The sequence below is a fragment of the Phacochoerus africanus genome, chromosome 1 (assembly GCF_016906955.1).
Source record: "Phacochoerus africanus isolate WHEZ1 chromosome 1, ROS_Pafr_v1, whole genome shotgun sequence".
Classification (NCBI taxonomy): Eukaryota; Metazoa; Chordata; class Mammalia; order Artiodactyla; family Suidae; genus Phacochoerus; species Phacochoerus africanus.
The window spans coordinates 171,068,261-171,356,618 of NC_062544.1; the positions used below are offsets into that span (position 1 = coordinate 171,068,261).

Genomic DNA, 288,358 nt, shown 5'->3' on the forward strand with positions numbered 1-288,358 from the left:
TGAAGACACCAGGTTTCTTTCTGTCGTCTTGAAATGTTGTGATTGTAGTGATGGTTGCACAACTCTGAATATCCTAAAAACCACTTAATTTTTCATTTAGTAAAATGGGTGAATTATAAATCCTGAAAATCAAAATTAAATGGAACAAATGAACCTGTGTAACAAATTAGTGGCATAATCACAGAGAGGAATTTCAAGTGATTTGAAAGTCAGTAATTTGGAATTCCCATCGTGGCACGGTGGTTAACGATTCCGACTAGGAACCAGGAGACTGTGGGTTCAATCCCTGGCCTTGCTCAGTGGGTTAAGGATCCTGCGTTGTGGTGAGCTGTGGTGTAGGTTGCAGACGCGGCTCAGATCCCACGTTGCTGTGGCTCTGGTGTAGGCCGGCAACTACAGCTCCGATTAAACTCCTAGCCTGGGAACCTCCATATGCCATGGGAGCGGCCCTAGAAAAGGCAAAAAGACAAAAAAAAAAAAAGAAGAAGAAGAAGAAAGTCTGTAATTTGATTCTGTATTCTTCATGAAATATTGCCTAAGGACAAAAAGCATTACAAAGAAAAGTTTAAAACACTGTTTTCAGTAATAATATTGTTAATAAAATCATTACTGTATTTTGAAACTATTTTATACTTAATAGGATAAATTATCTAGGGAGTTCCCATTGTGGTGCAGCGGAAATGAATCCGACTAGTATCCATGAAGATGCACATTTGATCCCCGGCTCTCCCTCAATGGGTTAATATCCAGCATTGCATGAGCTATGCATAGGTCACAGATGCAGCTCGGATCCTGAGTTGCTGTAGCTATGGCTGTGGCATAAGCTGGCAGCTGCAGTTCCATTTCAACCCCTAGCCTGGGAACTTCCATATGTTGTAGAGCAGCACTAAAAAAACAAAAACAAACAAAAAGCAAAAAGTAAGTAAAGAAGGATACAAATATAAAATTCAGAAAATAAGTAAAAACTTGTAACCTTAAATTTTTTTTTAAGCAATGGCAGATCTGAGCCACGTCTGCGAGCTACACCACAGCTCACCACATGCTGTATCCTTAACTCACTGAGCGATGCCAGGGATTGAAACCACATCCTCATGGAAACCAGTCAGATTCGTTTCCCCACTGAGCCACTGAGTTCTACGACAGGAACTCTGTAACCTTAAATTTGAATTAGAAATATCAATATAGGAGTTCCCGTTGTGGCTCAGTGGTTCAGGAATCCGACTAGGAACGATGAGGTTGCAGGTTCGATCCCTGGCCTTGCTCAGTGGGTTAAGGATCTGGCATTGCCATGAGCTGTGGTGTGGGTCGCAGATGTGGCTTGGGTTCCGCATCGCTGTGGCTCTGGCATAGGCCAGTGGCCAATTCGACCCATAGCCTGGGAACCTCCATATGCCGTGGGAGTGGCTCAAGAAAAGGCAAAAAAAAAGAAATATCAATATAGGGAGTTCCCGTCGTGGCTCAGCGGTTAACGAATCCGACTAGGAACCATGAGGTTGCAGGTTTGATCCCTGGCCTTGCTCAGTGGGTTAAGGACCCAGTGTTGCCATGAGCTATGGTGTAGATCGCAGACGTGACTGGCGTCTGGCGTTGCTGTGATCCCTAGCCTGGGAACCTCCATTTGCCATGGGTGTGGCCCTAGAAAAGACCAAAAAAAAAGAAATATCAATATAAATTCATGTTGTATTTTCTTTTAAAAATATGTATTTTCTATCTTTGTCACAAAAACAATGAGAACACAGTTGCTTTCAGCACCCATGGCGTTCAGGTTGTGGTCTTTAAATAACATATCCTGGTAAAAAGAACCAGGCTCTTTGAGAAAATGCTTAATTCCATATCTGGGGAAGGAAATATCTCAGGTAAATCTGGAGCATCTTGTTATGCTAGTCTCTTTTCTATGTGCTTTACATGGATTCGCTCATTTAATTTCATTTTATGCTTGAGAAAACTGAGACTTAAATAGATTGCCCAGGAGATCACATTGATACAAGCAACAAAAAATAGATAGAAACCCAGGCTTCAGAATGAGTATTTGAAAAGTTGCTCAATCTTGCTAGGAGTCAGAGAAATGCATTTTTTTGTTTTTTGTTATTTATTTATTTATTTATTTATTTTTAGGGCTGAACCTGCCGCATATGGAAGTTCCCAGGCTAGAGGTCGAATCAGAGCTATAGCTCAGGCCTGCACCACAACTATGACAACTCATGATCCAAGCCTTCACCGAAGTAGCTTACAACAAATCTCAGGGCAATGCCTGAGTGAGGCCAGGGTTCAAACCCTCATTCTCATGGATACAAGTCAGATTTGTTACCACTGAGCCACAATGGGAACTCCAAGAAATTCATATTACAACAAAACTGAGACAACTTTATTTTCTTATTAGAAGGGCAAAAATTAATGTCTGGATAAAATGAAATTTTAGTTAGTACTTGAGGGTATAGGGACTCTTACACATTGCTGGTGTAAATTTAATTTGTTAGATCCTTTTTTGGATAATGTTTTCACCATACTTAATATATTTAAAGATGCACAGACCTCATGCCCAGAAGTTCTCATTCTAGACTAGAGAAATTCTTTATACATCTACACAAGGAAACAATGTATAAACATCCAAATTCTTTACAGCCCTACAAGTTTTGAGAAGCCATTCAGAAGGCAAAAGTTTGGAAAGGAAAAATTGTAGTTCAAGATTATAAGCAGCAAGTGATCCCAAAAATGCTGGTGACTACCTGCCAAGTCAAATACGGAAGCTACCTTCCTTTGTGTTTTCAAGGAGAAAGTTCCCTCACCCTATCAGAGATCCCTCTTTTTTTTTTTTTTTTTGCAGTTCACAGAGGTAGGAGAATATTATTTACACAGGGCATTTTTTAACTTTTCAAAGTGCTTTTACCATCATTAGGTTTTGTAACGTGTGTGTGTGAGTGTGTGTGTGTGTGTGTGAAGCCAGAAGGTGTTTCTTTGACCTTAAATGAAAAAGCCTAAGAGGATTTAAGGCCACAGAATTAGAACCCAGAGCCCCCTTCAACACTTCTCAAAGTTGAATTTGCATACAAATTACCTAGGGATTCTGTGCAAATGAGATCATGATTCAGAGATCCTGCATTCCTAACAGAATTCCAGGTTACTGTTGGTCCCCTGGCCATACTCTGAGTAATGAGGTTAGACATTGACACAGGGTGAGTATTAAACTCTCATCTAAAACCTTTAGCAAAAGAAAGAGAGCTCACCTTGAAAAAACCTTGATACTGTTCTCAAGCAAGATGAAATGTCTTTGGAGTTCCTGACGTGGCTCAGTGGTTAACGAATCCGACTAGAAACCATGAGGTTGTGGGTTCAATCCCTGGCCTTGCACAGTGGGTTAAGGATCCGGCATTGCCGTGAGCTGTGGTGTAGGTTGCAGAAATGGCTCGGATCCTGTGTTGCTGTGGCTCTGGTGTAGGCCGGTGGCTACAGCTCCAATTCGACCCCTAGCCTGGGAACCTCCATGTGCCGCCAGAGCGGCCAAAGAAACGGCAAAAAAGACCAAAAAAAAAAAGATGAAATGTCTTTAAGATTTTGAGTTTTCGTTCTTCCTTCTTGCAATCTGTTTGTAATTAACAGGTGGGCTGAGCCCAGGTAACCAAGGCTGGAGTTAGGTGGAAACAGCCTGGGTACTCCCAGTGTTTTTGTTTCTTTGTTTTGTTTTGCTGCGTTTTTTTTTTTTTTTTTGGTCTTTTTGCCATTTCTTGGGCCACTCCCGCGGCATATGGAGGTTCCCAGGCTAGGGGTATAATTGGAGCTGTGGCCTCCCGCCTACGCCAGAGTCACAGCAACATGGGTTCTGAGCCGCATCTGCAACCTACACCACAGCTCACAGCAACACCGGATCCTTAACCCCCTGAGCAAGGCCAGGGATTGAACCCGCAACCTCATGTTCCTAGTTGGATTCCTTAACCACTGAACCACGACGGGAACTCCTGTTTTTTAATTTTTATGGCTGCACCTGCAGCATATGGAAGTTCCCAGGCTAGGGATCCAATCGGAGCTACAGCAGCTGGCCTACGCCACAGCCACAGCCACACCAAATCTGAGCAGTATCTGTAACCTACACCACAGTTCTTGTAATGCCAGATCCTTAACCCACTGAGCAAGGCCAGGGTTTAAATCCACATCCTCAAGGATACTAGTCAGTTTCTTAACCTGACGAGCTAAAATGGGAACTTATTTATCTTTGTGATTTGGGCTTTGTCAGAAATTATAGTCTGTCTTAATCCAGACAGGTTTTTGCACCTGGAATCTACAGTTGTTTATTAATTGATGCCCAATGCTTCAAACAGAAAACAAACTTGCAGCACGTTGGTGGTTCACCCTGGTCCCCCAGCGCTCCTGTGTGAAAGAAGCTTAGTGTTTCTCAGGAGACCTGCCTGAAAGTATGGTATCTGGTTTTGTAAACACACCACATCCTAAATGCTAAACAAAGTAGTGGGGGCTTGCTGTAGGGAATTCCTATGTGACAAGAAGCCAATCCTCCCGGGAATTGGATCTGGTCTTGGGGGCAAGAGCCACTCTGGGTCCCCAGTCTGGTGTGGAGAAGGGCACGCTAGTGTGGCATTTCTTGCCCCTTCCTGTGCCCTAGGATGAAGCCAGGGACAGAGGGCAGCTGACAGCCAGCAGTCACCTGTTCCAAACGACAAGCGTGGTGGTTTGACTATTTCCTTATAACTGGGCAGACTGGTGTGGTGAGGTGTCAGCTTTCTTTGTGAGGCCCTTTTTGCTTTTCTCAATTACCATTATTATGAACGGTTCTCAAAGGTGATTGAAGGATAAATACAGCTGTTGATATGTTTCCAAATATCAAGCCTATCTTGGGAGAGTTTGTTTCTAGGGTACTGAAATGATTCTGAAGAGATGATTTTGATATGATAGGGCTCCCTTTCACTTTGTCACTCAATTAAAATGTCTAGTGTGTAAAGTTAATGTGTGTAAAATTTCAACTAGCCTTGGGGGTGGTGAGAGTAAATGAGAAAAGAATGAAAAAGGTAGCATTTGTTCTTAAGGATTCCATCTACTAGCTGAGAAACTGAGAAATAAAACTAAGAATCACAGGGAGTTCCTGTCATGGCACAGCGAAAATGAATCTGACTAGTATCCATGAGGACACGGGTTTGATCCCTGGTCTTGCTCAGTGGGTTAAGGATCTGGTGTTGCTGTGAGCTGTGGTGTAGGTCACATACATAGCTGGGATCCCATGTTTCTGTGGCTGTGGCATAGGCCAGCAGCTGTAGTTCCGATTCGACCGCTAGCCTGGGAACCTCCACAATAAGAAAAAAAAAACAAAAACTAAGAATCATAACAACATAATAAGTACTAACTGATCCAGAGCCATCAAACAAAAGAGAGTTTCTGACTCCATAGCAAGGGAAAACTTTACAGAGGAGATGAAATTTAAGCTAGATTTTGAAGGCTTGTTGGGATTGTAATGTAGGGAAAATGAGAAAAACACTTAAGGCACAAGGTTATCTAGAGAGCAAACACAGTGGTTGCCAGAGGGGTGGCGGGTAAGGAGAGGAGAAAAATAGGTGAGGGAGATTAAAACATACAAAATTCCAGTTGCAAAACAAATGAGTCAGAGATGAAATGTACCCTATCAAAAATTATGTAATGTTTTTGTATGGTGACAGATCATTTTGAAATGTATAGCAATATTAAATCACCATGTTGGGTACCAGGAATTAACATAATATTGTAGCTCAGTTATACTTCAGAAACAAAACTCATTCATTAAAAAAGAGATCAGATGTGAGGCAGTGCTGGGGTTGGGTGGCGAGGAATTGGATGAAGGTGGTCAGTAAGTACTAAGGGTGCAATGTGCAACATGACAAATATAATTAACACTGCTACTTGTAATATATGAAAGTTGTTAAGAGAGTAAATCCTGAGATCTTATCGCAAGAAAAAAAGTTTTTTCTATTGCTTTAATTTTGTATCTGTATGAGATGGTGGATGTTTACTAAACTTAGTGTGGTAGACATTTCATGATGTATGTATGTAAGTAAAATCATTACGTCCTACATTTAAACTTATACGGTGCTATATGTTAATTATATCTTAATAAAACTGGAAGAAAAAACTACCTAGTAAAGTGAGCAAATGCTGTTGGAAAAATGGTGCCTATATTTGACACAGGGTAGCTGAAGACTTTAATTTGTAAAAAGTGTAGTATATGGGAAGTGCAGCAAAGTGACATATGCATAGGCAAATGTTGCTTTAAAAAAAACCCACAAATCAAGGGTTTGTGGCAACCCTGCCTTTTCAAATGATGGTTAGCATTTTTTAGCAATAAAGTATTTTTATATTAAGGTATATTCATTTTTTTAGGCATACTGCTATTGCACACTTAATAGGTTACACTTTAGGGTAAACATAACTTTTTTCTTTTTTAGCCACAACCACAGCATGTGGAAGTTCCTGGGCCAGGGATCACAGTAGTGACCTGAGCCACATTAGTGACAACACCAGTCCTTAACCCACTGAGCCACTAGGGAACTCTTAAACATAACTTTTATATGCACTGGGAAATTTAAAAATTCCTGTGATTCACTTTATTGTGATATTTATTTTGTTGCAGTGGTTTGGAACCAAGCCCACAGTATCTCTGGGGTATGCTTGAGTATGGGGATGTTTTCTCTTGAAGTTCTTTCTTCCTTCTAGAGGAAAAAAAATTAATGCTATCCAGTTCCATGAGTCAAAATAAAAGTAATGCAATAATGTTCATGTACACTGAACTTGGATAATATCATAAGCCTTTCATGTGTATATGATTTTAACAGAACCCCAGGGAGAAAACAGTACTCAAAATGATAATTTTGAGCTAAAAATCAAGAGTTAGGAATTCCCTGGTGGCCTAACAGATTAAGGTTCCAGCATTGTCACTGCTGTGGCTTGGGTTCGTCCTTGGCCTGGGAAATTTTGCATACTGTGAGCAAGGCCAAGTAAATAAATAAAGAGTTAAAGAATACTTTTGGAGTTCCCGTCGTGCCGCAGTGGTTAACGAATCCGACTAGGAACCATGAGGTTGCGGTTCCGTCCCTGCCCTTGCTCAGTGGTTTGACGATCAGGCGTTGCCGTGAGCTGTGGTGTAGGTTGCAGACGCGGCTCGTATCCCGCGTTGCTGTGGCTCTGGCGTAGGCCCGTGGCTGCAGCTCCGATTGGACCCCTAGCCTGGGAAAATCCATATGCCGCGGGGGCGGCCCAAGAAATAGCAAAAAGACGAAAAACAAACAAAAAAATGGGCAAAGGATCTAAACAAATACTTCTCCAAAAGAGGACATATTAAATAGCCAAAAAAAAGAATACTTTTTAGCGTTTTTGCTTTTATAACCTCCTTCAAGTTGGAGTGTGTAAGCAAATGGCCATTTTATATCCGTATTTTAGGGTCAATTCTGTTTGTTATTTTTCTTCTTTCTTTTCTTTTCTTTTTCTTTTTTGTCTTTTTGCCTTTTCTGGGGCTGATCCTGCAGCACATGGAGGTTCCTAGGCTAGGGGTCTAATCGGAGCTGTAGCCACCGGCCTACACCAGAGCCACAGCAATGCAGGATCTGAGCCCCACCTGTGACCTACACCACAGCTCACGGCAATGCCAGATCCTTAACCCACTGAGCGAGGCCAGGGATCAAACCTGCAACCTCATGGTTCCTAGTCGGATTCGTTAACCACTGAGCCATGATGGGAACTCCTGTTTGTTATTTTTCTACATAAAAGAATTAGTTACTGTGTCTAAAATGCTGAATATGATAGAATTGTGGTATAGTAATCCTACTGTGAATTATACATATAAGGGAGATAAGTGTTTTTGTTTTTGTTTTTGTTTTAAAAAGCACAAGGTATCTGAAAAAAAAGGAGAGTCTTTGATCTAAAACAGGTCTAAGAAAAATGTAGGGGAAAAGAGTGAAAAGATAGTTTGGGCCATACTGGGAGTTGGGAGCTGAAGAGTTATTTCATCCCAATGGCAGTAGAAAGTCACAGAAGTTTATTTAATCCTGATTTTACCTGTATCAAACACTCAAGGGGGTTCACGAGATTAATACATAATCTCCTAAAGTAAAAGGAGACATTCCTAAAGAATTATAATTACTTGGGACTCAAGATACTAAGGAGCCAGTTTGTTCAACCCAAGACAATTTTCTTTTTTTCTTTTTCTTTTTTGTTTGTAGGGCCACACCTGCAGCATATGGAAGTTCCCCGGCTAGAGATGGAATCCAGGCTGCAGCTGGCAGCCTACATGACAGCCACAAGCAACACCAAATCTGAACTACATCCTCAACATGCACAACACCTCATGGCCACGCCAGATTCTTAACCCACTGAGTGGGACCAAGGATCAAGCCCACTTCCTCATGGATACTTGTCAGGTTCTTTACCTGCTGAACCACAACGGGAACCCCCCAAGATCAATTTTCTAATCCTTGCTCTACTCCTGCTTCATTGATGATGGGAACGATAACTTCTCCAGGCCATAATTTCCTCAAATGTAAAGGGTCTAATTAAGATCATTTCTAAAGTTACTTCTAGCTCCAAAATCAATTATTCTTATTCTCCAGTTTGACTTTATCCATAGCAGTGTGAAAAGAAGAAAAACCTGTTACTAACCCATTTAATGATATTGAAATCATAGCTTAATTATTTAAATTTGTAGATTTGAGAGTTCTCACTGTACTGCAGTGGGTTAATGACCTGCATATTTCCATGGCACTGCTGTTTTGATCCCTAGCCCAGCACAATGGGTTAAGGATCCAGTATTGCTGCAGCTGTGGTGTAGGTCACAGATGTACCTTGGATTCGATACCTGGCCCAGGAACTTACATATGCCATGGGTGTGGCAAAAAAAAAGAGAAAAAAATTGCAGATTTGTTTTGTCTGCAACACAAAGTAGATATCCGCACACTGGAAAAGAAGTCACACATGCTCTATTCTCCAAATCTTTGTATCTGTGGAGGGCACATGACTACCAGACTATCAAATAAAAAGTATTTGTCAACATCACAGATTAAAAAAATGTAAATGAAGTAAAATTTAGCAAAATTTTTAATTTTTTTGGCAATACCCACAGCATGCAGAAGTTTCTGAGCCAGGAATCAAACCTGTACCACAGCAGTAACCACAGCCACAGCAGTGACAATGCCAGATCCTTAACCTTATGAGCCACCAGAGAACTCCCCAAAATACTTTTAAAAAACGTACTCAAATATTACAGTGAATAACATTACTGATTTGATCTGTTAATTTTGTGCTGTATAGGAAATACCAATAGTAAATTTGTCAAATTCTTCAAAAGGAATTATATCCATAAAAGGACATCTTTGTCTTTCTTCAACTTGGCATTATGAAAAAAAAAACTAGTTTTTTTTGTTTTTGTCTTTTTGCCTTTTCTAGGGCCGCTCCCTCGGTGTATGTAGGTTCCTAGGCAAGGGGTGTAATCGGAGATGTAGCTACCAGCCTACCCCAGAGCCACAGCAACGCAGGATCCAAGCCGCATCTGAAACCCACACCACAGCTCATGGCAACGCCGGATCCTTAACCCACTGAGCAAGGCCAGAAATCGAACCTGCAACCTCATGGTTCCTAGTCAGATTCATTAACCACTGAGCCAGGACGGGAACTCCCAAGATTAGCTTTTCTAAAAACAGAAGCAGAAGTTCCCCTTGTTGCTCAGCAGAATCCGGATCCAACTAGTACCCATAAGCATGCAGATTCGATCCCTGGCCCAGCTTAGTGGGTTAACAATCCGGTGTTGCCCTGCTGTGTGGCATAGGTGGCAGATACAGCTGGATCCTGTGTGGCTGTGGTGTATGTAGGCTGGCAGCTGCAGCTCTGATTTGACTCCTAGCCTGGGATCTTCCATATGCTGAGGGTGTAGCCCTAAAAAATCAAAAAATATAAACAATAAAAAATGAAAATACAGAAGCAAAGAACTCATAAAAACAGAAGTGTTCTGTGTGGATGTTTTGCAATCATCCCTATGGTATCCAGATGGTATAGTCAGGAAAACTTGGTTTTAGTTTCTGCTCTACCTCAAGTAGCTTTCTAAGAGCAGACAACTTTTACCTGGTTTTACTTATCTTTTGAAATATTTATCAGAACTATGGCCATTTTCATTTTATTGTCTTTTTCCTCACTACTGGACAGAAAGATACCTGAGTACTGGGACTCTGTATTCACAGCTCTATCTTCAGAGCTGGAACATAAGTTTCCCAATAGTTACTGAATAAATGAAATTTTTGCTTATCTGTAAATCCAGGCAATCGGACTAAATTTCCCTTGTCTTCCCTTGTCACATGTTTATGATTCTGTGATATATATGAATTTACTTTGAATTATCTAAGTCCAGACAGTTGAATTTTCCCCTTCAGCTCATTTTCTAGCCTTTTATTGCTCATTAGCACTCTTTCCAAATTTGGACATTTTTGTCCTAACTCAACTTTAAGAAAAAGCAGTACAAACAGAAAGTGGAATTGTGTTTAGATAGGAAAGGTTTCTCTGAGGGAGTGATATAGAATTTGTTATTGAACCTAACTCCTCCTACCTCTTAAGGTTGTGATTCATGTTTTTTAAACGACAATTAAAAAAAAAACAAAACTAAAAAGGTAGGTAAAGGTACATCAAACTACAGAACATTTTCTAAATGGAAAATTTGACGATGACCTAAATTTTACAGATGCTAAAGCATAATTGAATTTTGTTGCTGAACTACCCAAGAACATAATCTGGTACCACATGATAGTCTACTCAGGAACCTCAGTGAGAAGAGCCATGGCCTTGCAGTTAAGTATATACATTTCTTTAATGTAAATCAAAGCCTATTACAATGCATTCTGTTACAATGAAAATCTTTACCTATTTTGGAAGCCCACTCAATTATTCTGAGCAACATTATATACAACCCAACAGGTACAATGAAATCATTGACAACTTCTTGAAACATTATAGCTAAATTACAGAGTAACTGGATAATGTGGATAACCCCAATAAAGTACTTATTCTCACATTGTGCTCAACATTAGATGATATATAAAATTCAACCCAGAAAGGGAGATCAAAAAAACCTGTGCTTTTTCCTTGAACCAGACTCAATGAGATGAGGGTAAATCCCAGGTGGGAAAGTATTTAATTTATTGTGCTTTTATATATTTTTCTTGTCATCTATTCCTAGTTATAAAACTTAATCTGTGCCTCTGGATACTTCTTTTAACTCAAGTATAACACATCAAGCGTTCTTTAAAATCATTTTCTATTAACTATAAAAAGTATACTCAGATAAGAACTCTATAAAATCATTTCCTTTTAGAAGGCATCAAATATTCAGGGAACTTTATTTTTAAAGAATAAATCAAGTAAGATATAGCTTTCATTAACCCAAACATGCATAATCCTTAATATAAAATGCACTCAATTGGTAATTACATACGAAATACAAAGGGAATGCAACTTTACATATGTAAAATGATTGTCCACTATACCAATTTACCAGCCAAATGAATAGACATTGTACATTAAAAAAAAAAACAAAACAAAAACCAACAACAAAAAAACACCTCAGCATCCTAAAGCCAATTGTCTATAGTAAACCACGGGAAATTCTGTTCTGATATGGAATGGTTTGACTCAAAACAAAGAATAAGGCACCTGCTATGAATTTAGAACAATAACTTTCATTTTTACAGTTAAAATAGAATTAGGTAATCAAGACACTTGTTTCAAAGGGGAAATAAGTACTTGGTTGACTTCCTGGGTGAGAAAGGCAGGTAACAATGCAGACAATAAAAACCTGCTGGCCCAAGGTCAGCTGATTCCTTTCTTATTCTAGAGTAGTCAAGTTCCCAAACATTTTTAACCACTCCTCTCCCTCATTCTCCCATATACTTAAGGGGTGTCAGAAGATCTGAGGTTTACACTGTGTATAAACTAGGTAGTAGATTTCCCTTCTGTTTCTCCTAAAACAGCTTATTTTAGAGATATCCTGAGGCAATTAACAAAGCAAACAAGCAGGCTTCTTTCCAATTCATTAACACAGACACTTCTCAGGCTTTTTTATGAAGTTATGGTTAAGCATTTAAATAGCCAATACCAGCAATTTTCAACAGTACCAGAAAACCCAGAGCCTGCCTTATCACTCACCCTTACCATTAATAAAAAGAAAGTTTGATCAATCATAACCTATAAAATCATACAACAAAGGGAAGACAAAAGATTGATCCTTATCAGGAAATCCATTTAATTTCACATGACACTTTAAGCTGATGTATCCAGTACCCTAACAATTTTAATCATAAATCAAGAAAAATCATTTCCAAACTAAGTGGAACGTTTCAGTTGATGTGCCTTTTTTGGTATTAAAAGTGCTATTAACATGCTAAGATGTGTTATGGCACACTTGACTCAACAGTGTCCTGATGAGGCATTGATTTTTAGTAGTATTTTCTCCCCAAAACGTCTAGCATAATAGACCCCTTTGATATATTAAAGTAATCCTGGTAAAATCGATGGAGATATAGACAAAGCTTCCCTGACTTTATTCCACAATGGTTATGTTTAAGGAAAGTGAACAAAATGCTCAACCAAGTTGTCTTCTTACGGCATCTTAGGTTAGTATAGTCACTCATGCAAAATCCAAGGTAGTGTAATAGAAATAATACTGTTAAATTAGATATTGTGGATCTAAGCATCTCCCTTTATATGAGGCATTTAGAAGCTTTTTAAAAATTTTAGGTGCTAAAAATTGTGGGAAAACTAGGCTAACTGTGGTTGTTCCATTTATAAGCACCTTATTACAGGACAGTTACATGGCCCTATAAGGGAGTGTGCTTTCAATTCAAGAGATAGTAATAAAGTGCCTAGCTATATAAAAACCATAGGATTCCAAATTTTAAATTATGCTAATTGCATTTACACATTAGGGCTAACAAAATCTAGACCCTGTCTACACATATTTAACCTAATTATCTGTATACTGTTCTAATAACCACATTAAAAAAAAATTTACTCTTTACTGACTGAATAAGTAGGGTCCACTACTGTAGCTTAATCAAATTTTATTGCTTTATTCATGTGGTGCTTTTGCAAGGCACTGTGGTATGGACTAGAAAACTTGGAATGACTTGTGAAGAAACCTTGGAATGACACATGAAGGATGATATGAAAAGTCATTCTGAGGCAGGATGCTTTACTGAATTGTTTTTAACCAGGGTATCAAACATCAGGAATGAGTTCAAGTTAAAATTCACAGGAGAATGGAAACATCTTAAGGTCAGTCACTTCACATGCCCATCCTGATACTTTGAATAATCTGGAAAATTGCTGTAAAGAGAAAGAGCAAGTATTAAAATATGCTTTGAATAAAATAGGCCTGGTAATTGACAAATATTAAGTTCAAGAATCCAAGAAAACTCTTATAATTACTTGCAAATGCTATGTAACTTCATAGCAGTGGGAAGAGAGGCCTACCTTAATAAAACAATTATTTTAAGTCTCAGCTTCCCTGAATTTTATCCTAAATGTCTAAAAGAGTTAGCAAATAAGCAGTGATTTTTAAAGTGCAATTAAAGCACCAAAACAAACAGGTTTTTTCTAACATAGACTTATTTTGGTTTTACCCTAGATATTAGGTGTGCTTGGCCTGTTATACATACACACTTCCTCATTCTCACAATACTGAAATTCAGTAATCTTTAGGTTATGTAAATTGCTTGGCTCTTGGCCATTTATCAGGAAAGCTTCCAATTGGTACGTTTAGCAGACAGGAAAAGTGAAATGTTTAAAACAAATCTCAGTAACTTTAAAATGTCAGAATGTGGAAAACAGAAACATTACTTCCGTATTAACAGCTTGCATACTAAAATAAAATAAATGAAGGGAGGAAAGACATCTATAATCCATTTGCAAAGGCAAGAGTCTACTCCTACAGAAGGCTGCCCTCATAACTAATTCTTCCTACCATATGTCAAACGTTTTTTTAAACTAAAAACATTTGTTTCACACATTAAATTGTCAATCAGCTACATTTCTTCTATAGTGAATCAATTCTTTGCATCAGGTTTACTTTTTTATAAGACGTAACCAATTTTGACATACAGACCTTAGATTTACGGAATACGTTAAATTAAGTTCGAACATCCACATGTACATGAAATTCCTAAGTTTCTCTTTTGCAAAGGTTGCAAAACATTCTAAATTCTTATTCCGGGAGGTGTTTTTGTTTCTTGTTTTGGTCTACATTTCTTCCAACTCGATCGTTACTAAGGACCTGACCTCCTTTTCTACTCTTCTGTGAACGCAAATCAAGCGGGGAGAAGTTTCTAGAGCACCACTCTCTGTGCATATGTGGGACAAGTAATTCGATTCAGATGAAACAGAATTATGCGGGGCTCCCAGCAGGTGGGTTGAGACTCCGCGGCAGGATTCACCACTGATGGGTCACCACGTCATCTCGAACCGTCATCCAACACCCTACCCGATGGTGGCTACAAAACACTTACCGGAACCACAAACAACAAAAATGAAGAGAGCCAATAACCAGGGTCCTACAGACGCCTTCTCTTCGGGAGCATTTCTCTGCAAAAAGGCAAATCCACGGTTTCCAATGCAAAAAAACCCAATCTGACCCTGGTATCCCACCGCCTGCATCCCGAGCCAGGTCGCTGGGTCCCCGCACCCCACAGGTCTCCCTGCGATCCCGAGCCGCCCACTCCGGCACCCACCTCCCAGAGTTCCCAACTTAGAGTCCAACTCGTGGCCTCCAGCCCGTGAGTCGGCCGGGTCTGGGAGGAGAGCTCGACGCGGCCCTGGAGCCCGGGCCTTGGCGGAACAGAGAGGGGCGCCCGCTCTTCCCTTACCGAGGTCTTGGCGACGTTGCCGCGCTGGGTGATGTTCTTGCTGTGCTTCTCGTTAGCCATACGGATCCGCTGCTTGGCGACCATCTTCGCGGCGCCACGACCTGCCCCGGTCACCCTTCGGCCTCGCTCGCTCGCCTGCCCTCGGGCCACCGAAACCCACACTCCACTCCCGGTGCCCGCGCCGCCGGAGCGAGTTGGCTCTCAGGCTGGGCGCTAGCTCTGGCCGCTGGGCCTGAGCGCTAGCCGGGCGCGGGCCACCGACTGACTGACCACTGACTGACGACGCTGGCCGAGCAAGGAGGGCGCGCCGAAGGAGGAGAGCAGGCCGCCGGGATATTCTCGCGCCGCTGCTCTGGCCGCTGCTGGAGCGTGGAGCGAGAGAGGAAGGAAATGCAACGCAACAACCGGACAGCGCAGCCCGTCGGCTCGAACTACTTCGGGTTCGGCTGCCAACGTCAGCACTGGGCGGGTTCCGCCTGCCGAGGAAGACGGAGAGGGAGGGGTGAAGACCGACGTACCGGCTCTAGCCCCGCCCCCTCACGCTCCGTAAATGGTAGCCCCAGAGCCGCCAGTGCGCGTTCAAGCTCTCCAACCGGAAGTGAGTTAGCCCCGAGGCTGGTGGCCCCGGAAACACCAGTTCGTGGTCTGCATGCCGGAGGAGACGTGTTGGGGCCGGGTTCGGCCCTCGTGAACTCTGACCCAGGCATAAGAGTTTCTCTTCCCGGGACAAGATGGCGCCGTCCGCGCCGCTCCTGACAGGTGAGTTCCGAGCAACCAAGGGAGTGCTTCTTCAGAGCAGTATTTTTTTGTGTCTTTTCCCTTTGGGACTACCCAAGGAGCCTCTGAGTTAGATTTACCTTTTCTTATTGGTTGTAGAAGAGCTGGAGGGCCTTTTGGATTTCTTGGTGTAGCGTGGCAATCGGAAGTGAGGCCCCCGCCTCTGGGCTCCAGCATTCCCCCTCCCTATTGCCCATCCATCATTATTCCCTGACACTACAAGGTCTACAGGAATAGAGGAAGGGGCTTAAGAACAGAGAGTGCTAGCGGGATTTATTGCCTTGGGTCTGCAGTACTGATGTAACACGTATGCTTACCAGGTTGCGACAGGCTTTGTTGACAGTGTGCAGACATTTAGCTCTGTAATAAGGCGGAAAAAGTAAACAAATGGCTCAGTCCAGTAGAATAACTAAACACATTAAATATATTTGAATTTAAGTAATACCAAATCCTGTACTCCTTGACTTTATGAAATTTGTAGGACTGAGTAGAGCAAGTGGACCTGTGGTGGTGTAGGCTTCCATTGGATTTCTGTGGTCTGGAGTGGTGGAAGTGAGCATTATAAAGTAGCAACGTTCAGATATTACAGGATTCCTGAGGTTTTGAAGCTGAAGTAGAGTTTACAATGTTGGAGAAGAAAATAAACTTAGTTTTGGACAATGTCTGCAATGACTCTGGATTAGAGTAATGATTGGCTGGGAGTCTCATATGAGCATCATCTTCTTTGAGAGGAGTTGGGAGGGAAAAGAAGGCTTTAATTAAGTTACCAATAACTTAATAACGTATGGAAGGGAAAAGAAGCAATTGAGAGAAAGGTGGTCTGCTTTTGAGGAAAGAGGTTATTTCCCCCAAGACTTGAAAGGAAGCTTAAAAAGCTTTTGCACTTTTTACCATTACATTTTGAAATCTTTGTTGCTAAACACTATGGCCATTCATATACAATCTGGCTACCACAGTTCATTCATCAAACATCCATCAAATACAGAGTTCCTGTTGTGGCTCAGGGGGTTAAAACCCAATGTAAGTGTCCATGAGGATGCATTGGACCCCTAGCCTGGGCACTTCCATATGCTGCAGGTGCGACCTTAAAAGAAAAAGAGAACATTTATCAAATACTAATTTGTTAGATAATATGCCAGACACATACTGTTTACAAAGTGTAATTACATAATTAAATGAATTTGTTTCTCTAGCATCATAAAGGCTAGAGAATAATTGTATGTTCCTCAATTTTGGAATACTAAATGCTTATTTGAACTTGAATTTAAAAATTAGCACATTGCAAATCTGATCCTTTTTCTTCCCTTTTAAAATCCTTACAGTGACTGCTTACAAGGTTAAATTCCATCCTGCTTAGCATAGCATAGCATATAGAACCCTTTATAAAATGCTCGGCATTCATTTTATTTCTGGCCATTCTATCCTATTTTGTTCCCCATCAATACTGAACTGCTTATAAAACCCTTGAATAACCTGTTTCCTCAGTCTAACACTACCCTCTTCCTCTTGATTTGGCTGATTTCCTTTTATTTTTGAAATTTTGTTTTAGACACCATTACTTTGTAAAATCTTTCCTTTGCCTAGGTAGTCATTCTCTCGCCAGGCAATTTTTGTGCCTCATATATACTTGGATTTTTTTTTCACTTATCACATAGGATAATTATCTGGTTGTTTAGGTGCTTTCCTCTCCTGCTATACTGTGAGCACCTTAAAGGCAGGGGCAGAGGCGTATTCCTCCCTGTCTTCTCAGTTCCAAGTACAGTGTCTGGTAAACAGTAGACACAATGTTTAATGGAGGAATAAATTAATGAAGGACAACTACTTTCTTTGTAGTCAGATTAACTAAGAGTGACACTTTTCTTACAGTGCTTAAAATCAAGGATGTTATAAGAGGTGAAAGGTTATCTGTCAATCTGCTTCTAGTGTTTTCGTATAGTGTCTTAGAGAACTTAAGTGGTTGGACATATAAGTAAAGTGGGAGTCAGGATTATATTCAATCATTCAACAACATTGTCCATTTTTCTTTCTCTAGAACACACTGATCAATCTTTTAAACATTCTTAGTATAGGTATTTCCGTCAACAATAGATGCATTTTCTTCCAAACCCTTTTTAAAAAACACGCTTGGAGTTCTCTCATGGCTCAGTGGGTTAAGGATCCAGCATTGTCACTTCTATGGCTCTGGTTATAGCTGTGGTGCAGGTTCCATCCCTGCCGTAGGAACTTCCAAATACCATGGACACAGCTGGAAAAAAACAAACAAACAAAAAAAACACAAAAATCTTAGACTCATGGGATTTGGGAGTTGTGAATAATTAGAAGATTATCTAGTAAATTTTACTAGTTATCACTTAATTGGAAATGACAAAAAGCTAAAGCAGGTGAAAAAGGGATTTAAAAAAAAAAGTCTCATGTAACTTTAAATCTCCTACTGTTACATCCAGCTGTTCACACAACTCCAAAAAATCTGTTTTTCTTTACTCCTAGGCTCTTGCTTTCTTTTTGATTAAATGTATTCTCAAGCTGATGTTCTAACTGGGAGCTCCAGGTTTACATCCAGCCATTTCAGCAGCCCCAAAGGAAAGTACACATCTGTGCCAATCTCAAGGCTAGCTGTCCTTGGCTTGGCTTGGCTCTTGCTCATCTTTGAATCAGTCAATTTTTAACCTGATTGCCGAGACCAAATTATATTCTCACCCCTAGATATTTCCCAAGGGAAAATTAAAGTCTCCTAAAAGGGAGGGACTGGATGCTAGGCAGATAAAATAGCAATAGCCCATTACACAAAACCCATATTGTCTAATCAGCTTGCCTAGTTGATTGAGATCATTGAGATAATAAAAATTGAGTCATTTACCCAAATTGATATATACAATTCAGTGGGTGTAGGGATTGGAAAAAGTATCATTCTGTAATGATCACTATATTCCTGGCATAGGACCGTTGTTTGTTGAAGCCCAGTAGTTTTCTCAGGCCAGTTAATTCAGGCCTAGAGCAATAAATGGTATGTGAGTACCTAGAAAGGCTAGTAAGTTTTAAAAAGATATTATGTAGATACCGTATTTAATGTAATTCTTGTTTTTAAACAGTTATTCTGTGTGAAACTCTGGCATTTGTTGTTTTAATAAAACAAAGTGATTGCATTCTAGATCTTTCTTTTCTTTTCTTTCTTTTTTTCTTTTTTTTTTTTTGGCTGCCCTGGGCATATGGAGTTCCCAGGCCAGGGGCCAGGGATCAGATCAGAGTCGAAGTTGCAACTCAAACCGCAGCTACAGCAAACCAGATCCTCAATCCACTGCACTGGGCCAGATCCTCAGTCCTCAATAGGAAGCTGCATCCCAGTGCTTCTAAGATGCCACCGATCCCATTGTGCTACAGCAGGAACGCCTAGATTTTTCTTTCTTTCTTTTCTTTTTTCTTTTGTCTTTTTAGGGCCACACTTGCGGCATATGGAGGTTCCCAGGCCAGGGGTTGAATCACAGCTGCAGCTGCAAGCCTACAGCACAGCCACAGCAACACCAGATCCAAGCTGCATCTGTGAGATCGCATCTTGCAGCAATGCCAGATCCCTAGCCCACTGAGAAAGGCCAGGGATTGAACCACATCCTCACAGATACTATGTCAGGTTCTTAAGGGTTAAGAACCCTTGTCAGGTTAAGGAGAAACTCTGGGCACATTTTAAAAGTGTACTGTGGCTTCATTAAGACTACACTGAGAATGAGTATGAGAATTCTCAAAGAGCTCTTAGTGAGTTAAATTGTCACTTCAGCTTGTGGGAGGGACCTCATTAGGCTAACAGAATTTTATGTAACCTAGCAATAATGTATAATCTAATGGCTATAAACTCCCTAGTCTGGGAACTTTTTTTTTTTTTTTTGTCTTTTTGCTATTTCTTGGGCCGCTCCCGAGGCATATGGAGGTTCCCAGGCTAGGGGTCGAATCGGAGCTGTAGCCACCAGCCTATGCCAGAGCCACAGCAACGCAGGATCCGAGCCACGTCTGCAACCTACACCACAGCTCACAGCAATGCCGGATCCTTAACCCACTGAGCAAGCGCAGGGATCGAAACCCCAACCTCATGGTTCCTAGTTGGATTCATTAACCACTGCGCCACGACGGGAACTCCTTTTTTTTTTTTTTTTTTTTTTGAGCTGTAGCCACTGGCCTATGCCACAGCCACAGCAACACAGGATCCGCGCTGTGACTGCTACCTACACCACAGCTCATGGCAATGCCAGATTCTTAACTCACTGAGCGAGGCCAGGGATCAAACCTGCATCCTCATGGTTGCTAGTTGGTTTCGTTAACCACTGAGCCATGACAGGAACTCCTGGGAAATTCATTTTTTATTAATGCCTCAGTAATATTTCCTGTAGTATTGTGGCAATGTCAGTTCTTAACCTACTGCATCACAAGTCAACTTCCAGTAATGGCCTGTTTTTTTCTAAATTATAGTATATCTGGAATTCCTGTCGTGGCTCAGTGGTTAATGAATCTGACTAGGAACCATGAGGTTGTGGGTTCAATCCCTGGCCTTGCTCAGTGGGTTAAGGATCCGGCGTTGCCGTGAGCTGTGGTGTAGGTCACAGATGCGGCTTGGATCTGGCATTGTTGTGGCTCTGGTGTAGGCCGGTGGCTACAGCTCCAATTAGACCACTAGCCTGGGAACCTCCATATGCCACAGGAGCAGCCCAAGAAATGGAAAAAAGACAAATAAATAAATTATAATGTATCATTGCAGTAGATGACAAGAAAGAGCACAGCTTTGCCTGTGTAGTAAGAGAATTTTGATGCAGTACTTGACCTTAGCCAAAAGGCCAAGAAACAAGAATTTCTGATGTGGTGCAGCGAATTAAGAATCTGACTGCAGTGGCTAAAGTTGCTGTGGAGGTGCAGGTTTGATCCCCATCCCAGTGCAGTGGATTAAAGTATGTAGCATTGCTGCAGCATAGGTTGCAGCTGCAGCTTGCATTCAATCCCTGGCATAGGAACTTCCATATGCTGTGGGTGCGGCCACAAAGAAAATAAAATTTCTGATGCTAAAGAATTAAACGTCATACTTTTCAAACCTTCTAGGAAAACATTTTCTGGCATAAAATGTTTTCTGAAAGTATTAGAGATTTTTAGAATAAGTACCTTCAGTGTTTTGTTCAAGGTGTAGCAGTAGACTGAGCTCCTTTGAAATCATTATCTTGAGTGCAGCAATGGACTCATTTTTTAAGATCCCAGATGCCCAGCACGTAGAGTCTCATAGATGGTGGTATGAGGAGTTTAGATTTTGATATATGAAAACAGTTTGCTGGACTCCATTCTATTCAAGCAAGGGCAAACTATCCACAACAGTGTAGTGGACTCAGTCTAGTATATGAGGAAATGTGGTATCTGGTTGTATTCTTGTGGATGTCTGACAAGATAACTCATCATTCAATTATGTGTTTACTTATTTTTCATCTCCACTAGAATGGAAGCTCCAGGAGTGCATAGCTTTTTATCTTGTCAGTAGTTCTTTTACTTTCATTCTAACTTTAAATTTTGTTTTCAATATCTGAAAATTGAGCTAGTTAATTTATAGGTAGAAAATCGATATGAAACTGTCCCTTGTGAAGGGAAAGGAAATAGAAGTCAAAGTTGAACCCAAGAATGGGCCCTCTCTACCAGCTTTGCTGCTGAAGAGTGGGAGATTTGTAAATAGCTGGCAGAAAAGGAAGCTGCATGTGAAACTGTCTGTAGCCATGGGCTTAGTAAAACTTTTTTCTTTAGCTCTTAGACTGTTGCTGCTAGCAAGAATTCTAGCTGATAAAATAATAACCCATCACCAACTCCAGTCAGTTTTTTCTCTGGAATATTGAACACATTTTCTGCTTTCCATATCCACTGCCCTAGTCCAGGTTTCTATAATCCCTCCTGTGGAACTCCTGCAGAACCATCTTGAGTAGTCTCTTCACATCTACCCTTACTTCTGGTTCACTGTGTCTGCACTGTACAACTTGACCTTTTCAGAATGTAAATCTGGTATTTAAAATCTGCCTGAAACTTTTTGAAGTTTGCCACCATTCTTAGTTTACAGACCATTGCTTAACTTAGGCCCCAAGATCCTGCTTGGTCTGAGTCCTAGTTTCTTCACCAGATCCATTTCCTTCCAGCCACACAGGCCTTCTTTCCATTCCTCTGATGCTGTCATCTCTCTTGCCATGGAGTTTTTGCATTTGTTACTGTTCTTGCTTGTTAACTACTATTCATCTTTCACATCTTGCCACTCAAATGACTTAGTCAAGGATGCTTTCCTTAACCTTCCATTATTAGATCAGAACATCTTTTTTTTTTGTCTTTTTGCCTTTTCTTGAGCCGCTCCCGTGGCATGTAGAGGTTCCCAGGCTAGAGGTCAAATCGGAGCTGTAGCTGTTGGCCTATGCCAGAGCCACAGCAACGCGGGATCTGAGCCACGTCTGCAACCTATACCACAGCTCACGGCAACACCGGATCCCTAACCTACTGAACAAGGCCAGGGATCGAACCTGCAACCTCATGGTTCCTAGTCAGATTCGTTAACCACTGAGCCACGACGGGAACGCCAGATCTATATGTTTTGAAAATGAGATTAGAAAATAATGTGAAGACATGCTACCAGAATTACTTTTTTCCATTTGAATGAAGGAATATTAATATGAATGTTGTATCTCAGTGCACATGCACTGATTTATTGAAGTAGTCTCCTTAGAGACTAAGTGAATATGTTTTAGAAAAAAAGAAATAAGAGGGCTATTTCCTGTCTTAGTTTAGGCTGCTGTGATGAAGCACCACATACTAGGTAGCTTACCAACAACAGAAACAGAAATTTCTTACAGTTTCAGAGACTGAAAGTCTGAGACCAGGCTGCCAAAATGGTCAGGATGTGGGGAGGACCCTCTTATTTATTGACTGCCAATTTGTTGTATCCTCGCATAAGCTGTGCTCTTCTTATAAGGGAACTAAGCCCATTCATGAGGACTCCACTTTTGAAATCTAATATCCCCTAAAAGTCTCCACCTCCAAGAACCGTCACATTGGGCCTAGGGTTCCCACGTGAGGATTTTGCGGAGACACAAAATTTCCATTGCATTCCCTACTTATTCCTCAGCAGATATATGATTTTACTTATAAGGATGAGGAAAATGTGCCCTTTTAACGCAAATGTTCTAAAGTAATGGTAGTTCTTTTCATTTTCTTTCTTTAGTCCGAGGATCAGAAGGACTGTACCTGGTGAACGGACCACCACATTTTACAGAAAGCACAGTGTTTCCAAGGTATGGTTTATTTTATCAAGTAATGTTGCAGAGAACTACATAATACATCTAAATCATTTTTGTTATATTCTGAACAAGAAAGAAAAAGAACCGATAAGCTAGTTTCTGGGGACATATCATAATATTAACAGAAGACAGAAATAATGCATATTCTCTATCAAGAAAGATGATTTTCGCATTTGAAAATAATAGTTTAAGCATGTTTAAAAGAAAAGGTGTAGACAACACTGTAGAGTTCATGCCTCCAACTTAGAAGAATTTTGTCTTAGGGAATGAGGAAAAATTTGCAGTATGATAGCCGAACCACTGCCTGTAATCTTCATTAAATTATAGAATTAGAAAGGCAGAGAGGGAGTTCCTGTCGTGGCTCAGTGGAAATGAATCTGACTAGCATCCATTAGGATGCAGGTTCAATCCCTGGCCTCACTCAGTGGGTTAACATTCCAGCGTTGCCATGAGCTATGGTGTAGGTCACAGACATGGCTCAGATCTGGTGTTGCTGTGGCTATGGCATAGGCCAGCAGCTACAGCTCAGATTTGACCCCTAGCCTGGGAGCTTCCATATGCTGTGGATGTGGCCCTTAAACGACAAAAAGACACACACAAAAAAGGCAAAGAAATGAAGAAATATGAAAAATATATGTATATACATGTAAATATGTAGCTAGATACATATTTTTTCCAAAAAGAAACAATGAAATGGTAAACCAAAAACTAATAAAAGTGATTATCAGGGAGTTCCCTGGTGGCTCAGTGGGTTAAGGATCCAGTGTCACTGCTATGGCTCAGGAACTTCTGCATGCTGTGGGTGCAGCCAGAAAAAAAAAAAAGTGATTATCTGTAGAAGGAAAGAGAATTATAGGATGGAGGATATTAGTCTGTAAATGGTCGTTGATATATATATCGTTTTGTCTTTGCCCATGTAATTGTTTAAATTTTTTAATTGTTTATTTATTTATTGGCCACACCCCATGGCGTGCTGAAGTTCTTGAGCCAAGAATAGAACCTGTGCCACAGCAGTGACAAGGCCAGGTCCTTAACCTACTGAGCCACCAGGGAGCTCCTAAAATAATACTTAAATGGAAAATGGGAACAAGTGAATCTAGTTTTATATTAAGTTGGTGACAACCATATGATGTGCAAAATCCTTGAATGCATTCAGTAGTTTTATTATTAACAGAAAATTGATATTGTCCTTTTAAGTCCATTGCAGGGTAAAACAGATAAATAATTATACTAATGCCACAAGGTTTTCAGCATAAGAGCAAAGGTGTTCCCTTGTGGCAAAGCAGGTTAATGATCTGACTTGTCACTGCTGTGGCTTGGGTCACTACAGTCGTGTGGATTTGATCCCTGACCTTGGAATTTCCACATGCAACAGGCACACCAAAAAATAAAAATAAAAAATAATAGTGAAGGGGGTGTAAACTTGCATGTATCAATATGAATTAATAATTTCCTTTCACAGAAATATTTGTGCTTCCTAGTTCTATCCACTGGAAAGGTCTAGAGGCATTGATAACCTAGTAGCAGTAAATACTCCTGCCTCACCAGATTTAAACACCATTCTTAACCAAAAGGAATCAGTTCCTTGGAAGAGTGTCCAACTCCAAGTATAGAACAAAAAATGTATGAATTGAGCAGATGCATCTTATGTCAGAAATTGAGAAAGTTTTAAAAGATTAACGGGATTTTGCCAAATGGTCACAGGTTTCAGCCTGAAGGGATTCATACCAGCCTTAGATAGGACTGTTTGAACATTAAGAAGAATAGTGAGTTCCACATTGAAGTAGTTGCTTGGGCATTTGACTTGAGAAAGTAAAACAGCTCTGTGGACTCTTGTGTAAATAAATGGATTTGCATTGGGCCAGACTTTGGGAAGCTAGTGGCACCCAAAAGAAAGACCCAAGTCAGGAAACCAGAGAACATATTCCTGGTTTGAGCCTTCAGGATCAGAGCATGCTACCTTCTTGGGTTTGGCCAAAACTGAGAAGCAATGTACCACCAGAGCTGTTATGAAAAACTTGGTTGGTTACAAGTTAAATTAGAACTGCAGATAAGGCAAGAGAACACCAACTCAAAACAGAATGGTGATGCTTAAAGTCATCAATAAGAAGAACTGCAAGACATATGCTGAATGTAGCACCTCAAAGTGGAAACAGATGGACTAATGCGTATTGCTCTCCAGTAGCTTGTTGACACCCCTTTGAAATGGGCAATAAAGGGCATTGAAGGAGTGCTTTATGTGGAGAGGAGTAAACCATGGGGTATTAGAAAATCTGGGCTGAGGAATCATTGGTGAACTCTGAGCTTCAATTTAGAATGTCACCCTGAAGTCTTTTTTAGCCAACAGCTGGGATAAAGGAAAGGTGGCGAGGGGGTCGGGGGGATGTCCTCCTCCATCATCACTTTACCAGTTTCTTTTTTTCTTTCTTTTTTTTTCTTTCTTCTTTTTGTCTTTTGTCCTTTTAGGGCCACACCTGCAGCATATGGAGGTTCCCAGGCTAGGGGTCTAATTGAAGCTACAGCTGCCGGCCTATGCCACAGCTGTAGCAACACCAGATCCAAGCCGAGTCTGCAACCTACACCACAGCTTACGGCAACGCCAGATTCTTAACTCACTGAGCAAGGTCAAGGATGGAACCTGCAACCTCATGGTTCCTGGTCAGATTCGTTTCTGCTGTGCCACAACGGGAACTCCTTTGTTTTGTTTTGTTTTGTTTTTTGTTGTTGTTTTTTAGGGCTGCACCCACGACATATGGAGGTTCCCAGGCTAGGGGTCAAATTGGAGCTACAGCTGCCAGCCTACACCACAGCCCCAACAACTTGGGATCCCAACCGTGTCTGCGACCTACACCATAGTTCACGGCAACTTGAGGACAGGGATTGAACCTGTGTCCTCATGGATCCTTGTCTGGTTCGTTAACCACTGAGCCGTGAAGGGAACTCCCCCCAGTTTCTTTTATTTCAGCTTCCCCAGCTCTTCAGCCTCTGGATAGATCAACAATAATAACACAATAACCCAGTTCCTACAGGCTATTCAAGCAGGATCTCAGACCTCTTCCCAATAAAATACACTTTACCTTTTCTTAAAAAAAGAACGGAGGAGAAGGAGAAAGAAGAAGGAGTTCCTACTGTGGTGCAGTGTGTTATAGACCCAGTGTTGCTGAAGCTGTTGGGTAGGTTGCAGCTGAGACTCAGTTTCAGTCCCTGGCCCGGGAACTCCATATGCCGAAAGTGTAGCCAAAAAAGAAAAAAGAAGAATCACCACAAGAATTAAGACATGTCAAATATATAAACACTCCCTAAAAAATCCTCCTCCCTGCCAAATTTTATTGGACAGCATTGGAAATTGATGGGTCCTTTTTCATTACTTTGAAAATTGATAAAGAAATAATCAAGCATTTATGTTGCCTTTCCCATACAAACTGTTTTTCAGAGTAACCTAATTTTTGATGAGGAAAACTTCTTTATAGAACAGTAATAAATACAGGAGGAATTATGAGATTAGATAATAACTATTTCACAATCCTAAAGAAGTCATATCTCAGTGGTTCTCAAACTTCTGCATTTATCAGAATATCTTATGAGCTTGTTAAAACACAGGTTGCTGGAATTCTCTGGTGCTCAGCAGGTTAAGGATCTGGTATTGTCACTGCAGTGACTTGGGGTCACTGCTGTGGCACAGGTTTGATCCCTCGCTTGAGAATTTCTGCATGCTATGAGCTCAGCCAGGAGTAACAAAACAAAACACAGGTTACAGTTGCCTCTTCAGATTTTCTGATTCATTAGATCTGGGGCTGGGCCCCAAGAATTAGAATTTTTATAAGTTCCCAGGTAATGCTGATGCTGCAAGTCTGGGACCACATTTTGAGAACAACTGATCTAGGCAAGTGATCATTAAAAGGTACTGGAACTGGGGAGTTCCCTAATGGTCTAGTGATTAGGACTCAGCACTTTGAACACTTAAGCCTGTGTTCAACCCCTGCATCAAGCCACCGCATGCTACAGTCAAAAAAAAAAAAAAAAAAAAGAGGTAAAAAAGATGCTGAAACTGTTAGATGAACTGTTGATAGGGAATTTTATAATCAGGCTGACATCGTCTGACTCTTTTGACCATTTTTTTTTTATTAGACCTAGTTCTTTAGAACCTTGTTACAGGAAATATGGGCCCAAGACCAGCCATATTGGCATCACTTTGAGCCAGTTCAGAAAAATAACATATCAGGTTATTGAATCAAAATCTGTATTTTACCCAGATACTCAGCGATTTGTATGCACAATAATATATGAAAAGTACCACTTTTGGAAGATGAGAGTCTGTATTTAAGCTTTTGTGCTGCACTTCATTGGGTTGTGCAATCTCAAGGCAGCAGGATTGAGGGGGAAAAGGGAATGAGACAAGGAAGAAGAGAAAGCAAATATAGGGTGGGGTGCCCTGAACTGGCCCCAGATTCACAAAATACAGCCAGGTTGCTTGATCATGCAAAATCTCTCCAGAGAGATTATATAGAAGAACTGTGCCTCAGAACAGTCTGTTGTGAAGAGGATGGGCCTGCAGCCAGAGCCTCTTTTACCCTGTTCAGGTTGAATCTGATGCCAGTGCTTCTCTTCCTATACTGCAATAGGCATAATGGAAGCCATGCTGACATGTGGCCCTCATTCCTGGACTCTCTGAGACAACCAGTGATCTTAGGAGATGAGGTGGCCAGGTTGCTTCATTGAATAGCTGGCACCTGGGATCAGGAAGGATCAGGTGAAAGTGAGGAGGCGTATAATGAGTCAGTACAACCTCAGCATCACTAAGAGTAAAACAAGAAGACTTTACGTGTCAGCTGGTGAGTTGCAGTAGGAACTACATGGTATTTGCCTTCTGTGAAGATTTTTAAAAACCTGATTCTAATCAAGCTTGTAAATGAATGATTCTTAAATTTGGCTGCACATTAGAATAACCTGAGGAGCTCCTAAAAGACAGATACCAAATACTGGGTATTAAATGATAGTGGGGGATGTTGTTAATTTCATGAGTTTAAGTGGCATGGTGGTGGTTATGCTTTTTAAAAATGCTAATCAGTTAGAGATACATACTAAAGTTAGAATAAAATAATAGACATCTGGTTTTGCTTTAAAATATCCTTGCATTAAATATAAAAGTAGAGAGTAGGTTAAAGAAAATATTCCCTGTGTTAATAATTATTTTAAGCTTAGTGGTAGGTGCATGAGTGGGTTATATTTTTGTGCATATTTGACAGTTTTCATTTAAAAGATGGTAGCAGAAGGAAATAAACAAAATTTTCCTATTGCCAAAATTAAGAAAAGAATTGAAGTCTGGGAGTCTCCATCATGGCTCAGTGGTTAATGAGTCTGACTAGCATCCATGAGGATGCAGTTTCCATCCCTGGCCTGCTCAGTGGGTTAAGGATCCAGCGTTGCCATGAGCTGTGATGTAGGTCTCAGATGCAGCTCAGATCCTGCTTTGCCATGGCTATAGTGTAGGCCAGCAGGTACAGCTCCAATTCGACCCCTAGCCTGGGAATCTCTACATGCCGCAGATGTGGCCCTAAAAAAGCCAAAAAAAAAAAAAAAAGTTTCAACTCCAGATACTATAGTTTAGGAAGCTTGCCTTCATCCTTTTTTTTTTTTTTGGTCTTTTTTGCCATTTCTTGGGCCGCTCCCGAGGCATATGGAGGTTCCCAGGCTAGGGGTCCAATCGGAGCTGTAGCTACCGGCCTACACCAGAGCCACAGCAACATAGGATCCGAGCCGCATCTGCAACCTACACCACAGCTCACGGCAACGCCGGATCGTCAACCCACTGAGCAAGGCCAGGGACGGAACCCACAACCTCATGGTTCCTAGTCGGATTCATTAACCACTGCGCCACGATGGGAACTCCGTGCCTTCATTCTTAACCATAATTCTAGAATGAGTCATTAGAGTCAAAATGAACTTGCTAAGAACAAATGATTTTGAGTTTATCTCATTTCCCTTCTGAGTAGAATTTCCATACATATCAGAATAGAACTATAAACATGATTTTAGCATATTATCTGAAATGAGAAAACTTTTGGTTGAATGATGATAGTGACAGAAATGTCATTGGTCGAGCTGTGAAGTTAGTTGATTAATGAGTTGATTTTAGTTTGAGGGAAGGACTATTGGTGAGCCACAGGAGCTTGTTGAGAGGTCTTCCAATGTTCTTATAATTAATCTCAGTGATAGCTTAGAATGATGTTTTATAGTTTATACATAATCTGTAAGGAATGACATATTTTGAAAAGGGAAAATGAAGTTATAAGTAGATCTTAGTAAGCCGGAATAATAGGCCAAAACTTGAGTAGGATTTTATTTATTTATTTATTTATTTTCATTTATTTTGTCTTTTTAGGGCTTTACCCACAGCATATGGAGGTTCCCAGGCTAGGAGTCGAATCAGAGCTGTAGCCACTGGTCTATACCACAGCCACAGCAATGCTAGATCTGAGCCGTGTCTGCCACCTAACTCATAGCCCACTGCAATGCCAGATCCTTAATCCACTGAGCGAGATCAGGGATTGAACCTGCATCCTCATGGATGCCGGTCAGATTTGTTTCTGCCGAGCCACTACGGGAACTCCTTGAGTAGGATTTTTTTTTAAATAGTTGTAAAATTCTCCCTCAAGTGTCAGAAATGAGTTGCACAAGTACAGGATGGAGGACAAGTTGGTCATGGTGGCTATTGTAAAAGAAAAACAATGTTTCAGTAACTACGCACTGAGGATAAGCTACCATTATTGTGTGATTGCAGAAACGCAAATGTCATCTTCAAATGAATTAATGCAAAGATAGTATCCAGTTTAGGAGCGGTGTATTGGTCAGTTCTCAGTGTGTTATTATTTAACAGTTCAAATAATTTATTAGCCACAGAGTTCTGATCTGATGTTGTGACTACATGTAAGGACATCTGCCTGTACACACCCACACACATTTCTGTTTGGGTCTTCATTATCACTGGGAGAGGTACTCCCAGTAGCTATCTCCAGTTGAGCGATATAGTACTTAAAGTTTTGATTATTTGATAGAAGATTGCCAAGAAGTCCAATTTCCACAGGTTAGTTTTGTTTTTCTCTTTTCAGGGCCGCACCCGCGGCATATGGAGGTTCCCAGGCCTGGGGGTGGAATAGGAGCTGTAGCTACCGGCCTATAGCACAGCTCATGGCAATGTGGATTCTTAACCCACTGAGGGAGGCCAGGGATCAAACCTGTGTCCTCATGGATACTAGTCAGGTTCGTTTCCACTGAGTCATGATGGGAACTCCTCCGGAAGTTAGTTTTTATTCAGAATCCTGTGTCCACATTTATTTTAATGTGAAGATTCCCTTATTTTTATTATACTTTTTCTGTCTCTATACATGAGAAATTGATGAAAGGTCTTTGTCCTTCAAACCAGGGGTACTTATTGGCCACTTGAGGTATTTTATCCACCATTGTTTTGTTATGCAGGTAGTTTGGGAAATTCTTCACAAAGCCTCTCTGTTGAAATTCTTCAGCCCTCTCAAGATCAGCACTGATAGCAACTTCCATATTCACTTACATTTTGGGGTTTTTACACAAATGAGTTATTCACCCAAGAGGGCTCTCTTTCTTATTCAACAAGATTGATTGATTTGTTGGTATAAAATCATTTTCCAGCCTTCTTTACAGTGGTAGTTGGCACTGCATTTTAAGAGAGACAAAGTATTTTGGTATACTAAAGCATTTTAGAATTATTTTCTAAACTTTGTGAGTCTCAGTCATTAAATTGGTAGTAAAATTTTGAATTTTTAATCAGATTTTTTGAAAAGTGTTAATGCTTATTAATTTAAACTTTTTTCTTATCATTTTCAGAGAATCTGGGAAAAACTGCAAAGCTTATACCTTTAGTAAGGATGGGACCTTATTTGCCTGGGGCAACGGAGAAAGGTTAGTGTTCATTTATGTAACATTTTATGCGTGTGCAATGAATAAAAAATATGATTGTTTTATTGGAATAACATGGTTTCAGATGTCATCAAATAAAGTCCATCTTTTAATGTCTTGATGCAGTTAGGAATTCTCTTCAACATAACTTCCAGAGAATATCGCCAAAGTTGTTAGTTTCTGTTTATGTGCCATGACATGTTTCAGTTCTATAGTTACTTAGAATTGAAAAGTAACATATGAAAAAAGGCAAGTAAGGAATTTCTGCCATGTTGTATTTGGTTAAGAACCCAACTGCATCAGCTTGGATTGCTACAGAGGTGCAAACTCCATCCCTGGCCCAATGCAGTGGTTCAATCCAACATTGCTGCATCTGTGGTTTCCAATTCAACCCCTGGCCTGGGAACTTCAAAAGGCAATTAATTTAATGCAGAAGAAAATGAGAGGTTTTTTTTTAAAAAAAAGTCATCTAATTATTAGAGTTTCTTAAGTTCTACACTAATGCTTAAGAGAATAATTCTCTTTGCTATTTATCTTAGATACTTTATATCTTTGCTGTTCAAATAGTAACAACTTAATGTACTTAACATACTTAATGCTATTAGTTTTATTGTAACACCATATAATCTAAGTATAAATATTCAAATGTATAGTCTATATTATATAAAATAATCAGATTACAAATTGGTCTTTGAAAAAAATAAGTATTTTAAGTATTTTGATTCAGTTCTTATAATTTCCACTTAGAGAACCAATTCTTTTTTTTTTTTTTGGTCTTTTTTTTGTCTTTTAGGGTTGTACCTGCGGCACATGGAGGTTCCCAGGCTAGGGGTCTAAACGAAGCTGTAGCCACTGGCTTACACCACAGCCACAGCAATGCTGCATCCAAGCTGTGTCTGCAACCTGCACCACAGCTCACAGCAATGCCGGATCCTTAACCCAGGGATCGAACCTGCGTCCTCGTGGATGCTAGTCGGGTTCGTTAACCGCTGAGCCACAATGGGAACTCCTGAAAACCAGTTCTTTTCGATTTTCCATAGTCACTGTATTTCAGTTCATAGAACCAGGAAAATGCCTGAATATTTGTTGCTTGGTTTGAAGTTGTTTTTGTTGTTATTTTTAGCTAGATATAATATCTTAGTTCTTTTAAAAGGGAAAAAAATGCACATATCAATTTGGAAAGTACATGTAAAGTGTTTCTTACCCAGTGGTAATATATTCGAAGGTTTTTCAACTATTAGGTCAGATTGGATTAAATACTTTTCTTTCTTTCTTTTTTTTTAATGGCCACAGCTATGGCATATGGAAGTTCCCAGGCCAGGGATTGAATCTGAGCTGCAGCTGCCACCCACCCCATAGCTGTGGCAGTGCCGGCTCCTCTAACCCACTGCACCAAGCCAGGGATCAAACGCTCTCTGAAGTGACCTGAGCCACTGCAGTCAGGTTCTTAACCTACTACACCACAACAGGAACTCTTAGCTTAGAGTTTATTAAGTCTGTTTTCACTGTGACAGTTAATTATTTTATATATCATATCTCCACTTTGCTTTCTGTTGGATTCAACTCATTTCTTTTAATATGTCCCACATGTTGTGTCCGTCTTTTTACTTATTTTTAATTTTTTTTTTGTCTTTTTAGGGCTGCACCTGCAGCATATGGAGATTCCTAGGCTAGGGGTCTAATTGGAGTGTGCCTGCCAGCCTACGCCAGAGCCACAGAAATGCCAGATCCAAGCTGCGTCTGCAGCCTACACCACAGCTCACTGCAACGCCGGATCCTTAACCCACTGAGAGTGGCCAGGGATCGAACCTGCAACCTCATGGTTCCTAGTTGGATTCGTTTCCTCTGTGCCACGATAGGAACTCTGTGTCCATCTTTTTAAAAGATATTTTTTTATACCTGGTTTCCTTAAGGTGCTGTGGCCACAACAATACATATTATTCCTGTGGCAAGAGAAACATATTGTGGTCTTTGCTGAGTTCATGGTTAAGTTAGAAACTGTAACTGATTTTTCCTTAAATTAAGTGCTTTTTAAAATTAAAATATGGATTTCCCTGGTGGTCTAGTGGTTAGGACTCAGCACTTTCACTGTTGTGGCCTGGGTTTAATTCCTGGTCTAGGAACTGAGATCCCATATCAAGCTGCTGCATGCTGTGGCCAAAAAAAAAATTTTTTTTAAATAAACTCCCTTCATTAAACTAAGTATAACTATTAAAGGTTATCAACAACAAAAATAAATCTTCATGTAATTCTAAAATATGTCATTTATAAGTTGTGAAAAATCTACAGTTGTAAGCATGTGCATGTGTTTTTAAACAATATTCAGTAATTGTTTATTCTTAACAGTTTCTGTTTATCATAACCCATTGTCCTCAAACTTTAGTTGAACAGTTTTTGTTTGTTTTTAGCAATTTGGGCTAAACAAGTTTCAAAGCTTTGCTCTGGCATTTCTGATCTTGGCAGGTTAACAAATCATTTAATTTTTCTAAGCTTCAGTTTTACCATTTGTAAAATGGAGATGATAATACCCGACTTATCAGGCTGTTGTGAGAATTAAATGAGAAAATGTATGTAAAGTGGTTAAACCAGAACATGGTACATATAAACCATCCCCCAAAATAGAAATTGCTTTTTTTTATACAATTGTTGTTATTTTTGTCATTACTGTACCATGATAATTCTTACAGCAGTATCTTTTGGGTATTGCTTCTGAGATTTTAATAGACATCAAAAGTCTCCTTACATTTCCATTTACTCAAAAAACATACTTTTCAGAGTTTTTATTATGGCTTAGCAGGCTAGAAATCTGACTAGTATCCATGAGGATGCAGGTTTGATTCCTGGTCTCACTCAGTGGGTTAAGGATCTGGCGTTGCCACAAGTTGCAGATCCAGTGTTGCTGTGGCTGTGGCATAGGCCGGCAGCCGCAGCTCCAATTCCACAACTAGCCCAGGAACCTCCATATGCCATAGGTGTGGCCCTAAAAAGAAAAAAAAATACATGTATGCTTTTCATTTTCTCTTGAGTTTTAGCTTGTTTATAGGTTTGCTCTGTGTTCACTTAAAGCTCTGTTGTTTCCTTTTCATCTGAAAGTGGTATCATATGTTGTGTCCTTCTGCTAATTCTATGTTATTTCCCATCACCAGGATTATATAGGGACCTTTTGGTAAAATGTACACTTTTTTAAGTTAAAGTGTTTATTGTTTATTTCTAGAACTAGGTGAAAATTGATTTTTATGAAAAATGAACACTTTTAGAGTGATCTGTATTTGAAAAGAAGTATGAATGTTTTGGTTAGTGCTGGCTATTGTGAAATAACATTCATTGCTGAAGTGATCTCTTTTAAAACCAGAATAAATGTCATCAATGTCACTACCAAGGAACTGCTGCACTCCTTCGACCTTCCAAAGGCAGTTTGCCTTGAATTCTCACCAAAAAACACTATCCTGGCAACATGGCAGCCTTACACTAGTAAGTATTTTCTAGTTATGAAAATATTCTGACAAGATCAATTCAATTCAGTGAGGGGAAAAAAAGAGAAGGTTTATAACTTTACAAGAAAGTAATTAATTGGAATTCTCATTCTGGCTCAGTGCGTTAAGAACCTGACTAGTATCCATGAGGATGCAGGTTTGATTCCTGGCCTCACTCAGTGGGTTAAGGATCTGACATTGCTGCAAGCTGCTGCATAGGTCACAGATGTGGCTCGAGGATCCAGTATTGCTGTGGCTGTGGCATGAGCTGGCAGTTGCAGCTCCAATTTGACCCCTAGCCTGGGAACTTCCGTATGCTGCAGGTGTGGCCCTAAGGAGAAAAGGAGAAAAAGCTCAAGGGAAAATTTAGAAAGTAAATAACCACTGGATATAGATCTCAAAAATTAAAAGTAATAATGACCTTTAAAATAAAAAAAGTTTTATCTAGTCATTTTAAAAGAAAGAAGTACAGTAGACATGGCATCTGAGAAATGTGTTTGGTATGACAAAGAGTGGGAAATGGTGTTCCATTTCTAACACATTTAAAGATATATATGTTATATGAACATTTCATATGGCTATGCTTCGTAGATAAGTAGTAAAATACTGGGCACTGATATAGGGGCTTATTTTAAGGAACATTTTATAATAATGTGGATACTGTTGAATAAATATGTGATAATAATTCATTGTTGAGTTATAAACTTCCTGAGTTTGTTCTTTCAAGATGGGTGAATTCTGGGAGTTCCTGTTGCGGTTCAGTGGTAACAAACCCGACTAATATCCATGAGGATGCAGGTTTGATCCCTGGCCTCGCTCAGTGGGTTAAAGGATCTGGTGTTGCAGTGAGCTTCTGTGTAGGCTGCAAACGCAGCTCAGATCCCTGGTTGCTGTGTGGGTGTGGCGCAGGCTGATGGCTATAGCTCCCATTCGACCCCTAGCCTGGGAACTTCCATATGCCACAGGTGCAGCCCTAAAAAGCAAAAAAAAAAAAAAAAAGATGTATGGATTCTAATAAATCTTATTTTTCCAAGTAAATAAAGGGAAATTGAGAATTGAGAACTATGAGTAGTTTTATGTAGCTTTTTTCGTGCATGTGACTTATAGACACAACTTTTATAATAAAAAGTTTAATCCATTTAACAGCAAACCATGTCAAACAATAAATCTCTTAAGTATTCTTTAAAACTGTAGTAATTAACTCATTTCAAAAATAGTGAGCTGCTCAGACAGCTATCCCATTGTCATGGCTTTAGCAGTGAATGCTTAAATCCATAATTAAAGCTAGAGGGCAAAGTTGACTTAAAGCAACTCTTTTACTTGGTCTTTGTAATCTTGTTCAAATTTTTTCTAAGAACGAAATCTTTTTACTAGTGTTAGGAGACAATTACTGCAAAAAACCTTTTTTTTCTGGCAGCTTCTAAAGATGGCACAGCTGGGATACCCAACCTACAACTTTATGACATGAAAACTGGGACATGTTTGAAGTCTTTCATCCAGAAAAAAATGCAAAATTGGTAAATAAATGCTTGAAAATACTAATTATCTTAAAATATTTTCAACCTCTTTGTTATATATTATTAGTTTCTCTGATACTGATTTGGGAAATAACTTAGTTCAAAATCTAGATCCTGAAGGATTTTGTATGTAGGAATGTAATAGAGTAAAAATTTGATCTTTCTTTTGTTTAGTATTTGAATAGAAATATTTTTCTATTACATATGCTGACAAAAACTATTAGTAACTGATTTGGCATCATATTTATAAGTATTTTTCCTTAAATACTAAGCATATCACAAACTTTAACATGTTAACATATGATGTTACATTCTATTTAAAATTTTTTGTGTGTTCTTTATTTTCATTGTAGGTGTCCATCCTGGTCAGAAGATGAAACTCTTTGTGCCCGAAATGTTAACAATGAAGTTCACTTCTTTGAAAACAACAATTTTAGTATGGAAAGATTTATGAAATAATTTTATTATTTACTATAAATATGTATAGTTTTTATTGCCTTATATGGCATCATAGGATTCTCCTAAATACTGTTAATATATTAACAATGGCTACCATAGTAATTCATTTGAATAACTAAATCTAAATGCTAGTAAAATTTTATAACACAAAGATTTTCTTTTATAGTATATTTTTACGGAGTTCCCATTGTGGCGCAGCAGAAATGAATCCAACTAGGAAACCATGAGGTTTCGGGTTCGATCCCTGGCCTTACTTATTGTGTTAAGGATCCAGTGTTGCCGTGAGCTGTGGTGTAATTAGCAGATACAGCTCCGATCTGACATTGCTGTGGCTGTGGCATAGGCTGGCAGCTGTAGCTCCAATTGGACCCCTAGCCTGGGAACCTCCACATGCCACAAGTGCAGACCTAAAAAGCAATATGGATATATAGATATATATTTTTTTACTCTCTAATAATTACTGTTCACTTTAGACATTTGAATACCTCTGAGTTTAGTTGTTATTGAAATTCTGTGATACAGATTTTTATTGTGTAGAATTTCAAACACAAAAGTAGACACCTAGTCCCAATAACCATCAGCCCATTACCAGCTCTTCTGCGTCTATATCTTTCTACCTACCATCTCTTTCACTCTGCTAAAGCAAATCATTGACATCATATAACTTTTACCTGTAAATATTTCAGTATATCTCTCTGAAGATGAGGGCTCTTAACTTTTTAAAAAACTCAGGATCACATTACAATTGATTGACTATTGATATATATCTTTTAAGTTTCTTTAAGCTGTAGGTTTTCTTTCAATTCTTTTTTTCTCCTTTGCAATTTTTTATTTAAGAAACAAGATTACCTGTCTTACATATATTCCCATAGTTTGAATTTTGCTACTGTATTCCATTCTGTAATTAACTATTTGGATCTAGGGTTGGTCAACTTCAAGTTCTTTTTTGGCAAGATAAGGGCAAGAGTACATTATAAGGCAGGGAGTTCCCATTGTGGCTCAGCGGGTTAAGAACCCAACTAGTATACATGAGGATGCAGGTTCGATCACTGGCCTGGCTCAGTGAGTTATGGATCCAGTGTTGCCATGAGCTGTGGTGTAGGTCACAGACATGGCTCGGATCCCACATTGCTGTGGTGTAGGCTGGTGGCTACAGCTCCAATTTGACCCCTAGCCTGGGAGCTTCCGTGTGCCGTGGGTGCAGCTAAAAAGACAAAAATAAACATTATAAGGCGGTATTCAAATCTTTTATTAAGAAGCGCCTAATGTCTCATTGTCTTTAATCTCGTGTGGTTAACTAGCATTAATGTTAAATGCCTCAATCCATTATTTCATGAGTGGTTTCAAACTGGTGATATCATAGCTGTACTACTACTACTTTTTTTTTTTTTTTGGTCTTTTTAGGGCCACACCCGAGGCATATGGAGGGTCCCAGTCTGGGGGTCCAGTCGGAGCTGTAGCTGCAAGCCTATACCACAGCCATGGCAATACTAGATCCGAACCGCATCTTCGACCTACACCATAGCTCACAGCAATGCCAGATCCTTAACCCACTGAGCAAGGCCAGGGATCGAACCCGCAACCTCATGGTTCCTAGTTGGATTCGTGAACCACTGCGCCATGACGGGAACTCCGATTACTGACAAATTTAAAGAAAAAAGATCTGCATTTCCTTTTGTCCTTAGAGTACTCCATTGCTGACTGTACACTTTTCAGTACAGATGATCTCCAAATTACAATGGTTTGACTAAAAATTTTTCAACTTATAATGGTGTGAAAGTGATATATATCAGTAGAAATCATCCTTTTTTTTTTGTCTTTTGTCCTTTTAGGACCACACCCACAGCACATGGAGGTTCCCAGGCTAGGGATCTAATCGGAGCTGTTGCTGTCAGCCTACGCCACATCCACAACAATGCAGGATCTGAGCCACCAACCTACACCAGGATCACCTACAACGCAGGATCTGAGTCCGCAACCTACACCACAGCTCACAGCAACACCAGGTCGCTAACCCACTGAGAGAAGCCAGGGATCGAACCCGCAACCTCATGGTTCCTAGTCAGATTCGTTTCTGCTGCACCATGATGGGAACTCCCTAGAAATCGTCCTTTGAATTTTGATCTTTTCATGGGCTAGCAATATGCTGTACAGTATTCTCTCTTGATGCTAGGCTGCAGCAGTGAGCCACAGCTTCCAGTTAGTCACATGATCATAAAAGTCAATGGTTGATACACTTTTAACCATTCTGGATCCACACAACCATTATGTTTTTCACTTTCAATTCAGTATTCAATAGATTACATGAGATATTCAACATGAGATAATAAATAAAGCCTATTTATTATCAAATAGGCTTTGTGTTAAATGATTTTTCTCAGCTGTAAACTAATGTAAGTGTTTTGCTGAGTGCATTTAAGTTAGGGTAAGTTAGGGTGTGATATTCAGTAGGTTAGGTATATTAAGTACATTTTACTTTTTTTTCCCCCCTAATTTTATGGCTGTACCTGCAGCATTTGGAAGTTCCAGGCCAGGGATTGAATCCTAGCCCCAGCTGTGACATATGCACCTCCACAACAACTGTGCCCACTGCACCTCCACAGCAACCTGAGCCACTGCAGTCGGATTCTTAACCCACTGCACCACAATAGAAGCTCCAAGTGCATTTTCAGCTTATGATATTTTCAATTTAAAAGTGGGTTTATCAGAACATAATCTCATTGTAAGTTGAGAAAATAGAATGGGAATTGGTAACTGCTTCATAATTACCAAAGATAGCATGGCAGACTGATTTTGAGCACTGGCCACACAATCATTGTAGCTGTACACTTCATTATCCTGCCTTTAAGATTATTTCTACCCCACTGATTTGGGGTTATCTTGCTTGTTTATCTTACTCCCCATTTTATGAGTATACCAAAAGAAGAGGTCTGCCAGTTTAGCAGTTTGATGTGCTACCTTTTAACAGCTCTTTATCTCTGAATTTGAGCAACAAAAGGGTAATAGCTCTTGGTCCCATTAACTAGGAGAGCAGTATTATTCATAGCATGATTTCTGACTGCCTGGCACAGAGTAAGAACTGAATATATATCAGCCATTATTACTGTTGTTATTATTATCATTGTGGTTATGTTAAGGAATTTTCATATCCACATTCTACAGTACATATCTACATTCTGCTACACTCTATAGCAGCAGGCAAAGGTCATCTCTCTCACCTAATGAACTCTAATACTACTTTATCTCAGAGGTTTAAGAGAAGAGAACTGATATTTATTTAATACCTACCATGTGCTTGGCACTGTGCACTAGGAGTTAGGTATGTAACCCCATTACTTGTCCAAGGTCACATAGTTAGTAGTGACTGAGAGGGAATTCAAGCACAGGTCTGTCTTGCTCCCACCCCATTTTTTTTCCACTGTGTTTTTGCCTCACCTGTATGAGATTTCAGTGAGCTTTTTTGTGTAGAGTTAATGTAATGCATTCAGAATTTGACATGATATTAGCTTCTCTCATTAATACCATTTACTTTTTTTTAGACACAATTGCAAATAAATTGCACTTGAAAAAAATTAATGATTTTGTATTATCACCTGGACCCCAGCCCTACAAGGTAATCACTAATGTTTTTGTTTATTCTTGTGCAATATTATGAGGTTAAACATTTTCCTAGTTTTTAGTAATTTTAAGAGTCCATAAATTAAGCAAAGCATCTTAATTTATATGCTTAAAAAAATTAACTAATGATTTATGTCTGTGTATCTTAGGTGGCTGTCTATGTTCCAGGGAGTAAGGGTGCACCTTCATTTGTTAGATTGTATCAATACCCCAACTTTGATGGACCTCATGCAGCTTTAGCCAATAAAAGTTTCTTTAAGGCTGATAAGGTTACAATGCTATGGAATAAAAAAGGTATGATAAGTATATTTTTACCTCACATTTTTTTCTCAAGCATTAATTTAGACTGGTATTACTTTGAATACAGAAAAAAAGAATATCAATGCTTATTTAATGAAATTTTACATATGCTCTGCTACATTTTTTAATATCATTCTTATCACCATTATGTTAATTTGTGTCTTAAACCTAATTAAAGTTTTTACTCTTACAGCTACTGCTGTGTTGGTCATAGCTAGTACAGAAGTTGACAAGACAGGAGCGTCCTACTACGGGGAACAGACACTGCACTACATTGCAACAAATGGAGAGAGTGCTGTGGTGCAATTACGTGAGTATTCCAGCAGTCTTCCTTGGATAGAATCAGTGATTGATAGTAAAAAGAATACTGTGCCACGAAAATGATATAATCTAAATCCTTGATTGAGTGATGAAACAGACGTATTTTAATAACCTTTAAGATAAAATTCCTCTTAATTAAGAAACTTAAAGTCATCCCCAAAACATACCTTATTTTGATAGAATCCAATTAGTTAATTTAGTTATGCCAGCACTTTAGTAGGGAACCTGATGAGTGAGAAAATTCCACTGTAGTAGCTCTTTGGGGGCTTAATATGTCATGCCAGCAGGTTGGGCACCGTCTTCAGAACTGAAGAATGTTACCACTTCATCTTTGGTTTTAATGAGTTAATTGTAAGGTAATAAAGTTTAAAAAATCTGGCAACCCCATAATTTTTTAAATTTGCAATTGAATATGTAAGGTTAAGGTGATCTGTCTTTTATTTTTTTTTGTTTTGTTTTTTGTTTTTTGTTTTGTCTTTTTAGGGCTCCACCACGCATATGAAAGTTCCTAGGCAAGGGGTCAGATTGGAACTACAGGTGCTGGCCTGTGCCACAGCCACAGCAATGTATGTACCACAGCTCACGGCACCACTGGATCCTTAACCTACTGATCAAGGCCAGGGATTGATCCCACATCCTCATGGATACTAGTTGGATTCATTTCTGCTGCGCCACAACAGGAACTCCTGATCTTTTTTTTTTTTAAATATATTTCCTTTGAAGTTAGGAAAACAAGGATGACCCCCCTTTCTACTACTATTAACATTCTGAAAGACCTAGTCAGTGTAACTGATCAAGAGAGTAAATATACAGTTTTGAAAGGCAAAAACCGAATCATCTCTGCTCCTACAGATGAAGTCACAGTATAAACAGCAGCCTCTTAAAAAGCATAATGGAAGGAAAAATTCCATATACAGCAACAAAAAGCAAGAAATATGTAGGAAGAACATTTTAAAACTTCTGAGGGGTGGAGTTCCCATCGTGGAGCAGTAGTTAACGAATCCAACTAGGAACCATGAGGTTGTGGGTTCGATCCCTGGCCTTGCTCAGTGGGTTAAGGATCCGGCGTTGCCATGAGCTGTGGTGTGGGTTTCAGATGCGGCTTGGATCCTGCGTTGCTGTGGCTCTGGCGTAGGCTGGTAGCTACACCTCTGATTAGACCCCTAGCCTGGGAACCTCCATATATGCTGTGGGGGGCAGCCCTAGAAAAGGCAAAAAGACAAAAAAAAAAACCAAAAAACTTCTGAGGGGCAAACCATAACCTTTAGTAAGAATTTTAAAAAGATGATTCTCTCTGAATTTATCTAAAAATTAAATTAAAATGCGAGTATATTTTCTTTTTTATAACTAGATAATCTGGTTCTGAAGTTGCTATTGAAAAATAAACATGTAAAGACTAGTATCCATGAGGGCACAGATTTGATCCCTGGCCTTGCTAAGTGGGTTAAGGTCTGGCATTGCCATGAGCTGTGTTATAGGTCAGAGATGCAACTCGGATCTGGCGTTGTTGTGGCATTGGCATAGGCCGGCAGCTGCAGCTCCAATCTGATCCCTAGCCTGGGAACTTCCATATGCTGCAGGTATAGCCCTAAAAAGACCCCCAAAAAATTGACATGTTATAAAGTCAGCATTTGAACCAGTGGGGGAATATATTGGTTATTTAATATATGGCTTGGGGACAGTTGGCTAGCTTTATTATTGCTAGTTCTTTACCAAAATAAGTTCCATTTGGGCCAAAAAATTATACCTAAAACTACAGAACTAGAAGACAATATGGGAGAATTTTTGTCTTTTTTTTTTTTTTTTTTTTCCGTCTTTTAGGGCCACACTCTCAGCGTATGGAGGTTCCCAGGCTAGGGGTTCAATTGGAGCTGTAGCTGCCCACCTACACCACAGCCACGGCAATGCAGGATCCAAGCCGCGTCTGCGACCTACACCACAGCTCACAGCAATGACAGATCCTTGACCCTCTGAGCAAGGCCAAGGATCAAACCCACGTCCTCATGGATGCTAGTAGGGTTGTTAACCGCTGAGCCATGACAGAAACTCCCTTGGGAGAATTGTTTTTCTAATCTTAAAATATAAAAAGACTTTCTAAACAAGGAGGAGCATCAGGGGAAAGTGATAAATTTGAGTATATGAAATTATAGATTTCTACATTAGAGGAAGAAAAGAGTCCATAAATTAAGGAAAGCAAGCAAAAAATTTGGTGAAAAGCTTTTTTTAGATAGACAAGGGATGAGTATCAGAAAAGTTGAATTTTGTTACTATATCAAGTATCATAATAAAGTACCAGTAATTGGAAAGAAAAATAGGTATAGGAAAGTAAAAAATAGTCCACAGAAAAAGAAATGAAATTGTGTATATTAAAAGGTAGTTAGCTTATAATAAAGGAAAACAAGATAGAATTTTTCACTTAGGTTGACAAAGATAAAAATAGGAAACAGTATGAATGAGAGTGAGGGGGAAATCTTTGCTATCAAAAACTATTGACAGTGTGTGAATTGGTACAACCTTTTTGAAGGGCATTTAGGTTGTACATTATCAAGTAAACGTGTATGCCCTTTTACCAGATAGTTTCTCTCCCACAGATGTATTTGTGTACATTTACAGTGGAGAATAAAAAGCAAGGTTTGTAATGGAATAAAGTGCAGTTGAGTGAGGCAGAGCTTAATGTTTTTATAGGGAAACATTTCCAAGATAGAGTATTAAATAAAACAACAAAGATTTAAAACTTTGTTTTGTGAGCGTGTATGTATTTAAGAGAGAGATGCCTAATTTCTACAAAAATGTTTCAAAAGAATATGCAAGAAATATAACAGTATGTAGCCTTTGTGTACAAGGCCTTATTTTTGTGGCACATCTTTTTATACAGTTTGTATTTTTATTATTGTATGCATGTATTATCTCTTCAAAGAAAAACTATTTTATTAATAGTAACTATAACTATGTGTCTTTTATGAGCCCACATTGCCAAAATCTGTTAAAAAATAAGATTAATTAGGGGTTCTTAAATAAGTTTACTTATTTCTAATTTTTTTGGACTTTATCTAAATTTATAATTATACATCAATCACTGTAGCATTTATGCAAATTTAATTTTAATGTGCCTCGAAGTTTTTGGATTTTTTTTTTTTTTTTTTTTGCTACACCTGTGGCATATGGAAGCTCCCGGGCCAAGGACTGAATTCAGGCTGCAGCTTCCACCCACACTGCAGCTGTGGCAACACAAGATCCTTAACAGTGGGAACTCCTGGATTTTTTTTTTTTTTCTTTTTAGTGCCACACCCACTGTGAATTTTTTTTATTTTATTGTTTGACATGTTTATGAGTGCTTTATGATTATAACTTGTGCTAATACATGCAATTCTTTATCACTAATTTGGATTTTATGTACTTTTTCCAGCAAAAAATGGCCCCATTTATGATGTAGTTTGGAATTCTAGTTCTACTGAGTTTTGTGCTGTTTATGGCTTCATGCCAGCCAAAGCAACAATTTTCAACCTGAAATGTGATCCTGTGTTTGACTTTGGAACTGGTCCTCGTAATGCAGCCTACTACAGCCCTCATGGACATATATTAGTACTAGCTGGATTTGGAAATCTAAGAGGACAAATGGAAGTGTGGGATGTTAAAAACTACAAACTTATTTCTAAACCAGTGGCCTCTGATTCTACATATTTTGCCTGGTGCCCAGATGGTGAGCATATTTTAACAGCCACATGTGCTCCCAGATTACGTGTTAATAATGGGTACAAGATTTGGCATTATACTGGCTCTGTCCTGCACAAGTATGATGTACCATCAAATGCAGAATTATGGCAAGTTTCTTGGCAGCCATTCCTAGATGGAATCTTTCCAGAAAAATCGATAACTTACCAAGCAGTTCCAAGTGATGTACCCAGTGAAGAACCTAAAGTTGCAACAGCTTACAGACCCCCAGCTTTAAGAAATAAACCAGTCACTAATTCCAAACTGGTAAGTAAAGTTTTACTGCTTTGGTAGGAGAAGGTTCTTCAGTGTGTAGAGTTCTCTAGATCTTTTTCTCAGGCATGTTCTCGTGTTACTTAATATCTGATTGCAGTATATGAATTCTAGGGTAGAAATTGTGGAGGACCTACTGCTTTAATAAAGATGGTGAACAGCTCATATTGTTCTATTGACAAGGTAGTTAATGTAAACATCTCTGGAAAAGATAACGGTATGATTTACTGGCTGTAGACTATGGTCTTAAATTCAAATGCCTGGCAGGCTAGGCTGGTAGTGTAAGACAATGGTGAGTGAGAGAGAGCATGCCCTTTTTAAAGGCCATGGCAACTCTACAGCAGTGGTAAGCTGTGTAAGATAGCACAAGAGGAAGAAATTCTAAATTAGTATATATTTTTATTCTCTGATCAACAAAACTAGTTTCTTTTGGTTGAGGGAGGGAGCAGAATTAATGTAGAAAGATAATTCTTGGAAAATGGTGAAAAAAATTAGGTAAGAATTTCTTAAAACCAAATTTTTTTTTTTAACATTTAAGATTTCTTGAGTTCTCATGCAAATTTGTCTGTTCACACACAACTCTAATGTGTGCAATAGTTAATGTATCTGCTAAGATAAAAATCTCTTTATGGGAGTTTCCATTGTGGCTCAGCAAATTAAAAACCCGACATAGTGTTGGCGAGGATGTGGGTTCAAGCCTTAGCCTCGCCCAGTGGGTTAAGGATCAGCATTAACGCAAGCTGCGGCATGTGTCGCAAATGCGGCTTGGATCCCATTGTGGCTGTGGCTGTGGTGTAAGCCAGTGGCTGCAGCTCTGATTCAACCCCAGCCCAGAAACTGCCATATGCTACAGGTGTGGGCTTAAAAAAAAGTTTCTTTTTTTAAAATCACTATGATTTCTTACTTATTCTTCTGTATCTAAAATGTTTGAGCCCGGCCCCTTTGATTATACCATTTATAAGTATAATACAGATCTGAGACGTAGTACTCAAGAAACTTCATGGAGAGCTGGTCCTTTTGATGTGCTAAGTATGATAGTCTAAGAGACAATTAACTTTAACATAATAGCAGTATAGAGAGAAATCAATAAGTAGATGAATCTTATAAGGAGTTGTAGTGCCATTACTTATAGTATATGTTGCCTAAAGCTACTCTGGAGATAGCTTTATTGAAATTTCAGCTTTATTGAAATACAATTTACATATAAAATTGTAAGATATTTAAAGTATATCATGGTGATTTGATATACATTGAAAAATTGCCCCTCATCTAATTAATTAACACATCCATCACCTCACATATTTATCTTTTTTTTTTTTTGCTAAGAACATTTGAATTCTACTCTCTTTGAGAATTTCAGTCACACACTTAAACAATACATTGTTATCAAGTTTAGTTACTTCACCGTGTTTTACATTAGATCCTTCTTAATCCTATAAATGATTCACCCCTTTTCTGTTGTTGAATGTAGTTGATAGCTATATAAATATCTGATGATGAAAATGATTGTTTATTTTCATTGTATAGTCTGACAAGTCATTTAGTTTTTTAAAGACTTCTCATGTTAATTCTGGATTTATAATTATGTAGTTACTCCTTCTTATGCAATTTATTTTCCTATTATCTGTACTGGTTTTTCCATTTGCTTTTATTTTTAAATCTTCTAACCTCTGATTTTGTAATAGTAGAGATCTAGCAAGTGGTTCTTTGTGCAGAGAAAATAAATGAGGTAGCTGGTTTTCTGTTGGTAGTAGTCGGATCCAAAAGGGCCACAGAAGCTATTGTTAGTACCTAATTTTATAAAATTCATGTATCAGTGGTAATACTAATAAATCCATCTTGACAGTTGAAGTTTGCTTAACCACAAGAGTTTGGAAATATTCTTTGCCAGTGAACTTAAATTTGATAAAGTAAGTTTTTCCCATATTAGCAAAATTGTGTAATTTGTTGTATATGTTTTTAAAAACATGGACTCTATTTCAAAATCATTTATTTTACATTTTCCATAGCATGAGGAGGAACCACCACAGAATATGAAACCACAACCAGGAAATGAGAAACCGTTATCAAAAACTGCCCTTAAAAATCAAAGGAAGCATGAGGCTAAGAAGGCTGCAAAGCAGGTACATGAGGCACTTATCTTTTCAAAACAAAACAAACTAAACCAGTTTAAATTAACTCTATGCCTTACATGTTAAAGAATCGTAGTCCCAAAAACTTGACTGTTATGCTGTAAAATATAATTGGAGTTAAATTGCCAGATTCTCTCTCTTTTATGTTTGCCTATGAATTTCTAAGTAGTCTTACATATATTTATAAGGTGGGGGACCTAAGAAACTGGAACTTAAAACCTGAAAATTTATTGGGGTTATATAGTGTATTACTTGCAGCAGACCCTTTTGGTGGAGCCTGTGTGAGGTAGTATAGTGTGCTCTCTTCAAAGCATATATTTGTTTTGGGGTGTTTTTGTTTTGTTTTTTTGCTTTTTATGGCTGCACTCATGGCAGATGGACGTTCCCAGGCTAGGAGTCAAATTGGCTCTGTAGCTGCCAGCCTACACCACAGCCACAGCAATGTGAGATCTGAGCCATGTCTGCGACCTACACCCCAGCTCTCGGCAACGCCAGTTCCTTAACCCACTGAGCAAGGCCAGGGATCAAACCTGCATCCTCATAGATCCTAGTTGCATTTGTTAACTGCTGAGCCACAAAGGGAACTCCAAAGCATGTATTTGTTAAGAGAGACCAAAAACTACATGCCTTGAATTCCCGGGTGGCCTAGTGGTTAAAGATCTGTCGTTGTCACTGCTGTGGCTTTGGTTTGATTCCTGGTCCAGGAATTTCTGTATGCTGCAGGTGCAACCAAAAAAAGAAAAGAAATTGCATGACTATAAAGCCAATTTGTCACTTACTATGTTACTAGAGGAAATTATTCATAGGGAATCTAAACACCAGAAACACTCAAACAATGCAATTGTTCTAAAATAATTTTTTATTAGTTGGTAGTTGAAAAACCATACCCCCATAATAAACAAGTAAATTGTGGTGGTAATGGCTTATGGTAATAGTGAGATCAGCTGGTCTGGAAATATCCAGTTAGTAAAGTCATGGTAACCACATTTTTCAGATTCAGACAATTCAGTCTTGCTTATTAATACTTGAATTTTGACAGTTCTAGGTTACTTATGTGTTTCAGTAGGCAGTTACTATTTTATGGTATAGAATTTCATTATGCAACCATATTCTGATAAAATCTGGGCTTTTAAAATGGGTGTGCTCTTTTGTAGTTAATACACTTCCATCTCCAGAAATATCTTCAAATAGCTCAGGCTTAAGTCATTCCAAGTAAAATGATCTAGTCCATGTATTAGACTTGTATAAAAACAGGACTCAGCCTTTCATCGGAATGGGTAGAGACCCCTGCTGGCCCCAAATATTACAGGTTGGTTGGTAGTATCCTTATAACCACTGGTAGCGAAGGTTCCTTTTTTGGTTTTGTTCCAGCCAATAATTTCAAGAATAATTAAAAAATAAAAATGGTAAAGTGTTCAATATGATGATATGACGTAGGTATGCATTGTGAAAGAATTCCTACAGTGAAGTTAATTAATACATTCATCATTTTACATATTTACTTCTGGGGGATGAAAGCACTTAAATTGTGCTCAGTAGCAGATTTCAGTTACTGTATTCCATTTAATATATAAAGTCGCTGCATTATACAGGAGATCCTCAGACTTATTCATTTTGTAATGGAAAGTTTGTACCCCTTTACCAACCTCTCCCCATTTCTCCCCTATATCCTTGGTCCTTGCAACCGCTATTGTACTCTCTGTTTCTATGAGTTTGACTTTTTTTTCTCACATATGGGTGTTGCTATGCAGTATTTCTTTCTCTTTCTGGCTTATTTCACTTAGCCTAGTGCCTTCTAGGTTCATGTATGTCGTTACAAATGGCAGGATTTCTTTCTTTATGGCTGGATAATATTCTACTCTGTGTATCTATGTATATATGTTTATATGTCATATTTTCTATATCCATTCATTCATTGATGGACACAGGTTGTTGCCATACCTTGGTTATTATGAATAATGTTACAGTGAACATGGGAATACAGATATCTCTTTGGGATAATGATTTTGTTTCCTTTGGGTATGAAGTGAGATTGCTAAATTATGGTACTTCTCTTTTTAATTTCTTAAAGAACCACCATACTGTTTTTTTTTAAAGTATTAGTTGATTTACGCTATTATGCCAATTTCTGCAATTCAGCAAAGTACTCAGTTATATAATTATAGATATAAATATACACACACATTCTTTTTTATATTCTTTTCCATCATGCACTGGTTTTTATAATGGCTATATAAGATCCTTTGTAAAACCCACTCAACTTAGAATCCTTTTATTTTTTTTGGCTGCACCCGCAGCATCAGACATTCCCAGGCCAGGAATCAAGCCCTTATTGCAGCAGTGACAACCCTGGATCCTTAACTACTAGGCTACCAGGGAACTCCTGGAGTCTTACTGTTATAAGTGATATTTCTTCCTCTGATATTTTTAATATGACCATTGCTGGTACTGAGTTAAGATCCTTTTGTAATGAAATATTAGTCAGTAATTTGACTTTCTTAAAGATACCCCTCTGGCTCTTTTGAAAAAACAATCAGTGCTATTAACGTAAAACATAATTATTACAAGAACAACCTCATCCCATCCCACTTCATACAACTATATAATCACTCATACTATTTGTTAAAGATGATACTACTAATCCATCATTATGGAGTTATTCTTTGCGTATTTTCTTAGGAATGGCAAAGAGTTTTCTCCTAAGCAAGATAATCCTTTCAATATGCATTTTTGAGACAACTGGCTGGAGTTAGTCAAAGTTATGGCTGTGTGATAGAAAAAAGGATCTCACCTTGACCAGATTTTCTCATACCTGACTGAATTAAAGAATTAGATGTATATAGTCTAACAAGTACTTTTATGAACTGGTCATGATTTTGTAAGCTTATCAACTTTATAAAATAATTGAAACAAAGAGTTTAATTTACTATATATGCAACCCTTTCAGAGAATGACCAGAACTTAAGCATAGTAGCACACAATTTACTCTTTTTTAAAAAAATATGGAGGAAAATTGTGTCATATTTCACTTCAATAGTTTTTCACATTTATGACATTAATCTTCTTAGAAAAGTTAATATTCTCAGCTGATTACAAACTATAAATTTTTAAGAATTCCACTGTGTCTCAGTCTGTTAAGGATCCAGTGTTACTGCTGTGGTATGGGTTCGATCCCTGGCCCAGGAACTTCTACATGCCGTGGTATGCAAAAAAGAAAAAAAAAATTTTTTTGTCTAATGTCAAAAGTGAATTTTTTTTTCTTTTCTTTTCTTTTTTTTTGGTCTTGTTAGGGCCTCACCCGAGGCACATGGAAGTTCCCAGGCTAGGGTTCGAATCGGAGCTGTAGCCGCTGCTCTACACCACAGCCACAGTAACGTCATATCCGAGCTGTGTCTGTGACCTACACCACAGCTCACAGCAATGCTGGATCCTTAACCCACTGAGCAAGGCCAGGAATCGAACCTACATCCTTATGGATGCTAGTCAGATTCGCTTTGCTGAGCCAGATGGGAACTCCTAAATAATTTCTTTCTGAATACTCTGTTAAAGTACTTGGTAATGTTCTCTCGTAGAAGATTAGGAATTAATGTTTGTTGACTGTAGTCTACAAAATACAACAAACATGACCCTAAAAAAGAAAAAAGTGACTCTGATTCTGCCCTCTAAAAACTCTCAGACACTTTTAGATTTGGACATCTAGGAGTGATACCCTGGTCCATGTCCCTCTGGGATGCTTTGGGAGTTCAGAGTATTCCACCCAGAGCTCTAAGAGGTTTAGAGTCCTGCAGGGTCTGTGTATTCCCCTGGGAACTCTATAAGGAAGAAGTAGAAGCCCTACCTTTGGGCCAGTAAAGACTTAAACAACCTCTTCCCCCACACACATCCCTTATCAAAATGTATGTCGTGTCTAATTACCAAAGGAGAGTTGTTCTTTTGCTCTTTCATTTATTTAGCATTTGCAGTAAAGCTCAGTTTATTCTGGGGACACAGGTTAACAAAGAAACCTCAGGTAAGTTTAATGGGTAGTACAGTACAGTTACAGTGTCACAGTAGGGGACATATTTTGTGCAACTAATTACATCTTTGGGGGGGGGATTTTCCTGGAGGCCTAAAGGATAAGTAGGGTCAGACAAGTGCCCTGAAGTTGTTCTCTGCACTAGGAACAGTACACATGAAGGCCAGGAAACAAGAATATATGGTGCTGAGTTCCCGTCATGGCTCAGTGGAAACGAATCTGACTAGGAACCATGAGGTTTCGGGTTGGATCCCTGGCCTCCCTTGGTGGGTTAAGGATCCGGCGTGGCTGTGAGCTGTGGTATAGGTCGGAGACTCGGCTCAGATGTCATGTTGCTATGGCTCCGGCATAAGATGGTGGCTACAGCTCCAATTCGACCCCTAGGCTGGGAACGTCCATATTGCTGTGGTGCGGCCCTAAAAAACAAAACAAAACAAAAAAGAATATATGGCACAAGAATATATATTTAGGGGAAATAAAAGTGGTTCAGAACCAGTGGTTACTTAGTGAAGAGGGATGAAGCTAGAAAGGTCGTCCAAGACCTGATCACATTGGGAACAATGTAGTGTCCCTTTTAGGGAACAGAGTTTTCCATGGCACTTTGTTGCAGATCTGAATTGATCTCATTATAAATAAATCTCTGTAGGTCTTATCCCATACCATCATCCATTGCATGAACTTGAGCATATATATTCATTATAGTTTTGGAGGACATCACAAGAGTGAAACTTCAAACACCTTAATTAGAAAAGCCCTCTCAGAGTTACCACTGTGGCACAACAGGATCAGCAGCATCTTGGGAGCATTGGGACGCAGATTTGATTCCCGACCTGGAACAGTGGGTCACGGATCCAGCCTTGCTGCAGCTGTGGCTTAGGTCAAAACTACAGCTAGGTTCAAATCTGATCCCAGGCCCGGAAACTCCATATGCCATGAGGTGGCCAAAAAGAAAAGAAAACACAAACAGAAAACCTCTCTCACATTTCCAAGCCTTCCATATAGCAGCATATCCCAAAATATTCAAAAATTTGAGATGCTTATTGGCTGATGCAGAAACCTCCTAGTTTACTCTGCTAGGTTGTTTCATTTCTTCCCACTTGTCCTTTTATTGTATTACTAATGTATTATTTTTATTTTATTATTATGTTACTTTAAATTCTAGATCTATGACAATCATAGTAAAAACCTTTTGGGTATCTCATTATACTGTGATTTTTTTTAAAGCTTCATTGTCACTCTATTGTGGGACAATATAACATACTTAATGAGAACTTTAATTCAGATCCTTTCTTTATATAAAATGTATAAAAGATAAAATTATAGTTTGGTTTCTGAATTTTTTATACCAAGACTCTTGATTGAAATATCTTAATGATTTCATTTTAGAAAGTTGAATTTTTGAAAAATATTTCCTACAGGAAGCGAGAAGTGACAAGAGTCCAGATATGGCACCTTCTCCTGCCCCACAGAACACACCACGAAATACTGTCTCTCATTCAACTTCTGGAGACCCTGAGATAGACAAAAAAATCAAGAACCTAAAGAAGGTGGGAGGCTTAAATGAAAAGCAGATGTGTTTATTGAAAGAAATACGTGAGAATTTGGAGTTCCCGTTGTGGTTCAGCGGAAACAGATCTGACTAGCATCCATGAGGACATAGGTTCCATCCCTGGCCCCGCTCAGTGGGTTAAAGATCCAGCATTGCTGTGAGCTGTGGTGTAGGTCACAGACACAGCTTGGATATGATGTTGATGTGGCTGTGGCATAGGCCAGAGGCTACAGCTCTGATTTGACCCCTAGCATGGGAACCTCCATATGCCACAAGTGCAGCCCTTTAAAAAAAAAAGGAAAAAGAAAAAGAAATACATGAGAATTATATAAATAATGTTTATTTAAAAAAATTTTTTTTCTTTTTTTCAGGGCTGCACCTGTGGCATTTGGAAGTTCCCAGGCTAGGGGTTGAATCGGAGCTGCAGCTGTTGGCCTGCACCATAGCCATGGCAACACCAGAGCGGAGCCGTGTCTGCAACCTACACCACAGCTCAGGGCAATGCTGGATTCTTAAGCCACTGAGTGAGGCCAGGGATTGAACCTGTATCCTCGTGGATACTAGTCGAGTTCTTAACCTGCTGAGCCATGACAGGAACTCCAAGAAAATAGTGTTTGTTTGTTTGTTTTGTCTTTTGTCTTTTTAGGGCCACACCAGAGGCATATGGAGGTTCCCAGGCTAGGGATCTAATTGGAGAAAATAATGTTTAGATGCCTAAAGACAGTCATCTGACAGCTTTGTAGCAGATCTAATTGTCCCTTTGTCACTGCTATGAAATACTATAACTTAGGGATAGCACTTATTTGAGTTCTATTCACAGATGTCTAAAGGATATTAGTCGTTTTATTATTGATTTTTAGAGTAATAAATAACGTACCTTTGTACAGAAATATGCCGAACACTTTTTTTTTTTTTGGTCTTTTTAGGGGTGCACGTGAAATTTCCCAGGCTAGGGGTTAAATCAGAGTTACAGCTGCCAGATGCATGCAACCACAGCCACAGACACAGCCACACCAGATCTGAGCCACATCTGAAACCTATGCCACAGTTCATGGCAATGCCAGAACCTACATCCTCATGGATCCTAGTCGTGTTTGTTAACTGTTGAGTCACAACAGGAACTCCTGCTGAACATGTTTATACTCACTATTTCATTAGATACTTGTAAGACAAGTAGGAATGGGTATTTACCTCAGTTTAAAGAAAGAAAAGTTGGAGTTCCCGTCGTGGCGCAGTGGTTAACGAATCCGACTAGGAACCATGAGGTTGCGGGTTCGGTCCCTGGCCTTGCTCAGTGGGTTAAAGGATCCGGCGTTGCCGTGAGCTGTGGTGTATGTTGCAGATGCAGCTTGGATCCCGCGTTGCTGTGGCTCTGGTGTAGGCCGGCGGCTACAGCTCCAATTCGACCCCTAGCCTGGGAACCTCCATATGCCGTGGCAGTGGCCCAAAGAAATAGCAAAAAAAAAAAAAAGCAAAGAAAAAAATAAAGTTCCCTGGTGGCTCAGCAGGTTAAGGATCCAGCATTGTTATTGCAGTGGCTTGGGTTCTGTCCCTTGCCCAGGAACGAATGCATTCCAAGAGTGTAGCCTAATAATAGTAATAATAATAATAATAATATGAGCCCCTGCTGTGGCACAATGGGATAGGTGGCATCTTAAGAGCTCTGGGATGTAGGTTCAGTCCCCAGCCTGGCACGGTAGGTTAAAGATCCAGCGTTGCCGAAGCTGAGGCTTAGGTCACAACTTTGGCTCAGATCTGATGCCTGGCCCAGGAGCTCCATGTGCCGCAGAACAGCCAAAAATGAAAATAATAAGAATAATAAATAAGAAAGAGAAGAAAGGTGAAAAGTTTATTATCTTGTCAATTTCCAACCAGTTTATGATGGTGATCTCAGAGGTAAAATCTTTTTCTTCTTTTTTTTTTTTTTTTTTTTTTTGCATTCTAGGGCCTCCCTCACAGCACATGGAAGTTCCCAGGCTAGGGGTCGAATCGGAGCCGTAGCACTCAGCCTGCACAGCTCATGGCAACACCAGATCCTTAACCCACTGAATGAGGCCAGGGATTGAACCCGCATCCTCATGAATACTAGTTAGATTCGTTTCCATTGAGCCACAATGGGAACTCCAAAATCAGGTTTCTAGAGCCCTTCCCAGGCTACGATTATGAAATTTCTCTTAAAGTCAAAGACATCATTCAGGTACAATGATTTGCTGAAATAAATGGTGAAATTGGTGATAATTTACATAATGTACATGTATATATATATATACACACACACACATAGATGTACATATGTGACAGTATTAATTAAAATCTGGGAGTTCCCGTCGTGGCGCAGTGGTTAACGAATCCGACTAGGAACCATGAGGTTGCGGGTTCGGTCCCTGCCCTTGCTCAGTGGGTTGACGATCCGGCGTTGCCGTGAGCTGTGGTGTAGGTTGCAGACGCGGCTCGGATCCCGCGTTGCTGTGGCTCTGGCGTAGGCCAGTGGCTGCAGCTCCAATTCGACCCCTGGCCTGGGAACCTCCATATGCCACGGGAGTGGCCCAAGAAATAGCAACAACAACAACAACAAAAAAGAGACAAAAAGAAAAAAAAATCTGGAAAAAATTTTGTCAAATTCTCTTTTCTTTTTGTCTTTTTTTTTGTCTTTTTGCCATTTCTTGGGCCACTTCCTCGGTATATGGAGGTTCCCAGACTAGGGGTCGAATCGGAGCTGTGGCCACCGGCCTACAGCAGAGCCACAGCAACGCGGGATCCGAGCTGCGTCTGCAACCCACACCACAGCTCACGGCAACGCCGGATCCCTAACCCACTGAGCAAGGCCAGGGATCGAACCCGCAACCTCATGGTTCCTAGTTGGATTCGTTAACCACTGAGCCACAACAGGAACTCCTAGCAGTGTACTCTTGATACAAATGTAAGATCAAATTGATTGTCCTTACTCAGGTTTCACTTGAACTGTTAATAAGAAAATTTATATTCTAAAATTAACTTACTCTTCCTTTCTTTTGACTCATATTTGATATTTGCAGAAACTGAAAGCAATCGAACAACTGAAAGAACAAGCAGCAACTGGAAAACAGCTAGAAAAAAATCAGGTCTGTTCTGCATTTTTCTTTTTCTTTTTCTTTTTTTTCTTTTTAGGGCCACACCTGCAGCATATGGAAGTTCCCAGCCTAGGAGTTGAATCAGAGCTGTAGCTGCCCGCCTACACCAAGATAACAGCAGTGGGCCAGATCCAAGTCTTATCTGCAACCTATGCTGGGTCTTTAACCCACTGAGTGAGGACAGGGATCAAATCCATAACCTAGTCAGGTTCGTAACCTACTGAGCCATAATGAGAACTCCTTTTATGCATTTTTCATTCGGGTTTATGGACACTACCACCCTTCCCCTTTTTCTTGTAAACAGTTGTTTGGGTAAAAGAGCATGCAGATTTTAAAACTTCTTTTGAAAACCGTATACATGCAGATTTTAAAACTTCTTTTGAAAACCGTATGCATGCAGATTTTAAAACTTCTTTTGAAAACCGTATGCCATTTTTTTAAAAATTTTATTCCTTTTTTTGTTTGTTTTTTTAAGGCCCGCACCTGTGACATTTGGAAGTTCCTAGGCTAGGGGTTAAATTGGAGCTGCAGCTGCCGGCCTACACCACAGCTCACAGCAATGCCAGATCCTTAACTCACTGAGTGATGCCAGGGATCGAATCTACATCCTCATGGATACTAGTCAGTTTCATTTCCGCTGAGCAAAGATGGAAACTCCCCCCTTTTTTTTTTTTTTTTTGTCTTTTTCAGTGCCGCACTGTGGCATATGGAGGTTCCCAGGCTAGGGGTCAGGGATCAAACCCGCAACCTCATGGTTCATAGTCAGATTCGTTTCTGCTGCACCATGATGGGAACTCCCCCCATTTTTTTTTTTTTTTTTAAATGTTAACTCTAGCAGAAGACATGGCCTGGATCATGGTGAATGAGGAAGTCCCTATTTCCTGTGAGGTGAACTAATGCACCTGCTGCTCAAAATAAAGCCAGTTTAATATATTAGACAAATATAAGACTCTCTTCTTTTCCTGTATCTCAGGTTGCACTCTCCTGCTTGCCCCTTTCCTTCCTCCTTTCCTCAACACTTTGAAGCCCGAGTATGGAATGGAAAATGTATTAGATCTGAAGAGATGCAGGAAGACAGCTCTGGGTTTTGCCCCTTGATTCATACCAAACAAAACTTGCTTCTATTTGTATTTTTATTTATTTTATTGTTATTCTTTTTTATGGCCACACTGTGGCATATGGATGTTCCCAGGCCGAGGATTGAATGCAAGCTGCAGCTGTGGCAGCGCCACATCCTTTAAGCCACTGCACCAGGCCAGGGATCGAACCCTGAGCTGCTACAGTTGGATTCTTAACCCACTGTGCCACAGCTAGAACTCCTCTAATCTATATTTTTAAATCTGTGTTTACCAGTAGATCTGGTAAGGTCTCAGAAATATTCTTTCTCTAAATTTTTTCTCTTTTGCTTTATGGCTATAGATCTGATAATTATTTTATCTCATTTCCTATTTAATAACTTTATTGTTTTATACTTTTCTAGTTGGAGAAAATTCAGAAAGAAAAAGCCCTTCTCCAGGAGCTGGAAGATTTGGAACTGGGTATTTAAAGATTCATAGGAAGCAAGTTAGTTACCAGAAATCAATACAAAATCACACTTTCTGTTAAGCTCATTGGTGTACATGCAATATCCATGTGCTCACATTTAATATTCACTTATAATTTTAACCATTAATCCAAGATTCTGCATATATGTGAAATTATTAATAATGGTCTGTTAAATTGGCTTTTACATCCTGCATCCTATATCATGTCAACACATGATATAGAAAAGAAACATTTTTTTTTAAGCTAAGCTCGACAGATTGAAAGACCAGTGTCATTGCTTTTTAGTAGGGGACAGTCTTTAACATATAAATGAATAAAGACATTTTAAATATAATCATTGTTGACTTTGTTGTAAGTTTCTTAATTAACAGATCCTTTATTAATTTACAAGGCAAGTCTGGGAAATTTTTCCTCTGAATGTATAATAGGGCTTTCTTGATTCTAAAACAGTATATTGTAAAACATTAAAGAAAAGCCTTAAAATCAGGTTGTACTAAATATATTAAATTGTTTAGATTATTTGTAGTATTTGAAGTAAAGATTTTCTGATCAATTCTAAAGAAAATATAGACTTTAATAATAGAAAATAGTAAAACACTTTGTTTTGATATTTCAAATAATAAACATGATTATTTAATGATGAGGTAAATATTTTCCAAATACAAACTATATTTATTTTGCTATAGTTGAGTCTTGATTGCTTTGATTGTTCACTCATATGATGAATAAAAGATACCCTGATACTCCAAGATACTCAGCCATCAAAACTAATTTATATTTGGTTTTAGAGTTGAAATTCAGTTAATTTTTTTTATCAGATTTATATTTGAAGTTACTTTTGCTTCATTTGCATTTGGTACAGGTTTTCATTTTCCAGAGCTAATATTTAAGCTAAGTTTTAAATATTAATATTTAAGTTCCCTTTGTGTCTCAGAGGTTAAGAAACCCGACTAGTATCCATGAGGCCTTGGGTTTGATTTCTGTCCTTGCTCAGTGGGTTAAGGATCCAGCGTTGCTGTGAGCTCTGGTGTAGGCCGGTGGCTACAACTTGAATTGGACCCCTAGCCTGGGAACCTCCATATGCCACAGGTGCAGCCCTAAAAAGACCAAAAAGAAAAAAAAAAAAAGGGAAAGAATCTAGAAATACTTCGAGATATATGCACAGATAACTGAGTTTACTGATGCTCCAAAGCTACTAATAAAATTTGTTAAAGAGCCAATGCATTAAAATTTGAGTGGTATTTTAAATGTTTTGTGTGTAGAGTGAGTGTGGACACACACACTTATGTACATGTAATTGTTAATCATTTTTAAAATGTTTATCTCAGAGGTAGTATCATTGAACTTTTTGTTTTAGTTGGATGCTTTTTATTGCTCCAAGGTGACTGTTCCTACCAAAATTAGAACACTTTTACTAAATTTTTAGAATTGTGTTCATTTCTATAATCATTTAATCCATTTAATTTTTCCAAGGAAATGTTTCATTTCTGAACGCATATCAGTATAAAAATCACTGAGGTGTTCTTTGACTACATAGTTTGTTTGACTTTTATCTTAAATATATCGTACTGTGGGAGTAAGAGTAAAATAATAGAAAAAAGAGTATAGGGTGATGCGTTGAAAATGAAATTTTAAATACACTCCTGTGTTTTATAAAGGAAAAATCTGTAAATCCTGGATTCATAAAAACCCCTTTTTCTTAATCATCTCAGAAATGTATTTGGCATTTACCATAAATGTCTGTGAAGAACATTATAAACTTCCCGTTGTGGTGCAGTGGAAACGAATCCGACTAGGAACCATGAAGTTGCGGGTTCTAGTCCTAGACTTACTCAGTGGGTTAAGGATCTGGCTTTGCTGTGAGCTGTGGTGTAGGTCACAGACGTAGCTCAGATCTGGTGTTGCTGTGACTGTAGCACAGGCTGAGAGCTGCAGCTCCAATTCGACCCCTCGCCTGGGAACTTCCATATATCGTGGGTGTGGCCCTAGAAAGCAAAAAAAAGAAAAAAAATTTAAGAGCTTGAGGGGAGCCACTTCAGTAGACACCAAGGGGCTTTCATGGGTTTCAAGTTTCCCAGGAAGGAGAAGGAAAAAGAAACAAAACCTAACTTTTATACCTGAAAAAAAGGAATTCTCTTAGAAAAGAAATAGAGATATAATTTATGCCAGAACATGCTTATATATGTTGCCAAAGAAAATAATACAGAATATTTTCAAAACAATACTATATTTTTTATAGTTACATTTAAGTATGTAAACTTACAGAAAAAAGGTTTGGTAAGAGTGCAAACTAAACTGATGACATCAGTATTAGGGTGAGCAGTGATCAAAAGGAACTTTAGTCTTATTTGTAATGTTTAATTATATAATAAATATATTTAATTGTTTTGTACAATTTAAAAGTAACCACTCAGTGGGTTAAGGATATGGCGTTGCTGCAAGCTACAAATGTGTGTAAGTCATAGTTGTGGCTCAGATCTGGTGTTGCTGTGGCTGTGGCATAAACCAGCAGCTGCAACTCCAATTTGTCCCCTAGCCTGTTAACTTCCATATGCCATGGGTGTGGCCCTAAAAAGACAAAAAAAAAATCATAACCAATTAAGGCTAGGCTTCAGAATAGGAAATTGTTTTCTTCCAGTTCAATTTTATGACTTTGATACATCACTAGTATCTAAGGTAAGGATTCAGTGTTATGGCTATTGAGTGGAATTCATTTGCACTTTGGAAACACATCAAAGTGTGTTCCAAATTGAGGCAGCATAAGAGGAAGCTAAATGGCTGCAAAAAATGCCTCTGGTTTTTTTTGTAAAGAAATATTGACAAGTAGATTTGGAAAATCTGCTGTGTTCTCTTGTAAATGCCCAGTAAGTTGAGATTCCATCTTTTATCCTGGCCTATTACCTAATACATAAACAAAATGAGTTTGATTCCTACTTTGCATACTAATTGATTCACTTATGATTGTTTTTATTATTAATGGGTACCTATGATATTTCTATAATATATAATTTAGTAATATATATGACCCTCAGGCTATAGAATTAAGAAATTTGCCAGTATCACAAAGGTAGGATGTGGGATTTCCTTTTTTTTTTTCTTTTCAGGGCCACAACTGCAGCATATGGAAGTTTCCAGGCTAGGGGTGAAATCAGAGCTGCAGCTGTGAGCCAGACCCTTAACCCACTGAGTGAGGCCAGGAATCAAACCCCCTTCCTTATGGATACTAGTTGGGTTCTTAACCTACTGAACCACAATGGGAACTCCCAGGATGTAGGGTTTGAACCCAGGCAGTCTGATGTCAGAGCCTATGCTTCCAGGTCACTATATCATTCTTCTCTATCCTTAGGTAATATATCCTTATGTACTTCGTTTAGTGTAATTGCACAATAGATTCTAAAGTATGATTGCTGGACTGTACACACTTCAGTTTTTTTTGTTTTTTGTTTTTTTCTTTCTTTCTTTCTTTTGGGGCCACACCTGCAGCATATGGAGATTCCGAGGCCAGGGGTCTAATCAGAGCTGCAGCTGCGAGCCTATGCCACAGTCACAGTAACTCAGGATCTGAGCTCTGTCTGCAGCCTACACCACAGCTCACGGCAATGCCAGATCCTTAACCCACTGAGTGAGGCCAGGGATTGAACCCACATCCTCACGAATACTAGTTGGGTTTGATATCTCTGAGCCATAGTGGGAACTCCCACACTTCAATTCTTTTTTTTTTTTTTTTTGTCTTTTTGCCATTTCTTGGGCTGCTCCCGTGGCATATGGAGGTTCCCAGGCTAGGGGTCGAATCGGAGCTGTAGCTGCCAGCCTACGCCAGAGCCACAGCAACGCAGGATCCGAGCCGCGTCTGTGACCTACACCACAGCTCACGGCAACGCCGGATCGTTAACCCACTGAGCAAGGGCAGGGATCGAACCTGCAACCTCATGGTTCCTAGTCGGATTCGTTAACCACTGCGCCACGACGGGAACTCCCACACTTCAATTCTTATGGGTACTGCCAAATTGCCTTTTCTAAATGTTTATACTCTTGTGAAAGTTTTCTGTATTCTTATCAGATCTATAAGACTTTTGAATTTTTGCCAGATTGAGAGAGGGGAAATGATACTTTATGGTTTTGTTACTTTTTATTAGTAATGGGTTATGTACTTTTCCATATTTGTTGATTGTTTATTTTATTTTATTTATTTATTTATTTATTTATTTGTCTTTTTGCCTTTTCTAGGGCCGCTCCTGCGGCATATGGAGGTTCCCAGGCTAGGGGTAGAATTGGAGCTGTAGCCACCAGACTACGCCAGAGCCACAGCAACTCAGGATCCGAGCCGCATCTGCAACCTACACCACAGCTCACAGCAACGCCAGATCCTTAACCCACTAAGCAAGGCCAGGGATCGAACCCGCAATCTCATGGTTCCTAGTCAGATTCGTTAACCACTGTGCCACAACGGGAACTCCCTAAAAAATTTTTTTCTAAGTAGCAAGTACATGCACAGAATTTTTTAAAATTCAAATATATATAAAAAAGCATACAATGAAAAGCTCTGTTCTAGATGTGGCAATTACCAGTTTATGTATCTTTCCAAAGATACATTCATATATATATTCAAGTATACATATACTTACTTTTTAAAAAAAAGCAAATACACACTGTTCTGTATGCCTCTTTCCCCTTAACATATTTTGGAAATCATCTCAGTACATTGCCCTTTTTATATTTGTACATGTAACTTTATAATTACTACATGGTGTGGAAGTAGGATAATTTAACCAGCTCACACTTATGTACATTTAACTTATAAAGTTCTTTTAAACATACATATACACATGCTGAAAAATAAAAATACAGTGGTCCACCAAGTTCATGTGATTTTTCTGTACTGATTTTTCATGTACTTGTGATTTTCTGAACTTCATTCTAATAAAATGAGGGAAGTTTTTTAAAAACTAACAGTAAAGTGGGAGTTCCGGTGTGGCACAGTGGGGTAAGGATCCACTGTTGCCCCAGCTGTGGCACAGGTCACAACTGTGGCATGGGTTCAGTCCCTGACTCAGGAACTTGCACTTACTGCAGATGCAGCCAAAACAAACAAAAACAATGAAGTATAGATGTTTATCTGTATTCTGGGATTAAGTTGGGTGTTTTTGAGAAATTACATTAGTTCTGTGAATGCTCATTTTAACTGGTGGTCGTTTTTGCAATATATTTCTTTGAGTTAGATACTAGAAGGGACAGCTAGGAATATTAAAAATTTTATTTAAGTGTGATTTCAAAGCAGTTCTTGATTCACCCAGCTGTGTAAATACATTAATGTGCAGAGCAGGGCAAACTGGTAAGAATTTATAAATAGTAAAATGACAAATAACTTTGACAGCCTTGTTCTTCCTATCTTGTCAAAATTAAGTGTTTTATTTCTGGAAGGAAGGAGGAATTCTGAAATAAGCCCTCTTCTCTGGGTTCCCCTCAGCACTCAAGATGGTAAAATCACACCATGGTTAGGAGGAGTAACCTTCGCACTTTTTTTAAAAGCTTCATGGATCAGTTCTTCAAGTGTTAAAGTACAAGTTATAAAGGAAATTCAGTATATCATTTAGAAATAAGAAGTTAAGATTGGTTCGTGAAATGGAGTGAAAGACAATTGAAGATTCAAAACCTGCTACTCGTGGCCAGGCGCCTTTAATACTGGGGCTGTTGTAACAAGATACCATAGACTGGGTTACTTATTAATAAGAAAAATGTATTTCTGACAAACTGGAAGCTGAGAGGTCTAAGACCAAGGTACGAGTAGATCTGATATCTGGTGAAAGTTCACTTCCTTGTTCTGTCTCACTGTCCTCAAGTGGTGGAAGAGGTGATGGAGCTCTCTGGGCCACCTTTATTATTTATTTATTTTTAATTTACTTATGTACTTATTTTGTGCTTTTTAGGGCTGCAAACGTGGCACATGGAGGTTCTCATGCTAGGGGTCAAATTGGAGCCGCAGCTGCTGGCCTATACCACAATCACAGCAATGTGGAATCTGAGCCCTGTCTGCAATCTATGCCACAGCTCACAGCAACACTGAATCCTCAACCCACTGAGTGAGGCCAGGGATCGAACCTGCATCCTCATGGATACTAGTTGGGTTCGTTATGGCTGAGCCACAGTGGAAACTCCTGGGGATGCTTTTTGACACTAGTCCCATTTATGAGCCCTCTGCTCTCATGACCTAATCACTTCCCAGATGCCTCACTTCCAAACACCATCACATTGGGAACTAGGTTCAACATATGAATTTTGAAAGGACCCAAACAGTCTATATAGCGCCTCGGCAAAAAAAAAAAAAAGTCATAAAACAAGCATTCAACATGTATTGATGTAGAGATGGAAAATATTACTGTGGTTGCCAATATTTCTTTTTTCTTTCTTTTTTTTTTTTAATGGCCTTACTGGCAGCACATGGAAGTTCCCAGGACAGGGATTGAATCCTAGCTGCAGCTGCAACCTACATCACAGCTGCAGCAACACTGGATCCTTTAACCCACTTCGATGGGCTAGGGATCAAACCGTACCTCCACAGTGACTCGGGCCACTGAAATCAGATTCTTAACCTACTATGCCACAGCAGAAATTCCAGCCAGTATTTATTCTAATCTGGCTATGTGGGAGAATTACATTTGCCTATCTACTTTCTGTTTTCTAGAGTCTTTAGATAGTTCTAGACCACTGCCTTCTTTCCAGTGTTGCCATGGATTTATTACTTGTACCACTTTACTGTCTCTTCTCTGAGATCCTGAGAAAATAGAGAGGCAAATTCATGTGCTTTATTTTGCTATGTTAAAGTGAAAGTCAGTAAAACACACTTCTAAGGTTTTGCATATTTTATAGTATGGTATCTTTATATTTTAAATGAATTTGAAAATTAAAAGCATTTTATTCATTTCACCCAAAACACAATTCCTGATATGGCCACTAGAGGGTTTCAAAGATCAGAATATTGGGAAAATAAGGCACTAGAAATTTTAAAACATATCTGGAAAATATGTTCACTCAAGAGTTGCAAATTTAATGGCCTGGGTTGCTGCTCTTTCTTTTTACACTGCCAGGCTGCTTGAATTAACCTTCTTTATCCCCTTGCTATCAGACTTATTCCTTAACTTGATATGTTTTTTCACTTTTTTTTTTTCCCCCTTTGGCCACCCCTGCAGCATGTGGAAGTAATGGTGCTGCAGTAGCAGCAGCAGCCCAAGCTGCTGCAATGACAACACTGGATCCTTAACCCACTGTGCCACAGCAGGAACTCCCCCAATTTTCACTATTCTAAATTCAACACAGGTCATTCAATGTTTACAAATAGAATGAAGAGAGGGGAAAAAAGGAGAGAGGTTTTTTCCTAAAATCACTAAGGAAAAAAGGTAAGCAGGAGGAAAAGAGAAAAAGGCATTATAGAGAAAAAGCTAAACACGAGATGGACAGTGACAGAGAAAGCAAGGGAGAAGTGGTATGAGGAGACCCTGGAACTGGGTAGAAGCACCCATCACAGGTTCTTGTTTAAGCTGAGGAAGAGTTGTGAGCACCCTTGGAAGAGGGAATAGGTGCTATGTAACCCAGGGCTAGCTATAAATCAGGCACTATATGACTTGGGAAGACCTCCACAAATCTCTTGGGAATTAAGATCCTTTTAAAAATGAGCTGTGTTTTGAGAGACTTAAAAGACCTGGCAAAGCAGAGCTTCTTGCAGTCACATTCTCGGGCAAAATTACTTCTGGGCACAGTCATGTTTATTTGTCTCTGTTCTTTTCAAGCTAAATAGGTCAAATCCTAGAATTGTGGTATCACCTTTTATTGTGTCCAGGCTGCTTTGCTTCTTCTTTTTTTTTTTTTTTTCTTTAGGGCCTCTCCCAGGGCATATGTAAGTTCCTAGGCTAGGGATCAAATCGGAGCTGCAGCTGCCAGCCTACACCACAGTTCACAGCAATGCTAGATCCTTGACCCACTGAGCAAGGCTGGGGATTGAACCCTTATCCTCTTGGAAACTAGTCAGGTTCATTTCTGCTGAGTCATGACAGGAATTCTTGCTTTGCTTTTGTGTCCTCTCCCCTTCTTCCCAGCAGGAGCACAGGCTCTTATGGAACCTAAAATCTGGGGTTTCTTCTTCCTTCAAAAGCTCCAGTCAAACTACCTTGTAAAATTGTACCCCAAAAAATCAAATACCTGGGAATACACCTGACCAAGGAGGTAAAGGATTTATATGCCAAGAACTATAAAACATTAATCAAGGAAATTAAAGAAGATGTAAAGAAATGGAAAGATATTCCATGTTCCTGGATTGGAAAAATTAATATTGTGAAAATGGCCATACTACCCAAAGAAATCTACAGATTCAATGCAATCCCTCTCAAATTACCCAGGACATTTTTCACAGGACTAGAACAAACAATCCAAAAGTTTATATGGAACCACAAAACACCCAGAATTGCCAAAACAATCCTGAGGAAAAAAAACCAAGCAGGAGGCATAATTCTCCCAGACCTCAAGCAATATTACAAAGCCACAGTCATCAAAACAGTGTGGTACTGGTATTAAAACAGACAGACAGACCAATGGAACAGAATAGAGAACCCAGAAATAAACCCTGACATCTATAGTCAATTAATCTTTGACAAAGGATGCAAGAGCATAAAATGGGAAAAAGACAGTCTTTTCAGCAAGCATTACTGGGAAAACTGGACAGCTGCATGCAAAGCAATGAAACTGGAACACACCCTCACAAAATGCACAAAAATAAACTGAAAATGGCTTAAAGACTTACATATAAGACAAGATACCATCAAATTCCTGGAAGAGCACCTAGGCAAAACATTCTCTGACATCTACCTTACAAATATTTTCTCAGGTCAGTCTCCCAAAGCAACAGAAATAAAAAAATAGAGCAGTGGGACCTAATCAAACTGACAAGCTTTTGCACAGCAAAGGAAACCAAAAAGAAAACAAAAAGACAACTTACAGAATGGGAGAAAATAGTTTCAAATGATGCAATGGACAAGGGCTTAATCTCTAGGATATACAAGCAACTTATACAACTCAACAGCACAAAAGCCAACCACCCAATGGAAAAATGGGCAAAAGACCCGAATAGACACTTCTCCAAGGAAGATGTACAGATGGCCAACAAGCACATAAAAAAATGCTCAACATCCCTGATTATTAGAGGAACGCAAATCAAAATTACCATGAGATACCACCTCATACCAGTCAGAATGGTCATCATTAATAAGTCCACAAATAACAAATGCTGGAGGGCGTGTGGAGAAAAGGGAACCCTCCTGCACTGTTGGTGGGAATGTAAGCTGGTACAACCACTATGCAGAACAGTATGGAGGTACCTTAGAAATCTATACATAGAACTACCATATGACCCAGCAATCCCACTCTTGGGCATATATCCAGACAAAACTTTCCTTAAAAAAGACACATGCATCCGCATGCTCATCGCAGCACTAATCACAATAGCCAAGACATGGATTCTTGGTTTACAAGCAATGGAAATGAACTCCCTCTAACTTAAGGGGAAAAGAGTAGTGGCAAAATATTGCAATTAACAGACTGGCATGGTTTTACCAGAGTTAACTGGCTTTAACAGTTTTTTGCTTTAAGCATAGTCACAGATCTGGCTGGGAAAGCTTTTGGCATCTTAATTGACAATCCTACCAAAATTGTGTACAATGAATTTTGGCCAATCCTTCAAAGAGATACTGAAGTACCATTACCAGAAGAGGAAGAATCAATGCTAGGGGTCATTTTAACGTATGCACTTTATTAATATTATGAAGAAGTCCCCATAAGATAACTTGCTGCTCAATCAAATTTTTTACTGAATTCTTTATTTCTTTTTTTTTCCTTTTTTTTTCTTTTTTTGCTATTTCTTGGGCCGCTCCCGCGGCATATGAAGGTTCCCAGGCTAGGGGTCTAATCAGAGCTGTAGCTGCCGGCCTACACCAGAGCCACAGCAACACCAGATCCGAGCCGCTTCTGCAACCTACACCACAGCTCACGGCAACGCCGGATCTTTAACCCACTGAGCAAGGGCAGGGATCGAACCCGCAACCTCATGGTTCCTAGTCAGATTCGGTCACCACTGAGCCAGGATGGGAACTCCTGAATTCTTTATTTCTTACTCACCTTTGACCATAAAATGAATACACTGGGTCCAAATAATGTTTTTCCATACAGTTTATGTTCTCTAGATATTGTTTCTTTGTGGGGTTTTTTGTTGTTGTTTTTTGGGGTTTTTTTTCGCCTTTTCTAGGGCCGCTTCTCATGGCATATGGAGGTTTCCAGGCTAGGAGTCAAATCGGAGCTGTACACAGCCACAGCAATGCGAGGTCCAAGCAGCATCTGAGACCTACACCACAGCTCACGGCAACGCCGAATCCCCGACCCACTGAGCAAGGCTGCAACCTCATGGTTCCTAGTCGGATTCATTAACCACTGCGCCACGACAGGAACTCCTCTCTATATTGTTTTTAAATCCAGTTTTAGCTGATTATGTTAATATACTTTGTACCCAATACTTTTAATTGAGGCCTCGAAAATATTGTGTATTAACTACACATGGATATTTTTCCCTTTTTTTGACTTATGAAAATTTATTACTATCCTGCTTTTCCCATCAAAACTTATAATCTTGGTCTCTCCTTTTTGCCTTTGTATAAGGCCAAAAGAGAGACTTGGCTACTTTGACAACCTTAAAGTGGACTCCAGGAATGTCACCAACAGCATGGCCTTTGTGACCAAATCCAGCAACCAGAACTTCATAATTTTCCTCAATGAAGTTCAAACAACCATCATCGGATACAAAGGCTGTGATTTTTTTTGCCATTCTTGATTAGCTGAACCCTGACACATTTCCTGATGCCAGAATTTGGCTGTTTGGCTTCAACCCCTACTTTTTCAAGCACAATTCCCTTGGCATGAGAAATGCCTCCAAAAGGGTTGGCCTTCGGGGCTGTGCCCAAATGGGCTTTCTTGTACTGTTTATCATGCCACTTCTGGTCCCGTCGGTGGCTACAGAGCTTCCTGGCAGTAGGAAGATTGTGACACTTGCCCATCCTACTGGCACCACAGGCCTTAGCAAAAGAGCCACGTGGATATTTTTTCATAATTAGCTACCACATGCACTTAAAGGATTCCCAAATACCTGTGTACTTTCCGTCTCTTTCCAGTACCGTGTTACCACTTAATTTTCAGCATAAATCAATAAGTTGAAATTTAACATGTTGACAAATTACCTTTTAGCACTTGCCAATTTTTCCACTACTGTTCACTGCAATAAAAATGTAAGTAACTTCCACGTTCATGGCAATTTGCTGGGTTCTCTGTAGATCTGAAGGCAAATAACACCTCAGTTTATACCCTAAGAGACTTCAAGTCTAGTGCACTAGACTCTCCTACATGGTCTGAGGAAACTTAAATGTGCAGGTGCCCAGCCCTATCCTAGACCAATTCAATCAGAAGAACACCTGAGCTAGAGACATAATAATTCTTCACTGTTTTAGCTCAGCCTGCTATAATCAAATGCCATAGACTGTGTGGTTTAAACAAGAGACCTTTATTTCATGTAATTATGGGGGCTGAAGAGTGTAAGATCAAGGTGCTGGCCAATTTGGTTCTTGATGAGGCCCTCTTCCTGGCTAGCAGATGGCTGCCATCTTGCTCTGTGTTCACATGACCCCTTATTTGTGTGCATCTGTGGGTCTTAGCCTCATGTCCTAATCTAAACCTAATTATCTCCCAGATGCCCCACCTTCAAATACTATCACGTTGGCGGTTTGGGCACAGGAACTTGTATTAGGTAACACTTTCTCATGAAGTCTTTTGTTTTGTTTTTTTTTTTTGGCCACATCCTTGGAATGCAAAATTTCCCAGGTCAGGGATCGAATCTGAGCCACAGCAATAACTTGAGCCACAGCAGTGGCAAGACTTAATCACTAGGCCATCAGGGAACTCCTTTTCTCATGATTTTAATACATTAACCTAAATCTGTTTCCTTCCTCCTGCTCTAAAAGTTCAATTCTCATTGATAGCAATATAATCACTCATTTGCTTTATCCTACTGTCACTGAGAACTTGTTGTGGACCTGACCCTGCTGCAGGTCTACACTATTGTTTCCTGACTGCTTCTCCCTTGTTTCTGCATTCCCTTTCTCCCCTATTTGAATCTGCCCTTTGGAACGCAAGGAAAGCCAAGGAAGCTGAATGAAACGTATTTCCTACAAATTAGAAATGGGGGACACAAAAAGGTTTTTGTGATCAAGAGGGCCCCTCAGGGTCCTGCTTTGTTTTACCACATTACATGCAATAGTCTTAGAATGTGTTACTGAGTGGAACTTGGGCCCATGAGCCCCATGAGCAGCGAAGCCAATCTACTTACTCTAGGTTGTGGTAAGAAAAGTTCAGTGTTTATTGCAGGGCACCAAGCAAGAAGAATAGGTAGGTAATACTCAAAAGACTTGAACTTCCTTATGGCTTTCAGGAAAGGGCTTTTACTTTTATTTTTTTTGTCCATACCCGCAGCATATGGAAGTTCCTGGGGCCAGGGATGGAACCCTTGCCTCAGTAGAACCCGAGTTGCTGCAAAGACAATGAAGGATAACCTGCTGTGCCACAGTGGAAACTCCAGGGAAGGGCTTTTGAAGCCAGAATTGGGATGACAGTTGCAGGGTACGTGACCAGCTTGTGGACTTTCTTCTGGTTGATTGGTGGTCAGGATGATGTTTGGGGAAACTTAATCATCAACCTTCTGGTTCCAACCAGTCTGGGGTCTATATCCTTATGGCCAGAATGTCGTCACCATCTTCTACCTGGATGGGAGGGGACTTAGTTTCTACAGAACAACAGAGAGTGAGGCATGGGATTATTAAATATTCCTTCAGGAGTCCTCTAACTCTGTTGCTATTACTTTTTTCACTTGACTGATTTCTTTGTTTCTGCATTACCTCACTTTAGTTAGTAATTGCTTGAGTCTGCTCTTTGGAACTTCAGCCTAGGAGACTAAAGTCTTTTTTCCACAAACAAGAAATAGAGGACACAGATGGGCTTTTGTACATGGGAGGGGCACTAAATGGTTTTGCTCAGTTTCAATCTGCACTTTGATACTCCTCAACCCTTAGGGGAACAGAGAGGCAGGACAAGAAACAGAATAAAGCTTTAGTTAGTTTAATCATTAGGAGAACTCAGTTTTTTAGGAAGACTCAGTTTCAAATAATAATACAAACAAAATAGTATCACTATCAGTGTGATTACTTAAAACATTTGTAGGCTTTGGTTTTGCAGTTCTTTTTCTAAAATATGATTTCTTTTTAGTCACTTAAAGTTTGAGCTGAAATCAACTATTATGAAGTGGGGTTTTTTTGTTTGTTTGTTTTTTTGTCTTTTTGCCATTTCTTGGGCTGCTCCGGTGGCATATGGAGGTTCCCAGGCTAGGGGTCCAATTGGAGCCAGAGCCACAGCAACTCAGGATCCGAGCGGCAATGCCGGATCTTTAACCCACTGAGCAAGGCAAGGGATCGAACCCACAACCTCATGGTTCCTAGTCGGATTCGTTAACCACTGAGCCACAACGCGAACTCCCTATTATAAAGTGTTTTGACTTTATATCCTTAAATTAGGAAACAATTTTTTTCTTTGTTTTGGCTGTGCCTGTAGCATATGTAAGTTCCCAGACCAAGGATAAAACCCAGTAGCCCAAGCCCCTGCAGGGATAAAACCAACCCTTAACTCACTGTGCCACAAGAGAACTCCGAGGAAACTAGAAAACATTTTTTTTTTTCTTTTCAGGGCCGCACTTGCAGCATATGGAGGTTCCCAGGCTAGGGGTTGAATCAGAGCTGCAGCTGCAAGTCTACGCTGCAGCCACAGCAAGCCAGATCCAAGCTGGATCTGAGACCTACACCACAGCTCACCACAATGCCGGATCCTTAACCCACTAAGCAAGGCCAGGGATTGAACCAGCCTCCTCATGGATACTAGTTGGTTCTTAACCTGCTGAGCTGCAATATGAAGTCCTAGGAAATAATTTCTGTTCATGTGCTTACATTCAAGTTATTGGCTATTAGGAACTATAGGAATACGCATTTATTGAGAACTTACTGTTTCTTGAACTCATAACTGATGTATTTTATAACTGTAATACCTGGGCTAAATGATCCAGAATGACTGACATTTATTAATTTTGAGACTTAATTTTGGTCCCGATTTGAACAAATGAACAATAAAAAATAAACATTAAGACAGGAAATTTAAACAGTGGATATTTTGGTACTAAGTAATAATTTTTTTAAGGTGGTATTGTATTGTGGTCAAGAATACCACCAAAAGAATATCTTTTAGAGATACATGCTTTTAAAAATCTATAGATGAGGTAATATGTCTGGTATTTTCTTCTCTGGTGGAGAAGTGGTTAGAGCTATACAGAATTAAGATACCCAAATGCAAGTAATTGTTAAAGGTCGTTGACAAGTTAAGGTAATTATTTTCTTGTATTTGAAGATTTCCAAAGGTCTTCAAAAAAAATTCTTCTAGGCGAGAGCAATATTGCAAGTTTAAACAAAAGGCTGCAGCACGCAACCAAAGAGTGAAACATTATGTATCTTAAGGCGTAGGCTTTCTCTTGTATCTCCCACAAGTGAATCAAAGCTGTAAAACAGCTGTCCCTAAGTGCCTCAGGGAGATAAATGTCCGAATTACATGAAAGTGTTTGTAGAACTCAGGTGTAGTCAGGAGCTATAATTAATAGGCTACGTTGACGTCCCACCAGCTGTTTAGGCCCCTCCCTAATCATCTCACTCTATCCCAGAGCCTCTGCAAACATCCAAGATGGTGGGTCAGGACCGTGAAACAGGTCAGCTCTCCCTCCCAGAGCGTGCGCGGGCGCCGGAACACGCAGGCGCATTCCTGCTTCCCTACCCGACCTTGGCGGATCGCGCCTGCGCGGTGGGGAGCAGCTCGCGGCTCCGGCTCGGCCTTGGGCTGGCTGCAGTCTTAGTGTGAGGGCGGCTGAAGTGGCTGGCACGTTTATGATGAGGCTTCTGCTACTTTTCCTGGTGGCGGCGTCGGCGGTGGTCCGGAGCGATGCCTCGGCCAACATGGGAGGCGTGCCTGGCAAGAGATTAAAGATGCAGTACGCCACGGGGCCGCTGCTCAAATTCCAGATATGGTGAGTATATGTGCCGGGCCCCAGCCGCGCCGGTGTTCCTCTCCCCGGCGCCTTTCACTACTCGAGGCCCCTGCTTCACGGCCCAGAGGACTTAACCGTCCCTGGTCCGGAAGAACGGCGCCAGCAGCCTTCCGCTGCTTGCCCTCTCCCGAGCTCTTCTCGGAAATGGCCAGGCCGCCCTCCTTGCCTCCAAGCACAACCGCTCACTTCTCTTTTGCTTTATACAGTGGGAGGAGTGGAGAAAGAGGACACAAGAAGGTTAAATGCTGAAAGGCGCAGACGCGGGGACGCTTGGGGCACCGGGCGGCGGCGTCACGCCGTGGCCACCCGGCTTTCTGCGGTGGTGGGCATGAGTCGGCGCAGTGTCGGCGCAGGAGTTTCCAGCGTTTGTCACTTGGTTCACTTTTCTCCTAGCCTTTCGCGGGTTTTGCCAGGTGGCGTCGCTGCCCCGTTTGGTGAAGGTTAACTCAGGTCGTTGGGGGGGTGGGGGGGACCCGGTAGCGACCGACGCCTTTTTCTCCAGGATCTGCCGGGGTGGACTGTTGGGTGAGGGAATAGGGTCTGACAGCTAATAAGCATGGATGGGTCCGGGAGGCTCGTTCTCCGTTTGCAGTTTCCAAAATGTCTTTGCAAAGGAGCACCTCGCTCTTCTGAGTACCGCTCGCTCCCAGACAACTGGGTCTTCTCCCCCATTCCTCTTACTCGCACCTCCAGAGAGTTCCCTGCTCTGGCATCTCTTTCTACCTTTCAAATCTCTTGGACATTCGGAAAATTAGAGGAAACAACCCCTTTCACCCCCAACCCGGCGGTTTTCGACGGTGTTCTGTAAGTGGTTTTGTTGTTACCTAGTTAAGTATTGGAAGCAGAGCAGTAATGCATATGCTAAGGTAAGTGGTGTTGGAGAAGGTTTGAAAGGCTCAGATTAAAAATAAAAACCAAAATTGTAAAATTGTGGAAATTAGAACCTGTATCTCAAAAGATGACTTTATTTCAGTATAGGATGGTCAGATTAGAGGCCATAAAGTATTTAAAATCATCTTTTTTCAAACTTCATATTTTATTTTATTTTATTTTTGCCTTTTGTTGTTGTTGTTGCTATTTCTTGGGCCGCTCCCGCGGCATATGGAGGTTCCCAGGCTAGGGGTTGAATCGGAGCTGTAGCCACCGGCCTACGCCAGAGCCACAGCAACGCGGGATCCTAGCCGCGTCTGCAACCAACACCACAGCTCACGGCAACGCCAGATCCTTAACCCACTGAGCAAGGGCAGGGACCGAACCCGCAACCTCATGGTTCCTAGTCGGATTCGTTAACCACTGCGCCACGACGGGAACTCCAAACTTCACATTTTAATGTAAGGGTACTAAAGTTTAGATTTTCTACTTACCCAACTAGTTTTTTGCTTAATCTTTGGAGTCTAAGCAAATCTTTAAAATTAAATCAATTTAAGTAACGTTTGAAGAGAATCAGAAAATAGGATGGTGTTTATTTTTGGAGTGAAAACTAAAAACCCTGCAATTTCTTTCTGAATGAAAAAAATTCATTCCCTGTACTGTTTACTCTGTGCCTGGCATATATCATCATGTATGATACTAAATGGGAATTATGGCTTGACCGTTTTGATTTTTTTCCTCTGCATTTTTTTTTTCCATTAGAAAGTGGCAGTCATCTTACCAACCTAAAAATACTGTTAAGGATTAAGTGTGATATTTTTGGATTTAAGTAATTTTAAAAAGACCACATTTTCCAAGTTATGTAATTTTTCTATTCTGTATTTTTTTGGTTTCACTTGTGCATTTCCAAAATACTCTTTTACAAGTGCTTGAATTAGAACACTTGTCACAATAATTTAATGAATGTACCTCACAGTAAGGTATATAACAGTTTTGGAAATGTATAAGCAGATGTAGGGAAGGGCATTCAGTCCTTCAAATTAAACTTTTAAAATAGTCTTAAATATTTCAGTTGAACTTTTGATACTTAGTTTTTGTTTCCCTTTTTTTTTTCCTTTAATTAGAAAAGCATGGGAGTTCCCATTGTGGCGAAGCGGAAACGAATCCGACTAGGAACCATGAAGTTGCAGGTTCAATCCCTGGCCTCGCTCAGTGGGTTAAGGATCCGGCATTGCCATGAGCTGTGGTGTAGGTTGCAGACACGGCTTGGATCTGGCATTGCTGTGGCTCTGGCGTAGGCCGGTGGCTACAGCTCCGATTAGATCCCTAGCCTGGGAACCTGCATATGCCGCAGGTGCAGCCCTAAAAAGGACAAAAGGCAAGAAAGAAAGAAAAGTACAAACTTGTACTAATAAAAGTGTTTTATAATCATCCTGAGAGCATGTTACATACAAAGTGCTTCACTTAAAAAAATCTGTAGATGGGAAATAACTTTATTAATATTTTTATGCCCTACCAAATACAGGTTAATTTAGTTTATTGTTTGTTACTTCTTCCCCCCAGATATTAATCTGTGTAGTAAAGTGAATATTTGGTTTCTGGTTTTGGTAGAATCTCTTGGGTGTTCATTTGCAAGTTTGTTTGGCAAAGAGGAGGAAGCTAAGACAATTGATAAATATGTGAAAATTCTTTAAATTCCATTTGAAATCTGAGTGCTGTAAAGTGCAACTTTTCACTAATTACCATCCTTAACAAGGGAGAGAACTGTTTTTACCTTCTTTTCAATTACTGTTTTTTTTATGGCCACACCCACAACATACAGAAGTTTCCAGGGCAGGGATTAAATCCTAGCTGCAGCTGAGACCTACACTGCAGCTATGGCAACACCAGATCCTTAACTCTTTGCACCAGGCTGGTCATCAAACTGGTGCCACCACAGAGACAAACTACATTAACCCATTGTGCCACAGCAGGAACGACTCCTTTCAGTTATTTTTGTCCCTTATTATATTTATCATGAGTACTCTTTATTTAACTTTATCTCATTGTATCATCTGTTGTGCCCCTTTTGTAATTGTTAATAGAACAGAATAACAGCACAATACATATAAATGGAATTGAAGGGATAGAGATCAAGCATACAGAATAGTTTAAGACAAATTTTCACATTCTGCCTTCAGTATTTTTTTCAGTAAGTTCTCATTCAAGACCTGCTTGTAGCAAGAGCTAAAGATAAAATGGTGAACAAGACAGATGTGGCTCCTTGTGAAGCCTACAGAGATGCACAGTATTACTTTATGTACCTGAGTGTTTGGTTCTTCTGTCAATTGATTGAGCAGTTGAATTAGATAAGTTTGATGACACTTTGCATATTTGGGGAAAAATTATACTTACTGCTTATTTGGACATTTAAGCATTGAACATAAAAAAACCTTTTCTCTACACAGAGCTTAAAATTCCCTTGTCCTTTTCCTTTATTGCAGTTTTTATGTGTAAATGTATTCTACAGATATTATTTGGTATGTTTGTATGCATGCTTTATTTTCCCCGTAGACGTGATTTAACCTGTAATCAGACTTACAGCATTTTATCAGTTGTTGGAATTTTAAGAGATTACTGGCTACAGCTCTTAATGGTTGACACTTACTTAAATAATTGACAATTGTAGATTAAATAGAGTTAAAATTTAAAAATGTAAGCAGAACAGCAGAATCCCATTTTTGCTAATTTAAGAATCCACTGCTGTAATTTTAGGACAACCTATTTTTTAAAGAATAAATTTTAGTGGAGTACAAAGTTGTGTTAGTTTTAGGGGTACAGTAAAGTAAATCATTTATACATATATCCGTTCCTTTTCAGCTTCTTTTCCCATGTAGGTTACTACACAGTATTGAGTAGGTTACCCTGTGCTATACAGTAGGTTCGTGTTGCCTATCCATTTTATTTTATTTTTATTTATTTATTTTTGTCTCAGCCATGGCATATGGGAGTTTCTGGGCAGGGATCAAATCTGAGCCACAGCTGTGACAATGCTGGATCCTTATACCACTGTTCCGGGCTGCTGTAGAGACAGCTCTGGATTCTTTTTTTTTTTTTTTTTTTCCATTTCTTGGGCTGCTCCCACGGCCTATGGAGGTTTCCAGGCTAGGGGTCCATTCGGAGCTGTAGCCACTGGCCTATGCCAAAGCCACAGCAACGTGGGATCCGAGCTGCATCTGCGACCTACACCACAGCTCACGGCAACGCCAGATCCTCAACCCACTGCAGCTCTGAATTCTTAACCTACTGCACCATAGTGGGAACTCCCTATCCATTTTGTATGGTAGTGTGCATATGCCAGTCCCAACCCCCTAATTTATTAACCCCTGCTCCCCCCCCCCGCCATGTTTCCCCTTTAGTAACCATAAATTTGAGGACAACCAGGTTCTAAATGGAGTTTTGGAGTTCCCGTCGTGGCGCGGTGGTTAACGAATCCGACTAGGAACCATGAGGTTGCGGGTTCGGTCCCTGCCCTTGCTCAGTGGGTTAACGATCCGGTGTTGCCGTGAGCTGTGGTGTAGGTTGCAGAAGCGGCTCGGATCCCGCGTTGCTGTGGCTCTGGAGTAGGCCGGTGGCTACAGCTCCGATTGGACCCCTAGCCTGGGAATCTCCACATGCTGCGGGAGCGGCCCAAGAAATAGCACAAAAAAAAAAAAATAAATAAATAAAATAAAATAAATGGAGTTTTAAGAGGTAAATGAAGCACTAACTAGAAAAATAGATTTTTACTTAAATTTATACCAACTCAGCCTTTGCTTTCATGGTGTGGAGGCAAGGAAGTAAAGACCTAAGACTGATTTTGATGTTAATACTGATTAAGATTAGTAAAATACTGAATTGAAGAAATCTGAGAAATTTTGGGTTATAATAAGAGATCATGTTAGTTACTTAGACAATATTTATATGTTCAATAAATATTTGAACATCAACTCTGCAGATATTTTGCTTGGTGCTGGGAGTTCAGTTCGGTGCTCTCATAGATGTTGCCTTTAACATCATCAGTCATCAATCCATGGACAATTACATGGAATTACTGTTAAGTACTATAGGAAAGTAATATGGTATGAGAGAGACCTAAGGGGATCAGGGAAGGTTTCCACGAGGAAATGAACTTTGAACTGAGAGAACTGAGATTTGAAGGATAAAATGTATTTAGAGAGCATGTTTGAGCAACGGGAGTAATACATTCAGTGGCTGAGTAGTAGGAGAGAACATAATTTCTTGAGGCCAAGGCTGTTGAACTTAAAGACCAAAGAGTGTGGCACAGACCCTGGCAGGTCTGGCCAGCCATGTTAAGGAAAAGTCAGTATTGTTGTGGAAAAGACATTACAAGGAACAAAAAATAGATGTGGGGGACCATTTAGCGAGACTCTTGGATGCCCAGGCAAGAGATAGTGGAACCTGGAATAGAAAGGTAGTGGTAGAAGTATAGGGACAGGTTTAAGAGGTCTCTTGTAGGGTGTTGGGGGGAGTGCATGCTCCCAGCACATGGAAGTTCCTGGGCCAGGGATTGAACCTGTGCCACAGTAGCAACCTGAGCCGCTGCAGTGGCAACACTGGATCCTTAACCCACTGAGTCACCAGGAAATCCCAGTTAAGACGTTGTTGTGATAAATGTAACATTCTTGATGATTACCTATTTGAGGGGCCAGAAAGGCTGCACGGAGTGAGAAGTGTCAAAAGTGACCCCTGAGTTCATGATGTGCCATTCACTGTAATGATAAACAAAGGAGATCATTTTTGGTTTTTTTTTGGGGGGGGGGGTTGGTTGGAAGGAAGGGGAAGAATCCTCAATTTTTAAAATGAAAAACGCAGTAGCTGGGGGACATCTTAAAAAAATTTTCATCTCCTCAAACTACCCACAGTTAACAAACTAAAATGTTAAATTGCAGTTATTATATTTCTCCAACACTAAGATGTGATTGATTGTAAGGTACCATTATTTTATATACCACTCAGAAGGGGAAAAAAATACAGCCATTTAAACTGTGATACACTAATGATGAAATAAACCTTGATTTTTAAAAGATGCTAGGAGTTCCTTGGTGGCTTAGTGAGTTAAGGCTCCTGCATTGGCTCTGGTCATTGTTCTGGCACCAGTTCAGTCTCTGGCCCAGGGACTTTAATATTGCCGCTGGCACAGCCAAAAAAAAAAAAAAAAAAAGCTAAGTAGGAAGAATGTACTTCTTGGAATCAGTGAAATAAAGGAGTAATAAATTGATCCAGATAGTAGAGTAGTAGTAGAATGCTATATAAGACAAATAAAATGGCTGCTGTACTTGCCACTATGTTAGATTTTTTAAAGTTCTGTGATGTTTAAATAGAATTTTGTCACCTTTTTTTTTTTTTTAAAAAAAAAACCATTTAAACAATGAATAACTGTAGTATCTAAATGCTTTGCACATAATAGTTTGGTTTTTGTTTGTTTGTTTGTTTTTGGCTAAATCTGTGGTGTGTGGAAGTTCCTGGGCCAGGGATTGAATCTGAGCCACAGTGTGACCTACACAACTGTGGCAATGCCAGATTCTTTAACCCACTGTACCAGGCTGGGGATTGAACCCAAGCCAAGCCACTGAAGTCAGATTCTTAACCCGATTGCAGTGGGGACTCCTAGTTGTTTCTTCTAATAATGAATGAAGTAGTTTAGTTCAGAGCTTTTAGGTGTAAGTGAAATAGGAATGGTTTTAAAGGTTTTATCTCATTTCACAGAAACTTGAAACATTGTTTTCTTACAGTTTGTCATTAAGGTAAGTGGTAGAAATCAAATTTAATATATTACTTAGAAACCTCGTAAATAACCTCATAAATTTTAAATAGTATAGTTACTGGGAAACAGCATTTACTGAACCAGCAGTTTGGAGGCCTCCATTCTTATTCCGTTTGCTTTCTATCTTCTGAATGACTTTCTGGAAATTATTTAATCTCTTCAATAATTATCTTGTTCATCTGTAAAATGAGGGGTTGGCCAATTACCTCTAATATTCTGAGGTACTATTAGGAAGCTTACAGGAAAAATTGAAGGCATACATATATGTTGCATTACCATCTTTGCCATGTAAAAATGTAATTGGGAGTTCCCATTGTGGCGTAGTGGAAACGAATCCGACTAGGAAGCATGAGGTTGCGGGTTCAATCCCTGTCCTTGCTTAATGGGTTAAGGATTCTGAGTTGCCATGAGCTGTGGTGTAGGTTGTAGATTCTGCTTGGATCTGGCATTGCTGTGGCTTAGGCCAGAGGCTACAGCTCTGATTAGACCCCTAGTTTGGGAATCTCCACATGCCGTGGGTGCAGCCCAAAAACGGACAGAAATACAAAAAAAAAAAAAGTGTAATTGGAGCCCTCTGGCTCTTTTATTTTGTTTAATGGCCTCACCCAGGGTGTATGGAAATTCCCAGGCCAGGGGAATCTGAGCCACAGCTGTGACCTACGCCACTTGTGGCAGTGCTGGATCCTTTAACCCACTGCACCAGGCCAGGGATTGAAACCCTGACTCCTAAGGGACCTGACCTACTACTGTTGGATTTTTAACCCACTGTGCCATAGCTGGAACTCCTCCTCTGGTTCATTTGATTGTCACCTTCCCTGAATTTCAGAAGGGGAAATCGTGTTTTCACATGATTTTACCTTTACCTTAACTAGGATGCAGCCTGGGGTTGGTGAGGAAGAAATCTTGTCACTGCTGATAATCAAGTCCTTGTGTTTTATGCCCCTTTTTTCATACTGCTTGTTTTCCCTTTTTGTCCAATTTTAGGAAGATAGGAATTTTTTTTAACAGCAACTTTTGAAAACCAGTCTTCTGGTGTGAGAGACAGACATGTAAACAATCTTACAGTAAAACATTCTGTTCTGAGTGTTCTGAAAGAGGTCTTAAAAACCCAGACTGAAGAAATATGACCCATTCAGGGAGAGTTGGAAGACTTTGCAAAGGAGGAAATGAAATTTTGAAGGGTATCGGGAACTCCATGAGGAGATACAGAGAATGAACTTTACTAGCCAAAGAAAGGACATATGAAAATGAAGCCTGACTCAGCATGGGGAGTGGGGAGAGGAAGGGGGTCACATGGTGAAGAGAACTGGAGTCAGATAATCAGTTAAAAACATCTAGCCCAGGAGTTCCCATTGTGGCTCAGCAGGTTAAGGATCCAATGCTGTCTTTGTTAGGATGCGGTGGGATCCTTGCTCAGTGGGTTAAGGGTCCCAAGTTGCCATGTGCAAGCTGTGGCATAGACCAGCAGCTGCAGCTACAGTTCCACCCCTAGCCTTGGAACTTACCTATGCTGCAGGTGCGGCTATAAAAAGAAAAAACAAAAAACCCCACCTAGGATAGTGTACATAATACTTCCATTTTTCAAGTGCTCATTGTTGTAATTTTATTTGTATGGTCTTTTTTTTTTTTTTTTTTTTTTGCTGTTTTAGGGCCGCACCCAAGGCATGTGGAGGTTCCCAGGCTAGGGGTCGAATCGGAGCTACACTGCCAGCCTCCGCCACAGCAACTCAGGATCCAAGCCACATCTGTGACCTACACCACAGCTCATGGCAACACCAGATCCTTAACTCACTTAGTGAGGCCAGGGATCAAACCTGCATGCTCATGGATCCTAGTCAGGTTCATTAACTGCTAACCACAAAGGGAACTCTTATTTGTATTGTCTTTAATGCTGTTATAGAACTTCAGTAAATCTTTGAAAACTTTATTTACTACTGACTTTCAGCTTAAATAGCTTTCTGGCTTTGAAAATAGTATGTTGTAAAAATAAAGATGTACGTGGAAGAAAGTAAAAAATACTTCTAACTCAACATTTTGAAGCACCTCCTTCAGACTCTTTACACAGGCACATACTATGTTACATAATTTTATATTAATGAGTACATAGTTGTATGCTCTTTTTTGAAATTTGCTTCCCCTGCATCATTTTACATATCAGTACCATTTCATATCAGTAACTACTATTCTGTATTAGTAGGCATAGTATTCCATAAGATGAGTATTCTTTATTTAAACCACTGAAACTTTTAACATTTTTGTTGGTCCTAATTTTTCATAAAATTACTTTGTTATGACTGTTCTCAAATATCTTGTGTATTTGTCCAGTTATTTTCATAAAATCATAGACAGAAACTATTATGATTATGTCAGTGGTTATCACATTTAAAATTATGGCGTTCCTGTTGTGGCTCAGCAGTAACAAACCCGACTAGTATCCATGAGGATGAGGGTTTGATCCCTGCCCTTGCTCAGTGGGTTAAGGATCCGGCATTGCCATGAGCTGTGGTATAGGTCACAGATCTGGCTTGGATCCCAAGTTGCTGTGGCTGTGGCATAGGCCAGCAGCTACAGCTCCAATTTGACCCCTAGCCTAGTAACTTCCATATGCTGCAGGTGCAGCCCTAAAAGGCAAAAAATAAATAAAAATTTGACATAGTTGAACTAGTTAATGCTCCTTCTAAGAAGATCTTATGTGGGTTGGGTTTTTAAAATTTTCTGGTTTATTACACTGTAAATAGAGAATGTGACATTTGCTGTTAGGTTTTATTTGGTGGACATACTGAGGAGTAATCCAGGGGATAGCCCCTCAACTCTGACAGGGAGGAGCCAGGACAAATAGGATTTTTTGCAAAAAAAAAAACAAAAAAAAACCTAAAAAAACAGAACATCAAATGGTTATTGTTAATTAAAATCAGACATCTTAAGTTAATGAATTTACTGCTTTTCTATATATGGCAAGATGCCAGGGTTTGGGCTTATTGAAATCATTGCTTTCATATGTACCTTGACTGTAGGCCCAGTATTCTGTTTTTCTCCATCCTAAATCTCAGGGGTGCACAGTTAGGGGATATCTTCAGTGGCTCATGGCTTGATGGCTGCAGCATCCTTTGTTTACTGAGGTGGCTGGTGACATTCTTAGTGAGCTTTCTTTTTGAGCTAATGTATATGGTCAGTTGTAAATGTCCTCTGGTCTCTCCAAGGTGTTTCTAGAGGGAAAAAATTGTCGTATCCATGAATGCTATCTATTAGTGATACTATTCAGGTCTTTTCTAATTTTTGTTTGTTTGGGTTTTTTTTTTTTTTTTTTGGCTGCACCTGCAGCATGCAAAAGTTCTCAGGCCAGGGATTGAACCCACGCCACAGCAGTGAAATGCCAGATCCTTAACTGCTAAGCTACCAGGGAACTCCTGTGTATGTGTTTTTATCACGGTGGCAACTGCAATGCTCCAAGAGTGATCAGTCAGCTGGAATGGAAATCACTTGATTTCATATAATACAGTTTCTGAACGTGATAAGCGCATACCTATTTAGTGCTGTTTTGCAACTTAATTTTTTTTTTTTTTGGCCGCATCTGCACCATATGAAGTTATAGGGGTGGGGGCAGGGTCTTTAACTTGCTGTGCTGGTGTTTATAAAGCACCTTGTTCAGATTTTATTGCTCAAAACATTTAGAACATGTGATAGACCAGACGAATGTCTATTACTACTTCATCTACTAAACAGCAAGGAGAAATGAAGATTACGTCTAAAAATGCAGCTTTCAGTGATCATTGAACTATTGGATTGGTCAGTACTGTTGACAGAAAGTACGGTATTTACAAAATATCTTCCTGATTTTTCTGGATATAGCATGGGGGAAATATTAGTTGAAATTCTTAGAATGCAAGTAGTAGAGAACTAGTTTGAACTGGTTTGAACATCACATTTGGAAATCCGTTTAAAATTGCTAAAAGTAATAGAAGTAAAATTACTAATAGTAACAGTAAATAGTATAGAATCTGAAGGTCCAAAGGCAGGAATGCAACAGTGCCTCAAGATGGGCTGAAATAGAAAACTGGAAGATCTGAGAAGACATCATTCACTTTTCCTTTGGCTCACATCTGTACTTTTCTCAGTAAAATGTGTCTTCACCTTTTCTTTGAAGAGTAATTTATCTCCTTTCCTCAGTCCTTTTCAAAGATTACCGCTCTTCTCTACCCACAGCAGCTTTGATTAAAAGTTCACCTCTCTGGAGATAATTACTTTTTAAAATAGCAGTTTTTCAGTTTTAGAGAGTGAACTAAAGCCTTCTTGTGACAGGTTTGCAATTCTGGAACATCAGGTATTGGCAAGGACTTGGGTCTTACTGTATAAACAGGATCCAATCCTAGGTGTGGGTGAGAGGACAGTTGGGGGGTAGGTTATCGTAAGTAAAAGGGGAAGGTGAGTTCAAGAGGTGCTAAAAGGAGAAATCACAAATATTTATTTCATATCATTAAATATCTGAGATTTTGTCTTTTTTTTTTTTTTTTTTTTTGGCCACACCTGCAGCATGTGGAAGTTCCCTGGCCAGGGATAAAACTCATGCCACAGATCCCTAACCCACTGTACCACAAGGAAATTCCTAAGAATTTCTTATATGGAAAGTTGTGACAAAATCTAATACTTGATGAATCTAACAACAGTAATAATAAAATATTTGACAAAGTGAGTGTTTAGTAAAGATAAGCCTGGAGATTCTTAAGTTCTTTTAAGTAGTTAATAGAAATTTGTTTCCCTTTGCCAAAACTTCATACTTTTCTTAAAAAGACTATATCTTGGAGTTCCCATTATGGCTCAGTGGATAACAAATTCGACTAGGAACCATTAGGTTGCGGGTTCGATCCCTGACCTCGCTCAGTGGGTTAAGGATCCGGCGTTGCCATGAGCTGTGGTGTGGGTTGCAGATGCAGCTCAGATCCCGAGTTGCTGTGGCTCTGGTGTAGGCCGGCGGCTACAGCTCCAATTAGACCCCTAGCCTGGGAACCTCCATATGCCGAGGGAGTGGCCCTAGAAAAGGCAAAAAAACAAAAAACAAAACAAAAAAGACTATCTTCTGTGAAATTTTCATTCTATGTGTAGAGGTGGTATTACTTATAAAGAATGAGTGGTGAGGAGTTCCTGTTGTGGTTCAGTGGGTTAAGAACCTGATTAGTATCCATGAGGACGCAGGTTCGATCCCTGGCCTGGCTCAGTGGGTTAAGGATCCTGCATTGCTGCAAACTGTGGTGTAGGCTTAAGATGCAGCTCAGGCTGTGGCTGTGGCATAGGCCAATAGCTGCTTTGAATCGACCCCTAGCCTGGGAACATGCATATGCCACAGGTGTGACCCTATAAAGAAAAAGAAAAAAGTGGTGGTGAATTTCTCTTTTGCTCTTTTTTTTTTTTTTTTTTTTTTAAAGTGAGTTTTGAGATCTACTAATATTTGGACTGGTTCTCCCTATCAGTTATAAACTTGATGCTATTCCCTTGGGTTGGTGGTGGTCCTTGGTATTTTTTTTCCTTAATGACAGTGTGATTGACAAAGCAGGTTTCACTCTACTATAACTTAATTACTGATCCTGCTCCCTCCTGCCAAGTGGTACCTTCATTGTTTTATATTTTCTTTTTAATGATAGACATCCTAACTGGTATGTGGTGATAACTCATTGTGGTTTTGATTTGCATTTCCCTGTAGATTAGTGATATTGAGCACCTTTTCATTTACCTGCTGGCCATTTGTATGTCATCTTTGGGAAAATGTTCAGTTTCCTTTGCCCGTTTTAAAATTAGATTATTAATTTTTTGGCTGTTGAGTTGTATGAGTTTCTTACATAGTTTTAATATTAACGCCCTAATCAGAGGTTACATTTGCAAATATATTTTTTCAGATTTTTTTTAAAAGTATGCTGATTAACAGTGTTGTGTAAATTTCTGCTGTACAGAAAAGTGACCCAGTTTTATTTATACACACATTTGTTTTCTTATATTATCTTCCATCATATTCTATCCATTTGCAAATATTTTCTTTATCCTATTCTTTAGGCAGCCTTTTCATTTTATTACTGGTTTCCTTTACTGTGCAGAAGCTTTTTAGTTTGATGTTTATTTTTGCTTTTGATGCCTTTGCTTTTGATGACTTTGCTTTTGGTATCTATTCCAAAAAATCATTGTCAGGACCACTGTCAAGGAGCTTAACTCCCTCTGTTTTCTTCTAGGAGTTTTATGGTTTCAGGTCTTCTGTTCCACTCTTTAAAAGTTTTTTTTTTGTCTTTTTGTCCTTTTTAGGGCCACACCCATGAACAGCATACGAAGGTTCCCAGGCTAGGTCTAATCAGAGCTACGGCTGTGGCCTACACCAGAGCCACAGCAATGCCCGATCCGAGCCGTGTCTGCAACCTACACCACATCTCACCGCAACGAGGATCCTTAACCCACTGAGCGAGGCCAGGGTTCGAGCCCTCAGCCTTATCGTTCCTAATCAGATTCGTTTCTGCTGTGCCATGACAGGAACTCCCCTTTAAAGATTTTGAGTGGATTTTTCTGTATGGTGTAAGATAGTGGTCCATTTTCGTTCTTCACATGTCCAGTTTTCCTAACACTATTTATTAGAGACTCTCCATTCCCCATTGTAATTCTTGGCTCCTTTGTTATAAATTAATTGACCATATATATGTGGGTTTATTTCTGGATTCTGTCCCATTGATCTGATTTGATGCTGTAGCTTTGAAATAGTTTGAAATAAGCATAGTGCCTCCAACTTTGTTCTTCTTTCTTAAGATTGCTTTGGCTATTTGAGGGTCCTTTCTGGTTCTATACAAATTTTAGGATTGTTCCATTTCTATGAAAAATGTTTTGGAATTTTGGTAGGGATTGCATTGAATCTACAATTTGCTTTGGATGGTATGGACATTTTAACAATATAAATTCTTCCACATACTATGAACATGAGGTATGTTTTCATTTATTTGTGTCTTCAGTTTCTTTCATCAGTATCTTAAAGTTTTCAGTGCCCTTTTCCCCTCTTATGTTTGTCCTCTGGTAGCATATCTCCCTTTTCTTAGTGGGGCAACATTTTATCATATAAACCACAGTTTAGTTCAGAGATTTTAATGAAGATGATTTGATTCTGTTGACTTAATTTCTGCAGTAGTGATGTGGATTACTGTCATATTGCTGAAAATTATCTTCTCAATCTTTGTTTTCCTTTGCAAAGTACAATCAAATTTTAGAGTCAGAAAGGATCTAAGTTTTGTTTTTTTTTTGGTCTTTTTAGGGCTGCACCAGTGGCGTATGGAAGTTCCCAGGCTACGCCACAGCCATAGCAACCTGGGATCCAAGCCATGTCTGTGAACTACACCACAGCTCATGGCAACACTGAATCCTTAACCCACTGAGCAAGGCCAGGGATCGAACCTGAGCCCTCATGGATGCTAGTTGGGTTTGGTAATACTGAGTCACGACGGGAACTCCCAAGAATTTTTGAAGTTTCTTTAATTATTGAGTAGGCATATTTGCCCAATAAGGGCAGAGTGGAAATAAGAAACAGAATGTCATGTCTCTTGCCTTGGTATTTTTTTAAGCTTCTGAGGCCCCAGTTTTGAAAGTCCCTATTCCAGATAAATGAGTTGTTTTCATTTCAGTACTTATACAGTTATTGAACCCCTCCTCAAAAATGTTACATTGATTTGAGAGCTTATAATATAGTGACTTACATGAATAGGTATTTGCTTCTGTCCAACAATAACCCAAATCTATGAAGTTTAATGTCCTAATAAAAGGATTTACCTAAAGGGAAGGAACTTAAATACGTGAAATTTGTGAAGAAACCTTCATGTATCCAGCATCAATCATTATTAATTTGTGACACTTCTTGAGAAACATTTTTATCTTGTTAATGATTTTTAGGCCTTGTATAACTAAAAAATCTAGGCATAATTCTAAGCCACCTAATGGAAGTACTTTTATTTTTCTGCAGTGTTTCCTGAGGTTATAGGCGGGTGTTTGAGGAGTACATGCGGGTTATTAGCCAGCGGTACCCAGACATCCGCATTGAAGGAGAGAATTACCTCCCTCAACCGATATATAGGTAAGTAAATATCAGTACCTTATAAAGGACTTTAGGTGAATTTTTATTTTTTTACTTTTGTGAATTGGTTCAATTAACTTTCCTTAGTTATTATAATTTCTTAATTTTTAGGGAACAGTTTTATAATAAGTTTATTTGATCCAAATATAGAGTTTTTGTGTAAGAAGGAAAAGAAGATCATTTCAGAGATGGCAGCTCTTCTAAAGATGTGTTTTCTTATGTAATTTTTATTAATAGGAACATAGATCAAGAACTCTTTTTTTTTTTTTGGTGGTACCCATGGCATATGGAAGTTTCCAGGCTAGGGGTTGAATTAGAACTATAGCTGCTGGCCTACACCACAGCCACAACCACAGCAACTCGGAGTCTGAGCCATATCTGCGACCTACACCACAGCTCACAGCAAAGCTGGATCCCCAACCCACTGAGCGAGGCCGGAGATCAAACCCACATCCTCATGGATACTAGTTGGATGTGTTTTTGCTCCACAACAGGAGTTCCAAGAACTCTTACATTTTTATAGAAGGTCAATGTTATAAAATTCTGTACTGTTAAAATAACGGTATTTTTAAAGGCCAAGGCTATATAATTTTATAAACTTTTGATTGTTTTAAAAGATCTTGAACATTTTTGTTTTAAAGCTACATGGTAAACTTTACTATCTCTTTCACAGTATAATTAGCAACTTTTAGATTTGGTGTTTAGAAAACATCTGTACACATAAACTTGAGAAATTGAAGCTTCTGATGAAACTCTGTCTTTTTTACTTGAATTTTTATTTTTTTATTATAGTTGATTTACAATGTTGTGTCTTTCTTTTCTTTTGATAGACATATAGCATCTTTCCTGTCAGTCTTCAAGCTAGTATTAATAGGCTTAATAATCGTTGGCAAAGATCCTTTTGCTTTTTTCGGCATGCAAGCTCCTAGTATCTGGCAATGGGGCCAAGAAAATAAGGTATGTAACTTAATAGCTTTGATAGCTCTAGGTTTTTAGGCTGTCAATGAAGTATTTTAATGGATTTTTCTTTTTTTTTTAGATGCTTTTTGCTCTATTATTTCAATTTAAACCACTATTTTTGTTTTGTTTTTTAGAGCCATACCCATGGCATATGGGAGTTCCCAGGCTAGGAGTTGAATTGGAACTATAGCTGCTGGCCTGTGCCACAGCCACAGTAGTGCCAGATCTGAGCCGGATCTGCGACCTACACCACAACTCATGGCAATGCCAGATCCCTGACCCACTGTGTGAGGCCAGGGATCCAACCCACATCCTCATGGATCCTCATGGATACTAGTCAGATTTGTTTCTGCTGTGCCACAATGGGAACTCCTAAACCACCTTTTTTTTTTTTTTTTTTTAATCTCTGGGCAAAGTGTTTAACCTCCTTTGGCCTTAGTCTTTATATCTATATATTAAAAATGATTGGGTCTTGCCTTTTTATTGTTTGAAGAATAGGGAGGTGTTACTTTAGTAGAACCTAGGCACAATAGAATTTAATACCTGATTTTGATTATATAACTTGGGCCAAATCATCCAGCAAAACATAATATATATGTAATGTAGGCCCTTTGTAACAACTAATGTAGGTATTAATGGGTTTATTCATATTAAAAATAGGATTTTCACCTATTTATTCTTGTCAAAACTCTGTTTTTCTTGGAGTTCCCTTAAAAAAAAGTGGATTAGCATCTGGCTTTGTCACTGCAGCAGCTCAAGTCACTGCTGTGGCTTGGGTTGATCCCTGGCCCAGGATTTTCCATGTGCTACAGGCATGGCCAAAAAATAAATTAAACAACAACTGTGTTTTTATTATTTGTTCTTTGGTTTTTCTGTTCATGAGGAATCTGAAGCAAATTGCCTGAAACAGTCATAAATATACGTAAGAATCTGGTGCTATTTCTTTTTTTTCTTTTTAGGGTCTTGCTGCAGCATACATTCTTTTTAGATCATTTGGCTATTTTACTTAAAATCGTCTTTTTCTGGAGGTTCTACGTTGCAGCTGTGAGAAATGGAACTAATTTTTATTTCTCTTTTGAGTGAGCTTGCTTAGGTTTCCTTCTAAGAAGTATTCTTTTTTGGAATCCTCTATCTGATCTTGCCCTTTAGTTCTAGGCTGAGACTACTTTTAGCCAATTCCTGTTATAGCTGTACTTCTTTTTCTTAGAGAACCACTTATTTTCATAAGAGGAAAGACTTCTTAACATAAACATCCTCAGGTGCTACCTCTAATTGAAGTGTGTGTCTACCCTGTTATTAATGAAACATTGATTTGGATAGGAATAAGAATTGGGAATTAACTACTTATTGATAATATTTTGTGCCATGTTTGTTAATTCTGTTGATTCTAAATTATCTTTGGCGCATTTTACTTCGGTAGACATGTAACATTGTTGATCTACTGTGGAAGACGTTACTTGAAAATTGTAGCTTTCGTGATACTTCCTTGTGTATTGTTCTCATGAAATTAGACTTTGTATGTAAATGCTAGGAAAACTATGAAGTCAAAGCCCACCTAGCTTGAGTGGAGCTGGTGGCAAGCTCCTTCTTATCTACTATAGGCATTTTGATGGGTTTTTCTGAAACAGCTTGATATGAATTGACATCCTCACTATCCAGCTTTTAGTCAGGTGATTTTGTTAGGTTAAAACCTTTCTGTCCAACAGGAGCTTCTAATCTCTTGGGAGGGTACAGATTTGCCTTCAAAAGGTGAATAAAGTAATTTAATATGCTAGTGCTTTCTAAACTACTTTTTTTTAAGTTTGAATTAAAATGATCTGGGTTGTTTTTTTGTGTGTGTGTGTGGTTGCACCTGTGGCAAGTGGAAGTTCCAGGACCAGGAATTGAACCCAAGCTACAGCAGTGATAACATGGGGTCATTAACCTGCTGAACCACCAGGGAGTTCCTAAAATGATTTGTTTGGAACATGGACAGGTTATATTGAATACATGTACTTGCTGATCATTGCATCACTACTCTCTTGTGAATTCATACATTATATTATAAAAATGCTGAAACAAACCCTTCTTATGCTGGTATTCTTTTAACTTATTAAGGCTATTATATGATTTCTAGAAATTTTATCTTTACATTAGGAATAACAAATTCTTTAGAATGTATAGACCTATAAAGTTGCAGTTTTCTTGTTCTGTACATATGGAATAGCAGTAATAGTTTGTTTAGAAACTTAATGTAGTTTATTTTTTTATAATTGTTTTTATTTTTTCCATTATAGCTGGTTTACAGTGTTCTGCAATTTTCTACTGTATAGCAAGGTGACCCAGTTACACATACATGTATATATGCATTCTTTTTTTGCACATTATCATGCTCGATCATGAGTGACTAGATATAGTTCCCAGTGCTATACAGCAGGATCTAATTGGTTATCCATTCCAAGGGCAATTATTAGGTAAAAGTTTGACTGTATATTAAGAAGATCACTGTGTCTTAACATGTCATGCTGTTTTGATTTCAAATTGGCTTTACCTGTTTTATTTTAATTGTATTTTCTTTTAGGTCTATGCATGTATGATGGTCTTCTTCTTGAGCAACATGATTGAGAACCAGTGTATGTCAACAGGTGCATTTGAGATAACTTTGAATGGTGGGTTCTGAATAATTTTCATTCTGTGATAAATTTTAAATGATTTATTACAAGCATCAGGCTTTGTTGTTTTTCATACTATGCTAAATTACCTCTTTATGTGGTCCTCTGCTACTCCCATGGCTTTAGAGTAATATCTCTGTGAGCATCCTTAAATGTATAGTTCTGGAGAGCTCTAGATCTCTCTTCTAGGTATTCATATCTGGGGATCTTTTTTTTTTTAAATTTTTTTTTGTCTTTTTTTTGCTATTTCTTGGGCCGCTCCCGCAGCATATGGAGGTTCCCAGGCTAGGGGTTGAATTGGAGCTGTAGCCACCGGCCTACACCAGAGCCACAGCAACGCAGGATCCGAGCCGCATCTGCAACCTACACCACAGCTCACGGCAACGCCGGATCCTTAACCCACTGAGAAAGGTCAGGGATCAAACCCACAACCTCATGGTTCCTAGTCGGATTCATTAACCACTGTGCCAGGACGGGAACTCCCGCATATCTGGGGATCTTAAACATTACCAACTTACTCCCAAACTGTTGATTACCCCAGTTTCCTGCAATTCTTTTATACTCCAGTTTGCACCTTTCTGGCATTTCTCACTTACTTAATGGCGCCATTATCACCCTACCCAGTTGCCCATGTAAGAAACCTAGGATAACATGACTTTCTTCCTTGCTCTCCGTATCTAATGAAGTAGCAAATTTTGTCAGTTCTACCTTTTACAGTTTTCAAAAACCTGTTTCTGTTTATCTTCATTGCTAACCACTCTAATCCAAGCCACAATTATCTTGTTATCCGCTAACATACTCTCTAAATCAGAGGTTGGCAATATATGACTTATTAGCTAATAATGGCTTTACCTTTTGTAATGGTTAAAAAATCAAAGACTGTTCTTGACATGGAAATTATATGAAATTCAGATTTCAGTATTCATCCTAGAGTTTTGAGTTTCATCAATGAAAAATTTGTGGACATTTATCTCTCTGGTTATATAAGTACCTATATCATATCCTTGCTTTTGCCTCTTGGTCTGTAAAGCCTAAAATATTTACTATCTAGCTGCTGCTGCTGGCTTTTATTTTTCTTTTTTGGCCATCTCAAGGCCTATGGAGTTCCCAGGCCAGGGCTCAGATCCAAGCTGCAGTTGTGACCTACACTGTAGCTGTGGCAATGCAGATCTTTAAACCACTTGTGCTGGGGCCAGGATCAAACCTGTGTCTCAGGGCTACAGAGATGCTGCCTATCCCGTTGTACCACAGTGGAAAACTACTAGAAAATTTGCTGAAATCTTCTCCAAACTGCTTAAAAGGCTTTTTATTTATTTATTTATTAAAAAAAAATTTTTTTTAGGGCCTTACCTGCGGCATATGGAGGTTCCCAGTCTAAGGGTCGAATTGGAGCTGTAGCTGCAGCTGCCGGCCTGCACCACAGCTCAGAGCAACGCTGGATCCTTAACTCATCGAGTAAGGCCAGGGATCAAACCTGCGTCCTGTGGATACTAGTCAGATTCGTTTTCCGCTGAGCCATGATGGGAACTCCTAAAAGAATTTTTTTAAAGACACATTTCGTCTTGTTCCTTCACGGCTTCAGATTTATTAAATGGCTTTATTTCGTTCCCAAGGTAAAGACGAGAACATTTAACATGGTCAAAAGGCCTTGCGTGATGTAGCCTAGCCATGAGCAAACCATGGCATTATGGATCATATCCCCTGTTGCCTTCTTTGTAAATAAAGTTTTATTGGAACATAGCCATGCCCATTCATTTCTGTATTGTCTCTTACTCTTTTCAGGCTACAATGAATGTTAAGTAGCTGGAACAGACTACTTAACATTTAACTTCCTGAGCTGAAAAGGCTTTTACTCTCTGACCCTTTATAGTTGGTTGATCCCTGATCTAGTCCCTGCCAACCTCTCTAGCTTCCCTTGTACCATTCTTCTATATTTCAGCTTTCATGTTTAATAATAATATCTCAATTTTAGTATTTCTCACTTTTAATAGTAGTAAGTACAAAGATTCCTTCCCAGGTTCTCTGTGTCCCTCTCATAGCATCTTCTAGTTTTAATTCTTATTATAAAAATGTGATTTTTGTAGCTGTTTGTATAAGTCCTTTGGTATTGCCCCTCCTCTAATGTAAACTGCCTAAAGCAAGGAACTTAATTCTTTTGTATTTCTAGCTGTGTGCCTAGACAATACATATTTGTAGAATGTTTATTATAGAATCATCTTTAATTTGGAGGGGGTGGTACGCTTTATTTTTGTAGATGTACCTGTGTGGTCTAAGCTGGAATCCGGTCACCTTCCATCCATGCAACAGCTTGTTCAGATTCTTGACAATGAAATGAAGCTCAATGTGCATATGGATTCAATTCCACATCATCGATCATAGCCCCACCTATCAGCACCGAAAACTCTTTTGTAAGTAGTTTAAAAATACAATAATTATGGATGGGTATCAGTTAATTCTCATGAATCAGAAAGATATTACCTATATTAGTATGTATGTGTGTATATATATGTTTATATAATAGATATTACATATATTGTCAGTTGAGTTTACAACTTAAGATTTAACAGATGGATATTTTCTTCATTAAAATATCTAAGTGCCCAAGAGAGTTTGGACCTGCCAAAGTAAAGTAAGGTTGTGCTTTAAAGTAATTTTATGTTTAGGGTGTAATAATTGGGTCTATAACATCTTTTTTTTTTTTCTTTTTTAGGGCCTCACCCTTGGCATATGGAAATTCTCGGGCTAAGGGTCGAATCAGAGCTGCAGCTACCAGCTTATGCCACAGCCACAGCAACGCCAGATCCAGCTGCATCTGTGGCCTGTGCTGCAACTTGCAGCAATGCTGGATCCTTAGCCCAGTGAGCAAGGCCAGGGATTAAACCTGCATGCTCATGGATACTTGTTGGGTTCTTAATCTGCTGAGCCACAACGGGAACTCCTAATGGTGAAAGTTCATATATAATGCTTTGTACATATGTATTCTCTTCTTACCTTCAAATAACTAGTTCCTGGGGTTCCCTGGTGGCTCAGCAGGTTAAGGTGGGTTAACCTGCTGTGGCTCAAGTTGCTGCTACGGCTCGGGTTTGATCCCTGGCTTGGGAACTTCAGATGCTGCCGGCATGGCCAAAACAAACAAAAAAAACCCAAAAATAACTAGTCCCTAAAACTACACAAATTCTTTTTACCTGCTCAAGATAGAAGATTTATAAGCAAATGTACGTGAACACAGAGGGGTGTAAGTTAATTTTGTTTAGCAGAGATGTTCTCAGTTCTTTTCTGATCAATGAGTTGATTTTACAAGAGTGAATTTTGAAATAAAATATTCTTTATATTCTTTTTTTCTGTCTATCTTTCAGACATTAAGGGATTTTTGCAAGAGCAGCGGGACTGACGTTATGAAGGCCTGTACTGAAGACAGCAAGCTGTTAGTACAGACCAGATGCTTTCTTGGCAGGCTCGTTGTACCTCTTGGAAAACCTCAGTGCAAGACAGTTTTTCAGTGCTGGCACATTTTGGAATTCTGCACATTCGTGGAGTGCAATAACACTGTATAGCTTTTTTTCTTCCCCAAATCCATTCAGTTAATTTAAAAAAAAAAATGCAGACATTACTATTTGTACCTTTTTTTCTTTGTCATATTTGAAAAAGTAGAAAATGAGTTAAAATTTGTTTTTTTTTCCCAAAGATGTCTGTTAAATCTGTTGTGATTTTATATGAATTTTCCTTTTTTATAGTTTAAAAGTTGATCTTTTCAGATTGTAGCTAAAGTTCCCAAATACTTTATAAGAGTTTATCAGACATCTCTAATTTGGTCATGTCCAGTTTATATAGTTTTCAAAATATTGCAGATTGTGAACAGTGCATTATATAAGATTATGGGGAGAGATCCTATATCCAGAGTACTCTACCAGTTTGTGTGTATGTGTGTGTGCGTGTGTGTGATTACCAGAGAACTACTAAAAGACCAACTGCTTTTTAAATCCTGTTATGTAGTTCAAGTGTCCTGCCTTGACCAATTTAATGAGTTGATTAACTGGGCCTTTATACTTAATAAAAAACTAAGCAGATGTAAGTTAAAAAGTTTGAATTTATTGCCCAACATACCTATTAACATTACATTTAACAGTTGTCAATCTAATTTTTTGTTTTTGACTCTCACATTTCCTAGGGGATGCAGTTTAGAGTCACACGAATAATAGGTCATTTACCATTTTTAGGATAATTGATACTCCCCTCACCGAAGAAAGTTTAGTTGAACGTCTTTACAACGTTAATATTAGGTGAATAGTGACACTTGTCTAATAGTTTAACTTGTCTAACATCATATACCAGAATTTTACTATATTTGATGAACAAAATTGAAAAGTTTTTTATTCAGTGAATTTAATATCTTTCCAGAGTTCTAAGAAGATAGTTTTTTTTTTAAACTTAAATTGATAAAGACTGTAAGAGTAATTTAGCAGAAATAGGACCATGATGTAGAAAAGTCATCACATAACAACAATCATAACATACTTCAGCTTCCATATAGGAATAGAAATGATAGACCTGGTGGGAGTAAAGGGATTTAAGGAAGACTTATAAAAAAGTTATGAGATAATTCAACATTGGGTCCACCAAACACTTAGCACAACCTATAGTTGTCCGAGAATATTTGTTGAAATACATGTCTAGTAATGATCATGATTGTGACAGCCTCAAGGTGGAACATACTGTAGTCTCTTGCTGAGATGAAGTTAGTCTAATAAGTCACTGCAGAAAATTGATTAAATGCCTTATCCTTTTAGTTAAGGCTATAGAGCCATTAAGCTAAGATCATATGGTGGCAAGAGTCAATACAGTTTAAGCTAGAGGTTACTTAGAGGTTATTATTTAAGTGTAATAACATTTTGTTATCTCTGCCTAAGACTTAAAAACATTAACTTGATTTGTACCAGTCCATATTTCCTATCTTTTGCAAGTTGAACACCCCGCTTGAGCCTATGTAGGGTCTTTCTTCAGCAACAGACATTCCACTAATGATACCATGAACCTTTTGATGTTTAGACCTTCTAAACTTGAGCCTTGGATAGTCCCATGAAGAATCTGATTTAATTCTAACCTTTCCTGTGTTTGCTTTGGGTGAATAACTTGTCTTTTGGAGAATAGCTTTAAGTGACTTGGTCACTGATAAAACTCAACTATTTTGTTGACACCTGTTTCAATATTATTTTGTCTTTGGCCGTATTTAAATCTAAGATTTAATGGTCTAGTGAAAAAATTAGTGGAAAGCTTGAATGTAAAAAAGAAAAATATATGAAAAGGGAAAGTTAAACTATTTGGAATGTGGTTTTATTATATTCCTAACATTTCAAAATGTATTACATATTCGCTTACAAATTGGTTTTGTTGTATAGTTTTTAAATGTCTATGCACTATAATAATTAGAAAATCATAGAACATGGCAGCAGCTTGGCTAATGTTATTGGAGTTTTTACCATAGTTGCTATTGTGGAAGAAATTATTTGTTACATTAATAAAAAAAAAAGTTGGTGAAACTTGGCTTTATACCTCAGCATCAAAATATGCAAGACAAATATGCTTTCAGAATATTTAGCGCATTATTTATATATGACGCTAAGATAATGACAGCTGTTGATCAGCCTTTACCACCATGAAAACATAGCAGGATCCCAGTTGGTGATAGCTATTTTGAATGTTATTAGTTTGGGACTTGGTTGGCATTTTATCATTGTCATAATCTTAACTCATTTAGATTTTAAAAAATAGCCTACAGAAGTGCCCACTGTGGTGCAGTGGGTTAATGATCAAGCCTAGCTACAGCTATGGCTTAGGTCATATCTGCGGCTCACATTCGATCACTGGCCCGGGAACTACCATATGCCTTGGGTATGACCAAAATGAAAAAAAAAAAAAAAACCCTACAAAATTTTAAAACATGATTTGATATTTAATAATAAGACAAAAATCTTGAGAGAAACGAGGAGTTGTAAAGTTTGGGGGTTTACTTCTGCAGCATTATGAAAATAAACTTTATTATACTAGTGTGAAAGGAACCCTTCCTTTCTGGAATTGAATCTGTGCCAGAGCACTTTATATGATAGTTTGTATTTAGAAAATTTTATGTTGTAAAAATTGTCAAGTAATGATTTTTAATGGCTTCTTAATTCAACCAGTGCTAATATTCACCCATCTCACTCCACCCCTGCCTCCTCCCAGCTAGCACTTGAGTCTTACTACACTACTCGTGGACCTTAAACTGCTTCTTGTACCTTGTGGTCCAGTTGTTGTGCCTCAGTGTTGCTGAACTATTAATAGCTCTGTGATGTGTTCTGTGCTGGGGCAGAGCAAAGAGGAGCCAGTTTATATTATTGACCTTCTTTACCCACAACCTCCAGAATCCCTGAAAAAGTCATACTAACATCCCAAAATCTGAAGAGAAATAAAGTAAGAGCCTCTCTCTTAACCAATATAGACAGTTTAACAATCAGAAGGGAAAGCATAGTTCAGGTTTTTTTTTTTTTTTTTTTTTTGAGTCTAGCTAAGTCATTTTCTTTACAGTCCTTAGTGCCTTTTCCCTAGGCTTTAGAATAGCAACTAGTAACACCCAGATCTGAACTCTGTCTTGAAGAAAAATGGAAATTGGTTGAAGATACGGTGGGAAGAGGGTTACATCACCCATCCTCTATCAAGACTTGTAGAATGTCTTCTGTTGCCTATGTAAGGTAAACATGAGTTAAATAAAAAGAAACAATGTGATAACTAGGCAAAATGTGTAAGAGCAGTGATTTTTAAAATGTAAATATGCCTAAGAATCATTGGGACAAATTCCTGGATTCCCTAGAGGTTTTGATTCAGTTGGTCTAAGAGGGGCCCCAGTAATTCGCACTTTAGTCAAGCTTTCAGATAATGCAGATGCTGCCATTTTGTGGTACACTACGAAGAGCCCTGTGTCACACACAGGTCAGAGTGTAAAAGACTCAAGACAACCTGGAAGGAAATGTAGCTCATGGAACACAAGAAAATCTTGCACATTTACTTCACATTTATGGAATGACTTAATAAGAACAGGAAAGTCAGTAAAATGAGAACCCAAAAGAAGAAACCGATGAGAGGAGATTGTGTTTCTAAGAAAACAAATTGAGGACTTAATTGTCCTAATTAATTCATTTTATCAGTACAACATATCTCTCGTTGGGTAATTTTAAAACTTTTTGCATGGATATTCTAAAAAAAACTTAAATCTTTGAATATAAAATGATTGATTTGGATTGTTAGATTTTTCTCAGCACAAAGCAGATGACATGCCTGCATTAATCTTATGTTGTACAGTGACAGCTAATGTCGATTTTCACATAGAACACTTTTTAAAAAATTCTTAACCATTCTGAGTAGGGGAAACACATACTTCTAGTTTTATTATATAACCATAATATAATTAATTTTTAAATCACTAGGGTAACCCGTGTTTGAACTTAAGCCTCCCAAAAGTAAAGCATTTACTTTCACATAACTGAAAAAGTCCAATGTAAAATTGGCCTCATTTCTTAATGAGCCTCCACCGTGATTGGGGAGAAGGTTGTGTGAGGCCAGGGAGGATGAGGGAGGAATGAGAACATTGATAAAGTCTCAGGAAGCACTTTGGTGTAAGTTGGGTTACACTCCTATCTTTGGATCCTATTTCTCACTTGATAGCCACTCTAATCATTTTTTTTTTTTTTTGTCTTTTTGCCATTTCTTGGGCCGCTCCCTCGGCACATGGAGGTTCCCAGGCTAGGGGTCTAATCGGAGCTGCAGCCACCAGCCTACGCCAGAGCCACAGCAACGCGGGATCCGAGCCACATCTGCAACCTACACCACAGCTCACGGCAACGCCGGATCCTCAACCCACTGAGCAAGGGCAGGGACCAAACCCGAAACCTCATGGTTCCTAGTCGGATTCGTTAACCACCGTGCCACGATGGGAACTCCTCTAATCATTTTGTTATGGTACATCTTCCTTTCCTCTAATTTTGGACTTTACTCCCTCTACCCAACCTCCTTCCTATTTAGGAACTGTTTAGTTCATAGCTGTTTAGTTCAAGTTTATGGCTTTGTGATTATAAGCTGCTCAGACCAAGTGCTTAGCTATCTGGGAATTATCTGAAATGGATGAAGACAGCATTGGATCACTTGGCTTAGTAAAGCATTAGAGAACCTGGCTGGTAGGTTGCTACCTGTACTCCCTGGGGTCACAGGCTATGCTGATTTACTCTGTGTACTAGCAACACTAACTAGAGAAAAAAACAATTATTGCTCCTTTGTTTATTGCTACTCTTGTTGCTAAGAGCGGGTTTGTTTACAAGGAAGTGGGCTGATGACATTTTTCCCTAAATATATTTTTTTTAATATTAGAAATTGCTGCTGCATTTCATTTCTTAATAACCCATTGGATCTAGAGGTGAGATGATTTTTAATGTATTAAAACATATAATATATTTAAATAATAGGATAGTTATCAGTGATTATAGTGATTTTTCCAGTAAAATTCTATACTATACAGATGTATGGAAATTTGGTGTGTGAATGGTTTTGAGATTTACTTCAGTACTCTAAAGAAAAGACCAAGAGAGTTCAGTATTTTGCCCTGAATCTGTAACTTGTGGCAGTGCTAAAACAAAACAAAAAACAAAACCATATGCCGATAATGGGGCTTGGGGAAGGAGAAAAGCAAGGAGAGTTTTGTCAGAAAATACTGCTGGTGGGAAGAGAAGAGACAGTAACAAAGCAAACCTAAGAATTCAATCTGTTTCACCTCACAACTGTTAATTCGCTCTTGCTTTAGCTATGATGTGGAATTTCACACAACTAAACTGACGTAAGTGAGGGAGGGCAGGAAACACCACAAGAAGAGAAAGCAAGTATACATGAGAGATTCTTGTCCTAACATAACTAAATTCAGGTTACAGACTGACTCCGACCTGGAAAGACCCTCCAAAGGGAATTTAGAAATTACAGTTTTCCTGACCACTTGTTCTCCTTACTGTTTCCATGATGAGAACTGCCAAACAGATTACCAGTTCTAGGCAAGGCAGTTACCTCTTCCAAAAGAGGTAACCACATCTGCCTCCAAGCTGGAGTTTGGAGCATATGTTTTCTTGAAGTTCTTGGCAGTTTTAATTCAATGAAGATGCTGTACTCCACTAATCTAGGGTTTCTCAATGTTTCTGCTGAAGCACAGGTCTGCCTGGGACTGTGGCTTGATATGTGATTCATTGCAAAACAATTTTGCCAAAGACTTATTTTACAGTTCATGCAAAAAATTCACTCCAAATTACTCATGCTGCTTTTTTTTTTGGTCTTTTTCTAGGGCTGCATCCACGGCATATGGAGGCTCCCAGGCTAGGGGTAGAATTGGAGCTACAGCTTCTGGCCTATGCCAGAGCCACACCAATGCCAGATCCAAGCCACGTCTGCGACCTACACCACAGCTCACGGCAACACCGGATCCTTAACCCACTGAGCAAGGCCAGGGATTGAACCCGCAACCTCATGGTTCCTAGTTGGATTTGTTAACCACTGAGCCACGACAGGAACTCCTGTTCATGTTGCTTTTGACATAAAAACTTTTGTTTTATTTATTTTTATCTGGCTGCACCCACAGCATATGGAAGTTCCTGGGCTGGGGATTGAATCCAAGCTACATCTGTGACCTACGCCACAGCCTCAGCAATGCCAGATCCTTAACCCACTAAACCACAGCAGAAACTCCTGGTTTATTCTTAATAACTCCCTAAACCTTCAAGCAGAATTCATATCCTAGGAAACTCTCTCCTGAGTTTGTGTGTAACCCCTCCTCCATTGCTTATTTTTCTTGGGGTGAGGGTTGTATGTGTCTATTTGCACATACCATCTTAGGAAACAAAGTGTTCCATATTATAGTCATTTTCTTTAAATGTACGTTAACTTTCTATATAATCTGCAGTAAATCACTTTCTATATAATCTGCAGTAAACCACTCTACTTAAGAATTATTGCAGTAAATGAAGATGATGTGTTCCAGGAAATTTTTATCCAGAAGATGGATGTGGTAAGATGCTATTAGAAGCTTAACTGTGAGTTTTTAAGTGTTGTATATAAAGGGAGTTACAATACCAAAAAACTAATGAAATACTGTCTAGTAAAGTAATGAGAAACACGTTGATAACATAAGTCTCTGAAAGTCTTGAGGAAGGCTAAGATGGTAGCTTTATAAATGTTGCCTGTGAATGAATGGGTGGATGGATGGATGGATGGGTTTGGTTAAGGCAGTAGTTCTCAACTAGGGGTTTTACTCTGCAGGGGACATTGCTGTTGAGACATTTTGGATGTTGTGACTGGGAGGGTGAGCTGTGTTGCTGCTGCATATAGCTGGTAGAGCCAGAGATGTTGTGAACAGCCTACAATGTCTAAGATGATGCTCACAACAAAGAATAATCTAGTTCAAAATGTCAGTAGGGCTGCTGTTGAGAACTCTGGGTTAGGAGAGTTGGAAGAGTGTCCTGGGAAAGGAGAAGAAAAAGAGAGACCAATGAATGGACACATGCTCATGCAGAGAGGCTTATTCCGGGTCCTGGAGTGCAAGCTTGGAACCCTAGCCTTGCTGGGCCTCAGATGGTAAGAGCCTGATCATCCTCCTGGGGCAAAAGAGGGAACCTCTTCTTTTCTAGCCAGGCCTGAAAGGATTTGCTGTTAAAAAAGGCTGAGTGCCCTCCACAATCCAGTCCCAGGCTTATCATCTCCTACCCTCCTCCTTGAAACCTAGCCAGCAGCCAACTGTAACCATTATGTGCCAGGCACTCTGATTGACACTGAGGCTCTGGACATGAGTGAGACACTATGTACCCACCAGCAGCCCCACATCTTATTAGAGAAGCAGCTGGCAGTGTAAGAAGTGCTCTAGAGGGATATCCACAGCTCTCCTGGAGTCCAGGCTGGAAAGCATCAAGCTAGGGACAGGGAAGGAGTGGGAATTAACTAACTTGGAATGGGTAGAAGGGCTGGGGACCCAGTAGACATTTCAGACAGAGGAAATAGCCACATAGAAAGGTGGAATTACAAGACTGCATGGCAGGTTTAGAGTAGCTGCAGGCAATTCAGAACACCAGCTGCTTTTCCAATAGGAGGCAGTAGAAATAGCTGGAGAAAGAAGAAGGTTGACGTCTCCTGTCATAATTTCTCAAAAATTATGGGCAGCTGGCTCCAGCCTTTCCATGACCCTTGGGTGCCAGCAGCTGGGAGGTAACACCTTTGACAATTAGGGAACCAGCCCAGCTGGTCCTTCACCAGATGGGCCTTAAAATTCTTTGACAAGTAATCCAAGCCTCTGCTGCATTCATCTTCCTCGGTGGTCTGAGGACCAGCTTTCCAGCTTCCTCCAAGAAGTCTGAATTCCAGATGCTCAGAACTTCTCCCCAAGCTCTCTGGTCCTGGAAACATCATCTTTTCCTTGAGGTTCCTCATTCTGAGGAGCTGTGGTTTGCTTCCTGCAGTTCTTACTCTCTGGGTTATTGTCCTTTTTCCCTTTTTGCACTTTTAGCCTTCCAGCACTTGTGTGACCAGTTCCTGGTACGAAGTATTCTCTGTTTAAAAAACGTAACTTGGAGCTCCTGTCTTGGTGCAGTGGTTAACGAATCCAACTAGAAACCGTGAGGTTGCGCATTCGATCCCTGGCCTTGCTCAGTGGGTTAACGATCCGGTGTTGCCTTGAGCTGTGGTGTAGTTTGCAGACGCGGCTCGGATCCCACGTTGCTGTGGCTCTGGTGTAGGCCGGCTGCTACAGCTCCGATTCGATCCCTAGCCTGGGAACCTTCATATGCCGCAGGAGTGGCCCAAGAAATGGCAAAAAGACAAAAAAAAAAAAACGTAACATGACCTGAACAGACCTGGACAGTTACTTCATGTTCATGACTATTTCTCTGTAGGGAAAGGTGAATCTTTGGAGGTATTTAGGCAGAAAACCAACTCCTTGTCACACACCTTATTTTATATAATCTTCTGGCAAAATTTGACTCTGTGGTGTGGATAAATTTTCCTTCCTTTAAACATTATATCACTTTGGCTTCTACAATACGCTTTCATGGTTCCTCAATAGCTTGAATAGATACATGCAGGAGGCAGTGGAATGAATGGTTTGACTTTGTTACTTGTGGTGCCTCAGGCAGGGTGTGATGGTTTTGGTCCTCACAGACTTGAGTTCTGCTGTGTGAGAGGCCCTGATTCCCATGGCAATGGGAGGTGCCCCTTCCAGGGCACGACTCTGCAGTCTTCTGAATTGGAAGCTGCGAGTGCCACCTGGCCACATTGAGCTCCTTGTGCACATAATCCGTGCAGTAAATAAAGGAATTAACTCTATTGGTTTTCATAGTGGATCCTGATTACAGTGAGGGGCTAGTATTGCTGCTTCACAATAGGGGGATTGGAAAGAGTGTGTTTGAAAATCAGAGAATTCATTGAATGTATTCAAGCCTCTAAATCAGGAATTGGCAAATGTTTTCTTGAAGGGGCAAACAGTAAATATTTTCAGCTTTGCAGGCAATATGGTCTCTGTCATAACGGTTCGACTCTACTGATGTAGCTGTTGTAGACAATACATAAACGAGTATGGCTGTGTTAAAAAAAAAGTTGATATGAAAACAAAGGAGGAAGAACTTCTATATATTAAAAAATATCTAAGAAATGTACTAATATAATGCAATAAGTGGACCTTTAATCATACAAAAAATTTATATTACCAGGAAAAATCAAAGAGATTGGCAATTACATGACATTGAAGAATTGAAAAAAATTTATTTGGCGTGATAATGGTATTGTGGCTACATTAAAGTCATATATAGTGAGGAGTTGATAGTAAAATAATGCAAGATCTGGATTTGCTTTAATACAGTCCAGCCCCCCACACACAAAAAAATTGTGTGTGTGTGTGTGTGTTGTGTATGGGGGGTAGACATTGAGGAAATAATAATAGTGGCAAAATGCTGACATTAGTTGAAACTGGTTGTTAGTACTTAAGGTTTCATTTTACTGTTTTCTCTGCTTCTGTGAATGTATGAAAAATTCCATAATGAAGACTTTAAAGATGGTGAAAAATAAAATAAATAAATAAAAAGTCCAAGTGGGAGTTACTGATGTGACACAGTGGGTTAAGGATCTGACATTGCTGCAGCTGTGGTGTAGGTTGCAGCTGCAGCTTGGTAAAAAAAGGCTGAGTATAGTTTTAAAGGGTCTCCTTTGCCTCTCTGAGTAGTTTTTCTATATTTAAATTTCAAATATTCAATTCCTTCTTCAACAGAGGAAGCCTTTCATTCCATTAATGAGATAAAGAGCTAAATTGAAGATGACATTTTCCTGGGAAAGAGTGTCAAATGTAACAAGCCATGGAAGAGAAATGGCTCTTATTAAATCCCTTTGGTTTTTAATTAGGAAAAAAAGAGAAGATCTCTGAAGGCTTTAAGTTGGTAACGGCTCCTGGCAGAGCACAGAGACTGGTACGAAAGAAGAGGCTTCACAGTGAGTTTCCAAGGGAAGTTCCTGTTTCCTTGGAACTTGTGTGGGAAAGTGAAGTTATGATCAGACGCAGCTTTGAAATAAGTAACTTGAAAAAGAAACTGGCATGGGTGTAGGAGAATTTTTTTTCCTCTTGACACATTTGTGTTAATGAGTTGAATGGCAAAAGGTGATTAACATTCCCGACTAGTAGAGTCCAGATAGATCTTCAAACAGTATTTTTTACCTGTGTTTAAATTGTCTAGGCTTCCACCTTTCCTTAGGCGGACTGAGGGAGGAAAACAGCTTTGGAGTCTGCACTGAGGGACAAGCAAATCCACAACTTGAAAGTCAATCCTTTTCTTGGAATATTCCAACTCCAGAGTAATGTTTCCATTTAGCTTCTTAAAAGCATGTTTTGAGGGGTTTCTTTGTGCCAAGATAACGGTTGTGAAGATATACGATACAGTTCCTGAAATCAAGGAGCTTATAATTTAACTAAAACATGATTAATCATGAGTAAAACATGATTAAGTCCTTGTAAAAGAAGCCTAAGAAGGGAGGGCAACAGGAGCAGAGGGATGGGGCATTGGCTCTAAACTCTTGACTATGCGATTTGGGATAAATGGGGGAGGGGATTGAGGAAGCACAGAGGAACAGCATTTTAGAGTTGAGAAAACACAGTGCCACAGGGTCTTTGTGGCAATTTCTATAGGGGAAGGACCATAGAGGGTATGTCTGGAAAGGGGAATGGGTGATGTGGTGGGAATAGGTGGGAAAGGTAGGTTGGGGAAAGATGGTTGAGGGCATTGCGGGCTGAGGGATTGGGCTGAATTCTATGGGTAATAGCCAAGGGAGGTTTTTGTGTAGATGAGTGGTAGGATCACATTTGCATTTTGAGGTGATTTGACTGTAGTGAAGATATGGCGGGCTGGAGTGGAGGGGAAGTGGAGGAAGGAGAAGGCCAGAGGCTCTGACAAAAACGTTATCCTGGCATTTCATAGCATCTCTTGGACTAAATGATCAAGGGTCCTTCATGATGGGGCTGTAACTCTCCATCTTTTAGCTTGTCCCAGAAATTTCTGAAAATCATTTAGTTTTAGCTCTTACAGTTGAGTCTTTGATCTATTTTTTTTTTTTTTTTTAGGGCTGCATTTATGGCATATGGAAGTTCCCAGGCTAGGGGACAAAGCAGAACTGCAGCTGAGGCCTGTGCCACAGCCACAGCAATGCTGTGAGATCCAAGCCATGTCTGTGACCTACACAGCTCTCAGCAATGCCAGATCCTTAAGCCACTGAGCAAGGCCAGCAATCAAACCTGTGTCCTCATGGGTACTAGTTGGGTTCATTACCATTGAGGCATGACGGGAACTCCTTTGCATTGACTTTTGTATAAGGTTTAAGGAGGGTTCCAACTTCATTTTTTCTGCTTGTGGAATTCAGTTGTCCCAGCACCATTTGTTGAAAAGACCGTTGTTTCCTCATTGAGTTGTGATGTCACTTTGTCAAAAATCAACTGACTGTAAGTATAAGGATTTATATCTGACTTCTCAGTTCTGTTCCATTGATCTTTATGTCCAGTCTTATGCCAGTAAGACACTGTCTTGATTAGTGTAAAGTAAATGTTGAAATAGGGACATGTGAGTTCTCCAACTTTGTTCTTCCTTTTCAAGATTGTCTGGGCTATTCTGGGTCACTTGCATTTCTGTATGAGCTTTAGGACCAGTTTGTCACCTTCTGCAAAAAAGCCTGCTCAGATTTTGACAGAGATCATGTTAAATGTATAGATCAATTTGGAGCACATTGCCATCTCAGCAATATTAAGTCTTTTTATCCGAGAACATGGATATCATTCCATTTATCTAGGTCTTTAAATTCTTTCAACAAGTTTTGTAGTTTTCAGTGTACAAGTCTTGACTTCTTTTGTTAAAATTGCACCTAGGTATTTTATTTTTTGTTGCTATCGTAAATAGAATTGTTCTCTTAATTTCATTCTTAGAATGTTCATTGCTAGTATATAGAAATACAATTTTTTTGTCTTCTATGACTTTCTTGAACTCATTGGTTCTAATATTTATGTGTATGTGTGGATTACTTAGGGTTTTCTACTTATAAGATCATTCCATCTACAAATGGAGATAGTTTTACTTTTCTTTCTGATCTGTATACCTTTTATGTCTTTTTCTTGTCCTGATGAGAGCTCTAGGACAGTGCTAAGTAGAAGTGACTGGAGCATACATTCTTGCATGTTCTTGATCTTGGTGGAAAGCATTCCATTTTTTCTACCATTAGGTATACTGTTACTTAAAGCTGTGACTTTTTATGGATATCCTTTATAAAGGTGAGGGAGGTCCCTGCTTTTTGTGCATTTATTTAAATCATCATTACTACCCCTTTATTCTACACTATTGTCTATCATATAAATTTATTTCTAGAAGTTAAACCAACCTCATATTCCTAGGAAAGATTTCATTTGGTTGTGGTATGTAACCTTTTTTATATGTTGCTGGGTTTGGTTTGCTAGTCTTTGTTTTTTTTTTTTTTGTCTTTTTGCTATTTCTTGGGCCGCTCCCTCGGCATATGGAGGTTCCCAGGCTAGGGGTCAAATCGGAGCTGTAGCTGCCGGCCTACACCAGAGCCACAGCAATGTGGGATCTGAGCCGCATCTGCAACCTACACCACAGCTCACGGCAACGCCGGATCGTTAACCCACTGAGCAAGGGCAGGGACGGAACCCACAACCTCATGGTTCCTAGTCGGATTCGTTAACCACTGCGCCACGACGGGAACTCCATGGTTTGCTAGTCTTTGTTGAGAATTTTTACTTCTGTATTCATAAGCAATATAGATCTTTGGTTTCTTTTCTTGTACTATCTTTGTCTAATTTGGTATCAGGGTAATACTAGCCTCAGGATGGATTGAGAAGTGTCTACTCCTCTTCTGTTTTCTGAACAATTTCAAAGAGTTTATATTAGTTCTTTTCTGAATGTTTGGTAAAATTCACTAGTGAAACCATCAGGACCTAAGGCTTTTCTCTGTGGAAATAAAAAAAAAAAATTATTGATGTATAGTTGCTTTAATAGTTGCTTTACAATGTGTTAATTTCTGCAGTACAGCAAAGTGCTTCAGTTATACATATGTATATTCTTTTCCATTATGGTTTATCACAGGATATTGAATATAATTCTCTGTGCTATACTTTCTTTTCTTTTTTTTCCTTTGGTTGCTCTTGTGGCATAAGAAGTTTCCAGCCCAGGAATTGAACTTGGGCCACAGAAGCAACCCAAGCCACTGCATTGAGCCACGTGGGAACTTCTGTTTATCCATTCTACAAGTAGTAGTATGTACTTGCTAATCCCAAACTCCCAGTCCTTCCCTTCCCACTCCCCTCCTGCTTGGCAATCACAAGTCAGTTCTCTATATCTGTGAGTCTGTTTCTGTTTAAGACTCACAGATAAGTTCATTTGTGTCATATTTTAGGTTCCACTTAAACATGATATCATATGGTAATTTGTCTTTCTCTTTCTGACTTACTTCTCTTAGTGTGGTAATTTCTAGGCATTATTTCATTCTTTTTTAATGGCTGTATCCATATCTGTATCTATATTCATCTGTCTGTCTATCTATCTATCTATCTATCTATCTATCTATCTATCTATCTACCACAACTTCTTTATCCATTCATCTGTCGATGGACATTTGGGTTGTCTCCATGAGCTGACTGTTGTGAATAGTGCTGCAATGAACATAGGCGTGAATGTATCTTTTTGAATTATAGTTTTGGCTGGATTTATGCCCAGGAGTGGGATTGCAGAATCATATGGCAACTCTATTTTTAGTTTTTTAAGGAATCTCCATACTGTTTTCCTTAGTGACTACACCAATTTTCCCTCTCATCAACAGTGTAGAAGGGTTCCCTTTTCTTCTTTGTGGAAAGTTTTAAATTACTAATTTGATCTCTTTACTTATAGGCCAAGTCATACTTTTCATTTCTTCTTATATGAGTTTCAGTAGTTTTTTTGTGTATTTCTGGGAATTTGTCCATTTCATTTATCTATTTTGTTAGCAGATAGTTGTTCATAGTATTCCCTCTTAATCCTTTTCATTTGTTAATTTCTTTTTTTCCTGTTTTAGGTAGTTTGAGTCTTTCTCTTTTTTCCCTTGACCAATCTAACTTAAAATGGCTTGTAAATTTTGTTAATCTTTTCAAATAAACAACTTTTGGTGTCACTGATTTTTTTTTCTATTGTTTTTCAACCTGCTGAAAACCAGTAATAAGGAGAAAAATCTTATAAAGCAGCCAGAAGATAATGACATGTTGCTTACTGAGGAAGAGGAAGCACTGCCAGTATAGAAGATAACAACACTATACTTGAAATGGATGCATTGAATTTCTCTTAAAAATTTTGTTAAAAAAAAAAAATGCTTCCTTTGAGTCTAAATACTGTCAGTTTGATCTCTGCATGAGACAGTATGCTTTACCAGGAAGCACCCTTTCACTGCCCCTGAATCCCAGACAATACCAGGTCCCAGAGTTCTTCATAGTGGAGATAATGGTTTTTATTTTCAGCACAAAAGCAAAAAGCAATAAAAGCAGGCCCTGCTGACAATGCCCTCAGTGCACTGTGGTTCCAGTGTAGGCAGGAGTCTGCTGATTATGATGCTTTTAGGGAATTCTCCCCCTTCCCCACCTTTTTTTTTTTAGCTCTAATCCAGTCATTATCAACATCAGCTGCACTTTAAAATCAGCTGAGGAGGTTTTAAAAAAAAAAAAAAAAAACTATTGAAGCCTGTCTCCATCCTAGACCAACTTAAATTTAGAATCAGGTGATGGAACTAGCCGAGTGTGTCTGTGTGTATAAATATAAAATATATGTATGTATATATAAACATAAATTATAAATGTGTATTTTATATGTATGTACATATGTATGTTGTGATTTTCTCACTCGTTATGTGAAGATTTAAAGTAAATACCAAAGTGGAGAGAATAGTGATGTTTAAACAGAGAGTAAGAGGATACCCAGGGGTGAAGGCTTCTCCAGGAGATCCACTTTAGCTGAATATCCAGGGTAGAGTTGACACCCCAAATATACTTTGTCCAATTTCCCCAACAAATGAGGTGCAAAATGGAGGTGGTTTTTAGTCATGAAATAGATACCATTGCACGCACGCACACACACACACACACACACACACTGTTGAGAGGAAGATTTTTCCTCTACCATCTTAGGTCCTTGTGGTTGGGGCTTGTGTTTTTATTGACAACCACCAGTTTGAAGATCACTGTCAAGGGGTTTGCAATTCTGTGCTTTCAATCAAATTTTAAAATGCTGAGTCAGAGTTCCCATTGTGGCTCAGCAGTAATGAACCTGACTAGTATCCATGAGGATGTGGATTTAATCCTGGGTTAAGGACCTGGCATTGCCATGAGCTGTGGTATAGGTCACAGATCAGTCTCAGATCCCGTGTTGCTGTGGCTGTAGCTGTGGTTGGCAGCTGCAGCTCTGATTTGACCCCTATCCTGGGAACTTCCATATGCCGTGGGCGCTGATCTAAAAAGCCGCAAAAAAAAAAAAAAAGAAAAGAAAGAAAAGAGTGAGTCATAAGTTTCCACTAAAATTTTACTTTCAATGTATCAAAATTTGTCATGTTGTTTTGATCAGTTGTGTGCTACTAGTAATTGTAATCTTAATCAAAATAATTTTTTGAACACTTAGAACCTTAAGGTCATAGGAAGTAAAGTTTAAAATTTAAAAAATATATATACTTTTGTAGTTAAGAAGTATGACCAGTTAAGAAGTATGATCAGTAATAGATCTTCAAGCATATAAATATATCACACTCCAAAAAACTTCTTTGAAGGCAGTAGGGTGAAAGTGTAAGTTCAAAAAGGAAAAAAGGAATGTTGTTAAAGACAGTTTTTTTAAAAAAAGAGTTCATATATTTTTTAATGGATAATGATGGGTATCATATTACTATGGTATTTATGTTCCACTGGATTCATTTCACAAAGTAACATTTTATTTCAAAGTGTCAATTTACAGTGCATTTGCAATTAGATTCTTTGTAACTGCTTAATCTTATGATGAATCTATTAATGTCAACTGAAAAATGTAAAAGAAAGAACATTCATTTTAAAAATGTAAGGCCATCAGAAGGGAAAAGTGAACATCACTGGTCCTGGCAGATTGTTTCATGTCCTCTGGAGGGCCAAGGACAATTCTCTAGAAGGTAATTTATTTTTGACCTTGTCTTTGTAGTTTAATGAAGCATAAATTGATTCGTAATTTACAACTTCATCTGTTTTAAGACTGGTAAATAACAAACACTGCAAAAAGTGTGTTTATGGAAACTGGAAATGTGTTGTATGAGCACTTTCTGCTACTCTCTGTGAAGGAGAAGCAAATGTTTGTGTAGTATAAAGTTACTTTCGCTGTTGTTAATATTTATCAATATAGTTTATTTCATAGCAATAATTAAATCATCCTATTCTGATGTCAGTTTCCAGTTCCTGTTAATTTAATCTAATTATCTAACCTAACTCAATTATCTATTTCTAATTCTGTTAGTCCTCAGAAGAAAGGTGGGTTCTATTCTCTGGTTTGGTCAGAAGGATGAAGACTGAGAGGCTGAGATTTCTGCACAAGCTTTGCATAGTCCTTGTCATAATCACAGGAATTCCCATTACTGAGCATTGCTTTCTGCAGCCTGTGAGCTGTACATGCTTTCCAATGGCCACTACAGCAATGGAAAGTTGACTTTATCTTTTCCAGTTTACAGCTGAAGAAACTAAAGCTCTTGAAAGTAAGTAGCCTGGATTGTTTAACTGATGATTTCCACCTCAGCTCTTGCCTCAGGCAAAGAACACACAGGTGAGGAACAGAGGGTAGAACATTGGATGGGGTCTGAAGACCCGAGCTCATGTTCCAATTCCACTCCCTGGTTAGCTGTGACATCTAAGAAATCACTTCCCATTTTTCAGTCTTAATGTTGTTGAAAAGTTGCAGGATTATGTGAGACAACCTGCAAGCAAGATGGGACTATGTAGAAGGATTATTTTATCCTGTTTCCTAGCCCTTATTTTGTTATAGAATTAATGAAAAAACATCATATCACCTTTTGGTCACACAGGCGTTCATAAAACATCATTTGATTTTGTGGAATTCAGGACTGGGTTATGTTTTTCTCTCTCTGTTGAATGCTACAGTGAATGGATTTTCAAAGCTCCTAGGTGTGTGAAAGTGTGGAATGTTCCTATCTGATTTTGGCATTGGGAGGAGAAGCCAGGTGATGTGAACACAGGAAAATATAGCACATTTTTTTTTGGGGGGGGTCTTTTTAGAGCTGTACCTGTGGCATATGGAGGTTCCCTTCCTTGGGGTTGAATCGGAGCTGTAGCTGCTGGCCTACAGCACAGCAACACGGGATCCGAGCAGTGTCTGCAAACTATACCACAGCTCACAGCAAGGCCAGATCCTTAACCCATTGAGCGAGGCCAGGGATCAAACATGCGTCCTCATGGATGATAGTCAGATTCCTTTCTGCTGAGCCATGAGGGGAGCTCCTAGCACATCTTTTTAGATAAAGAACTATTACCTGTGTGCATTCCAGATATTGACCTGAAATAAATAGACAGCCAGATACTTCTCTAGCAAAAATGGGCTTATTCGGGATAAGCAAAGAATTGCAAATTGGGGTCTGCAACCATGGCGAGCCATGTATAAGTTCCTGCCATGGGGAAAGGAAGTTGGGAGGGTATAGTAAATAGAAAGTTCATGGCTTTTCATTGGCTGAGTCCTTGACAGGAAAGAAGTTTTGTTGGGCTCTATGTTATAGGGTGTGTGAGGGCTCCTCCTTTTGGTTTCTCAACCGTATTTAACCGAGGTTTCTGTTAACTAACTTTTTACACAGATAATCTATGAATTGAATGAACTCATGCAAGAGAACGAATAGGTTGTTCACATTGAGCTCTGAATCGGGTCTCAGGAATTATGTAAGGGTAGAGATAAAAAAAGAAGAATACAGGGTGTGTTAAAGGAACGTCTCTCATTCTTTGGATACGGAGAAAAGAGACTTCTAGGTCCCAGCCTGGTTTTCTACTCTACTTTCAAGAATTCAGTCAGAGCTTCTGCTGACTCACAGAATTGTTGCTTCTCCCCAGTAACTGCTTCAAATGTCTTTTTTATGTTTGCTGGCTTCTGGCTAGTCTGTTAAAAAAAAAAAAATAGGAGTTCCCATCATGGCTCAGTGAAAATGAATCTGACTAGCATCCATGACACAGGTTTGATCCCTGGCCTTGCTCAGTGAGTTAAGGATTCGGCGTTGCCTTAAGCTGTGGTGTGAGTTGCAGACACGTCTCAGATCTGGTGTTATGGCTGTGGTGTAGGCAGGAGGCTACAGCTCCAATTGGACCCCTAGCCTAAGAACATCCATATGCAGCAGGTGTGGGCCTAAAAAAGACCAAAAAAATTTCAGATATTAAAAATATAAAAAAAATAATTCATGAGGGTCCATAAACTTACCACTGCTTAAACAATAGTCGAAGCTCCTGTATGCCTCTCCCCATCACATACACCTCCAGTGGTAAGCAGCTGCCTAAAAGTTGATATTTCTCATTCCCAAACATTTATACTTTTCTGCATAGGGATGTCTAGCTAAATGTATGGTATTCATGATTGTTTTGCATGTTTTAAAATTTTATATGAACAGAGTAATACTAAAACATATTCCTCTGCCCTCTTGAATTTTTTCACTTAAAGTTAAAAAGTGAGTCTTTTTTATGGCTGAGTAGCATTCCATTGTGTTTACGTACCACATCTTCTTAATCCATTCGTCTATCAACAGACGTTTAGGTTGTTTCCTTGTCTTGGCTGTTGTGAATCGTACTTCTGTGAAATATGGGTGTATGTATCTTTTTGAATTACAGTTTTGTCTGGATATATGCCCAGGAGTGGGATTGTTGGATCATATGGTAGTTCTATATTCAGTTTTCTGAGGACCCTTCATACTGTTTTCCATAGTGGTTGTACCAGTTTACATTCCCACCAACAGTATAGGAGAGTTCCCTTTTCTTCACACCCTCTCCAGCATTTGTTAATTGTAGACTCAGTAATGATAGCCATTCTGATCCTCGTGAGGTGGTACCTCATTATAGTTTTGACTAATCCCATTTTGTGGGCTCCATTTTTTTTTTTTAATTTTTTTTATTTATTTATTTATTTATTTATTTATTTATTTATTTATTTATTTATCTTTTTGCCATTTCTTGGGCCGCTCCTGTGGCATATGGAGGTTCCCAGGCTAGGGGTCAAATCAGAGCTGTAGCTGTTGGCCTACACCAGAGCCATAGCAACGTGGGATCCGAGCCGCGTCTGCAACCTACACCACAGCTCACGGCAACGCCAGATCGTTAACCCACTGAGCAAGGCCAGGGATTGAACCCTCAACCTCATGGTTCCTAGTCGGATTCATTAACCACTGTGCCATGACAGGAACTCCCTGGGCTCCATTTTTATTTCCTAATTATCTCCAAAAGGCCCCATCTCCAGATAGCACTGTGGTATTTGATTTCAATATGAGTTTTGGAGAGACACAACATTCAGTCCATAATATGACACAATTTACCTATTTCTCTGTTAATGGACAATTTGTAATTTTGCTTTTAAAAATAGTGCTATAATGAACAAGGTTGTTTTCGTCTCCTTGTGAAAATGTGGATTTGTCTAGGATCAATCTGTGGAGAATGGAACTTTCTTGTGTTGGGTGTGCACATCCTCAGGTTTACTAGACAGTGTGAATTGCTCTCCAAAGTGATGGTACCAATGTGTATTTTCTCCAAAGGTATTTGAATGTTTCCATAGCTTTCCATCCCTGCTCCCAGCTATCATTATTGGGCAGGACAAAGAAAAGGTGGGTGGCGATAAATAGTTACGTCAACTCTGCAGGCTTTGGAAAAGGACACCTGTTAGAGAAAATAACAAGTGTCTGTGGACTAAAACCAAACTCCTTACTACTGTCAGTGAAAGAAATTAATTAATAGGCAATCTAAGAAAGAGGTGAAAAATTTTATTCCAGCTAATCTGAGGATTATAACCTGGGAGAATCTTTCAGAAAGTGCTGAGGACCGTTTGGCCATTTAGAGGTCAAAGCATAAATTTTTGAGACAAAGGGTTGTACATCAAAGTAACATATTGACAGTTTACATAGTTCAACAAGTTCAAGTGTATTATTGTGTTCCTTTAAAGGACAGAGAGAGGAATGTTATCTCCTAAGGAGTTACCCCTTGCTGGTGCCAGGAGGAAATTGACTTTTTTTTTTTTTTTTGTGAGTAGACATTCCTATGTCTGCTAAGGGGATCCAGTTAATGCATAATGCAGATTCACAAGGCATGCTAAATGCGAGGGAAGAAAAGCTTAAAGAGGAGGAGTTTTTTTTTTTTTTTTTAGTCTTTTTGCCTTTTCTTGAGCCGTTCCCATGGCATATGGAGGTACCCAGACTAGGGGTCGAATTGGAGCTGTAGCCGCTGGCCTATGCCAGAGCCACAGCAATGCAGAATCCGAGCCACGTTTGCAACCTACACCACAGCTCACGGCAACACTGGATCCTTAACCCACTGAGCAAGGCCAGGGATCGAACCTGCAACCCATGGTTCCTAGTCAGATTTGTTAACCACTGAGCCACGACGGGAACTCCAAGAAGAGAATTTTATATTTAAAATTTTTCTTGTCCTGGAGTTCCTGTTGTGGCTCAGTGGAAATGAACCTGACTAGTAGTATCCATGAGGATATGGGTTCAAACCCTGGCCCTGCACAGTGGGTTAAGGTTGTTGTTTTGCCATGAGCTATGGTATAGGTCACAGACTCAGCTCAGGTCTGGCGTGGCTGTGGCTGTTTTGTAGGCTGGCAGCTGTAGCTTGATTCCACTCCTAGCCTGAGAACTTCCATATGCTGCAGGTGTGGCCCTAAAAAGCAAAAAACAGAAAAACAAAACCAAAAACCTTTCTTGTCCTACTGTAAAAATAACTTCATTTCATCACCATAGCACACACAGCCCCACCTTATCTGGCTTCCTCCTACCTGGCCAGCACTGCCTCCTACCACATAGCCCCTCAATTCACAGTGTCCCTTCTGCTACTGGAACATGCAGGCAGATTCTTTCCTACCTCAGAACTTGTTCTCTCTGACTGGAATACTCTTTACCCAGGTCATTGTATGACTAGTTTCTTCTCATCCTTTACCTACCAGGGAGGATTTCTCTGACCCCATAATGTAACATGTGGGGAGATCACAGGCTTCACTATGTGGTTCCTCTACACATTTTCCATCTTACCCCACGTCTCTTTCATGTTACTTTTTTTTTTATTGCATTTATCACAGTCTGAAATTTCTTAGTTTGTTGTCTCTTTTGCTTGAAATATAAACATCCATGGGGGCCATCCATGTACAGTGGCTGCCATGTGCTAAATTTTTATCGAATGAGTGAATGTATGCATGGATGCCTTCTCTACTCAGCAAACTTGTTACCGTTTCTTGTCACTCCTCCAGGGCTCACTGTCCCAGCCTTGTGCTGTCTACTGTTGTGCTATAGAATCAGGTGAATGTAGAGGACCTGATAGTATCCTGAATAGACTCTCTGTGCATGGCTATTTCTTTCTGAGATGTCCCAGGACCTCATGCACAGACTCCATCTGCATTGAACCTTCTCTGTGGATTGAGGCCCCTCTACCCTCAATGCCTGGACTGAAGTCTGATGCTCCACGCCTTTCTTTGCATCTCTCTGGAGGTCACTGTGGCTTCTCTTAAATGCTTGGTCAAGGGTAGGGTTTTCCCAGGTCATTTTCTTGCTAACTTTGTAGTGTGGAAAACTCAAAAGGGCTGAGCGTATATTCATTTATTGGGCACTTGTGACTTTGTGAGCATCATTTGCATCACCTGTGATTTCTGCAGCCAGCAGCCCAATTCCAGGATTACTAGTTGCTTCAGGGGGACAATTCTAAGATTATTATGAGCTAGGTGATTGTCTTGCTCACCTTTGTGCCTCCACCTTCCATCCCACATGACATGTAGTTCTCAGGCTGGGATAGTGCTGTTTTTGGTGCTTGCTCCCTGTATTTCTGCCTCTGCATTTACCTCCTCGTTTTGTCATAGTCTCTTTTTGTGTCTCTTTTGCCCTAAGGATAAAGAACTGTGATTTTTAGCTTTGCATCACTAGTACTTGGCACTAAGTAGGCACTGAATAAATGTTTATTAAACAGACGAACAAATTAATGCATGGAGTGAACTCCAGAGCTGGAATGAAAGAGTGGCAGCTGTGCTTCTGATAGAAATTTATAATCAGTGGCAGCTCAACTCTTGAGAAAACCAGGTTTTCCACAAGCTGACTGAGGTGGGAACTGCAGTTTGAACTGAGTCAGTTTTAGTCTATTCTCAACCCCCACCATTAAGCACAAATAGAGCTGTGAAGAGACACCCAGAATTTTGTTCCCTGGTCATGTATATCCCTGGTAGATTTCACTCCATTCGTTAGTTCATTCATTCATTCAACATTTGTCAGGTGTTTTCCATAAACAAGAGAGCAAGAGGCTGATTTTTTTCCCCCAGTGTGTTGTCATTTTGCTTAATAGTTTAACATGGAACACGCCTCTGTGTCATTTTGGAAAATGACTCAATTGGGCATCATCTCTGAAGAGTCTGGTGGATGTTACAGTCACTTTCATTTCCCAAGCCCAGGACAGCAGAGCATGTATGAAAAAGTGAACTCACATGGTAGAGTTGTTCCCCCCTCAGACTTCTCTGTGCACTGTTTAGTGCTGGGTCACCACAAGATGTGACAGAGAAGCCTCTATGGTTCTCTTCCTAACTATGGACACATTTTTGTCACATCTTTTTATCACCTGGTTTTGATTTGCCAGTTTGCCTCAAACCAAGATATTCCTAATTCCTGGATTTCACTCTGTGTCATGGAAAAATTGACACAGAGACTCTCTCCAAGAAACATGTCACTTGAGTTGTTTCCACTAGCTCATTGGCTTTCTTTCCATTATATATATATATACATATATTTGTCTTTTGTCTTTTTAGGGCTGCCCTCATGGCATATGGAGGTTCCCAGGCTAGGGATCCAGTCAGAGCTATAGCTGCTGTTGTACGCCACAGCCATAGCCATAGCAAGTCGGGATCTGAGGTGAGTCTTCAACCTACATCACAGCTCACGTCAGTGCTGGATCCTTAACCCACTAAGCAAGGCCAGGAACTGAACCTCCATACTTACGGATACTAGTCGAGTTCTTTAACCACTCAGCCATGATGGGGACTCCCCGTTATATGTTGTCTTGGGTAAACTTTAGCAAAGGGATTAGGCTTTGTCAAATGGATGCCTTTTGGAAACAATTTTACTCCTCATTTCATACTATTTTCTTATTACTTCAGTTACATTCACCTATTTTAAAATTATTTTATTTTTTTATATTGGCAATAGTCCTAAAGGATTCCTTACATTGTTTCTGGAATAAAGTAGAACATAAATATATATACACAGTATCTGTTGTGTTGCAGGAAAATGAAACAATAGAATGAGCATGACAAATTACTTGGTTTAAAGTAAAATCTAATTTAAAATTACCCTCTGTGTATTTTCTAACATAGCTGGAAAAAATACAGTGCATTTCTACATTAAAAAAATCATTAAAGTATGATATTTGCTTCTGAATATGTTATTGGCATCCCGAATGTTTCCAATTTTATTTGAACACATCTAGCAAAGCAACATAGACTCTAAAAGCTTTTGCTTTATTTATTCACAAGAAATTTGTTTCTAGTGTACTAACAAATACTGTGCATTTAATTTATTTGGCTTATTTTGTACCTAACAGAGTTTAATTTTCTATAGCTCTCTTTAAAGAGTAGAAATTCAGTTTTTTCCTTATCTTTCAAAATTATTGTTAGCAATGACTAATTCCTCTGGTTAAAAAGTTTTTTTTTCCCCTAAAACACATCGATACATAAATACATAAAAAGGACTGAAAAGAGAGTATCATATTAGAGATGACTTTCCACGTGGTGAGATTGAGTGCTTTTAAAAGCTTTTTCTTTCTTTTTTTTTTCCTAAGGCCGCAGGTGTGGCATGTGGCTGTTCCTGAGCTAGGGATTGTATTGGAGCTACAGCTGCTGGCCTATGCCACAGCCACAGCAACCCCAGATCTGAGGCAGGACTGCAGCCTACACGCAGCTCATAGCAACACTGGATCCTAAACCCACTGAGCAGGGTCAGGAATCGAAACGCCATCCTCATGGATACTAGTCAGGTTCTCAACCTGCTGAGCCACAACAGGAACTCCTAAAAGCTCTACACTTTAGTGGTGATCACTTTGTAAGATATAGAAACATCGAGTGATTATGTTGTGTTCCTGGAACTAACAGTGTTGCAGGTCAATTATACTTAAAATTAAAAAAAAAAAAAAACTTCATACAGTTGACCCTTGGACAACAAATGCTTGAACTGCTCATGTCCACTTGTATGCGTGGTTTTTTTTTTCAATAGCAAGTATTACATACTTCATGATCCCCAGTGTGTTGAATCTGCGGATGCGGAATAGCCGGTATAGAGGACCTGCTAATGCGGAGGAGTAACCATGGATGCCAAGGAACCGCGAGTGCAGGGAAACCGCGGATGCAGGGAAACCACGAATATCGAGGAACTGCAGGTACAAGGGGATGGCTGTAAGTAATATTGAGTTTTTTTGTTGTTGTTGTTCTGTTTTGTTTCATCGTGCGGAAGGTCGGTGCTCCTGATCCCGGTGTTGTTCAAGGGTCAACTATACTTTTCTGTAATCTCCTAACATTTCTACAAAGAGTTGGTATGACTTGTTGGCAGAAGCTGCTAACAAAGGCACTTTGGAATATGTTGCTCATGCACCATTAGAGCTCCACGGAGACCCATATCTGGAGGTGTCTCTTACCTCTCAATCCTCTAGGGGTTTACAGACACACTTTGCTGCCAGCTGTACCTGGAGCAAAAAGTTTTAGTTTCTCTGTTCAGTGTAACTCAGTTACATTGAAGTGCACGTAAGTATTTATCTTTCCAAGGATAATTGTTTTATCAATCCAAAAGTGTATACATATAATGTAAAGTATTCATATACAAAATAAAATAAAAGTGATAATTCTGAAATCAGGAGGAAAGGAGACAAGGATTTCTGGTACTACTTTAAGCTTTAAGTACATCAGTAATTTCTATGAAATTTACACCTGGAAAAGCCTGTGGATTTAGTGTTTTCTTCTCCTTCAATCTATGCAATATTACTATCTGACAACTTTAATTTTTTTGAAGAGGTTTTTATTATGAAAAATGGAAAAAGAAAAACCTCGCATCCTCATGGATACTGGTGGGGTTTGTAAACCACTGAGCCACAATGGGAACTCCGAAACATAATTTTATTTTATTTATTTATTTTATTTTTTGTCTTTTTCAGGGCTGCACCCATGGCATATGAAGGTTCCCAGGCTAGGGGTCTAATTGGAGCTGTAGCCTCTGGCCTACACCACAGCCACAGCAATGCAGGATCCGAGCCACATCTGCGACCTACACCACAGCTCACAGCAACCCACTGAGCAAGGCCAGGGATCAAACATGCAACTTTATGGTTCCTAGTTAACCACTGAGCCACGATGGGAATTCCCCAAACATAATTTAAAATAATTCTATTATTAAACATGAAGCAACACTGGTAAAAGACATTTCTCATTATCCTGCTAATCTCTAGTTAATCAAGGCCTTATTCAGTATCCAGTATGGACTCAGCACCCCCAAAATAGTTTTTAATGATATACAAAACCAGATTCAGTTAAGGCTTTGTTTTGATTGTTACATGTTATACTGCTATACTGTTATGTTATTTTTTCAGAGCTATATGGATGCATACTAGCTCAATATTTCTGTCTCACTTGATGGAAAATAAAAGTTCACTCATCTATGAAAAGGAAGAGGCAAAAGACAAAAATTAAAAAAGAGACATTTAGCACTGATCAAGACATGAGTCTCAAGGAGTTGACCTGTATGGCTCAGCAGGTTAAGGCTCAGCATTGTCACTGTGTTGGATTGGGTCACTGCTACAGCACAGATTCATCCCTGGCCCAGGAACTTCCACATGGGGTGGGTATGGCCAAAAAAATAGACATGAATCTCAGAACCTCTTTTTCAGAAAAATAGCAGTGGAAATTAGCAAGAATGGAAATGAAAGGATAAGAAAATTGATATTAAAACAATTCCTAAAAAGTAAGTTAATCAGAGGCAGCTTTAAAAGGTGTTTGTTTTGGGGGGGGTATAGTTGATTTACAATGTTGTGTTAGTTTTAGGTATACAGCAAAGTGATTCAGTTATATATTGACATATATCCATTTTTTTCAGATTCTTTTCTCATACAGGTTATTATAGAATATTGAGTTGAGTTCCCTGTGGTATAGCAGGTCCTTGTTGATTATCTATTCTCTATATAGTAATGTATAGTATATACATTAATCCCAAACTCCTAATTTATCTCTCCCCTACCCCTCTTCTTGGATAACCATAAATTTGTTGAAGGCAGCTTTAAAAAGTGGTGGAGTTCTTTGGTGACCTAGCAGTTAAGGGTCCAGTGTTGTCACTGCTGTGGCATAAGTTTAATCCCTGGCCTTCAAACTTCCACATGCCCCAGGCACAGCAAAAAAAAAAAAAAAAAGGTGGTGAATGGATTAATACCAAGAACCAGCCCAACCCCTTCCCCACACTGGCCACCCATAGCTGAGCTACTTCCTACTGTCCAGCACTCAGCTCTTCCCAGGACATCCCATGCTTTCACTCCTCCTGCCTCTTCCATCCCCTCCCCACACTTCCTCAGCAGGAAAACAGTATGATTAAATATCTCACCCTAACTGGTGAAACACTGGTGGATAGGCTTAATCCCTCTTGCTACACATTAGCGCCAGATAGGTTATTCACTATAAAAAATGGCCTCCTCCATCTACATTCCTCTCTCTCTCAAAGAACAGGGAACTGAGACGTCTGGGACATTCAGGAGGAAGCAGGGTTCCAGGGATGTCTTTTGGGTTCTCCACATCTGACTCCCAACTGCTTTCTTCTCTAAAGCACTTTTATCATTGAGCAGAGGATGCTGTGCTGGGCTGTCACTGCAGATTCAGCATCATCCCTCCTCCCCTCCCAGAAGGGGAAATACACACTGTCCTATAATCCCCTGCCAGTGGGATCTGATTATGAGTCCCCAGTGAGTGGCACCTGCCTGAGTTTCGGAGGCAGGAGAGAATCAGCAGCCATCATTCACCTCTGGCCAGGAGGGTGGGCATTCCGGGGGTGGCGGTTGCTTGTTATTCCTGCACTGGAATGTGAGTCTCAGGGAGCCCCTGCCACTCTCTTACCTGGTGCCGTTGACTTCGTGGCTTCCTGAGATTCTCTCACTTCCAGATTTCTCCAAAGCCAGCAGGGGTGTTCCTTGACCTTCACCTCCCCAACCTTTCAAATGATGGTGGAAGCACATGCTCCCTCCCTGCTTTCTGTTTCCCTGATGGAACTCTGCCCGATAGAGACCCTTTTGCTGACATGCTCATTCTCTGCTGTCAGTTGTTTAGTTTTCTAACCAAGAATGCCATGCAGTGATGACTCAGGACATGCTTTAAATTTGTAATAAAGAACACTTCTTGGTATTTCCTAGTCACTTTATACACTTTTTTGGGAGCTCTCCCATCTCCCTCCCAGAAAAACTCAACAAAACAAACAAAAGCACCATCATTATTCTTTAAATGTTTTCTTTTATCATAGCTGCTATTCTTGTCATCATATCTTGCTTTATACCAGAATTATGACAAAGGGCAATTAGTTTTAGAGAAAGTGAAGACAGGTAGGAAGGTTGCTTTAATTTTTCCCAAACGTGGCTGGAGGGGAAATTCACACATCCTTCCAGTTTGTTAAACAGGCGTCGGATCTTTATTAAGCTGGCCAACAGAAGAAGGTCATCTCCATTCAGGTATCGGAGTGCTGGAATCTCCTTAGGGTTCAGCAGCTTTTCAGCAAAGAGAAAGAGAAGGGAAGCTCAGGGTCTAGTGGTGGAAATGGTGACCGTGGAACCAGGAGGTGGGAGGGGGTGAGAAGTGGCACTAGTTTGAGGTTGGATTCTCTTTTGAGTCTAATTACCTATAAACAGTCGTGTTAATCCTAATCTGAACAGAAAGGAGCTGAGATGCTGTGGAGATTTGAGAGACTAGGGCAGGCCAGACAGACCAAACAGAATTTGGATTATTTCTTTCAAATACTTACAATTTATTCAAGTCACTTACCAGCATGAAATGAGATGCTGCAGGCTCCCCCTTCCTGGGAGCGTGGCCCAGAGGCTAGTAAGGCCCCTAGGGGCAGCCTTCCTCAGAGAAGCCAGCACCTGAGCTGGACTTTCCAGAAGGAAATGTCTAAAACATTTGAGTAAAACTCCTTTCCGGAGTTCCCGTCGTGGCTCAGTGGTTAACGAATCCGACTAGGAACCATGAGGTTGCGCGTTCGATCCCTGCCCTTCCTCAGTGGGTTAAGGATCCGGCGTTGCCTTGAGCTGTGGTGTAGGTTGCAGACGCTGCTCCGATCCCGCATTGCTGTGGCTCTGGCGTAGGCGGGAGGCTACAGCTCCGATTGGACCCCTAGCCTGGGAATCTCCATATGCCGCGGGAACGGCCCTAGAAAAGGCAAAAAGACAAAACAACAAAAGCAAAACTCCTTTCCCTCTCCTAAAGTGTGCCACTACCTCCAGGATGCTGGTCCAATTAACCGCCCCATAACCCTTCCTTGCCTTTTGCGCTGCCTGCTTCCTCACAGCCTCTGACGATGTAGGCCGAGGTCTCCTCGCAGCCTCAGGAGGGTGAAAGGTCTGTTAGGCCAGCCTTTCCTAAGGTTTTTCCAGGCTGCGGCTTCAAGACCCGCCCAGGAGGGGGCGTGGCCTCAGAGGGGCGGGCTAAATGCAAGCCCGACTGCTACCTTATGGCCGCAGAGTGACCACTTACCTGCCAAAGACCTGAAAACTTCCAGTATCTTTCTGCATTTTCATCCCTCCCTGCGTGGGAAGGAAGGAAGGAAGGAGGGAAGGGGGAAGGAGGATGAGATGGCTGGGAAATGAAGAATGGATTGCCATTTTTAGTGTTCCTTCAATCCCAAATCCCATAAAACGGCAGAAAACGTTTTCAGAGAGTAAATCAATAATGGTTCTAGGAAATAGGAAAGATTTTTATCAGCAGGAATAATCCCAAGGAATTCCTAAAAACCAAGAAGCCCCTTGCACTGCATCCATAGAGAGATAAATAACCAAATGGAACCACTAATCTAAAACATGCATATTCTGAGCTCAAAGTCCACAGCAATGGAAGAAGTTGGGAGGCAGCCCCTCCCCTCCCCTCTGTGTTAAGGCTGGTGCCCACAGGCTGAAACTGGAAGCCTGGTGCTGGGGCTCTCCTTCCACCCCTCAATGGCACATGCCTCTCTCCTCCACAGTTAGCAGAAGCACACTTCAGTAAGCAGAACATGCAGGAAAACAGGGATTCTCAAAGACAGGCACCAGTTCACCAATCAGAGATGCTAATACTCAAAGGAAACAGAATTAGTAGCCAGAAAAGGACCTTAGAATGTATATAGTCTATATATAGATTTGAGAAAATTATTTTTGTCAAGGAAAATAATTAACTAGAGGACTTGGAACTTAGTTCTATGCATACGGAAAAGACATGTTAACAATTTTAGAATAACCAGTAAAATATAACGTATTAAAAGAGCGAGTCTTTTAGGTTGAGGAAAAACAAAACCCACTTCTATGCTGTTTGCCAGAGACACAGCTAACTCAAAACTACGGAAAACGGTTGAAAATTAAGGATGAAAAAAAAAAAATGAAGCCAATGCTAACTAAAAGAAAGCAGATGTAGCAATTAAATATCATATAGATTTAAGGCAAAGACCACTAGGAGGAAAACTGAAAATAATACATATTGATGATTTAAAAATTTTTTCAAAATAAAAACAAAACCCTCATTGATAACACTGACTCACGTGATGGGCACAGCTGAAGGGCAAATAAGGGAGTGGGATAAATGGAAGGATTATCAGCAAGCAGATGGTATACCAGGACCGGAGACTAATGAAATCACCTAGGGAGGGAGTGTAGATAGAGAAAAGATGTGCCTAAGACAAGCCCCAGAGCCCCTCAGTATTTAGAAAAGGGGGAGGTGAAGAAAATTAGCAAAGAAAAGTGAAGAGTAACCCCTGAGGTGGAAGTAAAAGCAAGGGAGAGCAGGTCTTGGAAGTTGGGGAGGAAATTCCTCCAGGAGAAGGAATTAAGTAACTGTGTCTACTGCCACTGAAAGGGCAGTAGATTCAGCATAAATAAACTACAATAGATATGAAGTGTTATGTGACAATTAAAATAGAGTAGACAAATATGCTTGGAAATGTAGACATGGAGAAACCTCTAATACTTGTAAGTTAAGTGGAAAACAAAAACAGAACAAGCCTAACAATATATTCAGTATAGTCTGATCCCATTTTTATGTAAAAAAGATGTATGTGAAAAGAAGAGAAACACACACCAAATTTTCAGTGGTGATTACCTTTGGGAAGAGAATTAGAAAAGAAGAAAGGGTGAAGGGGGAAGCTCATTTTTGATTCTCTATATTTCTGTTTCATTTGAATCTTCAAAATAAGAGAAGGTATTCATGTCACTTTTGTAATATTAAAAACTGAAAGAAAGGGCGATGATGAGAATGAGAAAAGCAAATATTTTTTGACATCAAATTCTTCCTTTTATGTCAAAATGACTTTTTCTGATTATTGCAAAAGAGAATAGTGAGGAGAAAAAGGGAGAGCATTTTTTTTATATTTCTGTTAAGAATGCATTTATCATTAAGTGTAATATAACAAAAAGAGGCTATGCTGTAAATTTATAACCAAGAAAGAAGCTTGTTTGGAGCCTTACAGCTGATTGCAGTAGCTAGACTGACTGGAAGAAGCTCAAAGAGAGCTGAGCACGTTGTAGACCCTCACTGTGTTGGCTGAAGTCTCAGTTTGGTTTGGTGTTTATGAGATATTCCTGTTTGTGCAGATCCCTGAGGTCATATGGCCACTTACTTAAACTATTAGACTTTAGAGGCTGAAGACATCTTTAAAGTTTGGAGCACTTTCTTCCTTTAATAATTGATGAAACAAGGTCCTCAGAGTTTAGGGAGCTTACTCAAAGTCACATGCTGTATATGCTCAATATGTATACATAGATCTCTATGTCTGTCTACATGTGCACATATATTTCAGCTTTACTGAGGTATAATTGACAAATTCTACATCTCTATTGATCTATCATTTACCTAGTTCTTAGTCAGTCCCAAGCACCAAGCTAAGTACTTTGCATTTTCATTAAATCTTCAGAGCCACCTGTGAGGGAAGCCACCAAAATGGGATTCATCATCCCCATTTTGCAGATGAGGAATCAAAGTTCAAGTTTACCCACTTAGCCAGGTAGCAGAGCTGAGATTTGAAACTATGTCTTGGCGTTCCCATAATGGTTCAGTGGAAATGAATCTGACTGACATCCATTAGAATGCAGTTTGATCCCTGGCCCGCTCAGTGGGTTAAGGATCTGGCGTTGCTGTGAGCCGTGGTGTAGGTTGCAGGAAGAACAGACAATAAGGGCTGCCTCAGTTCCATTTGAAATTTTCACTGTTTTTTCATTGAATTCCAAAATTCACAGGAGTACACGGATTACATGCAAGTATGATCTATCAGTAACAACACTAACAAGCATTATTTTACTCTTATTATTCCAAATGCTTTAAACTGCTTCTAAAAATGTACCTACCTTCACTTTGGTTCCAACACTGATTCTTGCCTGTTGGCCCATTGCTAGAAAAGTGATTGAAATCTTGTCTTGTTCTAAGATGCGGATTCCAACATGATGGTTCAAAGCCAGAAAGACAGGTTTAAATGAAACAAAGGGTGAGGAAGTGATGGAACTTGACCAATTCCAAGCCCTTATTCTGTTGCCAGCTTGATCTGAATATTGACCACCCAAGATATTGACGTATACCCTGGGCAGAAGGGAAAGTAAAAATCATAAACAGTAACATTATAATTCAACCTTGAAAGTAGCCCTGCCACTTGATAACCATGGGGAGTAGCAATTTATACTGGCCAATAGCATATGAATGGTGGAAAACCTCAGGTAATCTTAGGAGTAGGTTATACTGTGACTGAATTCTATACTAATTTGATGTACTGGGTATAATTTAAGACTTACTGATAAACCAAAATGGGTCCAAAGAGTGAAACCAGGATGGTAAAGGGATCTGGAAGTTAGGTGCTGGGGAGGCTGAAGAGGAGGCAGGGAAGGTTTTCTCTGGACGAGAAGAAATACAGGTGAGCAGTCTCTGCCCGGAACATTATTATCTAAAGACCACTAATTTAAATACATCATCTTAAATCCATTTTTGTCATTTAAAAGCAAAGAACAGGGAGTTCTGTTGTAGTGCGGTGGAAATGAATCTGACTAGTATCCGCGAGGATGTGGGTTTGATCCCTGGCCTTGCTCAGTGGGTCTGTGAGCTGTGGTGTAGGTTGCAGGTGCAGCTCAGATCCCATGTTGCTGTGGCTGTAGTGTAGGCCCTCAACTGTAGCTCTGAATGGACCCCTAGCCTGGGAACTTCCATATGTGGTGGGTATAGCCCTAAAAAGAAAAAAAAAAAAAAGCAAATAAAACTTAATAAAACTTTTGGTTATAAGATTAATAAGTTCTGGAGATCTAATGTGTAACAGTGACTATACTTTATTATATACTTACGAGTTGCTAAGAGAGTATATCTTAAATGTTTTCAACACAAAAAAGAAACGGCAATGATGTGACATGATGCAAGTGTTAGCTAATGCTATGGTGAGAATCATTTTGCACCATATAATTGTATCAAGTCAACACTTTGTACACTTTTAAGCGACGCAGTAAATGTCAATTATATCTCAATAAAGTTAAAAAATGAAAAGTTGAATTCTACAAAACCCAAAAAACTAAATGGCAGCAGAAAGCCTACCAGACATTTCCATTGGGATGATAGCAGGAACTTCTTCCAGAAGAATCTAGCACTGCCAGGATTGCGGGGTTAGTGGGCACATCTTCTTGGACTATACACGTGAAACCGTTTATCTTGTTGGGCACTCGGATGATGGCTAGGTTTCCAGATGGATAGCTGAGATCAGATAAGGTCGTTTGAGTTATTTTAATTTTTTTAAACTATTCTAGGAATAAATTCAATTTATGGGAGAGATCTTTGAAACTATAAAGCATTCTGAAAGTGGGAGGTATTGTTATTACAAAATAATTTTATGCTTTTTATGGGGATCAAAATATATCTATAAGACACAAAAATCCTCAACAAAATACTAGCAAATGGAATCTAGCAACATACAGAAAAGATTATGTACCATGACAAAGTTGGGTTTATCCCAGGAATGCAAGGTTGGTTTACCATCTAAAAATAAATTAATTAAACACACTATATTGATAGAATAAAGAGCAAAAAACCAAATAATCATCTCAATAGACACAGAAAAGGCATCTGATGAAATCCAATACCTTTTCGTGATAAATGACTCAGTGAACTAGGAATAAAAGGGAAGTTTCTCAACCTGATAAAGAATTTCTAACAGAGGAGTTCCCATCATGGCTTAGTGATTAATGAATCTGACTAGTATCCATGAGGATGCAGGTTTGATTCCTGGCCTTGATCAGTGGATTAAGTATTCAGCATTGCTGTGAGGTGTGGTGTAGGTCACAGATATGGCTCAGATCCTGTGTTGCTGTGGCTGTGGCATAGGCCAGAAGCTACAGCTCTGATTTGACCCCTAGCCTGGGAACCTCCATGTGCTGTGGGTGTGGCCCTAAAAAAACAAAACAAAAAAAACAAAACAAAAAAGTGTGTCTAACAGAGTCCCACAGCAGCTAACATCATAATTGATGATGAAAGACTAGATGTTTTCCCTAAGATTAGGAACTAAACAAAATGTCCACTCTCTCCACTTCCATTCAACATCATGCTAGAGGTTCCGGCCAGGAAAATTTTATGAAAGAAAAAGAAAGGAAGATATCCTGGTTGGAAATGGAAGATGTAAAACTATCTCTATTTGCAGATGACACACTCTTGTATATAGAAAATCCTAAGGAATTCACAAAACATGTATTAGAAACAACAAAAGAGTTCAGTAGGATTGAAGGCTAAAAGATCAATATATAAAAGTAAATTGTATTTCTATACACTGGCAGTGAACATTTTGAAAATGAAATTAAGAAAATAATTCCACTATAACAGCATCAAAAAGAATAAAATATATTGAGGATATATTCACTATTAATATTCAGTCCTATCTATCTAAAGTCCAGAGGTAAATACAAAATTGATTCTGAAATCATTTTGAAAATCAGGTGTAGCCTTCAAGGGAGTGAAAAGGGATTAAAGCCAAGACAGGAAATGATAGCTAATAGTACAAGTTGGGGAAGTTACTTAAAATTTATTAATATAATTGAAACAAAAATATACACTCCTTCTAGGGCCTGGGGAATTAAAACTTCATTACACTACCCATGCCACTAAAGTCATTTTTCTGGTTTATTACTGGGATTTGACTAAATGTTTAGGCAACTATGACTAAAAATGATTTTCTCTTACAAAGTCAGGCCCTTGGTTCACCAGAAGTCGTCCTCATTTCATTGTTTTGTTTTGTTTTACTTTCCTGGAGATAGTAAGTGGCCTTTATGTCGAGATAGCAAATGCCGGGCCATCAGGCAGAAGTTCAAGTGATCAATAATTTAGTGTTCCATAAAATGGATATTGAACTTTTGTATTAAAAAATAACATGCTGCTCAGGGATGTGTAAACTGGCACGCAGTTTCTGGGGGCAAAATCTATTAAAGCTTTGAAAAGTCCATAATTTCTTACCCAGAATTTCTCTTCCTGGGTATTTATTTCAAGGAAATAAGTGATAAGTATGCAGCAAAGTATGCAGAAAACTGTTTAGCTGTTGTATATAACAGCCAAAAATTGTGAAACCACCTTTGATCAGTATTAGGGGATATGCTAAATGAATTATAGCTCTTCCCTATGATGGTTAGAAAAATGGCATCCTCTCTCTGTATTTATTACATATTATATACTCACGAGTATTTATTGTATGATATTATGTAAAGGAGGCAGGTTACAAAACATTGAATAACTAGTTGAAGAGAATTAACTTTTAAATAATTATATATTCTCTCATAGAAAAAAGTATGGAAAGACATGTACAATGACGTTAATAGTTTTTCTCTGGGTGGTAAGATTAGGTAGTATCTATTAGGTAGTATCTATTTTTTCCTTCATATATTTGTCTTTTTTTTTTTTTGTCTTTTTAGGGCCACACTGTCAGCATATGGAGGTTCCCAGGCTAGGGGTCGAATTGGAGCTGTAGCTGCTGACCATAGCAATGCCATATCTGAGCCACGTCTGTGACCTACACCACAGCTCAGGGCAATGCCAGATCCTTAACCCACTGAGCGAGGCCAGGGATCAAACCTGTGTCCTTATGGATGCCAGTCAGATTCGTTTCTACTGAACCACTATGGGAACGCCTATCTATTTTTTCTTTATTCTTCTTTCTGTGAAGAAATAAAGCTAACGATAATAAGTTGTTGAAAGAAAGGATACAATATTTGCGTTGTCCCATCTGGAAATGAAGTCAGGAACTTGCTCCCATGTTTGTAGTGCTTTTCAAAGAGCTCATTCGTCATGATCTATACACCATGGAAAACAAAAGGACAGTTTTATGATGACCACAGACTTCCTTTGCTTGCTAGACAGTGATATGAACCATTTCTTCATATAAGTGTTTGGTCCTGCATCAATAACAGGGAACAATCCTGGGGAGTCATTATAGATTTTTTCTAATTCCTGAAGATAACTTGATGAAACCTTTCTAGCAGGAATCTGACATTACATATCTGTTTGAAGGGTGTTTTTTTGTTTTTGTTTATTCATTTTAAAATTTATTTTTAATAGGACAAGTTGGAAGAGAGTGTGCAGGCTTCAGTCAGGATTTTATTTTATTTTTATTTTTAGAGCCACATCTGTGGCATATGGAGGTTCCCAGTCTAGGGGAAGAATCGGAGCTACAGCTGCTGGCCTATACCACAGGCACAGCAAAGAGGGATCCAAGCTGTGTTTGCAGCCTACACCACAGCTCACGGCAACACCAGATCCTTAACCCATTGAGTGAAGCCAAGGATCAAACCTGCAGCCTCATGGTTCCTAGTTGGATTCGCTTCCACTGCGCCATGACAGGAACTCCCCAGGATTATATTTTAACTCATCATCATCACCATATCAGATACTTAAAAAGAACTTATCATATGGTAGGTATTTTTAAAAATTGAAGTTAGTCAATATACAATATTATATGTTTCAGGCAAGTAACAGTGATTTGCAATTTTTAAAAGTTATACTTCATTTATAGTTACTATAAAGTATCAGCTATATTCCCTTTGCTGAACAACATATCCTTGTATCTTATTTATTTTATACATAGTACTTTGAATCTCTTAATCCTCTACCTTTACTGTGCTCCTCCCTGCTTCCCTTTCTCCACTGGAAACTACTAGTTTGTTCTCTATGTCTGTGTGTCTGTTTTCTTTTTTGTTTTATTTACTGTTTTTTTTTAATCTTTTATATTCCACATATAAAGTGCTATAATACAGTATTTGCCTTTCTCAGTCTGGCTTGTTTCACTTAGCAAAATACCATCCCATCCATGTTGTTACAAATGGGAAAATTTCATTCTTTTTTATGGCTGAGTATTATTTCATTGTATATCTGTACCACATCTTCTTTATCCATTCTTTTATCTGTTAATGGATACTTAGGTTGCTTCCATATCTCAGCTATTTTAAATGATGTTGCTATGAATATGGGGGCACATGTATCTTTCTGAATAAGTGTTTTCATTTTTTTTCAGATATATTCCCAGGAGTGGATTTGCTGAGTCACATGATAGTTCTATTTTTAGTTTTTTGAGGAACCTCCATACTGTTTTCCTTCAAATCTGACTGAGAGCCTTGCTGGGTAAAGTAATCTTGGTTGGAGGTTTTTTCCTTTCATCATGTTAAGTATATCATGCCACTCCCTTCTGGCCTGCAGAGTTTCTGCTGAAAAATCTGCCGATAACCTTGTTGGGTTTCCTTGTATGTTATTTGTTTCTTTTCCCTAGCTGCTTTCAAGATTTTCTCTTTGTCTTTAATTTCGGTCAGTTTGATTAATATGTGTCTCGGGGTGTTCCTCCTTGGGTTTATTTTATATGGTACTCGTTGTGCTTCCTGGATTTGAGTGAGTGGTTCCTTTCCTATGTTAGGGAAGTTTTCGGCTATTATCTCTTGGAATATTTTTTCTGTCCCCTTCTCTCTCTCTTCTTCTGGCACCCTTATAATATGGATGTTGGTGCCTTTAATGTTGTCCCAGAGTTCTCTGAGACTCTCTTCATTTGTTTTCAGTCTTTTTTCTCTTTTCTGTTCCACATCTGTAATTTCTACTAATCTGTCTTCCACTTTGCTTATTCATTCTTCTGCCTCCTGTATTCTGCTGTTCGCTGCTTATAGTGAATTTTTTATTTCAGTGCATCTCTTCTTGTTTTTTATATCTTGTATTTCTTTGCTCAGCGTTTCCTGTAAGTTATCAGTCTTTGCCTCCAGTTTATTTTTGATGTGTTGCAGCATCTTCAGTATTAACCGTCTAAAGTCTTTTTCCTGCAGGCTGAGACTCTCCTGATCACTTAGCTGATTTTTTGGGTTTTTTCTTTCTCCCTCATCTGAGTTATAGTTCTTTGTCTTTGCATTTTTATAGGTTTTTGGCATGGTGACCTTTTTACAGATAATAGAGTTGTAGCCTCTCTAACTTCTGGTGTCTTCCCCCCTTGTGGCTGAAGTCTGTATGGGGGCTTGCTGTAGGCTTCCTGATGGGAGGGGCTGATGCCTGCCCACTGGTAGGTGGAGCTGATTCCTATCCCTCTGGTGGGTGGGGCTTTGTCTCTGGGTGGGATTAGAGGTGGCTGTGTGCTTGGGGGGGTCTTTAGGCAGCCTCTTTACTGATGGACAGGGCTGTAAAGCCACCTGGATTGCTGTTTGCCCTGGGGCTTCTCAACACTGGTGGGTGGGGCCAGATTTTCCCAAAATGCCACCTCCAGAGATAGGCACCCACTGATGAATATTCCCAAGAGCTTTGCTTCCAGTGTCCTTCCCCCACAACAAGCCACATTCACCCCTGTTTTCCCAGGAGATCTTCCAAGAACTGCAGTCAGTTTTGACCCAGATTCCTATACAGACTTTGCTTTGCCCTGGGACCCAGTGCACATGAAAGTCTGTGTGCGCCTTTTAAGAATGGGGTCTCCATTTCCCCCAGTCCCATGGAGCTCCTGCTCACAAGCCCCACTGGCCTTCAATGCCAGATGCTCTGGGGCTCTTTCTCCCACTGCCAGATCCCCACACATGGGAGTTTGATGTGGGGCTCAGAACTCTCCCTCCTGTAGGTGAGTCTCTGTAAACCAGTTACTTTCCAGTCTGTGGGGTTTCTAACTTGGGATGTATGGGGTTGCTTATATCATGTAATCACCCCTCCTACCTCTTGATGTGGCCTCCTCTTTGTCTTCTGGAGTAGGATATCTTTTTGAAGGTTTCCAGTCCATTTGGTTGAAGATTGCTCAGCATTTAGTTGTAAATTTTGTTGTTTTTAGGAGAGAAGTTGAGCTCCAGTCCTTTTATTCTGCCATCTTAATCCCATCTCCAGAAACTCCTTAACAGACAGGTCTCTTAACTGTGGCAACTTAAGTGGTGATGAGCTTAATGCTGAGTGCTCTCCAACAATTATAAAGTGATATGAAAACATCTCTGATGACTGTTGCTGAGAAAGTCACAGGTACTGCTAAGATTCTCGGGATCTGTATTCATGCATTAAAATTCATAATGAGAAATGCTAGATTTCAGTTAGTTTTCAGTCCCCACGGCCTGCAGACTGCAGATAGAACCTGCGCCAAGGGTCAGCTCAGGTTGACCTCCCTTTGGCAGGTCAACCACATTCCTGAGCCAGCCCAGTGCCTTCCAGACCTGTTCGCCCTCAGGGGAGAGGGGGCACACTTATTAAAAGGGGATGGGGTGGGTTTAGTTGTGAGAGCATGTAGTGTTCCTGGGGACAAATGGTTAAGAGCATTGTGCCCAGCTCTCCACAGAGCTACAGGCTCGGCTCCAGCCAGCCTGGACCCCCAGCATCTCTGCCTCGCTTGCATAGCCACAGGCCCTCCATATTGTTTTCCATACTGGCTGCACCAATTTACTTTCCCACCAACAGTGTAGGCAGGTTTCCTTTTTCTCCACACCTTCTCCAGATTTTTTTTTTTGCCTTTTCTAGGGCCACTTCCGTGGCATATGGAGGTTCCCAGTCTGGGGGTCAAATCGGAGCTGTAGCCACTGGCCTATGCCACAGCCACAGCAACGAGGGATCCGAGCCGAGTCTGCGACCTACACCGCAGCTCACGGCAAGGCTGGATCCTTAACCCACTGAGCAAGGTCAGGGATCGAACCCTCAACCTCATGGCTCCTAGTCAGATTCATTAACCACTGAGCCACGACGGGAACTCTCAGCATTTATTATTTGTACACTTTTCAGTGATGGCCGTTCTGACCAATATGAAGCGGTACTTCATTGTAATTTTGATTTACATTTTGGTAATAATTAGTAATGATGACTTTCATATGCCTTTTGGCCATCTGTATGTCTTCTTTGAAAAAATATCTATTCAGGTCTTCTGTTCATTTTTCAATCAGGTTTATTTTTTTTTTAATTTACTTCTACTTTATATACATATTACTACACAAACAAAAGAAGATTAAAAAAAAACAAGCTCTAACACAATGGGGATGATCTATATCCTGATTGTAGTGGTGATTACTAAAAGTCAAAATTATAGAGATGTACATCTGAAAAAGGTGAGTTTTGGAGTTCCCCCTGGGGTGCAGTAGGTTAAGAATCCAACTGCAGTGGCTCAGATTGCAGCCATGGCTTGGATTGAATTTCTGGCCCAAGAGCTTTCTATGGTGCAGCCTTAAAAAAAATTAAAAAGATGAGTTTTACTATAAATTATACTTCAATAAATTGCCTTTACACCAGTATAAGTTGCAGCATCTGGTGTCTTTTCAAGGTTGCTCTTAAATTTTATTTGAGCAAAACACTAGTGGAGTACAGGAAGATGAAGAAAGAAAAACAGAGATATTCCTTATTATATGTCTTAGCTTAGCTATTTTATTTTCTATGTAATACTCAATAGGGAAATGTATTATTTGTACCCAAAAATAAACTAAAGATTCAGTTTAGTTCTATTTCTTCCTAATCTTGAATTGTAATAAAATAGATAAAAGAAATCCTTGGGCTAAACAATGAAACAATCTAAATTTTCATGTAAATGTTGCCATTTATTTGGAAAGATAATACATTATTTTCACTCTTATGAAATACATTCAAATAAGTGCTAAAATATGCTGTTTTGTTAATGAGTAATTATGAAGTGAACAGCCATATTATCACCATCTGGGTCAAGAAACAGAACAGTGCTGATACTCTAGAAGTCTCCTATGTGTCTATCCCAAAGTCAATGTTCTTCTGTCCTAGACATAATAACCACTAGTCTGATTTCATAGTAATTGTTTTCACTTTTATAATCTCTAAACAGTATAGTTTAATTTTTCCCATTTTGTATTTTACATAAATGGAATCATCCATTGTGAACTTTGAATATTTAGTGTTTTTTTTTTTTTTTTCCTTTTTAGGGCCGTACCTGCGGCATATGGAAATTCCCAGGCTAGGGATCAAGTTGGAGGTGCAGCTGCTGTATGTCATAACCACAGCAATGCCAGATCCAAGCCATGTCTGTGACCTATACCACAGCCCACGGCAATGCCAGATTGGATCCTTAACCCACTGAGTGGGGCTAAAGATTGAACCTGCAACCTCATGGATGCTAGTTGGATTCGTTACTGCTGAGCCACAATGGGAACTCCTAATATTTAGTTTCTTTCGTCAACATTATGTTTTAAGATTCATACATTTCCCAGTGTGTATCTGTAGTCCAGTAACTTCCATTTGTGTATAGTAGTCTATTTGTATGACTTCATTATTTTTTCATCTACTCTACTCCTTTTTTTTTTTTAATTAAAAAAATTTTTTTTGTCTTATGTCTTTTAGGGCCATACCCAAGGCATATGGAGGTTCCCAGGCCAGGGGTCTAATCGGAGCTACAGCTGCCGGCTTATGCTGGAGCCACAGCAGTGGCAGATCTGAGCTGCATCTGTGACCTACACCACAGCTCATGGCAATGACAGATCCTTAACCCACTGAATGAGGCCAGGGAATGAACCCTCATGGTTCCTAATCGGATTCATTTCTGCTGCGCTACGACGGGAACTCCTTCATCCATTCTACTCTTAATGGATATTGGGTTGTTCCAATGGATATTGGTTGTTCCAATGGATATTGCGTTGGCTTATGTAACAGTGATACTCTGAGCAGTCTTATGCATGTATGCTGATACCCAGTTTCTGTCAGACCTTATACCCAGAGGTAGAATTGCTGAATCCCAATATATGCCTGTCTTTCACTTTATGAGATACTGCTAAAACTGTTTTCAAGTTGTTATACCAATATGTATTCCCACTAGAGGCAAATAATAGTGACTTTTTCTGTATCCTTTCCAACACTCAAGTATTAACAAACGTTACAGTTTTTTTTTTTTTGCCAATATGATAGGTATGCACTGATCTGTAATTGTGGTTTCAATTTCCTTCTCCCAGGTTATTAATGAGATTGAATGCCTTTTCATATGTTTATTGATGATTTGAATTTTCTCCTTTGAGAAGTGGCCAAGTTTTTTTTCTTTTGGTCCATTTTTTTTTTCTATTAGATAGTTTTTTTCATGTCGATTTATCAAAATTCCTTTTTTTTTTTTTTTTTGGTCTTTTTAGGGCCACACCCACAGCATATGGAGGTTCCCAGGCTAGGGGTCGAATCGGAGCTGTAGTCGCTGGCCTATGCCACAGCCAAAGCAACAAAGGATCTGAGCCATGTCTTTGACCTACACCACAGCTCACGGCAATGCCGGATCCTTAACCCACTGAGTGAGGCCAAGGATCGAACCTGCAACCTCATGGTTCCTAGTCAGATTCGTTTCCGCTGTGCCACACTGGGAACTCTGATTTATCAAATTCTTAATGCATTTAAGATAAAAGCCCACTGTATGTTATATATGCTGCAGAATGTCTTCCTTCTTGGCTTGTCTTTCAAATTTTAATTTTAATTTATCAAATCCTTTATGGATACTGCTTTTTAAAATCGGTTAGTAAATCTTTCTCTAGCCTGAAGTAATAAAATTATTGTGTTAAAAAAAAGCTTGTCATTTGCATTTCACATTTAGGTCTTTGATCTATTGAGAATGATTTTTATTTATTTATATTTATTTATTTATTTATTTTTGTCTTTTGTCCTTTTTAGGGCCGCACCCATGGCATATGGAAGTTCCCGGGCTAGGGGTCTAATTGGAGCTATTGCTGCCAGCTTACACCACAGGCACAGAAATGTCAGATCTGAGCTGGGTCTGTGACCTACACCACAGCTCACGGCAACGCCAGATCCTTAACCCACTGAGTGAGGCCAGGGATCAAATCCTCATCTTCATGGTTCCTGGTCGGATTCATTTCTGCTGGGCCATGACAGGAACTCCTGGAAATGATTTTTATATGATGTGAGGTATGGTTCCAATTTCATTAAAAAATATGGAAATCCAGGGAGTTCCTTTGTGTCTCAATGGATTAAGGACCTGGCGTTGTCACTGCAGTGGTTTTGGTCGCTGCTGTGGTATGGGTTTGCTCCCTGGCCTGGGAACTTTCATATGCCGTGGGCTCAGCCAAAAAAATTATATGGATATCAATCGTCCCAGCACTATGTATTGAAAAGATTTTCCTTCCTCCATTACCGTGCAGTGCCAATGCTGTCATAAATCAGGTGTCTATGTTTGCATAAGTCTGATTATGAAGTATTCTATATCAAGGATTTCTTTGTTAAATCAGGTATCTATGTTTGCATAAGTCTGATTATGAAGTATTCTATATCAAGGATTTCTTTGTTTCTCCTTCCCTGACACCACTCTGTCTTTATTACCATATTTTGTAATAGATCTTATTATCTGATAGAGCATGTTCTCCTCCCTTCCAGGCTTCTTCTTCAAGGAAGTCTTGGCTCGTCTAGGTTCTTTATATTTCCATGTAAATCTTAGCATCAACTTGTCAAGACCTCCCTTCCCCCAACACACACTAATATCTAATCTTTATGATTTACAATTTGAGTTTGCAACTTCATTGGATCTATAGCTCAATTTGGGAAGAATATCATCTTTAAAATATTTAATCCAGGATTTGCTCTTGTGGCTCAGTGGTTACGAACCCAACTAGTATCCGTGAGGACACGGGTTTAATCCCTGGTCCCGCTCAGTGGGTTAAGGATCTGGTGTTGCTGTGACTGTGGCATAGGCTGGCAGCTACAGCTCAGATTCAACGCCTAGCCTGGGAACTTCCATATGCCACACATGCAGCCTTAAACAAGACAAAAAAAAATTTAATCCATAATTCCAATCTATGTACATTGGGTCAAATATGTTAAATGGGTTGTTCAAATATTCTATTGTATTACTGCCTCTCTTTTCCGGTCTAATAGTCCTCTCAATTATTGAGAGAAGAAGGCTAAAAATATCCCATTATGGTTATGGATTAAAAATTTTTTTCCTTTTACTTCTGTGAAATTTTTTTTAATATTTGCTGAGGCTATGTTAATATGGGAAAAATATTTTGTAACATTATACCTTCCTGGTGGATTGAAACTTCTGTCACTATGACAGAAGTGGTCCCCTATCTTTAGTGATATTCTTTAGTGTTTTCATGATACATCATTTTTGTTTATTTATATTTAACCTTTTTGTATCCTAATGTTTTAGATATGCCTCTTTTTTTTTTCATTTTTTTAATTGTTATTTCCCCATACAGTTTTTTTCTTACTGTACAGAATGGTGACCCAGTAACACGTACATGTATACATTCTTTTTTCTCACATTATCATGTTCCGTCATAAGTGACCAGACATAGTTCCCAGTGCTACAGAGCAGGATCTCATTGCTTATCCATTTCAAAGCCAATAGTTTGCATCTATTAACCCCAAGCTCCCAATCCATCCCGCTCCCTCCCCCTCCCCCTTGGCAACCACAAGTCTATTCTCCAAGTCCATGATTTTCTTTTCTGTGGAAAGTTAAATTTGTGTTGTATATTAGATTCCAGATGTAAGTGATATCATATGGTATTTGTCTTTCTCTTTCTGACTTACTTCACTCAGTATGAGAGTCTCTAGTTCCATCCATGTTGCTGCAAATGGCATTATTTTGTTATTTTTTATGGCTGAGTAGTATTCCATTGTGTTTATATACCACTTCTTCCTAATCCAGTCATCTGGCGATGGACATTTGGGTTGTTTCCAGCTCTTGGCTATTGTGAATAGTGTGGCAATGAAGATGTGGGTGCATGTGTCTTTTTTAAGGAAAGTTTTGTCTGGATATATGCCCAAGAGTGGGATTGCTGGGTCATATGGTAGTTCTATATATAGTTTTCTAAGGTACCTCCATACTGTTCTGCATAGTGGTTGTACCAGCTTACATTCCCACCAGCAGTTTAGGAGGGTTCTCTTTTCTCCACACGCCCTCCAGCATTTGTTATTTGTGGATTTATTAATGATGACCATTCTGACTGGTGTGATACGGTATTTCGTGGTAGTTTTGATTTACATTTCTCTAATAATCAGGGATGTTGATTTCTCATGTGCTTGTTGGCCATCTGTACATCTTCTTTGGAGAAGTATCTATTCAGGTCTTTTGCCCATTTTTCTATTGGGTTGTTGGCTTTTTTGCTGTTGAGTTGTATAAGTTGCTTGTATATTCTAGAGATTAAGCCCTTGTCCGTTGCATCATTTGAAACTATTTTCTCCCATTCTGTAAGTTGTCTTTTTGTTTTCCTTTTGGTTTCCTTTGCTGTGCAAAAGCTTGTCAGTTTGATTAGGTCCCATTGCTCTAAACAAATTTGCTTTTATTTCTGTTGCTTTGGGAGACTGACCTGAGAAAACATTTGTAAGGCTGATGTCAGAGAATGTTTTGCCTATGTTCTCCTCCAGGAGTTTGATGGTGTCTTGTCTTATATTTAAGTCTTTCAGCCATTTTGAGTTTATTTTGGTGCATGGTGTGAGGGTGTGTTCTAGTTTCATTGATTTGCATGCAGCTGTCCAGGTTTCCCTTGCTGAAAAGACTGTCTTTTTCCCATTTTATGCTCTTGCCTCCTTTATCAGAGATTAATTGACCATAGGTGTCAGGGTTTATTTCTGTGTTCTCTATTCTGTTCCATTGGTCTTTATGTAGGTATGCGTCTTGTAATGAGTATATGGTTGGAATTTTTCATTTAAAAATTGTCTGAGTCTTTATTAACTGAAGCATTTACTCTGTTTATATGTAACTACTGACATTCCCTGATATGTTCTGTTTGTCCCATTGTATGTGTTTTCTTTTCCCTTTTACTTTCTTGTCTTTTGGGAAATATTAAGATATTCTTTTTTTTTTTTTTTGTTCTACCTCTGATAGCTTGGAAGTTATACTCTCTGCTTCTATTATTTTTCTGGCTCTCACAGAAATTTCATCAAGCAAACTTAATTTGTCAAAGTCAAGTAAGCTATGTATTTGCCCTTCTCCCAAATGAAGGACTTTTTAGAACACAGTAACTACATTTAGCCTTCTTCCCAAATCATGTGCTATTTTTATTCTATATTATTTCTTGAAACTCCATGAGCATTGTTATTGTTTTATTAGCCAACTTTTTAGTTTTATCCATATATCCCATTAATGCTTTTCTTTGCTCTGCATCTTTCTTGAATCTCAGACCATGCAACTATACAAATTTTTTAGAATTCTCTTTAGTGAGAGGCTACTAGTGACAGTTTTGCCAGTCCCTGTCTTTTGGGGGCACATTTTCTTGAACAATATTTTAACTGGGTATAAGGCTTCTAGATTGACTGTAATTTCCTTCTGGCACACTGAAGACATTCTACTGGCTTCCATTGTTGCTGCTAGGAGCTTATCTGATTTCTAACTATTCTCTTTTCAATGTAAACAGAACTTCTTTTTCTCTGCTGATTTTTAGATTTTCTTTTCATCTTTCGTGTTCTATGGTTTCACTATGATTTGTCTAGGATTTTTTTTTTAAATTCATTCTGCTTGGAATTCACTGGGATTCCAAAATCTTTGAATTGGTCTTTTTTATCAGTTTTAGAAAATTATCATCCATTATCTCTTCAAATACTGCCTCTGACTGATTATCTTTTTCTTCTCCTTCTGAGGTCTTGAACAAATACATTTAGACCCTCATTCTATTTTCATATTCTATGCACTCTTCTGTGTTCCTTACCTTTTTCTTTTGTCCTTGTGGTAAATTTTGCTAGTTTTTTGTTTGTTTGTTTGTTTTTTGTTTTTGTTTTTATTTTTTGTCTTTTTGCCATTTCTTGGGCCGCTCCCACGGCATAGGGAGGTTCCCAGCCTAGGGGTCGAATCGGAGCTATAGCCGCTGGCCTACACCAGAGCCACAACAACGCAGGATCTGAGCCACGTCTGCAACCTACACCACAGCTCATGGCAACACCGGATCCTTAACCCACTGAGCAAGGCCAGGGATCGAACCCGCAACCTCATGGTTCCTAGTTGGATTCGTTAACCACTGTGCCACGACGGGAACTCCTTGCTAGTTTTTTTTTTTTTTTAAAGCCTTTCTTTCAGGTCATTAGTTTTCTCTTTAATTGGATCTAACCTGTGTTTAACTCTCATCTTTTAAGTTTTTAATTTCAGTTGTATTTTTTTCATTTCTATAAGTTCATTTTTTCTTTTCAAATGTGTTATGTCACATTACAGTTTTCTGTTCCCTCCATCCGTCTTCAAGCTGATCTTTTGTTATTATAAACAGATTATTTCAATTTTTGAAGTTTTTGTAGGTCTTTTCCTATTGGACAGTAATCCTCTGGGTTTTCAGTTTGGTACTGAGTTTCCTTGTGTTCATAATTATTTCTCACTATGTGCTGGTAATTGAACTTGAAAGATAACTTGTAGGAGTAATTTGAGGGCTGCATTGGTGACCTTCCTTCAGACAGGATTTGGATTTGATTCTGTCAGGCACCTCAGTTCACTGCCATCCCCTAAATTCGGTATCCCCCAAGAGAAATAAAACTGGTTCCAGGCATTTAATTTCTAAGGATCTATTCTGGGAACTCTACTTATATAAAAATAAATTTATACACAAACATATTCAAAGCAATATTATTTAGTATAGCAAAAGAAATGTTAACAACCTTTATGTCCAATACCAGTGGGATAGTTACATAAACTGTATGAAAAAGCACAAAAGAGCACATAGATATTAAAATGATGTTAATGTAAGCTAAATGATATCATGAAAAATGGTTAATAATTAAGTTAAAAAGAGATAAAAATTACATAGTTATATAATTATAAATGTCCTAACAAAAACTTATGCTTAAAAACTGTGGAACAGTGTTATCTAATGGGACTTTTAGTAACCATAATATTTTTCTATATCTTGGGAGTTCCCATCATGGCTCAGCAGTTAACAAACGAGACTCGTATCCATGAGGACATGGATTTGATCCACTTGTTCAGCGGGTTAGGGATCTGGTGTTGCTGTGAGCTGTGGTGTAGGTTGTAGATGTGGCTCAGATCCTGTGTTGCTGTGGCTGTGGCGTAGGCCAGCAGCTACAGTTCTGATTGTACCTCTAGCCTGGGGACCTACATATGCCGTGGGTACGGCTATAAAAAGACATAAAAAAAAATTTCTGTATCTGTCCTACAATATGGTTGCCATTAGTCACACACAGCTGTTTAGCTCTTGAAATGTGGCTAGTATGACTGAATAATTATATTTAAAATTTTAATTTTAACTTTAATTTTGGATAGCCATGTGGAGTATTTGTTGCCATATTGAACAGTTCAGATCTAGATAATATTGAAATATTAATAATAAATTTGGGGACATGGAAATCTGGTGATTTTTCCCATTCTTATTAGTTTTCTAAAGGTTTCCAAATGTTCCTTACTATACAGTGATCACATTTTAAAGTAAAAAGGCTTTAGCCAAAATAGCCCTGCATAAAACATGTAAAACATTGTCATAAAGTCTAGTAGAAGTTAAAAGGCCAAATCTATACCAGATCTTTTTTTCTAAAATCATCAAATATGCCATGTAGCCAAGCTGCTGTATTCATCATCACAGTTTTTAAAACTGATTTTTAAAGAGTAGCAAATAAAAATATTACAAGCTGGAGTTCCCGCTGTGGCACAACAGGATCAACTGTGTCTCTGCAGTTCCAGGATGCAGGTGTGATTCCTAGCCCAAGACAGTGGGTTAAAGGATCCAGCATTGATGGAGCTCAGGTCTGATCCCTGGCCCCTGAACTCCATATGCTGGAGGGCAGACAGAAAAAAAAAAAAAATTACAAGTTGATTACCTTTCCACATGCTATCCTGGAATCACAACAAACAATGGATACATTTTTTTTGTCTAGTTGAGAATCAGCTAGTTCTTCCTTATGTGACTCTTCTTTTGGAATATCCACGGAAAGTTGATAAGAAATTGTTTTATAGTGCTTTGCATCTAACAGGAAAAGAATCACATGAAAGTACATATATGTTTAAAATTTTCTAAAACCTCTCTTCTAAAATGAAATTTCAAAACTTGCTTACAAATGGATTGATACATCAGACTTTTTTTTCTTTTTTATTACAAGAAAAATGAGGAGTTCCCATTGTAGCTCAGTGGTAATGAACTTGATAGTATCCATGAGGATGCAGGTTCAATCCCTGGCCTTGCTCAGTGGGATAACGATCTGGCCTTGCTGTGAGCTATGGTGTAGGTCGCAGACGTGGCTGCACTTTGACGCCTAGCCTGGGAACTTCCATGTTCCTCTGGTGCAGTCCTAAAAAGCAAAGAAAAAAAGAGAGAGAGAGAGAGAGAATATCCCTTTGTTGAAAGAACAAAAATGATGATTTTCATTACATGGAATTTTCTGGCATACATTTAGTAGGAAGAAGTTGACTACTAAGGAACATTATACTAGGGATTTAATTAAAAAAAAAAATCTTCTCTAAGTATCTTTTCAATAGTGAGAGGAGGAGCCTGATGCTCCAGAAGATTAATTTACCCCCAGTTAGACAGCCTACGAGGAGAAGAGCAAGGTTATAAATCCTGAAGTTCTGGTGCTCCCTCAGTTGAGGCAGTATCATAGCTACACTGGCCAGCTGACTGATAGGGCCTGTCTGTGAGGAAAGAATCTGATTTATGTTTGACAGATTTTTCCATATCCAAGCTTGAAGACAAAATGGAATGTATGCTTGATTAAATGAGAGACCTTGCACTCAAAAGCTCTTTCTGTAAAGTGCTCCAGAGATGTCGCTGATTTATTTCAATCAATAGCAACGAGTTGAAGCCTAAAAACGGCGAGTTGAAACCAGACAATGGAAAGGCCAGATTTTCTGAGCCATTTTGACTAGTGCATTGAGTAAAATGAAAATTTTAAATGTTTTTTTTTTTTTTTTTTTTTTTAAGGGCCACACCTGCAGCATTTGGAGGTTTCCAGGCTAGGGGTCGAATTGGAGATGCAGCTGCTGGCCTATGCCACAGCCACAGCAACGCAGGATCTGAGCTGTGTCTGCTACCTATACCATAGCTCACGGTATGCTACCTATACCATAGCTCATAGCTGGATACTTAACCCACTGAGGAAGGCCAGGGATCGAACCTGCATCCTCATGGATACTAGACAGATCCATTTCTGCTGAGCCACAATGGGAACTCCCCTTAAATGTTACTCTTTATGCCAATTTTAGCTCAAACATGTGAGCTTTCTGATGTGTAATTTTCTGATCTACAACATCAGTGTTGATGAACTTACCTTCTTCAGAAAAACTAGTTTGTTCTTTTGTTAATATTTCATAGTGCTTGGCCATTTGTCGCTCCTGTTTTCTGCGAAATCAAAAAAATATGATGCATAAGTCTGAAATGTGTTTGAAGGTTAATATAGTATATTATAAATTTTTAAAGTTTTAAATGCCATTCCTTGTTCTACTGTTATTACTTGTGAATCTAGTCATTTAATCAGTGCACATGTGTTTCTACTCTGTTTAGTGGACAAATATCTCTAATATAGGAATTCTGAATTGCCCTGAGTGTCGGAAATCTTTTGGCTCTCATCTAGCAGGAATTGCAGTAGGTTTGCTTTGGCCAATTTTAATTTCTTCACTGGAAGCATATCTTGAAAATTATCTATTTTGAGAAAACAAGGTTCATTTTACAAAAAGATCTCTAATTAGGTGGGCCTCGCTGAGTTTCAATATCAAAGACTCAATATTACCTCTGCAAAGCTTTTTCCTTTGCTTTGAGTCTGTCAACTTCACTGCCATGGGCAGCATGAGGGTCAATACAGATTAATTCAGCTTTAGAGCTTTGGGTTTTTTGTTTTTCCTCATAGATGTAGTCAATCAGATTTTGGAAATAACTACAACAGTAGGTCTGAAAAACAAAGAGGTCATTTTTATCTCATCAGTCCTAGAGGAAAATAATTACAGGAGGGAAAAATTAAAAAAAAATGGCTAATGGGGTTTTGGATAACAATCTAGCATAACATTTTTGGTAACAGTTTTATTGAGACATAATTCACATATCTTATAATTCACCCATTGGAAGTGTACAATCAATGGTTTTTAACATATTCACAGAAGATCAATTTTAGAACATGAAACCTGTGCCTATTAACAGTTACTCCTTATCCTCAGCCCCTGGCAACCACTGCTCTATTTGTTGTCACTATGGATTGCCTAATCTGGACAGTTCGTATAAATGGAGTCACATAACATGTGATCCTTTGTGGCTGGCTTCTTTCATTTAGCATAATGTTTTCACTTATGCTATAGCATGTATAAGTACTTCATTTATTTTTTATGGCAGAATAATATTCCACTGTATAGAACAGATACTCCACATTTATTTGCCCATTCATCAGTTGATAGACATCCAGACTGTTTTCAGTTTTTGGCTGTTACAAATTGTGGTGCCATGAACATTTGTATACAAGTTTCTGTGTGGACATACATTGTCCATTTTCTTGGCTATATAAGGAGGAATGGAATTGTTTGTTGGGTTACATGTTAACTGCATGTTTCATTTTTGAGGGATTGCCAGACTATTTTCCAAAATGGCTGCATTACTTTATATTCCCCCTCATCAGTGTATGAGGATCCCAGTTTTTCTACATCCTTGCCAACATCTGCTATTATCTGTCTTTTTGGTTATAGCCATCCCAGTAGTTGTGAAATAGTATCCCATAGTGACTATGATTTGTATTGCCCCGACAGCTAACACATAACTCTTTTAAGAATGGCATTGCAGTGGAAAGATGCAGAAGCAAATACTACTTGTGTTAAAAAGAGTTCCCACTGTGGCTCAGCAGGTTAAGAACCCAACACAGTGTCCATGAGGATACAAGTTCAATCCCTGACCTCACTCAGTGGGTTAAGGATCCTGAGTTGTTGTGAGCTGTGGTATAGGTCACAGATGCAGCTCTGATCTGACATTGCTGTGGTTGTGGTATAGGCTGGTAGCTGCAGCTCCAATTTCAACCCCTAGCCTGGGAATTTCCATATACTGCGGATGCGACTGTTAAAAGAAAAAAATAAACATACATACATTCATAAATAAAAGTAGTGTCTAAAAATAACACTGTTTCCTCAGTAAACTCTCTTTAGGACTTACATGTTCTATGAGGTCAGAGGTGTTGTAGTCAGAGGAGACATCCATGTTGGAGAAGAATGTTCTTAGGTCACTGCCACAGAATTCACACTTGGGTGAAATCTCCTCCTCTTCTTCCTTTGGAGAGGAGAAAAAAAATGAAGACATGCCTACAGGGAAGCCCAGAGCCTCTCAGAACAGGAGGAGTCAGGGCCCTGGGCAGGGCCAGCAAATGTCCGGTCAGACAACAGGGGTGAGGAGGGGGGCTGGTACGTTCTGAGGAGGCTGAGATGGGACGTGGCGTCTTCTGTCTGGTGCAGTTCATCGGGGTCAGCTGAGCCCATCAGGAGCTCTGTGGGTCCTTGAGATGCTTCCCAGTGTAAGAAGAAAGATGCAGACATGACTACTGTGGACATCAGAGTCCCTTGTTGAGGAGGGGATGTATAGTGTGTGACTGGATGCGAGGGACACAGGATAACACGTACTTGCTTTTGTGTAAGTGGTCTAAGGTGCTGGAATGCCGTAAGCTCTTTCAAGAAGTATTGGCTGGGAGTTCCCGTTGTGGCGCAGTGGTTAACGAATCTGACTAAGAACCATGAGGTTGTGGGTTCGATCCCTGGCCTTGCCCAGTGGGTTGGGGATCTGCCGTGCCGTGAGCTGTGGTGTAGGTTGCAGACGCGGCTCGGATCCCGCATTGCTGTGGCTCTGACATAGGCCGGTGGCTGTGGCTCCAATTAGACTCCTAGCCTGGGAACCTCCATATGCCGTGGGAGCGGCCCAAGAAATGGCAAAAAAAAAAGACAAAAAAAAAAAAAAGAAGGATTGCCTAAGAAAAAGTTTTAACATTACTATGTAGGCCACTATTTATAATGATCAACCTTCTAAAATAGAGTCATTTCTCAAGGAAGGCCCTGCATTCCTTGTCTGTTGTGAAGGTAATCCTGTAGGGAGAGGGGGGCTGGGGGAAGCAAGAGGAGACTGGGAGGGGTCAGGTGACTCGGTGAGGGGGTGGACGCATTATGTCCCTATTAGTGATCCGAGAGCATGGCTGTGACTGCAGAGGCTCTTGTGCAGGTGAGCAGCCAAGCCTCAGCACAGGCCTCCAGAAAAAGACCCAGATCATGATTTGCAGGTCATGAAGCTACCAGGGCATCTGTAGTTGCAAAGGAAACCACTCTCTGAGCCTGGCAAAATAGCTGCCATGGGGTCAGAGGGTGACTGAGAAGGATGGTACAGCCAGGGATCCTAAAGTCTAATATCTTTAGACCATTGAAAGTACCCAATAATAAGTACTGCACATCACTAAAAACAGAACACTTGAGAGGAAAGTCTTGTACTAGAGAGATGGTGGTAACAAATCTAGGACACCTACCAAGTGATGGAATGGGCAGAGAGAGTGCGGCAATGCCAGGCCAGCTACAGCCTGTTCCATGCCAGTGTTTTTGTAGTGAACTCCTCAGCCTGTGGCCCCTTCACCTGAGGGCAAAGCAAGTAGAGATGCTTCAGAAGACCATGAGTGGGGTTGGACTCTGCACCTCAAGGGGGTGTGTCTGAAATGGGGAGCTGGCCAACCAAGTGCTGCCGCCCTCAAACTAGACCAGTGTCAAGGCCCATTTTAGACAACCGGAAAGGTCTGCTGGGGATGTAGGCAGAGCCGGCCCTGCCTAGGGGCCAGTGCAGGGAAAGCTCTGTGCATGGGAGGCCACAAGGCCCTCCTCATGTGCAGGCTCATCTCTGGGTGTCAGAGGAGGAAAGCTCAAGAAACTTTCTGGATATAAGCCATAGTGCTTCAGAAAAAGAAGGATGCTGTGTTTAAAGAAAGAATTTGTAAGAGTCTATATGGTGAGGGAGTTCCCTTTGTGGTGCAGTGGAAACGAATCCAATTAGAATCCATGAGGATGTGGGTTTGATCTCTGGCCTTACTCAGTGGGTCAGGGATCCAGCATTGGCATGAGCTTGGTGTAGGTTGTAGATGAGGCTTGGATCTGGCATTGCTGTGGCTGTGGTGTAGACCAGTGGCTACAGCTCCAATTCGACCCCTAGCCTGGAAACTTCCATATGCCACAGGAGCACCCCCCCCCCCCCCCGCAAAAAAAAGAGTCTATGTGGTGAGCATAATATTTAGAAACCTGGGCAAATATAAACAACAAATGTTGACTCATATTACATCACATGATGTATTTAACATGTCACAGTGCATTACAATTGCATAGTTCAAGGTGCTGCACAAAATGGTAGTGATCACCAGCCACATTCATGCATCCATACAGCATGCCCATCAACTCCTACACACACCTGTGCTGCCCTGTCTCACATGACTGGTGTCTCTTATTTTCAGTGAACAAGCCTGCACTTTAGTGTGCACAGAAAAAATAACCAAAGAGGTTCCAGGCTGGGCCCACCTGGCAGTGCCGCCCAAGTTTGGAAATAATCGTGCTATCAGTCAGTCCCTCACCTCTCTGGTGAGGTGGGGTGGTGTTCATCCTTTGGAATTACTAAGATGATCTCTCTCTTGCCCATAGAACGCTGCTGTTAATCGGTCACTCAATGTGATCAAATACAGCTAATGTTCACCTATGCTTCCAGGCCTTATGGCCACTCTTAGGGGTTGAATTGCATTCCCCACAAGGCTATGTTGAATTTCTAGCCCCTGGTACCTGTGAATGTGGCCTTACTTAGAAATGGAATCTCTGCAGATGTAATCAAGATGAAGTCATTAGGGTGGGCACTAATCCGGTATGACTGATGTCCTTGGAGAAGAGGGACATTTGGACAGAGACATGGAGAGTACACTGGGACAACGGAGGCAGAGACTGGAGTGATGCAGCTGCAAGCCAAAGGATGCCAAGGATAGATGGCCACCACCAGAAGCTCGGAAGAGGCAGGGAGGGATGCTTCTCTCCAGGCTGGACTTGCTGACACCTTGGTTTTGGACTTCTAGCCTTCAATACTGGGAGACATTACTTTTCTGTCACTGTCAGCTACCTCGTTTGTGGAACTTTGTTACAGAAGCCCTAGGAAGTGAATACAGCCCCTAAGTGCTCTTCCAAGTAAATGAGCCTTTTTTTTTTTTTTTAAAGAATGCTCATGCTATAAAATTGGGTTGTAAGGATCATTGTACAGCTATAAATGTAATAAAATTCACTGAATAATTAAAAAAATAAAAGCGAGTGACAGTAAAAAAAAAAAAAGAATGTTTACTGTCTTTTGTGCAAATCACTGTATGGCTTTTTACACCATTTATTACCATAAAAATAAAAAATAGTATGAATGAAAATCACCTTGAATGTAATGCCTAAATTGGAACTCTCCTGTTTGAATGTCAGAATGGATGGCGGCCCGATGCTGGGTAGTGTTCTCAGAGATGGTTCAAAGAGTGTTATGAAGTCTTCCTTAAACTAAATTTTAAAGAGAAAGAAAGAAAAAAAAATTGAAGATTCAATAAGTGATTTTTACCATGAGTACAGTATGCTAGTTGGACTGATAAACATGTCTTACCTCCAGCTCACATAAAATACTTAGTTTCGGCTCGTCTGGATTAATTATCCATTTTTCTAAAGAGAAAAGGATAGGTTTAGAAGGTTTACACTTGTGCAGTCTATTCTATTGTTTCTAGTTTGAAAACCCTAGCCCCCCAACTCCCCCCCCCCCCCACCCTGCCCCATCTAAGTGCCCAGAAACCCTGCCTTCACCACCTTCTTGCATATATTCTTAGGGGGGATTGGGCAGTTCCCCATGGGCAGTTTGCCTTTGCCAGCAGAGGGGATGATGCTAAACATCCAGTTACCTCTCAGCTTAGAAGCTAGATTTTCAGGTTCATCTTCCTTCTTTACAGAGGGCATTCCCTTCTCTGCAAAAAGAGTGTACATTTGTCATTAACTCTGACAGAGGAAAGAAAAGAAGCTCAATAGAAAATAAAATATGCCTCTTGGAAAAATAAGTGCCCTGATTGTGTATGTTTTATCTTTTAATTTTTGGCCTTTTCCCAAATAACATTTTATCAACAATAAGTAATGAACAGAAGAGACTCACTACTAATGTATCACATTAAAAAAATACTTCTAGGGGAGTTCCCGTCATGGCACAGCAGAAACGAATCTGACTACGAACCATGAGGTTGGGGGTTCAATCCCTGGCCTTGCTGAGTGTGTTAAGGATCCATCATTGCTGTGAACTGTGGTGTAGGTCGAAGACTCAGTTTGGATCCTGCGTTGATGTGGCTGTGGTGTGGGCCAGCAGCTGTAGCTCTGATTTGACCCCTGACCTGGGAACCTCCATATGCCGCACTGCGGCCCTAAAAAGAAAAAAACACCTGAGAGTTCCCTGATGCCTCAGGGGGTTAAGGATCTGGCATTGTGACTGCTGAGGCTCCGGTCACTGCTGTGGTGCAGGTTTTATCCCTGGCTTGGGAATTTCAGCATGTCATGGACATGGCCAAAAAAAAAAAAAAAAAAATTTACTTCCTTGCTGCTTTCTAGTCTTAGAATGCAATACAAATGTATGTTTTGCTTGATTATAATCATGGTTTGCAGACTCTTTCATGTTCTGCCTTTTAAAATTACTATTCTGGGGAGTTCCCATTGTGGCTCAGTGGTAATGAACCTAACTAGTATCCATGAGGACTCGGGTTCAATCCCTGGCTTCACTCAGTGGGTTAAGGATCTGGCATTGCCATGAGCTATGGTGTAGGCCGCAGACATGGCTTGGATCTGGCGTGGCTGTGGCTGTGGCTGTGGTGTAGGCTGGCAGCTACAGCTCTGATTTGATCCCTAGCCTGGGAACTTACATATGCGGTAGGTGTGGCCCTAAAAAGACAAAATAAATAAATAAAAGTACTATTCTGTCTTATTTATGGCTATTATTCTGTAAAAGATTTTTCAAGGAGTCTTGGGGGAGAGGGAGAGTTACCAGTTCAAGACAGTGAATTAAACCCCCAGAATAGAGGGGATTAAGATGGCAGAATAGAAGGACTGGAGCTCAACTTCTCTCCTAAAAATAACAAGATTCACAACCAAAGGCTGAACAATCTTCAACCAAATGGGCCGGAAACCTTAAAAAAGCTATCCTACTCCAGAAGACAAAGAGGAGGCCACATCAAGAGCTTCTTCCTGAAACATGAACATGGACACCAGCTATTCTTGTAAGGACCCAACCTCCAAAATCTGCTTGACTGCTTAGGATTTGACTTTTTTGGAATGAGAAAGATACCCTCAGGAATTAAAGACTGTGTTTGCTGCTAAACTCCAGGAAGTTCTGAGTGAGTGAAGTTTTGACAAACCACATAAAGCTAACTCTGTCTTCCTTGTGCTTAGGGCTACTGATCCTGCTTGCAGCGGGGGGTGGGGGGTGGGGTCTGACAGAGGCAATCAGTCCCTTCACAGTCTTTCATCTGTATGTGAGATATTAAATATCACAACCCAGTTCCAACTTCACTACCAGGAAAAAAAAATCTATGTTACTGTTACATGATTAGACTCAACCATTCACTCTTCCTTTCTAAAAAACCTGAAACCACCTGGCATTACAGATATTTAACTGCAACATACATGAGTTGCTAATATCTATGTATGGTTTATGCATAGTATATGTAGCTAGTATCTATGTATAAATTCTCTATGAAAGATTTAGGTGTAAATAAAAATAAATAAATAAATAAACAACCCCCCAGAATAATTCCCTCTGCAGATTCCAGGGCAGTAATGAAAACAGGGAAGGCATGAGCCACTTTGTCTAGAAGGTTAAGGAGATAAGATTGGAATGACGAAAAACCAATCAGAATAACCTAAAATGGGACAGAGGTAAAGGAAAGGGGCATACCCATTTTCCCAGCAGAGCCAGGGCTGCTGCTGGAGAGACAAGCTTTAGATGACAAACTTCCTGGAGTTCCTGTTGTGGCAAAACAGAAATGAATCCGACTTGAGGATGTGGGTTCGATCCCTGTCCTCGACCAGTGGGTTGGAGATCTGGTGTTGCTGTGGCTGTGGTGTAGGCTGGCAGCTGTAGCTTCAATTCAACCCCTAGCCTGGGAACTTCCATATGCCATGACTGTGGCCTTAAAAAGCAAAAAAACAAAAAAGAAACAAAAAACTTCCTATGTGGAATAGCCAAACAATTTCAAAATATGTTTTAGGCATTTTGTCCAACAGAAATGCCAGCAGAGATATAAAAAAAATGAATGAACAAAGATTTTTCATTGAGGCATTATTCCATTATTCATTATAGAGAAGAGGTCAAGACACAAAACCAACCCAAACCAAACAACTCTGAAACATCTCACAACCAGATGTATTACATAAGTCACAGTAACTATATGTATGTAAGGGAATACTATTCAGTCATGTCAAAAAATTAGATCAATCTTTCCTAACCTGGAAAGATGTCCATGATACACTGCTATGTAAAAAAGTTTAAAGAAAAAACTGCTGTTATTCCCAAGAAATGTCATTATCCAGTAGACTTTCAACTGATAAACTATTAGAATGAGAAAGTTCAGCAGTGTGAGGAGGTCAGATACAAGATACATACATTGAAATCAGTAGTTTTCCTAAACATTGACAATAACCAGTTAGAAAATGTAATAGGATGGAGTTCCCTTGTAGCTCAGTGGGTTAAGGATCTGACGTTGTCACTGCTGTGGCTCGAGTTTGAAACCTGGCCCAGGAATTTCTGTATGCTGTGGGCATGGCCAAAAAAAATGCAGAAAATGTAACAGAAAAAAGATTCCAATTGTTACATTATTAAAGGACAACTATAAAATATCTAGAAATAAACTAATAGGAACTGCATATGAGTTCTCTATTTTAAAAAACCATAACTATGAAAGAAGATCTGAAAAAATTGAAAAGATATGTCAGGTTCCTGCTGTTCAAGTAATCAAATAAGGGGGCTCTAATGCCTGGGTAGCCAATCATAAACAAAGTGAAACCTAAACCAGAATCAGTTCCTCAAGGTTAATGCCTTAAGGTTAAGACCAGCCAATTACAAACAGCCAACAGGGCTTTCCCAAACAATGCAAAAGCAACGGCCAATCAAATAAACTTCTTTGTTCTGCTCCCACATCTCTTTAAAAACTTCTCCTTAAGAAAAGACAGCCTGTTCAACAAGTGGTGCTGGGAAAAACTGGACAGCCACATGGAAAAGAATGAAATGAGAACACTCCCTAACACCATGCACAAAAATAAACTCAAAATGGATTAAAGACCTAGATATAAGACCAGATACTATAAAACTCTTAGAGGAAACCAGAGGCCAAACACTCTCCAACATAAATGACAACAACATCTTCTCAGATCCACCTCTTAGAGTAATGACAGTAAAAATAAAAATAAACAAATGGGACTTAGTTATACTTAAAAGTTTCTGCACAGCAAAGGAAACCCTAAACAGAATGAAAAGACAACCCACAGAATGGGAGAAAATCTTTGCAAGTGAATCAACTGATAAGGGATTCATCTCCAAAATTTATAAACACCTCCAACCACTCAATACCAAAAAAACAAACAACCCCATCAAAAAATGGGCAGAAGATCTAAACAGATGATTCTCTGAAGAAGACAAATAGATGGCCAAAAAACACATGAAAAGGTGTTCAACATCACTCGTTATTAGAGAAATGCAAATCAAAACCCACTATGAGGTACCACCTTACACCAGCCAGAATGGTCATCATCAAAAAGTCTACAAACAATAAGTGCTAGAGAGGGTGTGGAGAAAAAGGAACCCTATTACACTGTTGGTGGGATTGTAAATTGGTGCAACCACTGTGGAAAACAGTATGGAGATTCCCCAGAAAACTAAAAATAGAACTACCATTTGATCCAGAAATCCCACTCCTGGGCATCTATCCAGAGAAAACCATGACTTGCAAAGACACATGTACTCCAATATTCATTTCAGCACTATTTGCAATAGTCAAGGTATGGAGTCAACCTAAATGTCCATTGACAGAGGAGTGGATCAAGAAAATGTGGTGCATATGTACAATGGAATATTACTCAGCCATTAAAAGGTACAAAAATACCAGCATTTTTAGCAACATGGATGGACCTAGAAATGATCATGCTAAGTGAAGTCAGCCATACAATGAGACACCAACATCCAATGCTTTCACTGACATGTGGAATCTGAAAAAAGGGCACAATGAACTTCTTTGCAGAACAGATACTAACTGACAGACTTTGAAAAACTTGTGGTTTGTAAAGGAGGCAGTTTGTGGGGGGGGATGTGCTGGGGGTGTGGGATAGAAATCCTATAAAATTGGATTGTGATGATCATTGTACAACTATAAATGTAATAAATTCATTGAGTAAAAAACAAACAACAACAACAAAAAAACTTCTCCTTAGGTCTTATCTGTGGAGTGCTCCTAACCACTTCCAGTTTGGCTCTGCCAGATTCCAAGCCTTGTCTGCCCAAATAAACTCTTAAAAATTTGAATATGTCTCACTTTATCTTATTATTTTTTTTATGGGCCACACCCGAGGCTTAATGGAGGTTCCCAGGCTAAGGGTCGAATCAGAGCTACAGCTGCTGGCCTACACCATAGCCATGGAGGATCCAAGCCATGTCTGTGACCTACACCACAGCTCACAGCAACACTGGATCCTTAACCCACTGAGTGAGGCCAAGGATCGAACCTGAAACCTCATGGTCACCAGTCAGATTCGTTTCCCCTGCACCACAATGGGAACTCCCTCAGCTTATCTTTTAATAATGCAAAGCAAGACCAGAGTCAACATGTCAAATTCCATTGAAAAACCTCATCACAACTACATTGACTGTGTAGATTAATTTGGGAATAGTTAGCACTTTTTAATGTTAGATTTAATATTAATATTAATTATAAATTTAATTTAACATTTTTATGTTCAACTATGTGCAGACCCTCCAGTGACTTCCCACTTCATTCCCACTGAATGAGATTTGGTCCTCATTGTCTCTCTGACTTTATCCCCTAGGATTCACCTCATTATTTACTCCACCACAGCCACATGGGCCTTGTTCTAAAAGGAAGCACTTGGAGTTCCCATCGTGGCACAGCGGAAACGAATCCGACTAGGTCCCAAGAGGTTGCAGGTTTGATTCCTGGCCTCGTGCAGTGGGTTAAGGATCCGGTGTTGCTATGACGGCTTGGATCTCTCATTGCTGTGGCTCTGGTGTAGGCCAGTGGCTACAGCTCTGATTAGACCCCTAGCCTGGGAACTTCATCCCCAGAAAAAATCATCACTCACCTCCTTGAGGTCTTTAATTCAGATATTTCAGCTTTTCAGTAAAGATTTCCCTGAGCATCCTGTGTATGCTTGCACCTGGCTGCCCAACATTTCCCATCCCTCTCCCTGCTTTATTTTTCTTTCTTAGCACTTACATCATCTAAGGCATAATATATTTACTTATTTTGTGTATTATTTATCTCACTATCCCCTCTGCCTCCCACAATTTAATTGAAGGCCATTGAGGCAGGGTTTGTCTGCTTTGTTCATTGCTCTTTCCCCAGAGCAGGAAACTGACCAATGACAGGTGCTTGGATGTATGTGCTCAGTAAATATCTGATGAATAAGTGATGCAACATAAAGCAAACAGTAAAGTTGAAAAGAAAGGCTGTCCATAGTGATGACTTCTGAGGGATATATTGGGATAAGTTAAGAATTTCATGTTTCTATTATATTTCTCTTAATGGTCTGACATTTTAAAAACAGCATGTCTGTTACTGTATAATAAAAAAGATATGTATCAAAATGTGATGGCAGATTATTTCTTGATGTCAACACAAATGCTACCATTTATGAAAGACTCATTGCCAAGGAGTTTAAATATGGAATCTCATTTTGATCTTCATAACAGTCCTGTGACAGTCCTGTGACAGTCCTTCTTCTTTCAGAGGAAGAAAGAGAGTCAGCGAGGGGGCTAAGTGACTTGCCCAGTCATTGCAATAGTTTGTGCTGAGGCTAGGGTTCAGTCCTAGCTGTTCTCCTGGATGCCTACACCAGTGCTCTGTCCGGCGTGTGATCGCATCTCCCAGCAAAAGCTGTAAAAACAAAATACTCACTCAGTTGCTCCATGCCAGACAATTCTTGTAGCCAGCTTTCTTCTGTTTGTACTGATATTGGAATTCTTGGATGCAGATTTTGATAGATAGCCCTGAAATTTAGACAAAATGTTAGTTTTGTCTAAATATACCTATATAGTTGTTAGCAGTTCTTTTAAATATAGTATATATATATATATTTTTTTTGTCTTTTTGCCTTTTGAGGTCCACTCCCGTGGCATATGGAGGTTCCCAGGCTAGGGGTTGAATCGGAGCTGTAGCTGCCAGCCTATGCCAGAGCCACAGCAACTCGGGATCCGAGCCACGTCTGTGACCTACACCACAGCTCATGGCACTGCCAGATCCTTAACCCACTGAGCAAAGCCAGGGATCGAACCCTCAACCTCATGGTTCCTAGTTGGATTCGTTAACCACCGAGCCATGACAGGAACTCCTAAATATAGTATATTTTTAACAAAAAAATAACAGCTGTTCCTAGAAGATCCTGATTTCTTTTTTCTTCGAAATATTTTCTTCCATTCTTATGTCTTCAGTATAGAAGGGCGCAGTATATTTGCCACGTGTCTGTTTTTTGCAAAGTACTCCTTTCGCAATCCTGGAGGCTCCCAATACTGTATTACTTCCCCCAGGAGTAAATTACTACCCCTGTATCTGTGCATGTGTGTTGGTAGTGGTAGCGGTGATAATGGTATGCGCGTTTAAACATTTATTTGAATTTGAATTAGAACGTAGTGTTCATTTTAAAATAGCTTTGAAAATAATCCCACCTCTTTTCAAAGAGTTGAAGTTAAATTCATTGTAATTAAGCAATCTGTATTCTTTCCACAAGTAATCACTTATTATTGACATGATAGGAAGCAGGAATTTACTGACTTTTACTAGCTAAAATGACTGTTATGGTAACAAGTACGCAATAACTATTGCTTTTCAAGTTCCTTTGGCTCTTTGAATTTCAGGTTTTTGCCATAATTTGCTGGCTCTTCTAAAATTATGAAGCATTTTTTTTTCCAAGTAACTTAGCCAGCTTTAGGATTGTCACTTTTTCACTTTTCTCAGTCCTGTTTGTCTGACCTCCCAGGGAAAGTGATGGGACCAAAAATAAATCCCTAAACAACATTTTACATTTGAGCTTATTTCCACAATTCAACAGTTAACAAAATTACTCCTAAACTCATTAACATTCATTACTCGTCTAAATCTCTTTGCTTTCCTTAAATCAACAAAGACTTTTTCTTAAATTCTTTGTGAATACGGCAGATGACTGAGGATAGGAACAGAATTAACATTTCCTGAAAGCTTACTGTGTAGCAGTATATACATAGTAGTTGCTTTACTCATATTATTTCACTTAATCTTTACAAAAACCAATCAAGGTAGGAATCAGTATGCCCTTTCTACAGGCAAGGAAATCGAGGCTCTAGGGAGTCCTCTCAAAATCATGCAGATGGGAGTTCCCGTCGTGGCGCAGTGGTTAACGAATCCGACTAGGAACCATGAGGTTGCGGGTTCGGTCCCTGCCCTTGCTCAGTGGGTTACCGATCCGGCGTTGCCGTGAGCTGTGGTGTAGGTTGCAGACTCGGCTCGGATCCAGCGTTGCTGTGGCTCTGGCGTAGGCTGGTGGCTACAGCTCCGATTCAACCCCTAGCCTGGGAATCTCCATATGCCGCGGGAGCGGCCCAAGAAATAGCAACAACAATAACAACAACAACAAAAGACAAAAAAAAAAAAAATCATGCAGATGGGGCCCAGACCTGTTTGGCTCCAGTAACTGTGTTTCTTTGTATTCAGCTGCCTCCTACAGTTTGCCCCATTTTTAATCAGAATAGTAACAGGGCAATTAAAAGTAGAAGCTGAACCAATATTGGTTGCCATTTTTGTGACTTTTCAGGACAGATTTTCTTAAATACACAATTTCCTCAGATTCACCAGAGAATGCTTTGAAGTATAAAATAGGTATCTTCTTGGAAAGATTTATGAGCAGAAATTAAGAATTAGATCTAGGAAAGCGAGGTTCACCTATAGTTGAAAGTCCAGGTCAAGATGGCACTTGAACACACAACTCTCCCCTCATTTCCTTCCCAAGATCTTGCAGAGCTAACAAACACTTAAGAACACAGACAGGCGGTAGCCCTGGAAAATATGAAAGGTCACCAGTAGACAAGTAATACTGAAGAAGTCCTTAAAAGAAAGAAAGTTAATGGCCTCAGGTTGATGGAAAACTAGGGTAGAGACCACCGCAGCTCAAGACGAAAGAGGTAAGTAAAGTTATTCTGAAGGGAACTCCGAAGACTCTCCCGGCTCAGACTCAACCAGAAGCAGAGAGGAGGGGGCTGGGGACTGTCCTCAGTGCAGTTCAGGGAGTGAACACAGAACAGGTGGCCAACAGGCCCCTTCCTCCCTTCTTACACAGGACAGTTGGCATCAGTCATTTCTATTTGCAGATAACGCTCAAAGCACTGCTTTCTAAAAAGGGTGGTCAGTCTGCCTGGGGAGGCTTTAGGTCTGAAAGTGAAGCAAGGGCAGGATGAGGTCACTCAGGAGCTGCCCAACAGGCTTGGGTGACAAAGAAGGAAGGGAAAGTCACCCAGGGAAGAAATGCATGAGGAACTCCAGCCACATAGTAAAGTAGACTTGTCCTAACTCTAGAAACTGGGCTTATCCAGCTGGATGCTCCACAGGAAGCTGGCAGTGACATGCTCCACCCACCCACTCAGGACTCCCAGTCAACCTTCCCCTGCCAGCCCCAGTAGGAAACAGAACTCTCAGCTGCAGAAGGACCCCATTTGAGGTACCTACCCATAATTCATTGATATATACACATGGATAATGAAGGATTACCAGTCACTTAAGGTCAATAAGTATCATGGAGAGTTCCCGTCATGGCACAGTGGAAACGAATCTGACTAGGAACCATGAGGTTGCGGGTTCCATCCCTGGCCTCACTCAGTGGGTTAAGGATCTGGTGTTGCTGTGAGCTGCAGCAAAGGCTGGCGCCTGGAGCTCCGCCTGGACCCTTAGCTTGGGGACCTCCATATGCTGCAGGTGTGGTCCTTAAAAGACAAAAGACAAAAAAATAAAAATTAAAAAATTAAAAATTAAAAAAAAAATAAGTAGCATGGAATAGAAGGAACAAGATAAACAGAACAACTGATCTTGAAAGGAAAAAGAAGAAATTGGTTATTGGTTTTCAATTTTTAGAATCAATCTCTGAAGCACTAAGAGCTAATTATAAATTACAAAACATACACATAATAAAGCTTGGCAGCGTAACATGACTATATGATGTATATTGTGATAAAATTTGTTATATAATTTGTTGTTAATTGGGTGAGGAAAAGGTGAGAGGAGAAAGAAAAAGAAGTAGAAGTGCATTAAGATACTAATTTTTCAAAATAGAATTAATAATCACTAATATTAATAAATCAAGACGTAGAGTAGGACTTAACGTCCTAAAGATTAAAAAACTAAAAATAATCTAACTACCAAAAATGGAGAAGAGGAGAAGTGGTATGAGTTACATTCCTCAACTTTCATGGTGGGAAATCAGTAGCTATGTCAAAAATTAATAAATCAAGGGATAAAAATATGCTATTTAAATTATGCTGGAAACAAAGCAAAATGCTAACGTTTGGTGAGTGGGAGTGGGGAGCGGAGAAGGGTACGGAGATTTTAGACTTTATACTTTTGAGTAGTTTAATATTTTAACCATATACACTTCTTTTATTAAAATGCTGAAGTAAAAGGATAAATAAAAACATGTAAGTGGAATAGAATAATTCTCCTGCTTAAAAAATTGAAAGTTCCTTATAAAAGCAAAACTTAGGTGAACAATAATGTGAGATTGTGGACTCATGTTTGCTTTGAGATTTCAGTGACGATTTATAAAGATGCCCTAAAAGGTGTTTTTCTGGTGTCTTCCTATTATAGTTAAAAGTGCTTGAAGGCTAATAGCAAGAACAGCCACAAAAAGAAAAGATTGTACTTTTTGACTCTCCTCCATGAGTGTCCCTGACCACTCTTGAATTTAGCCAAAATAGACTTATGTCCTAAAGTTTCATAGCACTTACTATTGTGCACATGACATTCAGTTACGACTTCATGTTATACATGAAAGCAGACATGTCATCTCTACAGGTAGATAAACTGGAGATGGGCAGGGACACTGTCTCTTTCTCCTCCAAAGTGTCTAACAGTGTAGATCACCAAAAAAAAAGAACACTTTTTGAATAAATTACTTGTAAATGCCTTGGATGATTTTTACTCTACTTCTTGATATGTTTATCCAAAAAGTAAACATCATCAGCTTTAAAAAATAATATAAAAACTGAAAACATCTTACCTATCTAAACTCATATCAGACGTGTCTTTCCTAAATGTCTGAAATATCTTAGGAAAAGCTGTTGAATGAAGCAGTAAACAATTTAGTCATTCCCTTTAAGTCAGTGGTTCTCAAAAGGACAGTTTTGCCCTCCAGGACATATTGGGCAATGTCTAAAGACATTTTTGATTGTCACAAAGCCCGGTAGGGACTAGTGGTATGGTCAGAAATAGAGGCCAGGGATGCTGCTAAACATGTTGTAATGCAGAGGACAGCGGTGTCCCCCTGCCCTCAACACGTGGTCGCCCCAACAAAGAATTATCCTGACCAAAATGAGATGGATAAATCTACTCTAAATAACTGTTCTGCCTCTGTTTTTAAGGAAGTGGCTGGGGTGGTTTCAGTATAGGAAGTTAAGCACGAAAGTGAATTCTTTTTTGCAGGGCTGTCTCATTAGCAGAGCACCCTTAAGGCAGTACTCCTCCAGGAGTGGTGTGTGTGTGTGTGTGTGTGTGTGTGTGTGTGTGTGTGTGTGTGTGTGTGTGTGTGTGTGTGTGTGTGTGTGTGTGTGTGAGAGAGAGAGAGAGAGAGAGAGAGAGAGAGAGAGAGAGAGAGAGAAGGGAGAGAGAGAGAATGAATATGGGAGGACGCAGTCATTGAATGCACGCGGAAGCGTTATAAGATGAACATTCGGTACAGCTCTGCCTGCTTCCAGTTTTGTGATGCTTTCCCTCTTTATCCTAAATTGTGAACCATCACCGTTCAGCCAAGATTTTAGTGTTTTTGACAGAAGGGACTGAGATAGGGCTATGTGTGAAGTGGGGTCTGTATTTGGAAAGAGACACCCGGGTAGACGAAGACTCTAAAATAGTTGGATCAGCTCTCCCCCGGACAAAGAAGGCTTAGAGGAAGGGGAGGGGGGTGGGCGGTACTTTTCTGGGAGGAGGTGCTGGAAGGTGTGCTCTCGCTCTGCTCCGGCGGTGTCTGGCTCCACGTCAGGCTCGGCGTCCCGCTGAGCGGCGGTGTCGGGCTCAGACTGGGGCTGACGATGCTGGTTAAGCGGGGGCGAAAGATTTTCGATTCGTCCTCATCGCCATCACTGAAGTCCAGAAGGTCCCACAAGTACTCTTCGCTGAACCTCGCATGGACCTCCAGCTTCTTCCCCGCTTCCGCGTCCTCCTCCATCTCCCTTTCCTCTTCCTCCATCACCTCTATCTCCTCCTCCACTTCCTCCTCCATCTCCACTTCGTCTTCCTCCTCGTCCTCCTGTCCCCGCTCCTTCTCCAGCTTTCTGATGCTGCGACGCGAGTGCATGGTGGCTGTGGCGGAGGAGAAGCGAGATCACAGCTAAGGCAGGGGACACTGGCGGGTCCAGGCTTGCGGCGCGCGCCCTCTAGTGCGTCCGTCTCCCGGGGCAACGGGCAGCCTCGCGGTCCCACAGTCTGGACTTTAACGCCACAGGACCCCTCAAATGGGAGGACTGGCGCCGGCAGGAGAGGGGCGGAGGGGCAGGCAGCGGCCAAGGGCACCACTGCAAGCTCTTTTTGCACCTGCTCCCGGAGTCTTAGAGAACCCAATCGGTCTACCTCGAACGGATCTCCCTTTCCAATTTTTCTTAGCTCCTTTGGAGCCAGACTTCTAAAATATTTTTTTTTTAATTTAAATATAGTTGACTTACTATATTAAGTTGTTTCTGGTATATAGTATAATGATTCAAAATTTTGTAGATCTTATTCCATTTAAATTTATTATAAAATATGATGGAGCTAGTTTTTTGCTTTTGTTTTGTTGTTGTTTTCAGTGAGGGAGGGTGAGTGGCTGCTAGCGATAGACACCTATAAGGCCACTTGGTTTTGCCAATGCCAGAGTTTGGTTTTGGATGGACAGATGCTTGTTGGAGCTTACGATAAAATTTTATTTACAAAAGCTGGCACCAGTCTGTGGTCATAGTTCGCTGGTCTGAGTTTTTAAAATATTGCCATAAATGCTATTTATCTCGTTTAGTTAGATTTTTGGCGTTCCATACATTTTGCACTTAAGACAGCTACCTTGCTCTAGTCTGGGGCCTGACTCTGTTCCCTCCATCTGCCCATCCTGGAGATGGAAAAGACCTGAGGCATCTGGCCACTAAGGCATCACCAGTGTCTTTCTGGAACTTTGTTTTAGCTCATCATACTTGTTACCAGCCTGAGAGGGAAATGAACTCAGATTCAGCAGCTTGTGGCTCAAAAGTCAGTTTTGGAGAGACGAGGGTTGGTAGAAAAAGGAAGATGTTTTATTCAGGGAGTGGCAAACTGGGAAGATGGTGAACCAAAGCCATCTCCCAGTTGCCAAATCAGAGGGCAAGAGTTTTTAAAGGATGTGTGGGAGGATGTGTGGGAGGTGGGTTGGGGGGTGGTGGTGGTGGTGATGGTCTATGTGAAGACCTGATTGGCTCCAACAATCACCTTGAAACTGCTCCTGCAGTGGTCTGGTCAGCATCATCCTGACTGTTTTAAAGTCCAGTTAATCTTAAACTTCAGGGCTGGTTTGTTGCTCTTTTCTTGAGGCCAGTTCCTGGAATTATGCTAGCCATAAATTCAGTACTGCTCAAGATGGAGCAGTTTATGTCATGGCTACCGTTTGGTCATCATGCTTTTTCTCTCTGGTGACAGTTATAGCATCTGCAAAGCAAAGGAGGAACAGGTCTCAGATGCTATTATCTATGTCCTTCAGGGAGGAACTAAAGATTCTGTGACTGCTATATGGCTGATTTCCTGTTTAAATTTGTTACCAGTTCTCTAGGTCTAATTGCTATTTTTGTCACTACATGGCTACATTCTTTCAATCATTAATTCTTGAGCCAGATTTTTGTGACTCCTGGTAGGCCCCTAAGAGACTAAAGCCTTTTTCTACAAATAAAAACAAGAGACACAGAGGGCTTTATTACCTGGGAGGGCACTGCAGGGTCCTCTCTGTTTCAAACCTACTAAAATTTGTGTAAAATATTTGCATATACCAAAAAAGGTATACAAAATAATATAGTGGACATTTGTTTATCTACTACTCAGATTGGAGATGTAACTTCACTGTACAGTTCAGCTTCATTTTAAAAGCCCCTCAATATTGAGAAGTGTTTCTGGTGGGAGGGACTGTGTTCCTGCTGTTTGAGTTCACTTCTAAGGTAATGGAAGCCAACTAAAATACTGTGTGGCTGAGGACACCTGGGTGTTGTGAAAAGGGTTTGGATGACCCTTATAATAAGTGACTGGAGCTAGGCTTAGATGCCTCCTCGTATGATCTCTGCTAAATCACCTTACATCTTTCAGCCTCAGTTTCCCTGGAAGTCAATTGGGAACAATAATACTTACCCCCTAAGATGTATGAGAAGACAATAACTGTGAAATGACCGCCCACAACTGTCAGGGAATTTCAGCCAAAGTCTACCAGTAATGGATATGTATTTAAATAAGTTGGATTTTTTACTGTTGAGCAAGGTATCTTAGTAAGTGGATGTAAGAAAGAAACTAAAACAGGATTTTAGGCTTTGGTTAGATGACTTGGGAGAGGGTTTCAGGGGGTAGGGTTTTGCTGTGAATTGGATGCTGTCAGAAAGTGGGGTGTTCTGTGATGGGATATTTTGTATGGTACAGTGACTGCATTTTTGTCTATGCTTAGACAAAAGCATGAAGTGGCTTTGTGTTTCATTTTATCACGGCATCAGAGGAAACATGTCTTACTTTGTTTGGACTGCCATAACAAGTTATCATAAACAGGGTGGCTTATAAACAAATTTATTGCACATTGTTCAGGAGGCTGGGAATTTCAAGATCAGGGTGGTGGCAGGTTTGGTATCTGGTGAGAGCCCACTTCCTGGGTCATAGATCTCTGCTTTTTGGATCTGTCCTTACATGGCAGAAGGAATGAAGCAACCCTCACAGCCTCTTTTATGAGGGCACTAATCTCATTGATGAGGGCTCTGTCCTTATGACCTAATCATCACCCAAAGACTCGGCCTCCATGTACCATCACATTAGAGCATGGGTCAAGAGTCTGGCAAGCTCTCAGGCACTGGTGCAGAACAAGGCAGGTGAGAGGCACGAAACTGCTCTGCATTCCAGAGAGTCGGAGAGAAAATACACACAGAGTATTGTTGGAAGAAGAGCTCTTGCAGACTATCGGAATAGTCAAACAGGTGAGAGGACATTTGATCTGCTTTGGAAGGAAGGGTAAATGTGGTGTTTGGAAAGGAGAGTGAAAAGCATTCAAAAGCATTCTAGCACACCCAGGTTAGGAAAGGGGGCCAGCACAGGGAAGTATGGGTGGAGATGTTGAGGTAATATTAAGATAAATGGATTAAAAAAAACCCCATCCCTTTCCTGGGCTATAAAAGCATTTGATGCTAAAAGGCTTCCATCCTAGAGGTCATGAAATTCAGCTGGCCACTTCTACTTAGGGGAAGTGACTTGTTTGAGGAAAAGCAAATTTGTTTGTTTCTAGGGTTGTCAGAGAGCACACTGGGAATCAGTTTTTTTTGTTTTGTTCTTTTCATTTTTGTCTACCCCTCAGCATATGGAGTTCCTGGGTCAGGGATCAGATCCGAACCCAGTGATGACCTAAGCCGCAGCTGTGGGCAATGCCAGATCTTTAACCCACTGTGCTGGGCTGGGGAGTGAACCCGTGTTTCAGTGCTCCCAAGACGCTGCCTATTCCCTTGTGCCACAGTGGGACCTCCACACACTGGGAATTAGGATGTGTGTTGAGATGGAGGCTGGGAAAGAAAAAAGGTAAAAGTGTTTATTCTGAGCTGCCTGTCCCTAGCTCAGTTCTGTGATCTATACAGCATCTTCTCAATTGTGTGGTGAATTAACTTGTTAAAGGGACCCTTATTTAGAACTTTTGAAAGGCTTTTTTTTTTTTTGCCTTTTCTAGGGCCGCTCCCGCAGCTTATGGAGTTTCCCAGGCTAGGGGTCCAATCGGAGCTGTTGCTGCTGGCCTATGCCAGAGCCACAGCAATGCAGGATCCAAGCTGCGTCTGTGACCTACACCACAGCTCACGGTAACGCCGGATCCCCAACCCACTGAGCAAGGCCAGGGATCAAACCTGAAACCTCATGGTTTCTAGTCGGATTTGTTAACCACTGTGCCACGTGAAGGCCTTTTTGAAAGTCTTAGGAATCACCTTCTCTTGGACCTACTTACTCCACAGAAAACAATTTCTTATTTCCTCAGAATGGAATCACTCTCTTGTTTTGGCCAAGATGATGTGGGGCCTTTTAGTGTTTCTCCCCTATTCCCAGCTCCTCCCTGGAGTTGAAGGGTTGGGATTTAAGAGCCTAGCACCACCCTCACAGTGTGACTCTGAGCTTACCAGGTCTCATCTCCCTCATCTGAGAGCCCTGAGCTACATACTTCCTGGGATATTTCAAGCTAAAGTTGAATTATTATTTTTATTTTTGTATTATAAATACATAATTATATGTTAATTTTCTTATTGATAACTGATCTTGTATTTTATTTTTAAAGACCACATAGTTTTTGTTTTTTTACTGAAGTAAATTGTTTATGGAAGTTATTTATTGAAGTAAATTGTTTATTGACGTAAATTGTTGATTTACAATATTGTTAGTTTCAGATGTACAGCAAAGTGATTCAAATATATATAATATGTTCTTTTTTATCAATTCTTTTCCATTATAAGTTATTACAAGATGTTGAACATAGTTCCTTGTGCTATACAGTAGGTCTTTATAGGTATGTATTACTAGTATGTGTCTGTTTTTGTTTGTTTGACTGTTTGTTTTCTTTTTTCTTTTTAGGGCCACACCTGTGGCATATGGAAGTTCCTAGGTTAGGGGTCGAATCGGAGCCACATCTTCAGGCCTATGCCACAGCTACAGCAACGCCAGATCCAAGCTGCATCTGCGAACTTCACCGCCTTGTAGCAACATTGGATCCTTTAATCTAGGGATTGAACTCGCATAGTCATGGATAATAGTCTTGTTCTTAACCCACTGAGCCACAGTGGGAACTCCACTAGTGTGTATCTGTTAATTCCATACTCCTAATTTATTCCTCTGCCTTTCCCCTTTGGTAACCATAAGTTTGTTTTCTGTGTTCATGAGTCTGTTTCTGTTTTACAAATAAGTTCATTCATACTATTTTCTAGAGTCCACATTGTGATATCATATAATATTTATCTTTCTCTGTCTGACTTACTTCATTTAATATGATAATCTCTAGGTACATCCATGTTGCCACAAATGGCATTATTTCATTCTTTTTAATGGGTTGAGTAGTTTTCCATTGTGTATATATACCACATCTTCTTTATCCATTCAACTGTTGATGGACACAGGTTGCTTTTACATAAAACCACATAGTTTTGTTTAGGAAATAATATTTGTTCTATGAAATAAACTGTAAAATAATGTTTTAGGTGCTTCCAGTACAGACAGCTTTAAAAAAATGTTTTTTCCTATTGAAAGTTCTCTGTTGTCATCATTTGCTGTTTTGTTTCCCATATTCTCTCTGAATACTGCTATGAACAGAGTTACTTTGAGAAGGGCAAGTGAGTGAATTTTGCTCAGTGAAAACTTCTTATTTGGATGCAAAATCTTTTGTTTTGTTTTTTGGCCACACCTGAGGCACGCAGAAGTTCCAGGGCCAGGAATTGAACCCTCACCATGGCAGTGATGACACCAGATCCTTAACCCTCTGAACCACCAGGGAACTCCTTGTATGCAGAATATTTTGATAGCTCTCTGGGAAGAAAGTGTAGGGTCTTTGAAATGCTTTTGCTAAGTTCTCATTCATAGTGTAAGAACAATATCATCTGTAAAATGGGAAAAATACTTAGTCTTCCTGACAAGCTCATGAAGTAGGCACTAATAGTCTTTGAAGGCTGGTCATGAGGGTTCAGCAAGTTAATATACACAATAACTTAGAATATCTCCTGGTGCTTTGCATTATCTCGTCACATTTTTGAGTGCTCATTGGCAGTGAGAATGCAATCAAAGTTTGTGGATGGAGGCAGCCAGGTAGATGCTCCTTTCAAAGCTTGTCATTGATCTGAAAAATAAGTGAGACAGTTAAGGAGAGATGTAATAGGCATAGATCATAAGTACCCAGGTGTATTTATAGACTGAGAAGGAAGCCACAGCTGATGGGCAACTCCTGTGGAATCAGATTCTCCTCCCTACTGCTGTTAGCTTCCTACTATCTGAACGTTTTTGTAGCAAATGAGTAACTGAATAAATGATAGCTGACCCTGCATGAATGTTCCATGAGGGAAGAATATCTATATTCTATATTGTACCTCTAGGTACAACATCTATGAGCGGGGAGATATGCACAGCTTTGCTCTTTCTTTTCTGGATCGTGGTTTTTTGTTTGTTTGTTTGTTTGTTTGTTTTTGTCTTTTTGCTATTTCTTGGGCTGCTCCCGCAGCATATGGAGGTTCCCAGGCTAGGGGTCGAATCGGAGCCACAGCCACCGGCCTATGTCAGAGCCACAGCAACGAGGGATCCGAGCCGCGTCTGCGACCTACACCACAGCTCACGGCACGGCAGATCCCCAACCCACTGGGCAAGGCCAGGGATCGAACCCACAACCTCATGGTTCTTAGTCAGATTCGTTAACCACTGCGCCACAACGGGAACTCCCTGTGTTTTTTTTTTTTTTTTTTTTAAATTTTCATTCTTACATTCAAGAAAGTGCTGATAACTTACCAGGACTTGGACATCCAAGGGTAGTTGGCCATGGGGTTAAAAATCTTGTTTTACTTCCTAATGCAGCTTTAATGAGGAGGGTAAGGCATACAGCTTATGGGTACAGAGTAGGCCCTCTGAGGTTATCTCAGGAGTCTGGGTCATGTTTCCATACAAGTCCTACCAATGACTTATATTGGTGACCAGGGTAGCCAGTGTTTGGGTGGAGGCTGATTTATTGAGCTGTGGCCCTACTTCCCCAGCTGTGTCTCATAAGGTTTTTACCTGATCCTGCGTTCAGGCCCTACTGAATGTTTGCGTTCCTTGAATCCACCATGTGCCTCTCCCCTCAAGGCTTTTAGCACGTATTTCTACTACCTGTGGGCTCTTCCCCTTGCCTCACCTGGGTGACACCTCCTGTCTTTCATGATTTCCATTGTCCCTAATGCTACCCACTTCAGAAGTGGCACAGCCCACAGGCATTTCTGCTGTATATATGTCTATTTGTACTTATTAGGTTGTAAGTCCCATCAGGACAGGAAATGTATCTACCTCATCCTGCAGTGTGTCCTCAGGGCCTGGTAGATACTTAATGAAAGTAGCTGGATCACATAAAAGTAAGCGGGTTTAGGTATAATTGAAAATAACCTTTAACCTCATAGGTGAACAACTCTGGCTCAGAGACACTTAGCCCAGAGCTAGTTAGAGGCAGCATGGGAACTAGAACTCAAATCACCTGGTTCCCAGGGCAATGCTATCTTCACAAAATATCCACATGTTCTTAGCACTATTATGATCAACTTGGGGCAACATTTAAAAATGCACACTTTTAATTAAAATATACCTGGAGAGACATGTATAACTTGTAACTGGACAGCTTGGCAAATTTCACGAAGGAAACACATTAGGACAAGTTTTTGTTTCTCTTTTGTATTCAAGATCTTTATTGCTTTAACTGTAACAGCAATGGTTAGTGAGAATTTAATTTTACCCCTAATTTTCCCAAATACTTGTTGGTTTGGGAGGACAGAAAAACAAAAAACAAAAGAAATTAAGACAAGTTTTAATGACTAAACATTAACTAAAATAGGTACAATTAGTATAAACTTATCCATAAGCTTGGTGTGAAAGTGGTCATACCCATTTTATTTTCTCAGTTAATCACTTAAACCCTTTCTTGCCTGGTTGGCACAAACTCAACTGCACAGGCTACTGTGCTGAGCTTTCCAGAGAGAGAGGCCAATCCACATCCTGGTTGGTAAGTGCCTCTCTGCTTAGGTTCACAAAGTCACAGCTCTGATCCTGTTCTGTTTCCATCATAGCTGCCCCAGACCAGGTCTCAGCACCTAACACCTCTCAGACTCAGGACTGCTGTCTGTCCTTCTTCCCAAGCTCTGGCACTTGAGGGAGGAGATTTTTTTTCCCTTAAACACCCAGAGCACAGAGAATCTGAAAAGGGGGTATACCTTTCCCTTAGACACTGTAGCTTCTTGTCCTTGTAACCTGGTGATATGGCATCTCAGAGAGACATCCCAAGGAATTGCCAGATGCTCTACACATGGCTTAGGGAGTCTGGTCCATTGAGTAGGTGGCTACAAATTCCTTCCCTCCCTTCCTCGATAACGTTAGTTGTAACTTTGCTGCTTCTCCCCTCAAGAGATGAAGTCCATTGCTCCACTCCCGTAAGTTGGTTCTGGTCACGTGATTTGCTGTGGCCAATGGGGCGTCAGCAAATGTGATATTACAAAAGCACTTTCGCCTTGCGAGGCTTGCTTGTAGCTGCTGCTGGGAACCTTGAGAGTCTCCTGTGTAGAAGCTTGGGCTAAGCTGCTGAGGGTTGAGAGACCCCGGTGGAGCCCTGCTGAGCTGCTGGAGCTGAGGACCTTGCACCCACCTGTGAGCCAGCCAGCTGCCTGTGAAGGAGCCCTCCAGCCCAGGCGCCAGCCCACCGCAGGGTGAACCAGCTGGCCCAGAACAGAAGAACCTCCCCGCTGAACTATAGATTCAAAACAAAGTAAAATGGTGAGTGCTGTGTTTTGTTTTTAAAGTCACTACTCTTTGGAGGTGGTTTGTTATATGGCAAAATATGACTGAGTTAAAAGTGATTTTCTCTTCTAGCCTAGAAAGTGCAGTAGCTGGAACTTCTCTAGAGAAATGAACAAACACATTTGATACCCCTCAGGTGCTGCAGGCTGACCCCAGATACAGAAGGAGATAAACACATGTGTATGCATACATGCAGGAGAGGGCTTGGTTGTTGTTGTTGCTGTTGTTTCTTTTAGGGTCTACACCTGCGGCGTATGGAGGTTACCAGGCTAGGGGGTCTGATTGGAACTCTAGCTGCCACAGGCACAGCAATGCAGGATCCGAGCAGTGTCTGCAACCTACGCTGCTGCTCATGGAAAGGTAGGATCCTTAACCCACTAAGCGAGGCCAGGAATGTAACCTGAATCCTCATGGTTACTAGTCGGGTTCCCAACCCGCTGAGCCACAATGGGAACTCCTAGCTGTTGTTGTTTTTAATGTTAAAAACAAATTCTTCCAGGGATTGAGAATGAATTGGGATGATGGAGGAAGTGAAGAAGTCCTTAAGTTTAGCTCTATGTAGACTTGTATGTAGATATTTTGCAACAAGTATGAACTTACAGTATACACAAGTTGTTTTTAAAGGTGAATAAATACCCCATATCATACTGAGGCACTTTCATAATGTTCCCAGCTTGTGGCCTTGAGGACTAAATCCCCTTCCCTCTCAGCGACAGCCCTGTGGGGGTTCCCCTCCCTAAGGAGGTGGGAGGAAATGCACCTAAACATGCCTCAACATGGGAGGCCTCAGGGTGGCTGGAAGCTCTTCCAGTGTCCCCTGGTGGGAGTAGGGTAGGTGGTCCTTGTGGGTTTCAGAGAGAAGATGGGAAGAAAGGGATGAAGGATGAAAAAGTAGAAATGTGTTCTGCCATTTCCAGACACAAAGGAATAACCTCAGGTCAGGTGCAGCACTCAGGGCCTTGTTCCGATCAGTCTGGTCATCCCCTTTGGTGACCCAGAAGCTCTTTCCAAACCTCACCAGATGGCTTAGTGGAACAGTTATAGAAGCTGGGATCTCGAATGCAGAACAGTTGCAAGCAGATGGGGTCTGCACTTTCAGAGACCAGAGGAAAAAAGCAGGGAGTTGTGTAGGAGAAGAATGCAGCTGAGCAGAGAGGAGATCTAGATTGCTGAAGTTCTGAACTAGGGTTGAGTTTGATATGGAAACTTTATATTAAAAGTTCCCGTTTCCCTTGGTTAATTGTATGAGCTATCTCCTCTCTCTCTGATACCAGGAGTTATAAAGCGCTTGGGTGGACAGTGATTGTTGAGATTTCTTCTTTCTACTCCTTCCTTGTGGGGAACCCATTTCATGGGGTTTTGATAATCTCTCAAAGCCTCTCTCCATAATTGGGTCGGCACATGGTTTCCTAACTCTAGAATTTTGACTGGGAAATTATATGGCATATAGAATATATATTAAAAAAAATCTCTGCTCTTTTAAATATTTTAATTTCTTTTATTTGAAATTTTCAGCCTCACCTTTTGTCTCCTTTAGCATTGTTTAAGCATAGTTATTTTTAAGTCTATGTCTGATAGCACCAATATCCAGAACCCTCTTGTGTGTTCCTGTCATCTCTTTTTCTGCTCATTTGTTGTTATTGTGTATATAATCTTGTCACTTGGTTATTTATTTATTGACTTATTTTTGCATGCAAGACATTGTTATTTGAAAAAAATATAGAAGTAATTTGAGATTTAGGATTATCTTTCTCTGGAGAGGAATTAAGTTTGCTGTAGGAAGGAATCTAGGAGAGCTCATAATCCAGGATCATCTTCATCCAATTTCAGTGATTATCGTAATTCAAAGCTAGGTTGCATCCCTACAAGGGTTATTTTAACGTCCACTTCACCCTGTGCTTAGAATGCAGCCTTCAGGGTCCTAGACTCTAGTGTGGGGGTTACCAGCACTTCTCTCCCAGGCTTGGTGGGCTTGGACTCTGTTTTTTTTAAATTCCTTTAGCCCTTTCAAGGCTGTCCAAAATCTTGCTCACACTTTCAATCACCTCTTCTTGGATTGGCCATTACCCAGGGAAATAGCAAGTCTAAACGCACCTCTTTGGAGTTCCTTCTTTTCTGTTAGATTAGCTTAGTTATTTTAATTGCCTTACTAGTTCTTCAGTGCCTTTAAGGAGGTTTTTTTGTTTGCTTTGTCTTTTTAGGGCCAAACCCATGGCATATGGAAGTTCCCAGGCAAGGGGTCGAATCAAAGCTGTAGCTGCCAGCCTACACCATGGCCATAGCAATGCCAGATCCGAGCCACGTCCGTAACCTACACTACAGCTCAAGGCAATGCTGGATCCCTAACCCACTGAGCGAGGCCAGGTATTGACCCCACGTCCTCATGGATGCTAGTTGCATTCATTACCGCTGAGCCACAACTGGAACTCCCAAGTAGGTTTTTTAAATTAATTGTACGTGGCTGTTGTAGAGGTCCTCAGTGGGAAAGTTGGTCCAGATTACCTAGCTCATCATTACTGGAAGTAGAAGTCCTTTATGTAAAGGGACAACAGTTTTGGATGGGAATATATATAAAGGTGGGTTTTTGAGAACAAATGCATGAAATCTCAGCATTAGGAAAGGAAATAGCATTATAGCATTATAGCTCTAGGAAGGCTTTGCCCTCTAAAGAAGGTATAGGCTAGGTTACAACAAAGAGAAATACGTAGTTCAAACAAAGTCACACTGTGTTTATTTCTCTCTAACATAAAAGCCCAGAGGAAGGTAAAGTTCTTGAGGCACTTCCGATCTAGGAGCTTCCAAGGACCCAGGTTATATCTGTCCTGTTGCTCCACCAAAGCAGTGGGGTCCTCATCCTCAGCCAAATACTGTATTAGCATTGAAGCAGGGGAGAAGAAGAGGGAGGCAACCAGGATTTTTTTTTTTGTCTTTTTGCCTTTTCTAGGGCTGCTTCCTGCAGCATATGGAGGTTCCCAGGCTAGGGGTCCAATCAGAGCTGTAGATGCTGGTCTACTCCAGAGCCACAGCAATTCGGGATCTGAGCTGCGTTTGTGACCTACACCACAGCTCACGGCAATGCTGGATCCTTAACCCACTGAGCAAGGCCAGGGATCGAACCCACAACCTCATGGTTCCTAGTCGGATTCATTAACCACTGTGCCATGACGGGAACTCCTGGTTTTGTTTTTTTAAAGCTGTAATCTGGAGGTTGCATGCATCCCTTCCATTCCTATACTCTTGGTCAAACTAATTATTTGCAGAGCCATATATAGAGGCAAGAGAGGATTGGATACGTAGTTTCTTACTCGTATTAGTAGGAAAGAGAAAGGTGGAGTGGATTCTGAGAAACAATTAATAGTCTCTGTCATGCGCCCAGGTTAAGAGAGGTAGAGAATGACGTCTCATAGTAATGGGCCAAGGAGGAACACCAGTATGAATTTGCATAGAAATAGGGGCGCCCGATGTTTCTGTGTGTTAGGGAGGATGAATTTGAGTGGTGGTTGTCAGACTTGAGTATGCATCAGGATTATCTAGAAGGCTTGTTAAAATGTGTATTGCCTGATAGTGCCTACCCAGTGTTTTGTTTCTGTGGGCCTGGGGTCGATCTGAGACTTTCCATTGCTAACAGGTATCTGGATGATGTTGACATTACTGGTCCAGGGGTCACACTTTGAGAGCACTGCATCTTGTGCTGACCTAGTTTGGATGAGCTTTGTTTCTAAGAGTTGACAAAAAGGGGTGTGTATAATAATATAATTGGGCCCTGCATTTTTAGTTGTAAAGTTCTGGAATCCTTCCCATGGTATTACTGAAGGGATTATCCAGTCTGCACTGGGTAAACTCCTTAATATAGATGAGCATAACCACTTTACTTTTGATTTCCTAATACCCACTTTCTCTCTCCCTGCTAATTCCAGTAGAATACCCTGGAAAGCCGCTTAAAGCTCTCAACTTGAGGCATCTCTGATAAGTAGATTTCACTGTGTTTACTTCACTAAGATGTGTGTGGCGTATTATTTTTATACCCTGTGTTTGTATCTTAATGAGAATTTGATGAATATAGGTCTTGGTTCCTCAGGACAAAATGAAACACTTTATTTAATTGCTTCCTCCCCTTTAAAAAAAAAGGGGAAAGATGGAATGTACAAAGTGAGGTACCTAAATTTCCATATACTGGTCTGTAGAATTAAATCAAAAACAGGGCAGATCAATTAGAATATAATTATGTTTCCTGATACATGATTTACCAAAAACTGGATAGAATCTATTTATAGGCTTCATTTTTGATTATTGATATCTACCACTTGGCTGAGCTTTGGGTTGTTTTATTTTGAATTCCAGGTGGCATTTGGCAGGCAGGTGGGGGAAAGAGAGAGGGGTGATTTTTAACCTTGCGGTATTATAGTTGACCTTAGGTGGGACATTAGGGCACACAACTGGGAAAGTGGGGAGGAGCCCAGGGCTGAAGAGAATTAAGAAATGTGGGACAAGCAGGGACAGAAGCAAGGCCCAGGGAGGAGGCTGCCATTCAGGTCAGCTCCCAAGCAGCACATGGCTCACCCAGGGAAGTTCTCATTTTCTCAAATCTAATATGGTAGACATCCGGCATGGTAGAAACAAGCTGGGGGTACATGTAGTTTCAAAGAAAATTTGGTGAAGTTCTTTATAGTTGGTTCAGAGCTAAGTTACTGCAGTCATTCTGTCAGAAATTCAGGCAAAGACCCTGGTTGGAGAGAAAAATAACATCAAGAGACCCAGGCGGGAGACGGTCATGAGGACTGCAGCCACCACCTGACATTGTCTCTGAAACATTCAGGAATTTAGATACCATGCAGAGAAGTAACTGTCAGCTGAAGCTCCACTCATTTTCTAAGTGCAAGCACGTTTCTTGGGGCAGACAGATGCTGTCTCAAATGCTCCTGGACTGACCAAGTGACTCTCCCTGGGGCTGAGGTGTTTTGGATACTCAGGCTGAATCAGAAAGACGCTTTCTTTAAAGCTACCTATCCAAATGTCTTACATACATGGAAGACCTCAAATCCGAAGAAGACTCCAGAGTCTTTTCCTCTGAAAAGTGGTACCTCTTTAATACCTTTCATGGAGTCTGGGGTGATTGCCTTTGTAGAAATGATATGCAAACCTATTGCTGCTGTGCATTTCAGAATGTATTTACTTCACTAACCTGATAAAGGAACTTGAACATGAAAGATGACTGTGGAAAGTATCAAGAAGTATTTTTTTTCCAAATATATATATCCTTCATTGAATGTTCTCTTAAATAGATTATTATTAAAGTACATATTAGCAGCAATCCCTCAACTCCCTTTTTTGTCCAACCCTCCCCCACTTCCATTCACTACTCACCATCAAGGAGAATCCCTAATATCTAAAAATATTGATTTGTTTTGTCTGTTGTTGTCCTTTGTATAAGTCAAATTGTACAACACATACTCTTGCATCTGCCCTCTTTTATTTTTTTCACTGTGTGTAGTTATGGATGGTGTATTCTTATTGAATATATACTATATTGGCATATACTATATTGAATATATAGTATTCATTGTCTGAATATAGCAGTTTATTTACTGATTATTATGTTGGTGGATTTTTGGGTAGCTTCCAATTTGGGGCTATTTTTAGTCAGGCTGCTGTGAACTTTCTACTTTATAATTTTCAGTGAGCACATGTTGACATTCTGTTGGTACTTTATTTTTTTGGCCCCACCTGCAGCATACAGAACCACTGCAGTGGCAACATTGGATTCTTAACTTGCTGCGCCACAAGGGAACTCCATGTTGGTACTTTATTTTTAATTGTAGAAATAGTGTATCATCACCAACATCCTCTTTGAGTCAGGAAGTATATGGTAGGTGCTGTGAAGAATTAAAGGGGGATTTCCTGTCGTGGCTCAGTGGAAACAGATGTGACTAGTATCCATGAGGGCACAGGGTCGATCCCTGGCCCTGCTGAACAGGTTAAGGATCTGGCGTTCCCGTGAGCTGTGGTGTAGGTCACAGACATGGCTCAGATCTGGAGTGGCTGTGGCTGTGGTGTAGGCCAGCAGCTATAGCTCTAATTTGACCCCTAGCCTGGGAACCTCCATATTCTGTGGCCCTAAAAAGACCAAAAAAAAAAAAAAGAATTAAAGGAGAGCAAATGGGTGTCTCTAATGGCAGACCTTGGGTGAGGGGTGAAGACTGTCAGTGTGGCTTTGGAATCCTGCACTGGCAAAGCAACTCTATCCAAACCTCAGCCCTTCCCATACATTCTTTTATGTAACCCTCCCAATGGAAGTTCCATTTCCTCTCCATTTTACAGATGAAGAAACTGAGGGATAGAGAGCCCAAATAGCCTGCCCCAAGCCATTTAAGCTGCCAGTGGAGAAGCCAGACTTGAACCCACGTGGCCTGGCTCTAGAAGCCAAATTCTTTGTTACACAGCTTTTTGCCTTTCTGTATCATCATTCTCCCATCTCTACAAATACAGTGGATTCTTCTCATTCACATTTAAATATACCTCATCTTGCCATCTTAAATTCCACTCTCTCTGGACCTCATGTCTCCTTCTAGCTATATGGCCCTCTTCTTCCCTTTACTTCCATAAGAAATTGTCTACTTGCACCATCTCTATTTCCTCCCCTCCCTCACACCGCTCACTTCACTCCAACCTGGCTTCTGCCCCTACTTTACAAGCCACGTTAGGTCTTGCTAAAGTCACCAATGACCTCTGCTGCTAAGTCCAGTGAATATCACATTGTGCCAAGCAGTGGTTTCGAATAATATTGTCTCTCCATGAAACTCCCTTATCTCTTGACTTGAATAACTTTTCCCATTTTTATCCTACCTGTTCAGTCTCTCCTCAGCCTCCCTCTTCTGCTGGTGAATCCTTTTCTATATGACTTTTTTTTTTTTTTGGTCTTTTTAGGGTCACACCTATGGCATATGTAAGTTCCCAGGCTAGGGGTCGAATTGGAGCTGCAGCTGCTGGCCTATACCATGGGCATAGCAATGCCAGTTCTGAGGCAAGTCTGTGAACTACGCTGTAGCTCATGGCAATGTCAGCTCCTTAACCCACAGAGCAAGGCCGGGGGTCAAAACCTTTGTCCTCGTAGATACTAGTCAGGTTTGTTACTGTTCCGTTTGGGAAGTATATTGTTCCTATCTGACCTTTAAATGCTGTGTTGACACATGCCTCATCCTTGGGCTCCCTTCTCTTCTAATTCCATACCTTTTCTGTAAATAAGCTCATCTCCACCCAAGGCCCCATTTACCGCCAACACACTGAGCTTCCCACGTGTGATTCTCTAGCTTGGATCTTTCCTTTGAGTTTTGCTCTTATATCGAACTGCCTAGGCCATCTGTCCACCTGCTGTTTCCTGGGCACCTAACACTAGTTTCTCAGGAATGAACTCATGATCTTCCCCATCTTCAACCTGCTCCTTCCCTGAGGTTTCCATGATCAAGTCCATGGCCCCATCATCTATCCAACTGCAGAATCATCCTTGACATCTTCCACTTCCTAGCCCCCAAATCTAATCATTCTCTAAGTTTCTTCAAAATTTATCCTAATTATGGGAGTTCCCATTGTAGCTCAGCGGGTTAAGTACCAGACTAGTATCCACGAGGATACGAATTTGATCCTTGGCCCTGCTCAGTGGGTTAAGGATCCAGCGTTGCCATGAACTGTCGTGTCGGTCACAGAGGTGGCTCAGATCTAGTGTTGCTGTGGCTGTGGTGTTGCCTGGCAGCTGCAGCTCCCATTGGACCCCTAGCCTAGGAATTTCCATATGCTGCAGTTGCAGCCCTAAAAAAAGAAAAAAAAAATCTCCTAATTATCTCTTAAGTCTCCCTGCTGTTTCCAGCCCTAGACTTAAGTTACCTTCTCTCTGGCTTGGAATAATTAACATCACTCCCTGAAAGGTCTGCTTATAGTCCTTTGCGTTCTTCAAATTGCAGCCTGAGCGATCATTGGAGATCCTATCCTATCCAACCCTAACACCTGCTTCCCAACTTAAAACCCTTTAAACAATGACTTCTTACTGTTCTTGGAGAAACGGTCGAAGCCCTGAACACAAATCATAAGGCCTTGCATGACCTGGCCTCTTCTCCAGACTCTCCTGGCCTTGGTGTCTGCACCACAGCCACACTTGTCAAATTATGTCACACCTGCTCAGCCCCACTCCCCACTGGCCCCCAGCACTTCAGCGCCCCCTCATACCACAGCGCCCCTTCCTGTGACAGAGAGCTTATCCTGCAGATTTCCACTCACCTTCCTCTGAGAATCCTTCCCTGAGCCCTCAGGCAAAGGTAAGACCTTCTGTTATGTGTTTCACAACCTCCGTTGTTATCTTTCTTTCACAGCGCTTTTCTTGACTGTAATGATTTCATTATGTAAATAGTTGCTTAGTCAGTCTCCCCTGACTGTTAAACGTCAGGAGGGCAGAAACTGCCCCCCCATGCAGCTGTTCACCCAGTTCCCAACACCCAGAACAATCTCTTCCCTCTATCGGACTCGAATGAATGAATGACTTGCCATCTTCAGAATTTTTAAAAATTATTTTTATTTCTTTATTTTTTTGCTTTTTAGGGCCACACCCACAGCATATGGAGGTTCCCAGGCTAGAGGTCAAATCAGAGCTACAGCTGCCAGCCTACACCATAGCAATGCCAGATCCAAGCCGTGTCTGTGACCTACGCCACAGCTCACAGCAACACCAGATCCTTAACCCACTGAGTGAGGCCAGGGGTTGAACCTGCCACCTCATGGTTCCTATTTGGATTCGTTTCCACTGCACCATGAGGGGAAGTCCCATCTTCAGAGTTTTTGATTCCATCTCTTATGATTGTTCTTTACTCATATTTTATTTGAGGTGTTTGTTAATAAAAGTAAAACTAGATTATGTTAATTTGGCCTGTGTGGCTACTGTGTTACTAGTATCAAAAAAAGTGGTTTTAGGGAGTTTCCTGGTGGCCTAGCAGTTAAGGACCCAATGTTGTTACTGTTGTGCGAGTTTGACCCCTGGCCTAGGAACTTCCTCATGCAGCAGGTGTGACAAAAAAAGTGGTTTTATACACCCAACATCATTAGTCATCAGAAATATACAAAACAAAACCACAGTGAGACACTACTTACATTTACTAAGATGGCTATATAAAAAAAGACGTGTTGGGAAGAATGTGGATAAATTAGAGCTCTCATAAGCACTTGTGGGACTGCAAAATGGTGCAGCTGCTTTGGGAAACAGCCTGGCACTTCCTCGATATGTTAAACATGGAGTCACCAATGACCCAGAAATTCCCCGGGGTCCCAGTGGAATGTATATGCCCAAGAGACCTGAAAACATGTGTCCACACAAAAACCTGTACACGAATGTTTATATCAGCATTGTTCATTATAGTTAAAAAATGGAAACCACCTAAGCATTCATAAACTGGTAATTGGATAATTAAAATGTAGCATACCTATGCAATGGAATATTATTTGGCAATAAAAATAAATATGGTACTTGCACATGTTACAACATGGATGAACCTTGAACACAGTAAGCTCAGTGAAAGAAGCCAGTCACAAAGGACCAGATATCATGTGATTCCATTTTTATGAAATGTAGAATGGGCAAAATAGGCAAATCCATAGAGACAGACAGTAGATTAGTGGTTGTCTAGGACGAGTAGGTTTAGGGAAATGGGGATTGACTGCTAAGAGGCATGTGGTTTCCTTAAGTGATAATGAAAATGATCTGAAATTAATTGTGGTATTGAGATAATGAAATGAAATTAACTGTGGTATTGCATATCTCTCTGAACATGCTAAAAACCACTGAATTGTACCCTTTAAAGTGGATAAATTATATAGCATGTCAATAAAGCTGCTAAGAATAAGATGGTTTACTTTTTTAGGGGGAGGGGGTCTTTTCTAGGGCTGCACCCTCGGCATATGGAGGTTCCCAGGCTAGGGGTCTAATTGGAGCTGTAGCTGTCGGCCTATGCCACAGCCACAGCAACACCAGATCCAAGCCAAGTCTGCGACCTACGCCACAGCTCACGGCAATGTCAGATCCTTAACCCACTGAGCGAGGCCAGGGATCGAACCTGCAATTTCATGGTTCCTAAGTCGGATTTGTTAACCACTGCGCCAGGACGGGAACTCCCGATGGTTTACTTTTGAGGATAAACTGAAAGCGCACTGCCCAGATGTTGTTAACAAGAACCAGTAACTCATCTAATAGTAGCATGGAGCACTGACCCTGCCGTCTGTGTGTAGTTTTTCACTCCAGTGTCCTTGCTCTGTGTATCACATGCCCTTTTGCTTTGTTTTGATAGGGCATTTTATGTCCATCCCCAACGTTGAATTGTGAGGCACTGCACAAGCTCAGAGCAACTCAGAATTCTCCCCTCTTAGGATTAATGTGAGGATTAAATGGGTTAATATATGCAGTGCACTTAACATTGTGTCTGGCACATGGGAAGTGTACAATAAATATTAGTTGTTATCCCAATCAAAAATTAGCACATTTTATGTGGTTACAGAAAATATAGAGCTATAGATTGTGTTTTGCAATTTAAGTGGTGATTATTTGAGTGCTTTTGACAGTTCTATCACATGTCCAATATGCTAATTTTTTCCATCTGGGAAGTTGAGGCACACAGACCTCCATTCCATCCTCACCCTGTTACAATAAGGTGCAATAATATGGATGAACACTAGGGGGCAGCATGCAATTGCAGTTAAAAAATATCACGCTTGAAACTCAGACCATAAAAAGATATTAAATGTATCAAAGGAAAGTGAAATGTCTTCCATTAATATAGTGTCTCATGGTGTTCTTCTATAGAGGGAAAGAGTATTACTATACCAGAGGGATGTTGCTTCTGGAAGGATGCTTGCAGCATTGCTAAGATTCTACCTGCATGTGTCTGCCATAAAGAAGGGAGATAACCATTTCTTCTCATGCCATCAACTCTTTGCACCAGTTCTCATGAGAATTTTTAGGTTCTTTTGTGAGTAGGTCCCAAGGATGGGAAGTGTTTGAGAGTCCATGTTACTTCAGCCCTGCCTTTCCAAGCACTTTAACATAATATCTGGTCTCAGGGAAGCCCAGTTGTGCTTCAAATCCTAGGCTTCCCCGAGCTTTCTGTTGAGTTCCTATGTCACCACTTAAAATGAGTCCCTCCAAGGGGAGGGACCATACCCCATTTCATCTTTGTGTCCTCAAAAGTTTTTAATGCCTGGTACATTCCAGCGAAGCTGGATCAGTGTCTCCTGGACTAAATTGCTCCATGAGCTGAAACTGGAAAAGGGGGGAATTAGGACTACCTTGTGTATGAGCCATGGTACTCCCCCCAGTGAAGTTTCTATAATTATTTTTTCTATGCTGTAAAATCAGTTCATGCTCATAATGGAAAAAGCAAGCCAAAAAGAACACTTAAATACTTGTCCCATCCATCTAAACCTGGGGATACCACAGATTCTTTTCACTTTGTGTCAGCATAACATATGAATATGTGTGTATATGTGTGTGTGTGTGTGTATGTGTATATATATATATATATATATATATATATATATATATATATAGTATTTACATTTATGGCAGCATGGAACATAGTATTCCATTACATGATGGTATTATCTTTAACAAATACCTCCTCTTTGGGGAATTCAGCCTATTTCTAAATTTTTGCTCTTTTCAGGAGCAGCCTGGTGAATAACCTTGTAGCTAAATCTTACCCCACATTTTTTTATTAGTTCCTTAGGATAAATTCCCAGAAGCAGAATTGCTGGCTGATAGGTAATTTACATTGTCACCAACAGTGACAGTGCCCTTGATCAGATGAAAAGTTTTAATTAAACATCACACAGAACTCTATAATCTTGTCTCAGTAGTGTCATCACCACTCAGAACATTTAGTGAACTCTGTGTTTGGTGATCTAGGCTATGACTCAAATGAGAAAAATAAATCTTAATCGCTCATCTTGCCTTTGATCTTGGACTGTTCAGGAAAATCTAATTTACCACAAAAGGACAAAGAAAGCAACAGTGGAGGATATTCATATAAATGTGCCACCAGAGTCAGGAGGTAAGATAAAGAATTGCTTCCTACAGTGGAGCAGGGGACATAGCAGAGTGTTAAGTGTTCAGGGCCCCAGAAGCCAGCTTTCATCATACATGTCCTGATAGAATTACTATTACTTTCTTTTTTGGCTGCATTTGTGGTGTATGGAGTTCCTGGGCCAGGGAGCAGATCTGAGCACAGCTGCAAATTACACCACAACTGTGGCAATGCTGGGTTCTTTAACTCACTGTGCTGGACCAGAGGTTGAACCTACATCCTGGCACTGCAGAGAGGCTGAAGATCCTGCTGCACTACAGGAGGAACTCCCTGATAGAATTATTTAAGAAGTCATGTCATTGCACCCTACACACCCATGCACTCTCCAGGCGCATCTCTCTTGATGCTTTTCCAATTTGAAAATTCTTTTTCTTTCATCCATCATATTTCTAAAGTTTTTTTTTTTTTAATTTGGATGAGATTGACTGCTGCTTTATCATCTGAAGACCCGTGTAAGTCGAATGAAGGAAGGCCTTCTTAACTGGTTTCTTCCTTAAAGGTTCCCAAGCTCCTTTTTTCCTTAGATCTTAAAGATATACATAAATCAAGACTAAACATTTAAACATATATTTACAGGGAATTCTTCATGGAAGGAGGGAGAGATGGCAGCACTCAAGTGGGGCTTCCCATTTCTACTTGGAGGGGTTTAGGTGTGGTTCTTGATTGATGGCAGTAGAATAGCAGACTTGCACTACTGATATATGATTACATGTTTGTGTGGAGAAGCCTTGTAAAAGAGCTGACTATGTTATGGAGGAAGGGAGCTGAAACTAACTCAAGCCACCCCTTGGTGTTGCCTTTATATTACCATATTGCATGGAAATCCACAGTGGCTCTTGGTAGCCAGCCAAATAAAGCTGTATTGCTTGGGCCAATGTGCAAGGGCCTCCACAATATACTCTTCGCCCCCTTTCTCCAGCCTTAACATCTCCTATTCCTCATACAGACCTGTGTGGATGCTCTGTGTCTTTCGGCCCAGCTCCTTTCTGTGGCTGCTGCTGGGGCAGCCGGCTTGGTGCACGTGTGGCCCGGCAGCCCAGAGTTTAGCTACACAGTAGAGTCGTTCACTTCCTGCCTGACATCTCTGTGATTGCTTTGTGCGACACAGACACACTGATCTCCTGGCTGCCTTCTGGACATTCTAGGGACTGACTGTGGGGCAGCCTCTGACAAGTGGGGGATGGGAACTGGAGGGCAAGGACCCCCACTCCTGTCTAGGTCCTTCCACTCAGCAACTCAGAAGTCCCTATGTTTAGTTCCCGTTGTGGCAGAGCAGCAACAAATCTGACTAGTATACATGAGGATGTGGGTTTGATCCCTGGCCTCGCTCAGTGGGTTAAGGATCCGGTGTTGCCATGAGCTATGGTGTAGGTCGCAGACGCAGCTCGGATCCCATGTTGCTGTGGCTGTGGCATAGGCTGGCAGCTGTAGCTCCAATTTGACCCCTAGCCTGGGAACCTCCATATGCTGCGAATTTGGCCCTAAAAAAAAAAAAATAGTCCCCATGAGATTGCGCCTCGATGGCCACAGGGGTGCCCAGCTGAAAGCACCGCCTCCACCCACATGCTGGCCTTCCCTCCTTACCTGTTCCCCTCCCGCCAGTCCCTCCCTCTGTTCCCTGGGATCATTTTCCCAAATACATGGCATCTAAGCCTCTTCTCATGCTCTGCTTGCTGGGGGGGTAGGGATAGGGAACGACAGACCTATTTTCTGATAGTGTTCCTTGTTCTTCCTCTCTTCATTTCCTTAATACTTATGCAGGGAACATCTAGAATGTTCCTTGTCTGGGGAAGGCCCCAAATAGAAAAAGGAATCAGGTGCAGGCCTTGCCCTTGGAGGCGACAGGACATCTGATTTGGTTTGGGGTATCTGGAGAGATTTTCTCCAGAGTGCCTTCTGAAGGGTGAGTGGGGAGGAGTTTGCTGAGAGGAAGTGGAGGAGAGTGGAGGGCATGGTTTGGGCAGAGACAGAGGGTGGTGAGCACAGTGTTTGGTGTTTGGGGGCTGGGAAAAATGTGCACAGGGGGCTCTGCCACGCCCTGAGTGGCTCCTTAGTGTCTCTTAGCCTGGTTCTGTTGCATTCTAGGTGGCCCCGCCTGGCTGTGGCTGCTGACCAGGGGTGTGAAACAGGGAGGGACAGGACACAGGCCTGAGCCCAAGTCTGCTTTGGGTGCCCCTGAAAGCTGAGTCTCACCTCCCCTTGCTTGTCTTGCTCCCGTGTCCTGCTCATGGGGAGAGCTGGCCTCGTCCAGCCTTTGAAGCAGCTGAGAGGCCCAGGAGGGTCTGGCCTTAACCCCATGAGAAAGCCCTGGAACAGGCTGTGCAGTGTCCTGCTTGTGATTTCTTGGAAACAGTTCTGCCCTGAGGCTGTGGCTGTCTTTCAACCGAGCCTGTCCCGCTGTGGTAACCATGCGCTCCTGACTTAGGGACAGACCGGCAACTTTTAGGGTGAGGTAGGCTGCCTGGTAGCTGCCCCATCAAGCAGAACCTCTCTTGGGATCTTTTTTTTCCCTTAGGGCCAGGCCAAAGGCATTTGGAAGTTCCCAGGCTAGGGGTTGAATTGGAGCTGTAGCTGCCAGCCTATGCCACAGCTATAACTCGGGATCCAAGTCGTGTCTGATCTGAGCCCACACTACAGCTCATGGCAACGCCAGATCCTTAAACCACTGAGTGAGGCCAGGGTTTGAACCTGCAACTTCACAGATACTGGTTGGGTTTGTTACCTACTGCTGAGCCACAATGGGAACTCCTCTTGGGGTCTTTATAAAGGACACACAGAGAAGGCAGCAGGCCGAAGCAATGAGCTCAAGGCAGAGAGAGCAGAGAGAGAAGCAGGGTGTTGGTAGAGGACGAGCAGAGAGACTGAGTCACAGAGTTGCAGCTGTCAACTAAAAAATTATGCACAACCTAAAAATCGAGAGTTTATGTTTCATTCAGTGGACAAAACTGAGGACTAAAGCCTGGGAGGTAGCATCTCAAGTAACCCTGAGAAAACTGCTCCAAGGAGGTGATAGGGGAGCTAGGATACATAGGAGTTTCGTAACAAAGAGCAGCTAGAATAAAAGGCTACTTTTTTTTTTGTTTTTTTTTTTGTTTGTTTGTTTAAAAAAATTTTTTTTTTTTTTTTAATTTTTAGGTGCGGCATTTGGAAATTCCCAGGCTAGGGGTCGAATTGGAGCTGCAGCTGCCAGCCTACACCACAGCCACAGCAATGCAGGGTCTGAGCCGCATCTTCGACTTACACTATAGCTCACAGCAATGCCAAATCCTAACCTACTGATAGAGGCCAGGGATGGAACCCACATCCTCATGGATACTAGTCCAGTTCCTTACTGCTAAGCCAGAGTGGGAACTCCCAAAGGTTATCGTTGATAAAAGAAAACTAGATATCTCAAGTTAAGAAATTTAGCACTTTTCTGTGTGTGGGAAGGTACAGAAGTCTGGGCTCACTGAAATGATTCCTTTGATGTGCACCTCAGCTATCTGGGGCCTACATCCTGTGTTTTCACATCCTGAGGGCTCACCATTGGGAATGGCTGTAGTCTGATGGCCACTAGATGGCAGGTATTCTTAGTGTCCATCCCAAGTTCCCTCAGGGCTCAGCTACATCAAAGGTGGCTGCTATCACTGATGACTGTGACATCCTTTGTTTACTGATGTGGCAGGTGATATTTTCTTTCTCACAAGTGGGAGCCATGGTATCCCCAGAGGGGCCTGGAGGGTCTTTCTGTTTCTCAAGCCACATGCCAGACTCCAGAAACCTGTGCTTCCTGGAGCAAAAATAGACACATTCACTTTCCTGGTCCTTTACACATCCTGATGGTGTATTGGCAGGCACTGCCCTGCTTGGGTTTGAATCCTGGCCCCGCCACTTACTTTTGTATAAGGTCGGCAAGTAATTGACCGCTCTATGCTCCAGTTTCCTCCTTTGTAAACAGGGCTAATACTGGTGTCTATATCAGAGGGTTGTTGAAAGGACTGAATTAATGGATACAAAATGCAGAGAGGAGCCTGGCACATATTAAGTGTGCTATTCACGGGTGGCAATCTGGGCTGGGCACCCAGTTGGGTAAATAAGGCAGGTGTGAGGGACCATTTAGAAAGATGTGGGTAAGATGCTGGGACACTGACAGGATGGTGGAGCACCCTGGGGGTGTACCTGCAGGGCCGTTTCCATTCTTGGGCCTGAAGGGGTGAAAGAAGCTGGCAGTTGCCAGCTACCCAGCAGTCACAGGAAAAGGTGCAGACAGGAACTGTGGGCTGTGGCCAGGAGTATAGCTGGGGGCCAGCCTGCAGGGCAGGAGTGGAGGGGATACACACCCCAAGGCCTTCTCCTCCCTCGCTCTGATCTCCTGCCTCTACCCACCAACAGCGAGTCCAGTTGGAGGCCAGTTAGGTGGGTGCAGAAGCCAGAGGTCAGCCTGCCAGGGCCCAGGGCAGACTATAAAGGGTGAGGAGCCGAGGGGCAGACCATGGAGTCCGTCCAGCACCACCGCTGGCTAATGTGGCTATGGCTGTTGTGACAATAAATGCCTGTCACTTTGAAGCCTTGACAGATCGCCATTCCTTGCAGAGCAGAGCAGCCCAACACAGAAAGCAGAGTGACAAGGCCTGTGGGGCCACCCAGTCTCATGGTGCACAGAATGTGACAGCTGGCCCCCCTCATTCTGTGAGGGGAGGAGGGAGGCCTCTCCTGCTGAGTGCCCAGTGCAGGGCCAGGTGCTTGTCACTGAGGCCTCTGTGGGGCCAGAGCTGAAGGACCCCTGGAGAAGCATCAGGCCTTTTTATTTATATAGTGAGCTGTTTGATTCACCCTGAAGTAATACTTAGGGATGAAGACTCTCACAGTCAATGTTTCACTATATTTATCTATTAGAGTTTATTTTAGCAATCCAAAAAGTGCCCTCTGAGCGCTCCTGGGGAAGATTAAAATAAAAGATAAAAGAGCAAAACTCAGTATATCACCTGTGGCGGTGGGTTTTTCTTCTGCTGCTGGGGCAGCTGGCTTCCTGCAGGAACCAACTAAAACTCTTGGAGACAGGCTCAGAGAGCTGAGTCACAGAGAGCGTGCTGGCTGCTGTGGGGAGGCGATTACTGAAGGAAAAGTGCTGTGTGAGTGTGAATATTTATGTTTGACACATGTAGGGGTGGGGGAGGAAGTTGAGGGCGTTGCCGGGTTTGGATCAGGGAGGAGGCCAGGCCCAGACCAGGCTCATGGGGGCCCTAAGTTCACAAAGCCAGTGTTACTAGAGGTGTCTGCCCTTGAGCTCAGATGTACACTTCCCAAGGCTGGGTTCTTGGTCACTGAGTTTGTGTTTCCAAAAGCATAGCTATTCAAGCTGCCATTAGAATTTTTACCACTTCTGTGGATTGCCTGCATTATCATTTACTTAATATTTTTTTTGAAGATGACACTTTTGGGGGTGCTGTAAACAATTTTGTTTGCAAAGGAAACTGCATCAGTACCATGAATGGAGAGCTAGACTCACCTACAATAAATCAAGTAACCATCGATATAAATACAAAGGAATTCCTGGCTTCCAGCCTGGCTGACTCTGAATTCTAGAGCAGAATGATTTTGAATTCTTTCCATTCCTTTCTGCGATTTGGCTGCCCTGAGAAGCCTCTCTCTCCTCTGTCTGGTCCCTAAGCTGATCTGAAATTGGTTTGCGTGCTGGTAGCCAGTAAATGTTTAATAACTGGTCTTCAAAAGTAAATGTATTATAGGCATATGTAGTATAAATATCTTACTGATGTCAATGACTCATAGGGCACACGATTTACAAATTAAAAAGCCTCAAATACGGAGTTCTCTTATGGTGCAGCGGGTTAAAGATCACTGCAGGGGCTCAGGTCACTGGCGCGATGCAGGTTTGATCCCAGGCTCAGGAACTTCCACGTACCGCTGGTGCAGCCAAAAAACAAACAAACAAAACACACACAAAAAAACAGTGTTCTCTACTGTAAATTCTATCTAGGCAGTTGATTCCTTCAGAATGTTTTCATTTCTTCTTATTGAATTCTTCCGTCTGCGGCCAACCTGTGGTTGAAATTGATGAATGAGAGTGTTAAGACATGGCTGTTGTGGATATCATCAAGGTTAAAGTGAAGCAACAGATGCATTTGTCAGAATTTCACTAGTTCGTCTTTTGTCATCAATGATGAGACGTCTTTGCTGAATTGGGTAAGAGTTTTTAAATCCTGGGAAAATATTTCATCGCTTTTTTTTTTCCTCCTCTTTGCAATGTAGTAGATCCCAAATGTGACATTTTTAAGTGAAAGCTGAACTATTAACACTTTCTCCTTCATTTCTTAAGTCTGGATAACAAGACAATAAAATCAAGCCCCAATTTGTAGCATTGGCCATTTTCTTTGGTATAAATACTCCTACCATGCCTGGTTTCAGTAATTGATGTGTGAGTTCCCTGGTGATTCAGTGGGTTAAGGATCCTGTGTTTTCACTGCGATGGTGTAGGTTCCCTTCCTGGCCCAGGAACTTCTGCATGCCGTAGGTGCAGCCAAAAAAAAAAAAAAAACAAAAAAAAAAAAACAAAAAAAACCCACTGAGAGTGATGCAGATGCGGGAAGAGAAAGGCAGAGCTCACCCTTTATGGTATTTCCAACATATAGCTACAATAGACATAAATAACCATAACATCCTAGATAGTAGTTAGATGTAGCAAAATAATTGGGAGGTGTGAATACTTAATTTTTTTTTGTCTTTTTGCCATTTCTTGGGCGGCTCCCGCGGCATATGGAGGTTCCCAGGCTAGGGATCTAATCAAAGCTGTAGCTGCCAGCCTACGCCAGAGCCATAGCAACTCGGGATCCGAGCCGCATCTGCGACCTACACCACAGCTCACGGCAACGCTGGATCGTTAACCCACTGAGCAAGGGCAGGGATCGAACCCACAACCTCATGGTTCCTAGTCGGATTCGTTAATCACTGCGCCACGACGGGAACTCCAGTATTTTTGTTTTGAATATAATTTATTTAATTATAAATTGGTATAACTTAAACTTTTTTCTCTTTCTTTATTTTTTAAGGCCACACCTGCTGCACATGGAAGCTCCCAGGCTAGGGGTCAAATTGGAGCTACAGCTGCCGGCCTATGCCAGAGCCACAGCAACACCAGATCTGAGCCCCATCTTCAACCTACACCACAGCTCAGGGCAACTCTGGATCCTTAACCCACTAAGTGAGGCCAGGGATCGAACCTGCATCCTCACGGAGACTGTGTCAGGCTCCTAACCCACTGAGCCACTATGGGAACACCAGTATAACTTAATTTTAAATAAGAGCTGGGTATCAACTGGATATCCAGAGGCCTTAAAAAATTCTGTCTCACCACTGGTATGTGTCAGCGGCAGTACACCAGTGATTGTAGCCTTATCTTGAAACCAGGCAAGCTGCATCTGCGCCACTTTTGGGGCCAACATCCAGAATAACCTCTGCTATTTTTAGATGTACACACCCCACTATGCCCAACCTCTACGGAAGAGCAGAATTTGTTTCTCCCTTTACTTCTCTAATCTCATATCCTCTACTTTCCTTCTTACTGACTCTGCTCCCTAGATGCTCCTTGCATACGCCAGGCACGTCCACCTCGGGACCTTGGCACTTGCTATTTTCCCAGCCTAGGTTGTTCTTCCTCCTCCAGCTGTCTGCATGCTTCACTCCCTCACCTCCAAATGTCACTTGCTCGTGGAGGTTTTCCCTGCCCGCCTTGTTTATAACTGTAGCTCCTCCCTCCCCTAGTCCCCTGCTGACCATCCCTTTTCCCTGCTTTATTTTTCTCCGTAGCTGCAGTTGCTTTCAGTGTATTACACTGTATACAGTCCTCCTATTTATTTTCTTCATTGCCTCTTTTCATCCATGAGAATGTAAGCAACTCAAAGGCTAGATTTTTTTTTTTTTTGCATGTTTTTTTGCTGGATCCTTTGTGTATAGAACAGAGTCTGACACAGCATAGGTGGTCAATATATATTTGTTGAGTAAATGATAGAAAGTAGATGCCCAGTAAATATGTATTGAATAAACAGATGAATGAATGAATGAATGTTGCCTCAAGTTCTGGAGGCATCAGATACCAGAGGGAGATTTTAAAGCCATATATGTAACAGCTTTATTGAGATCTAATTCACATACCATTCAGTTCACCCCCTTGATATATGCAGTTTAATGGTTTTTAGTGTATTCAGTTGCACAGTCAACAAATTGGACTGGGTCATGTCAGCTGTGGCCTGCTTTGGGGGTTTGTGGGTGTGTGAATTATGTCTGTGTGTGAATTATTGAGTATTCGCATGGAGATTTCCCGGAACTATGGGCCAGGTAAATTCTCTAGAAGAGTAGGTTTAACTGTGGGCAGGGTTGGCCATGGAAGTTAATATAGAGATATATTTGAGAAATGAGAGACTAGAAATAGGAGACCAGGACATTGTTGAACTCAGGAAACCCTCAATTGGCACCTTCTACGTGTGTGGCCTTGGGTTAGGCCCTGGGAATGTAGGGATAAAGGAAACTTGAGAGATGGAAAGCCCTGCCAAGGGGGACGGTGAGGTAGGCAAGGCTGGGTCTCGGCCCTGAGTCGATGGGGGTTGGTCAAGGAGAGGCCGCCTCTTTCTCTTTGCACATCCTCCCAACAGAACAGCCTCAGCCCTGCAGACTCTTCCTGTCCTGTCCAACTCCCACTGGACACCCTGCTCCCTCCGAGAAGGATTTTTTTTTCTTTGTAGGGCCTCACCTGTGGCATATGGAAGTTCCCAGGCTATGGGTTGAATTGGAGCTGTAGCTGCTGGCCTACACCACAGCCATAGCCATGGGGGATCCTAATTGCATCTGCAACCTACATCATAGTTCACAGCAATGCCAATCCTTAACCCACTGAGTGAGGCCAGGGATCAAACTGGCATCCTCATGGATACTAGCCAGGTTAGTTACTGCTGAGCCATGACAGAAACCCCCAAGAAGCATTTTCTGATCTCCATAGCAGTTTGTATTTCCTCTTACCTTAATTTACATTGTAATGATATAGTTTAGGTAGTTGTAATTGTGTGTTTTGTGTTATTGCCTCTTCAGTCTTTTGCTTTGAGACTTCTGCTGGGCTGCAGAATCCCTATCCTAACCACATCTGCAGTCAGGCAGAGTTGTTGGGAGGGCCAGTGTCCTCGGTTTGAATCCCATTTTCACCACTTGCAAGCTGTGTGACTTTGAGCAAGTTGCTTAGCCTTTCTGACCCTCCCCCCCTTTTGTTAAATGGAATAATAATACCTCAAAGTGTCTTGTGAGGATTAACTACTATCAAAGATGTGAACGCACAGGACTGAACACAGAGCAATTGATGGATGTGTATTGAATGAGGAGAAACAGGCATTGAAGGGTGAGTACCTTTAGCTTAGTGGGAAAGATGAGAAAGACAAGAGAAAGAAAAGTGCATACCCAGCCATAGCCCTCTCTCTGGGCCCTAAGATGACAGGTGAGAAGGTGGGGTGGCTAGGCAGAGGGGCCATAAGCATGTCACACTCTGGACAAGACCTCTCTTTGTGTTGTCAGCAGAAGCCACTGTAATTGTAGGACTTGGTGGCCCCATGCCCTCATTTGGTGCAATGGAAACTGTCCTCTGAGCTGTGGTGTGCCCCTTGCTTGATATCTCTGTCCCAGAACCTCAGTTGCCAGTAACTAGGGCAGGACATGGAGCTCTGCTCTCAGGAAAACTGCATGGGACAGTCTTCTCAGCAGTGTTCGACAGCCACCCATCTGTTCTCCTTGAAGCCACTATTTTCCTGGGGGACTTTGTGACACCACATTCTCTAGGATTTCCCTCTACTTTGACAGCCCCTCCTAGATGTCTCATTTCTGGGCTCTGGTTCCTCATGTCGCCCCTACAAGGTTGGCAGTCTTGGGACAGGGGTATGGGTCTTTCTTTTTCATCCATATTATCCCTGCAGGTCTTCTTCCAACAGCTCAAATACCATACAGATGGGGATGATCCCTGGCCTGGCCTCCCCCAGAACTCCAGGCTCAAATAAACACCTGTCTGGCCACTCCCTTCAACTATGCGTCGCTCTGGGTTTCATCTCTGAAGTGGCTCTTTCAACTCAATATGTGGAATTTCCCTAGTTATTCAGGGTAAAAACCTAGGAGTGAATCCTTAGTTCATCCCTTTTTCTTATTTCTGTAACGACTATCTCTCCATCCAATCCTTTAGCAACTCCTGGTGACTCTACCTTTAAAACAGAGCCCTGGAGTTCCTGTCACGGCTCAGTGGTAACAAATCCGACTAGTATCCACGAGGATGCAGGTTCCATCCCTGTCTTCGTTCAGTGGGTTAAGGATCTGGCATTGCCATGAGCTGCGGTGTACAGACGTGGCTCGGATCTGGTGTTGCTGTGGCTGTGGCGTAGGCTGGCAACTGCAGCTCTGATTCAACCCCTAGCCTGGGAACTTCCATATGCTATGGGTGTGGCCCTAAAAAGACAAAAAAACAAAGCAAAACACCCAAAACAGAGCCCACATGTGCCAACTTCTCTTCAGCTCTCTTCCACCTGTCCTTGTCCAAGCCATTATCCTGTTTCTCCTGGACTAAAGCAATGGCTTCCTAAATGCTTCCATTCCCACCCACTACACTCATGTTTCCTCACTGAGCAGCTGGAGCTAGTTTAAAAAACCCAAATCAGGTCATTTATGCCCCTTCTTAAAATTCCCCAGTGGCTTCCCCTTGCATTTGAAAAGAAATCAATCAAGCCCACCCAGCTTTTGCCTCAAGGGCAAGGCTCTAGTTCCCTACTGACCTCCCCACACCCCATCTCCCCGTGCTCACCTCGCTCTGGCCTTGCTGGCTGGCCCTGCCTTTGGCCTCCTGCACCTGCCCTGCTCCTCTTGCTGCAACAATTTCCTCCAGGTGGCTTTGCATTCCTGTGTACTCCTTGGCCTCCTCTAGCTACTCCATCTCAAGTAGCTACCTGGACGTTTCTAGCATATCACCCCATCCCTGTTTTCTGCAGAGTGCTGCTCACATCTTGGTTGTTTCCTCATCTGTTTGTCTCCTTCTGTCGCCTGGATCTTCTGAGAGAACAGGAACCAGGCTGGTTTTGTGCACTGCTTTAGCTTCAGGACCCAGTATGGGGCCCCAAGGTGCTCTCAGGTCTAGAATTTGATTCTCTGGCCTACAAGCTAGTGGGCTAGCCTTTCACTATTCCATGAATGCTGACATGAGACTCCAAGGTTGGAAACAAAGGACTTTCTTACCCCCGAGATAGCAAGCAGCATGTTTGTATCAGGTTTCCCTTGCCCCCATTTCTCATGGAGGACACATGACCTGGGCTAGATGGAGGTGGCATATCCAGTGAATTTGTGCTCTAGGTGAGGAACACTGAGCTGGGGAAGTCATGACTTTGATTGTGAGTAGTCAGCAAGCCTGCGCTGTGTCCCCAAGGGAGACATTACCTCATCCTTCAGGGTTGCTTGCTGACAACACAACTCTGAGAAATGGCCCAAGCAGAGAATAGTCAGGCCCTGCGTCCTTGGCACACCCAGCAAGGTGTGTGGGTGCGTGAGAGTCCTGTGGAGGAATCTGGTAAATATTTGTTAAATGAATGAATGAAAGAAGCCTAGTCTAGTGCCCGGGTACCACATATTGATGTCTGTATATGGTCTCAGCAGAGGTCCGTACCTGCCTGGATGCCTGCCGCTCCTTTGCTCTAGGATTTCCTTCCAATACTGCTCTTCTCAGCCCTCACCACGCCTCACTCCTGCCCGCATTCACTGAGACCGAATGTTTGGCGAAACTGGTAGCATCTACTATCGCCTGAGCCAGATGCGATTTTCTGCCTGCTGGATGGCATTTCCCCCGGGGTCTGTGGCTAGTGTCTCCTCAGAATCTGCCCCACACCACCTCCATGTCACAGTGCTGTTAAATGGCCCAAGACTGGCCCCGTCCCAACATATGATATGAGGCATGTTAACAGTGGTGCTCTGATGGCATTTGCTGGTACATCCTAGGCGTGTAAGAGCAGGGGTGTCTGCTGTAGTCTTCTCCCTCCTCATCCTAGAAAGTACTCTTTGAAATGGCATTATGTTGAACTTCCCATAATCCAGGGTCCAGACTTACAGTTCTGGAAAGTTCAAGTTGATAGTGTTCTGGGTTGACATAATTTAGTGATGCTGATTGACCAATAGAGCTCCCAGAGAGTGCAGAAATATTTAAAAGCCAATTAATGTAATTAGTGGAAAGGTCTGTCAGATAGAGAGTTGGAACATTGACAGTAGTCTACCCAGAACATTCCTACCCTGTAAGCAAACTACATGGGAAGTTAAGTTCTATTCAGAAAGTGGTCTGGCAGGCACAGAATCAGACCCGGCACTAATAAGGAGCTGGTCAGGGAGGGTTAGTGGCATCCTGCTTTGACGGACTGATGCATGTCTTCATTCCTGCCTGTGTGAGCCTGATCGTTAACCAAAGAGTTCTTATTATGAGGTGATATTTCTAAAATATTTCTCGGGTTGACAATTCTCCCTTTTTGAACAACACATTCTTTTTCTTTCTCTGGATTTTACTCCCAATTATTTTCAATTCTTTGACTATGTAACTAAGGCGTGAATACATTTTGTTGTAAAAGATCCAAGCAACACCTCTATAGAGAAGAAACACATGAAAGGTCTCTGTCACATCCCTGCCACTTCCCCTCCTGTCCCGCTTTCAGTAGGACGCCACGAAAGTAAAGGACCTGAAATATGGAAAGAACTAGACAAGACCTCGGTATGTATCAGTGACTATTTCTGGGAGAGGAGTTTGTTGTGAATTTTATTTTTATTTACATTTTTATGTTTTCTTAAAATGATCACTCATATATTACTTCTATAAGAGAAAAATGTTTTCTTAAGAAAAAGATAAAAAAGAGCATGAGGAGTGCCGTTGTGGTGCGGCAGAAACAAATCTGATTAGGAGCCATGAGGTTGTGGGTTCGATCCCTGGCCTCACTCAGTGGGTTAAGGATCTGGCATTGCTGTGAGCTGTGGTGTAGGTCGCAGATGCGGCTTGGATCTGGCATTGCTGTGGCTGTGGTGTAGGCCAGTAGCTGTAGCTCTGATTCAACCCCCTAGCCTGGGAACCTCCATATGTTGCAGGTGTGGCCCTAAAAAAAAAAAAAAAAAGAAAAAGAATGTGGCCTTCAGAATCCCTAAGACATGGGTGTGAATGCTGGCTCTGGTCCTTTCCCTTTCTGTGGCTGTGCACACACTACTTTACCTCCTTGTGCCTCAGTTTCCTCATCTGTAAAGAATGGGTATTAACATCCCCTCCCTCCCTTAGGGGGTTGTGATGAATAAAGTCTGTGAAAGCACCTCATACATGATTGTCATTCACTAAATCAGTTTCCTTGAGAGCCCTTGGCAGATCATTTTTAGTTTTATATGTGAAATGTTCCAGAGCTGCAAAATTATGAAGATACTGTGAATGCATATGTGTGAGTGTGTTCACAGAGAAAAGGAAGGAAGTATTAGAATAAAACTGTTAAAAGGATGTACAACTCTGCTAGTGTCCTTAATACCACTGAATCGTACACTTAAATATAGTTGGAATGGTATAAATTCATGCTCAGTAATTTACATCAAAAAATGTTTTAAAAAACTGCTAAGAGGAGAGTGAGAACACCTCTTTTTTTTTTTTTTTCTTTGCTTAGGGCCACACCCCTTGCTTATGGAAGTTCCCAGGCTAGGGGTTGAATTGGAGCCACAGCTGCTGGTACCAGCGATGCAGGATCCCCGATCCACTGAGCGAGATCAGGGATTGAACCCTCCTCCTCGTGGATACTAGTGGGATTCGTTTTTGCTGTGCCACAACAGGAACTCCAAGAACACCTCTTTTCTTTCTCACACACTTTGAGCCCTGGACGTTCTCAGGTAAAGATGCAAAGCCACATTCTGTGTTTTCTTATAGAGTCTCAGTCAAAGGGGCTATTTCTACCTGTGTTAATTCCACTATGTTAATTCTAGTAAATACAGATCAAAATGCCATATGAAAAGTGGTGTTTGTACATTTCAAAAATAAATAAATAAATAAATAAATAAATAAAAATACCAATTCAGTGATTATAAGTCTTTGACCACTGGCACAAGCTGATTCTCCAACCAGGGCAGCAAGCCAGGGCAGGGGACAGAGCAGGGCTAGAGGCATGTGAGGGCTTGAGGGTCAGTGGGAGCACATGGAAAAGGAGACTGTCTTTGCCTTCCTTCCCCTGGACCTCACTCTCAACTGGTTCTTCTGCATGTTTTCATCACAGTCTTAATAGAGGTCATATCAACACTGCCTCTGCACGGGGGAAGGAACTGCATGGGTTGCTGCCTGGAGTCCTCTGACTTGGGCGGTCACAGTAGCGGCATTTATGAGGGTCCTGCCATGCATATGCGCAAACGGTCCCTCTTCCGTGCTTTGTGTGTTTCTCGCAGTGACCCCCTGAGGTGGATGTTATTATCTTTATTTTATAAATGTGGAAGCTGCGGTCCAGGGAGGCTAGTGTTTTGCCTAAAGCCTCACTGCTAGTGAGTGGCAGAATCAGGATTCAGATCTTGATCTGTTTAATCTATAAAGTCCCCAGTCTTTTCATCATGCTTAGTAGGTCACTTCGCTTGTTTTAACTGTAGTATGAAAACAAGGGGAAAAGGAAAGAAGGCGGGGGGTCAGACTAGATCAGTGGTTCGTAGCTCTGTCTGCACGTTGGACTCTCTCTCCTGGGAAACTTGGAAAAAAAACACAGACATGCAGGCCCACTGCCAGGGATTCCAGCTCAGGTCCTGGTATGCTTTAAACTCCCCAGGTGATTATAAAGGGCAAGTGGGTTGAGAATCTCTGGTCTACACCAGTGCTTCTCAAACTTGAACTGCATCCAGACCATTTAGGTTTGCGTTAAAATGCAGATTCTGATCCAGTGGGTTTGGGTATGGCCAGAGAGGCTATATTTCTTTTTTTTCTCTATTTTTTTCTGTTCTTTCTTTCTTTTTTTTTTTTTTGGCTGCAACATGGTATGTGGAAGTTCCCAGGCCAGCAGTTGAACCTGTGCCACAGTTTCGGCCTGTGCCACAGCTGTGGCAATGTTGGATCCTTAACCCTCTGCGCCACACAGGAACTTCTGAGATGCTGCATTTCTAACAAGCTCCCAGGGGACACTGCTGCTGCTGGTCCATGGACCACATTTTGAATAGTGAGAGTTTGACTGATCTCTAGGTTTCTGTCTTCTTCTAACATGCTGAGACAGTGGATAAAACAGTTCTAAAGCACAGGTGTTCTGTTCTGTATCTGTATCCCGCATCCCTATATCCCGTCATCCTTATCTGCTACAAATGAGCAGCATTTCTGGAGGTGGTCAAAATATGTGGAAGCCAAACACCTGCACTGAAGGACCACGGGACATGAGGAAGGGGCATGGACTAGGCAATGGGTTCCTATTCCCATTCTGTTTCTTACCAGCTGTGTGAGTTTAGGCAAGTTACTTAATCTCTCTGAGCCTTAATCTCCTCAACCAGTTCTAAAAGGAGGATAAAACACCCTTCTTGCATGGGGCTATGGGGAGGATCGAATGGGGTAATAGAGACAAAGCACTCTGTACCAGTAGGTGCCCAGCAAACGGCAACTGCTGTTATCTTGGTGGAATTTCCAAGCTAATCTAATCTTGTGATGCAGCCCCCTGCAGGCTGGAGAAACCTTGACTTGTGCTCTCTGCACAAAGCAGACCCTGCCTTTGATCTGAATGTCAGGTGACACAATGACATAGGTGACACTATGATATAGGGCCTATATGATGTAGGATGCTGTAGCACAGGGCCTTTGGGCCAGCGTCCTTGCCTAGAGAGTGATGGGGCAGAGAAACCCTTTGTCTCCTCCTTTCTCTGGATTGTTAGATTATCTTCCTATCTCTGTTCCCCGTCTGCCTGTGGAAGCTCCCCGAGGATTTTTGGTATAAAAACAGAACATTCACTCTTAAAGTGTTAGCTCAGTGCTACCAATGAATTGTTAGCAGTAATTTATTCAATCAGTATTAATTGGGTGCCCAGGTGACAGGGAAAGAAGGACAAAACAAAAACTCCACAATCTCTCTCACCCTGGAGTTTGTCCAGGGAGGGCACAGACATTGAACAAATAAAATATACAATGGCCATTGTGGAAAATGCTGTGAAGGGAAAGAACAAGGTTTCCTAAGAGAAAATACTGAAGTGCTTGTGGCACCATCAGTCTTCATTTTAAAAGAGCCTCATGATTGTCTGCGTGTAGAAGGGTTAGGAGCTGGGAGGGAGGGAGGCAGGACAGGCAGTTAGATGCTCTGACGGGTCCTGGCCCAGGTGATGGCAAGTGGAGCAGTGGATCAAGGTTGGGGGGGGGGGTCCCTTCATTTGTCTTCATAAAAGTGTCAGCTTATAGTTTAGTTTTATAATTTTCCCCCTTTTGCTCAAATAGAAGACACCATGTTGTCATCACAGAAAATCTAACTAGTTGTGTGGTTTTAGGCCAGCGGCTTCCCCTGTGTATGTCTCTGTCCATCCATCCATCTGTTTGTTCTCTAAAATAGTGGTAGCAGGTATTGGTATCAACAGGGTCTGATGTTCTTTCTTGCCCTGTCATTTGGGGACTCTGAGACAAATTAAATGTATTCACAAATAAGGAATTTTAAGCTTCAAATTAGGAGCTGAGGCAAAAAGCTTAATACTGAGAGCAAGACTTCCTATGTTTTTAAGAACACTTGACACCCTTTCTTCCAGGCCAGTGAAATGGTAATCATACTTTAAGCACAGGATGCATGAGTCAGGGAAGGTCAAGGCCACAGGCCTCTCAAGCCAGAAATACAAAGCACCATCTCTGGCTCTAAACCGTGGGAATCTGAGAGGCAGCTGGAGCGTGACTCACCTGCTTAGTGACACACGTGGGGTCACAATTATCCCTGAATCAACACATACACAGCCCGGCTGCGATGACTTATACACCTTAACTTTAAAAAGCTCAGTTGTCTCACGGAATCAGAACTAGAGTCCCCAAATGACAGGGCAAGAAAGAACATCAGACCCTGTTGATACCAATACCTGCTACTACTCTTTCAGAGAACAAACAGATGGATGGATGGATGGATAGATGGACGGACAGAGATATATAGAGGGGAACTAGGACAGGAAAGAGAAAGGACAACTTTTTTTAAAAATATGGTACATAAGAGGACCATGTGATGAGTTTTGCTTATCACTGTTTTAAATTTCATTTGCAATTGAACTACATAAAGATTTTAATTTACGTTTTTTTTTTTTTTTTCCTGTTTTCACTTCTTAAAAATTAAAGAACAACCTGGAGGTTTTTGTTTGTTCTCTGGCAGAAAAGGCTTAGTTTCAAAAAAAAAAAAGAGGGAGTTCCTGTCGTGGCTCAGTGGTTAACAAATCTGACTAGCATCCACGAGGATGCACGTTCCATCCCTGGCCTTGCTTAGTGGGTCAAGAATCCAGCATTGCCGTGAACTGTGGTGTAGGTGGCAAATTTAGCTTGGATCCTGTGTTGCTGTAGCTGTGGTATAGGCTGGCAGCTATACTTTCGATTCAACCCTTAGCCTGGGAACCTCCATATGCCGCAAGTGCGGCCCTAAAAAGAAAAGAAAACAAAACAAAACTAAAAAAAGAGGTTAAGTTTACATATTTCCAGTGACAGAGGTTAAATGGAACTAGATAACTATTGGAAAGTTAAAGTTCAAGGTTTTGTTGCCTAAAACTTTATTTTCATTTGTTATGTTCTAGAAACATGTTTGAATGGGGAGTCAGGAAGTCTGAATTCTAGAATTAGTGCTGCCACTAATGCGTTGTAGCCCTGTTGGCCGATCACTTTACCTCTTGGGGCTGAAAATCTAACTTTTTATGCTTTTTAAATAACTTGATTCCACTATCTATACCTTTACAGTCTTTTGATTATAGTACCTCATTGACTAATTGGTCCTGATTTCCTCGGTCAAATATAACAAGAAGTGCTAGATAAGGACACAAAGGGACGATGAGAAGCTAGACTAGTGTATACACAAAATGCAGAGCTGGGGTGCCATGTGTGCATGGGACAGCTACACCTGGACCAGCTCTGCCTTGAAGGCCAAAATCCACCTGCTTCTGGATCTTAGTATCACTTTGATGGATCCCTCTACAAATTGGCTTGAAATGTGACTTTCATCATAATAGGAATTGTGATTTTCACTCACCAAACACATCTCAAAGCAGCTTCTTTTGTTCAAGGCACTGCTCTTCACCTTTATATGAAGAACAGCCTCAAAGATAAGTTACTCTAGCAATTCCTTAACTGCCAGAACTCTTTTTCTGGCTAAAAACTCAGCCCTGCATCTCACCTAAAAAACAGAAGCAACTGTAGGAGTTCCCATTGTGGTACAGTGGAAACAAATCCAACTGGTATCCATAAGGATGCAGGTTCGATTCCTGGCCTCTCTCAGTGGGTTGGGGATTCAGCATTGCCATGAGCTGTGCTGTAGGTTTCAGATGCAGCTCAGATCCTATGTTGCTGTGGCTGTGGCCCAGGTCAGCAGCTATAGCTCTGATTTGACCCCTAGCCTAGGAAAGTCTGTATGCAATGGGTACAGCCCTAAAAAGAAAAAAAAAAAAAAAAAGCAACTCTAAATTCACCACATTCACCTGTTACTTCTCTATGCCATCCAGCCACTAACATGAGCAGTCTCCAATCCTCACTAAGCTCTCGGGGCTAATGTGTGAATTCCTTTGAGAGTTCAGGGTCAGGATTGAGGGAGTGGGCCACTCTGGCTCAAACCCCATACCCGGCCCTCAGCTCTAGCCTTCTGATTCTGTAAAGCAGGAGAAATTCTCTCCTTCCACAAGGAAGAACGGCCCCAAGAAGGAGAGCACAGCCACACCAATGACACTGTGGTTCAGAGGAGTGAGTTCTGACCCCCGTGCATCCACTGACATGGGCCATGACCTTGGACAAATGACTGTTTTTTCACGTGGAAAGTGTGACAGCTCCAAGCCCAGGGTAGGTGAAGCTTCATAGCACCTGCACACAGCAGTCATCCAATAAACACACGGTATTCCACCCAGCGGATGATGCAGGATATTCATTTCTGGAAAATATTTATTAAAAAACTAAAGTGAATGTGGCAAAAAAAAAACAAAACAAAAACAAAAAAACACCCAAAAGAAAACCAACCCAAAAACTCCAACATGTACCTTTAAATAGCAAGCATACGACACTGGTTATAAAGCTTTTCTCTCTACTGATCTAGTCTTTCCCACTATCTAGGTCAAGGAGGGCCTCTGAGGGAAGCCACGTGTAAACAGGTCATCTGTATTAGTGACGAGCAAAAACTAACTCTATGAGAACGATCAACAGCCATCCAGCTCACTTTCCTAGGCAGTCCACCCCCACACAAGAGGGTGACCAGATCTCAGGAGTGTATTCCTGAGAATCTGTGGTTCTAGTTTTAATTTGGGGTTGGGGGATGGGGTGGATGAAACAGTAGAAAGACAAATAGTATCAGTAGAGGGCAATCATAAAGCACCTTTAAAGTCTGGACCCTCTCCCACAGCTGAACCCAGGAATTCTCAAACTTTACTGTTGAAAAGAATCCCCTGATGAGACTGTTAACGTCATAGGCTCCCCACCCTCATGTTTCAGATGAGCACTCCAGGTGATTCCACGGCATACTGAGGAGCCATCCAGTTTGAGAAACACTGTTCAAAACACATGAAAACCATTCCTCCCCCTGAAACACAAGGTAAAAGTTAAGGAATCAACTGACAGTCACTGTGCTTTTGTCACCTCGGAGGGACCAACAGAAGGAGGCAGGCAGGAAAGCACCTCCAATTCCTAACATACTGGTCTAGAGCAGCCTGAGCAACCTGTCAGGTGCCATTCAGGAAGTAAAATCGAATAATAAAGTTGATTTTTTTTTTTGAGCATGGAGCGGCCTCCAAATGACTAACAGGCCAACCTCATCCATCCCAGTTTAATGAACTTTTGTTGGGCCAACGCCAGACGGGAAGCTGCTGTTCGAACAGAACATGGGATAACTGTGGGTCTTGACTTGTGACGACATAGCGAATAAAACATCTATAAAAACCTTTATTAACCATAGAGTGTTCTGCCCACATCATTTCGGTGCATCACGGACAACAGGTAGAAATAGTCACATTGATTCCAAGGTTCCCATTATCTGCAAAAAGATGCGCTATGGCTGTGTCGAACACCAGGCAGTCGCTGTTCATGATGGCTGCGGACACGCCGTCGTGGATGGAGCGCGGCGTGGCCTCCCAGGTCAGTCTCCTCCGGTTCCCGTTCAACTCCAGTCTGTAGGCGAAGTTCTCGGCCTGCTTGCGGGTGCCAATGAGCAGGACGATGGCAAAGAACTGCTGGTGGCCCTCGTACTTCTCCTGTTTCTCCAGCACCAGCATGAAGTGATGGCCGAAACATGACTGCATCATAACCCAGTCCACGGCCCCCGGCAGGTTAATGTCTGTGGCCAGAAAGACGATGTCTTCCCCCTGGAGGGTGGTGATGCTCTTGTGGGCGTGCATGAGATGGGACATCACGGCTTCCAGGGACCCCTGCCACTTGCAGGAAGCGCCAGGACAAGGGCAGGAGTAGGGACGGTATTCACAGATGTCTTCGTGTTCTGGTTTCTCCGTGTGGTGCAAGGTCAGGGAACAGCCCGTGGTGGCATACTGCGTGGACAGAAAGAATCACAGTGAGACACTGGGCCTTCTCAACCTCTAAGCGCACTCAGGCGTCTGAGACTTACACTGTATTCTTATTTCAGCTGTTTTTGCTCCAGATGAGTTAAATACTGATGACTTAAAAGTCTCAGCACCTCTTCATCATCAGTACTGCCCTGCATACAATCAGGGGAACATCTCGAACCAGCAGTGAACTGCATGTCCTGCCCCTGTTCCCACATTGTTAAAAACGAGAACTCAAGGGCTCTTACCATAAATGTCTCAAACAAGATTGTGGGACTAGCCCTGGGAAACCTGGCATTCCCCTCATCTGTGAATTTAAAGATTTTTAAAAAATTTAGAATTGCTTAGGGGTAAGGACAAAGAATATATGTTATCTCCAGACCCATTTTTACCTACAGATAACTTTTGCAGATGGTATAATTCTTCTCCGTTGTCCCTGCCCACTTCTTCCTGGCTCAGACTGTGACTGGCATGCAGGCTAGGCGTCCCTGTGGTTCCCTGCTCTTGCTGTTGGAGTGACCAGCAAGTGACAGAAGAGGGCTGGAGACCCCTCACATTGCTGGAAGTATGACCTCACCTTCTTCACCTTTTACCATCCCCCCCAGGGGGGGCTTCGAACTTACTTTGTGGGAGTTGTTGGGGGGGGGGGAATCACCTCCAAGAGTTCCTTAACTAAGTCAGGAGACCACTGGTCAATTTGGTCCCAGCCAGTGGGGTTAAAATGAGAAGGGCCTCAGCCTCCTCTCAGAGTCTGCTACACTTTCCCCAGGCCCGTTCCTCAAGTTCATGTGTGCATCTTCATGATCAGGTATGTCACGTCCCCATGACAGGCCTGGGAGGAAGGGGAACTAAAGTGGGTCCTGGAGGGGGTGCTTGTCCTAGACGGGTATTCTGACACAATCAGTCCACCCCTTGAACCCTGCCTTAATAGGGTGGGAACAAAACCATTTTCTCCCTTGCATTTCGGATGACATTCCTGGTGGATAAGTCAGATCCATCATGAGAAAAGACCACGCCAAAAGGAATTAGACTTCTACACCCAATCTTCACCAGAATGACCATGTTAATTCCTAGATACCGGATGGAGAATCAGCCCACAAGTAGACACCTGCCCAGAGTATTGTGCTGTTGTTATGTCAGGAATAAGGAAACATGAATGACCTTTTCAGGTAAAACTAGAAGGCAGCTTCATCCCCCTTGAGCCCAGGATGGGGGGTACACTGCCTGGGTTCCCCACCCGGGCTCCCTGATCCCCGGTTGAGACATGAAGACCCCAAGCAAGGGCAGGGCCATGCTGTTTTTTTCTAAAGATGCTATGGCCATTGCTAAAAAACAAAACAAACCCTGCAGCTGTTTTTACTCCTCCCTAGCCTGCCTTTGGGAATATACCCCTTCTAAACTTGAAGTAGGTCAACTTCTAATCTTTACAGTTGAATCATCACTAGCAACAAGCTGGCCCTGAGCAACCTCTCCTTACAAGACCCTAAGCTGTAGTCCTTGAGCAGATACCCAGCTGCGAAGGCTGTCACCACCTTGATGGAGATGAACCTCCCCTAATAAGGAAGAAGAGGGTGGCTTAAAGAGGGAACTGCAGCTCATCCCTCCTCCATGCCTAAAGTGAATTATAATGGTCTTCAGTAGAAATTGGCAGAAATGGTTCACTGTTAGTTACTTTGCCCACAGGAATTGCTTATTCATCTTTCAAGACCATGGACTAACTTTAAGAGCATGGATATAAAAAACTGAATCAGAAGAAGAAACAAATTTATTTATTCACATGTTTACAGTCTGTGTTCCTAACAGTGTAAGCACCCACCCCCCACCCCCGCAAGAAAACCAAATCTCTATTAACTGTGTTTTAAATCTTGGGTGAGGCTTGGAACACGGAGCCTTCTGATGTTCTTCTGTGAGTGACAGGTTAGGCATTTCTGCCGAGTGTTTAAAAACACACATCCACACAATAAAAATAGCAAGAATTAGCCCAGAGCCTGGCAGATTCCCTGGGTGAATAAATAAGCCCTCAATATTTGGATCTGAAGACCTTTCAGGATGGGCTGTTTACCATGGCTGCCCAGGAATAATTCCAGGAACGAAATGAACTTTGGCACAGAGTGTACAGAAAAGTACCACCTGCTCCTCTTCCCCAACCCAAAGCCCCAAACCACTCCACGTTCACCAAGTTAGATGTACAGTAAATATTTATTATCTAGCAATCATTTTAGAACTTTTTCTTGTGTAACTCAGGAATATTTATATTCTGAATTACTGGTTTGTCTTACAAGTCAAACACTCTCCCTTCAACCCAAATATAGAGAACAGGGGACCCTCTCTCAATTACAGAAAAAGAGAAGGTATTACTGAGCATCTGTGTGACAATGACCTCATGAAAAAAGGTCTTGCTACAGCCTCTACTAACTTAAATATAATTTTAAAGTGTTATGTGCTAACTCTGATTTTTCTAAACAAGGTGAACTTTAATGCCAATCTATTCCTTCTCTTTTCAGTCACGGGTGAGAGAGTGTCTTCATGACCACTGCACCACTGTTAAGATGACTGGGTTGGAGATGATCTCTAACAGAAAAGATTTAAACTTGAAACGTGTGCACTCACATGTGCATGCGTGCGCACACACACACACACGCACGCACTCTGGTGCCACACTTCATACTTGGAATAGTTGCCATTGTTCTGGAATCATGGTCTTGTCACCTACATTAAGGGCACTCCTCCAGGGAGCAGAGGGTCTGTGAATTCCCCGAGACTGTCTAGGTGCCTCTGAGGAGCAAACCCTAATTGCGCTGGTCCCTGGGCTTGTGTATTCCTGATAAGCTCCAAGGGTTTCTAAGGGCCACCTGCCTCTGTAGCACAGACCCCCATGCTGTCTGCCGTTACAGGGGCCATACCAGGCAGCAACCGACAGCTCAGATACATCAGAAATACAGGTGACTTTGCAAAGGAAGACTGGGGAAAGGGCGACAGGTGATTTCAGAGTGAGGACAGGTTTGAGGAAGAAGGGGTAAGGGAAGCTACACTGTGGATGAAGCACGTTGCGGATGGAGTGATTCCATCCAGTTCCAACACAGGGTGAGTGGAGCCAGCAATGGGGTTTTATAAAGCCTAAATAAATGAGAAGGCAGGTCTAGGTTCTGTCAGGGACATCCCTGACCATTTATTTTGTTTTGGGGGTTTCTCTCTAGCAGCACTATTTACAAAGACCAGCTGAATCTTGGTTTAGGGGGCTGTGCTGGGCATTGGAAGGTGTTGAGCATCATCCCTGGCCTTGACCCACTAGCCAGTAGCAGCCCCTCCCCACCTCCCATGCTGTGACAACCAGAAATGTCACCAGGCACGGCCAAATGTCTCCTGGATGGCAACATCACCCCAGGTGAGAACCAATGACCTCAGTGAGTGACAAGACCTGGCTGGGCAGCCACACTTGCAGCTGTGAGCAAGGGCTGCACCAGGAAGTGGGTCGGCTGGTCAGTGCCCCGCCCAATGGGCACTACCCAGGGCAGCTCAGGGAGGCCAACCCTGACACACAGCTAGACCTTGATGGTTTGCAAGGTGTGGAGGAAGGCTGGGGCACTGGGTCCACCCGTTTCACGGACCGACTGACTCATTTTGGCCACGTGGTCATTTGTGGCCACACAAGGTCAGAGTCCTGTGCTGCTGTTTCTCTGCTCACAACAACTTAGGAGTCAGACAAAGAACCAATCTTTTGAAAAAAAAAAACAAAAAACAATTTCCATCTGCCTTGATCCCCCTCAGCCCTCAATCCAAGACACATACAAAACCCAGGGGTCCACAGATGTACCACTTCTGGAAGCGGGTTCGCACATGAACTTCTTCCTTGGTTTGCAAGGAAAAAAACAGCCCTGACAGCAGCTCTCCCTAAGGAATGGGGCGGCAGCACCTTACAAACAAGTAACCAGTAATTAGGCCCTCCCAGCCTTCTCTAGCATCTGGCAAGAAAGTCCTAAGGTTTCACTTCTCACAATCTGGCTGGGGCCTGCCCATCAAACAGAGGGTTCAAAAGATGCCCACTTTCCTGGAGATGCCCTGTTCTTTGCTGTGCACTCTCTTTCCTGAGATGAAGCACCTGGGCTGCTTTGCAAAGGGCTGCCTGCGTCCTGAGACATGTCCAAGGTTATAAATGAGATTTCTCCACTGGGAAATAGCTGCTCAACCCCCCTTGGGGCTGAGGTGGGATTTGCTTTAAGTAAAGCTCTTTAAGGGAGGGGTGGGGGCAGGGGAGACACGACCACACACAGGAGCCCAAAGCTAAAGAGGAATGTATGGGCGGGGGAGATTGCCCAGCAGAGTGAGAAACAAAGCCATGTTGAAATAACACTTCTGACCTCTCTTTAGAAACTTTTCACGTTGCAATGGCTCAAAAGTCCTTGTGCAAACATGTTCTGCTGTGAAAAGGCAATGTGTGACCCGGTGCCTCATTATGAAGTCTTTGCAGAAAGGAGTAAACAGTGCCAATTCTTTTCCCGGATATGGAGTTTGAAGGTTGTTTTATTTAAGCTGGAATTTAGACAAGGTTTTACCCTTTTTGGCAGAGAAACCCCCGACACACAAATACACATGACAAGGTACGTCAAAATCATAGTCAAACACTAGACACCTGTTATTTACCTAAGAAACACAGACATTATATTTGTTTATGGAATGGGTATATTATGAGTTCTTAGCCTGGGTGCCAGTGAAGGACATGGATCCTGTGACGGGTTTAGAACAAGTCTTTTAACCTGTTTAATTAAATTTGAGTCCACGCAATTCAGGAACGACCTGCTCATCACCAACAATCAACAGTCCAGGACAATGGAGGCGCCAGGAACAGAAGCAGGTCCCCTCCTGGGACTGAGGTAACCGCCCTGCCTCCACCTGCTTACCTCCTAGGAAACAGAGAAGTGTATTAGCAAAATACCTGCCAGCACCTCAAAGGAGAAGGTCTCCGGAAAAACAAAGCACAGTAGATATTTTGTTGTTGATGCTTATAAACTTTTGAATCAAATCCAAGAAACAACCTTCACTTGGAGTAAGCAAAAGCAAACTGCACTTTCTTTCCATCTAAATATGCTGTAATCATCACAGAATGCACAATGATGGCCAAATGCAGTGTATGACCCTGGAACGAGAAACCAAAATTGCTAGAAAGGGCATTACTGGAACCACGACTGAAATTTGAATATGACTATGGATTAGATAAGAATATCTACTGCATATCACATTTCCTGATTTTGATAACCATATTATAATTACATAAGAAAGTGTCCTTGTTTTTAGGAGAAACATGGTGAGGTATATAGGGGTAAAAGGGCAGGATGCCTGTAATGTATATATATAAATTGAGAGAGCACAAAAGATAAAGCGAGTAGGGCAAGAAGGAAATAACTGGTGAGTCTGGATAAGGGTATATGTGGAGGTTTTTTTTGGTACTATTATTGTAAGAGTATAGATCTGAAATCATGTAAAAATAAAAACATTAAAGAACCCAGGACTAAGCATATTTATCTCCATGGGTCAGAGAGTCCTTTGGCAGAGTTGGTTGAATGAATTAAATTTTATCATATTAATGTTTTTTTTTAAATATATACTATTAATTTCATATCTACATGTAAATGCAAAAAATTCATAGTTTCCCTTTTACCAGAAGCTCTTGGGAGTCATTTTAGTGAACCAATACAATTCGGCAGTGAAGACACCAATTGTTATAATTCCCAGCACTTTTTTTGGCTCCCTAAGAAGAGAAGCCCATTGCTCCTCTGATCCTTCTAAAGGTTTGTGAGCACCTGACAAATCTATGGCCCTGGACTGTAGTTTCCATTCTCTCTCTCTCTTTTTTTTTTTTTAAGGGCCATACCTGTGGCACATGGAGGTTCCCAGGCTACGGGGTCAAATCAGAGCTGCAGGTGCCGGCCTATGCCACAGCCACAGCAACTCAAGATCTGAGTCTGTGACCTGCACCACAGCTCATGGACATGTCAGATCCTTAACCCACTGAGCGAAGCCAGGGATTGAACCCTCGTCCTTAATGGATACCAATCAGGTTTGTTAACCACTAAGCCACGACAAGAACTACTAGTTTCCAGTTTCATTATCCACCACCCCCAGTGGTCTGAAGGAAACTCCTACTCGATTCCAGACCACATCTGAAAGAGAAATTCCTGGAGTGAAACTTACCCACACCCCTTTCTTATACAGGCAAACCCCTTTTAGCGCTGGGGAGGTGACCCTGGGGATGGAATCAGAGTTGCACGAGTTCAACAAGAAGGGTGGATTCCTGGCAGTAAAACTTACATGTGGTCAGCAGACAATAAGGTTTGAAGTCTACCTTCTCAATATTCTTTAGACTCTTTCAAATGCAAGCTGGAGCTCGACCTAGTCTAGACCCACACTGCAGTAAAACTTACATTTTAACCAGCAGTTACACTTCAGTTTTACCACTTTCCAAAAGGACTTCCAGCAATCCAAACTAGCTCTTTTGTGACTAAGCATGTTTTTAGCTGCCCCCCCCCCCCCAATATCACTAACTGCTCACAGGTTATTTTCCAACTAATTTATGGGCCTATGAATTTTGTTCATTGATTTAATGATTTATTGCCTGCTTCCTGTCCACCCTATACTTGTTGGTAAATGAATAAATATTAGGTTTATCTGCAGAGGATGATGGTTCTCCACCATGTTTACATTATTTTAATGTAAGTCTTAAAATAGAATTAAAAAAAAATCAAGAGACCTTGAGATCACGTAAGGAAAACTGTATTTTAGACTTCAGACGCTGTAGGTTTGTTCTCAAATTTTTGACAAAGGCACTTCCCATTATTTATATAAATTATTTGGGTGGGAGTGTTTATAGCTTTTCTGAAATCTTATATAGATGGGGAAACATGATGCTACTGTCATTTTGACAGTTATATGTCCCTCTTGTTTAAGATGTGTTTACAACTGGTGGTTGAGTAGCTGTGATTTGAATCCAAGTACCAGCATATGGAAGTTCCCAGGCTAGTGACCTTGGATTGAGCCTACCTACCATGTCGCCTCTGAGTGAGTCTATAAAACTACCTTTAGCTCAGCCCTTGACTATTATTAACAGTAGAGAAGTTCAGAGTTAGGCAATAGAAGAAAGTGAAATTTCTTGTGGCTTAAATGCAATACTCACCTTGTCTCTGTCTAGCATCCTTCCTCTAAGAACTTTAGCGGATTTTACTTAAATGGTAAATTCCTCACTTCTGCTATGAGATAGTGCAAAGACATAATTATCAAGCTACAGTGCAGCCAACAGTTTCGCTGATGATGAGAAAACAGTGTCACTCAGTCGAACAGTGGTCAGGCTAAGAAAATAGTGACATTTAACGTTATAAAAGTTTCTTCTGGAGAAATTAAAATCTTGGGTCAAAAATTTTTCCTTCTTTGGAATTCCCATTGTGACTCAGCAGGTTGAGAATCCAACCTAGTTTCTATAAGGATGTGGGTTCAATCCCTGGCCTCGCTCAGTGGGTTAAAGATCTGGCATTGCCACAAGCTGAGGCTTAGGTTGCAGATGCGGCTTGGATCTGGCGTTGCCATGGGTGTGGTGTAGGCTGGCAGCTGTAGCTCTAATTCAGTCCCTAGCCTGGGAACTTCCATATGCTGCAGGTGCAGCCCTAAAAAGAAAAAAAAAGAAGTTTTTCCTTTTTGCCTATGAAAACTCCATGTGACTTGGTGGGAAGATGCTGGTGCCATTATCATTGCAGTCATCTAAGAACATCCTGCTCTTGGAGAGGGGTGTGTGTGTGCATTTGGCCTTACAAGGCTCCTTGGGCTGGCAGGGTATTCCTTCCTTCCTTTTTCTTTCTTTCTCTTTCTCTTGTCATGTCCATGGCATGAGGAAGTTCACCAGCCAGGGAATGAACCCAAGCCACAGCTGTGACCCGAGCTGTTGCAGTGGCAAAGCTGGATCCTTAACCCTCTGTGCCATAAAGGAACTCCAAGGGATTACTTTATAATCTCAAAAATGTTAAAGTTGACTTTTCACCAAGTACACTTCTCATCTGACCATAGCTTGACCTAGCAGGCAACTAACCCCACACTGTCTTGGAGAACCAGTTTTGTAAGATCTCTTAGGAGTCTCTATTCAAGCAAATGAAAGCACCTTAAAGTAGGAGCTGAGGTTGGAGGCTTTATACCACACCACCAGGGCCTTGACCAGCCTTTCTCAATACACCTGTCCTGTTTTGTGCCAGGCTCCTACCTGCATAACCACATTTACTGCCCTGCCTACCCTTCAAACAGGGCTACATCCCTTAGGATGCTTTACTTCTCAACAAAAGCGACTGAATTCACAAGAAGACTGAACTGGTAGGGTTGCCCACTTAAGCAAAGGAAAATACAAGTAGCCTGGTATGTCCCAGGCAATATTTGGGGTATACTTATACCAAAAAAATAAAAATAAAAAAAATAAAAAATTACTTCTCTGCAAATTTAACTGGGCATCCTGTATTTTACCTGGCAGCTCTGATAAGAGGCCCCTTTTAGTACCATGGCCATCCCTCCCAAAGCCGTTACGTGAGCTTGGGATGGGAAGGATGGGAAGCGGGGTGCCTGTTTCTCAGCAGGGTGGAGAGGGTAGCAGAAAAGGCGGGAGGTTGAGGTGGAAAAGACACTGTGAAATTACTAGGTGCATTCTGGAGTTTCTGCTCCCCAAACTTACAAACTTTGGGCAAATCTCTTGGGGGGGGGTGTGTGCTGTGTCCTATTTCCTTTACAAAAGAATTAGGAGGATAACATGAGATAAAATACACAGTTCAGGCCAAATAAATGACTTTCTCTGCAAGCACTGGCTTCCTACACAACCTCATCAGGATCTTCCATCCCTTCCTTCTCCCTGGGTACACTGATGCTCATCCTTTTTTTATTTTGTTTAAAATCGAAGTATAGTTGGTTTACAATGTCATCTTAGTTTCAATTGTGCAGCACAGTGATTCAGTTATACACATATATATATTTTTTTCTTTTTTTAGGTTATTTTCCCTTACAGGTTATTACAAAATATTGAGTATAGTTCCCCGTGCTATGTAGTAGGTCCTTGTTGGTTATCTATTTTATATATAGTAGTGTGTATATGTTAATCCCAAACTCTTTATTTACCCCTCCCCCCACCACTCATCCTTCTTAATGCAGCTTAACCACCACCACCAAGGGAGGTCTCTGGATTCCTCTGTTCCTACTACTTCAGAAGGACTCTGCTGGAACATCTATCTCTAGAGTTAGAGTTTCAGAAGGATGAGGTGAGAAGGGAGGCACTGGCTGGCTAGGTAGATGGTTTGTAGGAAAAGAAGGCTTGGGGCTGCAGGAGATTCTGAGGCAAGGATGGGTCTGATGAAAAGTTAGTGGATCATCAGGAGGAACCATCTCTGGCCTGAGGTTACATCAGGGAGGAAAAGCAGGCAGTAGCATTAAGAGAAGCAAAATGATAACATCCATTGCTGGAGATGCTGGAGAAAAATGGGCACTTGATTGTCAATGATTCTAAGTGAGAGCCATTAGGCTGTAACATCAAAAACTTCTGACTTCTGCACATACCCTTTGGCCCTACTATTTAACTTCTAGGAATTTGTCATTAGGGAATAATTATTTTCTTATGCACAGGGGTGTAGTTATAGCAGTACATTTTTAAACACTGTCAGAAAACAGAATGATTTAAATGACCACAAACAGGAGTTTGATTAACTCTGACACATTCATAACCAATGTTATGTTCCATAACATTCTAGAGTTATGGAATTGTAATACTATGCACTCATTAAATAAGACCTTAAAGACTATTTATCAATGTGGAAAAGCAGTCACAATGTGTTAGATGAAAAAATAGATTATGAAACAGTGTGGGGATTTCCCATCTTACCTGTTTTTTTTTTAAAGAAATATTTTAAAAGTTCCGTCACTGAAAAACCAAGGCTAGGGCCAACTTACCCAGCTCTATGAAAACCATATAAGATTAGAACCAGGGAAGAGAAGCTCGGTGAGAGAATTGATGGGAGAAAATAAGATTTTTCTTTTCCTTTTATTTATTTTTATTTTTTAGTGAAGTATAGTTAATTTACAATGTGTTAGTTTCAGGTATACAGCAAAGTGATTCAGTTACATATATATCAGATATACATTCAGATATGTATGTATTTACTTTTTCAGATTTTCCCTTATAGATTATTATAAAATATTGAATATAGTTCCTTGTGCTATACAGTAGGTCCTTGTTATTGATCTATTTTATATATAGTAGTGTGTATATGTATATAATCCCAACCTCCTAATTTACCCCTCCCCTGCCCTTCCCCTTTGGTAACCTTAAATTTGTTTTCTATGTCCATGAGTCTTTTTGTTTTGTAAATAAGCTCATTTGTATCTTAATAAAGTATCTGTAACTAAACCTTAGGAGCTTTATACAAGTAGCTCCTCAAAGAGACTGCCTTAGTCTGTTCAGGCTGCTATAACAGAATGCTACAGACTAGGTAGCTTATACACAACAGAAGTTTATTCCTTACAGCTCTGAGGCTGGGAAGGCCAAGACCAAGGCCCCAGCAGATTCCGTGCACGATGAGGGTCCATTACCCGCTTCACAGACAGCTGTCTTCTCACTGTGTTCTCACATGGCAGAAGGGGTGAAGGAGCTCTCTGGGGTCTCCTTTATCAAGGGCATGAATCCCATTCTGTTTTTTTTTTTTTTTTTTTGGTATGATCTTTCTTCTTTTTTTCTTTTTAAAGTATATGCCTGGACCTAACCTCAAACTCTGGCCATTTGCTCATTTGCTTTCTGTTAGTTTCTAGCTGTGCAAATTTATTTGGTGTTTACTGTGTGCTGGGGCTGTGCTGGGCACTTTGCCAGAGTTATTACCACGTTTGATCCTCACGACAACCCAATCATCACCCCATTTTACCTATGAGCCTTGGAGGCTTGGAGAGTCACCAGCCAGTCACAGCGGGGACAGAGTAAGAGATAGCCTTGGGATGGGGGGAAGGGAGGAGTGACTCAAAGACACTACTACCATCATTGATTCAAAGTTTTAAAATATAGAGCCCAGGTCCACACACACATGTACCTTCCATCCATCTCTATGGTGTTTGTGGCTGAAAATTGGGAAGTGGGTGTCTCACAGATACCATATAGTCTAAAAATCACTACAATAAAAACTTTACCCAACTGGAAAGGAGAATCACAGTTTGCCAATTTGTAAGAGACTGCTGGAAAAAGATGGATATATGGGGGCAAAGTTGCTAAAATTCTGCTGGAGAATTTTCTTTCTTTTTTTTTTTTAGGGCCGCACCTGTGGCATATGTAAGTTCCCAGGCTAGGGTTCGAATTGGAGCTGCAGCTGCCAGCCTACACCACAGCCACAGCAACATGGGATTGGAGCTGCATCTGTGACCTACACCACAGCTCATGGCAAAGCCAGATCCTTAACTCACTGAGCAAGGCTGGGGATCAAACACACATCCTCATGGATACTAGTTCGGTTCGTTACCATCGAGCCACAGAGGGAACACCTGCTAGAGAAATTTCAGTCTCTCTCATAAGCCTTAGAAAGTATACTCAGGTTTGGAGTTCCCGTCATGGCTCAGCGGTTAATGAACCTGACTAGCATCCATGAGGATGTGGGTTTGATCCCCAGCCTTGCTCAGTGGGTTAAGGATCCGGCATTGCCGTGAGCTGTGGTGTAGGTCAAAGATGGGGCTCTGGTCCAGCTGTTGTTGTGGCTCTGGCATGGGCCAATGGCTACACTCTGATTGGGTCCCTAGCCTGGGAACCTCCATATGCCTTGGGTGCGGCCCAAAAAGCACCCCCCCCCCAAAAAAAAAGTACACTCAGGTTTAATGTAAGAACACACTGGGTCAGGAGGACTTTTTGCTTTCTAATTTTCCTTTTCAGGATGTCCAAAGTGAAAGCACGTTGCTAGTGGCCCAGGTCTGGTCTGCTCTGCATGACTCAGCAGCAATACCTAATGGCCCTGAATGCTGGTGTTCACTTGGGCAAATGTACACCTACTATGTGCTCTTTTCAAGGAATGAGGACCTTATGGGTGTGAGAAGTGCCCCTGTTCACAATTTTGTCAGATGTGCAACTCTGCCTCTTAAGATATTTTATATTGAGGTCTTAGTGACAGTCATATGGATATAGTGCTTTATAAGGGGTTTCAAAGAAAGGGCGAATCTAATCCAATACTTTATAGGCCAGACCTGGTTTACCTTTTGATTCTCCTCCATTCTGGTTGTACTACAGATCAACTTTCAATGACAATGATTTAAAAAAAAAAATCTGTGAAAAATCCTGGGCCAACCCTACGCAGAATCAGCATGAAACTTTAGTATCTTTCCTAGCCTTCTGGTGCTTCTCGTCTTGATTTTCACACTCCAAGGCTGTCCACTTTGTTCTTGAGAATCTTGAGTCTCACCATAAATGCTGGCGGACCCCGGTGTTTCCCAGCACAGGCTTTTACGAGCCAAGCTGGTCAACTTCAGCAGGAGTGAGGATGGCAGGGACAATTTCCAAAATAAATGATTTTACCTTAGGGAAATTTTTGAGGTTGAGGAGAGCTCCTGGAAATGGTTTGACACATGGGTTATCCCCTCAGACTTTTAGGCGATTGATCACCCATCACCTAGCAACCACGCTCATCTCACCTATCTTCCATTTGATTGGGTAAAGCAGAAGCCCTCTCCAGCACTTCTAATTTGATTGAGAACAACCACCAGCGAGGGGTTATCTCTGTTCTTTTCTAACCTGATGAACAAGCAGGCTCAAGGAAGTAGTGACTGGACTGAGGTCATACAAAACCAAGATTAGAACTCTGTTCTCTCTCCCGCCTAGCGCCCTTCTCCCTTGGACAGCTAACTAAATTCCAAAATTTTAGGGCAACAAAAGATCCTTGGAATATTACTCAGCTATTAAAAAAGAATGAAATAATGCCATTTGCAGCAACATGGATGGACTCAGAGATTATCATACTAAGCAAAGTTTAGAAAAAGAAAGGCAAATACCATATGATATCACTTCTATGTGGAATCTAAAATGTGACACAAATCTATAAAACAGAAACAGACTTAGAGACATAGAGAACATGTTTGTGGCTGCCAAGGGGGAGAGGAGTGAGGCGGACAGGATTGGGAATTTGGGATTAGCAGATGCAAACTATTAACATGTAAGATGGATAAACAACAAGGTCCTACAGGGAATCATATTCAGTATCCTGTGATATACCATAATGGAAAATAATATAAAAAATTGACATGTGTATAACCGAGCCACTTTGCTATACAGCAAAAACTGACACAACACTGTAAGTCAACTATACTCCAATAAATTTTTTTTGTTAGTAGATGCAAACTATTGCATTTGGAGTGGATAAGCAATGAGATCCTGCTGTATAGCACAGGGAACTATATCTAGTCACTTCTGATGGAACATGATGGAGGATAGTGAGAAAAAAGAATGTATATATATGGCTGGTTCACTTTGCTGTACAAATTGACAGAAATTGACAGAACAGTAAATCAACTCTAGTAGAAAAAATAAAAACCTAAGAAAAAAATTTTTTAAAAAGATCCTTGGTATAACACTTTAGTCCAACTCTCTCTTTTAAAAGCACTCAAAAAAGTGTCTTTAAGTGCAAAGAAATAGACTGACTTACACAAAGTCAAACATCCAGTCACTAGGACAACAGTTCTGGTCTCCCAAAGGCCAGAATGTTAGTATTCTCCCTGCCAAAACAAAGATGAAAAGAGAATAAGCTTTAACAGTTGGGACCTATCAGAGTTCCAAAGTTCACGTATGCTCAGAGTTAAATGAGAACTTCCAGGCTCAATGGATGCTTTCTGAAAGAACCAGATCAGAGGGTACATACACACTGGCAGCTGGAATTTGGTCTGCAGAAACGGTTGGCTTGCCCTGCAAGTGCTATTTTTACATTTGAATGTGGCCAATGTTAAAAAAAAAAAAATGAGATATTTAACATTCAAAAAATCCAGGTTTCTGGCTTTTCTTGAAAAAAAAAAAAAAATCTAAAGGTCTGGCATGGCTGCATCTACTATTGCACCTCTACCAATCAGCCAGCACTGTGCAAGAGTTGCCCTCTTTGGAGGTGGCATGTGTTGTCCAATTCCCAGCCATTTCCATGGCCCCTGAGGTCATCCAAACCCTGAGGTCACATGACAGATGCCTCTCTCCCTTGCATTATTTGTCCCTGCTGGTATTTAGAGTTTGTCCCCCTTGGACTGGATGAATCCATAGCGAGGAGCTTTTGCCTTTCACTTGGGTTATCTGACTTGTTTGTTTTTTAAGGAATACAAACAACATTGTCACAACCCAAATGCGGGGAAGACTAATCTGTCTGAGGCTTTCTAGTTCAATAATTATTTGGAGATAATGCTGCTAGAAACTTGTCTGTAGAGTAGACAAAGAGTGGAAAGAAAATGTCTCAAGAGTGTAAGTGGGCTGGAGTGTTTGAGCTTTGCCCAGCTGTGGAAAGAAATATGTGGCTGATATTAAACACGCTGCTGAGTGGGGGCACAAATGTGTCAGCCTTCACTTCTCCTTCTACACCCGGGCCCCCCTGAGGTGGTGGGGGGTTTGAGATAAGGGAACAGGATGTCAAAACCCCTTAGGTGTGGAACAAGACATAGAATGGACTAAAAATACTACAGGGGGAAGAGAGCACTCTGATAGATCCTTTTTTTTTCAAAGGAGACCTGGGCTAACAGTGCACTCGGTACCCTCTAGCCAAGGTGCTGGCAGCACTCTAGCCTTTAATTATGTGACCTCACACCTACGGAAGGAAGCCATTTGGCAACACATCCATTCTGGGGTCAAATGAAGCATAAGCAGTGCAGAGCTGTGATGAAATCCCCCCAAATATGAGGTTTGTAGGCCCCACCCCTCATCTTCTCACCCACAAGCCCTACAGAATTCCTGCCAAAGAATTTTAGAGCGAGCATGAATGCTGTCTCATTGGGATGTGTCCATCCAGTGAACTCAGGCAGTTGGATGATCTCGTTACTGGTATCAACCCCAAGTTATGATCTGGGGCCTTGGAGTGTAACCTCAGATTGAAAATCCCTACGTAGTGAGAAGTACAAAGGGTGTGTGCCTACGGGATGTGGGTTTATATGCCAGCCCATGGTGTGATCTTGACAAGTCATTTAACATGTAGCCTTTCCACAGGCACTTGTTTCCTCACCTGAGAGAAAGAAAGGCAAACTTATGAAAGGTGACCTACTCAAAGTAGCTGGCAGGCAGAGGGCCTCACCAAGCATTCTGCACAGCCTCCTTTCTTTTCCTGGAATGCCAGAAGCTACAGGTCCTTAGAAGTGGAGCAGTCCAGTCCCCTCATTACTGATGAGAAAATCAAGGCCCCCCGAGGGTGTCTCTCAGGCATACAGTGGCAGCACCAGGCAACTCCTGACATCTGGCTTCTGGTGTTTCACCCAATGTGGGTTTTCTCACATGAGCTAGCCCATGAGAGAGACTCTGAGCAGGTAGGGACAGTGACAAGGCAGTCCCTATGATTTCCAGGACAAGTGTGGGCCAAAGGTCTGGCTAAGCAGACCTGTTTTGCCTAAGTTGCCAAAGGCCTCACCCCTGAAATTGCTCTCAGCCTTCCCAACTAACATATCTTGGTTACTTGCTGGCCCTCTGTATACATCCAGGTTTGGTTTATCCAAGCTAACTGGCTAAGCTATAGCCAGTCGGGATTACTATCTATGGTCTGGATTACTGATCAACCAAAGCTGAGGCAGGCATACTTCAGCTTTATAAATCTCATACATGCAAAAGTGACCCCTCCCCACCAGGTCACTTTCTAAGCTTGGTTCCTGGTCTGTAAGGGGATGGTTGACCTTGTTTAATTTCAGCTGCCAAGTGTCGGCTTCATCCAACTGCAGTCTGACAGAATGGGAACTTTAAAAATCACTGACAGGTACGGAAACGCTGGGTACCCTTGATTCCCAAGAGAACTCTTCTTCCAGAGAGACTTTATTAGCGTGTTACATGTTAGGAAAGAATGGATGCTTCAGTAGGTACCAGAATTCTGGATCCTGAAAGTGAAATTTCACACTTAACACAGCATGTAGTAACTGTCTCCTTCCCTTTCTCTTGGGAGAAACAGTGTTCTTATGATATTGCTTTAAAAAAAAAAATTAGGGGAGTTCCTGTTGTGACTGAGCGGGTTAAGAACCTTACATAAGTCTTTCTGAGGATGCCGGTTTGATTCCTGGCCTCACTCAGTGGGTTAAGGATCCGGGGTTGCCGTAAGCTGCATCACAGATGCAGTTCGGCTGCTGCTGTGGCTGTGGTGTAGGCCAGCAACTGCAGTTCTGATTTGACCTCCAGCCTGGGAACTTCCATATGCGGCAGGTGCGGCCCTAAAAAGCAAAAAATAAAAAAAATAAAAATATTAGGGATAGCTGAATCAAATGCTCATTTGTGAACTATAATTCATCTAAAGGCATTTCTTCTCTTGGCCACTGAAGGTTCAGGGAAAAGTGAAGGGTGGAGAAGATGGCTCCCCAGAAACCCTGTGGGGCATCCCCCCACCTCCTCACCCAGCCCCTACAATATAGTTCAAACCTCAAATTCAAACCTCTTATGTCACCTATCACCAAATCTTCTCATGATCACTAGGTTCCCACGTTTTCATGACCCTAAGAAAATTCTACAACTATTTTGTCTAAATTTCATGACAAACTACTACTAGACTGGGGAATTAGTAAACATTACATGAGGAGTGGTTGAAAGCAGAATAATTTATTAAGGCTGATGAAAAACCCCAAACATGGATTCAGACCCTTATTTGAATATGCTATTTTAAACTTGACTTGTGGCAGGGCACAGACCAAATTAAATCACTCATTTTACTGACTTAAGTCCCAGCCTTCAGTTCTCTGGTGGATTATTTTTAATTTAAAAATAAGCTCTTGTCCTATAAAAGTAAGCATCACCAAGGAGAAACGCAATACAGCCTGAATGGCCCAAGAGGCAGAGTGCTCACTTTTACAAACAAACAAACAAACCCTCAAAAGTATTAACGACATTAAGTTTAGAAGAAGAATTTTATGGTCAACATTCTACATTATAATGAGGTAATATAGATAGGTATTTCTCTGAAATGGCTCCTGAAGATTTTTAAGTAACAAGACATTACCATATGACCACACAATGCTGTATTATACAGCCATCTAAAATACAGTGAGGTAGAGCTGTGTTTCAGACATAGAAAAACACGATGATACGAAGTTAAGACAGCAAGTTGAAGAAGCCATTTTTGGAGAAACACTTATGTCTGTGTGTGCATATATAAACCTTCCCACACTGACATCTAGGGTTCTAGGGTTCTATATTCAGCTGCGGAGAGTATATTTATATATGGTTAGAAAAAGCCTATGAAGATGCACACTAAACCTGACACTGGTGGGAGAGGAGGTGAGAGGTCTTGGTCTTTCACTTGTTTTTTCTTGTCTTAGTAGTTGGCTTTTTCTTTTTTTTTTTTCAAGAGCATGGATAACTTTTTAAACTGAATAAAAAATAAACCAATGGTCTTTAAAGAACTGTAACAGCTCCTGAATGCCCTTCCTGTTAAATTCCTGATCAACTCTTGTTTTCACCCCTTAGTAAAAAACAAAACAAAACACAAAACTCTGCAGTCCTTGGAAGGCTAGGAGAGAGAAAGGCATGGCTTAGAGGGTTTTCTTATTGTTGGAGGAAAACAGGCTATAGGTACCCTTTTTTTAGCCTCACTCCGGAGGGCTCCCACGTGTCAGGGGTATGCAAAAGGCTCCCATGTGTCAGGGGTGCGCAAAACCATGCAGGAGGAATCTAGTACCACTCCTTCCAAGGCCAGTGCTAGTAAAGGGTGCGTTTAGTTTACCCTTTTCCCCTTCTTCAATCCCTCACAGATGGTCAGCTTCCCGATCCAAGTTTTACTTGAGCGGCCCAGCTCTACCAAGCACACCCAAGTACACGTCTGCAGAGTACGCAGGCTCCCGGTGGGAGAGCTGTGATGTGTTCGAACAGCGATCGCGTGCCAGTTAGGCTGGGGTCTGTGATCGGGCAGCTGTCACCCCAAAGCTACTCCCAAAGTGGACAGCTGGGCATGGGGGAGGGTGGACAAGGTGTAAACTTTTTTTGTTGTTGTTGTTAAAATAAGAGAGATGCCGCCTGCCTCCCAGCGCCTGCGAGTGGTTTGGAGGATAAGGGAGTTTCAGGTCGCCGGGAAAAGTGCGCAGCTGGCACCTGGGCTTACCTTGCAGGGAAACAGGACTGCCGAGGCCACCTTCTCCATAGCCAGGTTCCTGATGCTGGGCGTCAGGGCGCCCCTGCACGTCGGGCAGCAGCTCAACTTCTGGCGGCATTGGTTACACACCAGGTGCCCGGCCTGGCACTGCAGGATTGGGGGCAAGACATAGTCAAAGCAGACCGGGCACTCAAAGAGCGAGGTCAGCTCGTGGTGCTGCGGGGACACCGGGCCAGCCCCGCCGCCGCCTCCGGGGCCCGAGATCACCGCCGCCGCGGCGGGCACCGCGGACGAGCCGGGGCCCGCAGCCGAGATGGTGGCGGCGGCCGGGGGCGCAGCCGGGGACGGAGCGTGCTGGGGCTGCGGCGGCGGCTGCTTGTTGCAGGGTTTGTTAGCGCTGGGGCCGGTGGAGGACGGGCGGCTCATCGCGCTCTGAACCAACCATGGAACTGCGGGCGCCTGCCTGCCGCGGGGCCGCCGGGGTCAAGGCGGTGCGCGCCCCGCGGGCGGCGGGCTCCGGGGCAACGCCACCGCGCCCAGCCGAGGACCAAGCAGCGAAGACAGTCGGCGCCGGGCAGGCGGGGGGCTGGACCACGCCGACGATCTCTGCGGCCCCGGGAGCTCCGAACTCCCCTCCGCACCCCCAGACTCCTCCTCCCCGCTGCGTCGTGGCCCCAAAGCCGAGCTGTACGCAGAACCTCGGCCCACCCGCTACCGGAGCAGCAGCTGACGCAAGCCCCGGGGGCGCGCGCGGACGTGACGCCTGGACACGTGTGAGGCCGCCCAGGCGCGCGGGGACTGGCGGAGCCACCCTGCGCTGGGGCGCCGGCTCCGCCCGACTCCAGCTGGCAGCGCCGGGGGCCTCCTAGCGCGGGCGCTTCCTGCCAGGGCTGCCGGCCCGGCCCGCGCCAGTGAGCATGCCCGACTCGCCGCCGCCGCCGCGCGGGGTCTGCCTTTCCGGGTTGCGGAGGGGGCCGCCCTTCGGAAAGGCGTCGCTGAAGTCCTTTGGCCACACCCCGGGGAGACAAGCTGACGCGTCCCGCGGGCGCAAACCAGAAGGGCAACTTTAGGCGGGGCGGGGGCTTGAGTGGTGGGCGGGGCGGGACGCGGGCGTCCTTGGACTGGTCGGAAAAAAACGAGAGGTTATGCTTTCCCGGGTTGAGTCAGCAGAGAGCTGAGAAGGCGTGCGGCGCCGCCAACCTGGCACTTAGGATGGAGCTCTGGGTCGAGACGCGGAGCTTTAGGCATGGAGCAGGACAAGGGGCTTGGATCAGGTCTGCAGCGGCGCAGGATCTAGCGCTGGGCGCTTAAGGATGTGTTTGAGCCACTTCTTGGTCCTGCTGCCTAAGGCGGGGAGGAGGTAAACTATTCCTGTTGTCATCTGACCTGCCGAAGCCTTCGTTGAATTCAAAGCATCTGACTTGCTGGCAGGCCCGGGAGGCAGGCAGTTCGTGGTCAGTGTTTGCTAAAAAGAGAGTTCGAGATCGCCAGATTCTAGGAGTGCCAGAAATGTGGCTTGGGTCTTGAAACACGCGACGACAGTGGGTGACCCTCCAATACAACACAGCCTCATCTTTGAGACCCCTCGGAAGTGCACAACTTTGATGCAAGATGTGGGTACTCGTTTTGCACGCCAAGCCGAAGCCTTAGAGAAGGGTGGTAGCCTGGAGGGAACCACGAGTTAATGTGTACTGAGTTAAATTGCTTTTCTGCTTACTTCGAGCCCCTGACCTTGGAACTGGGGGAAGGGGCTACGTAGCTGGGAATCAGGCGATTCCTTGCAGGAGAGACAGTGGTAAGGAACAACAGTCAGGCCTGGGTGAAGAGCGGTGCCCTCCGCTTACCATCTGTGTGACTTTGGACAAGTTCTTTATTTCTCTGCGTCTCAATTTCCTTATTTGAAAAAGTGGAATAAAAACAGTACCTCTCTAGGAGTCCCTGCAGTGGCACACTGGGTTAAGAATTCCGCTGCAGTGGCTCCCGTGGCTGCGGAGGTGTATGTTTGGTTCCGGTGGGGCAGTGGGTTAAAGGATCTTGTATTGTCCTGCTGCATCCTAGGTCGCAGCTGTAGCTCGGACTCAGTCCCTGGCATAGCATAAAGGATGCAAGGGTGCAACGACAGAAAAAAAAAAAAAAATCACCTACAGCCACCGTAAACAAAAACAAAACAAAACTCCAGTGCCTGTCTTATAAGTGGGGTGGTGAGGTTTAAATGAGTTTGACTTATGCCAAGAAACTGGCCCATCATAAGCACGGCTTAAACGTTAGCTGTTATTATTTTAAAATGTTATTAGTGAATTTTACCATTAGTAAATATTAGTGAATAAAACTTGTCCAAGAAATACTCTATTAGAGCCCAGAAGAAAGTTTAATCTTATACAGGGTATCTAGAAAGCCTACATGCTTGAATTGGTGGAATTGATCTAAATCATGAAAAAAATTAATAGATGTGATGTCATTCAATCATTCAGTAGATGTTTCCCAAGCATTTATTATGTACCAACCACTGTTTGGGCTCTGAGAATGGTTCTCCTTCAGTCTCATTTCTAGTAAGGGAGCAATGCCAATAACCAAACACTTTTGGAAGATTTCAGAAAAATAGGTGCCATGGGGTGGGGATGAAGGCATTGTAGCAGCAGCTAAAGCAAGATGCACTGGGGCTTGGTTAGGGGGGCAGTGGGGATGGTGCATGGGAGTCTCAGTTGGCCTGATAAGACCTTTATCTCAGTGACAAGGAGTAACCCCTGTAGGTATTTGAAAAGTGCTGTAAGGTGGTGGCTGAATCTGGGTTTTTGGAAGGATGCTCCAGGGGAATACAAAATAATAATAACTGATATTTATTGAGTGCTCACTGTGTATGGGGCATGACTGGTTCAAAGGACTTTGCTGGGTACTATTGTTATCTCCATGTTATAGTTGAAGAAAATGAGACTCAGGGAGATTAATTTGCTCAAGATCATACAGCTGATCATATTAGAAAAGCTCCAGAGCCCTCCTTCTTAACTACTAATCTGTATCCCTTTCAATTATACCTGACTCCTACTTATTATCTGGTTAAGGAGTTAAGATTAGCACACTCAACACAGTTTAGAAAACATAAACACTGTTATAAGCACTGAATTTTGTGGGTACATTTTGCATAAATTATTTCCTTAGCTGGCAGTGACAAGAAAACATGTAATCGCATTCTGTTTATTCCATTTTTTACCTTTTATAGCTTAAAGGATGCAAGAGTGACAATGACAGAAAAGAAATCACCTATGGTTTCACTTTTGTTGTAGAAAATATATTTTCCACTTTTATGTATTTATTATTTATTTATTTTTGCTTTTTAGGGCCACACCTGTGACAAGTGGAAGTTCCCAGGCTATGGGTTGAATCTAGATCTTCAGCTGCTGGACCTACACCACAGCCATATCAACATGGGATCTAAGCTGCATCTGCGACATACACCACAGCTCATAGCAATACTGGATCCTTAACCCACTGAGCGAGGCCAGGGATTGAACCTACGTCCTCATAGACACTAGTTGGGTTTGTTTCTGCTTAGCTACAATGAGAACTCCAGTATTTTCCACTTTTATTTTTTAAATTTTTTATTTTTTTGTCTTTTTGTCTTTTTAGGGCCACACCCGCAGCATGCGGAGGTTCCCAGGCTAGGAGTCCAACTGGAGTTGTAGCCGCCAGCCTACATCAGAGCCACAGCAACGGGGGATCCAAGCCAGTCTGTGACCTACACCACAGCTCACAGCAATGCCAGATCCTTGGCCCACTGAGCGAGGCCAGGGATCGAACCCGCAACCTCATGGTTCCTAGTCAGATTCATTTCTACTCCGCCACGACGGGAACTCCTTTTCCACTTTTAATTTAAAACTCAAGCAAGTGAAATTTATTACCAGAATTTATTTTCTTTCTCTCCACCCCTGGCTCCCATTCACAGCTTTTATAAGCTCACTGGAGAAGCAGGGTCCCTACCCTTTCCATATTGACATGAGTTTTCAGTGTTCCATCGAGCTAGGCCCTGGTTGTTTAGAAAGAAATTTGTTTTTGGAGGTGTGGAAACAAAAAAGAGGAAAAGCAGTTCTCTGCAGGAAGAATTTGGTTTATTTTTCTAAGAATACAACTAACCCATCCACTCTTACCCTGGCAGATGCCTTCCATGGTATGGAGACATTTCTTCTTGCTTCCTCCTTCACATCATTGTGCTCCTGATTAAGTTGACCAGGGTAATTAAAAAATAAAATCTCTGGGCAGGTGCTGAGGATGAGTGGGATGAGAGTAGATAGGCCTGCTGGTTGACCCATATCACCGACCTCCTCAGGCTGCCAGGCTGGCCTTTGTAGTCCTCTTTCCTTCTTCATCTTTCCTTGAGGCTTTTGAATCAGACAAAGGTGGCCTTTGCAGACTGGGCACTGTGAACTAGAGTGCTCTATCGGGAGGGCACATGTGCTGAGCTGTGTTTGTTTGCCCTTGGGAGTTGCTGCTGTTGCTGGGTGACTTTGTGGCCTGGGGAGGACACGGGGGAAGGTCCAACCTTTTGTTGTTGTCTGCTTCATGGCCCATTTATCCCATCTGCTAGATGACACACTCGCTTCCTCCCTCCCACCTCCCCACTAATCTGGTATTGCACAAAAGGGACTTGTGTGAAGCAGAACACTGCTCCTCAATTCATCAACCCTCTGAACTACCCTTTAGTTAGTTCAGACTAGGGCAGCCCTCCTTTCCTTAAAATACCAGGGTGGATCTTGTTTTGAAAAACTCACAGGTAGCCCCTAATCTCACTAAGCTGCTGAGCACAGTGAGAAATGCTCCAGCTATGCAGACAAGCTCTCCCTCTCCTTTCTGTAACTTATAAATTGTGCGGTATTGCAAATTGAGCAACTTCTGCAATCAGGCAAATGGTGTGCCTTTTCAGAACGAAGTGTGGTCGGTTTTTTTCTGTTTAGATTTAGGGATGACTCAGGAGTGTATTGGAGCTTGCTGTGTGGAAACTTCTGATAAGGGGAAAGCTTGTGGGAAATTTAGAAGTGACTGTGAGGTCCCTTTGCTAATTATGGTAGGAACTTTAGAAAGTACTTTTGTTTCTGGGGTAATTTCCATGTGCTCAAACTTCTTTTGAGTAATTATGGGTCATTTGAGGCAGGTCTTTCCTGAACAAACACTGTGGACTTAGTAAACTTAGTAAACTAATGGTATGTTAGTTTTAGGTGTCCGCACAGAGTAGGTTATGCATTTGCATTATTTTTGTACTTATACTTAGCTAATATTTCTCTAGTGTTCACCATGTGTCAGGTACTGTTCTTGGCACTTTACATATTCTTTTAATTCTTTTACACTTTACATACTCTTTTATTCTCATCATGTCTCCTATAAGGTAGATGTTTACAAATGACAAAACTGAAGTACAGAGAGGCCAAGTTACTTGTAGTAAGTAGCTTTTAAGATGACTCCAATGGGAGTTCCCTGGTGGTGTAGCATGTTAAGGATCTGGTGGTGTCACTGTAGTGGGTTTGATCTCTGGCCAGGGAACTTCCCCATGCCTTGGATGCCTTGGGTGTGGCCAAAACTAAATGACTCCAAAGATCCCTCTTCCTGTTGTCTTCTTCCAGTATAATTCTGCCCCCTTCAAGTCAGAGCCTGACATGCTGATTTATTTTTTATTAGAGTACAGTTGATTTATAATGTTATGTTAGTTTTAGGTGTACAGCAAAGTGATTCAGTTACACACACACATATATATTCTTTTTCGAGTTCTTTTCCATTATAGGTTATTACAAGATATTGAATGTAGTTCCCTGTGCTGTACAGTAGGTCCTTGTTGTTAATCCTTTTTATATATAGTAGTGTGTATCTGTTAATCCCATACTCCTTATTTGTTCCTCCCCTACCTCCTTTGAATGAACAGATATGGCCAAAAGGATAGAATGCCCATTCTGAGATTAGGTTACAAGAGACTAAGACTTCTGTTTAGTTCTCTGTCTTTCTCCCCTGAAGCCCTTTCTGTGTGTGAAGCCAGCTGCCACATTACAAGTAGCCCTGTGAAAGGCCTCACACCACAAGGAACTGGTATCTCTGGCCAACAGCCAGCACAGACTCCAGGCTTGGCTGACAATTTCATTGCACTTGTGAGACCCTGAGCCAGAGGATCCAGCTGAGCTAATGTATAGAAACCGTAAGATAATAAATGCCTGTTGATTTAAGTCTCTAAGTTTGGGGTAATTTGTTATACAGCAGCAATATATAACTAGTGATCATTTATGTGATGGAAGATGTGCTAAAGTGAAATTATCATGTAATTTAGAAACAATCTCAATGTCCATCGGCAGGAAAATGAACTCTGCAATTTGGAAAATGTCTCTAACACAAGTTACTGTATGAAAAAAGCAAGCTGCAACCAAAATACCCCTAAATGATCCACTTTATATAAAAAGAACCAAGAAAAACAAAACTACTGTTTCTCTACGTGTGCAAAATGGCATAGACAAGTCTGGAAGGAGATAGTGTACTGATGACAGTGATGGTTTCTGGGGAAAGCATGTGTATGATGTGGGGGGAGATTTGATTTGTACTTTCCATGTTTCTGTAGTTTCCTTTTTTTCTTTTGTCTTTTCTTATCTTTTTCTATTCCCCTCCCTTTTTTTGGTAATGAGAATTTATTTGTGTGTTTCATGGGTAATTTAAAAAGAAGAAAAATCATTGTCCTTGCTTTCCTGGGGTTATTTTAGCATAGAATTTATTTAGCTGTAGGGTTGGTGCTAAAATGAATGATACACAAAAGATCAGCCAGCCGGCCAGAAGAGGAGGTCCTGGTACTGCCATGGGGAGGACCAGGAGCTTTGGTCAGGGCTTTGGGTCTGGGAGATGACTTACTGAAATTGGTAATTTAATAAGAATAACTCAAAAGCCGTGTATGGGTAGAATTTGGAGACCCTGGAGAGAAGGGAATAGACAGGCTGGGGAATCTGGTGCTCTGAGGAATGCTTCCTGGGAAAAGCAGAAGTTGAGCCCTGGGACAGAGGTGAGGGTGGAGCTGTGAGCCACATAGTTGGGGTCATCGGTCAGCTGACCAAGTACAAAGATTTCTTCACATCAGTAATGTCATGTTTGTAGGCCCAGGGTAAAATAAAATCCAGGCTTGGCTTCCTGTGGAGTTAGTAGCCCAGAGGGCAATAATATGAATGACAGCTCATTCTTACACAGTGCTACTATACATCTGACACCGTTTTAAGCACACAATGTCTTATCCTTATAAGAACCCCATGAGGCATGTACTTTTATCCTATTTAATAGATGAGGAAAATAAGGATCCTGGAATTGGTACGTGGCAGAACCAGGATTTGGCAGATGGTTTTAACTCCAGTATCTGTGCTCTTAACCACTCAGCTGTCCTTCTAGGAATTCTTTGGAAACTCCAGAACAGTATGATAAATACCAAAATAGAGTTGGGAAAAGAGAGGTGGGTAAAAGTGGTGCTTTCTGTACAACTATGAAGACATAATAAGAAAAAAGGACAGGAGTTCCCTGGTGGCTCTCTAGGTTAAGGATTTGGCTTTGTCACTGCAGTGGCTCAAGTCACTGCCATGGCCTGGGTTCCATCCCTGGCCTGGGAACTTCTGCATGCCTTGGGTGCAGCCAAAAAGACAAAGAGTGGAAAGAAGGACATTATTTGAGTCTTGAAGTAAGAATGTGATAAGCAAAGAAGGGGGTAAAGAATGAAGCCCAAAGAGAGAGAACAGTAAACATGAAAGTGGGAGATATTGCATTTACTTATGGTGGGTGGCTCCTGGCCTCTCTCCTTGCTAATTAGACCCCTGCAGTCCTCCTCTGTCTGAACTCGATGTTGAGGTAGAGTTGCATACCAGGCACCTCTCTGTTTATTCTTAGATCTCTACCTCGAGACAAAGAACATTCAGTCCTTGGTGAGATGTGAAGAAAGGCAGAAAAAGAGAGTCCTCAATCCCCTGCTCCCCTTCTTCCCGTGTCCCTAGGCCTGATCTGGGATTCCCCAGAGAGAACCTCATCCACGGAGGGCCCAACATAGAATGTGGATCACTACAAACCGGCAAACTTGACATAACCTTGAGGCCTCAAATAATACATTCCTCTCCTTCAACATCAGTTTCGTCAGATTAAAAAATCCAATAACAGGCTGTCGTTGAGTCTGAGAAAAGAGATGGTTATAAAATGCAGAATCTGATTCCCTAATGAAAAGCAGGTGATTTTTAAAATTGGTTTTTCCAGCTGCCTGTGCTACCGAAATTCAGAAAAGGCAGAAAAGCCTGTGCATGTCCCTTTCTTCCCACTTCTCCTGACTTACCCCCATACATTCACCTTCCCCTTCTGTTTTCTTGGATTTGGTGTTCACGGCCTCATTATTGTCCCTGTTTGCCTTCCTGGGACTCACTTCTCCCACCTACTGGCTCAGCCTAGTTCTCTCTTCAGCATCCCACAGCCTGCCCTCCACACCATCCCTGAGGCCCTGCATAAGTCATCTGGGGACTCTGCCTCCTGCAGCCCTGTCACTGGCCTCCCTCCTCCAGCACCTCTTTTGCTACCTCTGAAGCACAAATATAAATAACCCTGGCAACTGAATGGCTGAATACCATTTAATAACATGTAAACTATTTACCTTATCATTACATTCACTGAGTATAAAAGTAAGTGCTTGCTGTGTGCCCTACTTTGGTTAGGTTGGTCAAGACTCTTTTGATTGCATGGAATTTATTTCAGACTAATCCAGGGAGTTTCAGGTGGGAAACAAGGGTGGGCAGTGCTAGCAGGTCTTGACATTGGAAATAGAAACTCAAAAGCCTCCCGTCTATTTTTCTTCCTCTCTCTGCAAACTGGCCCTCGCTGCACAGGGTCAAATGTAGCCAGACTGCACATTTGGAACTGATGGTCTTCCTAGTCTAGTTCCCTCCCCTGAAAGATGAGGCACTCTGCTAGATCTCAAGCCCCGAGTCTTAGGAGAGAATCTGATTGGCTCAGCATAGGTCAGCTGACCATTCCCTGTCCAATCACTAAGGCCAGGCTGACAGCCTCACTCAGTGCAAACATGGCCACTATTTGTTCACCTTTGTCTGGGAGGAAAGAATTCTGAGAAGGGGAGTTTGGGGCTGGCCAGATGCTCCTAAAGTTGTCTGTTAATTCTCTGTTTTCTGTAAGGAGGGGCATGACCTCTAGCTTCTTAGCACTTAAGCTCCATTGGGGAACTTGAGTGGTGAGTTGGGATTACTTAAAGCAAATATAAAATCTCCGATTTTGTGGAAAGAACTTTGGAGTTTCTGATGGAAGTGGAGACTTCAAGGAAGTAAAAGTCTGAGTTTTGGAGAGAATTGTTATTTCAAATGGGAAGAATGAAAGGATCATTGATTCCTAACTGGAATCAGTGAGGGCAGTAAAGATTCCTTCCTAGGATAGACTCTGTTCTGAATAGTAGAGTTGAGTTTAGGTGGGTAAAGTGGGAACATTCACTGGAAGGATTTGAACACCAAATAATAAATAAGCTCATACTTAAACCCATTAAGGACAGTGAACTGGGTTGTTAAATGGAAATTGTGTGTTCTGGAATCAGACACCTCTGCATTTGAATCTGTCTCTTGTAGTTTATGTGATTTGTGTAGGTTCCTGAACTCTAGGGTCTCAGTATCCTCATCTAGAAAATAAGGATAATCGTACTGGCATGTAGTGGGCCCCTGTTGTTTTTATATGCCCAGCATCTATTCTCACTCCTCATAAATGCTCGGTGGTGTCACTTTGGGGAACCACTCTGTGGTTTGGATAGGACTGACCCTACCTCCTAGTTTGGGGATGAACCAATGATTCTGGCCAGTGTTACCTATATAGCACCTTCAAGACATTTACTTCTACCTGTTAGAAATTATTGTAATTTACATACTGCAGATCTATGATATCTCGTATGAATGGTGCCTCCTACATGTGGTGGCTTATGTACTACATAACCTGACTAACTGTACAAATTGCTCTGATCCTGGTCAATTAAAACAGTCTACCCCTTGGCCACAGGTCAGGGAAAGGAGAGTGACCCAAGCCTGTCCAACGGGAGGTAATTTTACCTCATAAAGAGACTGTTGTAGAGTAATGTCAACACTGCAGGGAAAAGAGCCAAGAGATAGAGAAATAAATTTATTATGTGAGCTCTTTGATCCAGCTATGCCTGAAGCCATAGAGTTACTACTGGAATTTATCAGTGACATTATCTAATAATTGTTGAGAGACACAGTCCTCCATGGGTCCCTCTTACTATCATAGGTATTTTTGAGTGTGCCAAGGACCCAAAGGCCATTTCTCACAGTTATGTTTGTAGCAAACAACATTGAAGGATGAGGTGATGTCTATCTCTAGGACAAGCAGCAGACTTTCTTATGTCTTTCTAGAAAAGTGACGGATTTTCCAAGCTCAGTTTTCCTCAGCTATCATACAAACCTACTATGTGAAGAGCATCCCTCTGAGCATCCCTCAAGTCCTTTATTTCACCCGCAAAGGACTTGGGGTCAAGGGAACCAAAGTAATATGCCGATGCACTTGCTGCTTGCTGTGCCATGAGTAGTAAAGTCCTTTGTCTCTGATACAGGAGTCTTATGTCTTCTGCCAGTGTTCATGGAATAGTTATAGGCTAACCTAATAGCTTGTAAGTAGGGTAAAATTAAATACCGGACCTGAGAATAGGCCTCTCCTTATTTTTGTTTTTTAAGGCAGAAAAAAAAATTGAGATTTTGTCACTTGCAACAAAAAGTTCTAACAAATTGTCTCCTACATCAATTGCGAAAATTTTTCATTTATACCAAGCTCCCAGGTATGAGTGGTTCTGTGATAGATTGTTTTACTAAACAACTTTATTGAAGTTTAGTTGACATACAATAAACCACACATATTTAAAGTGTATAATTTGATACATTTTGACGTATGTAATGTACCAATGAAACTTTACCACAACTAGGATAATAAACCTAAAGATGGATTCTTTTGCCTGTTATCACACCTATTTTCAACTCTTTTGTGATGGAGATATTAAAACATACACAATAGTAGAGAAAACAGTACAGTAAATGCCCAGGTACCCATCAACATTCTGCAACTTTTGTTTCATTTACCTCTGTCCTACGTTTTTTATTTTCCTATCATATTTTAAAGCCAATTCCAGCTATGATACAATTTTACTCAAATAGCTCAGTAACAGATAAGGACTTTTTTCTTTAAATGTAACCACAACAGCATTTATCACAGCCAAAACTAACAACAATTTTTTTATTATCATTCAAAAGATAATCTCTAGGAAGTTCCCATTGTGGTGTAGTGGAGGCGAATCTGACTAGTATCCATGAAGACTCGGGTTTTATCCCTGGCCTTGATCAGTGGGTTAAGGATATGGTGTTGCCCTGAGCTGTGGTTTAGGTGGCAGACATGGCTTGGATCCCGAGTTGCTGTGGGTGTGGCATAGGCCGGCAGCTACAGCTCTGACTTGACCCCTTAGTCTGGGAACTTCCGTATGCTGTGGGTGCGGCCCTAAAAAAGCTAAAAAAAAAAAAAAAAAAAAAAGCCCTGGTATTCATTTTCTCCGAATGGCTACAAACATGTAGCCATTTATCCAGTTTGATTTTTGAAATCAAAATTCAAACAGAGTCTGCAGATTGCAATTACACAGATAACATGGCCCTTAAGAATTCTTTAATCTATAAAAATTTCTCCCCCTCTTTATTTTTCCTTACCATTTATTTGTTGAAAAAACAGAATCCTTCACATAGAATCTCACAAATTCTAAATTAGGTTAATTGTATTTTTTGATGGAGAAAAGTGTTCCTCTATTTCTCATATTTCCACAAAACTGGGAGTTGGGTCTAGAGCTGCACTGTCCATATGGTGACCACTAGCCATATGTGGTGATTAGGCATTTTCAATCTGGTTAATCTGAATTGAAATGTGCTGTAAGCGTAAAATCCATGCCAGATTTCAAAGGCGTACTATGAAATAAGAGAATATAGGACAATTTATTAAGGTTTTATATTGATTACATGTTAAATGATAATATTTTATATATAATAGCTAAATAAAATACACTGAAAGTTAATTTCACCTCTTTATTATCATTATTTTTTAAATGTGGCTACCAGAACATTTTAAAGCACCTATTTAGCTTGTATTTTCTGTCTACTAGACAGTGCTGGTTTAGAGGCTTAATGAGATTCAAATTCATTTTTTTTTCTTTTTTGAAAAGAATAATCCCAAGGTGATGTGATATACTTCTTGCATCACCCCTGGAGATGCATATTATCTAGCCACCCTTCTTTTAATGATGTTAGGATTCATCAGTGGTGAGAAAGAGAGAAGCAGCTCCTGCTGGGAATGGGCCTGGCATTCACAGCTAAAACTTTGGTGTTTTGTTGAGCATCAAAAACTTCACAGAACATCAGCATCATGTAGGATCACTCTGTGACCGCAATGGAGCCAGAGAAAAATCTAAGCGTTCCAGAATCATGTGTGAGCATATATAATAAGAAGAACATTATCCAAACCACAAAACGCCCTTCCATAGGCGCTAATAGGAGTGTCTTGTCTTCTTTACCATTTAAAGCTTAAGATTTACTTTGTTCTTTCTCCCTTTTAGATGAAAATTATTAAAATACCCAGGAATAGAAGTTCCCACTGTGATGCAATGGGATCAATGATGTCTCTGCAGTGTCAGGGCAAAGGTTTGATCCCTGGTCTGGTGCAGTGGGTTAAAGGATCTGCCATTGTCACAGCTGCAGCATAGGTGCAGCTGTGGCTTAGATCTGATCCCTGGCCTGGTCATATCCCTTGGGGCAGCCAAAAAAGAAAAAGAAAAACAAAAAACAGTAATAGACTCATCCTGCCCTTGACATCATCCACTTAAGAGCAAAGCCTGTTTCCTTGAACTGTATCCCCCAAATCATTACCCAGTCCAAATCTTATCAGTCCTTTCTGATACCCTTTTATGGATTCCTCCATGTCTTCTTTTGATGTGGGTTCTCCCTTGTTACAATAAGACAATAAATGTGACTTTGTTTGAATGCAGTGTGTTTTCAGTAGACTTCAGCTAGAAAGCATTGACAGTGGGTTTAGGTAGAGTCAAGTTCATCCTTCCATTATCAAGTTTGTTGAGTAGATTTTTAGGCAGGTGTACAACTTAATACAATTAGGTGCTTTGGAATTACACAGTTTAGTAGCTATAGATAACCTTTGAGGAACTGTACTTTTCAGTCCAGAGAATTATTGAAGCCTTTTCACAAATAGACCTAAGACTATCTGGTCATTGTGTTTGTTGAAGCTGCTATAAAGAAGTAATAACAGTCTCACTGCTGTCTCCTAGTTCTGGAGGGCAGAAGTCCAAGATCAAGGTATTGGTAGGTCTGGTTCCTTCTGAGGGCTGTAAGACAGATCTGTTCAATGCCTCTCCCCTGGCTTCTGGTAGTTCTTAGCAATCTTTGTGCTGCTTGGTTTATAGACACGTTACCCTGATATTTGCCTTCATTATGTGGGTTCTTTCTATATCCATCTCCAAATTTCCTCTTTTTATAAAGACACTGGTCATGTTGCATTGGAGCCCATCCTAATGACATCATTTTAACTTTATTACCTCTGTGAAGATCCTGTCTCCAAATAAGGTCACACTGTGAGGTACTGGGAGTTAGGACTTCATAATATGAATTTTTCAAGGATACGATTCAACTCGTAATAGTCCTTCACAACTATTAGATTCTTTCTGATAGGCATCAATAGCTGCCATCTTAGATGTCATTTACAGTGGATGCTTCCTGACAATCTCACTATTACTAGCTTATACTCAAAGTGAGTCTTTAGCCAAATTCTGCACGCATGTGGACATTTATTTAATAAATATGTATCGAAAAGTAGAAACATTTGCCACAACATTTTCCAAACTCTCAGGAAATCCCAGTTCTCCTCTTTTTCAGAGCTCTAACCACATCCTATATGAAGGATCTATATGAGACAGATACCCCAGCTGGAGGCAGGATTCAGCTAACCTCGCAGTGGGAGCAGCCAATCAGAATCCTCTGAAATCAGGGCCGGATATAGGTCCATTTCCGATTCTAGCTCTGGGCATCATCCTTATGGACAAAGGTGAAGGGTTCACCTGGCTTGTGAAAGGTGAGGAGCGTCTCTAAAACATTTTATCTTGAGCAGCACAGATTTCACCAATGGCAGTCAATTTCTAGTATCCACTGTCCTACTAAACGAGTTACTAATTTCACCAATGAAAGCCCATTAATAACGTTTATTATAATTAGCAAAGCCTCTGGTGTTGATTGAAGGTAGCTGAAACCTTTTGGTGTATGGCATTTTGATTAAATGCCAGCTGTGAATTCTTGATTAGGGTCAGAGTATGCATTGAAACTAGCAGACACACATAGTCTGAGCTCAAATGTTTAAAGGAAAGTACAGACATCATAACCTGGCCACACTATTTTCAGAATGTGCTTGGGAGGGTGCATAATAAATGAATGCCCCTTGGAGTGTAAAGTCTATGGAGTCCAGTCAAGGGTGCCCTTGATCAGCAATCCTTGTGACCTTGAGCAAATCATTTAAATTTGCCAGGTTTCTGTTTCTTTGTCTATAAAATGAAAGCCCTGGATTAAATGATCCTTTAACTTCCCTTCATCACTTAAATTCTACAATTCAATTCCAGGAGCTAATTCAACAAGTATAAAATAATATAAAAGAGACTGAATACACTCCTGCTCAGAGGAAATGATATAAAGGTGAGACTAGATTAGTCATGGAAGACTTTTTGGGGAAGTGAAGCAAAATCAGTTACCAGTGAATTATTTCATTTGACTGTGTGTGTGTGTGTATTTTTTACCTATAATAATAAGCCTGTTGACCTGTGTAGATCAAAATGATTCTTGGCATTGTAAGATTCACACGTGGAATATAAGGTGACTTTGTTAGCTTTAGAATTTGTGGTTGGTGAGGAGACAGAGTATTGGTTTTCCTTGCTTGCAGTTGACAAGTTCCTCCATGCAGGTCTGTGTGCCAGCTTCAACTCAAAAAAGTCACGTGTGTGGAGTTCCTGTTGTGGCTCAGCAGTAACAAACCTCACTAGTACCTGTGAGAATGCAGGTTTGATCCCTGGCCCCACTCAGTGGGTTAAGGATCTGGCATTGCTGTAAGCTGGGGTCTAGGTTGCAGTTTTGGCTCAGATCTGGCGTTGTTACGGCTGTGGTCTAGGTTGGCTGGCAGCTGCAACTCTGATTTGACCCTGATTTGACCCCTAGCCCAGGAACCTCCTTATGCCATGCGTGTGGCCCTAAAAAGCAAAAAAAAAAAAAAAAAAAAAAGTCTTGTGTCCTACCAGTTAAGCTTTTTGCTTTCTCTAGTGACAGCTGAGTAAAAGGCTATTTGCGTGACCTTTTTGGTCAGTAAGAAAAGGGAAGAGCATACTGATTTCATATGCCTTGATTAAAGCATTTAAACCTTAAACATTGCCATAGGCACACAATTCAGATGAACCCCCACAGGCAAATTAGATGTGCTTAGTTGGACAAGGTGGGCTTCAGGGACTTTCCAGACTTCCTGCCTGGCGATGCTGGAGGAGAATATAGCTGCTTCCCTTTGCCTGGGGGTGGACAGAAAGGAGGATAGAACAGACTGCAGTGTCCAAAGGATCAGGCAAGTAGTCAGCAGATGAAGCCAGGTGATAGGAGTCAGTGGGATATGAAGGGGTAGGCCTGGCCCTATCAAAGGGGTAAGGCCACCAACCAGCCCTGTGGGCAGTGCCAATGGCACCTGTACATCCAGGGTTGCCAGATGTTCTGGCATGTCCGGAATTGCCAGATAATACAATATTTTATCTTTCTCTAATTCCAGAAATCCAGATTTTTCTGTGACAATTCTTTTCTTTTCTTTTTAGGGCCTCACCTGTGGCATATGGAAGTTCCCAGGCTAGGGGTCGAATCTGAGCTGCAGCTGCCGGTCTATACCACAACCACAGTGACAACACATCCGAGCCTCATCTGTGACCTACACCACAGCTCACAGTAATGCCAGATCCTTAACCCACTGAGCAAGGCCAGGGATTGAACCCTCATCCTCATGGATACTAGTCAGGTTCATTACCACTGAGCCACAATGGGAATTCCATGTGACAGTTCTTGATTGTTGAATGTATGTAATGAATTCAACCTTTTTAAAGCTTAATAGACTTTAGGAAACTTCTATTGTGCAATGTGGACATTTAAGTCATTGGTTTTTCATGGAGAAAACAAAGGCTTTAGATATACCTGGGAAAAAACTTCAGCAAAATTACTTATTGGCTACATAACACTGGTAGGTATTTAAAATATCTGAACCTTACTTATAAGTGCAGAAGAGGATATTTTTACCTATTTAGTAGGATTATTGTGAATGCTGAATGAGAGAAATAATATGACAAGGCATGCAAATACACCTGGCATTTATTTCAACAAAAGAGGTACTTGTGTTTATTCTTTTCAGATACCTTTAGGCCAACAGATATAAATTGGGTGCCCATAGGTCAAATTCAGTTCACAAATTCTCTGTTTAAAAAATTGATATATAATTAGCATACAACATGTTGGTTTCAGGCATGTAACCTAGTGATTTGGTATTAGTATATAACCCTGATTATATATAAATATATATAACCCTAATTTTACATCTATCACCACACATAGTTACACATTTTTTTTTCACGTGATGAGAATATTTAAGCACAAATCTTTTTTTTTTTCTTTTTGTCTTCTGTCTTTTTAGGGCCACACCCATGGCATGTGGAGGTTCCCAGGCTAGGGGTTGAATTGGAGCTGCAGCTGCTGGCCTACGCCACAGCCATAGTAATGCAGGATCTGAGTCACATCTGTGACCTACACCACAGCACATGGCAAAGACTGGGTCTCCAACCCACTGAGCAAGGCCAGGAATTGAACCCGAGTCCTCATGGATTCTAGTTGGGTTCATTAAGCACTGAGCCACAAAGGGAACTACATTAAGACACAAATCTTAAAAAAACTTTTTGGGGTGGTAATATTTTTTCTCCTGGGTTTTAGCATGTCCTCCACCATTCTGTTCATTCCCAAGACTGAGAATAAATAGGGTAGTTTGCCCAGAGGAACTTCTGTTTTCTTTACTCACGGTGATCTGTCTGTGTTTCAGGTTGTCCAGTAATTGTAACTATAGCCAGTGATGTAACATTGGAATGAAATAATATAGGCTACTTATGAAACTGCAGGCTGCTACTGTGACAAGCCCAAGATACAGGAATTGCCGTGGGGTCATTATTTTAATCCTGATGTTAGCCTGTTGAAGACTTTGCCCTCTGTCTCTGTGCCTGCGTATGGATATGCTAATACTTTTGACTTCCTTAATTCTGTGTTACGTCAAAGTGAGAGCGTCTTCTTTTTAAAGAGCAGAATCCCATGGCAACTTTATCTCTGAATTACTAACTAATGACATTGAGGGCGTGTAAACAGTGCTGCTGAACACAAGCCTAGGCAGTGTATAGTAACCTATCCTTTTCAAAGTTTTACAGGGCATGTTTCAATATTCCTATCTCATTTGAACTTGAAAGCAAGTCTATTTCTATCCCCACTTCACCATGTGAAAAGTGAAATGCAGTGAAGAAACCAGACTTGCCCATGGTTGCAAAGCTCCTGAATCCCTTTTTAGGGCAGAAAGTCAGCCTCCTCCCTTGAAATGAGGCATGAGTTCTTCCGTTGGTCACTGCCTCTGCCAGTCTGCTATTTTCAGTTTTACAACATGCCTGATCCCTTAGCCATCTGAGTTTGTGACCCCAGCATATAAGATATTCACTTGACCTTGAATGCCATTTAGTGACTTTGACCATCATATTTCCAATCCCTATTGCATCAAATTGTTCAGCGATAAGATGCTTAATAGTGCTGACTATGGAGAATCAACAGAGACATCATTACCTACACAGAGACTGGCCAGGGCAATCAGGATAATAGGAAATTCAACCAGGTGGTTTTATATGGCTTCAGTCAGCCATGGCACCAAAGCATAAATGTTCATTTCCCTGGCATATTCTGTGCTAAAAGTATGATATAAAAATCCAGCAAATAGTGTTTCCTCTATTAAATAATAATTAAAACGTTCTGTCTCAGGGGTTTGGGCAATATCATGGCTTCCCCAGGAAATGGGTATGGAAAGACTTCCCCCTGTGGCTTGACAGTAGGCGATACAGAAATGAGTGCCATGGCCATGAAAATATGCACAAGTCCCAGCTCTTGGGCCTCAGTGAAATATAACGGGCGTCTGGTGAATCTTCACATTTTGGAGCCTCGAAAATTGTGATGTGGGGAGTTGTACGCTGTTTATTCTTCCTAGGGTAGAGTTTGTAATTTGTCTTTGGGGCTCTATCAATTAGAGTCATTTGGTGTGAGTAACAGACTTTGGCTGCTTTTAGCAAAAGGGGTTTTATTGGGAGGCGGTAGCTTAGAGCATAGGAACAAAAATGGATGAACCGTAGTCTTTGACAGAACTGGGAAACAGGTGGCAAGAGCTACCAGATGGTCTCTCTGGGACTCCTTTTGGGGTGAATGTTCCCTCATCTTCAGTCTCAGAGTCACTCAGCTCAAGGTTCAGATTAAAGGAAGAATGTTTGATTTTCTCACTCACACCTGGGAGGAAGTGCACGTTCATTGGTAGTCTCACCTTGACTGCCTGCCATGGTACTGCATAATTGAAAGCAAATTCCGATGCTGATTCCAAAAGATGAGGGCACAATGCCAAGAAGGCATCTTACCTTTGTTCCAGGAGGGACCACTACCCCAGACCTATTGGTTAAGACAAATATCTACTGTTTAGGAGGATGGGATTCAACCAGATATGTCAGATTCTCAGGGAAAAGCATCCAATTGTCCAAGGTTGGGTCAGATGTTCCCTCTTGGTTCAGGGTCACTGCTATAAGCAACTTTTTGCTGAAAGAGATAAACTGAGTGATTAAAAAGCTTAGAGCAAGGTTTTGTAAATGGTAACTAACTCAGAGGATTTTTGGTCTTGGCAGGAACCCTAATTCATTCCCCTGGAGGGGAGAAAAAGTGAATTCTTTCTTTTTTTTTTTGGTCTTTTTGCCTTTTCTAGGGCTGCACCTGCGGCATATGGAGGTTTCCAGGCTAGGGGTCTAATCGGAGCTGTAGCTGCCGGCCTACACCACAGCCACGGCAACTCAGGATCCAAGCCGCGTCCGCGACCTACACCACAGTTCACTGCACCGCTGGATCCTTAACCCACTGAGTGAGGCCCGGGATTGAACCTGCATTCTCACAGATACTAGTGAGGTTCGTTACTGCTGAACCTCATGGTTCCTAGTCAGATTCGATAACCACTGAGCCACGACAGAACTCTGGAAAAGTGAATTCTGATTGCTGAAGTTGAGAAGGGGCTGGGCAGAATTCAGCCTCCCCTTTTTCTCTGGAAGCCAGTTGGCAGATAGGAAGCCAAAGTGAATCTGGCATCACCTTCCAGCACAGAGGGCTTTTTTTTTTTTTTTTTTTCCCCTTGTCCATGGCATGTGGAAGTTCCCAGGCCAGGGATGGAATCCATGCCACAATAGTGACCTGAGGCACTGCAGTGACAACACTGGATCCTTAATCTGATGCACCACAAGGGAATTCCCCAGAGATTCTTAAAGTACAGTCCTCAGAACACTGGGGGTTAGCAAGATCAGATGTATTCTCATAACAATGCTAAGATGTTATTTACCTTTTTCACTGTGTTGACACTTGCACTGATGGTGCAAAGGCAAAGGTGGGTGAAACTGCTTATGTCAAAATATGAATCAGAGCAGAGATACCAAATTGTCCTAGTAGTCATTGTATTCTTTCTTGCCATACACTCTGGAACAAAGAAAAAAGACAGAAGATTTCATTTAAGAATGACTTTGATGAACATTGTTAACTTTCTTACACCAGTGGTTGGAGGTACTTTTGCTGTATACCAGAACACAATACTTGTCTGGAGGAAAAGCATTTGTACTACTGTTCGAGTTGTGAACTGAACGAGATTTTTATTCCCTCCAGAACATCATTTTACTTGCCACTCATTACTGACAAACTTCGGTTATTCATACTTGGATTTGGCAAACATTTTTTCTTATGAAGTGACTGTAGTAACTTCAAGGGAACTGACGGTATTTGTTGCTAATGCTTGTGCTTGTATTTACAAGCAAAAATTTGAATTTTAGAAAAGTTGTCTCTGCCACTGTAGGCTTGGCAGCTTTCCAATACTTAAAGACTTTTCCAGTGATATTGGTGGTTATATTAATGAATGTGGGTTTTGGATACTGTATAATGAAATGAGACAACATTTGGAAATCTATTTGACTCAGTGAAATAAAACTTTAAAAATATTCAATGCATATTATGAAGATCCATTCAAGCTACAAGATAGGTCAGAGAATTTTAATGTAGCAGAGTTTATTAAAGGTCATTGACTTAGCTTTATATTTCACGTTGCAATTAACCTTAAAGAAACTACCACTTGTTGAGTTTTGGTATAGTAACAAAGAATATCTGCAATTATCTGGAAATATTAAAATACTCTTCCCTCTTCCATACAAATGTTTGTGAGGCTGGATTTTGTTTTGTTTTGGTTTTTGGCTATGCCCATAGCATGCAGAAGTTCTGGGGCCAGGGATCAAACCCACATCACAGCAGTGACAACACTGGAACCTTAACCTGCCAGGGAACTACATTTTTTTTTTTTCAGGCTGAATTTTTCTTGATATACTTCAACCAAAACATATTACAAAACAAACTCAATGCAGGAGCCACTGCGAGAATCCAGCTGTCTTCTACTAAGCCAGATGTTATAGTTGTGAAAATATGTAGCAATTATACTCTTAATTTTTTAAAATTAAAAATATAATTCATAATTATATTTTAATAATTAATTAAATAATTATTATTTTAAAAATGAAAAATAGTTAAAATATAATTATTTTTGATGTTTTATTTATGTTAATATTTAATGGATTTATTATTGTTATTTAAAAATGAATTAATGCATAGATGTTTAAAATTTTATCAGTTTTAGCTATAGCCATAGATATGACCCCAATAAACAAAACTTTAAATCCTCAATAATTTTTAAGAATTTAAAGGGGTCCTGGAGTTCCTTGGTGCCTCAGTGGGTTAAGGATACACCATCATCACTGCTGTGGCGCCAGTCACTGCTGTGGCATTGGTTTGATCCCTGGCCTGAGAACTTCTGCATTGCTGTGGGCATGGCCAAAAAAAATTTAATTGGGTCCTGAGACCAAATAGTTTGAGACAACTGTTCCAATAGAATTTGTTTCACATGGAATGAAATATTAGGAGTAGGAAAAAAGATTTCTATCTTTAACAAGTAAGGAGCCTATATCAGGAGTTCTTTTGAAATACACTTTTTCCCCCTTATTTATTTATTTAGCTTTTTAGTGCCGCACCTGAGGCATGTGGAAGTTCCCAGGCTAGGGGTTGAATCCAAGCTATAGCTGCCGGTCTATGCCACAGCCAGAGCCACAGCAACTAGGGATCTGAGCTTCGTCTATGACCTGCACCAAAGCTCGCCGTTATGCCAGATCCTTAACCACTGAGTGAAAGCAGGGATTGAAACTGTGTCCTCATGGATACTAGCAGGATCCGTTTCTGCTACACTGCAACGGGAACTCCTTTTTTACAATTAAAAAAAAAATTGTATTGGGGTATAGTTGATTTACAAGATTGTATTAGTGACATGGTTACAACAAAGTGGATCAGTTATACATATACATATATTCCTTTTTTTTTTTTTTTTTTGGTTTTAGGGCTGCACCCGCGGCATATGGAGATTCCAAGGCTAGGGGTCCAATTGGAGCTACAGCTGCTGGCCTACCACAGCAATGCCAGATCTGAGCCATGCCTGCAACCTACACCACTGCTCATGGCAACGCTGGATCCTTAACCCACTGAGCGAGGCCAGGGATCAAACCGGTAACCTCATGGTTCCTAGTCAGATTCATTTCCACTGCGCCATGCCGGGAACTCCCATATACATATATTCCTTATTCCCTTCCCATAATAGGTTATTACAGAACATGGAGTAAACCTCCCTGCACTATACAGTAGGCCCTCCTTAGTTATCTGTCTTATATATAGTAATGTGTATATGTTAATCCCTTCCTCCCAATTTACCCCTCCCTCCTCTCCCGGCCATGATGTCCCCTTTGTAATCCTAAATGTAATTTTGAAATCTTTGAGTTTACTTCTGTTTTATAAATAAAGTCTTTTGTATAATATTTATTAGATTCCATATGTAGGCAATATCATGTATTTGTCTTTGGCTTATTTCACTTAATATTATGTTCTCTAGGTCCATCCATGTTGCTGCAAATGGCATTATTTTGTTCTTTTTTTTATGGCTGAATAATATTTCATTGCATATGTGTACTATATATTCTTTACCCAGTCCTCTGTCAATGGACACTTAGGTTGCTTCCATGTCTTGGCTATTGTAAATAGTGCGGCAATGAACATTGGGGTGCATGTATCTTTTCAATTTTTCTTTTCTCTGGATCAGTGCCCAGGAGTGGGATTGCTGGATCACGTGGTAGTTCTATATTTAGTTTTTTAAGGTCCCTCTGTTCTCCATAATGGTTGTACCAATTTACATTCTACCAACAGCATAGGAGGGTTCCCTTTTTCCACACCCTCTCCAGCATTTATTTTTTGTAGACGTTTTGATGATGGCCATTCTTACTGGTAGGAGGTGATATCTCATTGTGGCTTTGATTTGCATTTCTCTAATAATTTGTGATATTGATAATCATTTCAAGTGCTTTTTGTCCATCCATCTGTCTTTGGAGAAATGTCCATTTAGATTTGCCCATTTTTTGATGTTTTTTTTTCCCTAACATAAAGCTGTGTGAGATGTGCATATATTTTGGAGGTGAATTGCTTGTCAGTTGCTTCATTTGTGAAGATTTTTCTCCCATTCTATGGGTTGTCTTTGTTTTGTTTATGGTTTCCTTTGCTGTGTAAAAACCTTTAAGTTTAATTAGGTCCTATTTTTTTTTTTAATTTTCATTACTATAGGAGTGGGTCAAAAAAGATATTGCTCTGATTTATATAGAAGAGCATTCTGTTTATGTTTTCCTCCAGGAGTTTTATAGTGTCTGGCTTTACATTTAGATCCTTGATCCATTTGGGTTATTTTTGTTTATGGTATTAGAGAATGTTCTAATTTCATTTTTTTACATGTATCTGCCCAGTTTTTCCAGCACCACTTATCAAAGAGACTGTCTTTTTTCCATTGTATGTTCTTGCCTCCTTTCTCATGGATTAGTTAACTATAGGTGCATGGGCTTATCTCTGGCTTTCCATCCTGTTCCACTGATCTATGTTTCTGTTTTTGTGCCAGTACCATATTGTTTTGATTACTGTAGCTTTGTAGTATAGTCTGACATCTAAGAATCTGATTCCTCTAGTTCTATTTTTCTTTTTCAAGATTTCTTCAGCTATTCAAGTTCTTTTGTGTTTCCACACAAATTTAAAAATTTTTTGTTCTTGTTCTGTGAAAAATGCCATTGGTAATTTGATAGATTGCATTGAATCTATAGATTGCCTTGGGTAGTATTGTATATCATTTTGACTGGAATTATTGATTGGTCACCGAGAGTCATTTGGCATCTCACAATACAGGCTGAAAAACCAGATACTTATTTTCCAGATATCCATTGTAACCAGAGGTAGTGGTATGATCTAGTTTTAGACCCTAAGACTGTAGAAGATGCTTTGGTGGCCTGTCTAGCTCTCCTTGAGTGGGACAATGTACCTGTCCCCCAGCCACTGTGAATTGCCCTCAGCCAGAGGGAGTCTCCTTGCTTGGAAATGACCAGGAGAGTATGCCACACACCCCCAGCAGCCTGCAACCAATGGCTGACCAACACGAGGATTTGAAAGCCAGAACCATTACCTCAATATGAGATAGCTCTGTGGTGGGATCAGGCTGAGGTGAGATTTCAGTTGAATCCACTCTTTGCCTAGCTTTTCTTCTCTACTTTCTTTTCTAAGAGTTTTACTGAAAACACTCCCTCAGGAAGTCACTTGCACAAGAACTCCCATTTCAGCCTCTAGAGAACCCAGCCTATGACACACAGGAGCAGAAGTCAGTGGGAGTGCTTTTCTCGGAAAGCATTTGCTTTCATGACTGAAAAAAGAGAAAGGGGAACATGTGTAGTGGGCGAGGCTTCTTGCCTTGAACACTGCTTTGATGTCTGGAACTAGAACTCCCTTCTTGTGGCTAAGAGGTAATAGACATAAGAGAAAGTCTAAGAGCGTCCTAGAGCCAGTGCCAGACGCTCCTACCTCCAGACTTGTGAGAAAAATAAATCCTATTTTTTTAAGTCACTTTAGACCTAGTGTTTCTGTTATTTGGAACTGAACACATTATTAGTACCTGACAGTTGTTGTGAGAATGCAATGAGAAAATAAGGGGCCCAGCATACATGCAAATATCATAATTTTCTTTCCTCCCATTTCTTCCCAAATTCATTTTCCTGGTTGGAGTATATGGAAAGCCAAATGAGATTACACAATAGCTTTTTATGTTATACATCAAAATTAACCTTTTCTGAGTGACTTACATTTTTGAACCAATGCCCTGATTGAGAGAAGGATAATTAAATAATAGGAAGGAACAATGCATTGTGTGTCTTCTTTTTACATTTCAGCAGTGGATAGTCATGTGTGGGGATGGTTGATCCACCTCATTGCTTTAATATCTCCTAAAGATGATGCAAGAAAAAATACCTTTACATGTTATAAAATGTTATCATTTCAGGTTCATATTGGTTAACCTTCAAGTTTATAGTAATAGCACCAATATTTGTACCTAAGTAGAAGAGTAGAGTTTAATGGCTTCGGTGTCAGGGATAGTGGGACCTTTATTTGAACTGCAGTCTCATGTATGTATCACAGCATCTCTTTGTTTTTTTGGGCCACTATTCATGCTCTGTGCATATGTGTCATGTTATTTATGGATATAAAGCTTGTCCTTGGAGTAATGAATCTCCTGGTGACAGGGACATATTGTTTGAAATACACCGAATGCCTTAGGTTTACATGCTGTTAAATAATGCAGTTCAACCTGACTCAGCAAATCTTTATAGAATGTCCACTGTGTGCTGGGCACCGTGAGGCCTGTGGCCATGCATCAGACTTGGTCAGCCTCTTTGGAAGCAAGATCTGTGGGGTAGCAGTTGTATATACAGGACACTTGGATACAGGGTTTGTGCTACAAAAAATGAGGCTAACAAGGTTCTTTGAAATTTTGAGGGAGGGAAGGAGAGATTCATTTCACTTTGGGGGGTTGAATAAAGACATCTAGATGTCAAGGAGAAAAGCAAATGATCTCTATGCTTATTTTTCTTTCATCTAGTTATGTCTTATGATTGTTAAAGTATAAAATCTTTTCGTGTAGTCTAACTTAAATAAATCCTCACACCACAACCACAGGGTGAGTTTGTCATGTAAATTTATTCATAAAGGGGTAAACTGAGGCTCAGCAAATTTTCAGGCGCTCATGTAGCTTTGAATAATAAATAACCCAGGTATTCTAACTCCAGCTTTGGTTCTTTCTCTGTAGGCCAGTGGGTTTATTTTTCAATTTTTTAAAAAAATTAAACTATAGTTGATTCACAGTGTTGTGCCAATTTCTGCTGTACAGTGTAAATCAGTGGTTTTTACCATCCACATCAGTACTTCTCCAACTGAGGCTGTACGTTAGAACTTCCTGGGAGGTTTTAAAAATCCCCCAGGCCCAGGCTGTACTCAGGCCAATTAAATGAGGCTGTCTAGTAGGGGGGAACCTTGGCCTCAGTGGGTTTTTTTAATCAGTTAATAAACTAATTATTTTTAAGTTGTGGATACAACAAACTTTATCATCTCAACCTTTTTTTTTTTTTTTTTGCCCGCACCTGTGGAGTGCCAAAGTTCCCAGGCCAGGGATTGAACCTGAGCCACTGCAGAGCCACTGCAGTGACAATGCAAGGTCCTTAACCCACTGAGCCACAAGGGAACTCCTGAATAACCAGTTTTGAGTCTAACGTTCAGTGGCATAAAGCATATTACTGTGCTACCATCCCCATTATCCATCTACAGAACTCTTCATCTTGCAGAATTGAAATTCTGTACTCTTTAAACAAAAACTCCCCATTTACCCCCTTCCCCAGCCCCTGGCAACCATCATCCTACTTCCTTTCTCTATGGATCTGACCACTTTAGTTACCTCATGTATCTAGAGTTCTGTAGTGCTTGTCTTTTTGTGACTGGCTTATTTAATTTAGCATAATGTCCTCACGATTTATCCTTGTTGTTCCATGTGTCAAAATCGCCTTCCTTTTTGTGATCAAATACTATCCCCTTGTCTTTTTACACCACGTTTTGTTTATCCATTCATTGTTGATGGGCACTTGTTTTGCTTCCACCTTTTGGTTATTGTGAATAATGCTGCTATGAAGGTGGGTAACCCTGATTTCAATTCTTTTAAGTATATGTCTAGAAATGGAACTGCTGTTTCATGTGGTAGTTCTGTTTTTAATTTTTTGAGGACCCACCATATGGTTTTCCATGGTGGTTGCACCATTTTACATTCCCACCAACAAAGCATCTGCGTTTTTTTAAAGCTCGCCTGAGATCTCAGTGGACAACCAAGGTGGAGGATTCTTATAATAGACTGACCTCCTCAAGGACAAGGCTCTATTTTATCCAGCTTCGTATCCATAACACTCTGCACCATGCCTGGCAAATTGCACCATGGCACTTGTGTCAATAGGAATTCCTCCACATTGTGTTCATTTTATTTCTGTGTAAATTTTGTGATTCTGTAGCTAGACCTGTTTTCCCTATAGGGCAAAGGTATCAGCAAGCCTCTCAAATTTACTTCTAACATGACCACATATCCTGCCCTAGTCACATTTATTCTTTGGTATTGTGGGCACCAACTGTCTAGTTGAAGGAGTTGCTTCTTCTAAACCTAATCGAAGAGGAGGAATAAAACAAGAGAAAGGCAGGCTGCCGGTTTTCTTCAGGTCTGTAGCACATGCACGCACTGTTTTCCACAATTGACTAAAGATTTTCTAGATGTGGCTTCCTAACTAAATTTCTTCACCAGCCTCCTCCCCATCCTAGTTCTTATAAACCAGGAAGGAGCCTTCATGTCTTGAAACAAATAGTGTTTTCCTTGTTGGAAATGGACAACAATCTCCTCAAGCTAAGTGAAGTTTTGGAACTTGATCCATAATCATCTTAATCCAAGAGACTCTCCACCCCCCATCTAATTAAGATTGAGAGTCTGTGAGTTTGTGTGGAGAGGGTGACAGAGGAAGAGAGAGAAACACCATGGGCTAAGGGGGAGGCCAAAAGTCATTGCATTCAGCATCCGTTTTCTCTCTGGGTTGTTGTCAAAAATGATTTATTTAATCATCTTGATTTAGAAGACTTTTAATGTCAGGGAACAGTCTTTTTTATTACTTCTGTCTTCTGTTGGCCTTTCCTGGGCTGCTTATATTTCCATCAAGCTATTGGCATTCTGTCTGAATCAATAGCAGGCAAAAGTCTTTTTCTTGGATATGCAGCACAATCTGTTCTACCTGGGATCAGAGAGGAAGAATTATAGTTATTTAGAATTAAGAGAGACTTTGCAAAATGTGTTTCTAGTCCAACCTTATTTGGCCTACAGACACTGTGATATAGCTGGTTAGTGGCAGCATTGAGACAAGGACCCAAGTCTTCTCTCACTGAGTCCATTCCTTTTGCCATATTCTATTCTTGCATTCACTCATTTTTTCATTCAGTACTTATTGAGTATCTATTATATTTTAGACATTTTAGCTAGGTATTGGGGGAAGAGTATCAGAGACATGTTTCCTATTCTTATGCTCTCCAGTGGAAGAGATAGATAATTAATCATTCAGTGTAGTACAAGGGGAGGTGAGATCAGGGGGGACTTCCTGGAGGAAGTGATACTTAATCTAAAAACTGATGAACAACTAAGAGTTTGCTAGAGGAAAGGTGGAAGCTGTCCCAGAAAGAGCAAAGAGAACATGTAAAGGCCCCAGTCAGAAAGGAATGGTGCTTTTGAAGAACTGAAAGAAATTCAGAGTGAGGATAGTAAGCAGGAACTAGATCAGGTAAGTCTTTATAGATCGTACTGAAGAATGTGGTCTTAATTCTGAGGCCAGTGGGGATCTGTTAAAAGGTTTAAGTGGGGTTTTAGCATGATCAGAATTGCATTAGAGAAGGCTCATTCTTACTCACATGGAAAATGGTTTGGCATGGGCCGGAAAGTGAAAGGGAGACCAATTAGGAGGCCCTTGTCGGAATCTAGATGAGAGAGGATGGTGGATGAGGGGACATAAAGAAGTGAGCAGATTTCAGAGGTATGCCTGTGATGGACTGATCATATGAGGTGAGACAAATGGGTACCATATCCTGGGAAAGGATGAGTTCTGGAGGGTAAAGATGGAGACAAAGGTGGAGGGTGATGCTGAAATGTCTTTTGGACTCACACATCTTAAGCTGAGCTACCAAGTACATCATATATTAGAGCCCTAACTCTCTAGCACCTCAGACTACTTCTTTATTTGAAGACAGAGCCTTTATTTAAAAATTTTTTTAATTTTTATTATTATTTTTTTTGTCTTTTTGCCTTTTCTAGGGCTGCTCCCACAGCATATGGAGGTTCCCATGCTAGGGGTCGAATCGGAGCCACAGCCACTGGCCTATGCCAGAGCCACAGCAATGCGGGATCCGAGCTGTGTCTGCAACCTACACCACAGCTCACAGCAACACCAGATCCTTAATCCACTGAGCAAGGCCAGGGATCAAACCTGCAACCTCATGGTTCTTAGTCGGATTCATTAACCACTGAGCCTCAATGGGAACTCCCCTGAAGATGGAGCCTTTAAAGAGGTGATTAAAATAAGACTGTTAGGGGGAGTTCCCGTTGTAGCTCAGTGGAAATAAACCCGACTAGCATCCATGAGGACATGGGTTTGATCCCTGGTCTCACTCAGTGGGTTGGGGACCCCGCATTGCTGTGAGCGGTGGTGTAGATTGCAGATGTGGCTCAGATTCTGTGTTGCTGTGGCTGTGACTATGACTGGCAGCTGTAGCTCCAATTGGACCCCTAGCCTGGGAACCTCCATATGCCGCGGCAGCGGCCCAAGAAATGGCAGAAAGACCAAAAAAAAAAAAAAAAAAAAAAAAAAAGAAAAACCAAAAACCAACACGAGATACTTGAGCAAGCCTCAGAGTCAATTAGGAAGGAGCCAATTAGAAAGTGGTAAGGAATCATCAGCAGAGCCTGGTGTCCAAGGTCAGAGTTGAGGGCTCCATCGCTCGGGTCAAGAGATGGGCCTCACCCAGGAGGAGGGAAGCTGAAGTCCAGGTACCTCTCTGAGAGGGGAGAGCCCATCTACAGAGAGCAGGGGGATGCAGGTGGTGGGGGGGTCCCCTGTCACAGAGAAGAGGAGTGTGGGGACAGTGTCCCCAAGTAAGGCAGGCTTTGGAGGGAGGGCAGACCCCACTGTGAGCCAAATGCTGAAGGTGCTTCACAAACATTACTGAAAATAATCTGATACATAAAATTATCCTTATTTTACAGATGAGAAATCAGAGTCTGCAGAGGTCAAGGTTGTGGTCAAAGTTACATAATTTATAAGAGCCCCTGGCAGGATTTAAACCCAGAATCCTTAAGCCTGGGCCCTGTGCCCTCAACACTGTGCCCTCCCTGCTCTGGACTGGATCTGACTAGTGGAGGCCTTGGCAGGCCAATAATTTGTTTACTCTTCAAACTTGAAATTTTCTCCAGGTTTTTTTGAAGGAAGTGTTGAATTCTATGTGCAGGAAGGGCAGAACAGAGAAAAAGGACCCATAGTCCCAAAGCTGCACAGTCATCTCTGTGCAACTAAAGGTCTCAGGATTTTTGAGAATGCAGTTCACAGGTTTACCTGTGGAATTTGACGACTGGCCGGGGAGAGGGGATAGGGTAGGGCTTGAACTTTGAAGGTGGGAGGGAGTAGGGGAGTTTATCAAGTTGCAGATATTTCTTTATTTACAGTGGTTCAGGTTTGAAAAGGTAGTTCCTAAATCCATTTGTATGAAAGTCCAACTAGATGTTCATTAGACAAGCTTCCATCGCAGAATCAGGGTGGGTGGGTGGTGGTGTTGCATTTCTTTACACCCACAGTGAAATATCAGAAAGGGAATGGAAACAAACAATCCCTTTTAAAAATCGCATAAAAGGTATTTAAGAATAAACCTTGCCAAGGAGGTGAAAGATTTATGTGTTGAGAACTCCAAAATATGAATAAAGTAAATTAAGGATGATTAAAAAAAATCAAAATCTATCTCATGCTTTTGGATTAGAAGAATTAAAATTGTTAAAATGGCCACACCACCCAAAGTGATCTGTAGATTTAATATGATCCCTATTACTCATGACATTTTTCCCCGAACTAGAGCAAATAATCCTAAGATTTATATGGAATCATAAGAGACTCAGAATGGCCAAAGCACTTTCCTCCGACCTGTGGCTTTGTTTCTTTTTATCTAGGAAAGATTTAAAGATGTGTAGCATTTGTATTTCTTCCAGCCATGTACAGTGACCTCCCTAAAAGGAGTTCTGGAAAATTCTCTTTTTTTCTACCTTGTTATATTTCCAGTGACATTTTAGTGTCTTGGCGACATTTAGCACTATAGCTCTGTCCTGGACAGTTGTCCTGCTGAACTGCCCACAGGCCAGCACTGGCCACACTGGACTTCGGTTTTTCACAGGGGGGCAGATAATAGACCTGACTTGTTTTGCGCATGTAGGTGGCTTACGGCTGAAATTCTGTCTCATGTTGTAAGAACCCATCAGAGCTACCATAACCGTGTTTCTCTGAATTCCTCATGATTTGTCAAAGCTACATGATGATGCAAATGGAAAATCCTGAGGCGCTACCTTGATTACGTCTGAGAAATTTTCTTTTCTCATTATGGCTATTTCCACTGAAATAAAATCCTTACTGTTTGTACCTTTTTTTTTTTTTTTTTTTAGTTAAGTTATGGGATGTAATGATTATTTTCAGGAGTAAAAGATTTAGGCAAAAAATGACCAAAGCTTCAGGAAGGGAAGGCTAGAGTAGTTTACTTGTACATTTGTAATGCCTCACAGGAATCTGTATTATGGAGCAGACTGGAGTATCATAGGGTGACCAACCCCCATATTTTGCCCTGAGGAATTTCCAGGGATACCAGACTTTCCTGTTTTTTTTTTTTTTTTTTTTTGTCTTTTGTTGTTGTTGTTATTGTTGTTGTTGCTATTTCTTGGGCCGCTCCCGCGGCATATGGAGGTTCCCAGGCTAGGGGTCGAATCAGAGCTGTAGCCGCCAGCCTACGCCAGAGCCACAGCAACGTGGGATCCGAGCCGCGTCTGTCTGCAACCTACACCACAGCTCACGGCAATGCCGGATCGTTAACCCACTGAGCAAGGGCAGGGACTGAACCCGCAACCTCATGGTTCCTAGTCGGATTCGTTAACCACTGCGCCACGACGGGAACTCCTGGATACCAGACTTTCAATACTGAAACCAGGAAAGTCCTGGGCAAACAGGGATGAGTTGCTCATTCTACTTTGTTTTTTCTTTTTAGGGCTGCACCTGCAGCACATGGAAGTTCCTGGGCCAGGGGTGAATCAGAGCTGCAGCTGCCCATCTACACCACAGCCACAGAAACACAGGATTCGAGCTGAATCTGCAACTTATGCAGGGTGGATCCTTAACCCACTGAATGAGGCCAGGGGTCAAACCTGCATCCTCATATATACTAGTCAGGTTCTTAACCTGCTGAGCCGCACAGGAACTCATTTTTTAAAAAATAGACATTTTATTATAGAGTAGTTTTGAGTTTAAAGAAAAATTACAAAGATAGAAGAGTTCCCTTATACTCTAAATTCAGTTTCTTTTACTATCAATATGAGATATGTGTCACAATTAATGGACCAATATTAACACATTATTATTCACTAAAGTCTGTATTTTATTCAAATTTCCTGTTTTAATCTAAGGTCCTTTTTCTGCTCCAGGATTCCATCCAGGGGACCACATTACAGTGAGCCGTCATGTCTCCCTTGGCTTCTCTTGGCCACGGCAGTCTCTCAAACGTCCCTTGTTTTTGATGACTTTGACATATTTGAGTAGTATTGGTCAGGTATTCTGTAGAATGTCCCTCAGCTGGCATTCGTCTGATGTTCTTCTCATGATCAGACTGGGATTATGGGTTTTGGGGAAGAAGATCACAGCAGTAAAGTGCCATTTTCATCACCTCTTGTCAAGGGTCTACACTACCAGTACATCTTGTCGCTGAGGATGCTAACTTACACCATCTGCTTTGGGGAGGTGGGTCCAGTGCGTCACATGTCCTGTCCTTTCTCCCCCTTTCCACACTTTGGAAGGCATTCCCTATGTGCAGCCCACACTGAATGAGTGAGAGGTTGTGCTGTCTCCTTAACCAGGGGTTATTGATGTAAATTATTTGGAATTCTTCATCATTCGAGATTTGTCTATTCTTCCCAATTTATTTTTTTCACCACTTATTTATATCAGTGTGGACTTGTGGATATTTATTTTATACTTGAGGATATAGTCCAATACTACTTTATTGTGTTGCACTTCCCTAATGATAAATGGTACTGAGCATCTTTTCATATGCTTATTTGCCCTCCTTATATTGTCTTTCGTCCAATGTCTTTTCAGATGTTCTGTGCTTTTTAAAATGGGGTCATCCTACTGTTGAAAGCCATTTAGGACTTGAGGCCAGTGTGAGTGTGTGTGTGTGTGTGTGTGTGTCTACTAGGAACCCCTGTCCACCGTAAATTTCCTCAGCTGTGACTTCTGAAACTCTTCTGGAGGCTTAGCGCATCTGGTTCTGAGTCAGATCTGACCAGGGCAGGGTGGGGTTTGGAGGCAGGCTCTGGAGGAGATCTCGGTGTGGTTCAGTCAAAACCATTCGCCTCAGTGTTCCATTTCTTTCTACCCCTTGCTGAATGCTTCATGAAATAGAACTAAGAACTAAAATATTCCACAATCCCACAAACTCCCATTGCCTTTCCTCACCATTTAGAACTAATTTAGGCAACATCGGCCACAAGACACACATGCTTTACAAGACTGAAAATATTCTGGTTTTAGTCTTTCCTATTTCACCAAGCCTTAAGAAGGATGAGTTCAGATGGCTGTGTGGACACATGGATGCTTCCTTATGTTGGATGAAATTTTTTACTTCTTTTTATTTTATTTTTTTTTTAGGGCCGCACCCACAGCATATGGAGGTTCCCAGGCTAGGGGTCCAATCGGAGCTGTAGCCACGGGCCTATGCCACAGCCACAGCAATGCCGCCGGATCCTTAACCCGCTGAGCGAGGCCAGAGATCAAACCGGCAACCTCATGGTTCCTAGTCGGATTTGTTTCCGCTGCGCCATGACGGGAACTCCTGCTTACTCCTTTTTAAAAAAGACATACCTCGGGGCTTTGAAACCTGAGTTTATGGTCACGGAGGAAATCGATTCAGGAGAAATGCCATGTAGCACTCTCCCTGGACAAAGGATTGCTTGTGTTCTTTGATGCTTAGGCCTCTCTGGTAGTTTCTCTGAAGTTTATTTGTTTTGAAGACCCTCTTAAAGTTGGGGACCCATTACTGTGGTAATTTACAAACATCAGTTTTTCAAAGGGAGTGAAGCTTACCTGTCAGCAAATTAGCATTTTGACCAGCCAGCAAATAAAAGCTGGTCTGGTACAGCTGAAGGCGGCATGGCCACTAGGGGTCAGCGGTGTCCTGATAAGGGAAGCACAGTTTGGGGAGGGAGAAAAGCGTGGGGGTAGGGAGGAGAGGTGCCTGGCCAGCTGGAGTTTTCCAGAGAGAAAGATGTACACTCTCCTGGATGGAGCTGAAATATGGGCATTTTAAGTTTTAGCAATAAGAGATGTTTTTTATTTGTTCTGTTGTGTTTTCTGGTTTGGAAGCCAATTCTCTGAAGAGAACCATAGATTTTATGTCTGTCATCTTGCCTACAATTTCTCTTCTCTGCAGATTTTCAAATATCATTTAATTTCCCCTTTACCAGACCTGTCTGGCCATTCCTGGTGGACTTAGGGTGGGGAAAATCGCAAAGTTCCCTCCATTTCCTATAACATTTTAATTCAGGTGACTTCCAGATTAAATGAGAAAGGGTCAAGGAAGGGGAGGCAGGTGGGAAGGGAGTAGGGTCATGCTGATCCCAGCAGCATCTGTGAGGAGGAGTGGGGGAGGGGCTGGTGTTGAGGGTGCCCTCCCGCCTCCCACCCAGATCAAAAGAGCTCCTGCCACCCTTGAGCCCCTGCCGCCAGTCCCACTCTTCCCCACCTGAGGGCAGAATCAGGGCTTCCCCTGGTACACGCCCCCTCCAGATTCTTGTGCCCTTGGTACATGTGGCACTCGTGCCTACTCAATCTCTCTTCTCCTGAGCCCTGATGGGCTTCAGAATGCTTTTCAATCCCATGCTTTAGGCAGTCAAGATCAACTTCGCCTCTGTTTCAGGTTTGGCAATGCCTAGGTATCAAAAGCATGTTTAAGTAGTTCTCTTGTGGTGCAACAGGTTAAGGACCTGGCATTGTCACTGCACTGGCTCTGGTCGATGCTGTGCCAAAGGTTCGATGCCTGGCTCGGGGAATTTCCACATTCCAGTGGTGCTGCCAAAAAAACAAAACACAAACATGTTTATGTTGAACTTGGCAGTCATCTCGCCTGTCTGTGGTGATTTTGTTTGTTTGCATTTAGACAGGCTCTGCAAGGGTTTTGAGAGTCTTCCTTCAAATGGGGTTAACGTGTTACTACACAATGGCCAAAGCTTGGACTAGTTTTAGGCACTGATTGGATTCTGGTTAAAATGATATTCTAGATAACCATTCCATGTTACTTTGCTAGAGATTTCGCCCAACTCTGTTTTTCTCATGAGCATATTATCTGTTCAGAGTAAAAGTCTGACCTACTAACTAAAGTTTAATTAAGAGTGAGATGGGAATTCCCCTCATGGTGCAGCAGAAGTGAATCTGACTAGGAACCATGAGGTTGTAGGTTCGATCCCTGGCCTGCTCAGTGGGTTAAGGATCCGGCGTTGCCAGGAGCTGTGGTGTGGGTCACAGATGGAGCTTGGGTCCCATGTTGCTGTGGCTGTGGTGTAGGCTGACAGCTGTAGCTCGCCTGGGAACCTCCAAATGCCACAGGTATGGCCTTAAGGAAAAAAAAAAAAAGAGTGAGATGAATCACCTGACTAGCATTCAGAAACACAGGTTAAACAATGTGGATACCATTTTGTCCTCATTAATTGGCAAAAATGAAAATGGCTAATAACTTACATTGCTGTGGTGGGAAGGGAAAACCAGGCCACCTCATACTATAGCTAAAAATGTAAATTGTTACTATTTGGGGGAAATAGTATAATAATATTTATTAAAATTAGAAATATATAGTATTGCCTCACATCTCATTTTGGAGACTATATTCTTCAGATATGAAAGTGGGAGAATGTAATAAATAATCAAGGATGCTTCTGTACACGTTTTAGCGGCAAAACAATGTAGTCGAGATACCTCCTGAATACCCCTCAATAGAATATATATTGGCATAAATATAATTTGGTATATCCATAATTAGAGTGAGTGTAAATGAACGAACTAGATCTATGTGATCTGTTCTAGGGGATATCCATGGCAAACTGAGTGAAAAAGGAAATTGTAGAGTCTTGAACATAGTATAATTCTGTTTATATGTGAACACAAAATTCAAACTCTCTGTGTAGGAATAAATGTTTGTACACAAGCATGATGAAAGGTAAGGAGGGTGCCCACCAGCTTTTTGACCTCTGTGCGGTGGGATAAGAGGAAGGGTGTATGCTTGCACGGAGCGGGAGTATTATGCATTTTTTCTTTAATGCATTTTTAGAGTAGGATGCATATACATACTTTTAGAATGAAAAAAAAATCGGATGAGGAAACATGGTCCCTAAAAAGTTAAGGCCATGGACCAAAGTCTTAACTGGTTAATGGCCAAGCAGTGGCTATGAGGCATGTCTGCTGAGCCCAGATTCCGTTGTTCAATCCCCTGTACAGGTTGCTATTTAAAAAATGTAGCTGGCAAAACTCCTTACTGCTTCTTTTATTTGATGTTTTCGCCCCTCCCCTCCTTCTCTATTGAGTAGCTGAGCTGAGAAAGAGCGAGGTTTTAATTGTAGCCAGATCCTCTGCTGTTCATCCTCAGGCAGACACTTTCCTTTTGACAGGATAAGTTAATTTCCATGACTGGGTTAGCTATTGAATGACAATCCCCAGAGTTAAAAGGATTGAGGAGGTGACTGAAGAGTTATATATTTTCTCATTGTCCAGTCAAGACGTTCTCCTTGATCTGACAATTTTTCAGAAGCCAGCATTTTATTTCATTTCCAGCTTGACATAAAAGTGATTGTGTCCTTGGGGGTTATAAGAAATATAATCTCACCTGTGACCTCCCTTTCATACTGTGAGCTCTCCAAAGATTTCATGGAACCTGTGCAGTTTAATTTGGGTTTTGCTCAGCTTTTCTTTTGGTGGAAGTTAACCTGCGGACCCTTTTGTATAGTTTATCATTTAATCCAGGGAGAGATTGTTACCTATCAAATAGAACCTATTCATTGAATTTTTTCTTTTTATTCCTGGGGAAACCCCCCCCCCCCATATTCTTGATTTCTATGTACGGTTTAGAAATCTGCAACCACAAAATGTGACTGTGAGCTTGAGGAAGTTATGAGGCAGTTTGGGAGGCAGAATAATGTCCTCCGAAAGTGGTCCCCATCTAATCCCTGGGATGTGTGACTATATTATCTTACAGGGCAAAAGGGACTTTGCAGCTGTGACTCAGTTAAGAATTTTGAGATGGAAAGATTAATCCATTACAGAGGTGAGCCTAATATGACATGGATATTTAAAAGCAGATACCCTTTACTGGCTGTAGTCAGATAATGTGACTATGAAAAATGGTCAGAGAGATGCAGCATTGCTGGCATGGAAGATGAAGGAGAGGGCCACGAGCCAAGGACTGCAGGAGGCTTCCAGAAGCTGGAAAAGGAAATAAAACCATTCTTCTCTAGAGCCTCCAGAAGGAATATAGCCCTGCCAACGTTTTGATTTTAACCCAGTCAGACCCATGTCAGACTTGGAGCTGCACAGTAAGCCAGGTGTGCTGTAGGTGTGGGTTCCGCCTCTGTTTCCTGCTCTTCTCTCAATGTTTCCCTCCTCTATGTGGAAATGACCTCAGGCTGCTTTCTCCAAAGGCAGCAAGATGATGATCATCTGTAGTTGGCCAAGAAACATCCTTGTTCATGTCCACGGATAGCAAAAGAAAATCTCTCACTGAAGCACAAAATAAGATATTCCCTGCAGTCTGATTAGACCAGTTTGGTCACAGGCCCACCCCTGGACTGGCCCCGGGAATGCTGGCCGCTGATGGGCTAAGCCTGGCTTCTTGAAGCGGTCACTGGCAAGGGCGATAAGGTGGCTGTGATGGCATCTGCATGGAGAAGGGAAGAGCTGAGGGGAGAGTGGGAAGTAGAGCTAGAACCTTCTCTGCAGCATGTTAGGCTCACCCTGCCTCTCAAAATCTCTTCAGCTAACCATATTCATGAGCTGTATTCATGAGCCGGAGTCTGGCATTGTTGCCCATTATTCAAGCCAGTTGAGCTGGGTTTCTCTACCACTTGCTGCCAAAAAATATTCTACTAGCCATGTAGTCTCCTCACACAGTCCCCTCCTGCTTACTTTTTTTTTTTTCCCCTCGGTACCTGCCTGGCTCCTGCAAGCCTTTCAGTCTATGACTCCCTGAACTTGACCGTATCTGAGACCTCCTGAGAACTGGCTTCCAGGCCCAGGGACAGCAGAGTGTGGCGTGCCCAGCACCTCTCCCAGCCCCTCCTCCAGGGCTGGCATTGCTAATTGAGCCTGGCACCCCTTCTTGCTCGGTCCACACGTGGCCTCACGATGTTCAACACTGCACTCCAGGAAGCCTCGACTGACTGATCAGGGCTGGCGCAGGGGATGGACCCAATTTGGCACATTAGAGTAACTAGATGTCGTCTTTTTTTCTTTTTAAGTAGTTGCTTTGCCTTGTCAGTTCCTATTGAGATAATGACCAATTGCAACTCTCAGGCCTTCCTCCCTTGTCTATCTCCATAGTTCCCTATGCTGAGCTTGACACAGCCTGTAGGTACTAGGACTTAGATGTTTAGTGTTAAATCTTGAACCTCCACTGCGCTGCCATTTTCATTTAAAATATTCTCTAGGGTCAATTTCCCTACTCCTAGAGTCTTAAATACTTTGTTTTTTGCAGTATCATTTGCACTGTATAAAGGGAATATAATTCACTAGAATTCCATATTGGAGGAGTGATGCTTCCTTCAAGAAAAATTTTCAGAAGTTCCCATCGTGGCTCAGTGGTAACGAAACCAACTAGCATCCATGAGGATGTGGGTTTGATCCCTGGCCTTGCCCAGTGGGTTAAGGATCCAGCATTGCTGTGAATGTGGTGTAGGCTGACAATTGCAGCTCCAATTTGACCCCTAGCCTGGGAATATCCATATGCTGTGGGTGCAGCCCTAAACAATTTAAAAAAAAGGAGGAAAGAAACATTTTCAGAATAGGAGATGTGTGGTAGGTCCCAGGGGAAGTGTGGCCACTTATCAAGCTGTGTGGCTTTTGGAAGGAGGCAGTGCCTGGGCAGTGTGCCTCAGAGAAGGAGGAAACAGGTGAGCAGCTTGGTGTAGTGGGGATCATGTGCAGGACAGTGATGAAGTTCCTAACACCTGCTCAGAGTAATTCCATGCTGTTCAATCTTCAAGGTCAGAACATCGAGGCCCAGGTTTATGTGGGATTCAGTTGTTGTGTAGTGTTCTCTTTTCTGTACTTGAGCCCTCTTATTCTGTGTCTTAATAGTCGTGACTGCTTTTGAAGATTAGCAGACTATGTCACCCCAAAATATGCCATGTTGGCATAAGGATTATTTTGAACTGAAGGCAATTGAGAAGAAGCAGATATAAGAAGAGCTCTCTGCCCTCCCCCTATTTGTCTAAAAGCAAGACAGTAATTTTTTTTAAAACTAATTTTAATTTGTTTTTTGTTTTTGTTTTTTTTTGTCTTTTGTCTTTTGTTGTTGTTGTTGTTGTTGCTATTTCTTGGGCCGCTCCCGCGGCATATGGAGGTTCCCAGGCTAGGGGTTGAATCGGAGCTGTAGCCACCAGCCTACACCAGAGCCACAGCAACGCGGGATCCGAGCCGCGTCTGCAACCTACACCACAGCTCACGGCAACGCCGGATCGTTAACCCACTGAGCAAGGGCAGGGACCGAACCTGCAACCTCATGGTTCCTAGTCGGATTCGTTAACCACTGCGCCACGACGGGAACTCCAAGACAGCAATTTGTAAAGGTGTCGGTCCCCACTCCTTTCTCTGCCATGAAAGACAGAAGTTAATCATCACCACCAGAAACAACTCTTAATAGCCCAGAGTCTGTACCAGAGGAATCTACATAACAAATCTTACTAACTAGTCCTTACCTTCCATTAGTTCCCCCAAACACTCACCCTCCCATAATTTGCTGCCCTAGAAACTCAATTTTTTTTCCTTTGTCTTGTTGTTTCTCTAAAAATATATTGTTTTTTTTTAAGATGTTATATAAGCCCAAGTTCTAATAACCAACATTTTAGTTATTTATCACTGAATTCTCCAATGTGTATGCACAATGCATGGGTTCATAAACTTCTCTTGTTTTTCTCTTGTTAATCTGTCTTTTGTCAGACTTATCTGCAGGGCCTACACATGAAACCTAGGGAGATGGATGTAAACTCAAAAAAGTTCCATTTTTCCTCCTTTTTTTTATTCCTTTTTATGGCCTCACCTGCGGCATATGGAAGTTCCCTGGCTAGTGGTTGAATCACAGCTGAAGTTTCAGCCTACACCACAGCCACAGCAACACCAGATCTGAATCTGTATCCAAGCTGCATCTTTGACCTACATCCACAGCTTACAGCAATGCCAGATTCTTAACCCACTGAGCGAGGCCAGGTATTGAACCCGCATCTTCACAGAGACAACATCAGGTCCTTTTAACCCACTGAGCCACAACAGGAACGTGTGTGTGTGTGTGTGTGTGTGTATTATTTAAAAGCCTTTAATTTCTGACTTAAAAAAATTAAAATGTAGTTGATTTGCCAATTTCTGCTGTATAGCAAAGGGACCCAGTCTTATGTATATATACATGCCTTTTCTTACATTTCCGTACACTTTTTAAAAATGTGACTTTCTTTTAGCACACTTTGATGTTTTTCCTAGCTTATATTTATTTGATCTCATTTTCTCTCTGCTTGTATTTTTTTTCCTCCTCCATTATATTATAGTTTTTTCCATGTTTATGATTTTTAACTGGCTTTTAACCTTCTCCTATTTGTTTTTTGAATTGTTACGTTTCCATTCTCTTGGCTTCCTCAGTGGTAAGTAAGAAGCAATGGCCCTAAGGCATCTTGACCCTGAAGAATCTTGGAATTTTTCTAGGCAGTCTTAGCATTTTCTCCATTGGCTCCATTTAAATGGAGGAGAATTCAGGAAACTCACAAACTCCTTCCCAAACCCAATAATGAAGATTGGTTTCAATGTACATCTAAATTCAGGAATGGAATTTCCTTCTCAGATCAAGCACCCAGCCATCCTTTTTGTGGGATTAATTTAGGTTTTTGGGAGAAAATTGTAGTCCCAGGTGGGAAGACAAGTCCTATGTGAGGAAGCACATGAAGAAGTTGGGGCCATGGAACTGGCCAGCTCACTGGGGCACAAAACCAGCCCGGAGTTTATACCTGGGCCCAGGGCATATTCCAGCAACATCAGGCATTTGCTTTACTGCCCTGTGGCCAACTCCAGATACCACAGGACAGTGTACCAGCATTGGCCCAGGGCCTGGGCCTGGTTTAGCCTGTGGGTAAAGGAGCCAACAGAGGGAGAGACACTTACCTGCTCCCTGCTCACAGAGAGGCATGTTTCATGGGGGTGATTCTGCCCTGCCCTTTTCTGCCTTGCCAAGGGGAGTGGCCAGCTGATGCACGACAAGAAAAGAATGGGGCTGCTTGCAGATTAGACTTTGTAAAGAGGAGAAGTGTCTGTATGTGAGATGCTGGTCTCTTATAGGGACTTAACAAAACTAAAAGTAAGAGGAAAACAATCCTTCCTTGAGAATGTACTACTTTGGTTGAAAAAACCTTAAAAAGGTTTTTTTGCTCCCTATAGTCTTGACGTTAATTGGCATCTTCCAACGTGGTTAGTCAGCATCGGCTCCCATTTTTCCCACCACTGTTAACAGACATTTTTGTTATCTTCTAGTTTCCAGTCTTGGCAGGAGGGAATGTTGGCCAAAGGACTAGTTTATTATTCAGCTTTTAAAGCCAAATATTTATAAGAAAGGATGTGATCGAAATCACAGGTCAAACCTTACTGTGCTTCTTTGTCTCCGTACTTGCCCTCGTTAAGATGGCTAAATTTCACTGTCCTGTGCTTGGTGCCACTAACAATGAAATCTGCAGGCATTCCCTTTGTCCTTGCCTTTAGGAGGTTTGAAACATATTGTAAATAGCTCGAGCCACTGTCAATGAAAGAGAATGAAACTCTGGAACCACCACTGGGTTGCTGGCTGTTTCCCATCACAATCAGATTTCTCTCTAAATAGGGATTCACTTGGGCCTCATTATAAGCCAGTGGGTCTCCATTCCTTCTGTTGTCACTGCTGTCAGACTTATGGAACTAGAAAGATGCGTGTAATGCAGTGACTCTTGGTCATTTTGAGTGTAATGCGCTTTGTAAGGATTGGATGCAAGCTGGGCTTTTCCCAGAAAAGTTCACAAAATGTATGCATGTTCCCAATGCTGCCTGGAGTTCCAGGCTCTTGCCTGATCATTGAAACAGGTCCTATGACTTCAGGTTAAGAGTCAGGTTAATAAAGAGTGAACCTGTGGGTATAATGTTAATTTTCTTAGTTTATGTGACAGCTGGGGTGCATCAGAGAGATGGAAGAGTAGGAGATACACACTAAGACATTTATTGCCCAAAATGGGTTTCTGTGAATGTGGGAGCTAGCTATGTAAGTGCTACCAACTGAATGTGGGTGTTCCTCCAAAATTCATATATTGAAACCTCCAAGGTGATGATGGTTTTTGGAGGTGGGGCCTTTGGGGAGGTGATTAGGTCCTGACAGTCAAGCCCTCGTAAGTGAGTTTAAGGCCCTTATAAAAAGAGACCCCAGAGACCTCTTTTGTCCCTTTGGCTATGCAAAGACAGCAAGAAGATGGCTTCTGTGAGCCAGGAAGTGAGCGCTCACTAGACACCACTTGACCCTGGACTTCCTGGCCTTCAGAACTGTGAGAAATAAATGTCTGTTGTTTAAGCCACCCAGTTTCTGGTATTGCCATAGCAGCCTAAACAGACTGAGACAGCAAGCCTGAAATCATAGGGCAGGCTGTCAAAAATGGCAAGCTGGGACTCTTGGGTGCAGGGTAAGACTGATGTCTTCAGGTGGAATATCTTCTTTCAGAAAGCCTGAATTCTATTTGGAAGGCCTTTCCACTGATTGAAGCAAGCTTACTGTGTCATCTAGGATGATCCCCCTTCCTTAAAATTGACTATGGGTTTTTATTAGTATTAATAATAAATTTAACTTAAAAAAATTTTTCACATGTATTATATTGAAGTAGAGTTGATTTACAATGTGTTAATTTCTGCTGTGCAGCAAAGTGATTCAGTTATTATATGTATACATACTCTTTTTCATATACTTTCCATTATGGTTTATCCCAGGATACTGAGTAAGGTTCCCTGAGCTTTACAGTAGGAGCCTGTTATTTGTCCATCTTATGGATAATAGTTAGCATCTGCTAATCCCAAACTCCCAACTCTTTCCTCTCCTACCCTCTCCCCCTTGGCAACCACAAGTCTGAGTCTGTTTCTATTTCATAGAGTTCATTTGGGTCATATTTTAGATAGGAGCAATATCATATGATATCTGCCTTTTTTAAACTGACTTAGTATGATAATCTCTAGGTCCATCCATGTTGCTGCAAATGGCATTATTTTCTGTGTTATCTTACCCATTCATCTATTGGTGGACATTTAGGTTGTTTCCATGCCTTGGCTATTGTAAATACTGACCATGGATCTTAATCATACCTGCAAACTATCTTCACTGTGTCCCTATATTAGTATTGAGGAACTGGAGACTGTAGCCCGGCCAAATTGACAGATAAAACTGACCATCACACCTATGATAGTATTATAGGGATGTACAAAAACATCTTTGTTCTTAGAAGATATAGGTTGAAATATTTAAGGGGAAGTAGCATGATGTCTGAAAGTTATACTCACTTTACAAATTATACATGTAGAGAGAGCAAATGGCTAAGGGTTAATATTTGAACACTGTAGATAGAGGGTTCACTGTATTCTTTACATTTTTCTATACACCTGAAAGTTTTCATTGTATAATTTGTGAACTAAAGTAGCTCCGATGTGCCTGGCACAGTGTTTGCTAGCTCATAGCCTAAGGAAGTGGTATATGAATTAAATTGGATAAAGAGCAGCATTTTACAAAGTTGTCAGCAAGATAATGTGGTAAGGGCTATAATAAAAAGAATCTTATTCTGATCTTCCTCTATCCTTGTTCAGAAAATTTCACTGATAAATAACTAATGGCTGAGACATTTCTTGAGGTGAGCAGAGGCTTCAGGGTAATAGTAGAGGGAATACTAAGGTAGGACCACGAGTTCTGTGTTTGGATAATAACTGCAAGCTGGGTGACTCTGGGCAAATCGCTTACCTCCTCTGAACCTATTTCCTCATCCCAAAATGGTGATTATTATCCCTGCTTTTCCAGGATTGTTCTGAGGAAGAAATTCAATAACAACTGTAAAAATGCCCTGTGAACAGGAGAGCTGCTGAGTGCCCCTCCGACTGACTGCTGCACCCAAGCTTGCTTGCTTGCTTGCTTTGTCTTTTTAGGGATGCACCAATGGCATATGGAGGTTCCCAGGCTAGGGGTCAAACCAGAGCTGTAGCTGCTGGCCTATACCACAGCCATAGCAATGCCGGATCCTTAACCCACTGAGCAAGGCCAGGGATCAAACCTGTGTCCTTATGGATGCTAGTCAGATTCATTTCCGCTGAGCCACGAGGGGAACTCCTGCACACAGGCTTTAGTCCCACATCTTATCACATTCAACATCTCTGGCTTGGGAAGTGTCTTATAATCGATGGTGAATCATAGTTTAATTGGCAGCATTTTTTTTCTTTCCTAATGGTATTTAAAATGATACCGGCATCATAGATTTGATGAAATACTGTGGCTGAGTGGTCTTAGACAAAGCCTTTGAACCTGAGCTTTTCCCTCTTTGGGGATAAAAGTACTTTATGTGGTTGATACAAAAATTAAATAAGATCAAGTGTGCAAAGCACTTAGTAAGTGTTCAATAAACTGCAGTACAGCCTAGTGTCACACAAACATAAGTTATTACTTAGTACAGAATGTATCTAATCCCTAAAGATCCTGCCCGTGGATCCTGCACCTTTGCCACCTCATTTTTGTCTTTTTGTCATTTTTAGGGGTGCACCCGTGGCATATGGAGGTTCCCAGGCTAGGGGTCCAATTGGAGCTGCAGCTGCCGGCATATGCCACAGCCACAGCAACGCAGGATCTGATCTGTGTCTGCGACCTACACCACAGCTCACGGCTATGCTGGATTCTCAACCCACTGAGCGAGGTCAGGGATCGAACCTGCAACCTCATGGCTACTAGTCAGGTCCGTCAACCACTGAGCCACAGTGGGAACTCCACCACCTCATTTTTGAAGAAGAAAAGAAATAGAGCCATATCAAGTTTTCTTTGGAAAAAAATGACCCCAAATTCAATCTAGATGATTGCTTTGTGTGTTAGTTTTGAAGAAGTAGATCCGAAAACAAGGTGTCAGGGTAGCAAACTCTTCTTTACTTGTTGCCTCTACTGTCTGGATACTGGGACTATTTTCACAGCCACACTTCTGGGGACTCCCTTAGACTCTCCAACTAGGACGTGAGGTAGTGCAATCTCTGTGCACACAGAATTTTTGAGGATGTTGAGATCAGCCCTACCTCAGCCGAGCTGCACTTCAGGCTTCCCTCTATAAACCTGTCAAGGCTCCCTCCCACCCACCCTGCTAGCCCCCTCTCAAGCTGCTATAGCCAGGCTCTAAGGCCTCCGGTGTCCAGGAACTAATGGGGTTGGCAAACACATTGTCTGCAGTGAAGGCTTTTATTTTTGTTGACCTGCAGTGTGAGGGTTTAATATGCATGATTTCTTCTGTGGAGGGAAGCACATGAATCCTGCCAGCCAAGGCAGCCTCTGTTAAGTGCTTCCAACCCGAAGGCATGATCAAATCTTGGTACAGAGTCTCCAGTTTACCTTCTCAAACAGTGCCCTTTGCACAGTCTGGGGAACAGCTGGATGTTAGGATTTTAATATATGAATTTGAAGGGGCACACATTTAGACCATAGCTGTGGGTGTACTTCAGTTTATTAGACCAGTTCACTACTGATGGATGCTACTCTTTGGCAGTTTTTGAATTACTAGTGGTTGAATGCTAGGCAGTAAAGGGCAGAGAGTGAGGGGGAAGTCTTAGGAAACCACTTTAGTGGTAGAATGAATTTCACCAGGCACACATGTCACATAGCTTTGGGCCATCTTGGTTCCAACTGATGGATTTAACTGCCGTGGGCTGGACATGAGATGAAGCAAGGTACTGGAAGCAGAGAAGGAAACAAGGCCTTATTGTGACTCCTTTAGAATCTGATGACAAGGAATGCGTTACCATTCTGCACCATAGCAAACAGGTTAATTCTTTCTCATAGTCGTGAATTCCTATAAAGGGCACCAGATGTGGAGTGAGGCGAGTGGGATCTAACCATATAGAACGTCAGATTCCTCAGGGAAAAGCGCACATGGCCCCTACTGCTGCAGGACCAGACTCCCCCAAGGTAACAAGATACTGAATGAACTTTTCTTTGGCCTGGGAACTGATGGCCAGGGTCAAAGCCGAAAACATAGGAGTCTCACATCCCCCGCATTCTACAGAGAAAGCTGCCAAAGAGCCTCTAAAATGGGCCCAATCACGGGTCAACCCCAGCCATTTCCCGGTGCTCCTCTCCATCTCCAGCCCAAAGAGCTGACTGGGGTAGGAGTGTGGGTGAGAGGTGGAGAGCCAGCAGAGAAAGCAAAGGGTTGATGTTGTGAGCTCTCAGCTTATGAGGGTGGGAGGGTGTTGTGGCTATTTCTGTGCAACTTTAAAGTCAAGTGAAGGGGTCCCAAAGGAGTCACTTGGAAAGATAGGTCTCCTGTGGGAAGGGTGGATGGTCATTGTATTAGTTTTCTATTACTGCTATAACATATTACTACAAATTTAGTAGCTTAAATAATGCAAGTTTTTGATTTTACAGCTTGAGAGCCTGAATCAATTTTAGTGAGCTAAAGTCAAGGTGTTGGCATGTTCCTTCTCACCCTGGCTCCATAATCCATAGCCTTCTCCTAATTTTGACCCTCCTCCTTCTCATTAGGACCCATATGATTACATTAGTGCGACTCGGATAATCCAGGATCCTCTCCCCATCTCAAGATCCTTCATTGAACTACATCTGCAAAGTCAAAGAGACTTACCTACCATGAAAAGTAACATATTTACAGGTTTCATGGGTTAAAGCATGGACATTTTGGGAGGCCATTATTCATCCAATCACAATCATTGTTCCTTTTTTTTAAAGATTTTAATTTTTATATTATATTTCTATTATGGTTAATTTACATTGTTCTGTCAATTTCTGCTGTACAGTGAAGAGATCCAGTCATATATATATATATATTTTTTCTCACGTTATCCTCCATCATGTTCCATCACCAGTGACTAGATATAGTTCCCTGTACTGTACAGCAGGATCTCATTGCTTGTCCACTCCAAATGCAATAGTTTGCATCTATTAACCCCAGACTCCCAGTCCATCCCACTCCCTCCCCCTCCTGCTTGGCAACCACAAGTCTGTTCTCCAGGTCCATGAGTTTATTTCTTTTCTGTAGACAGGTTCATTTGTCCCATATATTAGATTCCATCAGAGTTCTTTGATTGGACATCCACTTTGGCACCGGACTTGTTGAACTGCCCTCCACCTTCCTGAGTAGGGCAAAGGAGAATTTGAGAAGGAAGAGGATGGCCATGGGGCAGATGCCACTGACCAATTAGATAAGGATGTGAGAGTTACTGGGGTGTCCAAAGAGCTGCCCACTTGGTGAAGGGGACCCCAGAAAAAAGGAGCGCTGGGCAGTATTACCAGGTGCAGGAAATGAGGGATGGAGATTGGATGAAGTGGGCTGGGAGTCAGATCTCCCAACTCTATGTGGGAGCAGGAGAGAGAGCAGACTGTCACCTCTCCCCACATCATCTCCTGCAGTCACAGCCTGGTCAGTAATTTGGAAGAGAAAACTTTGCATCAAATATAAGATAAGATGGGGAAGTATACACTGCATGGACTTTTTAATAACTTTTGATAACCAGAAAGATTTGATCTAGATCTGCCCAAGATGTCATGCTAGGCAGAAGGGAAAGAAGAGTTAACATTTGACAGTTGGGGTTCAGTGACGAAAAAAGAAAAACCATAACTGTTTCATATTTGTGTTATTAGCAAGGGCAGGCTCCTCAAGTAACAGGTTATAATTCCTCCATGTCAGGGCTGGGACTCCAATGAGAGAATGAGGAATCTTAAAAAGACTAAGTCTGGAGTTCCCCTGTGGCACATTGTATTAAGAACCAAATTGAAATGGCTTGGATTGCTAAAGAGATGCAGGTTTGATCCCTGACGTGGCACAATGGGCTAAAGGATCCAGTGGCAGCTGCAGTATAAGTCACAGCTGTGGGTGTGGCCATTAAAAAAAAAAGACTAAGTCACAGTAGCTATACTTGCTCAAGTGCCTCTTTCAACACCCCAAGAGTTAATGTTTTCCCTCTAGGGCCATACTTGCCATAATTATGTGTGGTTATCTGGTTGTTGAAGATGTGGAGGTCAACCTCTAGCTGAGTTAGAGGAAAGGATTTACAACACACCAGTGCTTGGTTAAACTTCTTGAATGGTTGCTTTTCTGAAGCGAACCTCAAATAAGTCTCAGACTTACCTGGAAGGAGGCATTTGAAGATTACCCATCACCCATATAGCCCCCTGACCTTTTATTCCATTTCTGCAACCCTGATTTCCATGGAAGGCAGCGGAACAGGGAGGTTAGGAGGGCAGAAAACCCCAAATTCTAATCCTAGTCTATCACTACCAGGTATGTGACATTACACAGGTTTCTGTACCTTTTACGCCAACATACCTAATCTAGTTAGGCAAAGCACATGCTTCTTTTGGTGGATGTTGGGTACTTTTCGATATTTGGGATGGTGAGGACCATGTTACAGGAACTGCTGCAACTCCACCATTGACTTTCAAGGAAAAGAGCTCTCAGGATGAATTCTGCTGCACATAGACATTTACTAGCCAATAGGTATGAAACATGCATAGTTCCCATTCAGTAAGCTTGACAGAATCCCAGCTATTGATTCCCCATAGTGGTCCTTACATAAAAGTCACACCTGAAGCAAATGCAGCTTTATTCTTGTGGCAGGATTCTGTGAGCTGTTTTGTTGGAGTCAGGCAACCAAGAATCCTCTGGAATTAGCAGATGCACAGAGGACCTTTTATAAGGCTCGATCAGCCTTGGGGATAAGGGTTAAATTTCCTATGTGCCATTCATGCCAGTGTGTTCTTCAAATTATTTTATTCATCCATGTATGTTGAGCAAGCTGCTAATTTTGCCGGTGGAAATTCATGTTAAGGAGTTCCCATCATGTCTCAGTGGTTAATGAATCTGACTAGGAAGCATGAGGTTGTGGGTTTGATCCCTGGCCTCGTTCAGTGGGTTATGGATCCAGCGTTGCTGTGAGCTGTGGTGTAGGTTGCAGATATGGCTCAGATTCCGTGCTGCTGTGGCTCTGGCACAGGCTGGTGGCTACAGCTCCGATTAGAGCCCTAGCCTGGGAACCTCCATATGCCGTGAGTGTGGCCCTAGAAAAGACAGAAAGACAAAAAAAAAAAAAAAAGATAAAAGAAATTCATGTTAATATCCATTAGGCTAACAAAAAACTTCAAGTGCTGGTGAGAGATAAAAATAACTCAGGAGCTTATAGTAGCCCCCTCTGGAGTGGGGCCTTTTGATTAAATGCCAACAAACCACCCTTGGAGTGTATATTCCTGATTAGGTCATGCCTGTCACAAGGGTGCAGCCTGAACTAATACACATATTTATAGCACATTGTTTATGTTGAAATATTTTAAAGCAAACTGCAGATGACATGAGAACTCTCACACCCTGGCTTCCTCTTCTATAAAATGAGAATAATAATACCTACTTCACACGGTTGTCACCAGATTATTAAATTATGAGTAAATTTAGTATAGTGTCTGGAGTGTTAGCTGATATTGTTATTTTTTGCTTAGACACATGCAAGCAAACTTTTTTGGGAAATTATGTACCCACTGAACACTTTGAAGCTGACATAGAAAACTTTTCATTACAGTTTTATATAATAGCAATGTATTTAATTTATGGCATGTAGTAATTTATTCCCATTATAAATGAAAACTGATGTATTAATCTTTGAAGTATATCCAATGGAATCTAAATACAACGATTGGGTGCCTGCTATCCTTATTTTAAAAACACATGGACAAGCTCTTCTCTCTTGTAAAAGCTTTCTGTGATATTTAAAGTAGGATTTCTTTAAAATATTTCTTTACTTTTTCTAAAGTATTTCTTTACTTTTTCTCCTTGCATGTGCATTTCCATTTCACTTACCCACATTTTATTCTAACAATATATATTTTTATGCCTGTAAATCTTGTATTGATTGTGCTATTGTATTTTCTGCAACAAATATAGGTATGTAAGTAAAAGTTTTAGAATTCATTTTATTTCCTGTTACCTTATGTTCCAAATGTTAAAGATATTATTTAAGTTGGGTTGTCACTATAGTTATTTTTTTGTATAGAGTTGATCAGAATGAAATAAATGTATGATACATTTTGATAAATATGACAAAGGAAATTTAAACTTGAGAAAAAAATATGATTTTTTTCAATTAATTATGGATAAAGTTTAATTTTAGAATGAGACAGGGTTTGGCACCAGTTACTTTCCTATTTTTATTCTTATTGATATGGGAAATGAGAACATTATTCATGTAAGAAGATGGGAGTGGAAGAAGTCCTGCTATAGCAATGGCATTCAATTCTTTGAAATCTGTACATTTTAAGGGATACTGTAACAACCGCTGAGAGTTAACTTATCAGGAAGATTATGAAAGCAGTGACGTCATTTTTTAGATCATGTGGACCTGGTAGAATTGACTTATCCACCCTATCTGGGCAAGCCATTGCAATTAGCTGAGGTGTTTGCTGAGGGCAATGGTAAAGGTAAGAACTCTAAGTTCAGTCTCAGTTGAAAAAAATGTAAAGGGGTCTTTCTTATTTTGATATATATTTTTTTGTTTTTCTTCCCTTATTATCCTTTTATCACATTTGAAATTGTGTCAATAGTATTTAACTTTACATCTCAGTCTGTAAGTTACAGGAGAGCAAAAGGGGCATGGGAATCGGCTAGAAGAATGAACGGCGCCCAAGAACAAAAAAAAAAGGACTTTGTGCCTCCTCTTGGGGAAAGGATTAGTGGGATTTTGGTCGGGTGTGGGATAGTTGTGTGATACTAGGCAAACGTATGACTTTGCTCGGAGGATGATTTAAGGATACATGTGTGGGTGCCAAGCTGACAACGGGTAGACTGTGTGGCTTTGAAATGTATCAGATTGGCTAGGCTGAAATACAGGGCCTAGAATTCCCTTTCCTATACATCTCCCTGGTAGGCGCACTGCCGGGGAGGTTCTGGGGACTGGGAGGGTGGAAGAGAAGCGGCCTCCCTGTTGTAGCTCACACAGGTTGTCCTTGATCTGCTGGCTCACCTCATTGGCAAGAGGCAGCCGCTGGCTCTCCTTTAGCTTTTCTGACTTCTAGGGGGGAAAGTGTGTTCAGCTACATGAGGAAAGGCCCTGGCGTCTGCAGGACACCATTAAGGTCAGAAGCAGGCAGGGCTGAGGTAGGTTTCAGTCTGCCTTTGTGGGTTCCAGGGGGCTCTTGCTGTCCCCAGTTTATATCCCTCTTTCCTTCCTGACAGCCTGTCCATTATCAGTCAGGAGGAGAAACCTCCTTTATCATGATAGTTAATTTTTTGTGTGTCAATTTAGCTTGGCTAAAGGATGCCCAGATACCTGGGAAAATATTATTTCCTTGGGGTGGGAGTTAAGGGATGGGGGCTGGAGATGGGGAGGTCTGTGGTTTCTGGAGATTAGTATTGGAATTGTGAACTGAATAAAGCAAAGGTCCTCCCAGTGTGGTTGGGCATCATCTGGTGCACTCAGGGCCTGAATAAAACAACAAGGTGGCAAAAGGGCAAATTCACTCTCTCTTTGCTTAGGCAGAGACACTCACCTTCTCCTGCCCTGGGAATTTGGTGCTCCTGGTGCTCAGGTTTTCAGATTTAGATTAGGATTTAGGCCACTAGCCCTTGATTTTCAGGCCTTTGGACTCAGGCTAGATTACACCTTCGGTTTGGGACTGGTTTCTCAGCCTCCATAATTGCATGGGCCAATTCCTATGATAAACTTCCTCCTATCTATATGTATAGCTAATCTATATCTATCCTATTGGTTTTTGTTTCTCTTGAGACCCATAATACATTTATAGAGACTATTAAACCAGCTCCCCAGATTGCATATATAGGGTTTATTTCCTGTAACAAACCCCATCTTAGTGGTTCTATTTTTTTTTATAGAATCCTGACTGATATAGTGAGTTATAAGAATAAATTAAAATCAAGATACCATTTAAAAATTTTTTTCAATAATGCAATGCAATTTGTGGCTCACATTGTAAGTTATTTCATTGTTGAAGCCAACATGTAGTTTGATAAAGGCATGGTATTTCTGCCGTAATTGAGTGTGGGAGCACATAGAAACCCCGGTGCTCTGTCTTGGAGAATAATTATGGTAGAATTTAGCATAATAATCTGAAATAACTTCGATAATTTTTGGACACTCCAATCAAACTTTTCCAATTTATTTTATAAAAGCAAAAGGTAAATAACACTAAAAACGAATTGGTCCAACAGCCAGCATATAATTTTATTTTATTAATAGGCAATTTAAAATATAAAACATTTGGAGTTCCTATTGTGGCACAGTGGAAACAAACCCAACTAGTATCCATGAGGATGTGGGTTTGATCTCTGGCCTTGCCCAGTGGGTTAAGGATCCTTTGTTGCTGTGGCGGTAGTGTAGGCTGGCAGCTGCAGCTCTGATTTGATCCCTAGCCTGGGAACCTCCATACGCCGATTGTGTGGCACTAAAAAGACCAAAAAATTTTTTTTTATAAAATTATTCAGATTTTACTCTAATTAAATGTTTCATGATATATAATAAAATATGTTTTAAGTAGGCTGTTAACAATAGACATGGAATTGGAGAAAATGTTACCTATAGGTTAATTCTAATGTGTCCTGAAAAACTAACAACTCTGGAAAATATTCTTTTTACATTTAAAAGAATCAGCGTCACTAATCTCTACTATTTTGGCTGCTCAAAGTTGCTTTTCTTTCCAGCTAATGACAAGTTCTAGGCATGAGTACTGAGAATAGTAGAAAATATTTGCTCATGTTTAAATACATGAAAAAAAGTCATTTCAGCACTCAGGATTTCTAATTGATGTTCTCTTTGCTTTGCTGTCATGAAATTCTTCTCCCTTGGATGATTCATCCTTTGAAAATAGGCTGGAAAAAAAATGGACAAGAGAGATGAACAAATAGTCCACTGAAAAAGAATCGTAAATTACTTCTAGTTGTAAGGAAAAATGTTTAGTTTTATCCACAATAAAAGCAATGTGGGAGTTCCCGTCATGGAGCAGCAGAAACTAATCTGACTAGGAACCATAAGGTTGTGGGTTTGATCCCTAGCCTTGCTCAGTGGGTTAATGATCTAGTGTTGTAGGCTGTGGTGTTGGTCACCGACGTGGCTTGGATCTGGTGTTGCTGTGGCTGTGGTATAGGCTGGCAGCTGTAGCTCCAATTCGACCCCTAGCCTGGGAACCTCCGTATGCAATGGGTGCGGCCCTAAAAAGCAAAAACAAAACAAAACAAACAAAAAGTAAAAAAAAAAAAACCAATCTGCCAAAATGCAAAATTGACCAGATAGTTTAAAAAATTTGACAGTTTTATTGACAAAACTGTGGGAATAGAAACTTTTATTTTGGTGGGGGAATGAAAAATGGTACAACTTCTATGGAGGGGATTTGACAAAATCTAGCAATATTACATATGCATTTACCTACCATCCTGGAGATCCAGTTTAAAGATTCACTGGCAAAACTACCAAATGATAACTATGCAAAGACTTCTCATTGCAGTACCAAACTCTCAGTGCAAATGGAAAAAAATGCAAAAGCCAACAAATAAAGGACTAGTTAAATAGCTATAGTACACACACAATGGAATACTACATAGCTATTAAAAGGAAGGGAGTTATTTAGGACAAATAGTCCATTTCTTTCAGTAAGTGTCAGGAATAAAAAAGAAGTAGAAACTGTTATAGGTTAAAATAGGTTGACTGCAGTCAAATGCAACACACGAGTTTTGTTTGGATCCTAATTCCAATGAATCCACTGGAAAAAAGACATTTTTGAGATAATTAGAATTTAAATATGGTGTAGGTATTAAATGACATTTTATATATATATATATAAGCACATTATGTATATAATACATATTGTTTATATATAAAGTGTACTGTTTGCTTTAAAATATTCCTTCCCCACTAACAATAAAGTATGTTGTGTATATGTGTGTATGTATGTCTGTGTATGTGTGTGTAAGGAAATAGATGAAACAAGGGTGGAAAGATACCGATTATTGTTGAAGCTGGCAGATGGGCACTTGGTTTATCACACTATTCTCTATTTTGTACATTTGGAAATTTCCATAATAAAAAGTTAAAAATTTTCAAAGCAAAAGAAAAGAGATAGAGGCTTGTTAAATAAAAATTACTATTTCCACCCTCCACTTTACAGTATATTTTAATTAACAACATCCCAATGCAAGCCAAAATACTCAGTTACATTTGAAAAGTGTAGTTGTATTGAACAGAATCTCTAACCCATTAGCTCTCCCCATTCTGAATTTAGTGCACCCCAACACCAACTGCAATGTTTAAAGGTTGAGCTTCGCCTTTAACCTTGGAGGTGCATCAAAACAGAGAAAAGCAGGAGGACTCATGGGTTCCTGACAATAAAGACCGTCCTTTCATATCCTCACAAGTTTTTACACGCTGGATCAATGTACGTGTAAGATTTGGAATAGGTGAGGGCTAGTGTGGGAGAGACGGGGGCTATTGTGATGTAGCCCCCTCTCCTAGGTGGGTTGGTGTAGCAGAGTATATAAGCAAGCATGGGGTCTAGAAATGAGGTGCCTTAAGACGGTCCCTGCCCTGGTTTCTCTGAGAATGTCTGTGTTTATCTGCAAATGTCCACACATTCATGTGAAGACTGCTCATTGACAGCTTGGCGTTGGTCCTCAGCATCTCCTGATGGCCTGCTTTGCTGGCCACGTCAGCCTGATTTCTGGCCAGGTCTCAGCATAGGGTGGCTGTTTGTACCCTGTACAGAGTGCCAGTGAGAGGCAGTAGGGAGGAAGTCCAGCCCCAAGCCTGTAGCCTGGCAGGGAAGGGCTTCACGTTACTCTCTTCTGGGGGGATTTCTATAACTTGGATAGAGGTGGCATCTGTGATACTGGAGACCTAGGCCTTGGGTGCCCCTTCCTAATGTCTTCCAGTTCCATTGCCTTCTCAGTATCAGGGCTTTAGGCCTCTGCTGATAGGAACCCCAAGTCATCTGCAGTTTGGGGTTTTAGTAGCTTTGTGTCGATTGTAGAAGTGTGTGTAGGGGGCGGGGGGGGAGGGTGGTCCTTCTTGTATTATCTACTCAGAGGGCAGCCAGTGTTGGAGTCTTAGGGAAACAGAAACTATAAGATGATCTTCATCTTATTCTTATTTATTTATTTATTTATTTATTTATTTATTTATTTATTTATGGCCCTGCCATGACATGGAGAAGTTCCCAGGCCAGGGATTGAACCCAAACCACCGCAGTAACCAGGGCCACTGCAGTGACAACGCTGGATCTTTAACACATTCAGCCATGAGGGAACTCCTATTTTATTCCCCTGTAAACTCTTATGCCCACACTGCAAACTTAGATGCTTTTAGCATCTTGAAAATTATACATGGATCCTTTAAACAATTTAGGTATAACATACTTGTTACAGAAATATTTTTAGAATTAGATTTTCCTGATTATAAAAATTATATGTGTTCATCATAAAAAAAAACTTGGAAATTTTGTGAATAAAGCAAAAAATTCTGCTCAAAATAAGCACTACACTTTGGTATTTTCTAATTATCTACTTTTCATGCATAGATCTCTATGTAGCTGTATTTGACAATATTGGGAATAACCTGTATTAACTTGCTTTTGTCATTAAATCTTTGAACAATTTTTAAAAAAATAATTAAAGAGTATACAAGGCAAGGCCCTGTGCTGGGCCATAGGGTATAAAGTGTGTGTGTGTGTGTGTTTGAGTGTTTGAGAGAGAAAGTATGCATGAATGATTATTTTCTAGCTTGTTCCCCAAAGTAAAGAGGCAATAGATGTTATCTCTGCCCTCCCAGACTTTCCAGTCTAGTAGAAGAAATAATACATGTACATAATTAACTTCAATACAGTGGCAGCATATAATAAATCATGAATTCCTCAGTGATACCTTGGAGATGGGATGAATCTACATATGCATATTCTGGGCATTTTCCTGTTTTAGTCGCTGACATTGAAGAAACCAGAAACAATAGTCTTGTAGCTTCCCCTGATCTGTGAATGAACAATTTCTGCTTCTCAGTTGCAGAAATCATTGAAAAGTTTGGTAAGCTCATGACAAAGGGATGTTGGAATCAACAGAATTTGTATCATTTTCATTGTTCCCTGCCTCAGAAAGGTCATTCTGCCAATGCTCTGTTTTGTCAGAGGCAATTAGAGTCCTGGGCAGCTATGCCACCTGTCTCTGGAATGCTCTGAGGGTCAGGAATAGATGAGACATTCAGAGAGGGAGAGGACCTTTGCTCCTCCCTCCTTGGTGTGCCATGGGAAAGCACTAATTCAGAATAATTAGGGCTAAGTAATGGAGAAGCCATAATGAGACATTAGCCATGCATGTGACAGAACAGGAGACTGGCCTTGCTAATGAGGAGAGAAGACCCAGTGTCCAGTATTTGAGAGACTTACCAGTGAATTCTTTTATGAAAAGTGAGGCTTTCCTGTAGGGGGGTTCTGGGAGATCAGCAGTGAGCCTATGATGGATGGATGTACCCTTTTCAGAGGTAGAGAATTCCCAGTGTGTCTCCTGGTGTGTTTCATGTAATTTTCTTTTTCTTCAGTTCCTGATCACCATTATTTATAAAAGGAATAATCCAAAGACCAAGAGGTCACCTATGCCTTTGTAGCTGAGGCTCTGTAGACCGAACTGGGTCCCCTTCCAGGAAATGAAGGTAGTATTCTAGTGCTTTCTACTGTCTTTCAGGAAAGCTTCCAGGATTTTGGTGGATTTACTTGTACTCCTCCTGAAAAATCCCATGAAATCTTGGTTCAGGGTGATTTTATTTTATTGGGGAAAGAAAGCCCTCCCTCTCACCTTCCAACAGGGATCTGCTTATGTTATTTATGCCCCCTCAGTACAGATATGCAGATATTTTACAAGAAAGTGTGCAGACTTGATTTGGCACTCTTTTTTTTTTTTGCTTTTTTAAGGCCACGCTTGTAGCATATGGAAGTTCCCAAGCTAAGGGTCGAAGCTGTCAGCCTACACCACAGCCATAGCAATGCCAGATCCAAGCCTCATCTGCGACCTGCACCACAGCTCACGGCAAAGCTGGATTCTTAACCCACTGAGTGAGGCCAGGGATCAAACCCACATCCTCATGGATACTAGTTGGGTTCTTAACATGCTAATCCACAACAGGAACTCTGGCATTCTTTATTTAAGGAAAAGAATCACAGTTTTATTGGAACTCACCATTTTTGTGGGAAGGAAAGTCACTACATGACAGGGGCTGAGCAGTCCCACAACAGGTGGTGATATATCAGAGAAAGCCCCCCACAGGAGCGTTCTGCTCCCAGAGCTCTGTGTACCACACCTGGGATATCCAAAGGATGTAAATGCTCAGGGCCAAATCCTGAGTATTTCTTTTAATATGCTTGCATGGAAAAAAAAATCAGACCAAAAAAAGTCAGATTCTGTCTTGTCTCAAGAGCTTGTAGAGGTTCAGTGAGTTTACCCTGCCTATGAGAGAGCCTCTGTGATGGCTTCACCCCATTCAGGTAGAAAATGACATCCTTGGTCATCTGATCATGGAGATTTCTCTTAGTGAGACAGGAAGTGGGAAGTTAGGCTGCTATAAAATAAAAATGGCAAAAGCAATCGGAAGTTTTCTTTTTAGGCAGAGACAAGGCAGTAAGGCCGAGGCCAGAAGGTTGTGAATTCTCATTTCTAGGTTGGTAATTTGTTTATACTGCTCAGTCCACTCATTCTCACCATGTACAACTCACAAAAAACATTTGCCTGGGGGTGCAACGTGTGGAGTAATGCTTTTCTTTTTGCAAAGCCGACATTCATTGAGAAAGGCCTGACCCTTCTGTGTCACTCTTCGGTCAAACTGGGCTCTTCAGAGGCAGAAGTCTTTCTGACCCTGTGAGCTTCCTGCTTAAAATCCCTCTGGCTTCCAGATGACATCCAAACCTTTGATGAGCTGGTCCCAAGCCATCCCTTTAGTCTCTTCTCTGATAACTCTTCACTTTGCCTTCTGAGTGCCAGTCATACCTAATTACTTTTTTCTTTTTTCCAAGCTAATATTTCCTGAACCTGTTCTGTACCCCCAAGTCAAGCACTGTGCCAAAGATTTTCACATGGACTATTAAGCCCTGCTGACAACTCTAGGAGGCAGACTCACAGGGGTTAAGTAGCTCCCCCAAGGGCCTTTAGTGAATAAGTGCTAAACCCGGATTTGAACCCACTCAGTCTGACCACCCAACCCATGATGGTCACTGCTGGGCTCCACCACCTTCTCGCCTGAAGGCCCCACATTCTCTCTTGCCTCACTGTCTTGGTTTATGCTGCTCATTTTGCTCTTCATTTCTCGTGGACTCCTCTTCTGGTTTAGAAATCATGTGGATGCCACCTCCTTCACGAAGCTCTCTCATGCACACTCTCACAGCACCTGTACTTAGCTGTCACAGCACTTGTCATACTTGTGTTTGTGTGTGTGTTATTTTTTATAGTCTCCCTGTCACTAGGCTAACAGCTTCTTTTAGGCAAGGACAACTTTTTTTTTTTGTCTTTTTTTCAGGGCTGCTCCTGTGGCACATAGAAGGCTAGGGGTTGAATCAGAGCTGTAGCTGCTGGCCCATGCCACAGTCACAGCAACACAGGATCTGAGCCACGTCTGCCACCTACACCACAGCTCATGGCAATGCCGGATCCTTAACCTACTGAGCAAGGCCAGGGGTCCTCATGATACTAGTTGGGTTCATTACTACTGAGCCATTACAGTCACTCCAAGGATGTCTTTTTATCTCCATAGCCCCACTCTGAGTTCCCAGAATATAGGAAGTCCTAAGTATATAGTAAGATAGTCATTACTTTTTTTTTTCTTTTAGGTGATGAATACATGATATATCCCTTTTCCTCATCAAACAGCCTAGATGTAAGGGTCCAAGGCCAGGGTAGCAGCACCAGGGCGAAGGGTCCCAGTCATCTTCTATCTTTTAGATTCGCTAATTGAAGGTGTTGCTCTTGCCCATGTGGACATAGTTGAACCATCACCATAATGTCCACCCACTTTCAAACCAGTAGGAAGGGAGAAGGAAATAAGGGGAGCCCTCACTCTTTTCCCTTAAGGACCCACTTTGGTGTTTGCACTGCTCACTCCTGTTCACATACCAGTTGCTAGAACTGAGGTGCGTGGCTCCACCTTGCTGCCAGGGAGCCTAGGAAATATATGCTGGGGGGCTGTCACCACAGATAAAAACTGTTAGCAATCAGAGAAGTAAAAGAGATAAAAAGAATCCAAATTGGAAAGGAAGAAGTAAAACTATCACTATTTGCAGATGACATGATACTATACGTAGAGAATTCTAAAGACTCTACCAGAAAGCTGTTAGAGCTCATCCATGACTTTGGCAAAGTTGCAGGATACAAAATTAGTACACAGAAATCGACGGCATTTCTATATACTAAAAATGAAAAATTAGAAAGAGAAATTAGGGAAGCAATCCCATTTACCATCACATCCAAAAGAATAAAATACCTAGGAGTAAACATACCTAAAGAGGCAAAAGACCTATATTCTGAAAACTATAAGACACTGATGAAAGAAATCAAAGATGACACAAATAGATGGAAAGACATACCATGCTCTTGGATTGGAAGAATCAATATTATCAAAATGACTATACTACCCATGGCAATCTACAGATTCAATGCAATCCCTATCAAATTACCAAGGACATTTTTCACAGAACTCGAACAAAAGATTTTAAAGTTTATTTGGAAGCACAAAAGACCCAGAATAGCCAAAGACATCCTGAAAAAAAAAAATGGAGCTGGAGGAATCAGGCTCCCAGACTTAAGACTATACTGCAAAGCAACAATCATCAAAACTGTATGGTACTGGCACAAAGACGGAAATATAGATCAGTGGAACAGGATAGAAAGCCCAGAATTAAACCCACACACCTACAGCCAACTAATCTATGACAAAGGAGGCAAGAATATACAATGGAGAAAAGACAGCCTGTTCAACAAGTGGTGCTGGGAAAAACTGGACAGCCACATGGAAAAGAATGAAATGAGAATGCTTTCTAACACCATACACAAAAATAAACTCAAAATGGATTAAAGACCTAGATAGAAGACCAGACACTATAAAACTCTTAGAGGAAAACATAGCCCAAACACTCTCTGACATAAACTACAGCAACGTCTTTTCATATCTACCTCTTAGAGTAATGACATTAAAAACAAAAATAAACAAATGGTACCTAATCAAACTCCAAAGTTTCTGCACAGCAAAGGAAACCCTAAACAGAACGAAAAGACAACCCACAGAATGGGAGAAAATCTTTGCAAGTGAATCAACTGATAAGGGATTCATCTCCAAAATTTATAAACACCTCCAACCACTCAATACCAAAAAAACAAACAACCCCATCAAAAAATGGGCAGAAGATCTAAACAGACGATTCTCTGAAGAAGACAAATAGATGGCCAAAAAAGACATGAAAAGATGTTCAACATCACTCGTTATTAGAGAAATGCAATTCAAACCCACTATGAGGTACCACCCGACACCAGCCAGAATGGCCATCATCAAAAAGTCTACAAACAATAAGTGCTAGAGAGGGTGTGGAGAAAAAGGAACCCTATTACACTGTTGGTGGGATTGTAAATTGGTGCAACCACTGTGGAAAACAGTATGGAGATTCCTCAGAAAACTAAAAATAGAACTACCATTTGATCCAGAAATCCCACTCCTGGGCATCTATCCAGAGAAAACCGTGACTTGCAAAGACACATGTACTCCAATGTTCATTGCAGCACTATTTGCAATAGTCAAGGTATGGAGTCAACCTAAATGTCCATTGACAGAGGAGTGGATCAAGAAGATGTGGTACATAATGTACAATGGAATATTACTCGGCCATTAAAAGGAATGAAATACCAACATTTTTTAACAACATGGATGGACCTAGAAATGATCATGCTAAGTGAAGTCAGCCATACAATGAGACACCAACATCAAATTCTTTCACTGACATGTGGATTCTGAAGAAAGAACACAATGAACTTTTTTGCAGAATGGATACTGACTCACAGACTGAAAAACTTATTGTCTCCAAAGGAGACAGTTTGGTGGGAGTGGCAATGCATTGGGGTTGTGGGATGGAAATCCTATAAAATTGGATTGTGATGATCATTGTGCAACTATAAATGTAATAAATTCATTGAGTAATTAAAAAAACTTAGTATAACTACATTATAATGGAGGGAAATGAATATTTGGGGATAACTATCAATTTCTACCACAGTGAACAGAATTTAAAAATCACTGGGGAATCTATCTTGAGCATGTTAAAACAACAGTGTTGAATTTTTAGTTTCCTAAATAGTAATTTATTTCACAGACCCTAAAGCCTAGAATAATTTTCTGGCTGAGATCATCTGTCAGTGTCCGTATTTTTAAGTGACTCAAACTAGTGGAACCATGGAGGGATGGCCTGACAGAGAAGGTTTCTTGGAGGTGTATCTGATCTGATATTTGAGGCATGTGTAGGAGCGAGCCAGGTAATGACCAACCTGCGTCTACAAGTCCAGAGGCTATGGTGACCAGCCATGCCTGGGTCACTCCCACCTCCATGCAGATGCCATCTGACAGCTCCCAGGTTTATGCTTGAGCCACAGATCTCCTGCTTTCTGTTTGGGAGGTGTCCCTGTTGACCCAGAGGCATGAGAAGGGATGAAGCTCCCACACATACACAACCAGAGGTGCAGGGCTGATAACATCCCCTGGAGTTAATCTTCCATCTTGGACAAGAGCTGCTGGATATATTTTGGTGTCCATCCCCTGCCCCGAAACCGTGAATGGTCCTGAGGGGGATCTTAAATGGCTTCTCAGAGGAGGAACAAGAAGTCAAGCTCCCAGTGCCCTCCGTGTGTCTCATCCTTGAGAGGCACTCCCTCCTTCTTTGCCCTGCTCCCTGGGTCCTTTGCCCCTGCTCCATGGAGCTGGCACCCCTAAATAAAGGAGAAATACAGAAGCCTTCGCTTCTCAGACTCTGCTTTCTAGAGAACACTGTGTTTCCTCAAATCCTGTTTCCTATTCCACTGGCAGCATAAATCCATTCTCCTCTGTGTTATCTCTGTGAAGAGGTGGAGAGGATACCACAGCCATCCACCTGAGACCTTCCCCCACCCCCTTTCCCTGAAGGAGATTTTCACTTCTGCAAAGACTGTGAGGCACAGGACATTTTCAGAAAGCCATTCAACCACGCATTTCAATTTAGATCTCATTGATCCCATGTTAGCATGGAGAGAGAGAGTTATTAAAGTCTGCGGTTGAGTGGTTCCTGCCCTGGCCTCTGTCTCTCACAGAGGAAGTGTCATTGGTGGATGGGTGTGTGTGTGTGTGTGTGTGTGTGTGTGCACGCACTCACACACAGGATGGGGCCAGATAGTGTGTTGCAGGCAGGGAGGTGAACCTGTAGGTATCAGCAGTTCCCCAAGTCTTTCAGGAGTAGAGACACAGCTCTCTATTCTCTGAGGATGAAAGTCCTTCTCCCCCACAACATACCCAGAAAAACATCTCCCTCAGAGACTCTGCAAGGCATAAGAGTCTCATCTTGACTGAGGAGTCCCTACTTTAAATAATACTCAGTTTCCCATGAGTCTAGTTATAGTCCTTTATTCTCCTTCTGCATGTGGAATAGATAGTCAGTGAGGATCTACTGTATAGCACAGGAAACTCTACTCAATTTTCTGTGATAACCTAAATGGGAAAATAATCTGAAAAAGAAAGGATATAGGCATACGTATAACTGAATCACTTTGTTGTACAGCAGAAATTAATACAACCCTGGTAATCAGCTACACTTTAATAACATTTTAAGATTAAAAAAGATGGGAGTTCCTGTCATGGCTCAGCAGTTAGAGAACCCAACTAGCATCCATGAGGTTGCAGGTTCGATCCCTGGCCTTGCTCAGTGGGTTAAGGATCTGGCGTTGCTGTGAGCTCTGGTGTAGGTCACAGACGTGGCTCGGATCCCGCGTTGCTGTGGCTTGGCATAGGCCGGCGGCTATAGCTCTGATTGGACCTCTGGCCTGGGAACCTCCATATGCCATGGATGTGGCCCTAAAGAGACAAAAAGATTAAAAAAAGAAACAATTGTAAATAAATAAATGAATAAATAAAATAACTTTCAGAGGAAATCTTATTAGGGTTAACTTGTTGACCAATCTTGTTTCTGCCTTTTATTTAATTGGCAGAAGATGACATTAAAAAATGTAAGAAAAAGATAAAAAATCAGCCACAGTCCCACCCACAGAATACAGTGTCAAGGACTTGCTAGGAGCCAGCTGTGTAGGTGACCTTCATGGTGTCACCTGTGTCTAGGAGTCTGTGGATCCTGCCTGTGAATGTACATCTCTTCCCTGTCTTGCTGAGGCTGGTGACAACCTCTCACCTTTGCAAGCCCCATGGCTGAGCCCCCATGCTGCCGTTCTACCCTGGGCCTTGAGTGGAGCAGATCCTGGAAAGGTGTGAACTGGCGGGAGCTGTCCAGGCGGTTCCCTTATTAGCTCTAAAGGGCTTATTAGCTCTAAAGGGACAACCCTCTACATGTAAGAGCAACTCCTGCCATTAGGAGGAACTTGAATGTTTTTGATACAACAGGAAAACACATGGGTTTAGGATTTAATTTTACAGAATCGTAAAAAAAAAAATGTGTAAAGAAAATCACAATACTACCATCACGTGGTGATCATTCTTACTACCTGAATATGTTTTCTTCTATGTGTACATATAAAATGTTCTCTGCTTATCATGTGGTTGCTTGAGCACCCCATCACCTTGTTAGCAAAACCCCATCACCTTGTTAGCAAGATGCCTAGAATCTCCCCCTGGAATTCTGTTCTAGAAGATGCCCTGCTCCCCACCCTCATTTGTTGAAAAACTCCAGGAACTTACTTGGAATAGAGTGGCTTGGTCCTGTTTACAGATGCCAGGCATGAGTAGCACTAGAAACTATGATCATTCCTCTACCATTCATTGCATCATAGAGTTACTCTTGAGGACTGATTCTGTGCTATTAGACAGATGACCTTCGTGCTCTCTGAACAGAGATGCTTCACATGTTAGCTTCAAGTTCACAGTCATGAAGTCCCAAAGCATGAAATAGCTGAGGAATGGCACAGCTGGGAACTAGCCCATTCCAAGGCCCGTGTGTTGAGGCTAGACCAGCTCTAAACTGTTACCAGTATGCATTACAACAGTATTTAAAATAGCCAAGACATGGAAGCAACCTGTGTCCATTGACAGATGAATGAATAAAGAAGATGTGGTCTATATATACAACGGAGTATTACTCAGCCATAAAAAGGAATTAAATAATGTCGTTTGCAGCAACATGGATCAATCTAGAGATTATCACACTAAGTAAAGTCAGAAAGAGAAAGACAAAATATGATATTGTCTACATGTGGAATCTAAAAAAATGATACAAGTGAACTTATTTACAAAACAGAAATAAGCCCTCATAAACATAGAAGGAAACTTTGGTTACCAAAAGGGAAAGAAGGGGGGTAAATTAGGAGTTTGGGATTAAAATATACACACTACCATATATAAAATAGATTATCAACAAGGACCTACTTTATAGCACAAGCCACTCTACTCTATATTTTGTAATAAGCTATAATGCAGAAGAGTCTGGAAAAGAATAAATATCAATGTGTGTGTAAGTGAATCACTTTTCTGTGCACCTGAAACTGATACAACACTGTAAACAACTATATTTCAATAAGAATATAAAAATATAAACTACTCCCTTTCCTCAGGGTAGTTTTATATCATGACCTCATTGCTTTTTGCTGATAGTACTGGGTCTTGCTTGGGATCACCCCATACTTGTCCTAACAAGCTTCCCAAACTTGACTTTCATTAAGTGACAGTGGGACATTACAGTAAACTTCTTACTCAGAAGGAACCTGGGTACTTTATGCTCATCAATCTACCTGTCTGCACAATCCTCCAGTCCTACCTACTAAGGGGAGAGGGAGGTTTTGCTAAGCTCCCCAAAAGGTGGAGACCTGTTATACCCTTTTCTCCAGGGCCATGGATGGCCACCACCTACATTTCTATTATTAATAGGACCCCTCAAGCTGTAGTGCATTGGTCAATGTTTAATCCACAGATCTCTCAAAGGATAAAAAGCCCTGTTGTTTTTTGTTTGCCAGTTTCTGTGGTGGAAAGATTCTCACCGATTTCAACCTGTGCAGGTGATGCCATAGACTTGGAGTTGGAGATGATACATACAATTGGCACGCTCTGCTCTGGGAGTCCAGCCAGCTGCAGGACACCCCTGCCTCACGTAACCGAGTAGGATGGAGATCTGCTCTGAAGGCACCTTTGTCCTCACCTATAGAGAACTGCTGGAAGCATTTTCTACATCAGTAAGTAACTAAAGTACACCCCACTATATACTTAAAAACTGAGACCATAACCCATAATATATTCTCTAAACATAAATAAGGCTTCTGATATCTAGGTTTTTTTGGTACTTATCAAAACTCTTGGAGAACCAAGTTGATTTTTTGTGTGTATTTAATCATTAGTTTAAATGACCATGCTCTTCACTTGAAGTGCCTCCTTCTTCCTCCCTCTCCTCCCACCCTCTATAACTTAGTAGGGCCCCTTGTGCAGAGAGCACCCCCTTCTGGGGCAGCACTCTCTCCCCACATATTTCTTGACTTCTGGGGATTTCGCCCGTGGCCTTGAACGTACATGATGGTAAGATGTGATTCAATCAAAATGGGAAAAGCTTATGGGATCTGTGTATTGATTCAACATATTTTTTATTCAGAGCTTACAATGCGCCAGGAACTACTTTAAGTGCTGGAATTTATCAATGAATAAAACAGACAAGATTCCTCTCCTCATGGAGCTAACATCCTAGTAAGGAGAGGCAGACAATGAATGAATGAATGAGTGCTTGAATGAATGAATGAATAGTGCTGTGCAAACAAGGACCAATGGTCTCCTGGGGCAGCATTCACTTTTGGTTGGAGGACACAGAGGATCTTTCAGAAAGATCCCAGAAGTCAGTCATCCTTCTGTGAACTCTTGAAGGGCCCTCTTTGGACACAGGGAGATGGCAGAATGGCATTGTTTGAAGTCCCCCTTTTTATTAACCCTCAAGGCTCAGACTCAGTGATTTGAGAGCAGCGCCAGATAAGGGCCCTTAGAAAAGATGGGCTGGTCTCCCTTCCTGCCACCCCCCTTACCTGGTGAGCCAGGTACTTTGCTCTAATGTAGCACATGCAGGGGGCAGTGGGAGGGGGTGGGAGACAGGAGTCCTGGAGGGAACCAGAAGCTTCAAGTCCTGGCCTAGCCTTTCACTAGATGTAGGACATCAGGCTGCTTGCTTACCTTCTTTGAATCTGTTTCCTCACTTAGAAAACATCACTAAATCCAACTTTATGATCATTGAACAGCTTACAATAACTGATACAAGGGTAAGCATTTTGAAAATCTAACATAATTTAAATGCTAGTTATTTAAAATCACTTTGATTATGAGATAAAAATATAGTGACAGAGGAGAGTCAGTCTGGAAATTCATCATATGCTTTCTTTGTGATTCTCTCTCTTGCTATGTAAACAGCATTTCCAATATAACACTAGATTCTGAAGCTTTTTATTCTTTTTTGCTTTTTAGGGCCACACTCACTGTGTATGGAAGTTCCTGGGCTAGGGGTTGAATCGGAGCCACAGCCATAGCAACACAGGATCCGAGCCATGCCTGCGACCTACCCCACAGCTCGTGGCAATGCCGGATCCTTAACCCACTAAGTAAGGCCAGGGATCGAACCCACAACCTCACGGATACTAGTCAGATTCGTTTCCACTGTGACACAACAGGAACTCCCCCGAAGCTATTTTCAACGGGGGATTTAAACCACAGATGAAAGAAGCGCACATGGTAACTTGTGGGAGTGTGAGAGTTGTGATTAAGTGTGACCCTCCTCTCTTGTGGTCCAGGGCTCTTGG

General features: G+C 41.2%; 5 protein-coding genes and 1 pseudogene across 5 annotated transcripts; 2 read left to right on the plus strand and 4 right to left on the minus strand.

Annotated features, from left to right (window-relative positions):
- Positions 1-13,047: 13,047 nt before the first annotated feature.
- Positions 13,048-15,334, minus strand: SERP1 (stress associated endoplasmic reticulum protein 1). The gene is made up of 3 exons (XM_047784641.1): positions 14,865-15,334; positions 14,508-14,583; positions 13,048-13,329 (listed from the first exon to the last, which is right to left on the minus strand). The coding sequence occupies exons 1-3, from the start codon at positions 14,946-14,948 to the stop codon at positions 13,289-13,291; spliced, it is 201 nt and encodes a 66-aa protein (XP_047640597.1). The 5' UTR covers positions 14,949-15,334; the 3' UTR covers positions 13,048-13,288.
- A 153-nt stretch (positions 15,335-15,487) lies between these two features.
- Positions 15,488-57,219, plus strand: EIF2A (eukaryotic translation initiation factor 2A). Its single transcript, XM_047784627.1, has 14 exons — positions 15,488-15,623; positions 22,855-22,924; positions 30,791-30,865; positions 34,215-34,333; positions 35,753-35,852; positions 36,206-36,288; positions 39,851-39,924; positions 40,079-40,223; positions 40,423-40,539; positions 43,957-44,528; positions 46,544-46,657; positions 52,100-52,228; positions 55,266-55,331; positions 56,821-57,219. The coding sequence occupies exons 1-14, from the start codon at positions 15,596-15,598 to the stop codon at positions 56,884-56,886; spliced, it is 1,758 nt and encodes a 585-aa protein (XP_047640583.1). The 5' UTR covers positions 15,488-15,595; the 3' UTR covers positions 56,887-57,219.
- Positions 57,220-67,543: 10,324 nt separating this feature from the next.
- On the minus strand, positions 67,544-67,975 carry LOC125110753 (40S ribosomal protein S23-like; annotated as a pseudogene).
- A 3,848-nt stretch (positions 67,976-71,823) lies between these two features.
- On the plus strand, positions 71,824-97,247 carry SELENOT (selenoprotein T). Its single transcript, XM_047784651.1, has 6 exons — positions 71,824-72,081; positions 86,754-86,864; positions 87,695-87,821; positions 90,385-90,472; positions 92,730-92,883; positions 93,832-97,247. The coding sequence occupies exons 1-5, from the start codon at positions 71,942-71,944 to the stop codon at positions 92,852-92,854; spliced, it is 591 nt and encodes a 196-aa protein (XP_047640607.1). The 5' UTR covers positions 71,824-71,941; the 3' UTR covers positions 92,855-92,883; positions 93,832-97,247.
- Positions 97,248-121,766: 24,519 nt separating this feature from the next.
- ERICH6 (glutamate rich 6) lies at positions 121,767-161,907 on the minus strand. Its single transcript, XM_047752323.1, has 14 exons — positions 161,254-161,907; positions 160,343-160,400; positions 156,004-156,095; positions 149,746-149,808; positions 149,457-149,512; positions 149,240-149,356; positions 145,983-146,096; positions 144,586-144,743; positions 144,127-144,197; positions 142,684-142,829; positions 129,712-129,797; positions 127,066-127,221; positions 125,844-126,072; positions 121,767-122,030 (listed from the first exon to the last, which is right to left on the minus strand). Exons 1-14 carry the CDS (start codon positions 161,633-161,635, stop codon positions 121,767-121,769), a joined length of 1,992 nt encoding a protein of 663 aa, XP_047608279.1. The 5' UTR covers positions 161,636-161,907.
- Positions 161,908-202,249: 40,342 nt separating this feature from the next.
- Positions 202,250-222,095, minus strand: SIAH2 (siah E3 ubiquitin protein ligase 2). The gene is made up of 2 exons (XM_047784662.1): positions 221,162-222,095; positions 202,250-202,868 (listed from the first exon to the last, which is right to left on the minus strand). Exons 1-2 carry the CDS (start codon positions 221,576-221,578, stop codon positions 202,311-202,313), a joined length of 975 nt encoding a protein of 324 aa, XP_047640618.1. The 5' UTR covers positions 221,579-222,095; the 3' UTR covers positions 202,250-202,310.
- Positions 222,096-288,358: the final 66,263 nt, after the last annotated feature.

What these genes read in the sequence shown, in the direction of transcription:
- ERICH6 (XM_047752323.1), bottom strand. Translation starts at nt 161,635, where the DNA reads ATGCACTCGCGTCGCAGCATCAGAAAGCTGGAGAAGGAGCGGGGACAG. An exon ending in GTATTTTATGTGAGCTGGAG is followed by an intron (nt 149,357 to 149,456) that starts GTAAGACATGTT and finishes TTTAAAATTTAG; the next exon opens with TTTAAGGAAGACTTCATAAC. An exon ending in ATTTAGGCATTACATTCAAG is followed by an intron (nt 146,097 to 149,239) that starts GTGATTTTCATT and finishes TCCTCTCCAAAG; the next exon opens with GAAGAAGAGGAGGAGATTTC.
- SIAH2 (XM_047784662.1), bottom strand. Translation starts at nt 221,578, where the DNA reads ATGAGCCGCCCGTCCTCCACCGGCCCCAGCGCTAACAAACCCTGCAAC. An exon ending in CAGTCCTGTTTCCCTGCAAG is followed by an intron (nt 202,869 to 221,161) that starts GTAAGCCCAGGT and finishes CTGTCCACGCAG; the next exon opens with TATGCCACCACGGGCTGTTC.
- EIF2A (XM_047784627.1), top strand. Translation starts at nt 15,596, where the DNA reads ATGGCGCCGTCCGCGCCGCTCCTGACAG. An exon ending in CAGAAAAAAATGCAAAATTG is followed by an intron (nt 35,853 to 36,205) that starts GTAAATAAATGC and finishes TTTTCATTGTAG; the next exon opens with GTGTCCATCCTGGTCAGAAG. An exon ending in CTGGACCCCAGCCCTACAAG is followed by an intron (nt 39,925 to 40,078) that starts GTAATCACTAAT and finishes TGTGTATCTTAG; the next exon opens with GTGGCTGTCTATGTTCCAGG.
- SERP1 (XM_047784641.1), bottom strand. Translation starts at nt 14,948, where the DNA reads ATGGTCGCCAAGCAGCGGATCCGTATGGCTAACGAGAAGCACAGCAAG. An exon ending in GCAACGTCGCCAAGACCTCG is followed by an intron (nt 14,584 to 14,864) that starts GTAAGGGAAGAG and finishes GCCTTTTTGCAG; the next exon opens with AGAAATGCTCCCGAAGAGAA. An exon ending in TTTTGTTGTTTGTGGTTCCG is followed by an intron (nt 13,330 to 14,507) that starts GTAAGTGTTTTG and finishes TTCTCTTTACAG; the next exon opens with CAATTTTCCAGATTATTCAA.